Source organism: Pantherophis guttatus, chromosome 8 (assembly GCF_059756535.1).
Source record: "Pantherophis guttatus breed Tessera chromosome 8, ASM5975653v1, whole genome shotgun sequence".
NCBI classification, from domain to species: domain Eukaryota; kingdom Metazoa; phylum Chordata; class Lepidosauria; order Squamata; family Colubridae; genus Pantherophis; species Pantherophis guttatus.
Genome location: NC_142070.1, coordinates 60,550,597 through 60,838,954, shown reverse-complemented (window position 1 = coordinate 60,838,954; position 288,358 = coordinate 60,550,597). Strand labels below are relative to the sequence as shown.

The 288,358-nt window shown below is 42.3% G+C and overlaps 1 protein-coding gene, 1 long non-coding RNA gene and 2 pseudogenes across 5 annotated transcripts; 2 read left to right on the top strand and 2 right to left on the bottom strand.

Moving 5' to 3' along the window:
- The first annotated feature begins 4,029 nt into the window (after nt 1-4,029).
- LOC148112674 (uncharacterized) lies at nt 4,030-6,574 on the top strand (annotated as a pseudogene).
- An 89,203-nt stretch (nt 6,575-95,777) lies between these two features.
- Nucleotides 95,778-287,702, bottom strand: LOC132711541 (uncharacterized). 4 transcript variants are annotated; one of them, XM_087875271.1, is made up of 6 exons: nt 287,565-287,702; nt 279,218-279,277; nt 264,306-264,629; nt 263,274-263,339; nt 163,057-163,254; nt 95,778-97,859 (listed from the first exon to the last, which is right to left on the bottom strand). In XM_087875271.1, the coding sequence occupies exons 3-6, from the start codon at nt 264,318-264,320 to the stop codon at nt 97,836-97,838; spliced, it is 303 nt and encodes a 100-aa protein (XP_087731397.1). In that variant the 5' UTR covers nt 264,321-264,629; nt 279,218-279,277; nt 287,565-287,702; the 3' UTR covers nt 95,778-97,835. The 4 variants fall into 4 exon arrangements, 1 of the variants encoding a protein (XP_087731397.1); XR_015729246.1 differs by lacking the exons at nt 95,778-97,859; nt 163,057-163,254 and adding an exon at nt 252,144-256,051; XR_015729245.1 differs by lacking the exons at nt 95,778-97,859; nt 263,274-263,339; nt 264,306-264,629; nt 279,218-279,277; nt 287,565-287,702 and adding exons at nt 98,416-98,839; nt 183,425-183,533.
- LOC148112673 (uncharacterized) lies at nt 136,757-148,803 on the bottom strand (annotated as a pseudogene).
- Nucleotides 167,523-213,792, top strand: LOC117674733 (uncharacterized). Its single transcript, XR_004593968.3, has 3 exons — nt 167,523-182,368; nt 190,605-190,704; nt 209,578-213,792. It is a non-coding gene; the product is annotated as an uncharacterized LOC117674733 (long non-coding RNA).
- Nucleotides 287,703-288,358: the final 656 nt, after the last annotated feature.

Below are 288,358 nucleotides of genomic sequence, written 5' to 3'. Positions count from 1 at the left end.
TTGCTATTAAAAGTATTTTCCTGTTGTTATCTATTATTGCCACCATTAAAATTCTTCCCTCATCATCTGTATGGATTTTCTCTGCTGGTATTGTATTTCTAATGTATAAAACAATTTCTCTTTTCTTACATTGCGGCAATGAAGTAAATAATTTCCCTAATTTTGGCTGTACCAACAATTGTTCATGTTGTTTTTTAATATGCACTTCTTGTAAACAAATTATATCCAATTTTAATTTCTCTAATTTGTGAAATACCTTTCTTCTTTTGATAGCTAAATTAAGTCCATTTATGTTCATTGTAATCAATTTTTTCTCTTCCATATTCATATTTTATATGAAGGATTTATTGCTCTAGTAGATCTCAGTTCACGTTGTTCTTTATATTCTACGATGCCCCCTACTGCGCCTTCTTCCTTTTCAACCATTGCTAAGCATTCCTCTTGAAGTTCGATCAGTGTATGGAAGGGAAGGGGAATTAGGAAAGAGAAGGAGAGGAAGAAGGAAGAAAGTAGGAGGAGATATAGGAAGGAAGAGAAGGGGAGCAGAAGAAGAAAGGTTGTGGCAAAATAAAGAAGGGTAAAAGAGCAGCCCCAAACAAGTAAAAAAGTTAAAAGATAAGATGAATAAAAAATGGTGGATAAATGACTGTACATGTAAATATGTTTATGAGAAATAAAAACTTTTTTGAAAAAAAAAACAAATAGAACATAATAAGAATCAAACAAACTCTAAAAGAAATAACCCTGTGTATGAAGCTTTAGAGGAAAACCCATGGAAACGTGTCACTCAAAAAAGAAAACAGCAATCAAGAACAATGCCCCTGCTGTCTAGTCCAGCCCCTTTGGAGCTGAGCAATCAATTTCACAGCCTCCCTCTGGAAGAAAGCATCGGGCACCTAGAAAACAGGCATCATCAAGTGCTCCTATGAAAGGAAGAAAAGTAGCTCAGAATTCCCTAGGGAAAAAAGGTGAGAATCAATGACAGACAGATGATTCAGTTCTCAGGGGAACAGAGCCAGCCATCTGTAGACTGGACATTCAAATGTAGAGGGGTATGTTGCTCCCTGGAGCAAAAAATGAAGATGTGACTGAGAACATTATTAAAATAACCAATACCACAGATTACTACTGCTTTCTTTGCTTTCATGAAGGGATGAACGACACAACAATAAACCTGAAAGCAATATTGAGAAATTATGGTTAGCTAGGCAAGGAAGTTAAGGAGTTAGGAGTACAAGTGATGTTTTCATCTGTACTTCCAATGAAAGGTCAACACCCAATGAGGGGACAAAGAATATTAGAAATGAAACACTGGATTAATAATTAATGCCACCAAGAGAACTTCAGATTCCTAGACCATGGTGTGCATTACCTACATGAAGGACTTCTGGCAAGGGAGGGGCAGCACCTCACAAGAACGTAAAGAATGTACTCAGAAAACAACCGGCTCAGCTTATCAACTTAAAATTGAGTGGGGGTGACCAACCCTTATGATCTTTAGGACCTAATCCCAACAAACCCCAAGGCAACCAATCAAACAGTGAGGTAGGGAGTGATGGGAATAAAGAAAAACTCAAATATAAAGTAGGAGATATAAGAAGCATACCTGAGGTCAGCCATAAAAGACACAAATGTTCAAAGTTTGCAGAACAAACAAGGCAAATTTAAGTATAACACACACACACACACACACACAAAACTAGATAACCAATCACATATGGAGGAAGACAGTAAAGAGAAAAAAGAAATTAAAAAACATAATGAAGTAGAGAGTGATGGAAAGGATGGAAATTTCAGTTACAAAGTAGGAGATATAAAAAAGATATCCAAGATCCATAAAGGGCTAAAATGCCTATACACTAATGCTTCGTTAGGGAACAAAGAGGGTGAATGTAAGGATCGCCTCTCCTTCTAACTTAAGAAAGTGAGAACTCTTGAAATGTAGTTGTTCAAAAGGATTTCTTTTATTAAGCAGAAGTGACAGCCATCTAGTTAAAGCAAGATCTGAATACCGTTAGGCAAGGCAGTAGGATTAAAGTGGTAGAGACCTCTCCCTTTAAGTCAGAATGCAGATTTTAGCCAATACACAAGTGTGAAGATGTTTTCTTTACTAGTTCTCTGAGAATCCAAACAAACATGCATTCCCACCATTATCCTTTAAAGTGAAACAACCCACATGGCTATCATGAAAATTCCTGCAGGTAAAGGGGATCTCAGAGCTCTTTGGCGGCAGGATATAGGTTGTAAAATATCTGTTGACACAGGCAATGCTAGTGAATCGAATCCAAGTGTCCCCCCTCCTCCAATTGAATGGCAGTATCACTTTTAGGGATCTGACAGTGAACTTGAAGTATTAGTATATGAAGACAGATATAGTTGCCATTACTGAAATTTGGTGGGATGAAACTCACGACTGGAAAGTACTGATGGAAGGACACAAGCTATTCAAAGGAAATAGGGCTAACAAAAGAGGAGGTGAAGTTGCATTATATATAAAAGATCACTACATCTGAACAGAAATATACAAAACCAAGGATGAAAACCTCCTAGAATCCATATAGATCAATATAAAAGGGGGGGAAATGAAATTGCTATAGGCATATACTTCAGTCTACAGACTACCCAACCAAGCAGAAGAAATAGATGAACTCCTTGCAAATCAATTAACAAATGTATGTAGGGAAACATTCTTCAGTAGTAATGGGAGACTTTAACTACCCCTGATTTCAACTGGGAGACAAACTGTCAGACTTTGTTGCAGCAATCAAATCCAGAAAGCACACACAGATAACTGATTCAGCAGGATTCATTAACTTCTCTTTATATATAATAGAACACATGAAAATAAATATACAATACCAATGGCCAGAGGAGAGAACAGTTTCAGTTTCAATTCAGCAGACTAGTTTCAGTTTCCTTTTGCACAGACTCAGAGCTGCAGAGTTAAGCCACACCCAAACTCCAAACTGTTTCAACTCCCACTGGCTGATCTTATTACTAAGCCCTATTCATTGGCTGACCCAGGTGCTATGCCTATTCATTGGCTGACCTTGTTACCATGTCTCTGTCAGCTTTGGAAGCCATATTAGGCCGGAAGCTCCAATGCTGCCACCTTCTCATGTGTGGGAAAGTAGGAGGGGGGATTAAGGAGAGGGGTTGTTAGTAGACATAATAGCATTCTTCCTGTCGGTCAAGGTCAGGGTGATCCAGCATCTGGAGAAGGAGTGGTCAGGGGGCTGGATCGAGATGGAATGGATGTTGATTGGAGCATGTGCCGACTGGGGGGAAAGGGGGATGGTTTTGGGAGCTTTGACTAACTGAAGGAAAACCCGGGCTTTTCCGATTCGGGTTTTCCCAGTTTGCCTATTCTAGTAAAGAGAATTTTGGAAACTGTTTGCTCCTGCAAACATTTGGGGTTTTTCTGGAATGCTGATATTAACCCGAATCTCCTTTAAAACCTAACAGCACCCCTTAAGGGGGCTATTGGGGGTGCTGAGCCCCAGCATCTACCTAAACCCCAGGTGGTGCGAAGACTCAGTGAAGATGGAGGAGAAAGGAGAAATTGGAGAGGGGCCCGCCGGGAGGGGGGTGGATGCTCAAGGAATTGTTGACCCCTTGCTTTCTCCTTCTGAAGAAATGGGGTGAACCATGGAGGCTGCAGAGGAAACCCTTTGGCTGGGGGCTTGGCCCAAGATGTCAGATTCCTGGAAAAGTTGCCAGTCCGACCCAGCTCCAGGAGGGGAAATTAAGTCGCCCCGTGAGCCAGACTGGAGTATGGGGACTGCTGTGGGATCCGGAGACTCCCAGGACTGGGACTGGCTGCACCCAATGCAAAGCCAGTCCTTAACTGGGCTCCCTGAGTGTTTTGAGCGGATGGAAGTGGGAAGTTATGCACCCTCTTCCCAACCCCTTGAGGTGAGATGGAGGCTAGCGCAACCTACATTCACCTTCCCTGATCTGGGACATAGATTAGTAGGGTGCAGACCCCCCCTTACCCGGCCAGGGGCAAAATGAGAGGATTAGTGCAGCATGACCATCCTGCAGCAGTGGGGCACCAGGTGCAGCCGGCATACGGAATGCAAAACCCCCTGTTTGGGGTGCCTCACCAGCCTGCCTTTGTGCTACCTCCTGCTGAGAATATACCACCAGGATGGAGGTTTTATCCCAGCCAGTGATGGGTCCAGTGCCAGTGGTATCCTGTGCCATCTGTTCCAAGCTTCCAGGGATCCCCATGGCCCTCCTATGGCTCAATGATCCTGGCACCACAGGGGGGACTAATCCAGTAGCCAGCTGGAATGCCCCCCCTCCATCCAGCCCAGCAAGCCACTCAACAGCCGGGCCCCCTCCCCTAGCAGCCGACGACATTGCCCCCCCTCTCTCCAGCCCAGCAAGTCCCTCAGCAGCTGGATGGAATGCAGCAACCAGGAGTAGCCCTGCAACAAGTTCTATGCCAGCCAGCCGTGGCTGGAGCCCCTCCACCTGTGAGGCCAATGCCACCCTGCTTCAGAGCAACCTTTGATGGGACGCCGGCCAAACTAGCTTATTTCCTTAGCAGGTCTGGGCTCACGTAGATCAGTACGGGGACCAATATGGATCAGAACGGGACTTGGTGTCAGCAATCTCAGATGGGATGAATGAGGGAGAGGCTTCTGAATGGATAGCCCAGCTGCACAATGAGGGCGCTGCAGAACTGAATGATGCTGATGGGTTCATTACACTACTCCATTCCCGATTTGAGAACCCAGACCGTATAAATGAAAGCGAAGCCACGCTAAAGGTCATGAAGCAAGGTAATCGACCTATAAAAGACTTTGTATGGGACTTTAGACAAGTTGCAGGGAATCTAGGGCATTGGCCTGACCGCATACTCCTACCCTACTTTAAAGAAGCTATTGAGCCAGAAGTCAGAAAAGCCTGTGGGATCCGGGGGTGCCTGAGTGTCTCCAAGACTGGTATACCATGTCCATAGCTCTAGACAGAGAAGTCCACCCCCACAGGAAAACCCCAGCACAGCAGCTGCCTCGGAGAGCGTTATATAGAAGGCCCATTTCAAAGGCTACAAATGTCGCCCCCCCCAACCTGGGGGGGGATTAAGTGCTATTGGTGTGGACAAACAGGACATCGAGCTTCTGAGTGCCTGGCCCCTGCCCCAATTCCACAACAACGTCCTGCCACAGCTGCACGAGGTAGGAGGGCTCCAAGGAAAACCCCAGACACCAGCCGATTTGCCAGACAAGCCGTGGAAATTCCCCACCCCACTGAAGAAATCGAGGACCCTCAGGCTAAAGAAACCCCTCCCGGCATGGCTAGGGGAGATGAAGACCCGATGGTGAGTGCACCCATCCCCCCTTCTCAATTAAAGTAAAACTAGTGCTGCCAGAGACATGGAAACAAGCAGAACTACCAGCAATAATAGATACCGGCTGCACCAGATGTCTAATTGGCCTTAAAGTTGTAGAACAATTGGGAATCAGGACAACACCCTTAAAGCACCCAATTAAATTTCACCAGGTGGATGGAACGTTAATTGGGGGGGGTCCCTGCCACACATATTACTGAACTGATTAAATTAGAGATGGGGAAACATCATGAACTTATACGATTTATAGTAACCCCAAAAATGTCAGAATCTATCATACTCGGCCTGGCTTGGCTGGACAAATGGGCCCCCACCATCAAATGGGAAGATGGATACTGGAAAATCAGGATAGGGGTTGGCTCATTACCCCCTGCCCCTCCCCCCAAAGAGCAACCTACCCATAACAGCCAGCGGCCAGAAGCAACAGCGGTTTGTTCAGATGGGCCTTGAGGCGAACACCAGATTCCTAAGGTGTATGCAGACTTAGCCAAAGCTTTCAGTGAGGAAGAATGTAACCTCCTCCCCCCTCATCGGCCCATGCCATCAAATTACAACCCGAAGCCAAATTGCCAAAACCCAGAATGTACTCCATGACTCCTGCTGAAATGACTGAGTTGAGGAAGTACATTGACCATAACCTAGCCAGAGGGTTCATCGAGCCTGCGAAATCCAGGATGGCCGCCCCAATACTGGTTAAAGAAAAAAAAAAGGTGGTACATTGAGATTGTCCATTGATTTTAGAGGTGTGACCGGCATTTGCATACAAAATACCTACTCCTCCCACTGATGAAGGACTTGCTGAACCACCTATCAAAAAGTAAGATTTTCACCAAGCTAGATCTAAGAGAAGCCTACTACCAAGTTCGCATAAAGGAGGGAGACGAATGGAAGACTGCTTTTAACTGCCCCCTGGGCAGCTTCCAATTCTGGGTCATGCCTTTTGGACTCCAAGGGGCCCCCACAATCTTCATACAACTGATCAACAAATTTTTGCATGAGCACCTATATCAGGGGGTTCTTGTTTATCTTGATGACATTCTTATATTCAGCAAAAGTATGGAAGAACATGTTAAATTGGTCAGACAAGTGCTGAAAAAGCTCCTAGCGGCCAAACTTTATGCAAAGTTGTCCAAATGTGAGTTCCATAAGGAGTCCTTGGACTACCTGGGATACAGGGGATCGAGTCAGGGGATTGAAATAGACCAGGGAAGGTGAAGGCAGTGCTGGACTGGCAGCCCCCATGCACCCATAAGCAACTCCAGAGCTTCTTGGGATTTGCAAACTTCTAGAGACAATTCATCCCTTCCTTCACTGAGGTCGCACTCCCTTTGACAGAATTGCTAAAACCCGGCCCGTCTCCCACCAAGCCAAAACCTAGCCAACCCTTAGCTTGGACAATGGACTGCCAAAAATCCTTTGAATGGTTGAAACGCCTATTTGCAGTGGAGCCAATTCTACAGCATCCTGACCCAAATAAGCCCTTCATGGTTCAGGCGGATGCAAATAATGTAGCAGTGGCTGCTGTTCTACTGCAAAGGGATGCCCAGAATAATCTAATGCCGTGTGCTTACGTATCGAGAAAGTTAACGGACTCTGAGCGCAGATGGGCAGTATGGGAAAAAGAGGCTTTTGTGGTGCAATGGGTTCTCCTATCCTGGAGACACTTCCTAGAGGGGGTTAATGAGCCTTTTGAGGTATGGACTGACCACAAGAATCTCGAGGTGCTGAAGACCCTGAAGAAACTTTTTCCCAAGCAGGTTCATTGGGCTCAATATTTCAAACGCTTTAACTTTAACCTGAAATACATCCCGGGGGGTAAAAACCTTTTAGCTGACACTCTCTCCCATAAGCCCCAGTTTGACAGCCGGCGGGAAGAGATAGTTCATGCCATGATCTTGGAGACTCAGCCAGCCGCCCAAGCCCGACCAGAGTGCAAACGCACCAGGGTTCCAACCTATCCAAAGACAAGTTGACAGCAGAGGTAAAAGCGGCACCCTCGACTGATTCCTGGTTCAAGGAAAACCAGGTGGACCTAACCCTAAGAGACGGGTTGGCATGGAAGGGGAGTAAACTTTACATGCCCCGCAGCCTGCGGCTCCTGGTGCTAAAGAGGAGTCATGATTCTCAACTAGGGGGCCACTTTGGATTTTTAAAAACCCTCCATTTGACTAGGAGACAATTCTGGTGGCCAAGGATGAAAGCTGATGTGGAAGACTATGTTAGGAGCTGCTCCACCTGCTCCACCATGAAATCTAGACCAGGGAAGCCCCCTGGACTTCTCCAGGCTGTGGCCAAACCCACCAAGCCCTGGGAGGAGATTGTGATGGACTTCATAATTGAGCTCCCTGACAGTGGGGGTAACAGGGTTATTTGGACTATCATTGATTTATTCTCCAAGCAAGCACACTTCACTGCCTACAATGGACTACCCTCGGCCAAGAAGCTGGCAAAGCTGTTTGTGAAACACATCTACAGGCTACATGGAGTCCCGAGGAGAATAATATCAGACTGTGGGGTCCAGTTTACTGCTAAGTTCTGGAGAGAGTTTCTACAATCCATTGGGTCATCCCAGGGGCTTAGCTCAGCTTTTCACCCATCGACTAACGGATCGGCTGAAAAATTAAACTCAATGGTGGAGCAATACATTAGGTGTTATGTAAATTATCAAGAGGAAAACTGGGCGGACTTATTACCGTTCGCAGAAGTGGCTTATAATAATGCAGTACACAGCAGTACTGGGTTGACTTCTTTTCAGATAACTATGGGCATGGATTTTGTGCTGATGCCTGAGTTGCCTAGAGAGCTGCCCACTTCTATGTCTCTAATGGAATGGATGACCTCATTGAAAAAGGGTTGGGAGAATACTGAGAAACATTTAGCAGAGTCAGTGGAAGGATATAAGGCGCAGGCCGACAAACGCCAGTCCCTCCAACCAACTTTCCGAATAGGCGATAAAGTGTATTTGTCAACCAAGTACCTAAGATTGAGGTTATCCAGCAAGAAGTTTGGACCCAAATTCATAGGTCCCTTCCCTATAGTGAAAGTTATTAATCCAGTGACTGTCCAACTTAGACTCCCTCACATATTAGGGAAAGTACACCCTGTTTTCCACAGTAGCTTATTGAGACTGGCCAGAGAATCTAACCTAAGACCCTTGCCAGCTGCTCCACCCTCTCCTTTGGTAGTGCGAGGGGAAACTCATTATGAGGTGAAGAAGATCCTGGATTCTAAACTCTCCAGGGGTCACTTACAATATTTGGTACATTGGAAAGGTTATCCTTTGGCTGAAGCTACTTGGGTGAAGAGTTGGGATGTAAATGCTGATGCTCTAATGAAACAATTTCATGACAAATTTCCTGAGAAACCAAAAGGTCGCCCTGGGGCGGGGGAGAGGTTAAGGGGTCTGGTGCACGGTGTTAATCCTTTATTTTGTGTTTTCTCTGCTTTATTTTTCAGAGGTGGGTTTTTTTGCAGGGGGGGATGCCTGTCAGCTTTGGAAGCCATATTAGGCCAGAAGCTCCAATGCTGCCACCTTCTCATGTGTGGGAAAGTAGGAGGGGGGATTAAGGAGAGGGGTTGTTAGTAGACTTAATAGCATTCTTCCTATCGGTCAAGGTCAGGGCGATCCAGCATCTGGAGAAGGAGTGGTCAGGGGGCTGGATCGAGATGGAATGGACATTGATTGGAGAATTTGACCAACTGGAGGGAGAAGGGGATGGTTTTGGGAGCTTTGACTTACTGAAGGAAAACCTGGGCTTTTCAGATTCGGGTTTTCCCAGATGTGCCAGTTTGCCTATTCTAGTAAAGAGAATTTTGGAAAATGTTTGCTTCCGCATCTTTACTTGGAGTTGGGGTTTTTCTGGAACGCTGACAGTCTCAGCCAGTCATGAATATACTGACACTCCTCCCTTCATGACTGGAATAGACATAAATCCAATTAACTTAATATTCTTCCCATGGTGCACTCCACCCAATGGTTTGGTTATTATATCTGCCAAATTGTCCTCTGAAGAACAGTGAAACAAGCTGATTAATTTGCATTTTATGGCTTCACTGATATTACAATATTTAATGTCCACATGCTTGCTTCTGTTCTTTACTCTGTCACCTGTTGCCAATTTAATGCAGACAACATTATTTTATACACCGTTACAGCTTCATTTACCTTTACATTTAAATCCCATAACAGCTGTACATACCAAGTTACCTCTGAAAAAGTTCAGATAAAGCAATAAATTCTGCCTCCGCAGTTGAAATGGCAGCAGTTGTTTGCTTCCTGGACTTTCGAACCCCCTCCAAACAATACAACAATGTCAGAATTCAACTTTCTGGTTTTTACATCATTGGCATAATCACTATCAACATAGCATTTCAATTTTAATTCTTCAGAGACCTGTATTTGAAGACCCAAATTCACAGTTCCCTTCAAATATCTGAGAATCCTTTTTACACCCATCCAATGCAATTGCGTTGGTGCAGCAGTAAAATGACTCAAAATGTTTTCTGCACAAGCTATGTCTGGTCTGGACCACTGTGACAGATATAACAGGCTCCCTATTGCTGACTGATCACAGGCTTCACTTTTGTCCTCATCCAAACTGTTATGAAAATCTGTACTCATAGGTGTTGGAGCAGTATTACAATCTTTCATGTTATATCTCTCCAACAGCTGTTCAATTTTTCTTCTTTGACTGAGAACATTGTTAGGATATGGTGTAAGCCTAACATGTTGTCCAGGCAATATATGGACAATATATGTGTTCTTTGACTTTAACATGAATATGTATTATATGATTTAACAAACATAACCACTTTTCTCAGTATGGGAGAAATTTGGGAATTTGGGAGAGCCTGAGTGATCGTGTGTAAGGCATCCTGATCCAGAAAGAGATGCAACTGGCAGATCAGGCGAACCTGATAAAAAGCCCCCCTGGCCACAGCCATCATATGCTCTTCTAAAGACAGCCGTGCATCCAGGAGGATGCCCAAGTTGCAAGCCCTGTCTGTGGGGGCCAACCATTCACCCCCAATAGTCAGCGATGGCGCCAACTGACTATATCGGGTCAGTCCTTTGCAAACAGTCCTTCTTTAAATGTGTCTTTTCACCACAGATGAAGCATTGCCTCTGTTGCTGGGCTGTAATCTGGTCTCTTATGCTGCTACATTTCTCTTTGCAGACATCTTTTCTATTGCTCTGCTCCTTGGGCCCCCACCTCAGGAATTTCTCCTCGTGGCTTCTTCTAAAATGGTGCTTGTTCTCCTCAGCAATCAAACAAGCCTTTAAGGCCTCCAAACACAACTTCTGCTTTGGTTTGCATTCAAATACTGCAGAAACAGTGTCCAACATTTTATCAAGACTGTTTAACACCAACAGCACTTTTTGAGATTCAGGAAACTTCATTCCTCGCTGTTCTAACTCAACAAATAAAGTTTGCATTTGTACCAAATGCTGCTCCACACATTCTCAATGTGTATCAATGATACACAGGCTTTGTATCATTGTTTTCATAATTGCACAATATTGCATGCTGACACATTCACATGCACACTTATTAACTTGAGCGAAACCTCCTTTGCAGTCTTTAAATCAGCTACATTGATAAATTGTTCATCTTCTAAACTCAAGATGATGTAGGACATTGCTTTATCATGCTGCCTCTGCTCTGCAGCTGCTAATGGTCCCTGGGGTGGATTAACAACAATATCCCAGAGCTCCTTAGCCTTCAGGAAATACTCCATCTTTGCAGCCCAAATTATATAATTCTTCTGTCCCAAACGAGGCAGAGAGCTCTCCTTAACTTCAACAGCCATCCTGCAATCTTTCTCTGCCTGATTCCTCTTTTAACACAGGCAATCTCTCAGCTTAATTGCAGTTCAGTCTTTTTGTGTGCTCTGGGCCCATAACCTGTCAGAGTTTGTTGCAGAAATCAAATCCAGAAAGCACACACAGGTAACTGATTCAGCAGGATTCATTAACTTCTCTTTATATATAATAGAACACATGAAAATAAATATACAATGCCAATGGCCAGAGGAGAGAACAGTTTCAATTTCAATTCAGCAGACTAGTTTCCATTTCCTTTTGTACAGACTCAGAGCTGCAGAGTTAAGCCATGCCCAAATTCCAAACTGTTTCAGCTAAATCCTAAAGAGGAAGACAACTCAAGAAACATGGGAATCACTGAAAAATATGATCATAAAAGCCCAGTCCAACACAATACCATTAAAAAGAAAAAGAAAAAAAGAAATCCAATAAGAAACCAGCATAGTTGCACAAAGATCTCTCTGATAGATAGAAGACAAAAAGGATGTACAAAAATGGAAAGTGGGGCACACAACTAAGACAGAATACCAACAAATAGTTTGAATTTGCAAAGATGAAGTCAGAAAAGCTAAAGCTCAAAATAAGGTACAACTTGCAACAAATGTCAAAAAATAATAAAAGTTTCTTTCATCATGTAAAATCCAAGAAAAAAGTCAAGGAAACAATTGACTCACTAATGAAAGAAGATGGCAAGGAAGTAACAGGTAGTAGAGAGAAAGTAGAGCTGCTTAATTCATTATTTGCATCTGTCTTCACACAAAAGAATAATACAGCCCAAAATATCAAAATATACCCATAAAAGAGAGACTAGGAATACAGATTAAAATAAGCAAGAAAATGGTAAGAGAACACCTGTCCACTCTAGATCAGTTCAAATCACATGGACCTGATGGATTACATCCCAGAGTTCTGAAGGAGCTAACAGATGTGATCTTGAAACCATTGAACCATATCTTTCATAGATTGTGGAGTACTAAGGAACTATCAGAGGACTGGAAAAAAGCTCATGTGGTTCCCAACTTCAAAATTGGGGGGGGGGGAGGAATCAGATCCTGGAAACTACTGACCAATCAGTCTGACACCAATACCTGGGAAGATCTTGGAAAAGATAATCAAACAACAGATCTCATGAGTCTCCGGAGAAGGGCAGCATATAAATCAAATTTTAAAAAAAGTATTAGTACTGCTTTATAAAGTCTTAGTAAGACCACATTTGGAATATTGCATCCAGTTTTGGTCACAATGTTATAAAAAAGATGTTGAGATTCTGAAAAGAGTGCAGAAAAGAGCATCAAAGATGATTAAAAGGCTGAAGGCTAAGACATATGAAGAGCAATTGCAGGAATTGTGTATATCTAATCTAGTGAAAAGAAGAACTAGGAGAGATATGATAGCAGTATTCCAATATTTGAGGGGCTTCCACAAAGAAGAAGGGGTCAACCAATTTTCTGAGGTATCAAAATGCAAGACAAGAAACAATGGATGGAAACTTATGAAGGAGAGATCCAACCTAGAATTGAGGAGAAATTTTCTAACAGTGAGCAAATTAGCCAGAAGTTGTGGGTGTTTCATCACTGGAGTCTTTTAAGAAGAGATTGGACAGGCACTTGGCTGGAAAGACCCACTTGACTCAGTGGGTTTCCTGCTTGAGCAGAGGGTTGGACTAGAAGACCTCCAAGGTTCTTTCCAATTGTGTTATTCTGTTAATTCTAAAACACTGGAGTCTTATAGTATAATTGCTATAATTGCTAGTATTATTCCAAGAAGCTAAAAGTATTGGTAGTTACACCTGGAAACTCAGATTAATTCACTTCAAGCAATTTTAGGAAGGGTTCAGCCCATCCATTGTTAAAGTTGCCAGGTAAGTGGTTGTTAAAGAGTTTCATCCCAGATAGTCTTCATTCATTTGTTTTTACTTTGAGTTAACAGTTTTGTCCAAATGATACATAGGCAAAGATATCTTGTTAATTTTATATAGAACATTTTGGCATATTTTGTTGCTAAAAATAATTAATCCACTCTGCCTCTTTCCTTAGAGTTATACTAGCATACCTCAGGTGATCATTACTCTTTGAGCTGTGGTCCATATGGAGACAAGATCCTTTTCCTTATGAGGCTTCTGCTAAATATCTCCTGGATTTTTCTGTTCCAGTTTTAAACAATTATTTTAAAAATACTATTGTAAATAACAGTTTTATTTATATTTATAATTTACTCAAGCTTGGAATCTGCATCATTCACAAGCAACTCTAAGCAGAGGTATACACCTTGTCCAAGAAGGCTTATAACAATGCAGTAGTTATGTTATTCCACAGTAGAAGGATTCAACTGAAGAGGCCCATTTTCTTTTTCTTTTCTTTTTTATAAAAAGTTTTTTTTTAATTTTTTTACACATACACACACACACACAAACATACAACGTATTTTTGCTGAACAGAGTATTTGGCCAGTTAACAATTTAAACAGTTTTTAATCCTTTCAACTAAAATTACAATTTCTATACCTCCTTTTTGCCATAGTATTTATTTTCATCTATTTTTACCAATATTACCCTTCATTTTCATCTCTAATTTTGACCAAATTCCATTTTTCCCTTCTATTCTATATTAAACCCCTTCTCATTGTTTTTATATCCATCATCAGAGTAATTAGTTTTGTTAATTAAATTACAATTGTTCAATTCTTATAGGAATAGTGAACCCATTTATTTTATAACATACATTTCCTTAAATAATACAGTCCAACATTTTAATATAAATCAATTAATTATGTAAATATCTAATTTATGAAATACTATTCTTCTTTTACTGGCCGAGTTGAGTCCATTTACATTTATTGAAATTCCTTGAAATTTGTCTCAGAACTGTCACTTCTTTCTCTTTGTATTTCAAAGCCTTGTCATGAACAGCCTGAAGGATTTGTGCCTTGACTGATTTCTTAGTAAATCTTATGTGTTCTTCTCTTGGAAGCTTATTATGCATCACATATCCAGTATAAACTCGATAAATTTCATCAATTCCTTCCATCATCTTCTCTTTAGTTACTTCTAAAGCCTCATCTAGAATTGTATTCATGATCTCGGCTAGATCCTCCTCTTTTTCTTCTTTGACATTTTAGAAATTTAAGAAAAATTCTGCTTTATCCATTTCCCATCCAATTAAGCCGGATGTTCCTTGTTCTACCTCTCCCAATCTATTCTCAATTTCCTTCATTTTTTCTTCTTTTTAGCCTTCTTTTTCCTCCAGTTTAACCAATCTCTCTTCATATTTTGTCATTGTTAGTTGTATGTTGACCACCTTTTTGTCTGTTTGCAATAATTGCTGTTCCATCCTTTTTTGTTGCTGCTCCATCCTTTTTTGTTGCTGTTTCATTCTTTGAAGTGTTTGTAAGATCGTTTGTGTCACTGATTCTTTATCTTTCTCGTGTTGTAACATTGTCTGGATGGAACGTTGGCCTCCAGATGGTGATGAGGATGGTGTAGTTGCTGCAGCTCCCACCGTCACTACTTTTTTACTCATTTTGTTCAATAGTTAGCCAAGTTCACTTCAAGCAATCCAACTGAACAATAGAAAGGGAGGGGAAGGAGGAAAATGTAGAAAAAAGGGGAAGGGGAAAAATAAAAGAAGAAGAAAAAAGAAAAAGCAATACTTCCTCAAATTCTTTAGGTTTTTCTGAAACCCTAATCCAAAGGGAGAAAACACACACACACACACACACACAAAAAAAAATAGGAAAAGACAAAAATTTAAAATCCTCTTCCAAGTGAAAGGCCAATATTAAAATTTAAAAATATCAATAAATCTTCAGGCTCTTGGGTGCCTTAATCCAATATGAATAGATGGGAGTCCAGACTCCAAAATGAAAAAAGGAAGAAAAAACAACAGGAATGAGGAGATTGAAAAAAGATAAAAAGGAAAAAGAGCAAAGAAGAAATTTAATAGTCCTTCAAATCCTTTTATATCCAGAGAGCCTACAGGGAATGATTTTTCATTTTGCCTCTTTCCAAGCCACACATCTCACTGGGAGTAAGATAGCTAAGTCAGAGAGAAAGAGAGAAAAAAATCAAAGCCTTCTAGTGTGTTCCCAGGCTTTGTCAATTTAACTAAAGAGCACCTGTGTAAACAATATTCAGTAGCTCTTCAATCTCTGTTTTGGCTACAATGTTTCTTTTCTTCTGCTACTTAAATAAACATAGAAACAAGGTTTCTCTTCCAGTGGGTGGCAGCACTGTACTCTCCCCAGCTCTCCTATTCTTTTAAGGGGGGAAAAAAAGGGAAAGGAAAAACTTTCTTTTAAATAATCAACAAAAAAAAAACCCCCACAGTTCAGATGTTCCAACTCAGCAATCCAAACAATCTAATATCAGCAAGTTTCAAAATTTCAAAAATGTCCCAATACTATTTTTCCTACTTTCAGTCCAGTCCAGTAATCCAAAAAAGAAGTAGATCAATTAAGCAATTTTAAGTCTTTTAAAATGTATATTGGGTAAAATAAAATTTAAAAAATTTAAATTTGATATAATTTGCTTACAGGAAGTGCATATTAAAAACAACATGAACAACTATTGATTCAACCAAAACTTGGAAAAACTTTTTTATCATTGTCACAAAGTAAAAAAAGAGGAGTTGCTTTGTATATTAGAAACGTATTAACAGCAGAGCAGAAATATGCCGATCCAGAAGGTAGAATTTTGATGGTTGAAATAATTGATAACAATACAAAATTACTTTTAGTAGCAATTTATGCTCCTAACAATAATCAAAGTGACTTTGGGTTGGGTTTGGCTTCCATCGCTGTCAGATGGTCCCTTGGGACCGCCAGCCCTGTCGCCCGTAAAGAGCCGCCTTCACAGCTGAAAGGCGGCTCGAAAAACTCCATTTCCATAAGGAAATGTGAGAATAGAGCAGGCGAGGGCAGGTAGAGCCCTCTGTGAAGTCCCCAGAGTTTTTGTTTTACTCCTGGGGACAAAGCAGGATGAGGCTCCCTATTTTCTTCGCCGCTGCTCCGGGCTTCGGGAGAACTCTGCTTTTTGCAGAGCCAGGCGACGAGACCAAGCCTTTCAATGAAAATCAACAGATTGTTTAATTAAAGAGGATGAGATCTGGACTTGGGACCCTAAATCGCAAGTATTTTTAATGATTTATAAGCGATCTTAAAAGTGAAGGAAAAAAAAAAGTTTAAAATGGCGACTGCTGAGGCTTGAGAAGAAGAAAGCCGAAAGCGAAAGTCCTTCCGTCTGAATAGTTTAACAAGCTACAAAGTAGCAGAATAAACAGCGCTGGCTAGAATTGAGAAGAAAAATTTCTATTTTATGTTTCTTTCTTCTTGGAGATTTGATACTGACTTTGTTTGGAGAGAAGTCTTCTTTCTTTAAAAAGAGTTTGTTTGTGTGGCAGGATGGCATCAAAATTAACAAAGCCAGACAAACAAGCAGCAGGGAGGGGGGGTTCCCCCATTTACAAACTAAGTGAACAAGTTTCGAACTTGCAGATTCAGAAGAATGGCTTTAACCTAAAAGAATTTGTTCTGGAGGAGATGGCAAGACATGACGAGATTGTGAACCAGAATCTTGAAAAATTTAGGCAGGAAATTAAAGAATTGATACAACTAAAGTATGATAATTTGCAACGAAAGATTGTAACAGTGACTAATGCTTTTTCAGAAATAGTTATAAAGATGGATAAAAATATCAAGTTATTAGAGTCTAAAATGGAGGAAGTTGATAATAAGATTTATAATTTGGATAATAAAATACAAAGAATTGAAAATGATTCGATAAATATTCAAGATAATAGCTCAGAAGTAAAGTCTAAAAAGGAAGCTGATCACGAGACTTACAATGCAGAAAATATAAAACAAGGGATTGAAAAAGAAGTTACAATGATGCAATACAGGCTCACGGAATTTGCAGTTAGAATGAGAGGGTTACAGGAAAATAATAGAGATGATTTAAGAAAAATATCTGCTGAAGTTCTAGCTGGGATTTTAAAGGTTCATCCTGAGGAGGTATCTTGTAAGATTGACAAGGCCTATAGAGTAAATTCTTGGATTGCAAAGCAAAGGCAATTGCCTAGAGATGTGGTGATTTATTTTACAGATAAAGGAATAAGAAATGATATTGTGCAAAAATCCTTTAATTCTACTCTACAACTGAATGGAAGAAAGATCTGGATATATAAAGAGTTGCCGCCTAAGATGTTAAAAGACAGAAAGAAATTTGGATTTTTGGTGACTGAGCTAAAGAAACAAAACATCTCATTCAGGTGGGATGCTCCAGTTGGTATAATATTGAGATATCAAGGAGAAAGATATCAACTAAATACTGTTGAAAAAGCAGAAGAATTTTACTATAAGATTCTCAAAATGGGTTCAACATCTCCATGTATAATACATGAGTGGAATAAAGAAAAGCAAAATCAACAAGAGATAGAAACTCAGGATAAGCAGATGGAGGTGGAAGTAATGGAAAAACAACAAGTTACAGAGGTCTTTGTAGATGAGCCGCTTCTGGATTCTCCTTCAGAGGTCTCAGCTGGACTATTTATAAATTCAAGAGAGGCGGCTTTGGATTCTAATGTGATGACTTATCAAGTTACAGACCAGCATGGAAATCAATCAGTTGATCTACAACTCATAGAAAAGAAACCAGAATGGAGATTTAAGCCACAAAAGCAAAACCAACAAGATCAAGTTATAGATCAGCATAGAAACCAAACAGTTGATATACAATTTATAGAAAGGAAACCAGGATGGAGATCTAACCCACAAAAAGTCAAGAAAAGAAGAAGCAGGTCCTACAAAAATAAAAACTTTTAGACTAAACAACAGTGTAATGCCAGTTATCTAAGAGATGATTGAATACATGAAAATATAGCTGAGGCAAAGTATTGGTTTATATTATCTTGAGGAGAGTGACAGACCTCTGCAGTGCTGTACTTTTGGGATGTGAAAATGGCCTTAAACTGAATGGATTGGAACTATCTATTTTGGATTCTTTGATAAATGTATTACGTTTATGCTGAGATACAAGGCAAGAGAGTTATGGGATTGGGGCACGCAGAAGATCTGGTTGTTACCCTATTACGGTGGTTGGAATTAATAATTTAGATGAAAGACATTACAATAGACACTATATGGAATACAAATATAAAGTCACTCGGGTGGTTTTTTTTATATATGAAGACATCTACTATTGATGGGGGCAGATGGTAATTGAAGATACCGAACATACTGTTGGAATTAGGATGTGATGTTACCCTAACATGGGTGATGGAGTTAACAATCCAGCTGAAAGACATTACAGAAGATATCATATGGATTACAAGCTTAAAGTCATTTGAGGATTTTATTTATATAAGGGAATACTTCTTAGTGGTGTGGGCAGAAGAATAAAGATATTAAAAATTATTATGTATGGTAGTCCTGTAGGAAAGTGGGTGGAGACAGATTAGCTTATTGATTGTTTAGTTTAAGAAAAGGGATATTATGTTTAGATATGAATACATGTAAAAGATTTGAGTTAAGTATGGGGGTGGAGGAAATGGGCAGACTATGAGTTGAATAAATGTCAAATTAGGATTTATTATATAGTTTTATAGTTGAAGGTTGTTTTGAAATGTTATACTAATATATATAAAAGATTTGAATTAAGAGATATATGTATGGGGGAGGAGGAAAAGGGTAGATTATGAGTAGAAATTGCTAAATTGGGGGATATAATAATATTATTATGCTAAATTAGGAGTTATTATATAATGTTACAGTTGAATGTTATTTTGAAATGTATAGTATAAGGGGGATATAATAATATTATTAGAAAGAAAGGGTCAGCGTATGGGGCGTGGAGCAAAGGGATGGTAAAGTATTATATAATCTGTTATGAATTTGGGTTTTATTTTGTAGAAGCCACAGGGGGAGGGGAGGGGGGGTTAGGGAGGAGGGGGGAAAGGGGGAAAAATTTGTATTTGAAAAACTTTTTCAATAAAATAATCAAAGTGACTTTTATAGAAAATTACATAATAATTACATAATAAGATAATTATGGCGGACCATAATTTCCTGTTGTTTTCCACCCTTTTTCTCTCTTTTTTATCTTTTCACTGTAAATCCCAGTGTAATCATTTAAGTTCTTTATATTCTTTCTGTTCCACCCTTCTTTCCTTATTTGTCTCTTTCTATCCTCTCTATTTTTTTCATTGTTAATCCCAATGTAATCTCTAAAAACCTCCTTTTTATTATTACTATCCACATCTTCAATTACTTTTTCATATTTAATCACATTGTCCTTATCTTCTTTATTTTCAGCCTCTGTGTCTTGCTCTTTGGTCTTTGTTTCCTTGTCAGCTTGCGTAAGCTCTATCTCAATTTTTATGTCCTCAGACTTTAATTCCCCATGCAGCATTGTAGTTATTTCTCTTATTTCCATTTTCCATGACAAGTACATCTATTTGATCATTTCTCTAATTTCCTGTGCCATTTTATTCTTTTTGAGTTAGTGTTATTCCAATTTTAAAAGTTCAATTGTATTCCTTTTTTTCCCCCAAAGTCAAGTCACTTGCAGACAAAGGAATCCTCCCCAAAAGTTCTCACGGCTGTTATCTATAAAGTTCACAATTTTCCAAAACATAGACCAAGTTACAATGTTCCTTTTTGCTCCTGAAGGTGTCTCTCTGCAATCCACGATTTCCAGTTATCTAACAAGTATCCATTTTGTTTCAATCTACATTAACAATCTTAACTAGGTTCTCTTTTTCTTTTTAGCTTTAAAAATACCAAATCAGTTTTATAGTCCAGTCCGAATTTAAACAGCTCTTTTCACTTCTTTTTTCTTTTTTCCTTTTTTTAAAAAAAAATTGATTTATATGCCGCCCTTCTCTGGAGACTCAGGGCGGCTTACAATGCGTTAAGCAATAGCCTTCATTCTTTTGTATATTTATACAAAGTCATCTTATTGCCCCCACAACTGGGTCCTCAATTTACCTACCTTAGAAAGGATGGAAGGCTGAGTCAACCTTGAGCCTTGGCGAGATTCGAACCTGCAGTAATTGCAGGCAGCTGTTCTTAATAACAGGGTGCTTTAGACCACTGTACTACCAAGGCTCTTTTGTTTAACAGCACTTCTATTACAGGGCTTATTGTCCATTCTCTTTTGTTTTTCTTAAAATTTGCGAAAGAGAGTGCGGGGGGGGGGAAAGGATCTATTTATTTATTTCCGATCCTTTAATCAATCTTGGGGTAATTTCTCTCATTTTAAAAATTTTCCAAATTATTTTCTAAATAGTTTTGTTCAAAAGTCAATTTTCTATTTGGGTTTTTGTCCCTTTAAAATTACGCTTCAACATCCTCTTTTCTTCGCCCTATGCTCATTAGCTGCCCTTTTTTTGCTAGGAGTCTTCAGATTTAAAGATTTTTTTCTTATTATTGTTTCACCTGTGAGTTGTCTGTCACTCACCTGGCTTCAAAAAACTCCATTGCATTAACCCTCCTGCTCAATGCTTAGTCCAGTTGCCCCAGCTTCGTGACAACTGCAATGGCTGCTGCCCCCACCCCCCCGCCTCTGACCTTCGAGGAACTTGCCTGTTCCTCTTGGTCTCCTGAGGTGCCTCTCCTTCATCCCTGTCCCTACAGGATGGTTCCTGTCCGAAGACCCCTTGGCAACAGTTCGTCAGTCCGGGTTTTTGCGGGGCTCATCAGAGCCCGCTAATTCCCCGACTGTCTCACCACAACGCTTCCGGTCGAATCAAAGAGGCCCATTTTCAAGGTCCATGATAGTAGCACTTTGTGGTGTCTCAGTGGATAGGCAAATACACTTGGTAACAGGCAGGCCTGAACAGGCAGGTTCCTAAGCTATATAAGGTGGTATGATCACCTTTTATCTACACTTGAAAGCCCATGACAACTCTTGAAATACTAGGGTTGAAATACTGGGGTTTTTGCATTACTCTATGAGTAATGCAAAAAATATCCATAATTATTTAGTGGCTGTTTTCTGCTTCAGGCAAAGCTTCTGGGTGTACCAAAAGCAGCCCTCTCTGTTCAAAATCAATCTGCTGATTGTGATGCTTGTTTTATTTTTTTAGAATGAAGTTTGCTTGCTTCTAAGCATAGAGAATCTTTAGTAGATTATACCAAATGATCGCTGTATTTTGAGCAGGGTTTTTCAAACTTAACAGGTTTTAGATATGTGAATCTCAACTCCCAGAATTCAGCTACTAGAATGCTGAGAAATGCTGGCTGGGGAATTCTGGGAGTTAAAATCCACTCTTCTTAAAGTTGCCAAGTTTGAAAAACAGTAGCAGTTAGTAGGGGAAAGTAATAATACTCTGCTCAAAGTAGGCAATCTTGTAACCCCAAATAATGATCAACAGCTTCCATCACTGATTTTTGGCACCAAATCAACCTCTTTCCTCCTCCCTCCCTTCTAAAGATTAAGTACGGTTTTAATGTTGTTTCTGTCAGAGTTGCTTGCAAAAATCAAATCCAGAAGCACACACAGATAAACTGATTCAGCAGGATGCATTAACTTCTTTATATACAAGAATATATATACAATACCAACAGCAGAGAACAGTTTCATTTCAGTTCAGATCAGATCAGCAGACAAGTTCAGACACACTGGTTTAGTTTTGTTTCTCTGCACAGACTCAGATGCTGCAGACTAAAACACGCCCTGGCTCCAGTCTGTCTTAGATCCCAATTGGCTGACTTAATTGCTATGCTTATTCATTGGCTGACCTTGTTACCGTGTCTTCCCAGTCATAAATATTTTGACAGTTTCTAGGAGGATCTTTTCCAAGTAAATATTTGCTAAGCTCCATATGTCTCCAATAAAGACAGCCAGGAATAGAAATTGGGGAAAGAATTGTGGTCTGCCCAGGTATTAGTTTCAATTTCTATTTCTGCAATGTCTTTCCTTGTTTCTGGGTCTATCTACACCATGTCTATCCTAGACCACGAATTTTGGGGATTGGAGAAGAAAGTATATTGCTTTTTGGGGGGATTAATTTCTCTCCATGTATCTTTTAAGTTAAATTCCTGGGCCAATTCAAAGAATGTAGTTGGTAATATTTTCCTTTCATGGTTTTTCTTTTTTCCAGTTTTATAATCTTTTTTGGGGTCTACCACTGTGTTAAAGTCACCTAATATGCACAGATTATCCACCTCTAATTCTATTAATTGTTTATGTAATTTACTATAATATTCTCTCTGATGTGTGTTAGGTGCATAAATAACTATAATTAATATTCTTTTTTGTTTTATTGAAACTTCAATCATTAGTATCCTTCCCTCATTATCTGCATAAATTTCTTTTGGGTTTAATCTTTCCTTTATATAAACTGCTATCCCTCTTTTCTTAGATTCTGCCAATGCTACAAATAATTTTCCTAATTTGGAAGCTTCCAAAAAGCCACTTTTTCCTTTTGGGATATGCACTTCTTGTAAGCATACTATTTCCATATTCGATTTTTGAAGTTTAGTAATTATTTGTCTTCATTTTATTGGTGCATTCAATCCATTTATGTTAATTGATATTAAATTTACCTCCTCCTCCATTAAATTACTTATTTGTCCATCTTGTTTCCTTTCTTTGTTTTACTTCCCTTTGCTATCTTGTTCTTACCCCTTCTCTGTCCTGGTTTTTCATATCTAACCACTCTCTTGATTCTTGGGCTGGTTCGTTTTCTTCTATCTGTTGTTCTTCTTGACTTAAAAGGTCCTTAAAAGGACCGTGGGGTTGTGTGTGAAGCCAGGAGATCCTCGCGGATGTCTGGCTACCAGTCCATCTGTTACTCAATTAGCACCACCCAGGAGGCACGTGTGGCTTAAGGATTGCCACGGACATGAGTAACTTTGCCTCCCTACCCATTCATGGCTACATTCCTGATCTCTTAAGATGCCAATTAAAGACTTCCGGTTGGCTCTGCGAGCTTTGCTGACGCTCCTCTGTGGGCGCCTGATCCCCGGCACCGTAAAAGCCCCAGAACAGCCAAAAAACAGCTGTCTGGGGCTTGGAAACCCTCTCCCCGGGCAAAAGGGGGAGAGAAGAGCTGACAGGCGGAGGTAGAGCCCCCCAAACATCCTAGGAGAAATCTTGGGGCGCGAAGGGTGAGAGCTCCCTAGAAGCCTGTCAATCTGCTCCGGACCTGGGACGACTCCATTATTTAGCGGAGCTAGAAGCCGTGACCATTTCTGCTGAAAACAAGTGAGGGATTTTTAACATCTTCAACTGCTGCAGGCAGAACAAGCCAGGAGAAGTCAGACTGCAAGTATTCACCCTTAACTCCAATGTTTATAGCCTCCTTCGGAAGTAACAAATTAGCAATTTGAAACAAGATGGCGATTGTGGTTTGAAAGGGTGTGGAAAGTGAAAGTTATAAGAAGGTTTCGTTTCGCTGGTAGCCTCTTGCCTAGAAAGAACTTTTGTGTTGAGAGAAGGAGGATTTTAAACGTTAATTTAAGATTGGGAAAATCCTTTGATTTTGAGGAACTTTTCTTTTTGGCTTCTGATTAAAATACAACGATCAATTTAAACTGAAAATGGACTCAAAATCTGTAAAGACCATTCCTATTAAAGGAACTGGGAGCGCTGGAAGCTCCCCAACTCATACTCCTAGATTGCAAGCCTCTGCCCCTCCAACAGACCCACAGACTTTAATGTTTGAGATGATACAAGAAGCCCTACAAGCTATACAAAATAAAATTGCTACTGTGATTAATGAAAAAATTAATGAAACTAATAAAAAAATACAGGCTGTTTCAGAGGAGATTTTAACTCAGAATCGGCAAATTAGAGAAGACATATTATTGGCATTTAAATGTTTGGCAGGTGATATTGAATTGGTGGATGATAAAGTTGAAGAAATTAAGCAAACTACGGAAATTTTGGATAATAAATTGGGAGAGACTCACAGCAGACTTGAAAGGGCTGAAGTTGATGTAACGATGTTACAATATTGAGATATGGAATTTGCTTTAAGATTCAGAGGGGTGAAGGAGAATAGACAAGATAATTTGAAAGAAATGATGTCAGAGGCATTGGCACAGTTGCTGGGGGAGACAAAAACTGAGCTGGGTTGGCAGATTGACAAGGCATATCGTGTCAACTCTTGGGTGGCCAGACAGAAACACTTACCAAGAGACATTGTAATATATTTTACTACAAAGAGATTACGTAATGAAATTTTACAGGCTACTTTTAAAAACAAGCTTCAGGTTGAAGGCCAGGAGGTGATGACAATGAAAGAAATTGTTGTGGCCCCGCCCTCTGAGCCTGTCCCATCGGAGGAAGAAAGCTCCGAGCATGAGGAAGAGGAGTCAGCCAGGCTTCCCTCTCCAGGCCCCTCCCCTCTGGCATTGTCTCAGGTGCCGGCCGAGGGAGAGGAGATTAGCAGGGAGACAGGTGGCTCGGATCAGAGTGACGAAGAAACATCATTCCTGGATGCACGCCTCCGAAGGCGTGATAAATGATTGCAGCAGCTTAGGAGGCGTGCTAGGGGTTAGAACTGAGTCACTGGACCACACCCCAGAGACTATATAATAGAGGGTAGTGGTCAGTGATCCTTGTGACGAACAAAATTAACCTTGGATAGTCACTAAAGCCTCGTTCGGAACTGCGGAGAGAAATAATTATTGTTGTTGGACATTTGGAAGCTGAGTATTTTATCTGTCTGTTTTTCTGTGAAAATAAAGGCACTTGGCAGACGGTGTGTCTATCGCTGCCAAGTCGGAGATAAAGAAACTGGGTGCGTTCCAAAGTGTTTCCTTAACCCTCGGCTGGCTGTGTTTGTGTGTGTGTGTGGACGGGGACAGATCATCTTGTTCGTCACCACATACTCCATCGTTAACCCACGATGGACCAACAGCTGCAGCAGCAGATACAGCAGATGCTGGAAGCCAATCAGCTTCTGCAACAGCAAGTAGCACAGCTAACTGCCCAACTTGCTTTGGGAAATGCTCCTGCAGCTCCACCTCCTCCCCCTCCCCGTCCAAGATGCCCAGTGAACGTGCCAGATAGGTTTTCTGGGCAGCAGGAGATGTTCCCGGCCTTCTTGGGACAATGCCAACTGTTCATGGCGATGAGGCCGGAGGATTTTCCGGATGACCGGGCTTGGGTGGCATTTGTTATCAGCTCCCTCTCTGGCACTGCCGCCCGATGGGCCACGCCCCTGTTGTTGCAAGATAGCCCCTTGCTCCTGGACTTTCAGGGCTTTTTACAACACCTGCGCACCATGTTTGAGGACCTCCTCCGGGTGCAGACGGCAGCGAGGCGCATCAAGGACCTCCGCCAAGGCAAGCGCCCCCTGCAGGACTATATTGCAGAATTCCAACTGCTAGGCCAGGATTTGGCTTGGAACGAGGTGGCGCTGATGGACGCCTTCCAGGACGGCCTTTCCGACGAGATGCAGGACAAGCTGGTTCATGTGGAGGCGCCACCGACCCTCAACGCGCTGGTGACCCAATGCCTGCGCATCGATGCCCGCCTGCAATGGCGACGGCCCCGTCGGGCTCTTCCGGAACCACCGACAGCGTCGGCACCCCCGCATTTCGCACCGCCAGCGCTCCGGACCACACAGCGTTTTGTGGCGACGGCTGAGGAGCCCATGGAGCTCGGAGCAGCCAGACCTCAACTGACGGCCCAGGAGCGGATGCGGAAACGTCAAGGGGGGTTGTGCCTCTATTGCGGCGAGGCAGGACATTTTGCCGCCTTGTGTCCCCGAAAGCGGAGTGGACCGCTCAAGCCTGTTCCGGAGTCTCGGCGTGACCAGCCGGGAAACGGGCCAGGCCTGGCCTAGGGGAAACTCTGGGTCAGGCACGTGACCATGCCCCGCCGGAGTCGGCGGCTGTGGACTGTGAGCCCCCTCGGCACCTGATTTTGAACACCCGGGTGTTGTTGGCTAACCGGTCAGAGGGGCTCCAGGCGCACGCGCTGGTGGACTCGGGGGCCACCACGAACTTTATGGACCAGGCCTTTGTGGCCCATTACAAAGTCCCCTTGGTTCCAGTGGACCCTCCATTGAGGGTCGAGACTATCGATGGGCAGGAACTCGTGGCGGGGCCCATCAAATTCACTACCCAGCCCTTGCGCCTCGCCATTGGGAACCAAGAGGAGGCAATCCAGTTTTACATAACGGCGGATCTGCACTTTCCCTTGGTCCTGGGGATGGCCTGGCTTCGGGCGCACGACCCTCAGGTGGCCTGGTTGAAAAACGCCATCTTGTTCCCGAGCCTGGAGTGTGTCAACCACCTTCGCCACACCTGTGCCGGCCAGGACGTCTCTGCCCCGAACGTCTCCTTGCCTCCAGAGCTGACGCCCTTCGCAGATGTGTTCAGCGAGAAGGAGGCGGACCGCTTGCCCCCGCACCGACCCTACGACTGCGCGGTGGACCTGATGCCCAACGCGCCCCTGCCCTCGGGACGCCTGTACTCCATGTCAGAGCCTGAGCTGGCCGCCTTACAGGACTTTTTGGAAAAGAACCTGGCCCGTGGGTTCAACTGGCCTTCGACCTCCCCGCTCTCGGCCCCGGTCCTCTTCATTAAAAAGAAGACGGGGGACTTGCGCCTGTGTTGCGACTACCGGCGCTTGAATGCCATCACAGTGCGAAATCGCTATCCCCTGCCGCTGATCCTGGAGCTGATGGAGAGGTTGCGGGAGGCCTCGATCTTCACTAAGCTCGATCTCCGAGGGGCCTACAACCTGGTGCGTGTGTGAGAGGGGGACGAGTGGAAGATGGCGTTCGGCACTCGGTACGGACACTTCGAGTATACCGTCATGCCGTTTGGATTGACCAACGCCCCTGCGGTCTTCCAGCACTTGATGAATGACATGTTCCGGGACATGCTGGATCGGTTCGTGGTGATCTACTTGGATGACATTTTGATCTATTCCCGGACCCCGGAAAGTCACCTCCAGCATGTCCGTCAGGTCCTGCAGCGCCTGCGGGAGCACCAGCTCTATGCGAAGTTGGAGAAATGCTACTTCTTCCAGACTTCCATAGAGTTCCTCGGGCACATCATCACCCCCGAGGGCATTGCAATGGACCCGCGCAAGGTGGAGGCCTTGCGCAGTTGGGAACCCCCGCATTGGGTGAAGGACGTCCAGCGTCTGTTGGGATTCACCAACTACTATCGGACCTTCATCCCGGGCTTCGCCACCCTGACCTTGCCATTGACCCAGCTCCTTCGGAAGAAGGTCCCGTTCCAGTGGGGGCCCCCACAGCAGCAGGCCTTCGAGGTCTTCAAGCAGGCCTTCCGAGCGCAACTACACCATCTGGGAAAAGGAGTTGCTGGCAATCAAGGCCGCGTTCGAGGCTTGGCGATATCTCCTCGAGGGGGCCCGACACCAGGTGGAGGTGCGGACGGACATTCAGAACCTGGAGCACCTCACCACGGCCAGGAAGTTGAACCAGCGGCAGATCCGGTGGTCGTTGTTTTTCGCCCGGTTCAACTTCCACGTCACATACATTCCGAGCAACCTCAACCAGAGGGCGGACGCGCTATCCCGTAAGCCGGAATACTTTTGCCCCAAGGACTCCCTTCCCCCCGGACGGTGCTGCCAGCGGACTCCTTGGCCGCGGTCCAGGAACCGGTGGACCTGCGGGCTCAGGTGCTGGAAGCGCAGTGACGGGACGACTGGTCGCAGCAGCGGAGAGCGGACGTCGGCCCCCTGTCCCCATGGACCGTGGAGGAGGGCTTGCTCAGGCACCGGGGTCGGCTGTACGTGCCCACGAGTCCGCTCCGAGCCCTCGTCATGAACCAGTGCCATGACAACCCCGCGGCGGGGCACTTCGGCTTCTTTAAGACTTTGAACTTGGTGACACGGACTTTTTGGTGGCCTCGGGTACGGCATGACGTGCACGCCTACGTGACGTCCTATGTGACGTGCCGACAGGCCAAAGCCGCATCCGGCCCCCTCCTGGACTCCTCCAGCCGCCGCCGACACCGGAGAGACTGTGGGGAGCCATCTCCATGGACTTCCTGACAGACCTGCCCCTGTCCGCTACGTACACGACCATCCTCGTGGTGGTGGATGCGCTCACGAAGATGGCACATTTCATCCCGTGCCGCGGCCTGCTCTCGGCCCGCACCACGGCTCGCCTGTTCCTGCAACATATCTTCCGCCTCCACGGCCTGCCGGACCGGGTGGTTTTGGACCGCAGGGCCCAGTTCACGGCCCGCTTCTGGAAAAGCCTGATGGCCACGCTGGAGGTGCAGGTATGCCTGTCGTCGTCGCACCATCCGGAGACTGACGAGGGCACGGAGAAGGTCATCGGCATACTGGAGCAGTACCTCCGCTGTTTTGTCAACCAGCAGCAGGACAACTGGGCCGAGTACCTTCCCCTGGCGGAGTTCGCTTTTAATAACTCCCAACACACTTCCACCCAGATGACCCCGTTCCATGCCAACATCGGATACCATCCACGGCTTTTCCCGTTGACTATCATGGACTCCCCTGTTCCCGAGACCCGGGACTTCCTCTCGGAGCTGCAGGCGGTGCAGCAACTGGTGCAGCGGCAGCTGATCCGGGCGAAAGAGGATTATAAACGGTTCGCCGATCGCGCCCGCTGGGCGACGCCACCGCTGGAAGTAGGAGATCGGGTGTGGTTGTCCACGAAACACCTCCCCACGGACCGGCCGGTGAGGAAACTGGCCCACCGCTTTATCGGTCCCTTCCCTATCGAGGCGGTCATCAATCCGGTGGCCTACCGGTTGACTCTACCCTGTTCCATGCGGCTCCACCCTGTTTTTCATCGGTCCCTCCTGGTCCCTGAGGCCCCCGCAAGCCATCTCCGCCGCCCACCAACGCCTGTTCCCCCAGGCACAGCCGACGAGGACGACGCCTCGACGTACGAGGTGGACAATATCCGGGACTCCCGTTGGCTGAAGGGCACTTCCAATACCTCATCGCCTGGAAGGGGTACGGGCCCGAGGATTTCACCTGGGTGGACGCATCTGCCGTTCAGGCCCCTGACCTGGTGCGGGCTTTCCACGAACAGTTCCCGTCCCAACCCCATCCCGACCGTCAGACCCGGGGGAAGGGCCCTGCGGTGGGGGATAGTGTTGTGGCCCCGCCCTCTGAGCCTGTCCCATCGGAGGAAGAAAGCTCCGAGCATGAGGAAGAGGAGTCAGCCAGGCCTCCCTCTCCAGGCCCCTCCCCTCTGGCATTGTCTCAGGTGCCGGCCGAGGGAGAGGAGATTAGCAGGGAGACAGGTGGCTCGGATCAGAGTGATGAAGAAACATCATTCCTGGATGCACGCCTCCGAAGGCGTGATAAACGATTGCAGCAGCTTAGAAGGCGTGCTAGGGATTAGAACTGAGTCACTGGACCACACCCCAGAGACTATATAATAGAGGGTAGTTGTCAGTGATCCTTGTGACGAACAAAACTAACCTTGGATAGTCACTAAAGCCTCGTTCGGAACTGCGGAGAGAAATAATTATTGTTGTCGGACATTTGGAAGCTGAGTATTTTATCTGTCTGTTTTTCTGTGAAAATAAAGGCACTTGGCAGACGGTGTGTCTATCGCTGCCAAGTCGGAGATAAAGAAACTGGGTGCGTTCCAAAGTGTTTCCTTAACCCTCGGCTGGCTGTGTTTGTGTGTGTGTGTGGATGGGGACAGATCAGAAATCCCCCCCAAGATGTTGAGAGCTAGAAGAGAGTATGCTTTTCTGGTGGATGAGTTGAAAAAATGCCAATTACAGTACAGATGGGAGGTGCCAGCCGGTCTAGTGGTGACGTATTCTGGAGAGAGCTATCGGCTTAATACAATATGGAAAGCAAGAGATTTTTACATCAATGTATTAAAGGCTGGGACATCCAAATCACCAGAAGGAAAAAGAAAGAAGGAAGTAATGGAAGGAGAGAGAGAAGAACTACTGACAGTAGTTCAGGGGGGAGCTTTGACTGGTCAAGAAGAACCGCTACAAATTCAGATGGCTGTTCAAGATGTGGATTTAATTGATATATTTGAAGAACCAAAGGATCAAAGACAGACCAGAGCAGCAACAGCTAAGCGCAAGGAAGAATTAAGACAGCAGCAGCAGCAACAACAACAACAACTTCAGATGGCAACTCAAGAAATTACCAAAACAGAAGCTGTGGGAGGAGCAAGACCTAAAGGTCAAATGAGGCAAGATCATCAGAAATTGCTCCAGACGCTTCAGAGGCCCAGAGATGGGAACTAGATTTTTGACTTGGAATGTCAATGGTTTGAATTCTCCACAGAAGAGAAGGAAAATATTTCACTATCTTAAACAATTTAAAAACGAAGTAATTTGTTTACAAGAGACTCATATTAGGATACAAGATCAAAAATATTTGACAAATGCAAGATTAGGCACACATTATGTAGCAGCAGCATCAGAGAAGAAAAATGGTATAGTTATATATCTGAAAAGAGACTTAATTGCAAAATTAGTTGAAGCGGATGATCAAGGAAGATTTTTAGCGATTGAACTTTTAATAAAAGGAGAAAAAACACTTGTAATTGGAGTATATGCCCCGAACCAACAACAAGAAAAATTTTATAACTTACTACATTCAAAGTTGACACAATGGGGATATAAGACTTGTATCCTATTGGGGGATTGGAATGGTGTTTTGGATGTAAAAAAAGACAAGAAGGGACCTAAACGAAATGTTTTGACAAGAGCAAAATTGCCCAAACTGTTTTGGGAGATGATGGATGACTGGGAGCTGAGGGATATTTGGCATGAAAGAAACCCAGAAGAAAAAGACTTTACTTTTTTCTCAGATAGACATCAATCTTTTTCAAGGATTGATTTTATATTAATTACTAATGATCTTTTATCTAGGGTGAAGAACACGAAGATTTGTTCAAGAATATCGACAGACCATAGTCCAGTCTGGCTGGAATTGGAGTATGGAAAAGGGCCTAGGAGGTCCTGGAGGTTAAATGATAATTTGTTTAGATATGAAGAAAATGTAAAAGAATGTAAAAAATTTATGAAAGAATTTTTTGCTATGAATATGCAAAAGGGTACATCTATGGAAATGGTATGGGATGCAAGTAAAGCGTATACGCGAGGAATTTTGATATATTTGAATAATAAATATAGAAAGAAACAGGGGAAAAAAAGAAAAGAATTAGAAGATGAGATTAGTAAACAGGAACGGGCTTTAATAGCCAATCCAACAGACAAGAAAATTAAAGAGGCAATCAATTTATTGAAAGGTCAGTTTAATATGTTAATAGCAGATCAAGTGGCAACCAATTTACAATACGCAAAACATAATACTTTTTGTAACGCTAATAAACCAGGCAGGTGGTTGGCATATTTGTTAAGGAAAAAGCAGAAAGTAAGGACAATAGAGAAAATAAAATACAAGGGAAAGGAGGTTTATGAGCAAGAATTGATTAAAAAATCTTTTTTAGAGTTTTACTCAAGGCTGTATACTGGTGATAAAATTCAAGATACAGATATAGATAGATATCTGCAGAAAGAGAATATTTATATAACTTCAAAAGAGCAGAGGGATAGTTTAAATCAATTGATAACTTCTGAGGAAATTTTGTTTGCAATTAAGCAGTTGAAAACAGGCAAAGCTCCTGGAACGGATGGCTTGACAGCTATTTATTATAAAAGTTTACAGGAGGAAATGGTGGAACCATTGAAGGAATTATTCAATAATATACAACAGGGAGGAGAGGTACCTCCAACTTGGAAGACAGCATTTATTTCGTTGATCCCAAAAGATGGGCAAGACTATACAGATCCTAAAAACTATAGGCCGATTTCACTTTTAAATACAGACTATAAGATTTTTGCTAAAATTTTAGCAAATAGATTAATGACAGTTATGCAGCAAATGATTCATCATGATCAAACTGGTTTTATAAATGGTAGACAAATGAAAAGTAATGTAAGGCAAATTGTTAATTTATTAGATATTTGGGAAGGAACAACCAGGTCCCCGCAGTGCTAGTATTTTTGGATGCCGAAAAAGCCTTTGATAGATTGAATTGGCAATTTTTATTAAAATTAATAGAAAGGATGCAATTTGGAGAACATTTTATACAATCTATTAAGGCAATATATCAAAAATAAACAGCACAAATAATAATCAATGGTGGTTTAACAGATAATTTCAATATAGAAAAAGGAACAAGGCAAGGCTGTCCCTTGTCTCCGTTATTGTTTATTTTGACACTGGAAATTTTACTAAATAAAATACATGGGACGGATATAATAAAGGGAATTAGAATTAGACAGCATGAGTATAAGCTACGAGCATTTGCGGATGACCTGGTGGTTACCTTAGCCCAACCGGTACAATCGATTACAGCCTTGATGGATATAATTTGCTCATATGGACAAGTATCTGGTTTTAAAATAAATACAACTAAAACAAAGATAATAGCTAAAAATATGGTCAGAAGCCAGAAAGAAGAGATAGAAAGGTTAACAGGATTTGAAATAGTTAAGAAAGTTAAATATTTAGGGGTTTATATTATGACTGCAAATATGAAATTATATCAACATAATTATGAACCGTTATGACAAAAAATACAGAAAGAGATGGAAAATTGGAAGAAATTGCAACTGTCTTTGCTGGGTAGGATAGCCGCTGTAAAAATGAATATCTTACCAAGATTTTTATTTCTTTTTCAAATGATACCTATACTTAAAAAAGATGAAAATTTGAAGGAATGGCAGAAGGGCATAAACAAGTTTGTGTGGGCAGGGAAGAAACCACGAGTTAATCAAAAGATAATGCAAGACACCCGAGAAAGAGGTGGTCTTAAAATGCCCAATTTAAGACTGTATTATGAAGCCGCTGCCCTCTCAGCAATTACAGATTGGATAAATTTAACGGAGGAAAAGATATTGAATATTGAAGGATATGGTCTGGTCTACGGCTGGCATGCTTATCTATTGTATGATAAGAAAGTAGATAAGATTTTTAGAAGTCATATATTAAGAAATGCTCTATTGCGTGTCTGGAAAAAGTATAAATATAAACTAAAGGATAAGTTACCAATATGGACAGTACCCAGACACGCGATAGAGAATATAAATTTGGAGCAAAAGCAAGATAAGTTTACATATAAGGAACTCCTTTATAAGGAAGGAGTTAGATTACAATTAAAATCTATGGAGCAATTAAGAGAAGAAGGGATTATTAAGACTTGGTTTCAGTATGGTCAGCTGCAGGCCAGATGGAGAGAGGATCAAAAAACTGGTATTTTGCAGCAAGATGAGAATTTGATAAAGCAAATAAGAGATAAAGGTCAAATGCATATTAAAAGGTTGTATAATGTATTAGTGGAAATAGATTTGGAAACAGAGCTAGTCAAGGATTGTATGATAAAATGGGCACAAAATATAGGTGAACCAATAATGATGGATACATGGGAAAAGATATGGGTTAGAAATGTAAGATTCACACAAGCTCAAAATCTAAGAGAGAACTTTTATAAAATGTTTTATAGATGGCATTTAGACCCAAAAAAACTAACCTGTGTGTACCCAAATTTGCAACCTAAGTGTTGGCGATGTGAGTGTGAAGATGCTACATATTTTCATATATGGTGGACATGTAAAAAAATTAAGGCTTTTTGGATAAAAATATGGTAGATTATTCAAAATATTTTAAGGAAAAAAATTAAATTTACACCACAGTTTTTTTTGTTGGGAATAGTCACAGATTGTACTGTAATAGAGACTAAGTTGGTTTTGAATTTAATAACAGCTGCCAGGTTACTGGTGGCACAGTACTGGAAGAAGGAAGATCCACCTACCATTGAGGAATGGATATTAAAAGTTGTGCATCTGGCTGAGATGGCAAAAATTTCATCATATCTTAAAGATCATTCAAATGAGAGATACATATCAGAATGGAGAAGATGGATTGACTATATGCAAAAAAAGTATCCGAACAAGAAGATTCATATAGCTTATGAATGAAATATTTTTAAGTAGTTTATGTTTATAGTTCTTGAGTTATAAGGAGTTAAAGATTTAGGGAGAATATGAATGCAATAATTTGTGAGCATATTTTAGCTTTATGTTTGTGAATGCTATACCCTGTGCCTGTTCTGGGAAGTCTAGGGAGAGGGGTGGGGGGGAAGGGGGAGGGGGAAAGGGTGGGTGGGGAGAAAATGTTTGTATTTCTTATAAAACTTTTTAATAAAAAAAAAGTTCAAGGACTGGTCAAAAGTGCGAGGACTGGTCAAAAATAACTTTTTCAGCCCTCTGAGTAGTCGATATGCACATAGGGACTACCCAGAGGCCTGAAAAAAGTGATTTCTGACAGGTCCTCGCACTTTTGACCGGTCATCATTTATGCCCATTGCAGCATTCTTACCATATTTTTTGGAATATAAGACGCACCTTTTTACCCCCCAAAAGGGGGTGAAAATTTAGGTGCGTCTTATACACCGAATGTAGCCCTGCCCACCCACTGGCCCCCACCCTTGCAGCAGTTACCTCCTTGCAAGCAAACAGCAAGAAAAAAACAGCTCCTTTCAGCTTCAGCATAGACTAATTAGCACAAGTTGATTAGATCGGCCTCCCGACTCTCAGCTGATTTGCTCTCAGCTGTTTTGCGCATGGCTTTGCTGCTTGCTGCAAAGAGCTAAATTGCTGGAGCAGATTTTTTTTCCCTTGTGCTAATCAAGCTACCCTGAAAACAAAACTGAAAGTAAAGCAGGCTGTTTGCTTTTTGCTGCAGCGAGGCAAAATTAGGCAGAGACTGGTCATGTGACTGGGTAGGCGTAGCTATGTGCATAGGGACATTTCTTTTTCTTCTCTTTCCTCAGCAAAAAAGGTAGGTACAAACAATGGGAAATTTAGGGCAAAAGAGGAGAGTTCAAGATTTTAAATACAAAAGAAAAAAAGGAGAACGAAAAAGGCAAAAATAAAAATGGGAAGGGAGAAAAAGAAAAAGAAATGAAAGAGAAACATGTTATACATATTTAGAATTGAAATATGAATAGTAGTAAGAAATAAATGGGAAATCTTGATTGTAAAAATGAAATGAATAAAAATTGGAATATTTGTCTTTGTATTTTTGAAATCTAGACAATGATAAGTTTTTTTTTTTTTTTTTTTAGAAATATGAATAAGTATAAACTGTAACAATTGAAATACCTTTAATGGTATATGGTGGTGAAAGTAAAAAGGATTAAATTGTAGCTTGGATAACATCTAGAACATTTTTAAATTTAATTAGGGAAATTGTAATGATTGAAATATTTTTAATTATATATTGTGATGAAAGTAGAAATGATTAAGTTGTGATTTGGAGGATTATATGGGCAAAACTATGTGGGTTATTGGGAGAGTTTAAGATGTGAAAATAAGTAACATAAGAGGGGAAATTATTTGGTTTATTATTACTGGTAAATATAATTAATTGATTTGTAAGAAATTGGATTGCATGGAAATAATTGGAATATTCATGTTCATATAGATTAATATACAAAAAATATAGTTATATAACTATTTGATTTATATTAAAATGTTCAATTTGTATTAAACAATTGTAATATTACATAATTAACCAATGTGAGGAAGGATATAAAAATAGAAGACAATGGGAAGGGGTATAATATAGAATAGAAGGGAAAAATTGAATTTGATTAAGATTAGAAATGAGGATGAAGGATAATATTGGTTTTTTAAAAAAATAGATGAGGAATAAATATGGCAAAAAGGAAATATAGAAATTGTAAATTTAATTGAAATGACTAAACACTGTTTAAATTTGTGAACCAGCCAAATACTCTGTTCAAGGAAAATACATTGTATGTTTGTATGTGTGTTTGTCTAAAAAATTAAAAAAAACTTTAAAAAAAAACTCAAAAAAGGTAGGTGCGCCTTATACTTTGAAAAATACAGTAATTAAATTAATTAAATAAAAATGACCTGCTGGAGCAGTCGGAGGCAGTCTGAGGCAGCCGTTTGGGCCGTCTGCAGGGCAAGGTGATACAACCGGACAGGGGTGAAATCTAAATTTTTTTGCTACCGGTTCTGTGGGCATGGCTTAATTAGTGGGTGGGGCTTGGTGGTAAGGTGATGGTGGGCATGGCCAAGTCAATGTCACTTCTTTGCCCTTTTTTAACCTACAAAACACAACACAACACAACTGGCTCACCCACAATGTAAAAGCAGCTGTGCTAGACTCAAAATGGCCCCGCAACAAGCAAGAACCTCACACAGCCACAAAAAGCCCAAAAAAACACACACACAACACAACACAACACAACTGGCTCAACCACAATGTAAAAGCAGCTGTGCTAGACCCTCTGTAAGGATCGCCTCTCCTTCCAACTTAAGAAAGTACGAACTCTTGAAACGTAGTTGTTCAAAAGGATTCTTTTATTAAGCAGAAGTGAAAGCCCTCCAGCTAAAGCACAATCTGAATACCTTTAGGCAAAGCAGTAGGATTAAAGTGGTAGAGACCCCTCCCTTTAAGTCAGAATGCAGATTTTAGCCAATACAGAAGTGTGAAGATGTTTTATTTACTATTTCCTTTGAGAACCCGAACAAACATGCATTCCCACCACTACCCTTTAAAGTGAGACAATCCACATGGCTATCATATAAATTCCTGCAGGTAAAGGAAATCTCAGGCTTCCTTGGCGCCAGGATATAGGTTGTAAAATATCTGATGACACAGGCCATGCTAGTAAATCGAATCCAAATCCCCCCTTCCTCCACTTGAATGGCAGTATCACTTTTAGGGATCTGACTCCCAAAATGGCCCCTGCAACAAGCAGGAACCTCACACAGCCACAAAAAGCCCAAAAAACCTACTTTCACACTTTACACACACAAAATTCCACATACAGCTTTGTGAGATTTTGTGTGTTTGTGTAGTTAGAGTGAAACACTACAGAAACACACTAAATCTCAGAAAGCTGCACAAATATTATTTTATTTTTATTTATTTTTATTTTTATATAAAAGCAGCTAAATTTAAAACTTCCTAAACTTTAAATGGCTAGGTCTAAAAAAAGAACAACTAAAAAAAACCCCAATTAACTATTTTTTTTAAAGCTCCCAAAGGGGAAAAAAACTTAGCCAATATAACTTAGCCAACCTTGGCAACTTAGCCAACCTCGGCAACTTTAAGACTTGTGGACTTCAACTCCCAGAATTCCTCAGCCAGCTTTGCTGGGAGTTGAAGTCCACAAGTCTAGGCAGGAAGGCAGGCAGGCAGAAAGAGTTGCTCACCGATGAGCTTGATTGCAGGCAGGGAGATTCAGTTGCTTGCTGATGTATGGATTGCAATCGTCATGAGATCAGCAGCTAAGGTAAGCAAGCTGGAGGCTGGGAGAGGGGGGGGAGAAAAAAAGAAACTTTTTTTCTTTTACATGGCTCTGGCGATCCAAGCTGAGTTGCCTGATTAACAGGCAACTCAGCTGGGATCGTCAGAGCTTGGCTGGTCAGAGCCATTTAAAAGGAAAAAAAAGGCTCTGATGATCACGGGCTCAGCTGGGCATGGGGCCGGGGGCAGGGATTTTTGCTACCGTTTCTCCAAACTGCCTGCCACCATCACTACCTACTCACCCGAGCCAGTCCGAACCGGGAGCATTTCACCCCTGCAACTGGAGTAGGTAGGCTGCTGCTGCCCAGGTGGGAGGCGGGCGCAGGCCTACAGGGCTGACTGCAGGGTGAAGCAATCGGATGGGGTAGGTCAGGGGTCTGCAACTTTAAACACTCAACCTTAAGCCCATGTAAACACTTCAACACAACCTTAAACCTGGGTGGGCATTGCCAACTCCATATCACTTACTCCCACCCAGGTTTTGTGGCTCCCAGTATTTTCTTTTAAACAGGTATCTCTGTGTGTCTCTTTCATCTCTTTCATCTCTTTCTTTCTCCCCTTCATCTCTCTTTCTCTCCATCTCTTTCTCCCTCCCCCTTTCTCTCCTTCATCTCTCTTTCTCTCCATCTCTCTTTCTTCCCCCTTTCTCTCCTTCATCTCTCTTTCTCTCCATCTCCCCCCTTTCTCTCTTTGTTAAATGCAGGAAATCAGCATTACCTTTTAAGGAATAAAACAGAGACAATGAACAAGCCGCCCTGTTTAGGGTGACCCGCTCCCTCCTCCATCTGGAAGTGCGGGATGACCCCTTGCAGAGCCGAGCTGAGGACTTTGTGCAGTATCTGTATGACAAAATCACTCAGATTCGGGAAGGGCTGGCCTCTGACTGGGTATGTCCGGACGGGATGACTGAGGCAGGTCTTGAGAGTGTTATCTGGGGGGAGTTCGATCCTGTGGCTCCCGAGGACATGGACAGGGTCCTGGGACGGTTGAACGCAACCACATGTTTATTGGACCCGTGCCCCTCCTGGTTGGTACTGGCTTCCCGGGAGGTGACACGAGGCTGGCTCCAGAAGATTGTTAATGCTTCTTTGAGTGAGGGGGTCCTGCCGGCCGCTTTGAAAGAAGCGGTTGTGAGGCCCCTCCTCAAGAAGCCCTCTCTGGATCCGGCTGTTTTGGCTAACTATCGTCCAGTCTCCAACCTTCGCTTTGTTGCGAAGGTTGTTGAGAGTGTGGTGGCGCAACAGCTTCCCCGGTACCTGGATGAAGCTGTCTATCTAGACCCGTTCCAGTCCGGCTTCCGGCCTGGGCACAGCACGGAAACGGCATTGGTCGCATTGGTGGATGATCTCTGGAGGGCTCGGGATAGGGGTTGCTCCTCTATCCTGGTCCTGTTAGACCTCTGAGCGGCTTTTGATACCATCGACCATGGTATCATGTTGCACTGGTTGGCGGGGTTGGGGGTGGGGGGCACCGTTCTGCGGTGGTTCTCCTCCTACCTCTCTGACCGGTCGCAATCTGTGTTGACAGGGGGGCAGCGGTCGACCCCGAGGCACCTTGCTTGTGGGGTGCCACAAGGGTCAGTCCTCTCACCCCTTCTGTTCAATATTTATGTAAAGCCGCTGGGTGAGATCATCCGTGGCTTCGGGGTGGAGTTCCATCAGTACGCTGATGACACCCAGCTGTACATCTCCACCCCAGGCCACCCCAACGATGCCCTTGAAGTGATGTCCCAGTGCCTGGAGGCCGTGCGGGCCTGGATGGGGAGAAACAGGCTCCGACTCAACCCCTCCAAGACTGAGTGGCTGTGGCTTCCGGCGTCCCGATATAGCTAGCTGACGCCATCGCTGGCTATTGGGGGCGAATCACTCGCCCCCACGGAGAGGGCTCGTAACTTGGGCGTCCTCCTGGATGCACGGCTGTCGTTAGAAGATCATTTGATGGCCGTGGCCAGGGGAGCTTTTTATCAGGTCCGCCTGATACACCAGTTACGCCCCTTTCTAGATCGGGACTCCCTACACACAGTCACTCAGGCACTCGTCACTTCCCGCCTGGACTACTGCAACACTCTCTACATGGGGCTCCCCCTGGGGTGCACCCGGAGGCTCCAGCTGGTCCAGAACGCAGCCGCGCGGGGGATTATGGGGGTGACGAGGCGCTCCCATGTAACACCTCTCCTGCGCGAGCTGCACTGGCTTCCGGTGGTCTTCTGGGTGCACTTCAAGGTGTTGGTGACCACCTTTAAAGCGCTCCATGGCTTAGGGCCGGGGTACTTACGAGACCACCTTCTGCCACCAATAGCCTCCCACCGGCCAGTATGCTCGCACAGAGTGGGCCTCCTCAGGGTGCCGTCCGCCAGACAATGTCGGCTGACGACTCCCAGGGGGAGAGCCTTCTCTGTGGCGGCGCCCACCCTCTGGAACAACCTCCCCCAGAGATATGTACAATAACAGACCTCTGGATTTTTCGTCGGGCCCTGAAAACCCATTTATTTCAACTAGCAGGGCTGGCTTGAGTTAATTTTAAATTGATTTTAAATTGGGTTATTTTAATTTACGGCCAATAATATTTAATTATTTTAAATTGCTTTTAAATTTTGTATGTATTGTTTTTTACTCTGGCTGTTCACCGCCCTGAGTCCTATTCTGGAGAAGGGCGGTATAGAAATTTAAATAATAAATAAATAAATAATAAATAAGCCAAAAACAGTTTATTACAAACTTTTGCAAAAGGGTTCCTTCCTGGAGGAGAGAGAACAATTCAGTGCTGTGCGTACATGGTTTAAATACAGTTTTCAGGATACAGAAGTCCAATACAACAGGATACAAACGGTTCCCCAGAGCATTAGTTTCAGGTCTTATATAACATATTTGGCACATGTTCCGCCCTGGAAATTCCCATTATTCCCGTTAGAAATACCCTACAAAAATACCCTTATACTTGGTATCGTTATTTGTGGACTTCCCCTTCTGGAATGGGCAGACCCCAAACAGGCCCATTTTGGAATTTTACCAGAACATCCATTTCCTCAAAAATATGCATCATATATCCTGCAAAACAAGCATCACAGAAGCAAAACAGTTCCTCTTCTCATGTTCTTATTGCTCAGTTATATAATCAGGTTATACAAGGTAAAATAAGGTACTTAAAATGGCGTAGCTTAGGATATACTCTTTACAGGAATAATCCTTATTTCTCTCAATCCTTCATCTCTCTTTCTCTCCATCTCTCTTTCTCCCCCTTTCTCTCCTTCATCTCTCTTTCTCTCCATCTCTCTTTCTCCCCCCTTTCTCCCCTTCATCTCTTTCTCTCCATCTCTCTTTCTTCCCCCCTTTCTCTCCTTCATCTCTCTTTCTCTCCATCTCTCTTTCTCCCCCCTTTCTCTCCTTCATGGCAGTGACACTGCCCGAGCTACTCGACGTCATTGCCGGGGTGGCGGTTGATACCCCCAGACTTATTGTCATGGGGGATTTCAACCTTCCATCCGCGGGTGAGGCATTAGAGGTGGCTCGGGAGTTCATGGCTTCCATGACGGCCATGGACCTGACCCAGTTAGTTCAAGGCCCCACTCACATAGGGGGACACACTCTGGACTTGATTTTTGTCTCTAGTCAGTGGTTGAATGATCTTGGTAGAGGGGACCTAGATATCAAACCCTTGTCATGGACAGATCATTCGCTCCTCCACTTAGACTTTCCTACTGCCTTCCCCCACTGCAGGGAGATGGAACCGACCAGATGGTTCCGTCGCAGGCGCCTGATGGACCCCGAAAGGTTTCTGACGGAACTTGGGCCGTTTCCTGAGACTCTAACACATGACTCGACTAAAGAGCTGGTGGCCGCCTGGGAAAGGGCGGCCGCTGGAGCTTTGGACCGTGTCGTGCCTTTGCGGCCTCTGACCCAATGCCGATCTCAATTGGCTCCTTGGTTCTCTGAGGAGCTGAGAGAGATGAAGCGCCAGAAAAGATGCCTAGAGAGCATTTGGAGGACTAGTCAATCCGATTCCGACCGGACACAGGTGAGGTCTTATATCAAGACCTACCTAGTGGCGATAAAAGCGGCAAAATCTAACCATTTTTCCACTCTTATCGCATCTGCAGAGAACCGCCCAGCCGCCCTGTTTAGGATGACCCACTCCCTTCTTTGGGGGGGGGAGTGCGGGAAGATCCCTTGCAGGGTCGTGCTGAGGATTTTGTGCAATTCCTGCACGATAAAGTCGCTCGGATTCAGGAAGGCTTGGACTCCAATTGAATGAGTCCACGGGAGGAGACGAGGGCAGGTCTTGAGAATGTTATCTGGGAGGAGTTTGATCCTGTGACTCCCGAGGATGTGGACAGGGTTCTGGGTAAGATTAGTGCCGCCACGTGTTTATTGGACCCGTGTCCCTCCTGGTTGGTACTGGCCTCCTGGGAGGTTACACGAGGCTGGCTCCAGGGAATTATAAGTGCTTCTCTGAGTGAGGGTGCCTTTCCTGCCGCCTTGAAAGAGGCGGTAGTGAGGCCCCTCCTCAAGAAGCCTTGCCTGGACCCGGCTGAATTAGCCAACTATCGTCCAGTCTCCAACCTTCGTTTTGTGGCGAAGGTTGTTGAGAGTGTGGTGGCATGACAACTTCCCCGGCACCTGGATGAAGCTATCTATCTAGACCCATACCAGTCGGGCTTCAGGCAGGGGTACAGCACAGAAACGGCATTGGTCGCGTTAGTGGATGATCTCTGGAGGGCTCGGGACAGGGGTTGCTCCTCTGTCCTAGTCCTATTAGATCTCTCAGCGGCTTTTGATACCATCGACCATGGTATCATGCTGCAGTGGTTGAGGGGGTTAGGAATAGGGGGCACTGTTCTGCAGTGGTTCTCCTCCTTCCTCTCCGACCGCTCGCAGTTTGTGTTGGCAGGGGGACAGAGGTCGACCTCGAGGCATCTCTCATGGGGAGTGCTGCAAGGGTTGGTCCTCTCACCCCTCCTGTTCAACATTTATGTGAAGCCGCTGGGCGAGATCATCTGTGGTTTTGGGGTGAAGTGTTATCTGTACACTGATGATACTCAGCTGTACATCTCCACCCCAGACCACCCCAACGATGCCCTTGATGTGATGTCTTTTCTGCCTGGAGGCCGTGCGGGTCTGGATGGGGAGGAACAGGCTCAGACTCAACCCCTCCAAGACCGAGTGGCTGTGGCTTCCGGCGCCCCGATATAGTCAGCAGGTGCCATCGCTGACTATTGGGGGTGAATCTTTGCCCCCCACAGAGAGGGCTCGCAATCTGGGTGTCCTTCTGGATGCACGGCTGTCTTTAGAACAGCATATGACGGCCGTGGCCAGGGGGGCCTTTTATCAGGTTCGTCTGATTCGCCAGTTGCAGCCCTTTCTGGACCGGGACGCCCTGCGCACGGTCACTCATGCCCTTGTTACCTCCCAGTTGGACTATTGTAATGCTCTCTACATGGGGCTCCCCTTGAAGAGCACTCGGAGGCTCCAGCTACTCCAGAATGCGCCCGCGCGGGTGGTTATGGGCGCAACTTGTTATGCCCACATGACGCCCCTCCTGCGTGAGCTGCACAGGCTCCCAGTGGTCTTCCGGGTGCGATTCAAGGTGTTGGTTACCACCTTTAAAGCGCTCCATGGCATAGGACCCGGGTACCTTCGAGACCGTCTTCTGCCACCAATAGCCTCCCACCGGCCAGTCCGCTCCCACAGAGAGGGTCTCCTCAGGGTGCCATCGGCCAAATTATGTCAGCTGGCGACACCCAGGGGGAGGGCCCACGTAAGATCTCCGACCTCCGGGTGTTTCGCTGTGCACTGAAGACGCTGTTGTTCCGCCAGGCCGGGCTATCAACATAATAATTTCAAATTGGGGTATTTTAAATTTCTGGGGTTTTAAATTGAGCCAAATCTATTTAATCATTTTAAATTTTTTAATCGTTGTTTTGTCTTGTGTTTTTAAGTAGGCTGTAAACTGCCCTGAGTCCTTCGGGAGAAGGGAGGTATAGAAATAAAATTATTATTATTATTATTATTATTATTATTATTATTATTATTATTATTATTATTATTATTATTATTCTCTCTTTCTCTCCATCTCTCTTTCTCCCCCCTTTCTCTCCTTCATCTCTCTTTCTCTCCATCTCTCTTTCTCCCCCCCCTTCTCTCCTTCATCTCTCTTTCTCTCCATCTCTTTCTCCTCTCCTGTTCGGGCGGCGGCGGCAGTGCACTTACCGCACCATTGGGTCGTCCCTTGGCTTGGAGGCGGCACCTTAAGCCGGTGCCCCACTGTACATGTGCCCACCCGGCTGCGCCTGCAACCGGCTCTGGTTGCTCTTACTGAGCTTTGCAATGGGGCAGACGGCGCCCCTCCTCCTCCTGGAGCCCATTACGATGCAGAGCTTTAGCTACAGCCTGGGCAGCCAGTGTTCTAGGGTGGAGAAAAGTTGTGCATCTCCCCCAGCGACTGGATGGGGTAGGGTAGGCTGACACCGCATGGGTGGGAGGCAGGGCGGGGCAAGGGGTGGGTAAGCCAGCAATTTAACAAATGGTTCGGTGTGCTGCGAGCCCAATAAATTACAAAAAAACACCAAACTGTTTGTTAAATTGCTGGCTTGCCTGCCCCTTGCCCTGCCCCTGCCCACCACTATTTATTGGCAATAAATAGTGGTGCAGAGGGGTGGGGGAAGGGACAGGGCGACCCAGCAATTTAACAAACAGTTCGGCCGAAGCGCCTAGAACTGGCAGAATCCCACCACTGCCCTATGGCCACATCGCTGCTGCCAGCTTGGATCATGGAGATTTCTTCGGGTTCGGGGTGCTTCAGAACCGGTTCCTTTACAAATAGCCTTTTCAGAGTTTCAAATGCCTGTTGGCATTCCATTGTCCATTGGAGCAGTTGGCTTGGCTGGGGTTTAGCCCTGGTTTTTCCTGTTTTCAGCAGCTCTTTGATTGGCAAGGCTATTTTCGCAAAGGATGGGATGAATTGCCTTAGAAGTTACTGAACCGCAAAAAGCTTAGTAGTTGTTTACAGGTTCAAGAGGCTTCCCATTCTAAAATGGCTTTCACCTTCCCTGGATCCATGTCCATACCTTTGCTCAATACATGACAGCCCAGGTAGTCCAGGTCTAATGGAATTCACATTTGAACAGTTTAGCATATAGGTTCACTTCCAGAAGCTTCTTAAGGACTTGGTGAACTTGCTTGACGTGCTCCTCCATCATCTTGGTGAAAATGTGAATGTCCAGGTAAACTAGGACCCACTTATACAAGTGCTCATGCAGCACCTCATTGATTAGCTGCATGAACACCTCCAGGGCCCCCTGTAGTCCAAAAAGCATTACTTTGAACTGGAAGCTTCCCAGAGGGCAATTAAACACCATCTTCCATTTGCCTCCCTCCCTGATTCTGATGTGATAATACGCTTCTCTCAAATCTAATTTGGTAAATATCTTTTCCTTGACTAGGTGGGCCAACATGTCCTTCATAAGGAGTGGGTACATATTCTCCATACACACTCCATTGATCCACTAAAGTCTATGCATAATCTCATTGTCTCATTGTTCTTTTTCTTGAACAGGACCAGGGCCGCTACTCAGGATTTAGCTGGTTGGATGAAGCCCCTGGCTAGGTTCTTTTCAATGTACTCCCTCAGCTCCTTCATCTCCTTGGGGGTCATGGAATACATCTTGGGCTTGGGTAGTTTTGCCCCTAAAAGGATCTCAATCACACAGTCCGTCAGCCTGTGAGGGGGTAGCATGTCACACTCCTCCTCCCCGAACACCTCCACCAGGTCCTGGTATTCTCTGGGGATGGTCTAGATCCCCAGTAGCTGATCTGACCCATTCCTTAAGTGTTCTGGGCCCTTGACTCCCATCCTTTACAGAGGTGCTTGCCTGACTCTGTCGTGTGGGGGAGGGAAGGCCCCAACCTCAATTTCCTGTTTCTGTCTTCCCACCATATTGTCGGGCCACACTTGTCCAATCAGGCTAGTCCCAGGATCACAGCTTCTGTCATCTTTGGGACAATCACCAACTGGATCATCTCCCAGTGCTGACCCATCTCCAGCCTCATAGGTTCAGTCAAATGGTTAACGGGGGCCCCTCCTATTAGTGAGCCATAGACTTGTTCAAACCTCATGGCCCTGGATAGCCTCCTCATCCAGATTCCCAGCCTCAGCACTGTGGATAGGCTTATTAAGCATTGGGTGCAACCTGAGTCTATTAGGGCCTCAAACTCCCCTTGTGCTCCCGATTTGGGTGTGATGATTCTCACAGGGATCGTGAGACCATTGGGTCTCTTTCTCCCTCACCCTTGCTGTCATATGAGGTGGGAGACTGGTCTCCTTTAGCCAGAGTTTTCTCCCCCTTGGTGGGGAAGAGAGGACTTTGACGGCCTAGTGTCCTAAGCTGGACTGCTCTGGTGGCTTCCATAATGATTTTTTTCAGCTTTTGCGGGTGCCATCAGCTCCGCTTTTGATTTGGGCACAGCCACTAAGCATTTGGCTGCTCTGTGCTCCAGTTGACCTCATTGGAAGCACTGAATGGGGGCTCGAGTTGATCTTGCAGGAGCACTGGTGAGCATGTTCAAGCCTTTTTTCAAGGCCCTCTTTGAAGTGATAGATGAGCATCCATTCTGGCTAGTTCTTCAGCTCAGGAGCGTCCTCATCACGTAGGGTAGCCACCCATTCTGCTGCCTATCCATTGAGCTTGTTATTGTGCTCACCATCGATTTCTGGGTCAGGTAGGCCAAACAGTAATGATCTAGGTCAGGGGTCAGTGGCCTGTAGCTCTGGAGCTGCATGTGGCTCTTTCACCCCTCTGCTGTGGCTCTCTGTCACTCAAAATATGTGTCACAACCACCAATGTGCGACACCCCCTGGCATGTGATTTATTGAACTTTTCAACCCCTGGTAGACCAACCATGGATAAATCCAAGAAAAGAAAAGTTTTAGAAGAAAACAGAACATTTAATTCAACTACATATGCTAGTTTTGTGGCCACTCAAGAAATAGTCAGGGTTTTGTGGCTTCCGGTGTTTTCTGTGGGAAACAGGTCCAAATGGCTCTTTGAATGTTTAAGGTTGCAGACCCCTGATCTAGGTGAGTCAGGTCATTGTCAAGGAAGATTGTCTGGCAGTCAGGGTTCTTCCTCGAAAGTGAGCGGAACCCTGACTCTCCCCTCCATGCAGTAGGGTGGTAGTGGCCAATATCCCTGGTGCCACCCAGGCCTCTGGGGAAGGAAAGGAGCCTGATACCACCCGAGGTGGTGGGGGAGGGGCTGCGGTGACTGATGGGCTGGGCTGACCATTCCTGATGGCTGCTGGGACCCCTGGCCAGAGTTGGGATTCACCTTTGTCATTGCTGCTGGTGAGGATCAGGGGCTTTTCCTCGGGCTTGTCCCTGCCACTGTGGGTCCCTGCTGTGCTGGAGCAGTTTGCTTCTGGCTCCCCCGTTTCCCATCAGTCAGAACTTCAGGCTGGCATGGTGGAATCTGACAGGAGGACTCCTGTCCCAGAAGTGGCTGGGTGGCTTGGTGGATCACTTCCTCCATTACTTCCATTACTTCCAGCTGGTACAGAGATTACATACCCTGAATGCTCATGGAGTTGAACCACTCTCTCAGCTGCTCTACCTGACCACTTCAAAGCACGATCAAATATTTCCACTCCCTTGTCTCATCCCAGTCTACCACTCTCCTTTCACTCCATTGCAAAGGCTGGGCCACCATGTACATGGGTGCCACCATGGGGAGCTCAACTTGCACTGCTCTGGGGCCCTCCTCCACCAGAATTCATTTGTGAGGAAGGGGCTTCCCCTGATTGCCCCTTCCTCCTGCATCTCTGTCAGGCTTTCCTGGCTGCACTTTTGGCTCTTCAATCACCAGTGGGGTAGCCTCGCTTGCTTGGGTTCCTGCTGGCATCATCACTGGCTCCTCCACTGGCTTACCAATGGCCTCTTTCCCCTTCTTCTCATCCATCTCTTCCTGAGGATTTTCCTTCCCCCTGAATTGATTGGGGTGGAGGGCTGGGGCTCATGAGTCCTGGAGGTTTGACAAGTTTTAGGAGGTTTAGTTTAATGTCATGGTTCTGAGTAATGCTCCCAACCAATTCAAGACTCTGAGACCTTGGCTTCCTCAAAAATCCAGTTTATTGGGTACATCATATTGGCACGGTCAGCGGTGAAACCAATACTGAATAATTCCCACGTTTTTGGTATAATTAAAGAATAGATACTGTCCACCCCCTTGTGTCACAGGTCACGTTAGCCATCCAAGCAGGTGAGGAACTTCTCAGCACTCCCTCCTGCCATTACTAGGGCACATTGATCTGGCCTTGATTCTCAGGAGCTTTATCGTTGTTATGTCTGGCCAATTGGAGAAAGACATTCTACATTCCATAAGTCCCTCTCACCCCCATAAGTATGGCAACTAAGAAACGAAGCAAGAAAAATATGGCTTCAAGTAGAGCCATTTCTGGAGTTGACACTAACATTTTTTCCTGACAAATTAAAAAAAATCAGGTTGCAAATCTGTTTCACAGTTAAATGAAGTATTTCCTTGACAGAAAGTAGTGGTAACATAATAATCCAGGCTCTTTTGCCAGTTTACACCTGTTGGCTTGAGTTTGTTGATTAAGACAGTGATGGGATGCCAGTAATTCTTGTGGTGACATTCTCAGTATTATCTTGTGATAATATTCCCATCTATTATGTGATATCATCATAACAGAGCCAGGCTGGTGCAGTGGTTAAGGCATCAGGGTAGAAACTGGGAGAATGTTGTGAATTCTACTCCCATTTTAGGCAAGAATCCAGCAGTGTGAGTTTGGGCTAATCATTCCCTGTCAGCCCTGGGAAGGAGGCAATGCAAACTATGTCTGAAAGACCTTGGCAATTGAATGGACTAGTCCAGGCTGTTACCAAGAGTAAAAAACAAAACAAAACAATGGACACACAGTGACAAGAGTAGGGCTGTTGCTGCCTCTTGTAATTTTGAGCTGATCAAGGGAGTTGATTTTTAAGGATTTCTCGTCCAGAGTTTTGCATCATCTGTGGATAGAACCCTGTATCTCTGAGTTTTTCCTTTCCACGGTTTTCCAATTCTGTATATTTTAACAGACAAAACATCTCTCTTTTCCTACATATATTGTTTCAGTTTACCACTGCTACAAAACAAACAATGCATTTCCAACATAACAGTAATTACCCACAATGCAAAACCAATAAAATACAGTTCATTAACTGATTGCTGTCCAAAACTGATGAATGTGTATGGATTAGAAATATCTGTTTCCAGCTTTAATTATAGGATGTGCTTCAAAGTTCTGGAAATTATTGAGCCATGTGTGCCATTAAACTGTCAGAAATAACATTAATGCAGTAGCAGTTACTTACTGTTACATAGAATATTAGCTGGTTTGATGGGCATAATATGAGATGTGTGTGTTTATGTGTGCATAATTGAATAAGGGTAGGAGAATATTAAAAAGTGAAAAGATATTAAAATTTTGGTTATTACTCCCTCTAGTGACAATCTCATTGAAGGATATTTTTGAATTTCAGTTGTGTTAACAATTTTGAGTATTAACTGTAGGTTAAACAGATACATTCCAGAGATCTTGATTCAATAGAAAATATTTACATATATGCAAAAATGGATTTAGAGAGAATCAGTGTCCTCAATTTCTATTTGCCCTTGCATATGGCTGAAATAAGGAGAAAGGAAAAGTTCACTGGGAATTATGATACACACTGTGAACATATAAGGCAGCTAATTATCTTCAGTATGTAAATGAAGACTCAATCATCCAGGCCAAAACTAACTAAAATGGTTAAATCATGGCAATGTGATTGAAGTTTATTAAAACTGAGACATTTCGTTATTCATCCAAGTAACTTCTTCAATCAAAATGAAATTTTTGAGTAGGCAGAATCAAGAGTCATTGAAATGTACTAATTCTTGCCATACCGACTTCAGGGATTTCTTCAGTGGTGCGATTCAAATAATCAATCAATCTTTATTTATTGATTAGCCCTTGGGACATATGAAAGTGCAGCGCTCCAGAAACAATTATTACAAAAGTTTGGTAGAAACAATTTAAAATGAAATTGAAATTGGAGTAAAACACGATTTAAAATGAAATTAGAGTAAAATACGATCTAGAATGAACTCAGAATAGAATACAATAATTTGAGATACAAATTAAATATGATTAAAATTATATTACGATGTCACCCCTGCATCTACCCAATCAGTCTTAAAACTACTATTAGAATTACATTATTAAATCAAGTGATCTTTCCTGCAATCTACCACATTCTGCTGCACCAACTTTGTCCTTTTTTCCATCAATTTTACAGCAAATTTGGCAATCAATTTCACCAGCTGCAAGTTAGAACCTAACAAACAATGTTGCAAGAAGCGCTCTTTAGACTTAGGGGTACTGGCGTAAAAGATCCTGCCCAGCTGATATTCCCTCAAATCTGAGTACAGGGGGCAGTCAAAAATTACATGGGACATTGTTTTAACTTCCCCCTTCCCACAGGGGGAACAGACTCTTTCACTTACAGGGATACCCTTATACCTAACCCAAAGCATGTTTGTTTGAAGTTAGTCTAATCTCAATTTGGTAAAATATCTCCTTATGACGAGAAACAAAGGCACAGTTAAATATTTTTCTATTTTAAAAATTCGTTTATTGGCCGATAACCGAGGCAAACTTTTACTGCTGTCACCTGTGCAATATCTGATTGTGCACTTATGTCCTTAAATCTCTGTCCAATCCAATTTCGGATCTGCCTATGATTGTACTGCTGCCAATTTAAAGGAATACCAGAGCTAGATACCTGCTTCAGAACTCTTGATAACCAATTATTTTTATTACTTGAGATAATCTGATCCATTAGCGCTAGCTTTGGTAACCTCCCTTCCTCCATCTCGATTATTCTTAACCAATAATAAACGGTCTTCAGCATTGCCCTAGTGCCAATCACATGAACTCCCCTTTCTACCCTTACTACACAAGCTGGGGTTCCTGGGGACACTGCCAAAATTCTCCTCAAGAACTTATTTTAAGGAGTTTCCAGCCCAGGCAACTTAACCGACCCCCATATTTCTGCCCCATAGGTAAGTACTGGTTCAATTTTTGCCTGAAAGACCTTTAGCACTGGGGTTAATGAAGATGGAGTTTTCTCTAAAATAAGTTTGTTTAGTTGGGCCATCTGAGCCAAGGCCTTCCGAGCTCCGGCTTTTACCTGCTTATTCCATTTACCATTTGCTTGAAATACTAGCCCTAAATAGGTAAATGACTGAACTTGTTCTATTCTTCTACCATTTAAAACCCATCTCCTCATCTTTTGTTGCCTGCTAAATATCATTACCTTTGATTTCTCTACGTTAATTGTCAAGCGATTTTTTTATACTATATGCTGCCAACCTCCCGAGTGACCTTCATAGCCCCACCTGTGAGGCCGACAACAAAATTATATCATCAGCGTATAACAAGCAATTTACCTGTCTTGTTCCTATACTAGGCCCATGGAGTGATATGTCTTCCAAACATTTTGGAAGGTCATTTAAATATAAATTGAAAAGTGTTGGGGCTAAGATGCAACCTTGTCTAATGCCCTTCGTTATTGGGATTGCATTTGTTACCGATCCTGTCCTGTTCACGCCAACTCTTTCCTGGGTTTCCATGCATAACAATCTAATTAGATATAACAATTTCTTTTCTTTCCCATGGCCTCTAATTTATCCCATAAAATTTGTCTATCAGTTGAGTCGAAGGCTGCCTTCAGGTCTATAAATGTCACATACAGTGTTTTTTTCCAAAACTTAAACCTTGTTATTAGATGGTCCAACACAAAACAATTATCCATAGTAGATCTTCCTCTCCTGAAGCCTGTCTGTTCTTCAGCTAAAATGTTATTTCTCATTATCCAATCTTCTAATTTATGAAGCAAATACTTAGCATAAATTTTTGCTGATATATCAATTAGACTAATTAAACAGAAATTATCTGGATTATCTCTAGAGCCTTTTTTATATAATGGAATAATTATTGATGAATTATTGGGCTGATTAAATATCTCCTGAGTGATTTCCTAAGCTGTTTTTTCCTTTCCTTGCAGTCATTATCAAACCACGTTGAGTAATTAGAATCAAACTGGCCCATTGGCTTGGTAGTCATGAAAAAATGCTTCAACTTGTGGCATATTTCCGCAAAATATACTATAAGCTCTTGTTCACCCGTACTATTTGAACATATATGCGCTAAGGCTTCCATACATGGTGAATTCATAAATTCTATCACTGCTTTACTATCAACCCTCTTCCATGTTAGTCTTCTCTCATGAGCTATTTCTAAGTTGAAGCCGATTTGTTGAATTGTTTGATTCCTTTTCCTTAAATCGGAAGGGATTGCCAGGAACGTCTCAATCGGAAGATGATCACTTTCTGGCCTTGGTAACGTCAAGACTGACATTGCCCCTGATACTAAGCTGTGAGAAACACAAAAGTAATCAATAGAGCTACATGCCTTAGGGCCAAAAAAAGTTATGGGGTACTTTTTAGCTTCCGAGTACTGGCCTACAATTTGGAGGTTACAGTTGTATACCATTGTTAGAAATTCCCCCACATCTTTATTCTTTTTCCTATCTTGGGAGTCCCATGATTGTTGGTTATGTAAATATCCATCTGGAATTGTACCATTTTCAATAAAAGGCTCCAATGAGGGACCCACATGAGCGTTAAAATCCCTTGCCAAAATTAAAGGTGTTTTTATAAATTTTTTACGTATATCTAATATTTTTACCTCTAATGCCTCCCACAAATCGCCCATTGCTGGATTAACATAGACATTTACAAATACCATTGATTTCCCTTCATATGCCAAATGGATTGCTTGAAGAAAATAAAGGGCCAAGGTCCGAGCATATCTCATTTCCCTTCCATCCTAATTCAGCTTTTACCAAGATGCACAACCCTCCTGAGGCTCTTCCCTTTATGGCTACCCTCTTTGCTGGCAGCTGCCAAATATTAAACCCGGGGAGCTCAATGGGGGCCTCATCACTGCTAACCCAAGTCTCCTGTAAGGCAATTACTTGGTACCTGTTTAAAAATTTAATGCAGTTGTCTGTGCACCAGCTTCCTCTCCATCCTGCCATATTCCAAGAGAGGAAGTATATTCTTGAAGAAAATGATTGCTCGCTATTTCCTAGTCAGGCTTCTTGAATAATCTCCCTCACCGGTCCTCCCTCACTTACACTCACACACCCATTTAATCACCTGAGTTCCCTACAAGTCTGTTTAAGCATCATTACTCTGCCTGTTGCTTTCGGGCTTGCAGATCCATAGGCTCTATTAATCTCTGCCTCCACGGTAAATGGTTTTACATGAGGTACCGTGCTTATGTCATTTCTTGGAATCATCTTTGCCGCTAAGGGGGACTGGGGGATTCCTTTCTGGGTGCCTTCCATCTCTGATGTTCATCCCACAGCACTTTGTACTCTTAGGTCTGCTGTCTCTGGCACTTTGTGCTGTATAGATGTGGGCGTCAGGCTTCCTGTGCTTATAAACTGCTGACTCTCCAGAACTGCATCATGCCTTGATGGAGGTAGAACAATCGACACCAAAGGAGCAGCAGAGGAAATGGTCTGCTTCAGCAGCCTCCTCGTCTGCTGCTCAGTTAGTGAAAGTGAGGAAAAAGTTTCCAAGCAGGAAGAATCGAATGTCTCATCTTGCATTAAGCCAATTGAAGGGAGTTTCACATTAGCTGGATCCAAAACCTTAACTGACATTTCCTCTGTAATGCTAAATCTCTTCTCCGTTTCAGTTAACTTGCTTTCCTCATTTAGTTCACTTTCCCAGTCAGCCATTGCATGCACTGTAACGCTGATCTCTGGATCAGCGGGCTGACTTTGTCACTAGAAAAAACTCAGGTTGGTAAAATTTGATAAAAAGCCAAGAATCCTCTCATTTGCATGAGCAGGCTAGGAAAGAGCTGTTGTTTGAACTTAAAAAGAATTCTGGAATAATTATCACATTGTGGAAGATATTCATATGCTGCCAAATCTATTGCCCCCTCTCGCTCCGAGTAAGCTGTGACAACGAGGTCAATATCTGTCTTTTTGAAGTCCATCTACCCGCATTTATCTCAGAATTATATATGTTCAATACAATCTGCTCCTTCAGCAATCACCTGTTCCCCCCCCCTCCTGTGCCATGGGATTTCAGGACCAACCAACTCACCATCTTTTTTTTTCCACGATTACAGTCAATATGCTGTCTGCTTACTCCTTCCTTCAGTTGCACCATTGATGGTATCTGGCCAGGTCGTTCTGTCTGGCAACCAGTTGAAATTACCTGCGGCTTTTCCATCTGTACTGCAGCAATAAAATTGATCACAGAGTCCAACTTTAAATGCACCTTTGCAAACTGGTCAAAAATGGCCAGAACTGTCTGAGAAGTGAGCAAACTGTGCCGGCTGATAAAATCCTTTATACTATCACTTAGCTGGTTTTCAAGCCCTAAAGCTAATTCACTGTGGTTGTAAAACTCTGACTCTAGGCCCTTATCCCGGCATGGAGCTGGCTCACTTAAAGTTGCTGAGTCATTTGTCATCCAATTACACGGGGGGTTAGCGAGCCTCTTGACTGGCTTCTTAACTGGTTCTCTTTGGCCTCTGCCTGCAGATCCCTTTCCAGGGAAGAATCCCCAAACAATGCCAATGCCTCACAGCTATCTGGCAGGGGAAGGGGGGAGGATGCACGCTTTACTATTGATGGTATAGGTTGACAAAATCCGTCAATTTTCTGTTGTTTTTGTGGATTGGTTCCACCTTCCTTACTATTTGGTGAGCACTGGGCCATCTTTCTTTTCTTCCCCTTGGGAGAGGCCATCTACTCTCTCTCCAGGATCAAAGTTGGGAGTCCCTTTGACGGTATCTTCAGTCTTCGCAGTGGTACCTTTATGCGTACTACTCGAGCATGTAAGCATGGAGTGCTGTGTGTGTGGCTTGGTCTTCTAGTCAAACAAATTTTGCTCTCAACAGCCAACTTCCCTCATTCTTGTATACAATATCCATGCAGCAGAAGCCAGAACCAGAACTCAGTATCCAGAAGCACAGAATCACAGAATCTTGGTTTTCACTCTTTGATGCACTAATACGAAGATAGCAAGGATTAATGCATTAAAATGGGATTAAAGCAGCCATGAGCTCTGCCTTGTATTGTCTCAAACAGATGAAAAGATCCAATTCAAATAATTTAACAACTGGTTCTCTGCCTAATGACTGGCTGGGTAGGCGTGGCTGGGTGGGCATATGACTGGCTGGGCATGGCCAACTCAACATCACTCAGGTCGAGGGGCACCTCTCCTCACCCTTCCCCTCCCAGCCACTCCTCACCTCTCCCGACTTCTTCTTGCAGGGTGGCTCACCTGGCCTTTGAAATAAGCACAACAGGCATTTCGCCACCATTTGGGTCATTCCCTCTCGGCCTTAATTAGGGCTGAGGATGGCAAGAGTTGTGACTGGACTCCTGGCAGCAACACCCCCTCTGCTCAGATGAAAGGAGCCTGGGCATCTTCCTCCTTGCTTCCACTGGCAGCCTCTCGTAAGAGAAAGAACAGGGCCAAAGCCTAGAAAACCTAGGAGGCACTTTGCTACCTGCACATGAAAAGCACTCCAAGCAGCTGCTTTCTTCATTTAAATTTGGAGGCACCCAGGTGTTCTGCCCCATCTACAGGCCACAAAGAACGCAGCACATACAAAGTCCGTACAAACCTTAGTTTACCAATTAAGGACTACTAATGAGCTTTCTTAGTAGTTGTTCGAACACAAGTGCAGTTTAATCAGTCTTTTCTGAACAACGGCTGTTAATTTAATTTCATTAACAGCCGACAAGAATCCAAAGAATAATAACTCAATTCTGCAGCGCAATATTTCAGATAACTGTAATCTTACTCTGGTTAGCAGAATGCCCAGAAGCAATTTGCAGGAAAACTGACAAGAGATAAACAAGAGCCGAATCAAACGTTTCTGGAATCAAGACGCGAAGGAATATGAATGAAGTTGTTTCCTGCAAATTGCATCAGTCATTGTCCTTCCTTAAATAGGCTATGGGAGTGGCCAATTAGCCCCAAGCCTTACTCTCAAGGAGACCTCCTCCTGAGGAGCCACGCCTGCCTTTTAACAGCTCTGTGCGCTCATGCATCAAGAAGAGGCTCCTCCTCATCTTCCTTTTCACTTATGGGAATTTCTGGAGGTACTGAAGATCCTGGCTGAATCCCCACCTCTGGCACCACATCTTCTCCAGCCTCCTCATTGTTTGACTCGAGCGCCAGCTGCACAGGCTGCTGGTGCAGCACCACACCAGCCTCCTCACTGTTGGAATTAGCTACTAACTGCACAGGCTGCTGACGGGCCACAACACAGCGTGACAGTAACCCCGGAAGTCCCAAGGCAATACCTTTAATATTATTAAATCACAAATCAGCCTATCCCAGGTCCTTGGGAACAGCTCGATAAGTGGCCAAGCATAAGAAATATTTCAGGAAAGTGGGCAGTTGAGAAATGTGAAAAATAAATAAAAATGAGCAATGCAATCTAAATATCTCATCAACTGTGTGGCGAACTACCATGTTTTCCCAAAAATATGTCCTATTCAAAAAGTAAGACCTAGCCCATTTTTGGGGGGTGGTGGGAGTAATATATGCCCTACCGCAAAAATAAACCCTAGTGAAGGGGTTGGGTGTGGTCAGTACAGGAGGCAGCTCTTCCCTTCCCCGGCCATCTCATGGCTGCTCGGCCCCTTAACCGTGGACCGCAGATCATCTGATCTAGGGAGGTCTGGGAGTTCTGTCTCTCCAGGTGCCTGGAGATATTTCCAGTGCACTCTTGCTAGCCCCAGCCCTGCCCACAGCACCAGGCAACCTTACAGTGAGGGCCCCTCTGTTCCACAGGTCACCTTGTGGCTATGTAGCAGGCGGCGACCACATTTTGAAAGAGTTTCCTCTGTGCCATTTCTCTTCTCTGCTCCACCTTCCTGCCTGCCCACCACACCTTGGCCTGCTGGGCACCATCCGCCCCAAACCAAGTACCAGAGAATCCCTGCCTCTGGCACCAAATCTTCTCCAGCCTCCTCATTGTCTGACTCGGATGCCAGCTGCACAGGCTGCTGGTGAATCACCACACTAGCCTCTTTGCTGTCAGAATCAGCTACCAGCTGCACAGGCTGCTGGCAGGCCACAACACCGGGTGAGGGCAGCCCATCACATCCAGGCCTGGCTGCATCCTCTGAGCGTCAATCACAGCCCCGGCCGCCACCACCTCATAAGCCAGCCAGCCTAGCCCAAGCCCACTGGGTGCTCTTGGCCAGTCTCTCACATGAAGGGATGACTGCCTCCAGTCCTTCTGCCATCTTCCACTGCTTTCTGCATTTAACTTTGGAGCCACTTGGGCAAAGGCAGCCTGCTGCATCCAGGCCTGGCTGAATCCCCTGAGCAAAGACCCCAGCCCCAGCCACTGCCTCTGCCACCTTGCAAGACAGACAGCCTAGCCCAAGCCTGCTGGATGCTTCTGGCTAGTCTCCCGGGGACCACGCATGAAGGGACGATCAGCCCCAGCCCCGTGTTGCTCAGAGAGGCTGGCGGGTTAGGGTGTTTCCATATTTGTGGAAAATGGTATCTGTTCACAAATTTTCCCCTTTGCTTTCACGAAGTGGGAAATGGAGGGGAAGGAACATTGTTAGCTTCCTGCTAAATTTTTTCTTGTATCCCCCTGAGGAGAGTTTGGAACTGTGTGCTTATATTAGTCTTTTATTTCTTTGTCGATAAATAAAATTTAACAACTGTGTGCTTGGTTTCCCATCAACTTGTCTTTCTCAAAATTGGCTTTTAAATTCTAATTCTTCTTGGTGAAAGTATTCTGGTTTTCTCACCACTTTCCCTCTTTAGTCAGACCTCAAAGGCATCTCCATCAGTAAAAGCTGTAATACTACAACATTGGTCCACACTTTACTCAGTAGTACATGGAAGTTGTGTGCACATGTAAAACAGTAACTGTAAAAGTAATCTGAGGAGTAAAACAGAATACTGTACTGAAGAAAAATAACACCAAAATTGGACATAGATGTTGCAGTGATGTGATAAAATGTTTTTGAGTGGTCTGCAAAATAACTGTAACAAATACTATGTGTTAAAAATTCAGAAATTGAAAAGTTATACAAGTTGGTTCTTCCAAATTGGCTAGTAAATTAATACAAAATTCTGGGAATGAATGCTCTGATATGTAAATATTTATCTACAATAAGAATCCACTGTAATGGAGTTAACCTCCCTGATATCATTCAAAAGTAGGTTGGTTTACTTACCTACTGAATTAGATCTGAGATATTACTTCAGGCATCTGAAATGGCAAATAGTAAAGAGTCTCATCTTGTGGACGAGAAAGACTAGAAGAATATTTTGTCAGAATTCAAGGATCTTGCCCAATAATTACTCAGTCTTTTATGATGATAATAATATTCATAATAATAATATTCATTTATTATATATTTATTATATATCTGATCTCTTGCAGGAGATGCTGAGGAAGAACGAAGAATCAGGGAGGGTTCGATATATATATACAAAGGAGGAGTGGTCAGAGGTAAGTAGGAGTGGTTTGGGGGATGATGTAGACAGAATGGGAGTTAACCATGAGTATGTACAGGGACATATATATATTAGGCATTTACATATGTAACAAAAACCCCTCTAAATGCCTAAGATAATTGTATGTTAAGCTTAGACCTTAAGTATAAATGCTGTTTGTTAGGTAAGGGTTTCGTAAGTATGTCTGCTATTTGTTCATTTGTTTCGCAATGTATGGTCTTTAGAAATCCAATATTAGACAACTGCCTTACATGCTTGTACTTAATATCGATGTGTCTGGATCTTTGATCCACTGCATCTGATTTGGAGATTTCTATGGCAGCTTTGTTATCTTCACAAATGATGATGGGGTAATTGGGTTCATTCCATATGGTGGTTAATAAATTGTCAAACCATATGAGATTATTTGCTGCCTTTGATAAACATACAAATTCAGCTTCAGTAGTAGATGTTGCAACTAGATTTTGTTTTCCGGTGTACCAGTGGATGGGACATCCATTGAGAAAGAGAATATAACCTGAAGTGCTTTTTCTAGTCTTTACATCTCCTGCCCAATCAGCATCAGCATAACAGGAGAGTGTGGGTATTGGTGTGTTATCTGGTTCTAATCTCAGAGATGCACCTGAACTATGTTTCAAGTATTTAATGATTTTTTTAACAGCTTCCCAATGATAAATAGTGGGTTTGTTTACATATCTAGATAGTAAATTGACAGGTAATGCTATGTCAGGTCTGGTCCAATTGGCTATATACAGTAAAGACCCTATTGTTGATCTATATAATTTGTTGTTAGTGAAAGGTTCGTCTTCATTATGCATATTTTTTACAAAATCAGGTTGCATAGGAGTCTCGCAGCACTTAGCTTCACTCAGGTTACATTTTTTGACTAACTCTAATATTTTTTCTTCTTGGCATAGTTGAAATCCCTTTTGCATCTGTGTGATGTGAACCCCCAAGTATTTGTTTATTTTTCCTAGAGATTTTAGAGAGAAATGTTTGTTTAATTCTTGAGCGAAGATCTCACATTTTTGTTTCTGATTTCCTATATATAAAATATCATCTACATAGATAAGAACATATTCTATAGAGTCCTTGTTTTTCCTATAAAAGAAACACATATCTGCAGGAGTGGGGGAGAATCCTATTGATTTTAGTATGGTGGATAAACAATCGTACCATTGTTTTCCAGACTGTTTCAGTCCGTATAGACTCTTATTCAATAGCCATGTGTTACCTTCAACTGGGTGTATTCCAGGTGGAGCTTTGACATATATCTTCTTGTCTAATTTGGCGTGCAGATAAGCAGTTTGAACGTCGAATTGATAGACATCTAATTTCAAAATTGAGGCAATTACTAATGCACATTTTACGCTTTCTATCCTTACTGTAGGAGAATAGGTTTCCGTATAATCTTCAGGATATTTTTGGGCAAACCCTTGGGCCACTAATCTAGCTTTATAGATGGTTTCGTTGTTATCTAGGGTTTTTATTTTATATATCCATTTTGTTCCTATTGGAGATTTATCATTAGGTACTTCTGAAGGGGTGTATACGTCTAGTTCCTTTAAGCTATTTAGTTCTTTTTTCATAGCTATTTCCCATTTATTTCTCTCCTCATGAGGTAACTTTGTTATCTCTTCATATGAAGTGGGGGTATATTCTTCAGTAGGTAGTGACATGACAAAATCACTATATTTACTGGTTTTTTTGTTTCTATTCTCTCTGATGGGTTTGTTTTCTGGGGTGGTAGACTCATGTAAGTATCTTGCCTCTTTGTCAGAGAGAGTGTCTAATTTCAATAATGGATGATTTTCTTTCCATCCCTTAATGTCAATCTCTTTATGTTTGGGTTTGATTATTGGTTGTATGTTGTGATCCACACTATCTGAATCTAGTTGATTATTTGAGTCATGGGTTGTATGAGTTATTTCGTTTAGGTGAATCTTAGACCAATTAGTGTGTTCATGGAATGTGGCTGATCTGGAAATTATGAAGTTGTTTTGATTGTCAATAAATCTATACCCTTTGGTCCCAGATTTGTACCCCATAAATCTGAGTCTTTTAGATACTTTGTCCCCTTTTCTTCTAATTTGTTTGGGAATGAGGACATCAGCTGTGACTCCGAAAACATGTAAGTGAGATATATTGGGTTTTCTTTTATACATCAACTCGTAAGGAGTTGAATTTATTGTGCTGGACCATAACCTGTTGATTGTATAATTAGAATATAGGAGGGCCTTTGACCAGAATGCTTTTCCTAGTCCAGCATCTTCTAGTATGCACCTCATCATTACCTGTAGCGTCCCATTTTTTCTTTCTATAATACCATTCTGGAAAGCTGAAAATGGACAAGATGTGTAGTGAAGTATTCCCTGTTCCCTAAGCCATTTAGAAAAATCCTTGGACAGAAATTCTGACCCTCTATCGGTCATAATCTGTTTTATTTTTGTATTATGTTGAACTTCAACCCATTTGTAGAATTCTTTGAATTTGTGAAAGACTTCACTCTTGTGTTTAATTGTGTATACAAATCCATAGCGACTGTAATCATCGACTATGGTTAGAAAAAATCTTTTTTTGTACTTTATGGAAGGTTTGAATGGCCCCACTAGGTCCATATGGATCAATTGGAAGACGGAATCAGTGGTACGTACTGATTTTTTAGGTCTGGGCTTTGTTTTTAGTTTGGCGGATTTACAAATTGAACACTCAAGATAATTGTCCCATTTTTTTAATTTTAAACCATCAGTATATTCCTTCATTTTTTGAACTGTGGGGAAACTTATATGACCTAATTTTCTGTGCAGGAGATGTGCACAATCATCATGCAACAGTTTTCCTATTGAGGGCTTATCTCCTTGAGTCACTGATTGGCTACCCTTATTTGCATTATCATTAGTTGTTTGTTTAGATACTGTGAGTGTATTGGTATGTTGTTGATTGGTGTCTGTAGTGTTGAGATATGGTAAACCATCAATAATAATGGTCTTTCCTATACGCATTCCGTTTTTGTTCATGTAGGTTTGGCCTGCTTTAATTTCAATTTCTATATCTAAATCTTGGCTGAGTCGTATGGCAGCCAGTATATTGTATGGGATGTCAGGTGTGACCAGGACCCCCTCTATTTTGCCAATTTCTGCTAAGATTATATCTCCTTTTCCAATTACCTTGACATTAGTTTGATTGGCTACCTTGACTGTGGAATTTTCATTGATGAATGAAGATAATAGACTAGCATCATATGTGGTGTGATTGGTTGCACCCGAATCGATTAACCAGAGGTTTTCCCTTTTGATGTATTTACTATTGTATCCCTGTTTTGTGAGCCCGTACAATGATCCTGAGTATCTCTCTCTGGAGCTTTCTCTATGTTCTTTTCTACTATTGGGGTTTGGAGAGTCTCTACGTCTAAATCTGCGTTCTGGAGAATGTTTGTATCTATGTTCTGTTTTGTCTCTATGATAATTATGATCTTTACTTCGGGTAGCTTTAAGGCAGTCTCTTCTATAGTGACTCCTAGATCCACATAAGTAACATTCAGAGTGATAACTGTATCTGTCTGTAGTGATTGGTTTTCTATCTGTTTTGTACTCTCTACGAGACATATTTCGATCCTTTCTTAAGTTATCTTCAGCAATCAGTTTGCTAGATAGGTTTTCTACTGATAAGTATTCTATGTTAAGACTATCTAATTGACATATGAAATTGTCCCAGCTTTGATCTAAAGAGTTAATGATTATACTTTTCATGCTTTCATCTGTTATGTTCTCACCTCTTTGGATTAGATCTGCCCTAGTGGCGTTAAGTGCAAGCAAGTGTTCACTCATAGACATACCTATTTTCAGTTTTGCGGAATAAAATTCTCTGGAAATTCTGGTAGTTGTTGCCCTACTTCTGCTGTAAAACAAATTAAATAATTTTTGTATCATTTCAGTTACAGTTAGGTGGTCACTCAGACTGGGTAAATACAAGGGGATATGCTAGCAATTAATAAATAGAAAGCTCTGTGAGGTAAACAGTCTAACTCAAAAGACCAGGGTTTTTTGGGTGGATTGTTGATTAGAAATAAAATGTTTTCTTTTAAAAAAAATAATTTGCAATTGTTGGTTCCACTCTAATAAATTGGTTCCATCAATTTTAAGTTTGGGAAAGTCAATAGGTTCGAGGGCTCGGGACAGGGGATGCTCCTCTGTCCTGGTCCTGTTAGACCTCTCAGCGGCTTTTGATACCATCAACCATGGTATCATGCTGCACCGGTTGGAAGAGTTAGGGGTGGGAGGCACTGTACTACGGTGGTTCTCCTCCTTTCTCTCCGGCCGGTTGCAGTCTGTGTTGGCAGGGGGGCAGAGGTCGACCCCGAGGCCCCTCATATGTGGGGTGCCACAAGGGTTGGTCCTCTCACCCCTTTTGTTCAACATTTATGTAAAGCCGCTGGGCGAGATCATCCGTGGTTTCGGGGTGAAGTACCACCAGTACGCTGATGACACCCAGCTGTACATCTCCACCCCGGATCACCCCAACGATGCTCTTGAAGTGATGTCTCGGTGTCTGGAGGCTGTGCGGATCTGGATGGGGAGGAACAGGCTCAGGCTCAACCCATCCAAGACCGAGTGGCTGTGGTTTCTGACGTCCCAATATAGTCAGTTGATGCCATCGATGACTATTGGGGGCGAATCGCTGGCCCCCACGGAGAGGGCTCGCAACTTTGGCGTCCTCCTGGACTCACGGCTGTCTTTAGAAGAGCACTTGATGGCCGTGACTGGGAGGATCTTTCATCAGGTTCGCCTGATTCGCCAGTTGCGTCCCTTCCTGGATCGGGACTCCCTACACACAGTCACTCATGCCCTCATCACCTCCCGCCCGGACTATTATAACGCTCTCTACATGGGGCTCCCCTTGAGGAGCACCCGGAGGCTCCAACTGGCTCAGAGTGCGGCCGCGCAGGTAGTTATGGGAGCAACATGGCGCTCCCGTGTGACACCTCTCCTGCACGAGCTGCACTGGCTCCCGGTGGTCTTCCGGGTGCGCTTCAAGGTTTTGGTTACCACCTTTAGAGCGCTCCATGGCTTAGGACCTGGTTTCTTACGGGACCGCCTACTACCACAAACAGCCTCCCACCGGCCAGTACGCTCTCATAGAGAGGGACTCCTCCGGGTGCCGTCAGCCAAACAATGTCGACTGGTGGCCCCTAGGGGGAGGACCTTCTCTGTGGGGGCACCTACTATCTGGAACAAGCTCCCCCCGGAGATACGGAGGATCCCGGATCTGCACACTTTCCGCCGTGCTTTGAAGACATTCCTATTCCAGCAGGCCGGCCTGGCCTAATTTTCTCCCCTTCTTTTAAATTTTTAAATTGAAATTTTAATTCGTTTTAAATTATTGGGAGTTTTAAATTGTCTCGGGCAAAAATTATTTAATTGGGTTTTAATCATGTTTTAACTTTTGTATTTATGTGTTTTATTTTGTGCCTGTTTTGAGTCCTTCGGGAGTAGGGCGGTATACAAATTTAATAAAATGAAAAATGAAAAAAAAAAAAGGTAAAGTTCCTGTTATAAGGTGTATTACTTACAGGCAGGCGCTGTCCATGGTTTACAATGTGAGGAAACTCACAATATGGTATTGGAATACAGTTAGGCAGTCTGTAGTGACTTGCTTCTATGTCTCTCTCTTGCTTCATAGGTGGTTGATTCTGTGCATGCTCACCTCTCATTTGCGCTGTGTAGTCGTCGGGGAAGGACCTCTCTGCTGGAGCTCTTGTTCATAGGCCCCATTCACTTGGGTAGATGGTCGGTTCTGGTCCGGAAGCCTCTGGGAGATCGAAAGGGTCTCGAATCATCGTGTGGTCTTCCAGGATGCCTCTTCGGATCGTCGTTTGGTGTTGAAGACCTGCAGCGAAGCGCCGGACATCAGGGAAGCTTGGTGTGGTTGCTGTTTGCCATTCGTGTGTGTCCCAGGGTTGTAGCGTTGGCATGAGGGTATTGATATGGTCGTGGTAGTTTCTTGGACAGGCTTCGTTAGAGTCCATTTCGGTGTGGTAACCTTTTGTTGCATTTTTAGAAACGTTTGGGCTTTTATTTGGGAACTTTATATTTTTACCGAAGGCAGCTGTTAAAATTTGCATGGCCTTCTCTATTTCTTCTCTGCTGGATAGTTTTTCAGGAGGATTGTAGTTTCCTTCTTCATTTTTATCGTCACTGTCTGATAGGTTTTCTAGTGAGTAGACCCTCGTTCCCGCCTTAGTATTTGAATCGGGAGACCCGCTCCGTGATTGGTTGGCCATTTTAGTTAATATTTCTGGGCAAGATGGCCGCCGCGAAAAAGGCGCGAAAGTTGTTTCTGCCTGTTTGGTGGGTGTTAAGCAAATGGAGGATTCTCTTACCGGATCGAGGTCTTCATGTTCTGTTTCGGGGTCAGGCTTGTTGTTCTTAGTCGCTGCTCCACAGTCTTTTATTAGATCTTGGAGTTTCACGATTAAGTCTTCTTCGCCTGGTGTGTTGTTGATCATTTTTAGCAGGTTTCTTTTAAGATTGCCTTCCTTGCTTGGCGAGATTTCGACGAGGGTTTCTTTTTCATCTCCTTTCGTTGAAGTTTCCTTTGAGGCGTTGATCTCTGGTGAAAGTTGGGCTGCCATCTTTTGGGTACAAGCCCGAGTATTGGTTCTTTTTCTTTTGGATTTTTGAATTTCATTGTTTTCAGACATATCTGGATTTAGTTGGGCTGCCAACCATCCTCTGCTACCATATTTGTCAGAATTCAAGGATCTTGCCCAATAATTACTGAGAGTCTTTTATGATGATAATAATATTCATTTATTATATATCTGATCTCTTGCAGGAGATGCTGAGGAAGAATGAAGAATCAGGGAGGGTTCCATATATATATACAAAGGAGGAGTGGTCAGAGGTAAGTAGGAGTGGTTTTGGGGATGATGTAGACAGAATGGGAGTTAACCATGAGTATATACAGAGACATATATATATATTAGGCATTTACATATGTTACATATTTGAACTCTTTTCACTTTTGTTGGTGTGATTTTCTACAAGGTCAGCTAGATAATGAGGCTCAGGATCAGATCATATCATATCAGTGTCAACTTTAAAATTGTGGACTTCAACTTCCAGAAATCCCCAGCCATCCCTGGAAATTGATGTTCACACATATTAAAAATGTGTGGGAAAAAAACTTTAAAAAGGTTTGAAAACACTAGTTTAGAGCATTCTCCTCAGATGAAACCTATTTTGATGTACTTTTTAAAATCTGACAATAATTGTACACTCCAATATCATAATAAATCACATGTCCACTGAGGAGGTAGACTAGCAATGGGCCCAGCCTCATAGCAGCCACCACCGCCGATGAGGGGCTGGGCCTTGGACGGGAGCTTTTTGATATTCTGATGAGGGTTGCGAAGATGGCCACTCCCAAGGGGAAGAAAAGAAAGACGGCCCAGTGCTTACCAAATAGTAAGGAAGGTGGAACCAATCCACAAAAACAACAGAAAATTGACGGATTTTGTCAACCTGTACCATCAATAGTAAGGCATGCATCCTCCCTCCTTCCCCTGCCGGATAGCTGTGAGGCATTGGCATTGTTTGGGGATTCTTCCCTGGAAAGGGATCTGCAGGCAGAGGCCAAAGAAAGCCAGTTAAGAAGCCAGTCAAGAGGCTCGCTAACCCCCCCACCCCCCGTGTAATTGGATGACAAATGACTCAGCAACTTTAAGTGAGCCAGCTCCATGCCGGCTCGAGTCGGAGTTTTACAACCACAGTGAATTAGCTTTAGGGCTTGAAAACCAGCTAAGTGATAGTATAAAGGATTTTATCAGCCGGCACAGTTTGCTCACTTCTCAGACAGTTCTGGCCATTTTTGACCAGTTTGCAAAGGTGCATTTAAAGTTGGACTCTGTGATCAATTTTATTGCTGCAGTACAGATGGAAAAGCCGCAGGTAATTTCAACTGGTTGCCAGACAGAACGACCTGGCCAGATACCATCAATGGTGCAACCAAGGGAAGGAGTAAGCAGACAGCATATTGACTGTAATCGTAATCATGGGGAAAAAAAGATGGTGAGCTGGTTGGTTCTGAAATCCAGCGGCACAGGAGTGGGGGTGGTGGAAACAGGTGATTGTTGAAGGAGCAGATTGTATTGAACATATATAATTCTGAGATAAATGCGGGTAGATGGACTTCAAAAAGATGGATAATGACCTCTTTGTCACAGCTTACTCGGAATGAGAGGGGGCAATAGATTTGGCAGCATATGAATATCTTCCACAACGTGATAATTATTCCAGAATTCTTTTTAAGTTCAAACAACAGCTCTTTCCTATCCTGCTCATGCAAATGAGAGGATTCTTGGCTTTTTATCAAATTTTACCAACCCGGGTTTTTTCTAGTGGCGAAGTCAGCCCACTGATCTGGAAAGCCCCCAGGAAGAGCGTTGCAGTGCATGGGATGGCTGACTGGGAAAGTGAACTAGGAGCCTTGATAGTACAGTGGACAATATGAGGGAGGGGGAATCAGCAGACTGGATTGCCCAACTCCACGATGAAGGAGCACCTGAGTTAGAAGATGCAGATGACTTCATGCAGTCACTAAGAGCCCAGTTTGAGGACACAGCCAACCGAGAGGAAGCTGAAGTGGAAATCAAGGGATTAAAGCAACGCGGCCGGGTCCTCAAGGAGTTTGTGTGGGAGTTTAGAAGAGTAGCCAGCAAACTACAGGACTAGCCTGAATGACTCTTCATCCACTACTTCAAAGAGGCTCTGGATCAGGATCTTAGGGAATCATGCACCCAGACAAAGGGTACCCCTTTTCTACAGGTACTCCCCTGTAGACTATAATGCTTATAATGCTTATAAGCGTTATGTGCTTAGTGCTCAAAGCATTGTTAGAGATGCACACTCCCATTTCACTGTCTGTTTCTATTGCGCCTCTCTGGGAGGAGGTTTCAAAGTATTTCTAGCAGGACTACCAGATTCTGTGACAGCTTTGTTCCCTTTCCATCCGTCTGGTAAACTCACAAGATTAGTTTCTCTTGCCATGTACATATATACATCCAAACTAGACTGTGTTGTTTCTGTGTGTCATATAATATATGTGGGTATATGCATATTTTTTTATTTGTTTAACTTGTCATGTTTATGTAGTGTATATTAGATGTGGAAACCCTTTGAGAACTGTATGCAATGAAATTTCATTTTAATGTATGCTGATTATACATTCAAAGTGACAATAAAGTTATTCTAAGTCTCAAGGGGAATTGGCAATCCAAGGGAATCACAGTAGCTTGCATGTGAAACTTATACAGTTTGACATCCCTGTTCTAAGCTTATATGCTTTGCTTGTAAGAAAGTTAAATATTTGTAACTGTATGTAGAAAGGGGAGTTTGAGAAAGGAATGCCATGTTTTAGTAGTCTAGATAGAATGATGAGAAGAAGCAGGATAAAAGGCTTATACTGCTGTCCCCAAATTCAGGTCTTAGCCTGGTGCCAAAGCTGATGAAGACTACCAGACATGAAAGGCAGGATTTATTTCCTTTTATTGAACTACTTCAGCAAAAATTTTCAAGGCAGGATAAAGAAACATTGTCTAATAGGCTTTTTGAAAGTCATCTAAAGGGTCCTCTATTAGCTCCATGTAAGTCTTAACTAATAACACTGTAAGGATCACCTCTCCTTCCAACTTAAGAAAGTATGAACTCTTGAAATGTGATTGTTCAAAAGGATTCTTTTATTAAGCAGAAGTGACAGCCATCCAGCTAAAGCACAATCTGAATGCCTTTTGGCAAAGCAGTAGGATTAAAGTGGTAGAGACCCCTCCCTTTAAGTCAGAATGCAGATTTTAGCCAATACACAAGTGTGAAGATGTTTCCTTTACTATTTCCTTTGAGAACCCGAACAAACATGCATTCCCACCACTACCCTTTAAAGTGAGACAACCCACATGGCTATCATATAAATTCCTGCAGGTAAAGGGAATCTCAGGCCTCCTTGACGCCAGGATATAGGTTGTAAAATATCTGATGACACAGGCCATGCTAGTAAATCGATTCCAAGTCTCCCCCTTCCTCCACTTGAATGGCAGTATCACTTTTAGGGATCTGACATGCTACCCTCCTTAGAAAACAAAAGGGTCCACCTGTAAAAAAAAAACAAATATACACAAGATTTCATGATAGTAGATCAACAAGGTTTGTTAGGGTATTGGGAGTGAAATGGTCTCAGTAAGATTGGAGCCCTAACATGGTGTTTAGCGACCCATTCATTGTGTGCTGATGGTAAATGTTTCCAAGCAACTAAGTATTGGACTTTCCCTCTGTGGATCCTAGAGTCAAGGATTTCCTTGATTTCAAAGTGTTCTTCACCTTCAATCATGATGGGGACAGGTGGTGTAGATGCAGGTGGTCTGAGGGATGAGATTATTTCTCGTTTGAATAAACTAATATGGAATACTGGGTGGACTTGCCTGAGTGTCTTTGGAAGAGTAGTTCAACTGCTACTGGATTGATAATTCTAGTGATGGGGAAAGTTCCAATGAACTTTGGCCCTAGTTTTTTCGATGGTTGTAATGATTTCAGGAATTTTGTAGATAAGTATACTCTGTCTCCAACATGAAAAGGTTTGGGTTCCATCCTTTTCTTGTCAGCTTGAATCTTAAAAGCTTCTCTAGCTTCCTGTAAGGCTAATCTAACCACTGGCCACGTGTTTTGCAAATTATCCATCCACTCCTTAAGTGAGGGGATGGTGGGTTCTTCCGTGGGTAGTTCAGGCATGGGATAAAATCCTGGCCTGTCGCTATCCTAAAAGAGGTAAAACCAGTGCTTGAATGTACAGCATTATTAAACGCAACTTCAGCAAAAGGCAAAAGTTTGGTCCAGTTATCCTGTTGAAAATTAATGAAACATTTTAAATATTGTTCTAGCACCGAGTTCAAAATTTCAGAATTACCATTAGTACAAGGATGAAAGGATGTGCTTAACCCCGGGCCAGTACCAAGTAAGCCCAAAAACGCCCTCCAAAAGTTGGAGGTGAATTGAGCCCCTCTGTCGGAGATGATCCTTTGTGGAGCCCCATGAAGTCGATAAATGTGTATTAGGAATAATTTGGCTAAACTTTTAGCAGTTGGGATCTTTTGGCAGGGTATAAAATGTGCCTGTTTTGAAAATAGGTCTGTCACAACCCAAATAACTGTATTTCCCTCACTGTTTGGCAATTCCACGATGAAATCCATAGCGATCTCTCTCCAAGGCACTGAAGGTTCAGCTACCTTCTGCAATAGACCTGGGGATTTCCCCTGATGTCTTTTTGCTGCTGCACAAATGGGGCAGCTAGCTACATAGCTTTCTATGTCCTTTTTTAGTGATGGCCACCAAAATTGTCTTTTAATCAGGTGTAAAGTTTTCACAAACCCAAAATGTCCAGCTAATTTGGAGTCGTGGCACCTTACCATTAAGCATAATCTTTGGCTGGCAGGAACATACAACTTCCCCCCCACCCAAGCCAAGTCTTCTTTCATCAGACAGCTAGATTTGTTGTTCAAAAACCATTCATCAGTGGCCAATGCTTGTTAAAAATTTTGGGTGGTGTCATTGCTCGTCAATGTCTCTTTTATTGCCTGGGATCTGGTGACTACTTTAGCAGCTAGTTGATTGTTTTGTACTATGGGTTTGATTACATCTGACTTTGCACTATGGTATTGCGGTTTTCTGGATAGCGCATCTGCCAGAAAGTTTCCCCCCCCCCCCGGGAGATATTTTAGAGTAAAATCAAACCGTTTAAAGTACTGAGCCCATCGTACTTGTTTTGGGGAGAGTTTCCTTGGGGTCTTTAGGGCTTCTAGATTTTTATGATCAGTCCAGACTTCAAAAGGAGTCTCTTTTTTTTATTATTTATATGCCGCCCTTCTCCGGAGACTCAGGGCGGCTTACAATGCGCTAAGCAATAGCCATCATTCTTTTGTATATTTATACAAAGTCAGCTTATTGCCCCCACAACTGAGTCCTCAATTTACCTACCTTAGAAAGGATGGAAGGCTGAGTCAACCTTGAGCCTGGCGAGATTCAAACCTGCAGTAATTGCAGGCAGCTGGTCTTAATAACAGGGTGCTTTAAACCACTGTACTACCAAGGCTCTTTTACTACCTTACTACCTTACTACCTTCTAGGAAGTGCCTCCAGATTAACAATGCCCAACGAATTGCATAAGCCTCTTTCTCCCAAATGACCCACCTTTGCTCAGTCTCATTCAACTTTTTGGATGTGTAAGTGCAAAGTAGTAGTTGGTCTTGCTCATTCTTCTGAAGCAGGACCGCTCCTATTGCCACATTGCTGGCATCTGCTTGTATGACAAATGGTTTCTCCATGTCTGGGTGTTTTACAATTGGTTCTGCCGAGAACAGCCATTTAAGTTTTTCAAATGCCGCCTGGCATTCCATAGTCCAGTTCAGTGGCTGCTTTGGTTTAGGATTGTCCTCCCCCTTTGTTTTTAAAAGCTTGGTGACGGGGAGGGCAATCTGAGCGAAAGCAGGGATAATCTGGTGGTAAAAGTTGGCAAACCCCAGGAAGCTCTGTAACTGTTTATGTGTGTGTGGAGGGTCCCAATCAAGTACAGCTTGCACTTTTAGAGAATCCATCTCAACTCCCTGGTGTGAAATGCAGTATCCCAAATAGTCAATCTTCTCCTGGTGGAATTCACATTTGGAAAGTTTGGCGTAAAGTTTGGCAGAGCGGAGTTTGTTTAAAACTGCCCTGACTAGTTTTACATGTTCTGCTTTGGTCTCGGTATCGATTAAAATGTCGTCCAAGCAGACCAGGACCCCCTTATATAAATGCTGATGCAGCACTTCATTTATTAACTGCATAAATACTGCAGGAGCTCCTTGCAACCCAAAGGGGAGCACCTTGAATTGGTAGCAGCCGAGGGAGGTGTTAAATGCCGTTTTCCACTCATCCCCTTCCTTAATTCTGACACAGTGGTAAGCCTCCCTTAAGTCCAGCTTTGAAAATTTTTTCCCTTTAGCGAGGTGTGCTAGCATATCTTTCATAAGGGGGAGAGGATACATGTTCTCCACACTGATACTATTGAGGTTTCTAAAATCAACACAGAGACATTTTGAGCCATCTTTTTTCTCTCTAAAGAGTACTGGAGCTGCAATTTTTGGTCGGGCTGGCTCGATGAAACCCCTTGCTAGGTTTTTCTCAATAAATGTCCTCAGCTCTTCCAACTCCCTCGATGACATGCTATACATCTTGGGTTTAGGGAGTTTCACGCCGGGTAAGATTTCTATTGCACAGTCAGTGGTGCAGGGGGGAGGGAGCTCATCTGAGGCTTTTTGGCTAAAAACCTCAGCTAAATCCTTGTATTCTATGGGTATGCCCTCAGTTGGTGTGGCGTGATCAGGCATGGCTGTTTCTCAATTCTCTGACCCCTCAGTTCCTTTATGTGGATACTCAGCAAAAGTCACATTCATCTGAAATTTTATGATGCCTTGTTTCCAATTGATTTTTGGGTTCCATTTTTTCAGCCATGCAAGGCCCAGAGCCAACGGCCATTCCATGCCAGGTGCCACTATAAATGTAAGCCTCTCCTCGTGGCTTCCGATGCCTATATGTAGAGGCTCAGTAGCAAAAGAAGCTGGCTCCCCTCCTGCTATTGACCTATCTAGTTGGCAGAAAGCAATAGGGTTTTTCTGCTTTCTTACATTAATCCCTAGCTTCCCTACTAGGATTGGGCTGATCAAACAATGGGTGCACCCTGAATCCACTAGAGTGGAGATTCTTACCTCCCTCTCCTGGTTTGAGATAAATAGTCTTAAGGGGAGGGTAAGCGGTTTAATTGGTTTGCTTACCAGTGGTTCATCATCTGGATCGCTTCCAAATGAGTGTGATTCCTCCTGTTCAGATACCAGGGTTTCCTCCCCAAAGGGGGGAGGGGATGGAATCTCTGTGGTCTGCCTGCTCCTCAGGGCAGTCTCCTTCCCACGCCAACCCGGTTTTGCCGGGTTCTCCCCCGGTGGGTGGTTCTGGCCGGGTGTTTGCAAACGACACTCTGCAGCTCGGTGCCCCTCTTTTCCACACTTGAAACAGGCTGAAGATCTTGGGGAGAATGTGGTTCGTGTTTTGATGGGCTCTTGCTTCCATTGGGGGAAGGATTTCTTCCATGCTTGCCCCACTCGATACTGGTTTCTGGCCATATCGATCTCAGCTTCTTCGGCGGTGACATACCATTCATATAGGTCATTCGGTGCCCCTCGGACCACGCAGGCATTGTATAGATCATCACTCAGCCCGTCCTTGAAACAGCTCACCAAAATATCTTCCAGCCAGTACACACAACACGCGAGGTCCCGGAATTCTTCAGTATACTCTACTACTGGCCGTTGCCCCTGCTTCACCACCTTAATGTGGTCACGTGCTTTGTGGTCTGCCAGTGGGTCCTCGAACCGACGTCACAGGGCCCTCATGAAACAGTCAAAATTCTGCAGTTCTGGTGCATTGCCGTTATGTAGGGTCACCATCCATCTGGCTGCTGCACCCTCTAAGGCTAGGGTCACAACTCACACTCGGGATCCTTGGGTTTGGAAATCACGCCCATACTCTTGCATGTAGGTTAGCACATGTGCCACAAAGAATCCTAATTGTTGCGGATTCCCATCAAACTTCACTCCAAGGAGGGGAGTTTCTCTTTCCAGTTGTGGGACCTGGGACTGATTCGGAATGGGTGCCAGTGTGCGTGCTGCCTGGGGGGGAGGGTTTGCTGGGTCTTCTCCCACTGCTGCTGTGCTCTCTGCTCGATAGGCAGGCTCCTTAGCGGGGGTGCCTCCTGTGGCATCCTCCGCAATGGCTGCCCCTTCCGCGCCCTTTGGTTGTTGTCCTGGCTCCCTTCGGATGTTGAGATTTTCCAAAGTTTCCATTACCAATTGGATTATATGCCTCTTCAGATAGTCCTCTCTCAGTGGTGCTTTGGTCAGTCCCCCTTGGTCAGCAAGGGCTTCTAGTTACAGTTACCACCCTGGTTTTCGGTTGCCACGGTTGAAGGTGACTCCCCTGGTTCTCTCATCCCAGCTATCTTTCTTCCCGATGCCAATTGACCAGCGGGGCTTTTCAGGATTCTCCAGGGTTACCTCATCCTCTCTGATGGGGTGCACGAAACAGGCATTCAACTGGGTGGCAGTTGCTGTCTCTCCCCAGCAATCGGTTTCTCCCAGTTCTCTGCTTCGTTCAGACATGGTTTGCAAGGTCCCCTCAGTAGAGCGAAGATTGCTTCTCTGGATTGACCGTTTTGCAGATTGTGCTTTCTGTAAGGATCGCCTCTCCTTCCAACTTAAGAAAGTACGAACTCTTGAAACGTGGTTGTTCAAAAGGATTCTTTTATTAAGCAGAAGTGACTCCATCCAGCTAAAGCACAATCTGAATGCCCTTAGGCAAAGCAGTAGGATTAAAGTGGTAGAGACCCCTCCCTTTAAGTCAGAATGCAGATTTTAGCCAATACACAAGTGTGAAGATGTTTCCTTTACTATTTCCTTTGAGAACCTGAACAAACATGCATTCCCACCACTACCCTTTAAAGTGAGACAACCCACATGGCTATCATATAAATTCCTGCAGGTAAAGGGAATCTCAGGCCTCCTTGGTGCCAGGATATAGGTTGTAAAATATCTGATGACACTGTTCTGTCCCCAATCCCACGCACACACACCAACAGACGTTCAGGAGTTAAAGACCAAACCAGCCAACAAAATCCTTTTCCTTATGATAACGGAACTTGGCAACAACCTAGTGGCTGCCTGCCAAGAATTTATTATTTACAAAGAGGAGAGATAACTTCTCCCCACTTCTGATACATCAATCCCATCTTAAAGCAAATGTCCGGCAATGCAGAATGGCGTGGAAGCTTTCAGCTTTGTTCGTCACAAGGTTTGACTGGCACCACGCTCCCTTTTATATCCTGTGGGGTGTGGTCCAGTGACTCAGCCTAATCTCGGGCACGCCCTTTCTTCTGTTGCGCGCGCTTATCTCTGCGACACTGGCGTGGGTCCAGCCAAGACTCATTACCTTCATCACTGTCCATCTGTGGCTGCGTGGACATGCTTGGCCCTAGCCCTATCTCTTGCCCTTCGGCGGACACCGAAGGCATTGCCAGAGGGGAGGGTCCTGGAAAGGGAGGCCTTGCCAACTCTTCCCCTTCACTCTCAGAGTCCTCTCCTGACGATGACACAGGCTCTGGTAATGGAGCCACAACAGACACAGGCCATGCTAGTAAATCGAATCCAAGTCTCCCCCTTCCTCCACTTGAATGGCAGTATCACTTTTAGGGATCTGACAAACACTTCAAAAGTTATCTAACAAGTATTCTATTGCCTCTACTTCAACCCTCTACATGGGGCTCCCCTTGAGGAGCACCCGGAGGCTCCAACTGGCGCAGAGTGTGGACATGGTGCTCCCATGTAACACCTCTCCTGCGCGAGCTGCACTGGCTCCCGGTGGTCTTCCGGGTGCGCTTCAAGGTTTTGGTTACCACCTTTAGAGCGCTCCATGGCTTAGGACCTGGTTACCTACGGGACCACCTACTACCACCAATAGCCTCCCACCGGCCAGTACGCTCTCATAGAGAGGGACTCCTCCGGGTGCCGTCAGCCAAACAATGTCGACTGGCGGCCCCTAGGGGGAGAGCCTTCTCTGTAGAGGCACCTACTGTCTGGAATGAGCTGCCCCCGGAGATACAGAGGATCCCAGATCTGCGCACCTTCCGCCGCACTGTGAAGACCTTTTTATTCCACCAGATGGACTTGGCCTAATCTTTTCCCTCTTTTTAATATGTAAATTTTAATCTGTTTTTAAATTATTGGGGTGTTTTAATTTGTCTGGGCCAAAATGATTTAATTCGTTTTTATCTGGTTTTTTAAATTTTTTGTATCTATGTATTTTATTGTTTGGCTGTTCACCGCCCTGAGTCCTTCGGGAGTAGGGCAGTATACAAATCAAATAAACTAAACTAAACTAAACTAAACCCTATTCCTAAAAGTTAACTAATATCAGCCTAGAACAGAGTTCCCCAATCTTTCCGGGTTGATAGCCTAGAGCACGGGGAGGGGGAAAAGAAGGGATGATTTTGTGGGAGGGGCAAGTGCATGTGTGTGTGCGTGCACGAGTGCCTGTGATGTTTGTGGTGTCGCTTGATCACATGAGTGGAGCTGTAAGCACCCACGATGTGAGTGGGGCCATGAGTTTTTTTTTTTTCTTTAAACAATCCTGGGACAGCTACCTTGGGTAAAAATGACCATGTCATACAGGAATTCAATATAATGCAAACACAAGCAATAGAAAATAATCCAAAGATTCCATGGATAAAAATCCTAAAGGGGAAAACAACTCAAGAAGCATGGGAAACTCTGAAAATGCTATCATAACAGCTAAGTCCAGCACAATACCACTGAAAAAGAGCCTTGGTGGTGCAGCGGACTAAGTGCTGTTATGTAGCACTTAGCTGCCAGCTGCCTGCAATTAGTGCGAGTTCAGATCTCACCAGGCTCAAGGTTGACTCAGCCTTCCATCCTTCCAAGGTAGGTAAATTGAGGACCCGGATTGTGGGGGCAATAAACTGACTTTGTAGAAACACCGCTTTGGGGAGCCAAAAGCCCTAATAAGCAGGTATATACAAAAGAATGTAGGCTATTGCTATAAATGCATTGTAAGCTGCCCTGAGTCTTTGGAGGAGGGTGGCATATAAATTGAACTAATAAATAATAAATAATAAAATAAATAAATAAAAGAAAACAAGAAATTCAAGAAGAAACCAGTATAGTTGCACAAAGATCTCTCTGACAGATTGAAAGACAAAAAGGACAAGTACAAAAAATGGAAAGAGGAACACATAACTAAGGCTAGCCAGATAGCCAGAACATGCAAAGATGAATTTCTGTATGACGTGGTCATTTTTACCCAAGGTTCCAGCAACTTCTACTCCCTCTATCACTTATTCTCTGTAAGCAAGAATTAGGTCCAGTATAGCTTTACTTGTAGTTCCCTCCTCTTCCTTTTGGATGACAAAGTTGTCAGCTAGGTTGGTTAAGAATCTTTTTGATCTCCCAGTCGCTGCAGAGTTTGTCTCCCAGTTGATAACTGGATAGTTAAAGACTCCCATTACTACTATGGTATGCTTCCTACATACATTTGTTAACTGGCTGGCAAAGAATTCATCTATTTTCTCTGATTGGCTGGGTGGCCTGTAATATACACCTATGACAATGTCACCTTTTTTCCCTTTTATGTTGACCCATATACATTCTGGAGGGTTTTTATCTTTGATCATGTGCATTTCTGTAGATACGTAGTGATCTCTTACATATAGTGTAACTCCACCTCCTCTTTTTGTTGATCTGTTTCTTCTGAACAATTTTATTGTTATCATATGATAATGCTTCTATTAACATGTTTGAAAATATTAAACAGTTAGAAAACACTAATTAAGTTTTATAAGTTTAATTATAACTAATTAAGGCTAGTGTTAACATTTTTAGCTCTTAATCTAGCTAATCATAATCTCTTATCCAAAACTCTGCAAATAAGCAGAGTGTGTTATTGAAATCCCAAAGGCTTTTCATCTCCCCCTTTCTCCCCGCTCCTTTGCCCAGGAAGAAATAAGATATTTAATAATAAGTTAATAAGAAATTATGTTGAATGTACCTTCCTAAATCAGTATGCCCTCCAGATTCCTTGACCAAATCTTAGCTTTTACCAGTTAAAATATGGATTATGTTGAGGCTGGGTAAATAAAAGCTTTTTATTTTTGGGTTGAAGGCCAAAAATATTCCTGAAAAAATCAGAGTAATATAGAATAAATAGAATAGAGTGGATTTAGACTCATCTGCTCCACTCAAGGGGGATCTATGTTTCAGATGGAGCTAATACCCCTCCAACAGGGGTGAAATGCTCCCGGTTTGGACCGGATCACCCAACCCGGTAGCGATGGAGGTGGGTGGTTCGGAGAACCGGTAGCAAAAATCCTGGGCCTCCCCATGCCCAGCTGAGCAGCGCAATCATCAGAGGCTTTTTTTCTTTTAAATGGCTCTGACGATCCAAGCTCTGACGATCCAAGCTCTGACGATCCCAACTGAGTTGCCTGATCGTCAGAGGGTTTTTTAAAAACCCTCTGCCGATCAGGCAACTCAGCTGGGATCATCAGAGCCTTTTGAAAGCACTTTTTTACAACCTCTTTGCCGAAGGTTGTAAAAGTTTTAAAAGTTAAAAAAAAAAATTGGCCACATCCACCCAGTCACATTATCCCCCCGCACACCAAGCCACACCCACAGAACTGATAGTAACAAATTTTAGATTTCACCACTGCCCTCCAAGTAAATGTTTCTACCAGTATGATGTCATAGGAGGCTGGCCAGTCTTCATTGTTACAAGGCTAAAGCCAAGCAGAATTTATAAGCCTCTCAAATTAGAATCCACAGACCCTTTTAGAGTAATGAATATATCCTTATGCAATGAAACAGGGAGGATAGATCTTTTTATATAAAATAAAAAATAAAAAGGAAGATTGCATATTAAAATGAAAAAGTACTAATCTTACCCATAGTTGATTGGTTTCTATAAATATTTTATTGCTTTTGCTTCTTACAGCTTTGTTTGGTTTAAAACACTTGTGAGGTTTCTATCATTCAAATTCTGCTAATCTTTTCTATTTCACTGGTTAAAGCATTTGGCCAAATAAGTATAATAAATTAAATAAAAACATGAAAATATATGTGTAAAAAAGGATGCTGATTAAAACACAATTTGGAAAGCTTTCCTTTGTATGCCATTATTGTAATCTTTAAATACAAAATAAAAAGAAAGATAAGAATTTGAAAAATATAAACTCAATAGATTAAATGAGGATATGGAGCAGGAAAAATAATGTGGAAAAGTTTGATTTGAAGGACGAAAACATACTGTAAATAAAATTTGTTTTTATTTGCTCATTTAAGGTCTCTTTTCCTTATTTTAAGTATTATATTGGAATTTTCAAAGGGAATATTAGTGACTACAGAAATATGCAGAAAAAAAGATTACCACAGATGCTGGGATAGAATCTTGCAAATAATTCATCATACTATTGTGTAAGAAAGTTAGCACTCACCCATCTCATAGAACAGTGGTTCTCAACCTTCCTAATGCCACGACCCTTTAATACAGTTCCTCATGTTGTGGTGACCCCCAACCAGGGGTGGGTTCTAAATTTTTTTACTACCGGTTCTGTGGGCGTGGCTTATTTTGTGGGCATGGCTTGGAGGTCATGTGACTGGGTGGGCATGGCTAGATGGTCATGTGACCGGGTGGCCATGGCTATGTGTATAGGGACTACTCAGAGGGCTGAAAAAAGTCATTTCTGACAGGTCCTCGCACTTTTGACTGGTCCTCACACTTATGACCATCCTCACATTTATACTCGTGCAGCATTCTTAACAACCATGTCACTCATTTCACAACTGCTTCTTTTCACCATGGTGATAAGATAGGGCAAAAACATAAAATGTGAGGACAGTTGTAAGTTCGAGGACTGGTCAAAAGTGCGAGGACCAGTCAAAAATAACTTTTTCAGCCCTCTGAGTAGTCCATGTGCACAAAAGGACTACCCAGAGGGCTGAAAAAAGTGATTTCTGACAGGTCCTCGCACTTTTGACCGGTCTTCGCACTTATGACTGGTCATCATTTATGCCCATTGTAGCATTCTTAACAACCGTGTCACTCATTTCACAACCGCTTCTCTTCACCATGGTGACAAGATAGGGCAAAAACATAAAATGTGAGGACAGTTGTAAGTTCGAGGACTGGTCAAAAGTGCGAGGACCAGTCAGAAATGACTTTTTCAGCCCTCTGAGTAGTCCATATGCATAAAAGGATACAGCAATAGAGAGGGATGAAGGAAGGGAAGGGAAATTAGAGTAGGAGGGGGGGCAAGAGAGGGCTTTGGCGACCCCTGTGAAATGGCCGTTCAACCCCCAAAGGGGTTGCGACCCCCAGGTTGAGAACCGCTGTCATAGAAGAATGAAATATTCTAGGAAATATTAAAAAGGCAAAATATTATATTTTCCTGGATGAGAAAAGAAGAAACATGTTTTTAAAGACAAAGCAGCTCCCTGCAGCTCCCTGCCCCCCACTTCAACTCCAAGTGATGGGATTAAGACCTTCACCCTCAAGACATGATAGGATTAGCTTCATTACCTCATCTCCCAGCAAGATTCAATCAAGCCTGGGACTCAAGACAACTTACAAAGTTACCCCTGCATGGCTCCATGGGAGTCTGGCAACCAATCAGAATACATTTCTTTCACAGGAACAGGAAGCAAGTTCAAAGCCCAAGAGAGGGTATAAATATATACTGTATATATCTCTCTCCCTCCCTCCCCCCTCTCTTTCTCCCTCCCTCCCTCCCTCCCTCCCCCCCTCTCTCTCCCTCCCCCCTCTCTCTCCCTCCCATGTGCTTGATTGCACAGGACCTCAAACCATGCGGTCCTGTCCACCATGAAACCATCCTTCCAAATAGCTTTCATGTTTCCAGTGTCTTTCTCCCCACTTGGAACTGAACTCAGATGGATATTTCTTCCAACAATGGAGAAGAGTCTTTTAGCCTTGACAATGCTGAGTTGGTATTTTATTTATATTTTTTTATTAATATAAATAGAAAGAGCAACATGTTCAAATCTATATAAACAGTTTGTTGTCTGGTTACAATTCTTTTGAGTAATGTTCATCATAGTAATAATAATAGTATTGTCTAATAGTAATCTCATAATGACAGTGCTTTTTTCTCATAATATTAATACATATTTATTGCTAATACTAATCAAAATTAATAAGTTACAGTGATCAACCCTAATAATAAAATTAATCTTTCTCTTGTAATTTTAGAAGTTCTAACTCCTGTTTCTCTCATTTAATCATCAATAAAACAGATCCCATACCTCAAAATATTCAGTGTCTACCTTTTCTTTAATTTCAAATGTTAGTCTATTCATTTCTGCACATTCTAAAATTTTTGTTAGGGGGGGAGGGGTGGTTAGAGATATGCTTAAACCCCCCCCCATATTATTCTCTTTTCAGGACATGAATCTTTTCTGAGGGGGGGGGCAGCCTGTCAGACCTGGAAGCCATCTCTCTACCTTTGTGCCTTCAGGCTTCAGGCCTGCCACAAGTCCTACCATGGGAAGTTGGGAGGGAGGATAGTATAGAGTGAAGAAGACATGTAGTCAGAACAAAATTCTTTATAGAAAGTCAATGCCAAGGTGCCCTGCAGCTGTGCTGAGAAGAATGGGAAGATATCTTCTGTTCCGGATTGCACATAATTGGATGTGTAGTGGACATGTGGGTGAGGGGCAAGGTCTTGAACTTTCTTTTGGGTGTGGAAAACCTGGAAGCTCTCAGATTCAGGTTTTCCCAGATGTGCCAATATGACATCTCTAATAAAAGTTAGCTTTGAGGAATTTCAAGGCTTGGAGTTTGATTTTGTTGGGGGTGTTACTTGGAACCCTGACATTAACCCGAATTCCCTTTCAACCTAAAGCAGCTCCCCTGAATTTTGGGGTGCTGTCCGGGGTCCTGAGTCCCAAGCATCGACCCGATACTGGGCAGCGTGAAGACTCAAAGAAGATGGAGGAAAAAAAGAAGTCCACGGAGGAAGCAGCGGGCACAGGCTCAGGAAGTACTCCTTAGATCCTCTACTCTCCTTCCCCAGATATGGAGAAAGCCATGAAGGCTGTGGAACTGAATGCCAACTGGGCGCCCAACGCAAGGATCTGATGCCAGAGCAGACATCGCAGCCAGACCTGGCCCGGCAGGATGAAGCTGTGGGAATTACCCCGATTTAAGGATTGCTGTGGGAACCATGACTGGGTGCAGGACAAGTCTCAACACTCAGCTGGGAAGTGCCATGGCAGCCACGCTGCCGGAGCTCTGAGGAATGGGGATTCCCACCACCGTTGCACAGCCAGTTGCTAGCCGGTCTCCCAGAGCAATTGAGCCAACTCAACATGAGCAGGATGACCCAGCCTTTCAGCACCGGCCAGCTTAGGTAGACATTGGCGCAGCCAACTTTCACCTTTCCAAGCCAGGGAGTTGCAGCACAATGGACTGGAGCATCAGCCTCTTTCCACTCGGTCCCAAGTGGCTCAACTCCCAACCCATCCTGGCTGTGGATTCCCTCCACCCCAGGGCACAAGCAACCCAGAAACCAGGCCTATTCAGCCAAGCCAGCCATGGAGTGCAGGTCCCGCTGCAGGGGTTCTGGAGTCTACCTGCCCTGCAACAACAACCCGGGCTTGGGTTGCCACTAGCAAGCCAAATCCCTCCCGGGTGGGCTTTCTACCCAAGGCAAGGATGGGTGCAATGCCAATGGACACCGGCCCTGATCCAGTTGCTGATGCAGTTCCAACAGCAAGCTGTCCAACCACAGCTGCTCCTGCAACCCCAAGTCGTGATCCCTCAACAGGTGCCAGTGGTTCCACAGCAAGCTCTGGTCCAGCAGCAAGCGCCTGGCCAACTGCCAATGCAAGCCCAGCTGCCAGTTCCACCAGCCACTCCTCCCCCACGATTTCAGGTGACTTTCAATGGGACCCCTGAGAAGTTGGCATACTTCCTTAACCATGTCTGAGCCCACATCGACCAATATGGAAATCAATGCCCATCTGATCAAGAATTGATCTCCACCATCTGGCATGAACAAAGGAGAGGCAGTGGAATGGATAGCTGAGCTTCACAACGAGGAGGCTCCTGAGTTAGAAAATGCTAATGAGCTCATCCAATTGATGCGGGTCAGATTCAACAATGTCGCCCAGCAAATAGAAGCTGAGACCCAAATTAAAACACTGAAGCAGGCTGGAAAACCTGCAAAAGAATTGGTATGGGAGTTCTGAAGACTGGCTGGAAAACTGTGAGACTGGTCAGAGCACCTGATGACACACACCTTCAAAGATGCCCTGGACCCAGATGCAGACCCAAGCCTGCAGCATAAGGAGGATACCAAACTGGATACAGTCGTGGTACAACACTGCCATCATTCTGGACCTTTCACCCTCACAGGAAACCAACAATGGACAAACCAACCAGGAGACCCTTAGGGCGCTGAGCACAGGCAAAAAAACCTGAAGAGCCTCCTTCCACCCCATCCAGGACTATCAAATGCTACTGGTGTGGTCAGCAAGGGCACCAGGCTTCAGAATGTCTGGCTCCGGCCCCCATCCCCAAGACCAGGTCGCCTGCTCAAGCTGGGGCAAAGAGAGCTCTGTGAAAGCCACCTGACAAGGGATGGAGCATCAAACAAGCAGCAGAAACCCCACTCCTGCCCATCAAAGCAGAGGGGATGCTGGCCAGCGGATCTCCCCCAATCTCCCCAGGAGAGAGCAGTGGCGACAACGACCTGATGGTAAGTGGAGCCATCTGTCCCTTTGCCCTCAAAATTACATTAGCAGTCCCAGAGACAAGGGTCCAGGGGGAAGTAGAGGCTGTCATAGACACTGGTTGCCTGCGATGCCAGATCAGCCTCCCCATAGTTGAGCAGTTGGGCATATGCACTCTGTCAGGTTTCGGTGCTATCTTAAATGAGTTTCATTTTCAAGCGCAATCTCTCTAATGAAACATTTTTATTTAAGAACATAAAAAGCCGACAATCCTGATTTCATTTTTGCAGCCAAACTGGCCCCTCCTTCCAACCCCCTCCTCTTCCGCTCTCCAACCCCAATGTCCCATTGGCCATCATGCAAATCCATCTCTACCTCCCGGCACGTTCTTTTCACAGGAATGTAGCCCCCACCCTCGTCTCCCAGGAAACACTATCTGTACATACAAAACTAGGTAAAAGTTCATCTTGTTATGTCAGCGCTGGAAGAGAGCCTAATTTGGAACGCTGACATCCGGCCCCTCTCCCTTCACTTCTGCGACATCACCTATCCCATAGGGAAAACACAACAAGATTAGTCTCATCAGCCCCTCCCTGGCTGTGAACCCCCCTCCCGGCTTTCCCGGGTGGTCTTCATGGAATTTTGCTATAAGGCGATCAGCTTGGATGTTTGCGCTCTTCACCCAGGAAGCCTCTGACAATGGGTAACCCTTCCATTTAATTAAGTACTGGAGGCGCCCCCTGTGCCATCTTGAATCAAGAATCCGCTGCACCTCGTAGTGCGTTTGGCCCCCAACAACCAGGGGCCCAGGGGGTTCACGTGGAGTTGGCCTTAAAGTAGACCCCACTACAGGTTTTAGAAGGCTACTGTGAAAAACGGGGTGAATTTTCCCCAAAAGCCGTGGCAACTGCAATTGCACTGTAACGGGGTTGATTATTTTTATTATAGGAAATGGTCCTATAAATTTTGGGCCCAATTTCCTGCTCGGGAGGAAGTCTCAAGTACTTGGTGGAGAGGTAAACTTTCTCTCCCAGCTGAAATGGTCTTTGGGGAGTTCGGTGCTTGTCTGCTTGGTCCTTATAAGATTGAGCCGCCTTTGCCAGCGCCCTCTTAACATTTTCCCAAGTTTGTCTCAACATTGCCATCCAGTCGGTCAAACTGACTGAGGAAGGGGGCTCCCTCGGGTATTCTGGCATGGGAACAAAATCCATGCCACTCACTATTTTGAACGGGGTTAGCCCCGTGCTGCTGTGGACAGCATTATTATATGCAACCTTCGCAAAAGATAGGAGGTCTGCCCAATTGGACTGCTGGTAGTCGACGTAGCATCTTAAATACTGTTCTATCATAGCGTTGAGTCTTTCTGCCCCCCCATTGGTGCTCGGGTGAAATGCTGAGCTGAGCCCTTGGGATGAACCTATGGATCGTAGAAACTCCCTCCAGAACTTTGCTGTGAACTGGACCCCTCTGTCGGAAATGATTCTCCTGGGGACTCCATGTAGGCGGTAAATGTGTTTCAGGAACAGTTTGGATAACTGACGGGCTGAAGGCAGTCCACTACAAGGTATGAAGTGTGCCTGTTTGGAGAATAAGTCTATTACAGTCCAGATCACTGTATTTCCACTGCTCCTTGGTAGGTCTACTATAAAGCCCATTGCAATCTCCTCCCATGGTCTTGTTGGCTCAGCTACTGGTTGCAACAATCCAGGCGGGCACCCTGGCCTTGTCTTCATCGTGGCACAAATGGTGCAGCTTTTTACATAACTGTCTACGTCCTTTCTCATGTGTGGCCACCAGAACTGCCTTCGTACTAGGTGCAGAGTCTTTAGGAACCCGAAGTGTCCTGCTGGTTTAACTTCGTGGCTCCTCTTGAGAATCAGGATGCGTAAACTCTGTGGGACATAGAGTTTTGTCCCCCTCCATGCTAGTTCATCTCTTTTTGTCAAGAGATGTTGATTGTCCCGATACCAGGGGTCGGTCAGCGTTTCATTTTTTAATTTTGCAGTTAAGTCACTTGCAAGTTGGCCTTGCTGGTCACGTCGTTGCCATCTGGTGATCACTTGGGCCACAGCTTGGGTGGAGGGGATGATGGCATTCACTACCTGCTCCCGCTCACTGTTGTATTGGGGCATCCGGGAGAGGGCATCAGCCAGGAAATTTCTCCCTCCTGGGATGTGCTTAAGCTCGAAATTGAAACGATTGAAGTATTGTGCCCACCGCACTTGCCTGGGCGACAGTTTTCGTGGGGTTTTTAGAGCCTCTAGGTTTTTATGATCAGTCCAGACTTCAAATGGTTTCTGGCCTCCCTCTAGAAGGTGCCGCCAGGTCAACAAGGCCCACCTTACTGCAAACGCTTCCTTCTCCCACGCCGCCCATCGCCTCTCCGTATCGGTGAGTTTGCGGGAGGTGTAGGCGCAGGGTTGTAGATCACCTTGGTTGTTCTTTTGGAGTAACACGGCTCCTACTGCCACATCACTTGCGTCTGCTTGGATGACAAAAGGCTGTTCCGGATCCGGGTGTTTTAAGACAGGTTCTTTCGCGAACAGTCCTTTTAGCATCTCAAATGCCTGTTGGCAGGTCAGGTCCCACTGTAGGGGTTGTCCCGGGTGAGGTTTCATCGCTGGGCTTCCTGTCTTTAGGAGGTCCGTCAAAGGTTTGGCAATCTTCGCGAACGAGGGGATGAATTGTCTGTAGAAATTCGCAAAGCCTAGAAAACTTTGCAGTTGTCTGCGGGTGCGAGGGGGCTGCCATTGTAGAACTGATTGGACCTTGGCTGGGTCCATCTCTATCCCCTCATTTGATACTCGGTAGCCCAGGTAGTCTAGCCATGATTGGTGGAAATCGCATTTTGGCAGTTTGACATATAGGTTTGCCCGTAGCAGTTTTTTCAGTACTTGGCGGACAAGGGGTATGTGTTCGTCTATGGTCTCCGTGTAGATAAGAATATCATCCAGGTAGACGAGGACCCCTTTGTAAAGGTGTTCATGTAAGACTTCGTTTATTAACTGCATGAATACTGCCGGGGCTCCTTGCAATCCAAAAGGCATTACTTTAAACTGGAAACTACCCAGGGGGCAGTTGAATGCTGTTTTCCATTCATCTCCTGCCTTTATGCGTACTCGGTAATAAGCTTCTCGAAGGTCTAGTTTGGTGAAAACCTTCCCTTTAGCTAGGTGGGCTAACATGTCTTTCATGAGGGGGAGGGGGTACAAGTTGTGTACGCAAACAGCGTTGATACTTCGAAAGTCGACTACCAGTCTCATGGAGCCGTCCTTTTTCTCTTTAAACATGACTGGCGCCGCTACCCTTGGTTTCACTGGCTCAATAAATCCCCTTTGTAAGTTTTTGTCTATGTAGTCCCGCATTTCCTGCATTTCTCGGGGCGTCATGGCATACATTTTAGGTTTGGGTAGTTTCGCTCCTGGGATAATCTCGATGGCACAATCGGTCTTGCGGTGGGGGGGCAGAATGTCACACTCGGCCTCGCTGAATACCCCCGCAAGGTCTTGGTACTCCCTTGGGATCTGGTTTGCTTTACAAGCGGTGGTGGGTGCGGCTGCCAATTGCTTTGCTGCACCTTCTGGGAGGGACCCTTGTGTTGGTGGTGTTTTCTTCTGTAGTGGAGGGCTGCTTTGGGGTTTCAGCGTGGGAGGGAATTCTTCTGGTCGGGGCGGCAGGGGTTGGGGCCCCTTTGCTATTCTCAGCCTGCGGGTTCCCTCTTGCCACCAAATGATTGGGCCCCATTTGTCGAGCCATGAGAGTCCCAATATGACTGGTTCTGTCATCTTGGGGGCTATTATGAAGCGGATCGTCTCCCAGTGATCTGCGAGTTCTAGTCTCACGGGTTCAGTCAAGTGTGTGGCGTACGTTCCTCCCACTAGGGACCCATCAACTTGCTCGAAGCGAATTGGTTGTTTGAGCTGTTTAGCTCGGATTCCCAATTTTAGAACTGTGGGTAGGTTGATTAGGCACCGTGTGCTACCCGAGTCTATTAGGGCTTGGAAAGTCTCTTGGGCCCCTGTTTTGGGGGCTGTTAGGCGTATGGGGAAAAGAAAAGGATGGACGGGTCCACTCACCATCGGGTCATCCTCGCCTTCGTCTTCCGTGTCATAGGGTTCGGGGGACTGATCTCCCTCCACTGGGATTCCTCTGGTTTCGGTCAGATGAGCGAAAAACTCAGGGATTTGGGGAGCTTCCCACGGTACGTGGGTGACGCGCTTGGGCCCTCGTTCCGGTCGTGCTTTGGGCGGTGGAGCTGGTCCCGGTCTAGGCGTTCCACATCTTGCTGCTATGTGGCCGCTTCCCCCACATCTGTAGCATTTCAGTGGGCTCCGTGGGGCAGTTGGTCTGTAGGAGGGCTGTGATGTTGGTCTGTAGGAGGGGTTTCTCGTCTGTTGAGTGGCCCCTGGTCTGGTCGGCCTCTCTCCTTTTCCTCTGGTGGTTTTGACGTGTCACTCGCCCGCAGCCCTCTGTCGACTTTTATCGCTACCCGGAACCATTCAGCGAGTCGGTTTGGGATGTCACGATAGGCAGTCACTTGGGAAATTCTTTTATCTAGGCTTGTTCTAAAAAAATACACCAGCAATCGCTCTGGTAGGGGAGGCAGTGTCCCAATGACTCTCCTGAATTCACGGATATGCTCTCTGATAGGCTTCCCCCTCTGCATTAGGTTTCTGAGCTCGTCTTCCACATAGGGGTCCTCCTCCTCCTCCTCATAATGGGCTCTCAATAGTTGCAAGAACCCATCCGCATTTTGTAGCTGGGGGGCCCTGTATTTGTAGAGTGATGCTGACCACCTCTTTGCTTCTCCCTCCAGCCCTTCCGAGATAGCATTCACTAGGGCTCTGGGGAAAGGGTAGAGGTGTCCGAACCGCTCTATGTATATCTCAGCTGAATCGAGGAATTGGGCGAGGTTGTCTGGGTCACCATCGAACTTCCCTCTGAACTGGGGTGGTTCCTCCCTCTCTGCCCTCTCCTCTCTGTGCTGAGCTCTGGAGGGCCAGCCTTGGTGTTGGTAGTCCTCTGCCTCGTCTCTCATCCTGGGGTGGGGAGGTGCTACCTTGTCTGGGCTTCGCTGCCATTCCCATCCCCAGCTCGCCCTTCCCAATTCACTTAGGGGTTTTTCTTTATCTTTTACCTTTGTATTTTCCAAGTTGGCTGGAATCACGACCGCTTCTGCTCCTCCCGTTTCTTGAAGCAGGCTTTCCTCCGAGAGCTTGGCTTCAGCCATAGTCCGTCCGACCAGATGTCTGGGAGGGAACGGGATGATTTAAACTCAGCCAGCCTGGATTTGGAGGAGAGTTTGGCTGTCTGTCAGGTTTCGGTGCTATCTTAAATGAGTTTCATTTTCAAGCGCAATCTCTCTAATGAAACATTTTTATTTAAGAACATAAAAAGCCGACAATCCTGATTTCATTTTTGCAGCCAAACTGGCCCCTCCTTCCAACCCCCTCCTCTTCCGCTCTCCAACCCCAATGTCCCATTGGCCATCATGCAAATCCATCTCTACCTCCTGGCACGTTCTTTTCACAGGAATGTAGCCCCCACCCTCGTCTCCCAGGAAACACTATCTGTACATACAAAACTAGGTAAAAGTTCATCTTGTTATGTCAGCGCTGGAAGAGAGCCTAATTTGGAACGCTGACACACTAGACCCCTGCTACATCCCATCAGCTTTGAGCAAGTCAATATCCGCCTCTAACTGGCGGGGCTCCAGCCACCTTGGACACTGAGCTTGTCAGGTTAGAGATGGGGCAGCATCGGGAACTCCTTCAGTTCGTGGTCACCCCGAAGATGACAGATTCATTCATATTGGGACTCTCCTGGCTTGATAAGTGGGGTCCCACAATCTCCTGGGATGGCAGCCATAGGAAGCTAGTCATTGGGATTGGACCATTGCCACCGGTGAGGCAGGACCATCCCCCAGAAATCATCACCCCAAAGGAGACGACCATGCCGGAACCCGCAATCCTGGCCTGGAACGCCCTACCTGGCAGCCAACAAGTGCCCAAGGAGTATCGAGACTTGTGGGGGGGGGTTAGTGAAGAGGACTGCAATTTCCTCCCCCCTCATCATTCAACCGACTGTGCAATAGAGTTTGTGCCAGAGGCTAAATTACCCAAGCCAAAAATGTACTCTATGACTCCACAAGAAATGGAGGAATTGAGGAAGTACATAGAGTGAGGCTCCATCCAGCCCGCGAAGTCCAAAGTGGCAGCCCCAGTGCTCTTTAAAAAGAAAAAAGATGGGGGGGAGGCTCTGTGTTGACTTTCATGAAAGCAATGCTGTGTGTGTGGAAAACACCTACCGCCTCCCCCTCATGAAAGACATGCTCAACCACTTGTCAAATGGCAAGGTGTTTACCAAGCTGGACTTAATGGAAGCCTATTACCACATAAGAATCATGGAGGGGGATGAGTGGAAAACTGTGTTCAACTGCCCGCTTGGCAGTTTCCAATTTAAAGTGATGCCATTCGGACTGCAAGGAGTCCCTGCAGTGTTCATCCAATTCATTAATGAAGTACTACATGAGCTATAAGGGGGTCCGCATTTACTTAGATGACATTCTCATATTTAGTGAAGCTCTTGAGGAGCACGGAAAACTCATCCGGCAAGTGCTGAAAAAACTCCTTGCCACCAAACTTTACACGAAGCTGTCAAAGTGCAAGTTCCACAAAACCTCCCTAGACTATTTGGGCAAATTTTCAGAGGAAGCATAGAGATGGATCCAGGGAAAGTGAAAGCAGTTCTGGATTGGCAACCCCTACGAACCTGCAGGCAACTCCAGAGCTTCCTGGGATTAGCTAACTTCTATAGGCAATTCATCCCAGCTTTCACAGAGGTGGCTCTACCCCTAACTGAACTTTTAAAAATGGGACCCCCACTAATGAAGCAAAAACTGACCCAACCAATTGCATGGACGATGGATTGCCAAAAAGCCTTTGAGAACCTAAAAAGATTGTTTGCCCAAGAGCTGATCCTACAGCACCCAGATCCAGAGCAGCAATTCATTATACAAGCTGACGCTAGTGATCTGACAGTGGCTGCCATGCTCCTACAAAGGAACACCAAAGGGCAATTATTGCCCAGTGCCTACGTGTCCAAAAAGCTCAATGACACAGAGAGATGATGGGCCATCTGGGAAAAAGAGGCTTATGCAGTTCAAAGGGCTTTACTCTCTTGGAGACATTTCCTAGAAGGGAGTAAGGTGTCTTTCAAGATCTGGACTGATCACAAAAACCTCAAGGCCCTAAAGACCCCCAGGAAACCATCTCCCAAACAGGTTCATTGGGCTCAATATTTCAGACACTTCAAATTTGAACTGAAATACATACCAGCAGGGAAGAACCTATTAGCTGATGCCCTATCGAGAAAGCCTCAATTTGACAGCCATCAAGAGGAAGTGGTCCATGCCATCATTCCCCCCCCCTCACAAGCAGCCGCCCAAGTCACCACAAGAAGTCAAGACACATGACCACCTGACCCAAAACAGGATAGATTGATGGCTAAATTGAAAGTGGTGCTACCCTCAGACCCTTGGCTCACCGACAATAAAGACGTCCTGACCATGAGGGATGGGTTAGCATGGAAAGGATCCAAATTGTATGTCCCAGCAAGCCTACAACTCGAAGTACTTCAGTGCAGCCATGATTCCAAGCTACCCAGCCACTTTCGATTCCTGAAAACCCCACACCTCACTAGGAGACAATTCTGGTGGCCAAAAATGAAAGCAGAGGTGGAAGACTGTGTCAGGAGCTGTGCCACATGTGCAATGATGAAACTGAGACCTGGAAAACTTCTTCAACAAGTGGCAACCCCTAGCAGACCCTGGGAAGAAATTGCAATGGACTTTATAGTCGAGTGTCCAGAAAGTGGGGGGGAACACAGTAATTTGGACTATTATTGATCTGTTTTCAAAGCAAGACCATTTCATTGCTTGTTCCACATTACCATCTGCTAAGAAACTCACAAAACTGTTCATCAAACACATCTACCACCTGCATGGAGCACCCCACCGTATCATCTCGGACCGAGGAGTCCAGTTCACAGCAAACTTCTGGAGAGAGTACTTGAGGCCCATCGGGTCCACACAAGGACTTAGCTCAGCTTTCCATCTGAGTATGAATGGAGTGGTGGAATGTACGAACACCATGGTGGAACAATACATAAGATGTTATGTGGATTACCAACAAGAGAACTGGGTAGATCTATTACTGTTTGCAGAAGTGGCTTACAGCAATGCGGTGCACAGTAGCACTGGACTGACTCCTTTCCAGGTCACAGGTGGCATGGAGTTTGTCCCCATGCTAAGCTACCCAGAGAGCCCCCCTCATTCATGTTTTTAACAGAATGGATGGATTCATTAAAGAAGAGGTGGGAAAATACTAGAAGGCACTGTGAGAAGCAGCAGAGGAATATAAAAAGCAAGCAGACAAGCACCATTCACTCCAACCCCCCTTCCGGATGGGAGATAAAGTTTTCTTATCCAGCAAATACATACAGTTAAGGCTGCCTAGGAAGAAGTTAGGACTAAAGTTCCTAGGTCCATTCCCTATAGTGAAAATAGTCAACCCTGTGACAGTTCAATTAAACCTCCCTCGCATGCTAGGGAAAATGCACCCTGTATTTCTTTATCAGTTATGATAAAGATCAGTTATGTTCCTTTATCAGTTGGGTCCAACATAAGATCTCAAACCCAACCACCACTTCCTCCTATAGTAATACAAGGAGAGACCCATTATGAAGTCAAGAAAATATTAGACTCTAGACTATATAGGGGTCAATTACAATATTTAGTACACTGGGAAGGGTACTCTATGTCTGAAGCTACCTGGGTCAAAAGTTGGAATGTGAAAGCAGATAGACTAATCAAACAATAAACACCCAGACAAGTCAAAGGGTCCCCCGGGGGGGGAGACGTGGTTAGAGATATGCTTAACCCCCCCCCCCAATATTATTCTCTTTTCAGGACATGAATCTTTTCTGAGGGGGTGGCAGCCTATCAGACCTGGAAGCCATCTTTCTACCTTTGTGCCTTCAGGCTTCAGGCCTGCCACAAGTCCTACCATGGGAAGTTGGGACAGTATAGAGTGAAGAAGACATGTATTCAAAACAAAATTCTTTATAGAAAGTCAAGGCCAAGGTGCCCTGCAGCTGTGCTGAGAAGAATGGGAAGATATCTTCTGTTCCGGACTGTACATAATTGGATGTGTGGTGGACATGTGGGTGAAGGGCAAGGTCTTGAACTTTCTTTTGGGTGTGAAAAACTTGGAAGCTCTCAGATTCAGGTTTTCCCAGATGTGCCAATATGACATCTCTAATGAAAGTTAGCTTTGAGGAATTTCAAGGCTTGGAGTTTGATTTTGTTGGGAGTGTTACTTGGAACCCTGACAGTGCAAACACAATTCTGGCCACTGTTAACACTTGTATTATTAAATATGCATTTCTTTTACTGTATTTGTTTGGTATGATGTCCAATAGAAATATTTTTGGTTTTAAACCTTTATGTTCTTTTATCATTGTTTCTCTCTGCTCCTTTGTTCTTACTCCTTCTCATTCTGACATCTCTTTTGTTCAACTTCACTTCCTTCTTGTTGCTTAGTCGTAGCTTCATCTGTCATTAATTCCTCTTGTCTTCTATTTTCTACTTCTGCACTTTTTGTTTGTTGCTCCTGTGGCTTAAAGTGATAGTCGTAGAATTCATATGCACTATCTAGAGCAGGTATCCTCAAACCATGGCCCACAGGACGAATACAGCCCACTGACGCAATCTATCTAGCCCAGGCACAATGGTGATTAAGCTCCGCCCCCCACCTCGCCCTTTCCAGCCATCGCCCTTATCTTCAGTCACCCCAACAAATGTTTCCAGTGTGCGTTCCTCTGTTCCAAAGTAGGATTGAGTGGGTGGAAGGGCCATGGGGAAGGGTAGGAGGGAAGGAAAAGCCCAGCTGGCTTTCCTTTGGTGTGGATCAGGGGGAATGCCACCTCCATGCCTGCCTGCTGCTCTCACAGCACCTTGCACAGCACAGCCAACCTGCAAACTGACAGAGGTTCAGAATTCATGTCAGCAAGTTTTCAACAATGGTTGGGACAGTTAGGAATAAAACACAGATGTACAAATCTATACACAGCAGCTGAGAATGGTGTAATTGAGAGGTGGAATGGTGTCTTACAAACAATGAAGGACTCACTGCTGGAGGATTCTGGTCTGAGCAGGTCATATTGGGGTTAAGCCATATTGACTGCTAATTATTTAATCAATAGGTTGTGGAGTTCCTCAATTAATGATACTCCATGTACAGTGTTATATGGGAGAAAGACATCTCTGGCACATTTAAGGGTTTTTGGAAGCAATGCATGGGTGTATATTCCAAAAGCAACCAGGAGAAAAGGTCAACCAAAGGCTAGAAAGCTCAGGTTTACAGGCTATGAGCCTGGCTCAAAGAGCTATCATTTTAGTGATGGGAGCAAAAGAATAGTCATTTCCAGGTCTGCTAGCTTTGCAGAGCAAAATTGGAACAGAATTGATGCAAATTTTTGGAATGATCCACTTAGTGACAGTGACTTACTGTCTAATGTGTGGTATGAGCCAAGAAACTATCAGGAAGTATTGGCACAAGTGGTGAGTTGCTACCGGTTCACCCCGGATCAGGCAAACCAGTAGTGGTGGTGGCAGGAGGCTCTGCCCACCCACCTGGATTCTTCTGCGCATGCAAGCAGCGCATGCGCACGCACAAGCGAACCGATAGCGACAGGTTTTGAAACCCGCCCCTGATTGGCACTACCCAAAATTGTGTTAGCAGTGGCACATGGCCATAAAATTTGGCATTTTGATATAACCACAGCATTCCTCAATGCAGAAGAAGGAAGAAATTTACATGGTTCAAGCACCAGGGTATGAAAGCAAAAGTCTAACACTATATATAAATTGAACAAGGCCATTTATGGCCATTTACGGGCTGAAGCAGTCAGCCAGGAATTGGAATATCTGTTTAGATATGGCATTGAAGGGTCTTGGGTTCAAGAGTTGCAAGGCTGATGGTTGCATATATACTGGAAAGTTAAAAGGTAGAGTGCACCATGAGAAGAAGATTAAGTTATTCAGTTTTATGTCTATTTTAGTCATGAAGGGAGGAGTGTCAATGTGTGAGAGTTCGTGAATTGGAATAGACATGGTAACAAGTCAGCCAATGGGGACTGTTTGGTGACCCAGATGGCTCGGAGCTTGGGCGTGGCTTAGGTTCACTGAATTGTATATATATGAGTGCTTCTGTGATTCTATAGCTTCTGTGATTATTGATTCTGTACTTCTGGATTCTGAGTTCTGGTTCTGGCTTCTGCTGTATGGTATTGTATATAAAGAAGTTTCTTATATAAATGAATCCTGCTGAATTGTTTACTTGTGTGCTGGTTGGATTGCTCCAAACTCTAATAAACTCTTATGCAATGAAGGCATGGATGGATGGCAGCAAAGTGAAAGAAAGTATGGAAAAACTAGATAAGATAAAGAAAATGAAATCAAATTAATCTCCTATTTTAGGCAAAGCTTCTGTATTTGAAGAAATATAGTTTCATCATCATAAATGAATTATTTTAAAATATTATTTAGTTTGAATGTATTAAACATAATTCTTCCTTTAATATGTGTTTTAGATAGGATTCTTATGAAAAAAAATTAAATGTTATTCTCGAGGAAAGTACATGTTTTAAAAAATTCTAATGTTCTCTGTTGCTATGGCAATGCGTAGTGAAGTGTTTTTTTTATTAGAATACATAATATTGAAACCTTTCTCTTAAACTGCAGAGTTAATGAGCTGCCAGTCCATATATTTCATGGGACAAAAATAATCTGCCACAAAAGACAGCACCAATAGGATGGATGAAAATGGAATAAACACAGCTTTGCTCAGATGTGTGAGTCATATTAAGGAAGATCTTATGTAGAAATGAGCAGTGAAACAATGCCTCCAACAAGCCTCCAACCCTGCAAAAAATGCATGCATTAGATGTTGATTTTCTGTATACTTTGGAAAATAATCCTACAATATTTGAAAGCTTACATGCATGAGATCTATATCCATTGGCTTCCCTTTTTAGATACTCATAGCAAATGCATGAAGATACAGTTATTTCTATAGATGATAGCTTGTTTTACAGTTCAGTTGAAAAATGTGAGCTATATCAAGTACTGTTTGATAAGACAGCTCCAGGTGATGTACTTCCTGCAGGCAGTAGAATACTTCCAAGACTAATGGGATGAAGAAACTAGGATATTTCACCCTTTGGCTGTATTGCTTTGAAGACAAAGGAAGGGCAAATAAATGTGTGTGTGTGCTGCTTAGCAGTCTGATAAAATATATAGTCATAGCGATGGTTTTTTTTCAGTAGGTTGCAGGACCAAGATGAACTTGTCTAGCTTTGGTATTCTAGAGGAGTGCAGAGATGGCCTTGAAGTAAATATTTACTAGCCTTAGGTAAATATCAGCTTAGTTCTGAAAGGAGGACAGAGTGAGGAAGAAACTCAAGGTTACCCCACCTTGATTGTCTTGAGTATAAGAAGCAGAGCGACAGTATCTCTCACCAGATTTTCAAGTTTCTGTTATTGTACACCACAACAGTAGAGATGTAGTAGTCCTTATAGCACATGGTGTCTGCTGTTGTAACTAAGCAGAATTGGAATCGGAATTGATCAGCAGTTGTATTAGAAGCTCCAGAGAATACTGGAACTATTGGCTAGGCAAAAATTGAAAAATATTTTGGAAGAAGTCAGTGATCAATCACTACAGTGGAGCTGCCCAGAAAATAATCTGGATATATCCATTAAGTCATTAGGAACTAAACATGCCCTTGAATTAGGCTTTGCTGTATATTATAGGTATGAGAGAACTGATACTACATCCCAACCCCAACCCCAAACCTTGAAGGGGATCATGTTCAAGTCAGATGCCATTGTGGCCTTCATTCCCTTGTTAATGGTGGACAATATGAGAACAATGTCAAAAAATGCAGGAAAGAATTCTATTGGCATTGTGGTAAATGTGCCTAAATTTTATAAAAAGAAAAGAAAGAACTTGATTGTACAGCCCCTTGCATTTCCATTTCCTAAGAGGAAATAATGAAAACATGCTAACATTATGTCACTATTTTGCTTTCATGAGTTTGGTTGACTAGTGAGCAGAACATAGAAATATTTCCCCCAACATTTAATAATTTAGGATCACAAGATAAAGAGTAATTTTAGATACCAAAGTAAACAGATAGATCTTAGCTGTGAAAAGATATGCAGTCCAGAAATACCTTGCATTATTTATTTTGGCTTACAATTTTTCTGTTGGGATCAGAGACCAATTAAACTCTGTTCATGCAGTTAATTTTAAAGTGTTTCAGTTTCTCAAAAAAATAAATAAATCTGAAATGTTTCCATGGAGATCAGCAATAGATAGTCAAATGACGAACTTCTTGCCTGTACATTTGCTTTGGTGTCTATGGTTTCCAGATTTGTAAAATATAAAAGGTCAATACAGGTTCAAAGGGGAACAGAAGTAGCCTTCTGTTCCATCAACAAGGAAACTCAGTAACTTCTTGTAAATAGTGTGATTATACTGTTCAACTTCATGTTTTTGTAACCCACTCCAGCAGGGATAACAAATCTGTTCAGCAGGCATATTATCTTTGTATCAATGATGGATACAATGTTTTGAGTGGGCAAAATGCTGCACAATCATCTTAGCCATTTGTTGAATTGTGTAATTAGTGTTATCTTAGCTTTAGTTTAGTTTAGTCATTAGTTTTAATGATGGACTATCCAAAACAAAGCAGGACAAATGACCTGGACTACTCAAGAAGTCAAACTGAATGACACACAGGACAGCTGTCAAAAATAGCAATTTATGTCACATACTCTCCATAACATATATTAATTCTTACCCAATGTGCTATTCTTATGTTTTTCCATGTCTAGGTCAAACTATATTTTCAGGTGTCACATAGAAAAGATACCACACTATAATTTCAAGAAATAGAGATTTGAACAAGGTAGTCTGTTATCTGCGACTGTCCCCAAATACTGATGCTTAAGCTATGGATCTTCAAGGCCAGAGGTAGTTGATCTCAGGCAGATTGATTCAATCTGATTTATTATCCTCAATCTGTTCAGACTGAACAATGTTGATGCAAAAAGTACATGAGATCAAAATTAGGTCATATGATGTCAAGAGAAGTCAAGATAAGCTTGTTGTTCTTATTTAGTCTTAGAAAGATGCTTAGCAATCAGGATCAGGGAGATTCACCAGACTGTTCAGCTGAGCCATAAAATAAACCATTCTGAGCAGATGAGCATTGATAATGCCTTGGCTCCATATCTTCTGAAAGCTGATTCTAATTCCTAAAGAATCTGTGGTTTCTCATGGTTTCTTCCCACTTGTGACTGATTCATAAGGAAAAGCTTTTGAAAGTGATCTTTAAAGACTGTAGAAACAAGTGGAATAAAAATTGATCTTGTGGGAGGCAACATGAGACATAAATCCATCATGACATAAAATATTTGAGCATTATTGCTCAATATTTGATAATTCTATTTTTTTAATTCAGCCCATCCAAAGCAATTGAATTACATTAGTTTTATTAAAGAAATGTATTAGATCTAAATTTCATCAAATATCAATTGCTGTACATATGAGAGTTAGAGAATGCTTTTAAAAATATTTTACCTTGTGTCATTATTAACTCTTCTGTTCTGCTCAGATAGCATATTTAATAAAAGATCCTATGACAATAGACATTTTATTGACAGAGGTTTTTCCTAGGTCAAAGTAGCCTTGCATAGAAGGGTGACACCTATGGGAAAGAATAATGTTACATTCTTCATGTACTGTATATGTTCTTCTCTTCATAGAGACACCTAATGAGTAATATGAGTGGGTCACTTTCTGCTGGAAATATGTGGATTAGCAGGGATACTTTAAGAAGAGGAGGAGAAGACACAATTGCCATTCTGCATTAAGTTGCATTGGTTTCCTTCAGAGTATAATGTGTAGTCAGTGGCATTCTTAAAAAGGTCTTAAGTAAAAATGTGCACCTCAAAAAAAAAAACTTATGTAAAATATAGGCATTTTATGTCAAGTGCAAATACCTCTCCCTTTTTATAATTATCACATGATGCCTTAAAAAGGAACTGCAACAGAAGCTCTTAAAACAGGCGTTTGAATTCTGCATCTGATTTCCAAGTCTCTTTCTTTAATGCTTGGCATTCATTTTGTGTCTAAAACTGAAAGCCTTTAACACTGCTGTTTTCATTGTATGTTCTTTCTTCTAAGAAATGGATCAGCCACATAAAAAGAGAATTATTATTCACTATTCAAAGGTCTGTGCACTTTTCTGAAAAGAAGAAAAAAAGAGCATAGTAAGACAAGGTGTCCGGCTGCCCGCCCCATCGCTTCTGCTGAAGCCTGACACAACCTGGAGAGGGAGTGGGTATTGGGGGAGATGTATAAGAGGGCCTGTTGTAAAAGGAGGAAGCAGAGGTGTGAGCCAATTTCATCCAGCCACTTCAAGGACTTTGGAGCACACAGGACCTCGGAATGGAATGTTAACTGCTTCTCAAAGTGTCTGTTCTTAAAACATCCAGCTACCATACTATTGGACACTGGTGTACTGGTCAAAAGGGGGATACTTAAAGGTTTTTGGAATAATGTAGTATTTTTTGCAGGTTTTCTTCATAACCTTGCTTTTCAATGGTGGGATTCAAATTTTTTTACTACCGGTTCTGTGGGCGTAGCTTAGTGGGTGTGGCATGACTTGGTGGGCATGGCTTGGTGGGTGTGGCAGGGGAAGGATACTGTAAAATCTCCATTCCCACCCCACTCCAGGGAAAGGATACTGTAAAGATCACCTCTCCTTCCAACTTAAGAAAGTACAAACTCTTGAAACGTGGTTGTTCAAAAGTTTTCTTTTATTAAGCAGAAGTGAAAGCCATCCAGCTAAAGCAAGATCTGAATACTCTTAGGCAAGGCAGTAGGATTAAAATGGTAGAGACCCCTCCCTTTAAGTCAGAATGCAGATTTTAGCCAATACACAAGTGTGAAGATTTTACTTTACTATTTCCTCTGAGAACCCGAACAAACATGCATTCCCACCATTATACTTTAAAGTGAGAAAACCACATGGCTATCATAAAAATTCCTGCAGGTAAAGGAGATCTCAGGGCTCTTTGGCGCCAGGATATAGGTTGTAAAGTATCTGTTGACACAGGCAATGCTAGGAAATCGAATCCAAGTGTCCCCCCTCCTCCGATTGAATGGCAGTATCACCTTTAGGGATCTGACATGCTACCCTCCTTAGAAAGCGAAAGGGTCCACCTGAAAAAAAAATATACACAAGATTTCATGATAGTATATTAACAAAGTTTGTTAGGGTATTGGGAGTGAAATTTCCTCAGTAAGATCGAAGCCCTAACATGGTGTTTAGCGACCCATTTATTGTGTGCTGATGGTAAATGTTTCCAAGCAACTAAGTATTGGATTTTCCCTCTGTGGATCCTAGAGTCAAGGATTTCCTTGATTTCAAAGTGTTGTTCACCTTCAATCATGATGGGCACCGGTGGTGTAGATGCAGGTGGTCTGAGGGATGAGATTACTTTTCGCTTGAGTAAACTAATGTGAAATACTGGGTGGATTTGCCTGAGTGTCTTTGGAAGGAGTAGTTCAACTGCTACTGGATTGATGACCCTAGTGATAGGGAAAGGTCCAATGAAATTTGGCCCTAGTTTCTTTGATGGTTGTAATGATTTCAGGAATTTTGTAGATAAGTATACTCTGTCTCCAATATGAAAAGATTTGGGTTCCATCCTTTTCTTGTCAGCTTGAATTTTAAAAGCTTCTCTAGCTTCCTTTTAAGCTAGTCTAACCACTGGCCACATGTTTTGCAAATTATCCATCCACTCCTTAAGTGAGGGGATGGTGGGTTCTTCTGTGGATAGTTCAGGAATGGGGCTGAAATCCTGGCCTGTCGCTACTCTGAATTGAAACCCTCTGTCAGAGATGATTCTTTATGGAGCACCATGAAGTTGATAAATGTGTATTAGGAATAATTTGGCTAAACTTTTAGCAGTTGGGATCTTTTGGCAGGGTATAAAATGTGCCTATTTTGAAAACAGGTCGTTCACGACCCAAATAACAATATTTCCCTCACTGTTTGGCAATTTCACAATGTAATCCATAGCGATCTCTCTCCAAGGCGCTGAAGGTTCAGCTACCTTCTGCAATAGACCTGGGGATTTCCCCTGATGTCTTTTTGCTGCTGCACAAATGGGGCAGCTAGCTACATAGCTTTCTATGTCCTTTTTCAGCGATGGCCACCAAAATTGTCTTTTAATCAGGTGTAAAGTTTTCACAAACCCAAAATGTCCAGCTAATTTGGAGTCGTGGCACCTTACCATTAAGCATAGTCTTTGGCTGGCAGGAACATATAACTCCCCCCCCCCAAGCCAAGTCTTCTTTCATCAGACAGCTGGATTTGTTGTTCAAAAACCATTCATCAGTGGCCAATGCTTGTTGAAAATTTTGGGTGGTGTCATTGCCCATCAATGTCTCTTGTATTGCCTGGGATCTGGTGACTACTTTAGCAGCTAGTTGATTGTTTTGTACTATGGGTTTGATTACGTCTGGCTTTGCATTATTGTATTGCGGTTTTCTGGATAGCGCATCCGCCAGAAAGTTTCCCCCCCCCGGGAAATATTTTAAGAGTAAAATCAAACCTTTTAAAGTACTGAGCCCATCGTACTTGTTTTGGGGAGAGTTTCCTTGGGGTCTTTAGGGCTTCTAGATTTTTATGATTTTCAAAAGGAGTCTTACTACCTTCTAGGAAGTGCCTCCAGGTTAACAATGCCCAACGAACTGCATAAGCCTCTTTCTCCCAAATGGCCCACCTTTGCTCAGTCTCATTCAACTTTTTGGATGTGTAAGCGCAGGGTTGTAGTTGGTCTTGCTCATTCTTCTGAAGCAGGACCGCTCCTATTGCCACATCGCTGGCATCTGCTTGTATGACAAATGGTTTCTCTGTGTCTGGGTGTTTTAGAATTGGTTCTGCCGAGAACAGCCGTTTAAGTTTTTCAAATGCCGCCTGACATTCCATTGTCCAGTTCAATGGCTGCTTCGGTTTAGGATTGTCCTCCCCCTTCGTTTTTAAGAGCTTGGTGATGGGGAGGGCAATCTGAGCGAAAGCAGGGATAAACTGGCGGTAGAAGTTGGCAAAACCCAGGAAGCTCTGTAACTGTTTATGTGTGTGTGGAGGGTTCCAATCAAGTACAGCCTGTACTTTTAGAGGATCCATCTCAACCCCCTGGTGTGAAATGCGGTACCCCAAATAGTCAATCTTCTCCTGGTGAAATTCACATTTGGAAAGTTTGGCGTAAAGTTTGGCAGAGCGGAGTTTGTTTAAAACTGCCCTGACTAGTTTTACATGTTCTGCTTTGGTCTCGGTATAGATTAAAATGTTGTCCAAGTAGACCAGGACCCCCTTATATAAATGCTGATGCAGCACTTCATTTATTAACTGCATAAACACTGCAGGAGCTCCTTGCAACCCAAAGGGGAGCACCTTGAATTGGTAGCAGCCGAGGGAGGTGTTAAATGCCATTTTCCACTCATCCCCTTCCTTAATTCTGACACAATAGTAAGCCTCCCTTAAGTCCAGCTGTGAAAAATTCTTCCCTTTAGCGAGGTGTGCTAGCATATCTTTCATAAGGGGGAGAGGATACATGTTCTCCACACTGATACTATTGAGGTTTCTAAAATCAACACACAGACATTTTGAGCCATCTTTTTTCTCTCTGGAGCTGCAATTTTTGGTCGGGCTGGCTCGATGAAACCCCTTGCTAGGTTTTTCTCAATAAATGTCCTCAGCTCTTCCAACTCCCTCGGTGACATGCTATACATCTTGGGTTTAGGGAGTTTCATGCTGGGTAAGATTTCTATTGCACAGTCAGTGGCACGGGGGGGGGGAGCTCATTTGAGGCTTTTTCGCTAAAAACCTTAGCTAAATCCTTGTATTCTATGGGTATGCCCTCAGTTGGTATGGCGTGACCCAGCATGGCTGTTTCTCAATTCTCTGCCCCCTCAGTTCCTTTGGGTTCTCAGCAAAAGTCAAATTCCTCTGGAATTTTATGATACCTTGTTTCCAATCGATTTTTGGGTTCCATTTTTTCAGCCATGCAAGGCCCAGAACTAACGGCCATTCCATGCCAGGTGCCACTATAAATGTAAGCCTTTCCTCGTGGCTTCCGATGCCTATATGTAGAGGCTGGGTGGTGTTGTGGCTCCGTTATCTGAGCCTGTGTCATCGGCAGGAGAGGACTCCGAGAGTGAAGGAGAGGAGTTGGCAAGGCCTCCCTCTCCAGGACCCTCCTCTCTCGCAATGCCTTCGGTGTCCGCCGAAGGGCAAGAGATAGGGCCGGGGCCAAGTACGTCCATGCAGCCACAGATGGACAGTGATGAGGGTAATGAGTCCTGGCTGGATCCATGCAGCGTCGCAGAGATAAGCGCGCGTAACAGAAGAAAAGGTGTGCCCGAGATTAGGCTGAGTCACTGGACCGCACCCCACAGGATATAAAAGGGAGCATGGTGGCCAGTCAAACCTTGCGACGAACAAAGCTGAAAGCTTCCACGCCATTCTGCATTGCTGGACTTTTGGCTATAGACTTTGCTGGATTATCTCTGGACTTGATTGACTCCGTAATTATTGAGCTGTTTCTTTTGATGTATCAGAAGTGGGGAGAAGTTATTTCTCCTCTTTGTAAATAATAAACTCTTGGCAGGCAGCCACTAGGTTGTTGCCAAGTTCCGTTATCATAAGGAAAAGGATTTTGCCGGCTGGTTTGGTTTTTAACTCTTGAACGTCTGTTGGTGTGTGTGCGTGTGGTTGGGGACAGAACAGGTGGCTAAAGAAGCTGGCTCCCCTCCTGATATTGGCCCATCTAGTTGGCAGAAAGCAATGGGGGTTTTCAGCTTTCTTACGTTAATCCCTAACTTCCCTACTAAGGTTGGGCTGATCAAACAATGGGTGCACCCGGAATCCAGTAGGGTGGAGATACTTATCTCCCTGTCCTGGTTTGGGATAAATAGTCTTAAGGGGAGGGTAAGCGGTTTAATTGGTTTGCTTACCAGTGGTTCATCATCTGGATCGCTTCCGAATGAGTATGATTCCTCCTGTTCAGATGTCAGGGTTTCCTCCCCAAAGAGGGGAGGGGATGGAACTTCTGTGGTTTGCCTGCTCCTTAGAGCAGTCCCCTTCCCACGCTGAACCAGTTTTTCAGGGCCCTCCTCCGGGGGGTGGTTCCAGGCGGGTGTTTGCGAACGACACTCTGCAGCTCGGTGCCCCTCTTTTCCACACTTGAAACAGGCTGAAGATCTCGGAGAGAATGCAGTTTGTAGTTTGGGGGGCCCTTGCTTCCATTGGGGGGGGGATTTCTTCCATGCTCGCCCCGCTCGATACTGGTTTCTGGCCATATCGATCTCAGCTTCTTCGGCGGTGACATACCATTCATGTAGGTGATTTGGTGCACCTCGGGCCATGCAGGCATTGTATAGATCATCACTCAGTCTGTCCTTGAAACAGCTCACCAAAATATCTTCCGTCCAGTACACACGACACGCGAGGTCCCGGAATTCTTCAGTATACTCTGCTACTGGCCGTCGCCCCTGCTTCACCACCTTAATGCAATCATGTGCTTTGCGATTTGCCAGTGGGTCCTCGAACCGATGTTGCAGGGCCATCATGAAGCGGTCGAAATCCCGCAGTTCTGGTGTGTTGGCGTTATGTAGGGTCCCCATCCATCTGGCTGTGACACCCTCTAGGGCTAGGGTCACAACTCGCACTCGGGATCCTTGGGTTTGGAAATCACGCCCATACTCTTGCATGTAGATTAGCACATGTGCCACAAAGAATCCTAATTGTTGCAGATTCCCATCAAACTTCACCCCAAGGGGGGGGGAGTTTCTCTTTCCAGTTGCGGGACCCAGTGCTGATTGGGAATGGGTGCCGGTGTGCATGCTGCCTGGGGGGGAGGGTTTGCTGGGTCTTCTCCCACTGTTGCTGTGCCATCTGCTCAATAGGCAGGCTCCAGAAGCAGGGTGCCTCCCGTGGCATCTTCCGTGATGGCTGCCCTTTCTGTGCCCTTTGGTTGTTGTCCTGGCTCCCTTCGGATGTTGAGATTTTCCAAAGTTTCCATCACCAATTGGGTTATTTATTTATTTATTTATTTACTTATTTATCATATTTATATGCCGCCCTTGTCCCGTAGGACTCGGGGCAGCTCACAAGATAAAACAACATGACAATAAAATGATATTAAAATAATCCAATTTAAAATCCCCAAGCAATTAAAACTCCCGGCAGATCAGGGAATTTGCTGAAAAAGCCATGTCTTCTGGTCGCTGCGGAAAGTGCGGAGGTCGTGGGCCATCCAGAGCCCAGTGGGTAACTCATTCCAGAGGGTCGGTGCGACCACTGAGAATGCCTTCATCCTGGGCGCCACCAGCCAACATTGTCTGGTTGACGGCACCCGGAGGAGGGCAATCCTATGTGAGTGCACTGGGCAGTGGGAGGCCGGTAGGAGGTGGTCCTGCAAGTACCCTGGGGCCATACCATGAAGGACTTTATAGGTAAGCACCAGCACCTTGAAGCGGATCCGAAGGACAACCGGCAACCAGTGCAGCTCGCGCAGGAGTGGTGTTACACGGGAGTAACGGGAAGCTCCTGTAACAACCCATGCAGCCACATTCTGGACCAGCTGGAGCCTCCAGGTGCACCCCAAGGGCAGCCCTATGTAGAGGGCATTGCAGTAATCCAACCGAGAGATAATGAGAGCATGAGTGACTGTACGGAGGGCATCCCTGTCTAGGAAAGGGCGCAACTGGTGCACCAGGTGAACCTGTGCAAAGGTCCCCCTTGTCACGGCCATCAGATGGTACACCAAGGACAGCCGTGAGTCAAGGAGGACACCAAGATTGCGAACCCTTTCAGAGGGAGTAAGTAACTCCCCTCCCATCCGAAGTGATGGGGACATTAGATCATTAGAAACCAGCATCCACCGCCACTCAGTCTTGGAGGGGTTGAATCTGAGCCTGTTCCTACCCATCCAGACCCGCACCGCCTCCAGGCACTTAGACATCACGGAAAGGGCATCCCTGGGTTGGTCCGGGGTGGAGATGTAAAGTTGGGTATCATCAGCATACTGATGATACCTCACCCCGAAACTGTGAATAATCTCACCCAGTGGTTTCATGTAGATATTAAAGAGCAGGGGGAGAGAACCAACCCCTGCGGCACCCCACAAGTGAGGGGCCTCTGACCCCCCACCCAAACAAACTGTGTACAGCCCGAGAGGTAGGAGGAGAACCACTGTAGAACAGTGCCTCCCACCCCCAACCCCCAGAGTCGTCACAGTAGGATACCATGGTCGATGGTATCGAAGGCCGCTGAGAGGTCAAGTAGCACCAGGATGGAGAAATAACCTCCATCCCGGGCCCACCAGAGATCATTCACCAGGGCAACCAATGCCGTTTCCGTGCTATGTCCGCACCTGAAACACGATTGGTATGGGTCTAGATAATCCGTTTCCTCCAGGAATTGTGGAAGTTGGTGTGCCACCACAGACTCAACAACCTTTGCCATAAAGCGAAGGTTGGAGACGGGATGAAATTTGTTCAAGGAGACCGGATCCAGGGCAGGCTTCTTGAGAAGGGGGCAAACCACCACCTCCTTAAGTATGGCGGGGAAGACCTCATCGCTTAATGAAGCATTGACGATCGCCTGGATCCAGTCTCCAGTCACCTCTCTGATTGCCGCAACAATCCAGGAGGGACAAGGGTCCAACAAACAAGTGGAGGCCCCCAATCTACCCACAATCCTGTCCATTTCTATAGGAACAGGGTCAAAGTCAACCCAGATGTTAGCTTCAAGACTAGCTCCCACCTCCTCGTCGGATCCTGCCCAGTCAGAGTCTAAACCCGTCCGAATCTGAGTGATTTTGTCTTGCAGAAATTGAGTAAAATCTTCAGCACTGCCTTGCAAGAGGTCCTCCCTCGCTCCCTGATGGAGAAGAGAGCGGGTCACACGGAACAAGGCTGCTGGGCAATTTTCTGCAGACGCAATGAGAGCAGCAAAATAGTTACGTTTTGCCGCTTCCATCGCCACAAGGTAAGACCTTATATGGGTTCTTAACTGTGTTCGATCAGATTCGGAACGGGAAGCTCTCCAAAGGCCCTCTAGGCATCTCTTCCAAAGCGTCATCTCCCTAAGCTCCACAGAAAACCATGGAGCTACCCGCGATCCCTATTGGAGGAGAGGCCGCAAAGGGGCGATTCGATCCAGTGCCCCGGTGGCAGCCCATTCCCAGGCCTCCACCAGGGCCTCTGCCGAATCGTGGGATAGGTCAGTGGGAAATGTCCCAAGCTTCATCAGGAACCTATCAGGGTCCATCAGGCACCTGGGGCGGAACCAATGAATCAGTTTCGCCTCCCAGCAGTGGGGGTTGGCGGGTGGAAAGTCTAGTTTAAGGAGGGAATGGTCAGTCCATGACAGGGGTTGAACAGAAAGTTCACCCCTACCCCGAGTATTTATCCACTGCCCAGAGATAAAAATCAGGTCGAGTGTGTGTCCACCACTGTGAGTTGGGCCCTGTACAACTTGAGTCAGGTCAATGGCCATCATGGAGGCCATGAACTGCCGGACCAACTCAGATGTCTCGCCGGCTGACGGGAGATTAAAATCTCCCACAACCATCAGGTTGGGGAGCTCAACGTCAGTTCAGCTAAGACTTCAAGCAGTGCGGGCAGGACTGAAGACATGCAGCTGGGAGACAGGTATGTAATCAACAGAGCTGACTGTACTCCAGGGTTCCATTTCAACAGAAGTGATTAACACCCGCCTATCTGAGGGACAGTGACCTCCCTTGGCTTAAGACCTGCCCTAATAACAACCACCACCCCACAACCCCTCCCAAGAAGTCGTGGCTGCTGTAGTACACGGAAACCCAGAGGATGTAAATCAGAGAGAAGGACCCCTCCCTCCAGACCCAACCAGGTCTCCGTGATACAAGCCAGGTCCACACACCCCTCGTCAATCAAGTCACTCATGAGGGGAGCCTTATTAACAACGGATCTGGCATTAACATACACCAGTCGGAGTCCTGGGTGCCCCACTCCTGACCCCCCAGGGACACAGGTAGAGCTGAGAGGGCCGGGGCGCTGAACCGGCTGCAAGCAGTGGGGATGCGCCCTCTGATGTCCTTATGCCCTCTGCTTCTTCCACTACCTTTTCTCCCTACCACCACGGTGATAAAATGACGCTTGCCCCACCGTACCCTGTCCGGTCCCCCTGCTCCGCCCCCCCACCGTCCGACAGGTTGACTCGCTGATCTGTAAGGACCTCCCAGGTCCCGTCCTCTCAAAACAACCCCCCCTTGTACCCCTTAAATTTTAGTTAAAAACTTCCCCAAAAAAACCCTCAGCCTCCTCTTCGCAGCATGCCAACTCTCGGGGCTCCAAAACCCGTCATCAAGGTAGGCCCTCGATAGTATGGAGGGCCAGACCTGCAAGAGGGGAGAGTCTCGCAAAGCAAGGAGTTCGGCCGCCGAGTACATCTAAAAGCTAGAAGATGAAAGGTGATATCTCGCCAGGGTTCAGCAACGATGGTCTAAAGGGCCTGGGACAGACAGCAAATCCCGGTGCAGGAAACTGGACTCCACTGTCCTCTCACAACAGTGGGAGGAGTCTCATGCCATCTCGACACAATCAGAGGGTAAATATCCAAAAACCACCCTCTCGTGGTGGCTGGCCCAGATGGAAATGGCCGTGGAAAATTGATGGTCTGTCACCTCCAATGGTGAGACGGCAGTAAAAAACCAGCTCCCTCAGTACCCACATCATGACTGCCCACTCTCCATATGGCCAAGAGGTTCAGCTGGAATATAGAGCTGGTCCATAGAGTCAGAATAACAGTAGTCCCAGAGGAGGGAAGATGAATACAAAAAGGGAGATATCTTACAGCAGAATAAACACTCTGGAGGCAAATGATCATGATGAGACCTGAGCCAGGCCAAAAAGGGGGGGGTAGGGGGGAGAGGCAGCCCGAGGCAACCAGATGACCATTCCACAGCCGTCCTCCAGCCTCCCCAACCACCCCCAGATCTTCCAACAGTCACGTCATTCATGCCTCCAGCCTCCAGATCTCAGCGGAGGCCTCCAGGTCTCTCTGCAGTGGCTGGTCCATCAGAAGTGGGCCAGACACCCTGCAGGGCCCAGGCAGTCCCAGATGATAAGCCATCTGAATAAGCCATCTGAATATCCCCCTCTGCCATCGCTGGTAGCTGCTAGTTGCCTCCAGTTGCTGCCGTCATCACCCTGTCATCCAGCGGCCGCCATTGCAACCGCAGCCACCGCCATTGCCACCACTGCCAGAGCTCCCAACGCACCCTAGAGCCTCCAGAAGCCTCCAGAAGCCCCCAGAGGTATCCGGGTCCGAAGGGGGATTGCTGCGCCGCAGCCCCTGCCACCGCCGCTCCGACCGCCGCCACCTCAGGTGCTGAAAAGACTGCCGCAAGCCAGGGCGCAAGCCAGGCTGCTACCATCATCCTCCCGCGGCATCTACGAACACCGACTCCTTCCTAGCCAGGGTGTTCCGGAGGGCAATAAAGCCCTCAACAAACTCAGAAGGAACTCTCTTAGCCGGGCCGGGGGCCAAAGATGACCAATTTGGCCCCAAGAGACCCCAAAAGGCCGACAAGTCACCCTATCAACGGTTGCGACTCAGGCGAGTGCCGCCATCTTAGAAAGTACGAACTCTTGAAATGTGGTTGTTCAAAAGGATTCTATTAAGCAGAAATGAAAGCCATCCAGCTAAAGCAAGATCTGAATACCCTTAGGCAAGGCAGTAGGATTAAAGTGGTAGAGACCTCTCCCTTTAAGTCAGAATGTAGATTTTAGCCAATACATGTTGTTTCGATGAAGAAAGACGCATAGGCAGGAAGATGGTTCATGGGAAGGCCCCTCGGTTGGGAAGGCACCTTGTTGAAGGCACCCTGACCCCATCCAAAAGGCTCCCTTTTATTGTCATTTTACAACTACCACGGCAAAACATTAATCAATGTTTACTTGTACTGATTGGCTAAAGAAGGCTCGTGAATTCCATGTGGACCCCTCGTGTTTCCCTCATGTTCTTCCTGTGACAAACAATGTCTACGTGCCGGGTCCCCATGCCTTGCATATTTGACATCCTGTCTTTACATTCCTGATGAGATTAGGACCTTGTGCTGACGTTGTTTACTCAGCGTGGTTTGCCAACCACTGAGATAACACCATCCCCACAATACACAAGTGTGAAGATGTTTTCTTTACTACTTCCTCTGAGAACCCGAACAAACATGCATTCCCACCATTATACTTTAAAGTGAGACAACCCACATGGTTATCGTAAAAATTCCTGCAGATAAAGGAGATTTCAGGGCTCTTTGGCGCCAGGATATAGGTTGTAACAGGCAATGCCCCCCCCATGCCCAGCTGAGCTGCGCAATCATCAGAGGCTTTTTTTAAAATTATTTTTAAAAGCATTTTTTCTACAACCTCTTTGGCCGAAAAAATGCTTTTAAAAGTAAAAAAAAAAGGCTCTGATGATCGCGTGGCTCAGCTGGGATTGTCAGAGGCTTTTAAAAGCATTTTTTTATTGCAAAAGTTTTACAATTACATTTTCACCCCTTTTTTCACCCCCCTCCCCAAACTTCCCATCCTCCCTAACCCTCCCTAACCCTCCCCCCCCAGACTTCCCTATTATGTACTCATAACTAATGACACTGATATATAAGCTTGAACCCATCCCTCCCCCTGTATAATTTTTCCTCTTTGTCTCTTTACATTAAAATATTTCTAATACATTATTTTCAAATAAAAGCTATTTGATACTTTCTAGTTTGGTATTTGTTCTGAACATATTCTATCCACCTTTTCCATTCCCATTCATAAGTCTCTTGTGAACAGTCTTTTAAATATGCTGAAATCTTCGCCATCTCTGCAAAACTAGCCATCTTCAAAGTCCATTCCTCGATAGTGGGCAAAGCTTCATTCTTCCAGTATTTACCTATCAACAATCTTGCTGCTGTTATCATATACAATATCAGTTTTGTTTCACCCCGTGTAAAACCCTTAACTATACCCAATAAAAACAACTGTGGAGAAAATTGAATTTTTTTCCTCAAAACATTCTGCATGACCCACCAAATTTTTATCCAAAAAGCCTTAACTTTCCTGCAGGTCCACCAAACATGATAATACGTAGCATCTAAACATTCACATCTCCAACATTTTGGCTGAACATTAGGGTACATACATGACAACTTTTTAGGATCTAAATGCCATCTATAAAACATTTTATAAAAATTTTCTCTCAGGTTTTGCGACTGTGTAAATTTAACATTCTGAACCCAATTTTTTTCCCAAGTTTCCAGCATCACTGGTTCTTCAAAATTTTGAGCCCACTTAATCATACAATCTTTAACTAGTTCGGTTTCTGAATCCCTTTCTAACAAAACATTATAAAGCCTTTTAATATGCATTGGACCTTTCTCTTTTATGTGTCTAACCAATTCTTCCTCATGCAACATAATACCAGTTTTTTGGTCCTCTTTCCATCTTAGTTGTAGTTGATTATATTGTAACCAAGTTAAATTAAACCCTTCATCCAACAGTGTCTGTAATGTCTTCAGCTGCCATCTGCCCGCATCTGTGAAAAGAACCTCTTTATATAAAACCCCCCCGAGTGACATTATATTTGTATTCCACAAAGTATGACCAAGATCCAGCCATAGCGGTATTTTGTAATCCCATTTGAGTCGGTGCTTCTTCCAAACTCTCATCAAAGAGTCTCTAAGTATATGACTTTTAAATACTTTATCTACTTTATCGTCGTAAAATAAATAAGCATGCCATCCAAATTCAAGATCAAAACTTTCTGCATTCAATATTCCAGTCTTTTTACTTCCAAACCAATCACTTGTTAAAGTTAAAGCTGCTGCATCATAATATAACTGTAGGTTTGGGAGTTTAAGGCCTCCTCTTTCTGGAACATCTTGCATAATTTTCAATTTCACTCTCGGCTTCTTCTCGTTCCAGACAAACTTATTCACACCAGACTGCCAAACTTTCAGTTGTTTATCACTTTTAAGCACCGGAATCATTTGAAACAAAAACAGAAATCTTGGCAAAATGTTCATCTTAACTGCTGCTATTCTTCCAAGTAAAGACAGTTGCAGCTTTTTCCAAGTCTCCATGTCTTTCTGAACCTCTCGCCACAACACCTCATAATTATTTTGAAACAATTTCATGTTTGATTCTGCAACCTGAACTCCAAGATATTTTACCTTAGGTACAATTTCAAAACCTGCCCTCCTTTCAAGCTCATGTTTACGATCTTGTGTCATATTTTTAACTATCATTTTAGTCTTTTTTGAATTCAGTCTAAAACCTGAAACTCTACCATAGTCTTGTATAATGTCCTTCATCAGGATTGTTGATTCCATTGGTTGTGATAGGGTAACAACCAGATCATCTGCAAATGCCTTTATTCTATAATCCTCTTGCCTTATCATTATGCCTTTCAAAATTTTAGAGTCCCGTATTGTATTTAGCAAGACTTCCAATGTTAAAATAAATAAAAGTGGGGACAACGGACATCCCTGTCTTGTTCCTTTTTCAATTTTAAACTCTGTCGTCAGACTTCCATTAATAATAATCTGTGCCTTTTGCTCTTGATAAATTGCTGAAATCGCCTGTATAAATTGGTCCCCAAAGTCCATCTTTTTTAAAGTCTTTAGTAGAAAATTCCAATCCACTCTATCAAAGGCCTTCTCTGCATCCAAAAAAACCAGCACTGCAGGAATCTGTTTATTCTTATCAAGATATTCCAATAAATCTATTACTTGCCTTACATTGTCCTTCATATATCTGCCCTCAATAAATCCCGCTTGATCCTCATGAATCACCTTTTGGATTACTGGCATCAACCTGTTGGCTAATACTTTCGCATAGATTTTATAGTCTGTATTCAAAAGAGATATTGGTCTATAATTCTCTGGTTTTTTAGGACCAACTTGTTCTTTTGGTATCAAAGATATATAAGCAGTTGTCCATGATGGGGGTATTTTACCCCCTTGTTGAATATTGCAAAATAAATCTCTAAGATGTCCCACCATTTCAGCTTGTAAAGTTTTGTAATACACTGCGGTCAAACCATCCGTACCAGGAGCTTTAGCTGTTTTTAACTGTTTAATTGCTGCTATTATCTCCTCCTCTGTTATAGGGTAATTCATTTTTTTCTTTTGTTGATCAGTAATTTTTGTAACTCTCTTATCATTTAAATATTTTTCTATAAGTCCATTCTGCACCTCCTCTTTGGCATATAGTTTGGTATAATAGTCCACAAAAGCTTCTTTAATTAATTTTTGTTGAAAAATTTCTTTCCCTCCAATATCAATACTATCAATAGTCCGTATACTTTGTTTTTTCCTCAATATGTAAGCCAACCATCTGCCCGGTTTGTTAGCGTTGCAAAATGTATTATGCTTCGCATATTGTAAGTTTGTTGCAACTTGTTCCGCCATAAGCATTTGAAATTGGTCTTTCAAAAGTTTTATAGCACTTCGTATTCTTTCATCTGTTGGGTTTTTAATAAGTAACTGTTCTTTATTCTTTATTTCCGTTTCCAATTCCAATCTTTTCTTTTGTCGGAACAGTCTATGTTTAGAGTTCATGTAGATAAGTACCCCTCTCATATAAGCTTTACTTGCGTCCCAAACAATTTCAATTGGGGTACCTTTATTCAAATTTGTTTCAAAAAATTCTTTCAAATGCTTTTTAAGTTCTATTGTATTTTTTTCATATCTAAACAAGTTCTCATTTAATCTCCAAGAACGTCTCTCAACCTTATCCATCTCAATTTCTATCCATACAGGGCTATGGTCAGTCAAAGTTCTTGGAAAAATCTTTGTTCTTTTTGTCTTAACAAGTAGATCATTTGACAACAGGATAAAATCAATCCTAGAAAAGGATCTATGTCTATCAGAAAAGAAAGTGTAATCCAATTCTTTTGGGTTATGTATTCTCCAAACATCTTTTAGTTCCATATCTTCTTTCATATCAAAAAAAGTCTGTGGTAGTCTAATTCTAGACTTTGCCAAACTCTTTTTATCTAGTTTAGAATCAATTACTCCGTTCCAGTCTCCCATAATTAAAATAGATCTATAGTCCCATTGCAATATTTTAGTATGTAACATCTTATAAAAATAGTCCTGTTGTTGATTGGGAGCATAAATTCCAATCAAAAGAATTTGGCCATTTGCTGTAAACAATTCAATTGCTACAAACCTACCATCTTGATCTGCTTCTATAACTTTAGCTGTTAACTTTTTATTTACATAAATAACCACACCATTCTTTTTCTGCGAAGTTGAAGATATAAAATGTGCTCCTAGTTTTGAGTTTATCAAATATTTTTGATCTTGAGTTGTAATATGCGTTTCTTGTAAACAAAAAAAGCATTTTTTAAACAACCTTTTCTACAACCTACAAAGAGGTTGTAGAAAAAAAGTTTTTAAAAGGAAAAAAAGCCTCTGACGATCAGGCAATTCAGCTGGGATCATCAGAGGCTTTTATAAGAAGAAAAAGCCTCTGCCGATCAGGCAACTCAGCTGGGATCATCAGAGGCTTTTAAAAGCATTTTTTTACAACCTCTTCAACCGAAGAGGTTGTAGAAAAAATGGTTTTAAAAGTAAAAAAAGTTGCCTAAATGGCAGAGGCTTTTTTTTTCTTTTAAAAGCGTCTGATGATCCCAGCTGAGTTGTCTGATCATCAGAGGCTTTTTTTCTTTTAAAAACGTTTTTTCTACAACCTCTTCGGCCGAAGAGTTGTAGAAAAATGCTTTTAAAAGCCTCTGATAATCCAAGCTGAGCCACACGATCATCAGAGGCTTTTTTTTTACTTTTAAAAGCATTTTTTCGGCTGAAGAACTTGTAGAAAAAATGCTTTTAAAAGTAAAAAAAAAGCCTCTGATGATTGCGCGGCTCAGCTAGGCATGGGGGGGGGGTAGGGATTTTTGCTACTGATTCTCCAAACCACCCGCTGCCATCGCTACCAGATCGAGCGATCCGAACCGAACCTGGCTGAATCTCTCTTTAATGATCTTCCAAATATTCATTTTTTTTAAAAAAAAAAGTTTTTTATTTTTATTTCTTATACACATATTGTAAATGTACAATATGTGTATAAGATATTGTACTCTTATCCATTCTCTTATCCATAATTGATCATATATATATATATATATACATACTTTTTCTAACGAAAGCATAAAAATAAGACATTTCAATCACATTTGGGGTTGTTCTTCTACCCTCTCTTTTCCCTCTTTTCACAACAAACCTTCTTCTCCTTCTTCTTTCTTTCCACTCCCTCCCTCCTCTCCTCTTCTACTTTCTTCCTTCTCCTCTCCTCTCCTCCCCTATTTCCCCTTCCTCTCCCCCACTCCTCCCCTCTTTTCCCCCTTTCTCACCTTCTCTCCTGCTCTTATACCCTATCCTTTCTTCCTCTCCTTCCTCTTTCTTCCATTCCTCTCTCTCCCTTTCCTCCTCTCTCCTTTCTATCTCCTTTGTTGTGCAATATTTCCCTTATTTGGTATCCGAGCAACTCCAATTTTCTAATAATATATACTTTATTTTCAATTTCTTTCCCATTTTACCCAATCTATCATTTCATAATTGTACATTTATATTTATAATCTTCTTTCTTTTCCCCCCTCCATCCCCTTTTCCATTTACTCTGGTATCATCTGAGTTTCTATTTCTTTTTTGTCTTATCTCTCATTTAACTTTCTATTATCTATATCATTTATCTATCAACTTTTATTCATATTTCTTTTCTATCCATACATAGAATCTTTCCCATCTCTTGAAATACACCGATTCCTCTTTATCTTTTATTCTTAGCATTAATTTGTTCATTTCCGCACAGTCTAAAATCTTTTTTATTACTTCACCTTCTGATGGGATTTTCTCTGTCTACCAATTTTGTGCAAATACAATTCTTACTGCTGTTATTATGTGTATAATTAAATACACTTCTTCTTTGCTATATCTTTCTGGCAAAATATCCAATAAAAAAATCTCTGGTTTTAATTCTATAGGTTTATGTAACATTTCCTCTAACCATGTCTGTATTCTAGACCAATAGTTTTTTGCTTCCGTACATGACCACCACATATGATAATATGATCCAGGCAAATGCAAACATTTCCAGCATTTAGTTGATTTATCTTTAAACATTTTTGCTAGTCTTTCCAGTGGCATATGCCATATATAAAACATTTTATATAAATTTTCTTTATATACAGTTGCCATAGTCAATTTATACTTTCTTTCCCATAGTGGTTGCCATTTCTCTAATTCTATTGCATAACCAAAGTTTTTCACCCATGTTATCATTGTCTCTTTTACTTCTTCATCTTCTAATGTAATCTGCAGTAGATAATTATACAACCTTTTAATCATTTTTTCATCCTTTGCAGTCATTATCTGATCCAACTCTGATTCCCCCAAATTAAAACCATATTGTTTCAAATCTTGATTGTATCTGCACTCGTGTATACCAATCAATCTCAATCCCTTGTTTTTCTAAATCTTGTTTCTCTTTTAGTTCTCCCTTCTCTGTTAAAATGTCCTTATATGTAATAATATTGTCCATGTTTATCATATTTGGATGTGTCAAAGCTTCTCTTGTTGAAAGCCACATTGGTATTTCCATATGTTTCTCTTTCACTGTCTCCCATACTGTTAGCAAACTGTTTCTTACACAGTGTCTCTGGAAGTATCCATGTGTCCTATTTTTCCCGTACCATAAGAAAGCATGCCAACCTAGTTGTAAATCATGTCCTTCCAAAGTCAATAGTCTTGTATTTCTCAGTAGAATCCATTTTTTAACCCAAGTTAACATCGCCGCTTGGTGATAAAGTTCCCAATTTGGTAGACCAACACCTCCTCTAGTCCTAGCGTCTTGAAGCAGTTTAATCTTAATTCTTGCTTTCTTTCCTTGCCATATATATTTCCACATCATTTTATTCAAACTTTCAAAATATTTTTTCTCCACCTTTATTGGAATTGTTTGGAAAAAGAACAAAATTCTTGGTAGTACATTCATTTTGATTAGCACTATTCTTCCCATTAACAATAGTTGTAGATTTTTTGACTTCCAGTCGGCACCGCAGGCTCTGTGGATGGTCTTTTAAGACCGTCAGCCCTGCGTCTTCGTAAAAGCCACTTTGACAGCGCAAACCGGCTGTCTGGTGGCTGAAAAACTCTCCTTTGGGAAAAGAAGGAGAGGAGAGCCGGTGGACGAGAGTAGAGCTCCTTGAAAGCCCTCTGGAACATTTCCAGAGGCTTGGAGGGTGAGAGCTCCCCAGCCAGCCCGCCAAGAAGCTCCGAAGCCAGGACGACTCTGCGAAAGCAGAGTGAGAAGCCGTGATCCGATCCTGCTCTCAAAAGTGAGTTTGACTGATTACAAGCGCAGGCAGAGCGGAAACAGGAGAACAAGCTTTAAAAGTACAGAGCTTAACTCCGGAGTTACTTTGTTTCAAGTTGAATCTCATTGAGCTGGAGGCTGAAGATGGCGTCTTTGTTATGGTTTTGAAAGTGAAAGCCAGAAACGAAAGTGCTTGAGAACTTTGCGCTGGGAGAGTGGATTAGCTGCTTATTAACTGCTGGGAAGTGAGAGCTTGTGGAGAAAAAAAAAACTGTCCTGCCTGATAAATTGGAGACTATAAATTACAAACATTTTAAAGTTGTTTGAAAGACTTTGTGGCTTTCAAAGATCTCCTTAAAAGAGGGGGGGGAATGGCTTATAGACAAGTGAAACCAGGAGTTGTTAAAGGAGGGGGAGGTTCTCCAGTTGTGTCAGTGGTGACACAGAAAGCACAACTTCCGGCTGATCCACAGACTCAGACTCAGAGTCAGGAGGCTGCATTTAATGATTTTAAAGAATTTATGAAAGAAGCCATGAATAATCAAGCAACATCAATGAGAGAAGCTATGAATAATCAAGCAATAGCAATGAAAGAAGCTATGAATAATCAAGCCACAGCAATGAATAATCTAACACTACTTGTGGAAGGGAAATTAAAGAAAGTTGAGGAGGATATCAGTTCAATCAAGGAGGTGGTTGCAGAAAAACACGATGAAATAAGAGATGATATTGTTTATGCTGTATCAGGATTGTCAAACCTTGTTATCCAGCTTGATGGGAAAGTTGAAGAAATTAATGAAGCCAATTTAAATTTGGAAAGCAAAATGGGTGATGTCATGACCAGAACAGAGAAAGTGGATGATGAATTGGTAATGTTACAATACAGATCCATGGAGTTTGCTTTGAGATTGAGAGGCCTGAAAGAAAATAGCAAAGAAAACTTAAAAGATATTTGTGCTGATGCTATGGCAGAGATAATTAAAGAAAGACCAGAAGATGTGGCAATCCAAATTGATAAAATTTACAGGGTTAATTCCTGGTTGGCAAAACAAAGACAGCTGCCAAGAGATGTGGTGGTCTATTTCACAACTAGGAGGATCAGAAATGATATTTTACAAGCTTCTTACAAGAATAAAGTTCAGGTGGCTGGGCAAGAGGTGGTGGTTTTGAAAGAGATTCCTCCAAAGATGTTGAGAAGTAGAAAAGACTTTGGCTTCCTGGTAAATGAGCTGAGAAATCAACAAGTGGCATACAGTTGACTGAAGTTAAAGATCAACGTATAACTAGAGCTCAATCCAAGCTACTTAAACAGAAGCAACAACAACAACAGGAAAGACAAGACAAGAAGGCAGTTAAGAGCACTGCACAAGAGATTGGCGCTATGGGAGGAGCGAGATCGAAGCTCGCGGATGAACTTCAAGCATATTGCTCCGCGCTCCAGAAAGAGGCTAATGACCTTTAAGTGTTTATCTTGGAATGTCAATGGGTTGAATTCAGCACAGAAAAGGAAAAAATTATTTACATATTTGAAACAATTTAATAATGATATAATATGTTTACAAGAAACGCATATTACAACTCAAGATCAAAAATATTTGATAAACTCAAAACTAGGAGCACATTATATATCTTCAACTTCGCAGAAAAAGAATGGTGTGGTTATTTATGTAAATAAAAAATTAACAGCAAAAGTTATAGAAGTAGATCAAGATGGTAGATTTGTAGCAATTGAATTGTTTACAGCAAATGGTCAAATTCTTTTGATTGGAATTTATGCTCCCAACCAACAACAGGATTATTTTTACAAGATGTTACATACTAAAATATTGCAATGGGACTACAGATCTATTTTAATTATGGGAGATTGGAATGGAGTAATTGATTCTAAATTAGATAAAAAGAGCTTGGCAAAGTCTAGAATTAGATTACCACAGACCTTTTTTGATATGAAAGAAGATATGGAACTAAAAGATGTTTGGAGAATACATAACCCAAATGAATTGGATTACACTTTTTTTTCTGATAGACATAGATCTTTTTCTAGGATTGATTTTATCTTGTTGTCAAATGATCTACTTGTTAAGACAAAAAGAATAAAGATTTTTCCAAGAATTTTGACTGATCATAGTCCTGTATGGATAGAAATCGAGATGGATAAGGTTGAGAGACGTTCTTGGAGATTAAATGAGAACCTGTTTAGATATGAAAAAAATATAATAGAACTTAAAAAGCATTTGAAAGAATTTTTTGAAATAAATTTGAATAAAGGTACCCCAGTTGAAATTGTTTGGGATGCAAGTAAAGCTTATATGAGAGGGGTACTTATCTACATGAATTCTAAACATAGACTGTTCCGACAAAAGAAAAGATCTGAGTTGGAAACGGAAATAAAGAATAAAGAACAGTTACTTATTAAAAACCCAACAGATGAAAGAATACGAAGTGCTATAAAACTTTTGAAAGACCAATTCCAAATGCTTATGGCGGAACAAGTTGCAACAAGTTTACAATACGCGAAGCATAATACATTTTGCAATGCTAATAAACCGGGCAGATGGTTGGCTTACACATTGAGGAAAAAACAAAGTATACGGACTATTGATAGTATTGATATTGGAGGGAAAGAAATCTTTCAACAAAAACTAATTAAAGAAGCTTTTGTGGATTATTATACTAAACTATATGCCAAAGATGAGGTGCAGAATGGACTTATAGAAAAATATTTAAAGGATAAGAGAGTTACAAAAATTACTGATCAACAAAAGGAAAGAATGAATTATCCTATAACAGAGGAGGAGATAACAGCAGCAATTAAACAGCTAAAAACAGCCAAAGCTCCTGGCACGGATGGTTTGACTGCAGTGTATTATAAAACTTTACAAGCTGAAATGGTGGGACAACTTAGAGATTTATTTTGCAATATTCAACAAGGGGGTAAAATACCCCCATCCTGGACAACTGCTTATATATCTTTGATACCAAAAGAACAAGTTGGTCCTAAAAAACCAGAGAACTACAGACCAATATCTCTTTTGAACACAGACTATAAAATTTACGCGAAGGTATTAGCCAACAGGTTGATGCCAGTAATCCAAAAGGTGATTCATGAGGACCAAGCGGGATTTATTGAGGGTAGATACATGAAGGACAATGTAAGGCAAGTAATAGACTTATTGGAATATCTTGATAAGAATAAACAGATTTCTGCAGTGCTGGTCTTTTTGGATGCGGAGAAGGCCTTTGATAGAGTGGATTGGAATTTTCTACTAAAGACTTTAAAAAAGATGGGCTTTGGGGACCAGTTTACACAGGCAATTTCGGCAATTTATCAAGAGCAAAAAGCACAGATTATTATTAATGGAAGTTTGACGACAGAGTTTAAAATTGAAAAAGGAACAAGACAGGGATGTCCGTTGTCCCCACTTTTATTTATTTTAACATTGGAAGTCTTGCTAAATACAATACGGGACTCAAAAATTTTGAAAGGCATAATGATAAGGCAAGAGGATTATAGAATAAAGGCATTTGCAGATGATCTGGTGGTTACCCTATCACAACCAATGGAATCAATAATCTTGATGAACGACATTATACAAGACTATGGTAGAGTTTCAGGTTTCAGAGTGAACTCAAAAAAGACTAAAATGATAGTCAAAAATATGACACAAGATCGTAAACATGAGTTTGAAAGGAGGGCAGGTTTTGAAATTGTACCTAAGGTAAAATATCTTGGAGTTCAGGTTGCAGAATCAAACATGAAATTGTTTCAAAATAACTATGAGGTGTTGTGGCGAGAGGTTCAGAAAGACATGGGGACTTGGAAAAAGCTGCAACTGTCTTTACTTGGAAGAATAGCAGCAGTTAAGATGAACATTTTGCCAAGATTTCTGTTTTTGTTTCAAATGATTCCGGTGCTTAAAAGTGATAAACAACTGAAAGTTTGGCAAACTGGACTTAATAAGTTTGTCTGGAACGAGAAAAAGCCGAGAGTGAAATTGAAAATTATGCAAGATGTTCCAGAAAGAGGAGGCCTTAAACTTCCAAACCTACAGTTATACTATGATGCAGCAGCTTTAACTTTAACAAGTGATTGGTTTGGAAGTAAAAAGGCTGGAATATTGAATGCAGAAAGTTTTGATCTTGAATTTGGATGGCATGCTTACCTATTTTATGATGACAAAGTTGATAAAGTATTTAAAAGTCATATACTTAGAGACTCTTTGATGAGAGTTTGGAAGAAGCACCGACTCAAATGGGATTATAAAATACCGCTATGGCTGGATCTTGGTCATACCTTGTGGAATACAAATATAATGTCACTCGGGGGGTTTTTATACAAAGAGGTTCTTTTTACAGATGCGGGCAGATGGCAGTTGAAGACATTGCAGACACTGTTGGACGAAGGGATTAATTTAACCTGGTTACAATATAATCAATTACAATTGAGATGGAAAGAGGACCAAAAAACTGGTATTATGTTGCATGAGGAAGAATTGGTTAGACATATAAGAGAGAAAGGTCCAATGCATATTAAAAGGCTTTACAATGTTTTGCTAGAAAGGGATTCAGAAACGGAATTAGTTAAAGATTGTATGATTAAGTGGGCACAAAATTTTGAAGAACCAGTGATGTTGGAAACATGGGAAAAAATTTGGGTTCAGAATGTTAAATTTACACAGTCGCAGAATTTGAGGGAAAATTTTTATAAAATGTTTTATAGATGGCATCTAGATCCTAAAAAGTTGTCATGTATGTACCCTAATGTTCAGCCAAAATGTTGGAGATGTGAATGTTTGGATGCTACGTATTATCATGTTTGGTGGACCTGTAGGAAAGTTAAGGCTTTTTGGATAAAAATATGGTGGGTCATGCAGAATGTTTTGAAGAAAAAAATTCAATTTTCTCCACAATTGTTTTTATTGGGCATAGTTAAGGGTTTTACACGGGATGAAACAAAATTAATATTGTATATGATAACAGCAGCAAGATTGTTGATAGGTAAATATTGGAAGAATGAAGCTTTGCCTACTATCGAGGAATGGACTTCGAAGATGGCTAGTTTTGCAGAGATGGCGAAGATTTCAGCATATTTAAAAGATTGTTCACAAGAGACTTATGAATGGGAATGGAAAAGGTGGATAGAATATGTTCAGAACAAATACCAAATTAGAAAGTATCAAATAGCTTTTATTTGAAAACAATGTATTAGAAATATTTTAATATAAAGAGACAAAGAGGGAAAATTATGTAGGGGGAGGGATGGGTTCAGGTATATATATCAGTGTTATTAGTTATGAGTACATAATAGGGAAGTCTGGGGGGGGGAGGGTTAGGGAGGGTTAGGGAGGACGGGAAGTTTGGGGAGGGAGGTGGGGGGGTGAAAAAAAGGGGTGAAAATGTAATTGTAAAACTTTTGCAATAAAAAAAAAAAAACAAGTGGCATACAGATGGGACGTTCCAATTGGTCTAATAGTGACTTATAATGGAGAAAGATACTGGTTAAACCCAGTCTGGAAGGCAAAAGATTTCTATGTAAATGTTTTAAAGGCTGGATAACCACCCTCACCGGGGGGGGGGGGGAGAGGAAGAAAACGGAGATGTTACAACAAGAAAAAGATGGAAAACAGATACAAACCTATGCTGAAGTTGCAGCTGGAGGAATTATTATGGGAGAAGATTTGGATCTTGGGGGCTTACCCCCAACTTTGGAACCACCTAAGAAGGGAGAGCCGAAAGTACAATGACTGACCCGATCAACGTATAAACTTAAAGAACAACAATCAAAAAGGCAACAATCTCAAGATTTATCTCAAGAAGTTCAAAAAACAGAAGCAGTGGGGGGGGGCTAGGCCAAAGAGTAAGGTGGAGGAGGAGCTTCAGCTGATGCTCACAAGGCTTCGAAAGGCTAAAGATGGCAACTAAATTCCTATCTTGGAATGTTAATGGCCTAAATTCACCACAAAAAAGAAAGTATTTCACTACTTGAAACAATTTAACAATGACATTATTTGCTTGCAAGAAACACATATCAGATTATCAGATCAAAAATATTTGATAAATTCAAGATTAGGTACACATTTTGTGGCATCAGCGCCAGAGAAGAAAAATGGATTAGTCATATATGTAAGGAAAGGACTATCAGCTAATTTAATTGAGGCAGATGATCAAGGAAGATATATTGCAATTGAATTATTAACACAGACTGGAAAAATGCTTTTTATGTAATATATGCTCCTAATCAGCAACAAGACAAGTTTTATAAATTTTTACATACTAAAATAATACAATGGGACTATAAATCTTTTATTTTAATGGGTGATTGGAATGGAGTAATAGACACACAGAAAGATAAAAAAAGCTTATCAAAGATCTCAACACGTGCAAAACTACCTAAATCTTTTTTTGACATGATGGAAGATATAGAACTGAGAGATATTTGGAGAGAACGTAACGTGGAGGAAAAAGATTTTACTTTTTTTTCTGATAGACATCAATCCTTCTCCAGGATTGATTTTATACTAACCACAAATGATTTTATTTCCAGGGTGAAGAAGATGAAGATATGTCCAAGAACTTTAACTGATCATAGTCCGGTTTGGGTGGAATTCGAACAGGAGAGGGGAGAAAGGAGGTCTTGGAGGTTAAATGAAAACTTATTTAGATATGAAGAAAATGTGAAAGAGCTTAAAAAACAAATGAAAGAATTCTTTGTTATTAATATGAATAAGGGTACTCCTATGGAAATGGTCTGGGATGCTAGTAAGGCTTATATGAGGGTTATGTTAATACATATGAACAATAAATATAGACTAAAACAACAAAAGAAGCGTAAAGAGATAGAGGAAGAAATAAAAAAAAACAATTACTTATATCTAATCCAGGAGATAAGAAAGTAAAAGAAACAATAAATGTACTACGAGGGCAATTTAATATGTTAATGGCTGATCAGGTGGCAACTAGCTTACAATATGCTAAACATAATACATTTTGTAATGCCAATAAACCAGGTAGGTGGTTGGCCTACATGTTGAGGAAAAAATAGAAATCACGAGTCATTAGTAAGATAGAATATAGAGGTAAGGAAGTTTATCAACAGAATATGATTAAAAAGGCTTTTTTGGAATTTTATACAAAGTTATATGCTAGTGACTCAATACAAGGTATAGATATAGATAGATATTTAAAGGAAGGGAATATTTCGGAATTAACGTTGGAACAGAGGGAAGGATTGAATCAACCAATAACTTCTGAGGAAATCATTGCGGCAATTAAGCAGTTAAAAACAGGGAAAGCTCCAGGAACAGATGGATTAACAGCTGCTTATTATAAGAATTTACAGCTTGAAATGGTAGAATCGCTTAGAGCTCTATTTTGTAAAATTCAATTAGGGGGAGGAGTTCCACCCTCTTGGAGAACAGCTTTTGTTTCATTGATTCCGAAGGAAGATCAAAACTGTATAAAACCTGAAAATTTTAGGCCAATATCACTTTTGAATACTGATTATAAAATTTTTGCTAAGATACTAGCGAATAGATTAATGCCAGTTATGCAACAAGCAATTCATAATGACCAATCAGGTTTTATAAAAGGGAGGCAGATGAAATATAATGTTAGACAAATTATTAATTTATTGGAATATTTGGAAAAAAATAACCAGGTCCCTGCAGCGTTCATATTTTTGGATGCAGAGAAAGCATTTGATCAACTGAATTGGCAATTTTTGTTTAAGATAATAGAAAAAATGCACTTTGGGGAGTATTTTATACATTCAATTAGAGCAATATATCAGGAACAAACAGCACAAATAATAGTTAATGGAGGCCTAACAGAAGCCTTTAAAATTGAGAAAGGTACAAGGCAGGGTTGTCCCTTGTCGCCATTGTTGTTTATTCTAACTTTAGAAGTTTTGTTGAATAAGTTACGGGACTCTGATAAAATAAAAGGAATTGTAATTAGACAGCAGGATTATAGATTAAGAGCGTTTGCAGATGACTTTATCTCAACCTATAGAGGCGGCTCCCTATATGCTGGACATAATAGCTCAATATGGTAAAGTACCTGGATTTAAAATAAATCTACATAAGACAATGATGATAACTAAAAATATGTCCATAACTCAAAGAGAAGATTTACGGAGATTAACGGGGTTTGAAATAGTTAACAAAGTTAAGTATCTAGGAGTATATATTGCAGCCTCAAACACGAAATTGTTTAAAAATAATTATGAAGCTCTTTGGCAAAAAGTACAGAAAGAAATGGAAAATTGGAAAAAGTTACAACTATCATTACTGGGAAAGATAGCAGCAATAAAAATGAACGTACTACCTAAGTTTTTATTTTTGTTTCAAATGATACCAGTGCTTAAGAAAGATGGAAATTTGATGGAATGGCAGAAAGGGGTTAATACTTTCATCTGGGGTGGGAAGAAACCAAGAGTGAAACTGAAAATTATACAGGATATAGGGTCATATACTTAGAAATGCGTTGTTGAGGGTTTGGAAAAAGTACCAATATAAGTTAAATTATAAGATACCCATATGGGCAAATCCCAGACATGCAATAGAAAATATAAGTATAGAGCAAAAAACAGAGGTTATTACTTATAAGAGCTTCTTCTTTTGGAAAGGGGTAAATTGCAACTGAAATCTTTAGATGAATTAAAAGAAGAAGGGATAATTTATACTTGGTTTCAGTATGGTCAGCTTCAAGCTAGATGGAGGGAAGATAAAAAAATTGGTGTTATGCAAAATGAGGAAAATTTGGCGAAACAGATTAGAGATCAAAGTCAGATGCATATTAAAAGGTTGTATAATGCATTATTGGAAATAGATTCAGAAACGGAATTGGTTAAGGATTGTATGATAAAATGGGCACAAAACTTTCAGGAACCAGTGATGATGGAAACGTGGGGAAAGATTTGGGTCAGAAATGTTAAATTTACGCAAGCACAAAATTTGAGAGAGAACTTTTATAAAATATTTTATAGATGGCACTTAGATCCTAAAAAATTATCATGTATGTACTCTAATTTGCAAGCTAAATGTTGGAGATGTGAATGTAATGATGCAACCTATTATCATATATGGTGGACCTGTAAGAAAATCAAGGCATTTTGGATAAAAATTTGGTGGGTGATGCAGAATATCCTGAAAAGAAGACTGAAATTTACTCCTCAATTGTTCCTATTGGGTATAACTATGGACTGTACAGTATCAGAGACTAAATTGATTTTGAATCTAATATCAGCAGCTAGGCTGTTGGTAGCTCAATATTGGAAGAAGGACTCTTTGCCTACTATTGAAGAGTGGATACTGAAAGTAACGAACCTAGCAGAAATGGCGAAAATCTCAGCGTACTTGAAGAACTATACGCAAGAAAGATATGTATCGGAATGGAGAAGATTGATTGACTATATTCAAAATAAGTATCAGACAAGAAAATATCAAATAGCTTATGAATGAACGTTAAGTATTGGAAGTATTTTGTTATCTATAGTGGAGTTAAGGTTTCAGGGGGGAGTTAGTAGTCTAAGGATAAGTAGGTTAATCTAGTTTATGATTGTTAAATGAAACACCTTGTATTTTGCTCTGGGAAATCTGGGGGGGAGGGTGGGATGAGGGGAGGGAAAGGGTGGGGAGAATATGGGGGGGAAGAAAATTTTTGTTTTTTGTAAAACTTTTCAATAAAAAAAAAAATAGTTGTAGATTTTTCCATTTTTCCAGATCTATTTCAGTTTGATTTCTCAGTTTATAGTAATTATCTTCCTTCACTGTGATACATCTTGACGTTAACACTTAATGCCCAAGTGTTTCACTTTCTTCACTATTTAAATATCTAATTTATCTGTTAATTGCTTTTTTTGTTTTTCTCTCATATTTTTAACTATAATTTTTGTTTTATCTTTATTTATTTTCAATCCAGCTACTTCTCCATACTCCTCTATTTGCTTCATTAGCTTTGGGCCTGTTTCTATTGGTTCCTCCATAATAAATACTAAATCATCCGCAAATGCTTGTAGCTTGTATTCTTCTTTTTTAATTTTCATTCCTTTTATTTCTTTATCTTGCCTTATTTTTCTGTTTAAAATTTCTAGCGTCAAGATAAATAACAATGGAGATTACAGACATCCTTGTCTAGCTCCTTTTCTGATATCTACTTTCTCTGTCATTTCACCATTTATTATTATCTTTACCGATTGGTCTTTATATATAGTCTTAACCATATTAATAAATCTATCACCAAAGTCCATCTTTTGTAACTGTATAGTCATAAATTGCCAATTCACATTGTCAAATGCTTTCTGCGCATCTAAAAATAACAATGCCATTTGTTTCTCTGAATGTACCTCATAATATTCCAATGTATCCAATATAATTCGTATATCGTCTCTAATTTGCCTTTTAGGTAAAAAAAACATTTTGGTCTGAATGTATGAGTTCATTTAGTAACCTTTTCAATCTTTCTCCCATAATTGATGCAAATATTTTGTAATCTGCATTTAATTGTGAAATTGGTCTATAATTCTTTATTTGTTGTAGATCTTTTTTTTCTTTTGGTATAAGAGTTATATATGCCTCCATCCATCAGTTTGGCATCTTTGCTTCTATTAATAAATCATTAAATACTTGTAACATTGTATCACTTAGTACATTTGCAATTTTTTATATAATTCTGCCGGTAGTCCATCTGGTCCTGAGGTTTTTCTGTTCTTCTGCCTTTTAATTCCCTCTACCAATTCCATCATTAATATTCTTTCTTCTAGTGCTTTTTAAAAATTTTCTGGTATTTTGGGAATCATTGCTTTTTCCAAATATTGTTCTATTTTCTTTTCAGATATCTGTTCTTGTTGATATAATTTCTTATAATATTCCTCAATTATTTTTTTCTTTTCCTCATTTTGATGACATATCTTCCCATCTTGATCTAGTAATTGAGTTATCAGTTTCCTTTCTTTTTCCTTTTTCCTTTTATATGCCAGCCATCTTCCTGGCTTATTTGTATTTTCAAAAAAAAATTGCCTTGTTGATTTTATTTTCCTTGCCAAGTCTTCATTCTCAATTAAGTTCAGTTTATGTTTTTCTAAGTCCATTAGATTTAAATTTTTTTATCTTGTGGGTTTTTTGCAATTCTTTCTCTAATTTCTTATACTCCTCTTCCAATTTCTTTTGAGTTTGTCTATTCTGTTTATTTTTTCCCCTGTATAAGTCATTATCAAGCCCCTTGTATATGCTTTACTAGTATCCAATATGTTTTGTAATGATGTATCTTCTTTTCTGCTTTCTTTAAAGAAAAAAGTCAATTCTTTTTCCATATATTGTATAAAGTCTTTCTCATTTAATAAGCTTTGATTTAATGTCCATCTCATTCTTTTTCTTTGTCCTTTCCATATCATCATTATTGGATTGTGATCTGCCCATATACTTGCTTCCATATCAATCTTGTCTATCTTGGATATTAAATCTGTGGACATCCACATCATATCTATTCTTGACTATGACATATGTCTATTTGAATAAAATGTGTACTGCTTTTCCTTTAGGTTTCTTTTTCTTCAAGCATCTTACAGACTTAGTTCATCTACTATTGTATAAAATGCTTTCGAAAGTGTCTTCCTTGGTTTTTTATTCACTTTTGTAGATTTATTGTCAACTTGCAAAGCTTTCAAGTTGCCATGAGCAGGAGGGAGGGAGAACTGAAGTGAATTCCATACATTTTTTCTGACCGCAATCAGAAGGAGGGTGTTAGGTTTCACAGCCAGCCAAAGTGGTTAATTGGAGAATGTGATTTATGACATGGCCAGAGAGGAGGGGAGAGACATAGGGGAACGTAAATCTACGTGGGATCAGTCCTAACTGCATCCGAGTATTGCTGGAATGTTGCTCCTAATAAATGGCTATATTTCCTTTGAAGTTTGAATCATGGCTCATGAATTAATTAGGACATCTTTCGGAAACTTGACATTTATACTCTAACTCATTATCAACAATTGCATTAAAGTCTCTTATTATACAGATATTCTCATATTCATATTCTAGTATTTTCCTGTGTAATTTCACATAAAATTCTTCTTGATTTTCATTTGGAGAGTATATACCCACAAGTAATATTTTTTTGTAGTTCATTACAATTTCTACCATTAATACTCTTCCTTCCTCATCCTCAAATATTTGTTTGGATTGGATTGTCTGTTTAATGTAAAATACTACTCCTCTTTTGCTTTGAGAAGCCACTGTTGTGTACAATGTCCCCAATTTTATTCGCTCCAAAAGCTTTTTATGTTGCTTTCTAATATGTACTTCTTATAAACATATGATTTCTAATTTTAACTTCTCTAATTTGTTGAATATTTTTCTTCTTTTTATTGCAGAATTTAGCCTATTTATATTCAAAGATATTATTTTAATTTCTTCTTCCATTTATTATTTATTTACTTGTTTTGTCGATCTAGTCGTTCTTATCTCCCTTTGTTCTTTAACTTCTTTCACTCCTTCTCTTAATGCTCTCTCATCTTGTTCTCTTGTTGTCTCTCTTGGTTGTTCTTTCTTCTCCTCCTGTTGTCCATCCCCTTTTTCATCTCTCAATCTTTCTTCCTCTTGAACATCTATGTGTTGTTTATAAAATAACTCTGCTTTCTCTATTGAATCTAATCTGTATTTTTGTTCTTGTCAGTTCACCAATGATTCCTTCTGGAATCAACCATCTAAAATTTATTCCTCTCTTCATCAAACATATTGTGAGAAATTGATATTCTTTTCTCAGGTCTCTCACTCTTCTTGGAATTTGTTTCAGTGCCACTACTTCTCTCCCTTTATGCTTTATCATCGCATTTCTCATCATTTGCAATATGAGATAATATGCAATATTTCTGCAATTTTCTCTGCTAAATTTTCTTCCTTTTCTTCTTCAATATTTTGGAATCTTAAATAATAATCAGCTTTATCCATTTCCAGGGTTATAATTGTTTTTTCCTGATTTTTATCAGTAATTGTAAATCTATAGTCCATCTCAGTTGTGAAATCTAAAATTTGTTACTACCGGTTCTGTGGGCGTGGCTTGGTGGTGGGGTAATGTGACTGGGTAGGCATGGCCAATTTTTTTTTAACTTTTAAAACCATTTTTTCTACAACCTCTTTGGCAAAGAGGTTGTAAAAAAATGCTTTCAAAAGGCTCTGATGATCCCAGCTGAGTTGCCTGATCAGCAGAGGCTTTTTTTCTTTTAAATGCCTCTTCTGATCAGGCAACTCAGCTTGGATCATCAGAGGCTTTTAAAAGAAAAAAAGCCTCTGCCGATCAGGCAACTCAGCTGGGATCGTCAGAGGCATTTAAAAGAAAAAAAGCCTCTGCCGATCAGGCAACTCAGCTGGGATCATCAGAGGCTTTTTAAAAAACTTTTAAAAGCATTTTTTCAGCCAAAGAGGTTGTAGAAAAAATGCTTTTAAAAGTAAAAAAAAAAAGCCTCTGATGATTGTGCGGCTCAGCTGGATATGGTGGGGGAGGGATTTTTGCTACCAGTTCTCCAAACCACCCACCTCCATCGCTGCTGGATCGGGCGATCCGGTCTGAACAGGGAGCATTTCACCCCAGGTCCATCTCTTCAACTTTTTTCTCCATTGCTTCTGCTTTTCCTTCCATTTGCTGCAATCGTTGTTCATTTTTCCCTATCATCTCTTTAACTTCTTTCAATTCTCCTTCCATTTTTTTCCATGTTTCCTTCCATTTTTTCCATCAATTACTTCTTGTCCTGTCCTCAGGTGCTTTGGAATATTAGGTTGACCCCCTCTTCTGTGTGACAGCATCTCAAGTACTGGAAAACAGCTATCATGTCACGCTAATTCGTCTCATTGATAGGCTAGACATATCTAGTTTCCTTAACCATTCAATTCAATTTTCAATTCAGAATAGAGCTGGAAGGTACCTTGGAGGTCTTCTAGTCCAACCATATACCATTTCAGACAAGTGGCTTCCCAGTCTCTTCTTAAAAATCTTCAGTGATAGCGCGCTCACAATTTCTGAAGGCAAGCTGTTTCACTGGTTAAATGTTGTCACTGTTAGGGAGATCTCCTTAATTCCAGATTGCTTCTCTCCTTATTTAACTTCCATCCATTGTTTCTTGTCCCACCCTCTGGTGGTTTGGAAAATAAGTTGACCCTCCTCTTCTTCATCATATAATTTAACCTCCAGACCCCAATCTTTCTAGAATCTCAGATCTTTCTTTTATCATGGTGACCAAAGTTAGATACAATATTCAAGTGTGGTCTTACCAATGCAGCATAAAGTGGTACTATAACATCACATGTTCTTGATACTATCTCTCTCTTGATGCAGCCTAAGACTGCACTGGCTCTTTTGGCAGCTGCAGCACACTGTTGGCTCATACTTAAGTGATGATTCACTAGGACACCTAGATCCCTCTCACAGTCACTATTATTTTTTTTAATTAAATTTTATTTCTTTAAAAAAGTACAAACAGAAGATTTATCGACAAACAGATCACTGTGAGAACATTACACAATACATAACATTCAATCTAAATAAACAAATAAAAAATAAAAGTCTAATCTAGCATTGTCCTCTTTTTATTCTATTATCTAACCAAACATACCATAGGTCCCAGCATTGGAAATATACAGTCTTTTTTTTTATTGAAAAGTTTTAAAATGTTTTACAAACAAATTCCCCACCCCCTTCCCCCACTCCTTCCCCTTCCCTCCCCCCCCTGGACTTCCCAGAGCAAAATACAGGGTATTGCATTTAACAAACATAATCTAACATAAACAAACTAACTATAAACTCTTAACTTCCCCTTACTCTTTAACTCTCCCATAGGTACTAAAATGTCAAAGTAAAAAGAAAAATCATCTAAACATTTCATTCATAAGCTATTTGCAACTTTTTAGTCCCATATTTGTTTTGTATATAGTCAATCCATCTTCTCCATTCCAGTACATATCTTTCATTTGAACGGTCCTTCAAATATGCAGAGATTTTAGCCATCTCCGCCAAATTAGCTACTTTTAATGTCCATTCTTCAATAGTAGGTGTTTCTTCCTTCTTCCAATACTGCGCCACCAAAAGTCTGGCTGCAGTTATTAAATTCAAAAACAGTTTAGTCTCTATAACTGTACATCCTTCAATTATACCCAATAAAAACAACTGTGGAGTAAATTTTATCTTCCTTTTAAGAATATTTTGTATAATCCACCATATCTTAATCCAAAATGCCTTAATTTTCTTACATGTCCACCATACATGAAAATATGTTGCATCATCACATTTACATCTCCAACATGTAGGTTGTAAACTCGGGTACATACAGGCTAACTTTTGGGGATCTAAATGCCATCTATAAAACATTTTGTGAAAATTTTCTCTTAGATTTTGAGCTTGAGTAAACTTCACATTTCTAACCCATATTTTCTCCCATACATCCATAGATATTCATTCCCCAAAGTTTTGTGCCCATTTTATCATACAATCCTTCACTAGCTCAGTTTCTGAGTCTATTTCTATCAATGCATTATATACCCTTTTAATATGCATTGGACTTTGATCCCTGATTTGTTTTATTAAGTTTTCTTCATTTTGCAAAATACCAATTTTCTGATCTTCTTTCCAACTGCCCATACTGAAACCAGGTTTGAATTTTCCTTTCTTCCTTTAATACCTCTAAAGACTTTAATTGCAATATACCTCTTTCCAAAATAAGAAGCTCTTTATAAGTAATCACATCTTGCTTCTGCTCCACATTTATATTCTCTATCATATGTCTAAGTATTGTCCAAACAGGTAATTTATTATTTAATTTATATTGATACTTTTTCCATACATGTAATAATGCATTTCTTAATATGACTTTTAAAATTCTTGTCCACCTTTTTATCATATAGTAAATATGCATGCCATCCATATAACAGATCATACCCTTCAATATTCAATATTCTCTCTTCTGTTAAATTAATCCAATCACTAATTGCTGAGAGCACAGCTGCCTCGTAGTACAATCTTAAATTAGGCATTTTGAGACCTCCTCTTTCACGTATATCTTGCATTATTTTTCGTTTTATTCTTGGTCTCTTTCCTGCCCACACAAAATTAGTAATACCCTTCTGCCATTCGTTCAAATTTCCATCTTTTTTCAGTATTGGTATCATTTGGAAAAGAAATAAGAACTTTGGCAAAATATTCATCTTCACTGCAGCTATCCTTCCCAGCAATGATAATTGCAATTTTTACCAACTTTCCATCTCTTTCTGGATTTTTTGCCACAACACTTCATAATTACACTTATATAGTTTCGCATTTGATGTTGTAATATAAACCCCTAAATACTTAACCTTCTTAACTGATTCAAATCCTGTTATTCTTTCAATTTCTTCTTTTTGACTTGTAACCATATTTTTAATTATTATCTTCGTTTTCCCTGCATTAATTTTAAGTCCAGAGACTTGTCCATATTGATTAATTATATCCATTAAACCTATAACCGAATTTATTGGTTGGGTCAAAGTCACAACCAGGTCATCTGCGAATGCTCGTACCCTGTAATCCTCATTCCTAATTTTAATTCCCCTTATTTTATCTGAACCACGTATTTTATTCAACAAAAATTCCAGAGTCAAAATAAACAATAATGGAGATAAAGGACATCCCTGTCTTGTTCCCTTTTCTATATTAAAAGTTTCCGTTAAACTACCATTAATTATTACTTGTGCCATTTGTTGCTGATATATTGCCTTAATAGATTGTATAAAATACTTTCCAAATTGCATCTTTTCAATTATTTTCAATAAAAAATTCCAATTCAGTCGATCAAATGCTTTTTCCACATCTAAAAATATAAGCACCACACGGACCTGGTTGTTTTTTCCCAAATACTCCAATATATTTGTCTTACATCACTCTTCATATATCACCTATTAATGAAACCAGTTTGGTCATTGTGAATCATTTGTTGCATAACTGGCATCAACCTATTTGCCAATGTTTTAGTAAAGATCTTGTAATCTGTATTTAACAATGATATAGGCCTACAGTTTTTTGGCTGAGTATGATATTGGTCTTCCTTTGGGATCAGGGAAATAAATGCTGTTCTCCAAAAAGGAGGCATTTGTCCTCCAGTTTGTATTTTATTAAATAGTTCTTTAAGTGGTTCCACCATTTCTGCCTGTAAATTTTTATAATAAACCACTGTCAACCCTTCTGTCCCGGGGGCTTTTCCCACCTTCAAGTGTTTAATTGCTAAAGTGATTTCCTCAACAGTTATCAATTGATTCAAACCTTTCCTTTGTTCTTCTGAAATTATAGAGATATTCTCCCTCTGTAAATATTTATCTATATCTGTACCTTGAATCTTATCACTAGTATACAACTTCGTATAGAATTCTGAAAATGCTTTTTAATCATATTTTGCTGATACACCTCTTTACCCTTATATTCTATTTTCTCTATAGTACGTAGCTTTTGTTTTTTCCTAAGCAAATATGCCAACCATCTGCCTGGTTTATTCACATTACAAAAAGAATTATGTTTGGCATATTGCAAATTAGTTGCTACCTGGTCTGCCATCAACATATTAAATTGTCGGATCAGTTTGTGCAGGCGGTTTCAGCAATTTATCAAGAGCAAACAGCACAAATTATCATTAATGGAAGTTTAACTACAAACTTCAGTATAGAAAAAGGCACAAGATAAGGTTGTCCGTTATCCCCGTTGTTGTTTATTCTAACGCTAGAAGTCTTGTTGAACACAATATGGGACTCGAGCACTTTGAATGGAATAGTGATAAGGCAAGAGGATTACAGAACAAGGGCACTTGCAGATGATCTGGTTGTTACCCTAACATGGCCGATGTAATCAATAATTCAGATGAAAGACATTATAGAAGAATATGGTATGGTATCAGGATTTAGACTGAATCAGAAAAAAACCAAGATGATAGTTAAAAATATGACAGTTGATCAAAAGAAGGAACTTGAAAGGAAGGCAGGCTTTGAAATAGTACCGAAGGTGAGATATCTAGGAGTTCAAGTTGCAGATTCAAATATAAAACTGTTTCAAAATAACTATGAGGTGTTGTGGCGAAAGGTACAAAAGGATATGGAAACCTGGAAAAAACTGCAGCTGTCCTTACTTGGAAGAATAGCAGCAGTTAAAATGAATGTTCTACCTAGATTTTTATTTTTGTTTCAAATGATTCCGGTGCTTAAAAGTGATAAACAGCTGATGAAATGGCAAAAAGGAGTGAATAAGTTTGTTTGGAATGAGAAAAAGCCAAGAGTTAAATTGAAAATTATGCAAGATGTTTGTGAAAGGGGTGGTCTTAAACTTCCAAACCTACGATTGTATTATGAAGCAGCAGCGTTGACACAAGCAAGTGATTGGTTTGGAAGGACAAAGACTGGAATATTGAATATAGAGAGTTATGATCTTGAATTTGGTTGGCATGCATATTTATTCTATGAAAATAAAGTGGATAAAGTATTCAACAGTCATATGCTTAGAAACTCCTTGATGAGAGTATGGAAGAAGCACCGGTTCAAATGGGATTACAAAATACCGTTGTGGTTGGATCTTGGTCATATCATACGGAATATAAATATAAAGTCACTCGGGGGGGGTTATACAAAGAAGTACTTTTTAATGATAGGGACAGATGGCAATTAAAGACATTAAACACACTGTTGGAAGAAGGGATTAATTTAACTTGGTTACAATATAACCAACTTCAACTAAGATGGAGAGAAGATCAAAAAACTGGTTTAATGTTGCATGAAGAAGAATTGGTTAGACAGATAAAAGAGAGAGGCCCAATGCATATCAAGAGACTCAGAAAACGAATTGGTTAAAGATTGTATGATAAAATGGGCACAAAATTTTGCAGAACCAGTTATGATAGAAATGCGGGAAAAATATGGGTTCAGAATGTTAAATTTACGCAGTCACAGAATTTGAGGGAAAATTTTTATAAAATGTTTTATAGGTGGCATTTAGATCCTAAGAAATTGTCATGTATGTATCCTAATGTTCAACCAAAATGTTGGAGATGTGATTGTTTGGATGCTACATATTATCATATATGGTAGACTTGCAAGAAAGTGAAGGCTTTCTGGATAAAAATTTGGTGGGTTATGCAAAATGTTCTGAAGAAAAAACTCCAATTTTCTCCTCAATTGTTTTTATTGGGCATAGTTAAGGGTTTTTCAATGGGTGAAACAAAATTGATATTGTATATGGTGACAGCAGCTAGGTTACTGATTGGTCAATATTGGAAAAGGGATGTTTTGCCTACTATTGAAGAATGGACTTTGAAGGTGGCCAGTTTTGCAGAAATGGCGAAGATATCAGCATACTTAAAAGACCGGACTCAAGAGACTTTTGTATGGGAGTGGAAGAAATGGATAGATTATGTGCAGAATAAATATCAAACTAGGAAGTACCAGATAGCTTTTAGTTGAATGTTGTGTAGAAATGTATAGTATATAGGGGATAGAATAGTTTAATGTCATGTAGAAATGTATAGTACACAGGGGTGGGGGGAATAGAAGGGCGGTAAACTATGATATAATATGATTTGGATTTGGATTTCACCTTGGGGAAGTCATGGGAGGAGGGGAGGGCTAGGGAGGGTTAGGGAGGGAAAGAGGGGGGGAATGGGAAAATTTGTATTTGTAAAACTTTTTCAATAAAACATATTAAATTGTCCTCGCAATAGATTAATTGCTTCTTTTATTTTCTTGTCAGCTGGGTTTAAAATTAATACTTGCTCTTTATTTTTTATTTCTTCTTCTAACTCCTTCTGTTTCCTTTCCTGTTTATGTCTATATTTATTATTCAAATAAATTAAAATACCTCTCATATATGCTTTACTTGCATCCCAAACCGTCTCCATAGGTGTACCTTTATGCAAATTCATAACAAAAAATTCTTTCATAAATAGTTTACATTCTTTCACATTTTCCTCATATCTAAACAAATTTTCATTCAGCCTCCAGGACTTCCTGGGTGCCTTTTCATATTCTAATTCCATCCAAACCGGACTATGATCTGTTAATGTTCTTGGACATATTTTCGCTTTCTTCACCCTGGAAAGAAATTCATTAGAAATTAATATAAAATCAATCCTGGAAAATGACTGATGTCTATCAGAAAAAAAGGTAAAATCTTTCTCTTCTCCGTTCCTCTCACGCCAAATATCTCTCAGCTCCATATCCTCCATCATATCAAAAAAAGATTTAGGTAATCTAGCACGTGTTTGAATATTTTGAATAGAGTTTGAATAGAGATCCTTTTTTGTCCTTTTTAATATCCAAAACTCCATTCCAATCTCCCATCATTATATGTGTTTTATAATTCCATTGTATTAATTTAGCATGTAAAGTCTTATAAAAACTTTCTTGTTGCTGATTTGGTACATATATTCCAATCAATGTTTTTTTCCCTTCTATTAAGATTTCAATTGCAATATATCTTCCTTGTAAATCTGCTTCAATTAATTTAGCTATTAAACCTTTTTTTAGGTATATGACTATACCATTTTTCTTTTCCGGTGCAGATGCTATAAAATGTGTCCCGAATCTTGCATTTATTAAATATTTTTGATCTTGCATTCTAATATGTGTCTCTTGTAGACATATAATGTCATTTTTATACTGCTTCAAATAATGAAATATTTTCCTCCTCTTTTGTGGTGAATTTAATCCATTGACATTCCAAGTTAGAAATTTACATGCCATTTTTGGCAATTTGAAGCTTTTCAAGCATTAGCTGAAGGTCATCTTTCACTTTGATCTTCGGCCTTGCCCCTCCCACTGCTTCTGATTTTGTAGTTTCTTGTGCTTTCATCTGGGCTTGCTGCACCTTTAATTCCTCTTGGCATTTCTTTGCTGCTCGAGTCTGTCTTTGGTCCCTCGGTTCCTCTATTTTGCCAAATAATTCCATATCTTGGGCAGAGCTCGTAAGTTGTAATAAATCTTCTTCAACAATTGAAGCCCCTCCTTGAGCCTCTGCCTGAGCCTGGGTAATTTCTTTCGTTCCCATTCTTGCTTCCTCTTGCTTTCCTTTCTTCTTCTAATTTCTGGAGAAGAAGAACCTCCAGCCTTTAATACATTAAAATAAAAATCCCTTGCCTTCCATAATGTATTAAAACGGAATCTCTGTCCTGAATAATCCACCACCAATCCAGTTAGAATCTCTCATCTGTACTGTATCTGACGTTTTCTAAATTCATCCACCACAAAAGCATAGTCCTTCCTTGCTCTCAACATTTTGGGAGGAATTTCTTTTAATGTTAAAACCTCCTGCCCTGCCACTTGAAGTTTATTTTTGTAGGAAGCCTGTAATATCATATTTCTTAGCCTCCTTGTTGTAAAATAAATTACAATGTCTCTTGGTAAATTTCTCTGCCTGGCCACCCATGAATTAACATGATAAATTTTATCCATTTGCCAATCCAGATCCTCCTTTCTTTCTTGAGTTATCTGTACAAAAGCTTCTGCAAAAATCTCTCTCAAATTCTCTTGGGTATTTTCTTTCAGGCCTCTTACTCTTATGGCAAATTCCATCGATTTATATTGTATCATCATCACCTCTGAGTCTGCTTTTTCTGTCTGAACCTCTCCAATTTTATTCTCCAAATTCACGTTTGATTGATTAACTTCTTCTAGTCTTTCATCTAACCCTTCAATGTGGCTTGCCAAACCTTTAAATGCAAAAATAATGTCTTCTCTAATTTCCTTATTTCGAGCTTGAATTTCATCCTTGATTTCTGTCACCTCTCCAGTTACTTCATCCATTTTATCAGTCACCACTTTCATTTTTTCATCAAGAACAGAAGTAATTTTTTCTTCTAAAGAGAAGGCTTGCAGCTTTAAGGCTTGCTGCAAGGCTTCCAGGGTTAAAACTTGTGGTTCTACTGGAGCTGTCAAAGATTGTGGTTTGGGTGGTGGAATAGGGGAACTCACAGTAATTTTAGCCCCAGCAGTTTTTATTTGCTTAAAAGCCATTTTCCAATTTTCAGTTCCAGATTAAAACGTTTACAACAGCCAATCCCAGAAATTAACTCAATTTCCAATTAGTTTCAGTCCTCAGTAAATTTAAATTTGTCTACAGTCCTTTAATTCTTCTTTCTTTTGAGACAAGTTCTGTTTATTAGCAGCAGAGACTGTCAGCACAGATGAGTACTTTGAAGTTAGCTTTCGTTACCACACCCAATTAAGATTCGGCACCATTTCCTTTCACTTTCTTCCCACAGCAATCAAGAAGGAAGTATTCAATACACAGGAGTTAAAGTTTAATACTTGCAATTGGAGTTCCTCCTGACTTTGCTCTGCCTGCTTTTGTATCCAAAATACTGTTAAAATGTTGCAGGGATGGTCGTGGCATCTTGTTCTGCTAAATGCAGAAGCGTCCCGGGTCCGGAGCTTGTATCAGGCTTCTAGGGTGCTCTCACCCTTCGCGCCCCAAGAATTATTCCTGGGACTCTTGGGGAGCTCTACCCAAGCCTGGCTGCTCTCTTTCCCCTCTTTTCCCGAGGGGAAAATTTTCAAGCCGCTAAACAGCTGTTTTTCGCTGTTCTAGTGGCTTGGACAAGATCGCGGGGCTAGCGCTCCGAAAGGAGCTGCCATCGATGACGCGTTGCCACCGGAAGTCCCGGAAATATACAGTCTTTTTGATCTCTTAAAATTTTAGTTAGCCTATCGGCTTCTGCACATTCCATGATTTTCCCTATAATCATATCTTCAGATGGTAGATCTTTACCCTTCCAGTTTTGGGTGAGACATATTTTAGCCGCAGTTGTGATATAAACAATCAGATACCATTTGCTAGTGCCTATTTTATTTGGCCTGATGTTTAATAAGTAAAATTCAGGTTTCAGTTGTAGTTTGTAACCAGTAATTTCTAACAACCACCTCTGAATGAGTTTCCAAAATTCAGTTACTCTGGGGCAAGTCCACCATACATGGAAATAGGTACCTAGCTCCCCACACTTCCAACAATTTGGGGAGAGTCCAGGAAACATTTTGGATAGTCAGGCGGGAGGAAGGTGCCACCTGTATACCATCTTGTACAAGTTATCCTTATAAATAGTTGCCATCAAAATTTTCAATTGTCTAGACCAAATTTCTTCCCATTTCGCCAAATCGATTGAGTGGCCAATATTCCTCCCCCAGGCAATCATTGAGTCTTTGACGATCTCGTCACCTATCCAATGGATTATTAAAAAATTGTAAATTTTAGCTAACATTTTTTCCTCCTTCCCTAATATAATCTTATCTAACTCCTGCAGGGTCCTATCAATACCTCCTTGTTCCTTATATTTTTTTATATTTGGAGTTAATTTGAGCATAAGCCCACCAATCCACTTCCGTTCCCTGCAGAGCTAGTTTGGTTCTTGTTTTTAAACAGCCTTGACTATCAAGCAGCTCACAATAAGGTAGATGTTTTTCTTTATCAGATAGCGGGGTATATGTCATGGCTTCCAGCAGGACCAGCCAGGAGGGGGTCAAAGAATAAAATTTGTCTTTAATTTTCCTCCATGTTACGATTAAAGTATTCCTCAAATAATGCCCTGCAAAGCACGTGTGGTGTTTTTTTGCCCTCTCTTGCCAAAGGAAATAATGCCAACCCTGTTGCAGCCCCGAACCTTCCAGAACCAATAGCCATCTCCTTCTCAACAAGATCCAGTCCCTTACCCAAACTAAATTTGTGGCCTGGTAATAATACTCCCATTTAGGCAAACCGAATCCCCCTCTACCCTTCACCTCTTGGAGCATTTTAAGTTTAATTCTAGGTTTTTTATTCTGCCAAATATATTTGAGAACACATTGGTTTAATTGTTTAAAAAAATTATTGTCCAATCTGGCTGGGGCTGTGTAAAATAAGTAAATCCATTTTGGGAGAATATAAGATTTTATGACAGCAATCCTACCTAACAGAGAGACCTGCAACTTCTTCCACTTCTCTAAGTCTTGTTCCCTTTGTTGGAGAAGTTTCAAATAATTATCCTCCTTAATTGTCGAACACTTAGCAGATAGTAGAATGCCTAAATACGTATTTTTTTAATCATTTGGAATCCCAAGTTCAATTCTATTTCCTTCCTCTGATTTATTGTCAAATTTTTAATCAAGACCTTTTTTCCTTATTTACTTTTAGGCCCACCACAGCTCCATATCTTTCTAATTCGTAAGTTAACTTCAGGCCCAATATAAAAGGGTCTTCCAGTACAAACACAAGGTCATCAGCGTACGCTTGTAGCTTATACTGCTGGTTCTTGATATGTAGTCCTTTTATTCCTGAATTTCGTCTAATTTCTCTCAGTAATGGTTCCAATGTTAATATAAATAGAAGCGGAGAGAGTGGGCATCCCTGTCTAGTACCTTTCTCAATACAAATTTTCTCAGATGCATCCCCATTAATCAGAGTTTTGGCTGACTGTTTCGAGTAAATTGCACGGATTGCCCGAGTAAAATTCTCCCCAAATTGCATATGATGTAACAAACCTAGTAAAAACCGCCAGCTCACCCGATCAAAAGCCTTTTACGCGTCCACGAAGACCAAAGCCAGCTGCTTATCAAAGTTAGCTTCATAATATTCTAGAATATTCATGATTATTCTCATATTGTCTCTAATTTGCCTACGAGGTAGAAAACTGTTTTGGTCTTCGTGGATAAATTGGCTCAAAAATCCTCTTAATCTGTTTGCCAATACTGCCGCAAATAGCTTATAGTCTGCATTGAGGAGTGAGATCGGTCTGTAGTTCTGGATCAGGGATAAATCATTACCTTCCTTCGGCAGGAGAGTTATTAGTGCTTCTGTCCAGGAATCCAGAATCAATCCCTCCCGAATTACCCCATTAAATAATTCTACCATATGAGGACCTAGAACTTCCCATAGTACCTTATAACATTCCATCGGAAGGCCGTCCGTACTGGGGGTCTTCCCTGTTTTTTGTTTCCCTAAGACCCTTTCAATTTCCCCTTCCGTAATTTCTCTATCCAATATTTCCCTGGACATATTCGGGATTTTTGGTAAATCGGACTCTTCTAAATATTTCTTTATTTCATCCTCGGGTTTGTCTTCATCTCTATATAGATTGGTGAAAAATTCCTGCACTACTCTTTTCTTTCCTCTTCTTCTACAATCCAATCACCATTATCGTCTTTCAAATTATGAATTCTATTTCTTTCCTTCTCTTTTTCTCTCACAGTCACTATTATTGAGCCACATACCACCTATTCTGTATCTGTGCATTTAGTTTTTCTTCCCAAGGATAAGACCTTACTTTTTTCACCACTGAAATTGCATTTTGTGTCTGTCAAGTTCCTTCTACATCTTGAGTCTATCTTCTAAAGTGTTGGCTAGTCTCCCCAATTTAATATCATCCACAAACTTGAGGAGTTCCCCTTCTATCCCCTCATCTATATCATTTTTAAAGATGTTGAAGAACACTGATCCTAAGACAGAACCTTAAAGTACCCTACTGCATGCTTCTCTCCATGTAGATGTAGTTACATTGAGAACTACATGTTGATTGCAGTTGATCAGTCAGTTGTGAATCCATCTGGTGGTGATGATGTCTATCCCATATTATTTTAGCTTATCAAGAAGTAGGCTGTAGTCTACTTGTCAAATGCCTTATGGAAGTCTAAATAAACTATGTCCATAGTATCTCCCTGATCCAACAATTTAGTCACTTTGTCACAGAAGGCAACAAAGTTTGTCTGACATGATCTGTTTTTAACAATCCCATGTTGACTTCTAGTAAACACCTTGCTTTTTTCAAGGTGCTCATAAATACACTGAATGATTATCTTTTCCAGGATTTTCCCAGGTATTGATGATTGGTCTGTAGTTCTCTATATCCATTCCCCCATCCCATCCCTTTTGAAGCTTGAAACTACATCTACTTTTTTCCAGTCCTCCAGTAGTTCCCCAGTGCTCCAGGAGCTTTGAAAGATTTGGTTCAGTGGTTCTGAGATCAAGTATACCAGCTATTTCAGAACCCTGGGATTTAATACATCTGCTCCTGGTGATTTGAACTCATCTAAATTGAATAGGTATTTGCTTACCATTTTCTTGCCTATTCTAACTTGGAATGGGACAACTCACCATGGCCAACTTGCCATGGCCATTTCCATTGACAAAAGTGGAAATAATGTGGAAGAAACGATGGCAGCTAACATTTATCATGTTGAATTATCTTGCATGGATTATCCCACAGCAAGTTGTTCCACAGCAAGTTGGCCACAAGATGCCTGCAGTGAGGTGGCTGTGATGAGATGGCCACAACAAGTTGGCTATGGAGAGATGACCACAGCAAGTTGGCTCCATCAAGAGGGCCATAGTGAGGTGGCTATGGTGAGTTGGCTGTGGCGAGTTGTCCTAGACCCATTTTTAACTTGCATTTCTGTTTTGTTTTCTATAGTACTGCTTTTAATAGGTTGGATTATTTTTTCCTTTTGCATAAAGATAGATACAAAGAATGGATTAAGTTATTCTGTTTTTCCCTTGCTATCCATCACCTCCTTGCCATTTTCTCCCATTAGTGGACCAATAATTTCCTTGACTTTTTTCTTTTTTTTTTTTCTTACATGTTGAAAAAAACTTTTTAAAATTATTTTTGGCATTTGTTGCAGGTCTTAGTTTATTATGAGCCTTTGCTTTCCTGACTTTATATTTGCAGATTTCTACTATTTGCTGGTATTCTGTTTCAGTTATCTCTCTCTCTTTTTATTTTTATTATATTAGTAAATCCAGGAAATCCTGTGCCTACATCTCTGAAAAACTAACTGACACAGAATGGAGGTGGGCGGTATGGGAGAAGGAAGCTTATGCAGTTTGATGGGCATTGCTAACCTGACAACATTTCCTAGAAGGGTCTAAACACCCATTTGAGATGTGGACTGATCACAAGAACTTGGAGCACGGGTGAACCAGTTTGGACCAGCTCGCCCGATCTGGTTGCAATGGCAGCAGGTTCGGAGAACCAGTAGCAAAAATCTCTGCCCCCCCGCCCCATGCCCAGCTGAGCCATACAATCATCAGAGGCTTTTTTTTAAATTTTAAAAAGCATTTTTTCTACAACTCTTCAGCCGAAAAAAATGCTTTTAAAAGTAAAAAAAAGCCTCTGATGATCGTGCGACTCAGCTGGAATCGTCAGAGGCTTTTAAAAGCATTTTTTACAACTTCTTCAGCCGAAGAGGTTGTAGAAAAAATGATTTTAAAACTAAAAAAAAAAAAGTTGGCTATGCCCACCCAGTCACATTAGCTCCCCACCAAACCATGCCCACAGAACCGGTAGTAACAAATTTTACATTTCACCACTGACTTGGAGGCTTAAAAAACCCCACAGAAGTTATGTCCTAAGCAAGCCCACTGTACTCAATATTTCAATATAATAATATATAATAATTTTACCCTGTGCTACATCATGTGGGGGGGGACTTTCTAGTGGATGCCCTATCCAGGTTGCCACAATACAATAGTGCCAGACCTGAAATCATCTGACCAATCATCCCTTTAAACCAATTGGCAGCAGCAGTAATCATCAAGGGCCAGGGGAAAGCTGAACTGGACATTCTCTGTGAGCTGCTAGACAAACTGAAAATTGCCCTAAAACATGATGAATGGCTGATAGCCCACAAAGGCCAATGTATCCTCAGGGACAGACTGACATGGGTAGGGGTAAAATTATATCTGCCTGCCTGCCTGCAGGCTATGGGTTTATAGACTTGCCATGATTCAAAAGCAGTGGGGCATTTTGGCTTTGTAAAAACTCTACATTTAATCAAACAGCAATTTTGGTGGCCATCCCTCAAAAAAGATATTGAGAGCTATGTGGTCAGCTGCCCAGTGTGAGCCTCCACAAAAAGATGCCCAGGAAAACCTATGGAACTATTGCAACTGGTGGTGAATCCATATGCACCTTAGAAAGAAATCTCCATGGACTTTATAGTAGAACTACCTGAGAGTGCAGGGAACACTGTGATCTGGTTGGTTATGGACTTACTCTCAAAACAAGTCCATTTCATTCCATACTCAAAAATCCCACAAACCCCCAGCCTGACCAAACTGTTTGTGCAACATGTGTATAGGCTTCATGGCATCCCTGATCACATCATCTCAGACAGGGGGGATACAATTCACTTCATGGTTTTGGCACAAATTTTTGAAACTGATGGGAACCACCCAGGGCTTAAGCTCCTCCCACCCACCCCCAAACAAATGGAGGGTGCAAGAGAGCCAATTCAGTAATGGAACAATACTTTAGATACTATATTAATTATCAACAAGACAATTGGACTGATCTCTTACCATTTGCAGAAGTAGCATTTAATAATTCAGTGCACTGGGTTTATTCCCTTTAAGTTGGCCTCAGGTCAGGACTTTGTAGTAATCCCCAAACTACCCCTGGAGAAAGCCCCAAACCCCTCATTACTAGAGTGGATGCAACAATTGCAAAATACAATGGCCAATAGCCTGCAAGATGTTAGGAGAAGCATGGGAAGCCTACAAGTGGCAGGCTGAAAAAAACCATGCCAAACCAAAGAAGTTTAAAGTAAATGACAGTGTATACCTTTCCACAAAATACATAGTCTACCCAACAATCCAAAAAGTTGGGCCCTAAATACATAGGTCCCTTCCCTGTTAAGAAAATTATCAACTCTGTCACAGTGCAACTAAAATTATCAACGAACCTGAAAAGAATCCACCATGTATTTCACTGTAGTCTACTGAAACCAGAAGTCATCTCCCCCATTTCAGCCACCTCCTCCCACACCACCCCTTCCTATTTTCATAGAAGGGGAACAACATTTTAAGGTGAAAGTGGTTTTGGACTCTCAAAAACACAAAGGCAAGGTGCAGTATTTAATTGGGTGGAAACATTTCCCTGCCTTGCTATCCAATTGGGTGGATGGACGCCACATTCAAACTGACAGACTTCTCTGTGTTTTCCACAAAAAATATCCCAACAAACCCAGAATACCTGACCTTGTTTGAGTACTTAAATTTTCCTTTCTTTTCCAAGGCTGAAAAGGAGGGGGGCCTGAATGTCAGCTGGCCATCTTCGCTTCTTTGAAGCTCGCTAGCAACTGCCATAGCCAGGGGGAGAGAGCATTTGGGAGTTTAAGAGTTTATTGGATTTCTATACTGCCCTTCTCCCAGGGGACTCAGGGCGGTGTACAGCCACATTAAAACACATGAATTTATAAAATTTAAAACCAATTAAAACAAATGTATACAATTTGGCCCTCAATTAAAACACACATACACCCACTTAAAATTCATATTAGGCCAGTCTGGCTTGCTGAAACAGGAAGGGCTTTAGGGCACGGCGAAAAGTACGCAGGTCGGGGCTAAGACGAAGCTCTAGGGGCAGCTCATTCCAAAGGGCTGGTACCCTCACAGAGAAGGCTCTCCCCCTGGGTGTCGCCAGTCGGCATTGTTTGGCCGACGGCACCCTGAGGAGCCCCTCTCTATGGGAGCGTATTGGCCGGTGGGAGGTTGTTGATGGCAGAAGGCGGTCTCGTATGTATCCCGGTCCTAAGCCATGGAGCGCTTTAAAGGTGGTGACCAACACCTTGAATCGCACTCGGAAGACCAACGGGAGCCAGTGCAGCTCACGCAGGAGGGGTGTTACATGGGCGCACCGAGTCACACCCATAACCACCCGTGCGATCGCATTCTGGACCAGCTGGAGCCTCTGAGTGCTCTTCAAGGGGAGCCCCATGTAGAGAGCGTTGCAGTAGTCCAGACAGGATGTGATGAGGGCATGAGTGACTGTGCACAGGGCATCCCAGTCCAGAAAGGGACGCAACTGGTGCATCAGGCGAACCCGATAGAAAGCTCCCCTGGCCACAGCTGTCATGTGCTCTTCCAAAGACAGCCATGCATCCAGGAGAACACCCAAGTTGCGAGCCCTCTCTGTGGGGGCCAAGATCTCACCCCCAATAGTCAGCGATGGCGCCAACTGACTATACCGGGACGCTGGAAGCCACAGCCACTCAGTCTTGGAGGGGTTGAGTTTGAGCCTGTTTCTCCCCATCCAGATCTGCATGGCCTCCAGGCACCGGGACATCATGTCAAGGGCATCATTGGGGTGGTTCGGAGTGGAGATGTACAGCTGAGTGTTGTCAGCGTACTGATGGAATCTCACTCTGAAACCACGGATGATCTTGCCCAGCAGCTTCACATAAATGTTGAACAGAAGAGGCGAGAGGACAGACCCTTGCAGCACCCCACACACAAGGAGCCTTGAGGTCGATCTCTGCCCCCCCAACACAAACTGCATGCGGTCGGAGAGGAAGGAGGAGAACCACCGCAACACAGTGCCCCCCACTCCTAACCCCTCCAATCGTCACAGCATGATACCATGGTTGATGGTATCAAAAGCCGCTGAGAGATCTAATAGGACCAGGACAGAGGAGCAACCCCTGTCCCGAGCCCTCCAGAGATCATCAACCAATGCGACCAATGCCATTTCCGTGCTGTGCCCTGGCCTGAAGCCCGACTGGAACGGGTCTAGATAATCGGCTTCATCCAGGTACCAGGGCAGTTGTCGCGCTACCACACTCTCAACAACCTTCGCCACGAAGCGAAGGTTGGAGACTGGGTGATAATTCGCTAATGTAGCCGGGTTCAGGGAAGGCTTCTTGAGGAGAGGCCTCACCACCGCCTCTTTCAAAGAGGGGGGGAAGTAACCCTCACTCAAAGAAGCGTTAATAATCCACTGGAGCCAGCCTCGTGTAACCTCCCGGGAGGCCAGCACCAACCAGGAGGGACACGGATCCAACAAACATGTGGCAGCACTAAGCCTCCCCAGAATCCTGTCCACGTTCTCGGGAGTCACAGGGTCAAACCCCTCCCAAATAACATTCTCAAGATTCCCCTACATCACTCCATCCGGATCTACCCAATCAGAGTCTAGACCTTCCCGAATCTGAGTGACTTTGTCATGCAGGAATTGCACAAAATCCTCAGTGCCGTCCTGCAAGGGGTCTTCCCTCACTCCCAGGTGAAGGAGGGAGCGGGTCACCCTAAACAGGGCTGCTGGGAGGTTCTCTGCAGATCCGATGAGAGCAGAAAAATAGTTAAATTTTGCCCCTTTTATCGCCACTAGGTAGATCTTAATATGAGACCTCACCAGTGTTCGGTCAGATTCAGAGCGACTGGTCCTCCAATCACTCTCCAGGCATCTTTTCCGGTGCTTCATCTCTCTCAGCTACTCGGAGAACCAGGGAGCCAACTAAGATCGGCACCGGGTCAGAGGCTGCAAAGGCACGACACGATCCAAAGCTCCGGTGGCCGCCCTATCCCAGGCGGCCACCAGTTCTTCAGTCGTGCCGTGAGCCAGAGTCTCAGGGAATGGCTCAAGCTCCGTCAGGAACCTATCCGGGTCCATCAGGCACCTGGGATGGAACCACCTGGTCGGTTCCATCTCCCTGCGGCGAGGTGTAGCAGTTCGAAAGTCCATGCGAAGGAGGGAGTGATCAGACCATGACAAGGGTTCGATGACTAAATCCCCTCTTTCCAGATCACTCTGCCACTGACCAGAGACAAAAATCAAGTCCAGAGTGTGTCCCCCCATGTGAGTAGGGCCTTGAACTACTTGGGTCAGGTCCAAGGCCATCATGGAAGCCAAGAACTCCCGAGCTGCCATAGACGCTTCACCGACAGATGGCAGGTTGAAATCCCCCATAACCATAAGCCTGGGGGTATCAACCACCACCCCGGCTATCACGTCAAGCAGCTCGGACAGGGCCGCTGCCATGCAGCAGAGAGCCAAGTACGTAATCAGCAGGCCCATCTGCACCCCACGACCCCACTTCACAAGGAGGGACTCACATCCATCTATCTGAGGTACAGTGGTCTTCTTTGGACATAGACTTTCTTTAATAATAACCGCCACCCCCACTGCCCCTACCCTGGACCCTCGGCTGATGAAACGGCCGGAAATCAGGTGGGCACATTTCAGTCAGGGGCACCCCCTCTTCTGGGCCCAACCAGGTCTCCGTAATACCCGCCAGATCCACTCCCCCCTCCTGAATAAGATCGTAGATGAGGGGGGCCTTATTTACCACAGATCTGGCATTGCACAACATCAGCCGAAGGCCCAGGCCCTGAGAGTCTGTGCTACCTGGGGAACGAGTAAAGCCTTGGGGACCTGAGTGCACAATTGCACGAAGATAGCAAGAGCGCACTCCCATAACATGATATGGCCCCCTGCTTCCACCATATCTGCCCCTCCCACCCACAGTACAGATCATACGGCCCTCATAAGGTTGAGCTCTAGCCCCCTCCCTGGTGTCCAAACCTGCATCCCTAATGCCACCGCCCTCTGCCGGACCCAGCCGTGACCCTTGTGGGTTCTCCCCCACTCCCACTCTGGTCATCCCTGAACCCCTTAAAATTTTAGTTAACAATGCATTTAAAAAACCCCTTAATCCCCTCTTTGACGCATGCCATCTCTTGGGGTTCCAAAACACATCATCAAGATAGGCCCTCGATAATGTGGAGAGCCAAACCTGCAAGAGGGGGGAATCTCGCAGCGCAAGAAGCTTGGACCTTGGGTACATCCAAAACTCTGGGATGATGGTACAAATAAGGCCGAGGAGTCCACAATGATAGTCCCAAAAATGTCCAGGAAACAAGGCCAGATTAAACATGACCAGAAGAATCACCACTACCCTCTCACGGTAGTGGGCAAGAGTCCTCGCGTTCCGCCCAACTGGGGCAATCATCCAAACCACCCTCTCACGGTGGTTGGCCATGCTGGTCGTGGAAAAGTCAGAATGTCAAAAACCACCCTCTCATAGTGGTTTAGCCACACTGGCCCTGTAAAAGGTGGAACATCCCACCAGTGGTGTAAACGCAGTATAGAACCGGCTCTGTCAGTCCTCCCGTAAACTGCTTTTTTTCCATATAGCCAGAAAGCAGGATGAAAAACAAAGCCAGGTCCCAAAACTCCAGAATAAGAAGGTCCATGTTGTTCTCAGGGTGAAAAGTACTAGAAAGGGACAGATGAAAACGGATGGGGTGGCACCTCCATCGAGGAACCAATAGGGCAGGGCAAGGTGGCCATCCTCATGCCTATAAATCAGCTAAAAGTGGAGGGGGGTTGTCCAAGGCGACAGGGAAACCACCACTCTGTCCACCTTTCGACCCTCCTCCTCCACCTCAGATCTTCCACAGCCACTCCATGCTCAGTCTGCTCAGGGAGGGGAAGAGTGCTGGATGTGTCAAAGAATGCTGTGGGAAATTAGATAGTATGGACACTAACATGAACCAGAGGTGCCAAACTGAGCCATCTTCTTCCCTTCAAAGATGCCAAAGCTGGGGAAAGAGTTTACAACAGCACCTGAGGCACTGGATTCCCAAAATATTGGAACAGAGCCTGATTGGACTATTCTCACAGGGGGGAGGATTTTGGATTTTTCTTTAGAACTTGCCTCACTGTGCTGTACTCAGCATCTCTAGGAAAAGTACCTTTTCTCTAACACCTATGGAGTTAAGGATCATTCTTTCCTAGGGAGTAAGCTGGGGCCAGTCTGGCAGTTCATATTTCATACCATCTGAATCAATTATGTGACAAACACAGATTCATGCACACACATACACACGTATCTGTAACAACAGGACAGTATCAATCTGCTTAATCTGTATGTGTTTGTGTGTGAATCAAATCAGCTAAATAAAATTGGAAAGCTCTTCCTAAATATTAAATTTGCAGCAGAACCAGAAAGAAAAGAAATTGTAAGGATATTGCTCTGTACTTGGCAGTCTTTCCATACTAACCCAATTTAAGCAGTTGATAATTTAAATATAAACTCCAGTTCTGATTTCTTTTTCTTAGAAAAAATAGTTTTTGTTCTTTAACCAAGGCACTATAATTAAATGCATCACTTAGCTCTCCCTATTTTGTTCTTTTTTTTATTATTATTATTATTATTTTTCTTTTTTATTTTCCCCCCCTCCCCCTCTCTAACCCCCCCTCACCCCCCCTCACCCCCTGTGACTTCTTCATAACAAAAAACCAAATTCATAACAGATTACTTACTCCCTCCTCTAAATACTGGCCTTTACTTACTAGAAATATTATTAATATTATAACATCCCCTTTTAACCATACATTTCAAAAAAAGAGAAAAAAGAAAGAAAAAAGAAAAAAGAGAAAGAGAAAGAGAAAAGATTCTACTATGGCATTATATGATGACTTCTAATTTAACATATTTTTATAACCCCCAATTTAACAATAATCTGCCCTTTTTCTCCTCTTTCAGACTTTTATCTATATATTATTTTACAACATTTCAAAACCACCTTCCGCTTTAAAAATATATAGTAAATCCTGCTTTAACATTTAATCTTTTGTGTATATTAATATAACATTTTAAAGCGGCCTGCCCCATAAATCCTAATTTAACATTTATTCAACTCTGTCCATTTCCTCCACTCTCTATTTTGTTCTTGATGCCACTGATGAGCCTTCAGAAATGTATCTAATTAATTTCATGTAGCTTTTAGATTGCTCAAATTAAATTGATATGACTAACTAGATTAAAAGTGCAGTCAAAACATGAGAAATAAAGGATGTTCCAAAATATATCAAAATTGTTCTTCAAGTCAGCTTGCTGGAAATACTCTCTAATCTGGTAAACGGCTTTCAAACATCCAAAAATTGTTACCAAAGGTTAATGAAATGATACTATCCATTTTATTAGATACAGTATATCTGAATATTAACCTTTTAGTGATTCAGAAAACATGCTTTCCATGATATTGATGCAGTGGAGAAACCTTTCTTGAAAACACAACTCTGATGAAATTGAATGTTTGGAGGTTGCTATTCTCTGTGATTAACACTTAAGGTACACTAATCAGATTTCATCTCCAGCCAGAAAGCTCATGGAATTACTGTACTCCTTTCAATTTCTAGATCTTTGAAACAATCAGGATGAAGCCAATGCCAAGGGCTGCCCTACAAACATTTGCCATAGACTTACTGGTGAAGTTTGTGCAAAATGTATTGGGAACTGCAAAACAATGCTGTTGTTGACAAGGCACAGACAGAAGAGCTGATCTGGTTGGAATGGAGCATTGGCACTGCCTGTTTACCTTCTTTCTTCTCCTGAAGCTAACTCTGAGGCCTCATAATGAACAGTCCATTTAAAATATTGAGTTATTTCTCCTAATCCGCCATGGAGATGGCCATCCTGGTTGACTATGTGAAAAGTTGTACTTCAATCCCTGGACAACAAATGGAAAAATCTGCCACAAATAGCAACCCTAACCCTAACCCAATATTAATATTAAATCTTAAGCTTCAGATTCCATGACTTTATGATGTTCTTTTCTTTATTAAAACATACCTTAAATTTCATTCTAGGCTAAGGACATTGACATTCAGGCTTATGTATGCAACCCACAAAATTAGAATATTTTCAAATATTTGCCTCGAAAGCTATTCCTCTTGTACCTGGAAATGGAGAATTTTTCCTTTTCCCCCTGTTCTGTAAACATTCAGTCACATTTATCAAGACCTTTATTGCATAGTGGAGATGAGTGTGGGATGATAAGGAGTGTACGTCACCAGAGTGACAGAGATTTAATTAAATATGTGACAAGTTTACAAGCTGTAAAGATAATTAAACACATCTAACAGATGTGCATAATTTGGCAGTTTTGAATAAAGGTTCTGACCTCTTAGCCTTAAACATAGCGAGTAATTGCTAAAGCATCCCTTTTCTGTTCTTCTTGGGGAAAGAACTCATTTTCAACTCCGATTTTCAAAATAGTAGAGAAATAATTATGTCAGAAAGGAATGTCTGAATAATAGTGGTATAAATGTTGTAGGTAATGTATGGTAATTACGCAGACAGACTTCTGTGTTAAAGTGCAATCCATCAGTTCTCCAGCCAACAGAAAACTATGCTGGCGTAAATTAGACTAACCAAATGGCCAATCCCTCTTCTGCCTCAGTAATGAAGCTAGTTAGTGGAGTTGTTCTTATTGTTTTAATGGGGAACAAATAAAGGAAAGCTGTCTGTGAATTCCCTGGCTTCATTTTCCTCCCACTGCACTTAACTTGCCAATAAGAAAAATGACCAATCTCACTGGTTGTCAGCCTCAGCTTTGCCTGCTTCAGCTGCCATAAGAAACGGGGGGGGGAGGAACTAGTTAAGGGGGTGAAGGGGGGGAAGATTGCAGGAGGTATTTTTCCATTGTAGGAGGTGTCTTCCCAAGAAACGAAAGTGAATCTCCAAAGGGGCCGGCCCTACATTCCTGATGAATGACGTTGCCAGATGTGATGCCACCTGACCTTTGGGAGACCTTTGGATTGGATGATGATCAATGGACACGGGGGGGGGGAGGAGAAGCTTACTAGATGCTATTTCGCGCGTTTTGCTCACTTCCAACTTTACCTGGGTTGCGATCATTTCATATTCAGTAAAAGTACTAATCTCTTTTAAAATATTGAGTTTGGGTTTTCTTTCCTGGATATTGAAGGAAGCATACCTGACATTAAGCTGGAAGTCACATCCAGTCATCCCGGACAAAAACCGTGGGGACTGTAAATCCAAATTATGTCAGATCGAGAGAGTGATGGAGAGCAATTGGGGGCAGCGAGTTCAACTGCAGCCACCCTCCAAGCGGAGAAAGAGAATGCGGAATGGTTGGAAAAACTCCGATTAGAGCCGGATGAAGCCAGATGGTCAAAAGGAGTGGGGAGGCTACCGGACTGGGGGGAGAAACCCCAGGGAGTGACGACTTCCAGACCCCGTAAAAAAGAGGCAGTGGGGATGCAAGAGCAAAAGGAACGTCTCATGATGGAACAAGCCTTGCAGCTTATCCGTGATGTGGAAGAAAGCAGAAAAAACCGTGAGTCTTTTGGAATCCCTGTGGAGAAGGGGGGAGAAGGCCCCAGGGGGGAGCCAGAAGAGACAGCCTGTGGGGGAGAGGAAGATTTTGAGGAAGCAACATCCCAGGCTTTGGCAGCTCAAGGGAGAGATGCAGCTGGCCAGAGAACTCTAGCCTTGCAGGCCCCCCCTCGCAGACGTAAAAAGCCCAAAATCCCCCCTCCTTCCTGGGAAGTATGATGGAAATCCGAAAACCTTGGGATTTTTCCTGACCCAAGTGTGGAACCACATGCAGGATTGGGGGGAGGACTACGTATCAGATGCTGCCAGAGTGAGAAGTGTCACGAATGCCTTAGAGGGAGTAGCCGCTGAGTGGATGGTGGTTCTCCACAATAACAACTCCCTCTTACTGAGAAATTACAACCAGTTCATGGGGGCCCTAAGAAGGCATTTTGAAGACCATTCAGCTGAACGAAAGGCGAGACTCGGGATGAAGAGCATCCAGCAGGGCCGGAGACCGGTGGCAGAGTATATCCAAGAGTTTCGTGAACTGGCACCCTATATGACAGGCTGGTCAGAAATGGCTCTTTTGGAGAGTTTCAAAGATGGGTTGAATGAAGAGATATATCGAGACTGTAGAAGCATGGGGGTCCCCAAAGATTTGCAGAGATGGTACATAGTAGCTGAGGATGTGGAGATTGAACTGAGACGGAGCGAACTCCGAGGAGGGCGTATGGGGGACCAGTCATCTTCTTTCCACCGTAAGGGGGCACCAAAGATGGCTGGGGGGAAGGCCGAATTCAAACCCAAATCAAAGCCTTTCACCTGTTTCAAATGTGGGAAAGAAGGACACCGGGCTGCCGAATGCTTCTCCAAGCCACTGCCAAAAGCTGCCGGGGCCGGGCCGAAGAAAGGCGACAAAATACCTGCCAAAACCCGCAGCACCGCCCTGAAAGGAGAAGTCATTGAGTTCACTCCCCGAAACCAGGGTGAGTTGGGAACTCTGACCAATGATGATGACAGCGAGACGGACTCCGACTCTGACACTGACGATCGGGTGAGTCACACGGAAGAACCCTTGCTCATCCCCGTAGAAGTAAGGGTGCCATCCACAGGGGCCCATGCGCAAATGTTAGCCCTATTGGACTCGGGGTGCACTAGGTGCATAATTAGCCCCAAGGTGGTGGAGGAAATGGGACTGAGACTAAAAACTTTAAAAAGACCCATTGCATTCTGTCAATTAGACGGGTCGATTGCAGGAGGGGGCCCAGCTAGTTTTATGACCGAACCCCTTGAACTGCAGTTGGGGAATCATGTAGAGAATCTCAGATTTATTGTATGGTATGGAGAGACCCCTCATTCTAGGACTGCCCTGGCTTCGAAAATGGAACCCACGGGTAAATTGGAAGACGGGGGTCCTGCGCATCCGCACGGCAGAACCGACTCCGGGGAAGGAAGACCCCCCCCGAGGGACAACATAAAACCAGAAAGGGCGGCAGTAGCCATTGACTATATTGAGGGAGAAGAGAAGATTCCAAAAGAATATTGGGATCTCAAGGAAGTCTTTAGCGAAAAGGCATCGGATGCTCTGCCTCCCCACAGGGCTACCGACTGCACCATTGAAATACTCCCTGGGGTGAAGCTTCCCAAACCAAAAATTTACCCCATGACACCTCGAGAATTGGGGGAATTGCAAAATTTTATTGACAAGAACCTAGAACGGGGATTCATTGAACGAGCCAAACCCAAGGTGGCGGCGCCAGTAATGTTCCGCAAAAAGAAAGATGGATCCTTTCGTCTCGTGGTCGATTATAGAAATATCAACATGATTTGCGTAGAAAATGTCTACCCCCTCCCACTCATGAAGGACATGTTAGCCCATTTAGGGAAGGGGAAAATTTTCACCAAACTCGATTTAAGAGAGGCATACTACCGAGTAAGAATAAAAGAGGGGGATGAATGGAAAACAGCATTTAATTGCCCACTGGGATGCTTCCAGTTCAGAGTGCTCCCTTTTGGACTACAGGGAGCCCCTGCTGTATTCATGCAGTTGATCAACGAAGTTTTGCATGAGCACCTGTATAAGGGGGTGTTGGTCTATTTGGATGACATTCTGATCTATTCTGACAACATGGCCGACCATGTAAAGTTGGTGCGGACAGTCTTGAAGAAACTCAGAGCAGCTGAACTCTATGCCAAACTCTCTAAATGTGAATTCCACCAAGACAAAATCGACTATCTTGGATATCGTATATCGCATGAGGGAATAGAAATGGACCCTGAAAAGGTCCGGGCAGTGTTGGAATGGGCCGCACCACGCACCCGTAAACAGTTACAGAGCTTCTTGGGGTTTGCTAACTTTTATAGACAATTTATCCCCTCTTTCGCGAAAATCGCACTACCAATTACAGACTTGCTAAAAATGAAAGGGGAAGTAAAGCCCAAACCCTCGAAACCACTAGAATGGAGTATGGACTGTCAAGCCGCTTTCGAAAAATTGAAACGGCTGTTTGCGGCTGAACCAGTGCTCAAACACCCAAACATGGAACAACCTTTTGTAGTACAAGCTGACGCCAGTGATGTAGCTGTAGGAGCAATACTCTTGCAAAAGAATGAAAACGGGGTATTACAACCCTGTGCCTATACGTCCCGAAAACTATCAGAAACGGAAAGGAGAAACGGCCATATGGGAGAAGGAGGCTTTTGCAGTTAGATGGGCGCTATTAACATGGAGACAATTTTTAGAAGGAGCGAAGCACCCTTTCGAAGTTTGGACTGATCACAAGAATTTAGAGGCATTAAAAACACCACGCAAACTGTCACCAAAACAGGCTTGTTGGGCGCAACATTTCAATCGTTTCAATTTCACCCTACGTTACCTTCCTGGTGGAAAGAACTTCATGGCGGACGCACTTTCCAGATTGCCTCAGTACAACAGCATCAAGAAGGAGGTGGTTCAACCTATGATCCCCTCCACACAATTGGCAACTACCAGAGCGCAGGCAAAAACCGAACCAGAACTCTCGGGGGATTTACTCGGAAAATTGCGAAAAGCACTAGAAACTGACGAGTGGTTTAAGAACCACTCGAATGAATGCACACTTCATGATGGACTAGCTTGGGTTGGATCGAAATTGTATGTTCCGACCACATTAAGAACAACCGTATTGAAATATGCCCATGATGCCAAGGCCGCAGGACACTTTGCATTTGTCAAGACTCTACATCTTGTTAAGAGGCAATTTTGGTGGCCTGCACTCAAAAAGGACATAGAGGCATATGTGGCTAGCTGTCCAGTATGTGCCTCGGCTAAAAGACCTCCAGGAAAACCCCCTGGATTACTGCAAGGTGTGGCCAGACTGAATGCCCCATGGAAGGAAATATCTATGGATTTTATTGTGGACTTATCAGAGAGTGAAGGCTGCACTGTCATTTGGGTAGTAACTGATTTGTTTTCCAAACAAGTACATTTCATCCCTTGCTCAAAGATCCCTTCAGCAAAAACCCTTGCAAAACTATTTATTCGGCAGATTTACCGACTACATGTATCTCCAAAAAGAATAGTTTCTGACAGGGGTGTGCAATTTACTTCCAGTTTCTGGAAAGAGTTTTTGAAGTTGATAGGCTCCGCCCAGGGGCTGACTTCCAGTCACCACCCTCAGACAAATGGGGCATGTGAAAGAACCAATGGGGATCTAGAACAATACCTAAGGTGTTACGTAAATTACCAGCAAGACAATTGGGTAGACTTGTTGCCATTTGCAGAAGTGGCATATAATAATTCCGTACACAGTAGCACCGGTTTCACTTCTTTTAAGGTCGCATCGGGCCAGGATTTCGTACCCATTCCCGAGCTACCACAAGATGATCCCCAGAATCCCTCTTTGATGGATTGGATTGAACAATTAAAGAGCACATGGGCAGTAACTCGGAAGGCATTAGATGAGGCACACCGGGCCCATAAGGCGCAGGCCGATAAGAAAAGGTCCCCAGCCCACATTTATAAAGTGGGTGATAAAGTCTATTTGTCTACTAAATACTTACAGACTACCCAGAAGTCAAAAAAGCTGGGCCCTAAGTATGTGGCACCATTTCGTGTGATTAGACTGATTAATCCAGTAACAGTTGAATAGGAATTGCCAAAAACGTTGAGACATATACATCCTGTATTTCATGTCTCCCCTAAGGGCTGACCAAAGCACCCCTCCAGTTCCCATTCTCATAGAGGGGGAGCAACATTTTGAAGTTAAGGAAATCTTGGACTCCAGGAAACACCATGGTAAAGTCCAATATCTAATAGCCTGGAAACATTTCTCTTTGTCTCAGGCTGAATGGGTGAATAAATGAGATGTCCGAGCTCCCACTGCCAAACAGTGCAGGCTGGTGACCCCCAGGGGGAGGGCCTTCTCTGTGGGGGCTCCCACCCTCTGGAATCAGTTGCCCCCTGAGATAAGGAGAATCCATGACCTCAGTGCCTTCCGCCGTGCCCTTAAAACCTTCCTTTTCCAACAAGCCGGGCTGGCCTAATTCTTTTTAAGTGTTTTTAATTGTTTGGTTTATTGTTTTAATTAATGGGGCCAAATTTATATACATTTTTTTTAACTGTATTTTAATATTTGTATTTGATGTTTTTATTTGGCTGTTCACCGCCCTGAGTCCTCAGGGAGAAGGGCGGTATACAAATTCAAATAAAAAAAATTAAAAAAATACAGCAATTCTATACCAAATACCCAGATAAACCATAATTATTGTATATATTCTGGTTCTCTCTCTTTTCCTTTCTCTTATCTAGGAATAACATCTCTTCTGCAAGAGGGGCCGAATGTCAGCCTCAGCTTTGCCTGCTTCAGCTGCCATAAGAAATGGGGGGGGGAGGGACTAGTTAAGGAGGTGAATGGGGGGAAGATTGCAGGAGGTATTTTTCCATTGTAGGAGGTGTCTTCCCAAGAAACGAAAGTGAATCTCCAAAGGGGCCGGCTGACCAACTGCCCTACATTCCTGATGAATGACGTTGCCAGACGTGATGCCACCTGACCTTTGGGAGACCTTTGGATTGGATGATGATCAATGGACACGGGGGGGGGAGAAGCTTACTAGATGCTATTTCGCGCATTTTGCTCACTTCCAGCTTTACCTGGGTTGCGATCATTTCATATTCAGTAAAAGTACTAATCTCTTTTAAAATATTGAGTTTGGGTTTTCTTTGTAAAAAATGCTACTGGTTTGGGTGAACCATTATTTCCAACAATCAGCTGGGCAACGATCAGCTGTGACACATGATTTATATTAGCTAGAATTGTCAGATTTCCTGCTTTCTAGTTAATCTAAATCGTGTGGCACAGTGGATTCCCCCCCCCTCGCTGTTTTACTTACCTTTGCAGACTCAGAAGGCTTCAAAATGTTCCTTTTTTAGTGCTGCGCAGGCACACGCTCAGTAGCAGACTTCAGAGGATTACCATGCTCGGTAGCAGACTCACAGAACCAGTAGCAGACTTCAGAGGATTTCACTGCTGGTCAGGACTATTTTTATTTTATTTTAAGCAGTTGTATTAACATGCAGGCAGCCCAAGTTCGAATCCAAGTAAGGGTATGGCTAGCTGATGAGAGCTAAATAGCTTGAAATAGATCTATACTGGTCTCCCTTTATTTCTTTATCAGCGAAATATAAATTTGGTATAAAATGGTTTGTCATTAATGCGACTACTTGAGGGCTCCTGGATTGGAGCTGAAAGGCAAAGGGATGCAGTATGCTCCCTCCCACATGTTGGGGTAGATGAGGTGCCTCGATAGAAAAACACTTTATATAGTGTGTGTGTGTGTGTGTGTGTGTGCATATCTATTGATTAATATCTATTAGTTAAAATATTATGACATAAGGAGAATACATTTATATTACAGTTATAATATATTATATAAAGTATACTAATAGTAGTATTGTATAGCACTGGTATAAGATAAGAAATAATTTTATAATACACAGTCTATATAATTGCATATTGTTAAGACTAATTAACTGTATATTTGTAAAGTGTATCCATAAAGTAAGTTAGGAATGTTGGAACTGATAACTAACCTAAATCCTGAAAGTAACTTGTTCCTAACCAAAATTGTATGTTATTGTGGAGAAATATTTGCCAAGTGATAAAAATGACAACTACCATAACTAAAATAGGGGAAAAAAACAGTGCCAAACCCGACATCTGCAACATCATCACCCTCGAACCAAAGATCAATAGAGTGTATGCTGGGAAAGGAGAAGTCAGGTTCGGCATTGAGTATTCAGAATATGCAGGCTACTGTCATATGCTGCTCACCAAGCTGGCTTGAACTGCTGAAAACACGACTCGCAGGCAAAGCATGAGGTTGTAAGCAGGGTTAATTCTCATTTCTCGGTGCAGTCACACACGAATGTTAAAGAAAACAGAAAGTCGGCGTTGGGGTTGGGCTCCTCCCCGTGCCCCTTTATCCCTGTTTCAATTAGCCTGGGAGTGGCCATAGCCAATTGGCGTTACTTCCTGGTTCAGCCCTTCTTTTGCAGTGGCTGGGAACGCCCCCTTCTCCAGTCGTCTTACCCTATCCTGGCCGCAGAGTGACCGACCGCCTCTGATTCCAGACCTAACCCCTCCCCATCACCAATGTGCAAAGCTGCGGATAGCGTAGACACCCCCTCACCACCATGGTACAGTCATCATGAACGTTGTTGTCTGGTAGGATCCCGTCCTTCATTGTAGGATCTGCGAAGACTCTCCCTCCCCATTTTATGTCAAGTTGACTTGACACACGACAGGTGGCCCCCTCTACCAGGAGTCCACCTGCAAAATATGAAAGAGAGAGGGTTAGGTTATAGGACCGGGTTTTGTTGAGTGGGTTTTATGATATTTTTTTTAAAGTTTTGTGGCATTTACATCTGCCGCCCCCACCCAGGATGCATCTGCTAAGGGATACCCCTTCCATTTGACCAGGTATTGTAGCCCGCCATGACAGACCCGGGAATCGAGAATCCCGTCTACCTCATAATGATTGTCCCTTACAGGGCTGGGAGGTGGGACATTTATTGGTTTGTCCATCGGTTTTAAAAAACTACAATGGAAGACGGGGTGGACCTTTCCCAGATATGGTGGCAATTGCAGGACCACTGTTAACAGGGTTGACTTACCTTACGAACCTGGAATAGACCTAGGTACTGAGGACTTAGTTTCCTGCCTGGGGTTTTTAACCGTATATATTTGGTCGAGAGGTACACCTGATCCCCTACTTGAAATGGTTTATGGGTAGCCCGCCTCTTATCGGCATAGGCTTTATATTCGTCCATCGCTTTGGTTAGTGCGGCTTTTACTTGTGGCCACACTTTACTGATACGACTACTCCATTCATCAGGGGACACTTGTTCTTTGTTCTGATCATCTAACTCGGGAATGGCCCTAAATTCTTTGCCGGAGATGACTTTGAAAGGTGTGGTACCTATATTACGGTGGACAGTATTATTATAGGCTATTTCCGCAAACGGCAGAAGGTCTGCCCAGTCGTTTTGCTGATACAACACGTAGCAACGTAAATAGCATTCCACCATGGCGTTAGCCCGTTCTGCGGCCCCATTAGTACTTGGATGATAGGTGGTACTTAGTCCTTGAGAGGAGCCGATGGTTGTTAGAAACTTGTGCCAAAAGCGGGCGGTGAACTGAACGCCCCTATCCGAGATGATTCGCCATGGGACACCATGGAGACAGTAGCCGTGTTGGATGAACATCCTTGACAGCTTCCTAGCCGATGGCAAACCGTTACATGGAACGAAATGGGCCTGCTTAGAAAAGAGGTCGATTATGGTCCAGATGACAGTATTTCCATTACTATTAGGAAGGTCTACCATAAAGTCCATAGCAATCTCCTCCCAAGGTTCCCTAGGGTTAGCTACTGATTGCAAGAGTCCCAAGGGCTGTCCAGACCGGGGTTTCGTCGTTGCGCACATTGAACATTCTTTTACGTATTGTTTGACATCTTTCCGTAGTTGTGGCCACCAGAATTGACGTCTGGTTAAATGTAATGTCTTGAGGAGACCAAAATGACCGGCCAGTTTTGAGTCATAACACTGCTCATCGTAAAGCCACAGGTACATAGATGCGAGATCCCATCCATGTGATCCCATCCCGGTGTGTTAATATTGATTTATGGGTATGAACCCAAGGGTCTTTGCCTGTCTTGCGACATAGGTCCGTTTGCCACAAGTGTTCTCTAGTATTTAAGCAGTCTTTGCTCTAGTATTTAAGCAGGCCTTTTGGTATCATCGCTTGGACAACCTCCTCTCTTTTGCTTTGAAACTGAGGCATTTGTGACAAAGCATCTGCCAGAAAGTTCTTCCCCCCCGGTACATACTTCAGGTCAAATTTGAAGCATTGGAAATATTGAGCCCAGCGTACCTGTTTTGGGGTCAACCTTTTTGGCGTTTGGAGGGCTTGTAAGTTCTTATGATCAGTCCACACCTCAAATTTGGTACCAATCCCCTCCAAGAGGTGTCACCATGTAAGTATGGCCCACCGGACTGTGAAGGCCTCTTTTTCCCAGATCGCCCAGCCTCTCTCGGCTGGGGTTAGCTTCCGGGAAGTATAAGCACAAGGGTGCAATGTTCCATTTTCCGCCTTTTGTAGCAACACAGCACCCACAGCTACGTCGCTGGCATCTGCTTGAATGATGAACAAGAGGTTTGGGTCAGGGTGTTTCAAAATAGGGCTCCAAGAGAACAGCACCTTTAGTTGTTCAAATGCTCGCTGACACTCAATTGTCCACTGCAACTTCTGGCCGGGTCTCGCCTTTCCATCAGTATGCTTGGTGCACAAGAGGTCTGTCAAAGGTAAGGCCACCTGTGCAAACTCTGGAATAAACTGTCTATAAAAGTTGGCAAAGGCAAGGAAGCTCTGTAGTTGTTTCCTTGTCGCAGGCGCTTGCCATTCTAAGACTGTTTTCACCTTACCTGGGTCCATTTCCACCCTGGCTTCCGAAATACGGTACCCTAAATAATACAACTGTGTACGATGAAACTCACATTTCGATAATTTAACGAAGAGGTGTGGTGTTAACAATTTGCTCAGTACCTGTTGGACCAACTGGACGTGCTCTTCCATCGTTTTTGTGTATATTAAGATGTCATCAAGATACACTAGCACACCTCTATAAAGATGCTCATGCAACACCTTATTGATGACCTGCATGAAGACGGCAGGAGCGCCCTGTAGGCCAAATGGCATTACTTTGAATTTATAACTGCCTAATGGAAAATTAAAGATGGTTTTCCATTCATCACCATGTTTGATGCGCACACGGTAGTAGGCCTCACACAGGTCGAGTTTTGTAAAAATCCGTCCGGTGGACAATACGGCCAGGAGGTCTTTAATTAGGGGGAGAGGGTATAGATACTCAACGCACACCGCATTCAATTCTCAAAAGTCTACGCAAAGATGTAACCCCCCCCATCCTTCTTCCTAAACAGCACAGGTGCCGCCACCCGCGACCTGCTGGGCTCAATGAATCCTCTTGCGAGATTTTTGTCGATATACCGGCGCAACTCCTCCATTTCGGGTTGGGTCATAGCGTACATGCAGGATTTCGGTAGTTTAGCCCCTGGGACCAGCTCGATTGCGCAATCTGTTGTTCGATGGGGTGAGAGAACCTCACTCTCCTTCTTGTCAAAAACCTGCCTTAAATCACTATACATGCTTGGGAATCCGCAAGGTTCCTCCCCCTGTCCCCCAGCTCGCTCCATCTGTTCTTTGGGTTCTGGCTCTGGGCCTATTATAAGCCGTAGCTTTCGATACCCCCCTTCCCACCATATGTGGGGCTTCCATTTGTCCAGCCACGCCAGTCCCAGAATGAGGGGCTCAATCATACGTTCTATTACAACGAAGTGTAAGGTCTCTTTATGCTCCCCTATTTGCAATTCCACTAATTCGGTGATGAATTTAGACGCCCCCCCCCCAAGACAGAGCCATCCATTTGTTCGAACTTTATCAGAGTCCTTAAATTCACCGTGCGTAATCCCAGGTCATCAACAATCGCTCTGCTCATTAAGCACCTGGTGCAGCCAGAGTCTATTAACGCTCCCCGATGACTCGCTTGAGAGGTACATGGATTCTGTACAACTACTGATATAACAAAGGGATGAATTGGTGCACTTACCATGGGGTCATTCGGGTCGCTTTCCTCATCATCATTCACGGTGACGGAGCCTCCTTCCGACACACTCAGACCAGCGGCCTCCTTCGGAGGCGAACGTGGGCTGCTGCGTGGAGTTTGGGCAGCCAAACGGGATTGGTCCACTCCTGGTCGAGCCTGGCCCCTGGGTGTGCGACCCATTCCTGGTGTCTGTGCCTTGGCCTGAACAGGAGGTAAAGGACAATCAAGAGCCGGATGGCCTGGTTGGTCACATCGAAAGCAGCAGAACACGCCTCTGGCCGCTGACTGTGGAGCGAAGAGCTGGGCCACCCTGAACCCCTGACGGGGTTCGATCTCTCTACCTGTCGTCGAGGTTGTGTAACATCCACCCCCCGAGGCCAGAACTCCTGCAAACCCACATCGAGGTCTACTGCAGCTCTAAACCATTCAGTTAGCTGGGGCGGTAGACCCCTATAGACACAAGCTTGTCTAATGTCCTTATCCAATCGCAACTGGAAATGGTGCACCAACAGCCGCTCTGGCCAGGTTCGTAGCCATCCAGGAAGAACCTGAAACTCCTTAATATAGTCTTTAACAGGCCGGCCTTTTTGCTTTAACGAGACCAACTCCCCCTCCACCACTTGGGTGTGAGTGTCATCTTCAAACCGGCTTCTTAAGGCTTCCAGAAATAACCCTACATCAACCAGCTCCCATGCATGGTTGCTATGGAGGTCAGCGACCCAGTTAGCAGCCTCCCCCATTAGTACATTAGTTATAGCTACCACCATGGACCACTGGGAGGGATACAGGTGTCCGTAAAGATCGAGATAACTGAGCACCTGGCTCAAAAAAATAGAAACTCGATCTGCACTGCCATCAAAAGTGGTCTGAATGGGAGGGGGCCCCCACACCTGCCATTGTGGCCAATTCCCTGGTACCCATAGGGGAACAGCTCCAGGCGGTGGCCAGGGTTCCTGCGTATCCCTCCCATTCCCTCTCCGTGAAGCCTCTTGTCGCCTGGCAGCATCATAACCGGTAGCAACCAGCCCTTGCCGCGTGGGGCCATCTTGCTCCACCCCTCTGAGGGCGTCCCCCCGATGGGGTTGTGGGTGTTGTTGCCAGTGGCTCCCACGGCCATGGTCGACTTCTCGCTAGTCGCAATTTCGGGCTGGCTAATTGGAAGCGTGTGTCTGTGCTCCTGGACAGTCCTCCTCCCTGCCAGGATGCTGGAGCCTCCAATCCGGTCGCCCAGGGTTGCCAGGAAGGGGCGTCCTGGAAACTTGCTTCTCCAAACCTCTCCCGCAGAATGTCCAGAGTGGTGGACCCCAGTCCCGTGGAGTAATTCCACTCCCCGTCATCCTCTTGCCGACTTTCTGTCGTATGTTGTTCACCAAGCTGGCTTGAACTGCTGAAAACATGACTCGCAGGCAAAGCATGAGGTTGTAAGCAGGGTTAATTCTCATTTCTCGGTGCAGTCACACACGAACGTTAAAGAAAACAGAAAGTTGGCGTTGGGGTTGGGCTCCTCCCCATGCCCCTTTATCCCTGTTTCAATTAGCCCAGGAGTGGCCATAGCCAATTGGCGTTACTTCCTGGTTCAGCTCTTCTTTTGCAGCAGCTGAGAACACCCCCCTCTCCAGTCGTCTTGCCCTATCCCGGTTGCGGGGTGACCGACCGCCTCTGATTCCGGACCTAACCCCTCCCCATCACTAATGTGCAAAGCTGCAGACAGCGTAGACACCCCCACCACCACCATGGTACAGTCATTGTGAATGTTGTTGTCTGGTAGGATCCCGTCCTTCATTGTAGGATCTGCGAAGACTCCCCCTCCCCATTTTATGTCGAGTTGACTTGACACTCGACAGCTATACTGCAAATGATTTAGGAAACAATGACCAAAACACAAGAGGCGATAGCACATAATCATGAAGAAACGAAAACATATCATAAAGAAATTAAAACTGAAATTGGAGAAATGAAAGGAGACATTAAAAACATGAATGATAAAATAGGGAATATCCAACAAGCTATCATAGAAAACGAGCAGAGGATAAAAACAGTGGAAACAAAAATGGATCAAGTAGATCGTAAAATGGAGACAGTGGAGCAGAAGTGTATGCTAGTGAACAGAGAATTAGCAGAAAATCAATCGCCTTCCTCGAGATGGAAAAGGCGTCTTATTATTTAAGATTTCAAAATATCACGGAAGAAAAGGAGGAAGACTTGGGAGAGAAAATGGCAGAGATTCTTGCAGACACGGTACAGAAGGACAAACAAGAAGTAAGAAGAGATATAGACGAAGTATATAGAGTGCATACCAATTATGCACAAAGGCACAGATTAGCTAAAGAAGTACACATAAGGTTCACTAAAAGAGCGATAAGGGATGAAATATATAAAAAAAAACCTAGGGAATAACCGATAACACACATGGGGAAATAAATAATAACATTGAAATAAATACCATGAAAGATAAGAAACCAGAGAAGACAGTACCAGTTCCTAATAACTCAACTAGTAAGATATAAGGTCATGTTTAGGTGATTGGTGCCGGAAGGCATAGTGATAACATGGCAAGAAATTTTAAAAAAATAGATACACTGGAAAAAGCGCAGGAATTTTATGAACATCATTTCACACAGGAAGAGGAACAAGAAAATAGAGAAGAGCTGGAGAGTAGAAGCCAGAAAGAAAATCAAACAGAGGAAAAAGAGAGGGAGAGAGAAGGAAAAAGGACACAGGAAAGAGAATGAGCAGAAAGAGAAGGCGCAAGAGGGAGAGTACAAAGGGAGACAAGAAACACAAGAAAACAGATTAAGTAAAAAAAATGGAAGAGGAAATCAAATTGCTTTCTATAAACATAAATGGATTAAATGCACCAAGAAAAAAAAATGCAATCCTTTGCTAAATTACGGAAATTAGATGTACATGTGATATGCTTACAAGAAGTGCATATTAAGAAAGAACATAGTAAATTACTGGAAAATACAAAAATAGGGAAACTTTATACAACCTTAGCACAAAAAAAGAAAAGAGGAATTGCAACATATGTTAAAGAAAGAATAAAATCAAAATTAATAAACTCAGATGAAGAGGGTAGAATTTTAAGAAGTTAGAAGTGAAGCAAAAACAAATATTACTCATGGCAATACATGCACCAAACAAAAACCAGCATGAATTCTTAAAAAAAATACACAATAAAAAATGGAAATGGAATATGAAAATTTATGCATAATTGGGGATTTTAATGCAATAGTGGATGTTAAAAAAGACTATAAAAGCAATAAGAAAAATAAGAAGAAAAACGTATTACCAAAATCATTTTTTGAAATGATATCAGAACTTAATCTGCAGAAAGAGGCACAAGACAAGGCTGTCCACTATCACCACTATCATTAGAAATTTTGACCAGAATAATTCGAGAAGACAAACAAAGGGTTAGAAATTAAGAAAGAAAATTTTAAAGTACAGGCTTTTGCAGACGACCGTGTCCAATGGTGGGATTCAATTTTTTAACAACTGGTTCGGTGGGCATGACTTAGTTGGGGGGGTGGCTTGGTGGTCATGTGACTGGGTGGGTGTGGCTAGCTGGTCATGTGACTGGGTGGGTGCGGCTAGCTGGTCACGTGACCGGGTGGGCGTGGCTATGTACATAGGGACTACTCAGAGGGCTGAAAAAAGTCATTTCTGACTGATCCTTGCACTTTTGACCAGTCATCGCACTTATGACCATCCTCACATTTATGCCCGTTGCGGCATTCTTAACAACTGTGTCAGTCATTTCACCACTACTTCTCTTCACCACGGTGACAAGATAGGGCGCAAAACGTAAAATGTGAGGACAGTCGTAAGTTCAAGGACTGTTCAAAAGTGCGAGGACTGGTCAAAAATAACTTTTTCAGTCCTCTGAATAGTCCATATGCACATAGGAACTATCCAGAGGGCTGAAAAAAAGTGATTTCTGACAGGTCCTCGCACTTTTGACCGGTCATCATTTATGCCATCATTTATCTTCTAGTCCAGAGATCTCCAACTTTGGCAACTTTAAGCCTGGCAGACTTCAACCACCCAGAATTCCCCAACCAGCTATGCTGGCTAGAGAATTCTGGGAGTTGAAGTCCACAAGTCTTAAAGCTGCCAAGTTTGAAGACCTCTTAGCTAGGGCTTTGGGCCAGCCTTTTGGGGAGGGGGTCCCATTCGGAGAGACCCCCTGCCTCTCAGGAAGCATCAGGCCCAGGCAGAGAAAGTTGCCAAGGTTGGAGATCTCTGGACTAGAAGACCTCCAAAGGTCCCTTCCAACTCTGTAATTCTGGTATTGGCAAGCAAGCACAGTTAAGCTACTTAAATCCTCCAGAGCCTTAGAAGATGGTAAAGCAAAGCCCCCCCCCCCAGCTTTCCACCCAGAGCCTTTTCCTCTCTTCCTAAGGCTGAATCTCCCCTAGTTTTGGAGGAACTTCAGTTGCAACACTACAGCGTGATCTAGATTGGGATATACATTGATGTAGTGCAACTTCAGGATTGCCCCCTCTTTCTGCGCTGAGGCAGCAGCACACAATTGGGGGGACTGAGCCAGCCTAACTTGGCTCAAATCAGCAGCCCAAGCACGAGTTCTGGCTTCTCGCAGATTGGTGGGCCTGGCTCTCTCCGCAGATTTGCTGCCTCGCTTCAATCAATCAATCCAGCCCTACTTTCTCCCTGCCTCCACGGTGGAGCCAACTCCGACATCGCTTCGGCATCCCTCAGCGTTGCCCCTTACCAGGCAAGGGAATGCCATCGCACCCTGAGAGAGCTGCAGCGAAACCCAAGGACTGCCCCGATTGTTGCCACCAGAGGGATTCAGTTTGCCCGCTCCTCCGACCGCCTTAGTAACAGCATTCCTGCCTTAAAGGGGAAGATGGTGTGGAAATGGAAAAAAACAACAATTCTCCGCCGACACAAAAGGGGCCAACTCGGAAGCAGCCACTTTAAATTGGTCAGAGCCAGCGGGAAATTAATTCCCTCTAGGTTTCTGGAATAGGAAGGAAGGAAGGAAAGGGAGACATTCTCGGGAAATAGCTGGTGGAAGTTCTTGGACTTAAGTTGAAATGTTTGAGAATATCGGCTAAAAGCCTGATTGCTGAAATGAGTTTATGATAGAGCTGTGCCCGTAAGAGAGTAAATCAGAAGAGGGGCTGCTTATTATATATAAAATAGAGGTCTTCAAACTTGGCAGCTTTAAGACTTGTGGACTTCAACTCCCAGAATTCTTCAGAATTCCCCAGAATGGAAAAATGAAATTTGGGTGGCATGCTATTCTCTGGGAAGAGAAATACAAAGTTCACAAGTACTTCCAGAAGCACTTCATCAGATGGACTCTCTTGGAAGTTTGGATCAAGATTAAGCAATGTACTTATATGGAAGTTCCGAATTGGATATCAACTCTGGAGATGTTTACACACCCAAATTTCATTAAGGCAGGAAGAGTTATTAAATATAAAGATTTGTTAAATGAGAGGGGAGAGTTGAAACCTAGGAAAAATTTAAAAGAGGAAGGAATTGAACTTGAATGGGGGGCATATCTCCAAGTAAAATCAAAATATATGAAGGATAAAAAAGATTGGGACATAAAAACAGAGTTAACAGAATTTGACAAAATTTTAATAAGAACAGAGGAGAAGGCAATAAGGAAAATATATCATTATCTATTGGAACAAGATATGTTAGAAGAACAGGTAAAAGAAACAACGTTAATTTGGAGCAAATATTTCAGCTATAGTATTGATCTAGATAAGTGGCAGGATCTTTGGGAGAGAAACATCAAAATTACCTTCGCTACTACATACAAAGAAAATTTACACAAGATGTTTTATAGGTGGCATCTCCCATCCACAAGATTAGCAAAAATAAGCAAAAAACATTCATCAACGTGTTGGAAGTGTGAGGTAGTGCCAGGGACCTTTTATCACATGTGATGGGAATGCCCAAAAGCTGAAAAATTCTGGCACCAGATAAGACAATGGATAGAGGAGATACTAATGCAAAATATAGAAGCAAAACCAGAATTCTTTTTTCTGGGTATTATTGAGGGTAAATACAATAAGAACACAATTTACCTAATGTTACACATTCTAACAGCAGCAAGATTAGCTTTTGCACAAAAATGGAAAAATAAAGAGACTCCCACAGAAGAAGTATTAACTAAAATATTATTTTGTTCGGAAATGGACAGTCTGACCTCAGAATTTAAAGATAAGGATGAATCAGAGTATTATGAAATCTGGAATAAATTTTATTATTGGCTGGAAAGGAGGAGAAATGCTGGGATATAGGACCATTGACGAGTAAAATGTTTGGAAGTTTTTATGCTAATTTGTTATGATAGATACGACTGAATTAGATATTGAAATAATCTATATGGATGAAAGAATATACATATTTGAAATGTGATATTAAATATGGACTATAAAATATTTGGAACGATAATATCAGAAAGAATTAAAAGAATCTTGAATGAACGCATCCACACAAACCAAAATGGCTTTTTACCAGGACAACAGATAAAAAATAATATGAGGATTATAATGAATACACTAGAATATTGTGAAGCACACCCTGATAAACAGGCTGCACTGATTTTCCTAGATACCCAAAAAGCATTTGACAATTTAAATTGGAATTTCTTTTTTTCAAAAACAAGTTTTATTGGTCCCCCCCACACACACACACATTTACCCACATCTTTTTTGAACAGAGCATTGGCCATATCTTATCTTATACAATCAATCAAATTCAAATACATTTTACTCAATTACAGTTTTTGCCAAAATCTCCCCCTCCTTTTTTTTATGATGTCTCAATATTTCCATGCTTTTCTACATAAACAACATCTTCATTTGCCCTTAAATTCTAATTACTGCTATTTATTCATATTTGTTCTCTTTTATTCTTTAAACAATTCATTCTTTATCTTAGTATCTTTATATTTGTTCAGGATTGCCTTTCTTCCATTTCATCATTTTTATTGTACAGCAATAAAACCTATCACCTCTCTCTTTTCTTTCCTTCTTACTTTCTCTTCCCCTCTTCTTCTCCTCCCTACTTCCCCTTCCTTTCTCCTTCTCCTCCTCTCTTCCTACCCCTCTTACCCTCACTCCTACTCTAACTTCCCTTCCCTTCCTTCCTCCCTTCTCTTTCTTCCCTCTCTCTCCTTCCTTCTCTTTTCCATCTCTCTTCTCCTTCCTTCATCCCTCTCTGTTGCTGTATTCATTTTCAATTTTATATTTTCCACTATGGAGTCCAGGCAAACCCGATCTTTCTTTCATTTATCAAAGTATATTTCTCGAAATTTCCCCTCATCTTTTTAATTATCAGCAGTATATTTCATCTTATTCCATTTTTTTCTTTTAAATCTTTACTCAAACAATCTTCCAACCCTTAGACTTTTGACTTTTAACAATATATTTTTTCTACTTTACTTCTTACAAGTATATTATTTAAATCATTTTTTGCATTTCAATTTCATTCAATTTTCATTTAATTTCCATTTTCCATCTTAATTTCAATTAATTCATATATTATAATTTATTCTCTCCTTTTAGTGCTTCTTCCAATATCATTCTTTCTTTCACATTACATTGTTCTATTTTTCATTTAACAGCATTTCCACATACAATTTCTACAACTAGCATCCTTCTCTTTATTGACAAATTAACATTTCCACTAACTCTTAACCATTTTTTCTTGGTCTCTCCACAGTTCTCTTTCTTGATGTTTCCCTCTCTTTCTCCCATTTCTTTACCTTCTTCTTTTTCCTTATCTTATCTCTCCCCTTCAGCCTTTTTCTTTAAATTTTAACTCTATTGCTTTTTATTCTCAATCTTTCCCCATTTATTTCTCTTCTCTTCATATTTGAGATGTATTTTCCCTTATCCATTTTTATTCTATCACTGTTGACCCCAGTGTAATCATCTTTATCTTTTTTCAATTATTTCCTTTTCAATATTATCTCCTTGTTTCTCTTGCTTCTCATTCATCTTTTCTCTTTCTTTTTTTTTTTTGCCATCTAACCAATCCTCTGCTTCTTTATTTCCCTTAAATGCTTCCCTTATTTTTTGAAACATCTCTCTTAATGTCTCATATTCATCCTCCAAATTCCCCATATTTTCAATTTTAAAAGGCTAGGATTTTTAAGCTCCTTCTTATACTTCAGGTTTCAAAGTCCATATAATGTATCTTTTTTAAAAAATGTCCATTTCAAATATTTACTTGAGCCACCACAGTTTAGTCTTTGTCTAAGCTTTGCTTCAGCTGCACAAATATGCACTCCCACGCCTCTCTCTCACATTCTTTCCACCAACAAATGTCCTTCTCCAATTCACTAGTCTTCTGGCAACAAAATCTCCATTTTATAATCCACAAGAACAAACACTCCAAATTAAATCCTTTATTGTTTAAAAAAAATATTTTTCTGTCTCTTTTTTCCTTGTCTTATCCTTATTTTTTTCAAATCCAATTATAAATTCAGGTGGAAGATTCCTTTTAGAGCTTTAGGTTTGATTTTAAAGTTCCTTTTTTCTCTCTCTTTGCTTAAATTCCCCCTCCAGCAGCTGTATTCACAATTTCCATAAAAAGCAGAAGAATTTAATTTAAAGAGTGAATGCTTTTGTGTATTGCAAGATGGCTATTTTGTTATGGAAATTGTAAATTGGAAATTTTTGTTACGCAACTAAAAGATATGAAATTTGGGGGGAAATTTGAAAAGATGGTAGAAAAAATTTATACTAACCAAACAACTAAAGTTGAATGATGACATTACAGAAAAACTTGACATAACAAAAGGTGTAAGACAAGGATTCAAGGTGTTGGTGACCACCTTTAGATGCTCCATGGCTTAGGGCCTGGATATTTATGAGACTGCCTTCTGCCACCGAGAGCCTCCCACCGGCCAGTACGCTCCCACAGAGAGGGGCTCCTCCGGGTGCTGTTGGCCAAATAATGTCAACTGGCGGCCCCCAGTGGGAGAGCTTTCTCTGTGGGAGCACCTGCCCTCTGGAACGAGCTCCCCCCGGAGATACGGACGATTCCGGACTTACGTACTTTCCACCGGGCCCTCAAAACTTTTTTATTTCATCAAGCCGGGCTGGCCTAATCCCTCCAATTGTGTAATTTTAATTTGAATTTTAAATGGGGGATTTTAACTGTCGGGCCAAATTGTTTAATATATTTTTAAATTGTTTTTAAATTTTGTATTTGATGTTTTTTACTTCTGGCTGTTCACCGCCCTGAGTCCTTCGGGAGAAGGGCAGTATATGAATTTAAATATTAAATTAAATTAAATTAAATTAAGGATGCCCACTTTCTCCTCTTTTATTTATCCTAACCTTAGAGACACTTCTGATAAAAATTAGAGAGGATCAATATCTAAAAGGTTTAAAAATTAAAAAAGAAGAGTACAAAGTCCAAGCATTACAAAGAGTACAAAGTATTCATATTAGAAAAGCCATTCGAATCTGGACCTAAATTAATTCAAAAAGTAAAAGAATTTGGTAAGGCAGCAGGGCTTAAAATTAACAAAAAAACCCACAAAAATAATAACAAAAAATCTCACCAAAAAAACAAGAGAGCGAATTGGAAGAAAAAACAAATATGCAAGTAACTAAGAAAATAAAATATCTAGGAATTTGGCTAATGGCCAAATGTTCTTCAATTAAGGAAGATAATTATGACAAAATATTACAACAAATAAAAGATTTAGAAAGTTGGAAAAATTTACAATTGTCACTCACAGGGAGGATTGCAACTATCAAAATGAATATATTACCGAGAGTATTATTCTTATTCCAAGTTATACCAATAAAACCAGGGAAAATGTTTTTTGGAGACTTAAATAAATTAACCACAAAATATATTTGGCAAGGAGAAAAACCTAGGATTAAACTAAAACTACTGCAGGAGACCAAAGACAAAGGAGGCTTCGCATTACCAGAGTGGGAAATATATTATCAGGCAGCAGCTTTAATTTGGATTAAAGATTGGATTGAACTAAAAAATAAGAGGGTCTTGGCAGTAGAAGGGCGTGATCTACAATTGAGATATCATGCATTCTTATGGGATAAAAAACATAAATCACAAAGTTATTTCCAAAGACATCTAATTAGGAATGCCTTATTACAGACCTGGCCAAAAAAAAAAAAATCACTATACAAAAATTCCAAATTGGTTGTCCATAATGGAAGCGTTGAAATATCCAAATTTAACAGACATAAACAAAGTAATAAGGTATAAGGATATGATAAAGGCAGTGGTGAAATGTAAAATTTGTTACTATCGATTCTGTGGGCGTGGCTTGGTGGTGGTGGTGGTAATGTGACTGGGTGGGCGTGGCCAACTTTTTTTTTTTTTACTTTTAAAAGCATTTTTTTTACATCTTCGGCCGAAGAGGTTGTAAAAAAATGCTTTTAAAAGCCTCTGATAATCAGGCAATTCAACGGATCGTCAGAGGTTTTTAAAAGCATTTTTAGAATTTTGTAGAAAAAGTGTAGAAAAAATCCCAGCTGAGCCGCGCAATCATCAGAGGCTTTTTTTAAACTTTTAAAAGCATTTTTTTGGTCGAAGAGGTTGTAGAAAAAATGCTTTTAAAAGTTAAAAAAAGCGCCTCTGATTATTGCGCGGCTCAGCTGGCAATGGGGGGGGGCGCAGGGATCTTTGCTACTGGTTCTCCAAACCACCAACCGCCATCGCTACCAGATCAGGCAATCCAGTCCAAACTGGGAGCATTTCACCCCTGGATAAAGGTAAGGGAAATTTGAAAACCAAACAAGAATTAGAAGACCAGGGTATATATATAGACTGGTGGACATACTGTTGTGATCCGCCAGCAGCCTGCGGAGCTGGCAGCGGAGTCAGACAGCAATGAAGCTGAGAAAGAATATGGGCCAGTCCTGGAGGCTGGGGAAGGCCCAGATGAGGGCTCTGAGTCGGAGGCAGAGATGAGGCCAGGGCCATCGGGGAGTGATGTGCGGACTCCAGAACTTCCAGAGGCTGACAGTAGAGAGGCAGAGGAACAGGAGGAGCCTGTTCCTAGAGCACATATGAGAAGAGCTGACAGAAGGCAGGAGCAGATAAAGCAGAGGATGACTTGGGAGTAGGGCCAAGAGATGATTGGCCCCTCCCATAAGGCTTAAAAGACCAGCAACAGCTCTTGGCCTCTTTGCCGGAAAACAACATTGAGAGAATTGGTTCTTGTTTCACTGTATTCATTTCTTGTCAGCGTCTTCTGCTTCTGAACTTTTGCCAAGAAAAGCCTTTGGCAGTTTGCCTAATTATCCCAAGGTCAGGTGATAAACTGTGGAATGGTGTTTTGAAGAATCTGCTTTAATTTAGTTTGGACTATGCTGAGAATGAGTTAATTCTCAGCTGTTCTAATAAAGTCTGTTTGTTTTTGAACTGTTTGTATTTAATACTAACTACTTGGGCCTGGGTCATACCAATTTGTTTTCCGGCCCAATGAGGATAATTATTAACAAACCTCTATTATAATGGAGCAGCTCCATGCCAAGAACGCACAGCTTCAGCAGCAAGTAGCTTTGTTAGCTGCACAGATGGCTCAGCTCCCCATCCCCATAGAAGATGCCATGTTGCCATGCCAGATAAGTTTGACGGCACTCAAGCCATGTTTCCTGCTTTTATGGGAAAATGCCAGCTTTTTAGCAGCCTGAGAACGGAGGACATCCCCACTGACCGGGATAAAGTGGGGTTTGGACTCAGCCTGCTCTCCGGCTCTGCAGCTCGCTGGGCCACGCCCCTGCTGGTCCAGGCTAGTCCTCTGTTGGACGATTTCAGGGGGGTTTGTGAGCATCTCAGACTTATGTACGAGGACCCCATCAAAATGCACACTACCACCAGATGACTGAAGACCCTGAAGCAGGACCGGAAACCACTGCAGGAATATATCAGTGAGTTTCAGGTGCTTAGCCAGGATTTGGCCTGGAATGAGGCGGCCCTCATGGACATGTTCCAGGATGGCTTATTGGAGGAGTTGCAGGATGAGCTGGTCTGGGTTGATATCCCTCCGACCCTCAACGCGCTGGTACATCTGTGCCTTATGATCGACACCCAGTTGCAGATACAGACCAGTCGCCATGCCTGTCAGGAGACCCGTGTGGTTCCGGTCCGGCGTGAGACCCTGGCTTCATGGGAGGAGCCCATGGAAATAGGCACAGCCAGACCCCATCTGTCGGTGGCTGAGAAAAATAGGATGACTATCAGGGGGGTTGTGTTTGTATTGTGGGGAACCCAGGCACATGGCTGCCTCTTGCCCAAAGAAGCAATGAGGGGAGTCGGCTCCTGGGCCTGCCCCAAAGCCACAGAAAACCCTGTCGGGAAACGCCCTGAGCCCGATCTAGGGGAGACCCTGGTTGGCCGCACACCAATACCAAGGCTCGCCCAGCGGATGTGGAGCCCAGACCCCACCCCCCCGACATTTGATTTTGGCGGCAAAAGTCTTCCTGTCCAATAGTCCGCAGGGGATTCCGGCTCACGCTTTGGTGGACTCTGGAGCTACAACTAATTTTATGGACGCAGCGTTTGTAGCCAAATATGAATCCCTCAGTATCCATTGGACCCTCCCATGCTTGTGGAAACCATTGATGGTTGGGTGTTTCTGTCTGGGCCTATTACGGCCATCACACAACCCTTGCGCCTGACCATCGGGTCTCATGAGGAGGCCATTCAGTTTTATATTACCTCCGGCCTGCATTTTCCTGTGGTCTTGGGATTGGCTTGGCTCTGGACACACGATCCGCAGATCTATTGTTCCCAGAAATTCAGCTGTTTTCCAAGCCTGCAATGTGTGGACCACACCTGCCAAATCTGCGCAGACCAGCTGCTGGGTCCAATCGGGGTGTCCTTGCCTTCCGACCTCAAGGATTTTGCGGATGTTTTCAGCGAGCAGGAGGCAGACCAATTGCCCCCGCCCTGGCCATACGACTGCCCCATTGATTTGATTCTGGACACGCCACTCCCAGTGGGCATTTGTATTTGATGTTGGACCCTGAGTTGGCTGCGTTACGGGTCTTTGTGGACAAAAATCTGGCTCAGGGTTTTATCCGGTCCTCGTTGTCGCCATTGTCCGCCCCGGTCCTGTTCATGAAAAAGAAGACCACAGACTTGCGGCTTTGTTGCAACTACCCCGAGTAAAACACTATCATGGTGTACAACCGGTATCCTCTGCCCCTTATTCCCAAACTTTTGGAACAGCTTCAGGAGACTACCGTGTTCACTAAATTGGACTTGTGGGGGGCTTATAATCTTGTTCGGAACCGTCCCGGGGATTAATGGAAGATGGCGTTCGGCACCCATTACGGACATTTTGAGTATACAGTCATGCCGTTTGGGCTGATCAATGCTCCTGCCGTCTTCCAACATTTCATGAATGACATTTTTAGCGACATTCTTGGACAGGTTTGTCGTCATTTACTTGGACATTATGATCTACTCTCCTTCCCAGGAGAGCCACCAACAGCACCTCCACATGATCCTGCAACGTCTTTGGGAGCATCATCTGTATGCTAAACTGGAGAAATGCCAGTTTTTCCAGTCCACCATCGAGTTCCTGGGACATCGCATCTCTTCCGAGGGCATTGCCATGGAGCCGAGCAAAATGGAGTCTTTGCATAGTTGGCAACCTCCTCGATGAGTGAAGGATGTCCAGCGCTTCCTCGGGTTCACCAACTACTATCAGACTTTTATCCCCGGCTTTGCTGCCTTGACCGCACTCCTCATTTGGTTTCTGCAGAAAAAATCCCATTCTGGTGGGGTACCCCCGAGCAGCAGGCATTCCAGGCCTTGAAACAGGCCTTCATGAAGGAGCCTATCTTGAAGCATCCTGACCCCCACCATCCATTTGTGGTGAAAGCAGATGCATCGGATGTTGTTGGTGGTGCTGTGTTGCTCTAGGCTTGCACGTCCGGCGGTACCCTCTTCCCTTGCACATATTATTCGCGGAAGCTCAACCCTTCTGAGCGCAATTACACCATCTGGGAGAAGGAGTTACTGGCCATTAAGATGGCATTTGAGGCCTGGAGACATCTTCTGGAGGGGACCTGGCATCAAATTGAAGTCTGGCCAGACCATAAAAACCTGGAGTTCCTACAGACTGCCCAGAAACTGAACCAATGGCAGATTCGGTGGTCCCTCTTCTTTGCCCGGTTCAATTTCCACATGACGTATATTCCCAGTGCTCACAACCAAAGGGCGGATGTGCTCTCCTAGAAACCAGAGTATTCCCACATCAAAGACCTGCTTCCACTCCAGACAGTGTTGCCTGTAGAGTCTTTCTCTGCAGTTCAGGAACCAGTGGATTTATGGGCTCAGATACGGGAAGCGCAGCGGCATAATGCTTATGTGGACCAATGGAAGGAAGAGGAGGGCCCTGCCTCTCCATGGACGTTTCATGAGGAACTCTTGTGGTACCGAGACAGGCTCTACGTGCTGGTGGGGCCACTCCGGGGACTTATCTTGTCGCAGTGCCATGATAATCCTGCGGTGGGGCATTTTGGCCTCTTTAAGACATTACATCTAGTTTCCCGCACTTTTTGGTAGCCCTGATTGCGACACAATGTCCAGGCTTATGTCATGTCTTATGTTCACTGCCGTCAGGCCAAGTCGGCAACGGGAGCCCCTCCAGGGCTGCTTCAGCAATTGCCGACACCAGAAAGATCCTGGGGTGCCATTTCCATGGACTTCTTGACGGATTTGCCTCCGTCTTCTGGATTCACGACCATGTTCGTGGTGGTGGACATGCTGACGAAGATGGTGCATTTCATCCCATTTTGGGGGTTACTGATGCTCGCGCCACTGCCCACATATTTATCCAACACATTTTCCAGCTGCACTGCCTACCTGATAAGGTTGTTTCGGACAGAGGGACTCAATTTACAGCCCAGTTTTGGAAAGGGCTGATGACGGCTTTGGACATGAAAATCTGCCTGTCATCAGCACATCATCTGGAAACTGACAATGGGACTGAAAAAGCTATCAGCATTCTGGAACAATACCTGCACTGCTTCATGAACCAGCAACAAGATAATTGGTTGGACTATTTGGCAGTAGCAGAGTTTGCGTTCAACAACTCGCAGCACACCTCTACACAAACGACCCCTTTCCTGGCTAATATGGGATACCATCCTCGGTTCTTTCCTCTCACACAACTCGACTCCCCGGTACCGGCAGCTAATGATTATCTGTCCGAGTTGCAGGCCGTCCATCAGTTGATGTGATGGTATCTAGAGAAAGCAGAGAGGACAACTCAGAAGTAGGGCCAAGAGATGATTGGCCCCTCCCATAAGGCTTAAAAGACCAGCAATGGCTCTTGGCCTCTTTGCCGGAAAACAACATTGAGAGAATTGGTTCTTGTTTCACTGTATTCATTTCTTGTCAGTGTCTTCTGCTTCTGAACTTTTGCCAAGAAAAGCCTTTGGCAGTTTGCCTAATTATCCCAAGGTCAGGAGATAAAACTGTGGAATGGTGTTTTGAAGAATCTGCTTTAATTTAGTTTGGACTATGCTGAGAATGAGTTAATTCTCAGCTGTTCTAATAAAGTCTGTTTTTGAACTGTTTGTATTTAATACTAACTACTTGGGCCTGGGTCACAACATATACACCCAAATTCAGTCCAGATATTTTGTTGTTATTACTTGCGAAGTTGTGTCCAACCCATTGCGACCCCATGGACAATGTTCCCCCAGGCCTTCCTGTCCCCTACCATCCTCTGGAGTCCATTTAAAATCACCCCTACTGCTACAGTGACTCCATCCAGCCATCTCATTCTCTGTCGTCCCATTCTTCTTTTGCCCTCTTTCCCAGCATTAGGCTCTTCTCCAGTGAGTCCTTCATTCTCATTAGATGACCAAAGTATTTAAGTTTCATCTTCAGGGCCTGGCCTTCTAAAGAGCAGTCAGGGTTGATCTCCTCTAAGAATGACCGGTTTGATCGCCTTGCAAGTCCAAGGGACTTGCAGGAGTCTTCTCCAGCACCATAGTTCAAAGGCCTCAATTCTTTGGTGCTCAATCTTTCTTATGGCCCAACAGCCATACATTGCAACTGGGAAAACCATAGCCTTGACAATACACACTTTTGTTGGCAGAATGATGACTCTGCTTTTTAGTATGCTGTCTAGATTTGCCATAGCTTTCCTCCCCAGGAGCAAGCATCTTTTAATTTCTTGGCTGCAGTCCCTATCTGCGGTGATCTTGGAGGCCAGGAAAATAAAATCTGTCACTACTTCCATTTCTTCCCCATCTATTTGCCAGGAATTGAGAGGGCCAGATGCCATGATCTTAGTTTTCTTAATGTTGAGTTTCAAGCCAACTTTTGCACTCCTTCTTCACCTGCATCAAGAGGCTCTTTAGTTCCTCTTCACTTTCTGCCACTAGAGTGGTATCATCTGCATATCTGAGTTTGTTGATATTTCTCCTGGCAATCTTAATTCCAACTTTTGATTCATCTAGCCCCACCTTTCTCATGATGTGCTCTGCATATAAGTTAAATAAGCAGGGTGACAGTATACAGCCTTGCTGGATTCCTTTCCCAAATCTGAGCCACAGTCAGCTCCTGGTCTTGTTTTTACTGATTGTATAGAGCTTCTCCATCTTTGGCTGCAGAGTCAATCTGATTCCTGTGTTGACCGCCTGGTGATGTCCATGTGTAGAGTCGTCTCTTGGGTTGTTGGAACAGAGTGTTTGTTATGACCATTGTATTCTCTTGACTGTTGGAACCTAGGCCCAAGTAGGCCCATGTGCTTCCTCAGCCTCATCGCTGTCTGACTCCGCTGACAGCTTCGCAGGCTGCGGGCGGACCACAACACTGACAGAATTCTATCAGCCTGTGCCCTGCTTTTGTACTCCAAGGCCAAACTTGCCTGTTATTCCCATTATCTTTTGGCTTCCTACTTTAGCATTCCAATCCCCCATGATGATAAGGACATCATTTTTTGGTGTTAATTCTATAAGGTGGTATAGGGCTTCATAGAACCAGTCAATTTCATCCTCTTCAGCATCAGTGGTTGGGGTTCCATAGACTTGGATTACTGTGATATTGAATGGTTTGCCTTGGATTCAAACTGAGATCATTCTGTCATTTTGGAGATTGTATCCCAGTATTGCTTTTCCTACTCTTATATTGATTATGAAGGCTACTCCATTTCTTCTGAGAAATTCTTGCCCACAGTAGTATACCTGATGGTCATCTGAATTAAATTCATCCATTCCTGTCCATTTTAGTTCGCTGATTCCTAAGATGTCGATGTTCACTCTTGTCATCTCGTTTGACAATGTCCAGCTTTCCTTGATTCATGGATCTTACATTCCCGGTTCCTATGGAGAAAAAATCTTTATAGCATCAGACTTTCCTTTCACCACCAGATGCATCCACAGCTGAGCGTCCTTTCGGCTTTGGCCCAGTCACTTCACTCTTTCTGGCAATACTTGTACTAGCCCTCTGCTCTTCCCCAGTAGGGGAATTGGACACCTTCCAACCTGAGGGGCTCATCTTCCAGCATCATATCTTTTTTCCTTTTGGTACTGTCCCTGGGGTTTTCATGGCAAAGATACTGGAGTGGGTTGCCATTTCCTTTTCCAGTGGATCACGTTTTGTCAGAACCCTCTGCTATGACCTGTCGGTCTTGGGTGTCCCTGCACAGCATAGCTCATAGCTTCATTGAGCTATGTAAGCCCCTTCACCACAACAAGGCAGTAATCCATGGAGTCCAGATATAGAAAGGATATAAAATTATATGAATTTCAAAACGAGCAGCAGGAATTAGACAGAATTTAACAAGGCATGGAAGAAAAGCTAATTAGTAAAATATACAAATATTTATTGAGATACAAGATGGAAGATGAGGTGGTCAAAGAGACAATGATAAGATGGACAAAAATTTTGGGATACAATATAGAACTGGAGAAATGGAAAAATTGTGGGAAATAAATGTGAAATTGACCATGGCAATGACATACAAGGAAAACCAGTACAAGATGTTTTATAGATGGCACCTCCCGCTGGCAAGACTCACTAAGATGTTTCCAAATACGTCACCGATTTGTTGGAAATGTAAGAAATCTCATGGAACATATTATCACTTATGGTGGACATGAGCATCTGCAAAACTATATTGGACTAAAATTAAAAAGTGGCTTGAAGAGATAACTGAACCCCATATAGACTGGAAAGCGAAACTATTTTTATTGGGAATACACTCCAGAAACTATAGCAAAGAAATACAATATCTAATTTTACATATTATAACAGCAGCCAGGATAACATATGCACAGAATTGGACTAGCAACACTATACCAAAAGAGGAGGAGGTGGTAAAGAAAATTTTGGATTCTGCGAAGATGGACAAATTGACAAAAGAGATAAAAGAAAAAGTTGAAATGGAATATTATTTAAAATGGAATAAATGGTATATATATTTATACATAAATAAGTAAGGAACAAGGGAACCACAAATATAAATATATGTAAAGACGGGGAGGGGGAAAAACGTGAATTGTAGAGGAATACCAATATGAAACTGTTGTAAAATGGAATTTTATCTTTTGTGTTTGTTTCCGTTTTTTTTTTTTAAAGAAAGCATCCCCTAATCCCTCCCCCTAAAGACCCAGGGTAAATGTCCAATCCCCATCCCAATTGGTGTCATCTGGGCAGCACCTTCAGGTGTTTTTGTCCATCTGGTATTCTCAGACAGTTGATCTTGACTGGGCATAAACAGGTCCATACAGCTGCGCAGTAGAATAGAGGAGCAATTCTCCCTACTTGTTCACACAGGGCAATCTCTCTCCAGCTCACACACACACCCAAATGCCAACCTCCCACCCCTTACTATGGCAGCCGATAGCAAGCAAGCATCATAGAGGCTGACACATCCATCCAACTATATCTCATTCACTTTCTACTCCCTCCCTCTCCCCCCTCTCTCTTTCTCTTCCATACCTCCTCTTTCTTTGTCTATCCCTTTTCTTGCTTTCTCTTTCTCTCTCCCTTTTTCTTGCTTTCCCTTTTCTTGCTTTTCTTTCTTGCTTTTCCCCTTCCCTTCCTCCTTCCCTCTCTCCTTCTAAAGCTACTGAAACAAAAACTGCTTTGGATGAAACCGGCCATTACACACACTTACACACACACTCACTTCCAACCAGCTCTAGTGCCTCGCCTCGCCATTTGCTTTTAGAGGCGGGCCGGTCGCCTAAGTAGTTTCCACGGGCCCGGCAGCGTTGCTTGCCTCCCAGGAAACCCCAACTGATTGACTGACTGGGGCGCACGCACCATGCTGGCGGCGCACTTGGATCGGTGCCTCTTCCACGTAAGCAAGCCTCTCTCTGGAGCAGCCGTGGGGAGGAGGTGGACTTGCAGGGAGTTGGAAGGGATGGAGGGTGAGCAGCTTGTTTACACTGTATGTTGGAACTCCCCGCGGTGAAGAGTAAGATGACAAGAGTTCTTCCCGGTGGCCGCGGCTGGTGCATTGGCCAAGACACGGAGGTCGCACTCGCTTGCTCGCCCCCCGATTGTCCTCGAGCGAGACGCCTGGGTTCCCACCCTGCAGGGAAAAAGGAAATGCCTCTTCCAGGGCTGCTCTGTTCCCCACCCCACCCACCCCCGCTATCAAAGTGGATCCCCCTGGGTGCTGCGCTCAATAGGGGAATGGGAAAGGCAGCTGCTGGCATGGGGGGAAAACGAGGAGCAGGGGAAAAGGAAAAATAAAGTCGTCTTCCCTTCCACTGGCTACTCCATTGCCCGTTTCGCCATTGCAGCCCCGCGCCACGGAGCTTCCCCCACCCACCACTGCTTTTTCAACCCACCACCACCACCCAGATGCCCTCACTTCTCCCAAGCATTTCTTTGCCTACCTTATTTCCAGCTCCATCACGTTTCTCACCATCGTGTGCAGGGAAAGAAAAGTTTGTGTGGAGCTAAAAAAAATTCACTCAATTAATTCAAACTTCGCAAGATCTTGAGAAGTTGGAATTGATTGATTGAACCTTTTTTTTTTTAGCCCCGCACAAATTTTCGTTTCCCTGCACACGATGGCGAGAAGGAAAAACGCGATGGAGTTGGAAATCAGGTAGGCAAAGAAATGCTTGGGGAATTTGCGGAAAGCGAGGGCGGCGATGGGTGGTGAAAACTCTTCTGTCCACAAAGAGAACAAGAAAAGGGGGGAAAGAAGAGACAGGAGGAGGAGCTCCGTCTTCCTCCACGCGCCCCAATGAAAGGCAACGGCAGCCCAGCCGCTTCTCTTCCCCGCAAAGAAGGCAGGCAAGCATGGCTGGGCTGTGGGCTGCATAGAAGGAAGCAGGGAAGGCAAGCAAGCATGGTGGGGCCCTGGGGGACGTAGCTGGGTGAGAAGCGAAGGAAGACTCACCAGGCAGAGATCAGCTGGAACGCGTGGTCGAGGCAAGCGAGGGAGGGAACCAGGGAGCAGGTCTATGCCTCAGACATGACTCTAGGCATCGCCCAAGGCAGGCGAGGCTCGAAAAGGAGTGAGTGGGAGGGGCGGGGAGGGGCCAGTCAGAATTTTTACTACCAGTTCGCGCGAATTGGGCATAACTGGCTGAATCCCACCAGTGCCTCTGCGCTCTATAGCAGGTGGCTTCTTTGAATAGTGAATTTAACCACTGTCAAACTGGCTGACTAACAGGTCACTAGTGGTTACTTTCCTATTATGTGTTCCTCCCGCTTCATGCTACGCTGTTCCATTGTGCGTGTAACCTATCTGTTATGATATTTTGGGCATGGGTTTAATACTTTTTGAAAAGATTGCTAGACCTGTGTTTAAAAATAACCTAACTGATAAGTTATGGGCATGGAGAATGGGTTAGAAGAGGTGTTTCTTTCTCTATAGCATATGCCTTTCTTCTGGTTGGGAACCCATCTTTTGGGCTAATGGGCAGGGTGAAGCATGAAGGTATGGTTGTTAATTAGATACCTTCATTTGCAATTAAAATTGCAAGGAAATGGTGGTGCAATAGCAAATGACCATTACTAGCAGCTTCCAGAAATAGCCCATGAAATAGATTAACACTGTATGGCTCCTTCTCCAAAGTAATAAAAACTATTTTAAAAGTGCAGCAGCATAATACACATTGCTAGAAGAAGCAACAAAAATTATAATACTTACATTGTGACAGAGACAGCAGAACCTGGTTCTCAATTTTCTCTAATTTCAAGAGAGTGCTAGTTCCATTTTTAAGCATAGGTCTAGCATTCTTTCAAATAGGGTCTGCGAAGAGCCCTTAAAAGAATTTAAGGGTTGTTCAGGTGTTATGTGGGTAGATGCAGTGATGGGATTCAGCCAGTTCGCACCACTTCAGGAGAACCAGTTGTTAACTTTCTGAGCAGTTTGACAAACTGGTTGTTGGAAGAAATAATTAGGGCAGAGAACTGGTTGTTAAATTACTTGAATCCCACCACTGGGTAGATGTCTCTGCAGATATATTGGTTGGTGAAAATAAACTTGAGAGACAGGAGGAAGAGCTGCTGCCTAGAGAAAGATAAGAGACATCTGAGTTTCAAAGAGGCAAGGGGGTATAGAAAGCACCTCAGAGTCAACTCTCCCTAGTTTTCTGGAATGTAAAAGTGGGGAAAGGCGAAATGCTTTCAGACTTACAAGACTCTGTTACTATAACCTTACAATACAGGCAGTATTAATATTCATGGGTTTGGTTACCTAATTTGGAATATCTCAAAGGGCTGAAAATGAACCAGAAGTCCAAAGCCATAAGACTATAATGCCTAGTGATCAAAGGCAAGAGAACAAACTCACAGTAGCTTCAAGTATTGTAGTTAATAGAAACTGGAGAGATCCCAGCTTCTATTTCATTAACCACATTCTTGATTCAGTATGCTTCATTGTATCCATTCAAAATCTATTTATTTTGAAATAATAACAGCTAAAGACAATTTTAAACTGCTTCAAATGTGGGCTGGAGTCAACAGAAAAGCTATGGCATGAGGTCTGTGGCATAGAAAAATGGTTACTGTGACATCATTGTACTATTTATGAGGATGTGAGGAAAATTCCATAGAACCTGGGGCATATTTGAATATATATATAGTAACTTTAATTCAAATTATTCCATTTTGAAGGTTTGTTGGTGTCATTACTGACATAAAAAAAAAGACAAATTATATTGCATATACCATTTCAAATATGTATAGTCTTAAATATGTCTTAAAACATCCAGTGATGGAGTGTCCTTGATTTCTGGAGGCAAACTGTTCCACTGATTAATTGTCTTCACTGTTAGGAAGTTTCTCCTTAATTCCAGGTTGCTTCTCTCTTTGATTAGTTTTCAAATATTGTTTCTTGTCCTGCCCTCTAGTGCTTTGGACAATAATTTGACTCCCTCTTCTTTGTGGCAACCCCTCAGGTACTGGAATACTGCTATAATGTCACCTCTCGTCCTTCTTTTCTTTAGACTAGCCAAACCCAAATCCTGCAGTGGTTCTGTTAGGGTGTGTGTAAAAAGTATTTGTTGCTTGTGCAACGAGCAGAGCAGAAACACACAGGGAAGGAGATAAACGTACAGCTCGTGTGAGAAAAATACTTTATATACAAGATAAGAAGCAGTCTCGGTGTAGGTAAAACAGTCCAAGGTCATAAACAGTAATATCAGTCCAGTAAGTATCTTCCCTTACCAAAGCAAACAGACTTTAGTAACTCTTGGTATACAGTACCATATAACAATCAGCAGAAAGACGCAGGAAGCAACAGGATCATTCAGGAAGAAGGAACGCTTCTCTGCGCTGCTTATTTATGCACTGTAGCCTAATTACAGGGTTCAGCAAACCCTGATTACGTGGCTCAGTTGTTTCTTAAAGAAACAGATATATTGCCTGACCAACAAGTTAGGAGTAAGCTACAAGCTGAACCTAACATTCTCCCCATTGGGCAGGACAATATACACAATAGATACAGAAACAAAACTACACATCCAAATCATACATTGTACAGTGGTATCAGTTACATTTCAGATTCTTAACCCAAATCTTTCACAACAATTGGTGTGTTTAATGGCACCTTGCGCTTTGGTAAAATTGTCGGCAATATTGTCCTCTGATGCGCAATATTCCAATGTAATCATGTTATCCTTAACACATTGCCGAACATTCAGATAACGTATATCAGTGTATTTAGTCCTTGTCCTTACAGCAAGATTCGTTGCCATTGTAATGGCTGCCTGGTTATCTTCATAAACCGTAATAGGATAGTCCATTTTGAATCCAATATCTTCCATCAACTGTTTATAATAAATCAGTTCAGTACATGTAAGTGATAGACAAGAAAACTCCGCTTCCATGGTAGACAAACTGATGTGTTTCTGGCGAATTGATCTCCATCCAATCAGACAGTTATCCAACATGATTGCTATTCCAGACGTAGATTTTCTGGCAAAACTGGCATCAGCATATGCCTTTAACACCATATTGGCATTTGGTTCTAAATACATAGCAAAATGTAACGTTCTTTTAAGATATCTAAGAATACGTTTTGCAGCTTGCCAATGCCTATCAGTAGGCTCCGAACTATATTGTGCTAGTTGATTAACACTAAAAGCTATATCAGGCCGTGTCCAGTTGCTCAAATACGACAAACTGCCTATTAATGATTGATACAGTTCTTTACTGAACTGTGGACTCTGCAAACTATCCTGTTGGAATTCTTGTGTCATAGAGTCTTGGCAGGTTTACATAATTCCATCCCATATTTTGTCAACAATTTGCAGATTTTATTAGATTGTGAAATTTTAAATCCTCTAGATGTTTTCAGGATATCCAGCCCTAGATAATGCCGTATATGTCCTAGATTTCTAAGTTTAAATTTTGTTTGCAACTGACCGATAATCTCTCTGGCCTCAGCGTCAGTTCTGGTAATTATGGCAATGTCGTCTGTAAAGAGTAACAAGAATGAAACACATCCATCCTGTTCTTTTTTAAACAGACATTTATCTGCTACGCCCTGATAGAACCCAATGTTATGTAATTCCTGCACTATACATTGGTTCCACTCGTAACCTGATTGCCTTAAACCGTATAGGCTTTTTTGTAGCCTCCAACACTCAGTTCTATCCTGTGTATCATAACCAGGAGGTTTCTTCATATATATTGTATGCCTCAATGGAGCATTCAAGTAAGCTGTCTCGACATCTATATGAGTAATAGAGCATTTATTTCTAGCTGCCCAAACCAGCATCGTTCTCAAAGTGCTCGCTCGTAAACTTGGAGCAAAAACCTCATCATAGTCTCTATCTGTCTGTGAGAACCCTTGTGCAACAAGCCGAGCTTTATGGGTTACTACCCCATCTACACTTTTCTTTACCTTGTAGACCCATCTACAGCCTATAAGTTTCTCATTTGGTGGTATTCTTACAACTTCATAGACACCAAGCCTCTTCAATGAATCAATTTCTCTATCCATTGCCTCTTGCCAGGCTTTTTGCTCCTTTTCTGGATATAATTTTATATCATGATAACTGGATGGTTCGATATCTACTTGGCAAACCACTGTGGCTTTATAGCGATCTGGTGGATGCCGGTCCCTGGAAGATCGTCTAGGCATAACAGGACTAACATCAGGTATATTGGGTTCATCCTCCCCTAACCCTGATTCCTGTTCCTGTTCTTCAACCTTAATAGATGGTTTATCATCCATCTCAGATGAACTATCATCAGGAATATGGTCTATCTTAACATCAACATCTGTAAAACCATAGTCTGCTTTTTCTAACCTGTCCCAGCCTTCATGTTCTAGGAATTTAGCACTAGCGCTACACAAAACTTTTGTTGTTCCTATTTCCCAGAACCTATAGGACCTATGGTTAGCCTCATAGCCAACAAAAATCATTTTCTTTGCTCTCTGTTGGTCCTTCCTTCTCTGACTAACCGGTATATGCACCCAGGCTGGTTCACCAAAAGTATGTATATAACTTAAATCAGGCTTCCTCCCGTGCCATAAAGTAAAAGGTATTTTTCCTGTAGAGGAGTGCACCACATTATTTAAAATATGATTGGCACATAGTATTGCTTCTCCCCACAATTTATCAGGTAAACAAGCATCAGCCAGCATAGTCCTAGTCATAGCTTGTAGGGTCTGGCCTCTTCGTTCTCTATATGCATTATGTTCCGGCCGAAAAGGGGCAGAACGTTTATGCTGTATCCCAGCATCCTTCAAAAACTTAGCCAACTGATGGTTAGTAAACTCAGTTCCATTGTCAGTAACAATGCATTTCACCTTAAACCTCTGCTTCCGTTCTACAAAACGAAGCCAGTTTGTGATACATTGGAACGTATCACTTTTGGACTTCATAAGGTAGCAAAAACCATATCTGGTAAAGTGATCAACTATACTTAAAATATAGCATGCTCCCCCTAAACTGGGTTTCTTTGGCCCTATTAAGTCTAAAAAGACTACCTCCAAAGGTTTAGTTGTTTTAAACCCATTGCAGCGGTTTGCAGGTGTAACTTTACTTTTATGCTGGTTACAAGTATTACAGTTCAGGTATTTGCTGCAAGCCCTTAACTTAATGCCTTTAGACTGCTTAACAGTCGAATGCAACAACCTGAAATTCAGATGACCAAGCCTTCTATGTAGTAAATGTACGCATTCATCATGCGGCCTTACATTTCCAAATTTAGCTTTTGACTGAACTAACAGTAATGACTTATCCCTAATGACAAATAAGTCGTTTTCCAATTCTGCAGTAACTACAGTGCCTTCACATTCAAGCAAACATTTGTTGTTTTTAAAAGTTACTGTAAACCCAGAATGTAGTAATGACTTTACAGATAAAAGGTTATATTTCAAACTAGGGATATAAAGCATGGGTAAAGGGTGCTTACTAATAGAACATTGAACAAGTCCCTCCCCAGCCACAGTCACATTCCAGCCATTAGCTAATTTGACCTTTTTAGTACTTTTCTTCATGTTTAGAAACAGTTTTCTGTTTTTTGTTATTGATTGAGAGGCACCACTATCAATCACCCACCAATCATCTCTTATATTAATAGATGAACTGGTTGCTAAATTACACCCTTTCCTGGGTTTAGCAGAGTTTCTAGCAGACACTTTCTTATTATTACAATATTTTGCAATGTGCCCCTTAGCCCCACATGCATAACAGCGTTTAACAATATTGACATTCTCATATACAGCTTCCACTTTTGGTTGCTGTTGCATCCTTAACTGGTCTCGTTCTTGCCTACGTTTGGCCTCATCCAGTAACCTACCAGTTATACTGGCCAATGTTAATTCATCTCTAGACAATACTTCTAATGATGAAACAAAAGAGTCATAACTGTCATCCAACGATGAAAGAATAATATAAACTTGCTGCAGTTCAGTAAACACAAGGTCTTTCTCATGTAGCTCCTGGAAAAGCCCTGTCATGGAGTCCAGGTGAGCCATCATGTCTCCTCCTTTCTGAAGATGTAAGCGAAATAATTTCCGTGTCAGGTAGATATGGACACCCACAGAGTCATGAACGTAGAGCTTCTTTAGCTTTGTCCAGCACCTCGCAGCAGACTCTTTGCCCCGGAAATGGACAAGTTGCTGGTCTCCCAGTGTCAGGCCAATGATGCATAAAGCACGCTCGTTGTCCCTGTGAAACTTCGCTATCTTTTTGGCATCTTCTTTGTCAGCAGCATTCAATGCAGTTATGTCCAGTGGATTATTAATCATGTCCCACAGTCCTTCTTTTCGCAAAAGTAGACAGCATTTTGTGGACCAGGTAACATAGTTTGTACCATCCAACCGGGTTATGGTAGAATAACTTGTACCTTGCTCAAAAGCCATCATCTTGACTACTACACCCACTGCCTGCACTTCTCACTTCCGCAAAAACAAATTAAAGAGCCCTGGAATGTTCTGGGCCCATAACCAATGTTAGGGTGTGTGTAAAAAGTATTTGTTGCTTGTGCAACGAGCAGAGCAGAAACACACAGGGAAGGAGATAAACGTACAGCTCGTGTGAGAAAAATACTTTATATACAAGATAAGAAGCAGTCTCGGTGTAGGTAAAACAGTCCAAGGTCATAAACAGTAATATCAGTCCAGTAAGTATCTTCCCTTACCGAAGCAAACAGACTTTAGTAACTCTTGGTATACAGTACCATATAACAATCAGCAGAAAGACGCAGGAAGCAACAGGATCATTCAGGAAGAAGGAACGCTTCTCTGCGCTGCTTATTTATGCACTGTAGCCTAATTACAGGGTTCAGCAAACCCTGATTACGTGGCTCAGTTGTTTCTTAAAGAAACAGATATATTGCCTGACCAACAAGTTAGGAGTAAGCTACAAGCTGAACCTAACAGGTTCTTCATATGTTTTAGTCTGCAGGCTTTTGATCATCTTAGTTGCTCTTGATTCTATGCCTCTGTTTATACAACCCAGGATTGTACTAGCTTTTTTGGCTGCTGTTTAGATTCTGTTTCCATCTACTCTTTATTAGCTATTAAGTGTGCCTATTGAGCTATTGTTATTTGCAACAAAGAATTGATTTTAAAACTGGAGGACCATCCTTTTTAGAATTTTATTTTATTTCAGATTAAAGAGAATTCTATGCATTACAACAATTCAAAGAAAACAGAAACATGTGTCCCAAACTATCCTGTGGGATAATACATAATTCATGTGAATGATAGAGGTGAGTAGTAATTATTTTTTTTCTGATGTGAGACAAATGACATGTACATACCCTGTTATAAAACAAAAACTCATTTGTCCTTTTGTTGTACCATCCAATTATTAGATTCAAATCAGCTGCCCCCTTGCAGGCACGTTTGATTGGTTTATTTAATATCATAAAAGTTGATGCTTCTGAAATCAATCAGATGGTATGCAACATAATACATAATTTAGTTTCTTCTACAAATACATGATAAGCTAAAAGGAGTTTGAGATCTGGACATTACTCATATCTTTCAAAGGCTAACAATGATCTCTGTATAAAAGAAGAACCCAGAAATCTTTAACACCCCTTTTCTCCATCCAGTAAATAACATTATGTGGAGAAAGACTACTTTCTTCTATGAACTCTGCAATCAGTGCAAGTCTTGGCAACCTTTGGCAACTTTAAGATTTTCCAGAATTCCCCAGCCAGCATGTTCACACAGCTTAAAGTTGCCAAGTTTGAGAAACATTGAGCTAAACCCTTCAAGCAAGAATCATTAACCTATTAAAAACCCCTAATGCACAAGAATCATCAATCAGTGGATGGAATGGAATGGATGGGTGTAAAACTTTATCAGAAAAGAATCAAATGCAGATGTTGCTCTTGTTCTTTCTCTGTTAACTACATGGGGGTTTTTTGCCTCACCCTCTCTTGCATGTTCATACAGAAAACAGGAAAAAAGGGGGGAGGGATCAAATCTCAAAAGAGTGCACTACACAGATGCTAAAGAGTAAATTGAAAAAAATAGAAGATAAAATAGCATATTGGAAAGGGCATAGGAAGTGTTAACTCCAGCAAAACCTTGGCTTGTCTAAGAGCTATGATATTCCATGCAACTGATAACAATTTAAGGTGGCAAGTTGCTTTAAGCAGTAGCATCTGAACTAGCAAAGTACCCAGAAAACAGGATGGTGATGATGATGATGATACAGTAACTGGTATTGTATCACCCATTTCCTTTATTTTATATTTCTATTTTTCTGGATGAAGCAGCTATTATGGCTACAATTCTTGTTCTGTATGTTCCTCATTTTCTATGCTCTAAATCAGAGTTTTTCTTCTATCCTCATTTTATTATAAACCCCAAGACAACTAATCAAACAAAGAGATAGAGATTGATGGGAAGGAAGAAAAACTCAGATGCACACAAGGAGATGTAAGAAGCATATCCATGCTCATAAGCCATAAAGGACTAAATGCCTATCTATACACCAACATTCAAAGTTTGGGGACAAAGAGGGTGAACTTGAACTACTAATACATGAGGGCAGGTAAGATATGTTGCCATTACCAAAACTTAGTGGGATGAAACTCATGACTGGAATGTACTGATAGAAGATATAAACTGTTAAAAGAAACAGGCCTAACAAAAGAGGAGGTGGAGCTGCATTATATGTAAGAGAACACTACATCTCTACAGAAATGCCTAAAACCAAGGAGAAAGGCTTCCTAAAATGCATAGGAAAAAAAGAATGACATTGCCATAGGTGTATACTACCAGTCCCTGATACCAACTGGAAGAAAAACTCTGCATCAAGGTCAGGTTCCTGACCAAGCTAGCTGACAATTTTGTCATACAAGAGGTAGAGGGAACTAGAGGGACAACTATACTGGACCTAATTTTTATTAACAGAGAGTGACCATGTCATATTAGAATTCAATATAATGCGGGCACAAGCAACATAACATAATCAAACCAGTATCTTAGACTTTAAAAGAGCTGATTTCAACAAACATAGAGACAGCTTGAGAAGGATTCCATGGATGAAAATTTTAAAGAGGAAAGCAACTCAAGAAGCTTGGGAAATTCTGAAAAATATGAACATAAAAGCCCAGTCCAGTACAATACCACGGGGGAAAAAAAATAAAAAATCCAAGAAGAAACCAACACAAAGAACTCTATCATAAACTGAAAGACAAAAAGGATAAGTATAACAAATAGAAAGAGGGATACATCACTAAGGCAGAACACTAGCATATAGCCTGAATCTGCAAAGATGAAGTTAGGAAAGCTAAGGCTCAGAATGAAGTAAGACTTGCAACAAATGTCAAAAACAATAAAAACAAGGTTCTTTCAACATGTAAAAGACAAGAAACAAGTCAAGGAAACAATTGGTCCACTAATGGAAGAAGATGCCAAGGAAGTAGATGAGCAGCAGAGAGAAAGCAAAGCTGCTTAATTCATTCTTTCCATCTTTGTTCATGCAAAAGGAAAAAATAGCCCTACCTATCAAAAAGAGAACCATACAAATTAAATACAAATTATAAATACAAAGAAATACAAATTAAAATAGGCAAGAAAATGGTAAATGAAAACTTGTCCATCCTAGATGAGTTCAAATCATCAAGACTTGATGGATTATATCCCAGAGTTCTGAAGGAGCTGACAGACATGATCTCAGAACCATTGAACCATATCTTTCAAAGCTCCAAGAGCAGTGGGAAACTACTAGAGGACTGGAAAAGAGCTGATGTGGCACCCATCTTCAAAAAAAGGGGGAAAATAGAACCCGGGAACATCAGACAATCAGTCTGATATCAATACCTGGGAAGATCCTGGAAATTATGCTTCCTTGAGAGAGGGTACCTTCCCCGCCACCTTGAAAGAGGCGGTGGTGAAGCCTCTCCTCAAGAAGCCTTCCCTGGACCCAGCAGTGTTGGCTAATTACCGTCCAGTCTCCAACCTTCGCTTCGTTGCAAAGGTTGTTGAGAGTGTGGTAGCGCGACAGCTTCCTCAGTACTTGGATGAATCGGCTTATCTAGATCCGTTCCAGTCGGGCTTCAGGCCTGGATACAGCACAGAAACGGCATTGGTCGCATTGGTAGATGATCTCTGGAGGGCCCGGGACAGGGGTTGCTCCTCTGTCCTGGTCCTATTAGACCTCTCAGCAGCTTTTGATACCATCAACCATGGTATCATGCTGCACCGGTTGGAACAGTTAGGGGTGGGGGGCACCGTGTTGCGGTGGTTCTCCTCCTTTCTCTCTGATCGGTCGCAGTCTGTGTTGACAGGGGGGCAGAGGTCGACCCTGAGGCCCCTTGTATGTGGGGTGCCACAGGGGTCGGTTCTCTCACCCCTTCTGTTCAACATTTATGTGAAGCCGCTGGGTGAGATCATCTGTGGTTTTGGGGTGAAGTATCATCAGTATGCTGATGATACTCAGCTATACATCTCCACCCCGGACCACCCCAATGATGCCCTTAAAGTGATGTCCCGGTGCCTGGAGGCTGTACGGATCTGGATGGGGAGGAACAGACTCAGGCTCAACCCATCCAAGACCGAGTGGCTGTGGTTTCCGATGTCCCGATATAGTCAGTTGGTGCCATCACTGACTATTGGGGATGAGTCATTGCCCCCCACGGAGAGGGTTCGCAACTTAGGCGTCCTCTTGGACTCACGGCTGTCTTTAGAAGAACACTTGACAGCTGTGGCCGGGAGGTCTTTTTATCAGGTTCGCCTGATTCGCCAGTTGCGTCCCTTTCTGGATCGGGACTCGTTAAATACGGTCACTCATGCCCTCGTCACTTCACGCCTGGACTACTGTAATGCTCTCTACATGGGGCTCCCCTTGAGGAGCACCCGGAGGCTCCAGCTGGTCCAGAATGCGGCCGCACGGGTAGTTATGGGAGCAGCATGGCGCTCCCATGTGGCTCCCCTCCTGCGCGAGCTGCACTGGCTCCCTGTGGTCTTCCGGGTGCACTTCAAGGTCTTAGTTACCACCTTTAGAGCGCTCCATGGCTTAGGACCGGGGTACTTACGAGACCGCCTTCTGCCACCAATAGCCTCTCACTGCCCAGTACGCTCCCATAGAGAGGGGCTTCTCAGGGTGCTGTCAGCCAAACAGTGTCAACTGGCGGCCCCCAGGGGGAGAGCCTTTTTTGTGAGGGCACCCACCATCTGGAACGAGCTCCCCCCAGAGATACAGAGGATTCCGGATTTGCGCACTTTCCGCCGTGCCCTCAAAACATTCCTGTTTCAGCAGGCCGGCCTGGCCTAACTTTCCCTTTATATTGCTTTTGATTTGATTTTAAACTGGGATGTCTTGAATTATCTAGGACCAGAGTGTTTAGAATATTTTAATTGGTTTTTTTAACGTTTGTATTACATGTATTTTTATCGTTCGCTGTTCACCGCCCTGAGTCCCTCAGGAATAGGGCGGTATATAAATTTAATAAATAAATAAATAAAAGATAATCAAAGAACAGATCTTCAAACTCCTAGAAGCAAGCAAAGTTATAAACAGAAGCCAATAAGGTTTCTCAAAAATAGATCATGCCAAAGAAATTCTTTGACAAAGTGACTAAATTAGTGGACCTGAAAAATGCTGTGGACATAGTATACTTGGATTTCAGTAAGGCATTTGACAAAGTAGACCACAACCTACTTTTTGTTAAGCTTGAAAAATGTGGGATAGCATCACCACCAGATGGTTTTGTAACTGGCTAACAAACTATACTCAAATCTAGTGCTTAATGGAACTACATCTACATGAAGGAAATGAAACAGTGGAGGCCCAGCACTCTTCAATATCTTTATAAAAGATTTATATGAGGGAATAGAAGGGAAAATTGCAAATGAGACCAAGCTATCAGGAATAGCCAACATCTCAAAAGATAGGCTCAAGACACAGATGGATCTAGACAGACTTGAACATCGGGCCCTATGTAACAAAATGAAATTCAGTGTAGAGAAAAATAAGGTTTAACACTTAGGCAAGAAAAACCAAATGTACAGATTATGTGAAAGCTGGCTCAGTAACAGTAACTGTGAGAGGTATCTTGGAGTGCTACTGGACTTAAATACGAGCCAGCAGTGTGCAGCAACTGTCAAAAAATGCAATCCTAGGTTGCATTAATAGAGGGATAGATTCAAGTTCACATGAAGTATTAGTACCACTTTATAAAGCCTTAGTAAGAGCACACACAGAATACTGAATCCAGTTTTGGTCATCACAATATAAAAAAGATGTGAAAACTCTAGAAAAAGTGCAAAAAAGAGCAACAAAGATAATTAGGGGGCTCGAGGCTAAAACATGAAGAATGGTTTCAGGAATTGCATATGTCTAGTTTAATACAAAGAAGGAGTAGGAACAACATGATAGCAGTGTTCCAATATTTGAGGAGTGGCCACAAAAAGTTACAGATCACCCATGAAAATACATATATACCTACATACACACACACAAACACGTGCACTGTGTAACTCTTGAATGAATTGAATGATATGATAATATACCCCTTTTTAATAGAAAACGTTAATGACTCTAATATTATTTTAAAAAACCCAAATTATACAAAATATGAACCTGATGATTCTTGATGAATGTATCTTTTCTTTTATGTACTCTGAGAGCATATGCACCAAGACAAATTCCTTGTGTGTCCAATCACACTTGGCCAATAAAGAATTAATTCAAAATATTCTACACTTCTGACTTAAAAGCACCCCCGGATCTGTATCAAACTGTATCAAAAAATCTGTATCAAATAAAGACATAATGTTATGTTTAGAATACAAGTTGCCATTTGGGTTGTCATGGCAACTTATAAGGTATATAATTTTTCTTTCTGCATTACTGGGAGAGAATAAAGAAATAAATTGTCATTCAAAATGACCCAGGTTCAGCATACCAAGACTCACATAATTCAGAGAAGCTGAATTATGCATAAACCCATCACTGCTGATTGATCCAAAATCCATTATACATCTCCATTGGTTTAAATGGTTTTTTGAAAACCACAGCGTACAGAGTGAAACTTCCCTATGCTTTTCAGAAATATGCCTCCCTACATGATCAAAGTGCATTTACTAGCATAGTCAATAAAATAAAGAGTATCTAAAATGTATATGCTGCATAATATTCTTTCCTGTTTCCTATATTATTCAAAGTGCCTCCCAAAATTTCTTTTTCATGGATAATTGCCCAAAGTCACCTTGGATAGCAAGATGGGTGGCATATAAATTTAATTAATAAATAATAAATAGTCAATGAAATGTCTACAGTTGCCTTGGATTACAAATTTAACAGTCTTTTTTCTGATCTGTTCTAGCTGGGTGATTTGACATCCAAAACATCTGAAGGACATTATAATCCCACCCCTGATCTTTAAGATACAGTACCTCATGTCCATCAAATCTGTCCTCGGTTGTACTACAGTATTAGAAAATGTTAGAAAACTGCTGTTTTATTGTCTTTAGTTAATATTAGCTCTGTGAACTTTTAAGGCAAAATGGAAAAATTAATGTTCTAGATAAAAAATAAAACAATATGCATATTTAATTATAAAAATATCAGAAGTATGATCTTTTATTAAATCTTAATAAACTCAGATTTAATAATAAACCCCTAACCCAGATTTATTTCTTTCCTATTCAATTGTTCTTAATTTTTTCATTCAAGTCAAATTTAGAGGCACCTGTGCTAAGTTTTAAGAACATGTTTTCAGGGGCAAGTTCTCAGCAGACCCAACCCAACAGCCCAGTCTGGCAGCCCAGCCCAGGAATCCAGAGATTGAGGCAACTGAGTGGAGGCAAGAGTCCAGCAGAGCAGCGGAGGTGAGAGCCCAGCAGAGTGACAGCACTAAGTGGAGGTGAACCATCAACCCAGACCCAACAGACCAGGAGACCAGCTGAATGATGGCACTGAGCAGAAGTGAACCATTGACCCAGTCCAGCAGCCCAGGAACCCACCAAGGAGCCCAGTTGGCCCAGGAGCCCAGCCCTGCTCTGCAGCCAGACCCCAGCCCAGCCCAGGACCCCAGCCCCACAACCCAGGAGCCACCCAGCAATCACAAGTTCAGCTGAATAGCATATCTATTAGATTATTGGCATCTTTTGTTAGAAAGAAAGCAGCTCTTCCCTTTGTTCACAGCAACTTCCTTTGTCTTATATCAAATGTACTCTTTTCAATATAAACTTTTCAATATAAACAGCACAGGTTTTTCCTTCTTTTTGTTTTTCTATTAACATCAATGAATATTTACATTTTTAGAAGATTTTTCAGAAATTTGATTTTTTTAGAAAAACATCCTTTTTAATTTCAAGTAAACTACCATATTTTTCGGATATGGTAAGGAGTCTCCAAAAACACTCTCCCAAACAAGTCCAGTGGGCGCAATATTTCAACAGCTTTGAGTTTGATCTGAAGTACATCCCAGGGGGGAAAAACTTCTTAGCCAACACCTTGTCCCAATTGCCACAATACAAAAGCAATCAAGAGAAGTAGTCAACACCATCTTCCCCACAAAACAACGAGCTGCACAGGCAACCACCAGACAGCAGGCGAGGAAGGAGCAACTGAGCCTGGATGACACATTGATGCAACAGGTGAAGAGGGCGCTGTTGATGGATGCTTGGTTTGGGGTCCACCAAAGGGAGTTGACCTCGAGAAGGATTGGCATGGAAGGGAGACAAACTATACGTCCCGAGCAGCATGTGAGTGCAAGTCTTGCAGTGGAGCCACGATACAAAGTAGGCTGGCCATTTCAGAGTCCTAACAACTCTTCACCTGGCCAAATGACAATTCTGATGGCCATGGATGAAACAGGACATAGAGATCTATGTAAAGAGCTGTACAATGTGTGCAGCTATGAAAAAGAGACCAGGAAAGAGACCAGGGTTGTTGCAACAAGTGGCAGAGCCAACCCAGCCCTGGGAAGAGATTGTGATAGACTTTATTATGGAACTTCCAGAGATTGGGGGGAATATTGTAATTTGGACAGTAATCAATTTGTTTTCAAAATGAGCTCACTTCATAGCCTGCTTGATTCTACTTTCTGCCCAGAAGCTGGGCAAGCTTTTCCTGCAGCACATCTATTGCCTGCATGGGGTGCCAAAAAGAATCATCTCGGACCGGGGGGTGCAATTCATGGGGAGGTTTTGGAGGGAGTTTATAATGTTTTTTTTTTATTACAGAAGTTTTACAATTACATTTTCACCCCATTTTCCCCCCCAACCCACCCCAAACACCCCAACCTAACCCTCCCAACCCCCCCTAACCCTCCCCCCTGACTTCCACAGAATATAATCCCATCAAAATCCCCTTTTTATAAAACCTGAACCCCTCAAACCCCCATATAATTTTTCATCTTAACAAAATTCAAATATTTCTATTTTTATATAATACTTTCAATGAAAAGCTATTTGATACTTCCTGGTTTGATATTTGTTCTGCACATAATCTATCCATTTTTTCCATTCTCATTCATAAGTCTCTTGTGAGCGATCTTTTAGATATGCTGAAATCTTCACCATCTCTGCAAAGCTGGCCATCTTCAAAATCCATTCTTCAATAGTGGGCAAAACTTCATTTTTCCAGTATTTACCTATCAATAATCTCGCTGCTGTTATCATATACAATATCAACTTAATTTCATCCAATGTAAAACCCTTTACTATACCCAGTAAAAACAATTGTGGAGAAAATTGAATTTTTTTCTTCAAAACATTCTGCATAACCCACCATATTTTTATCCAAAAAGCCTTAACTTTCTTACAGGTCCACCAAACATGATAATATGTGGCATCTAAACAATCACATCTCCAACATTTTGGCTGAACATTAGGGTACATACACGACAATTTCTTGGGATCTAAATGCCGTCTATAAAACATTTTATAAAAATTTTCCCTCAGATTCTGCGATTGTGTAAATTTAACATTCTGAACCCATATTTTTTCCCATGTTTCCAACATCACTGGTTCTGCAAAATTTTGTGCCCACTTAATCATACAGTCTTTAACCAATTCAGTTTCTGAATCCCTTTCTAACAAAACATTGTATAACCTTTTAATATGCATTGGAGCTTTCTCTTTTATATGTCTAACCAATTCTTCCTCATGCAGCATAATACCAGTTTTTTGGTCCTCTTTCCATCTCGGTTGAAGTTGATTATACTGTAACCAAGTTAGATTAATCCCTTCGTCCAACAGTGTCTCTAATGTCTTCAGTTGCCATCTGCCCGCATCTATAAAAAGAACTTCTTTATATAAAAACCCCCCGAGTGACATTATATTTGTATTCCACATAATATGACCAAGATCCAGCCATAACGGTATTTTATAATCCCATTTGAATCGGTGCTTCTTCCAAACTCTCATCAAGGAATCTCTAAGTATATGGCTTTTAAATACTTTATCCACTTTATCTTCATAAAATAAGTAAGCATGCCACCCAAATTCAAGGTTAAAACTTTCTATATTCAATATTCCAGTCTTTTTCCTTCCAAACCAATCGCTTGCTTGAGTCAAAGCTGCTGCTTCATAATATAACTGTAGGTTTGGAAGTTTAAGACCTCCCCTTTCTGGAACATCTTGATTTTCAGTTTCACTCTTGGTTTTTTCTCGTTCCAGACAAACTTATTCAATCCTCTTTGCCATTCTTTCAATTGTTTATCACTTTTAAGCACCAGAATCATTTGAAACAAAAAAAGAAATCTTGGCAAAATGTTCATCTTAACTGCTGCTATTCTTCCAAGTAAAGACAGCTGCAGTTTTTTCCAAGTCTCCATATCTTTCTGAACATCTCGCCACAACACCTCATAATTATTTTGAAACAATTTCATATTCGATTCTGCAACCTGAACTCCTAGATATTTAACCTTTGGTACAATCTCAAAACCTGCCCTCCTTTCAAGTTCGTGTTTTCGATCTTGTGTCATATTTTTAACTATCATCTTAGTTTTTTTCTGATTCAATCTAAATCCTGATACTGTACCATAGTCTTTTATAATGTCTTTCATCTGGATTATTGATTCCATCGGCTGTGTTAGGGTAACAACCAGATCATCTGCAAATGCCCTTATTCTGTAGTCCTCTTGCCTTATCACTATTCCTTTCAAGGTACTCGAATCCCGTATTGCATTCAACAAGACTTCTAGTGTTAAAATAAATAACAATGGGGATAACGGACAACCTTGTCTTGTTCCTTTCTCAATATTAAAATCTGTTGTCAAACTTCCATTAACAATAATCTGTGCCTTTTGTTCTTGATAAATTGCTGAAACCGCCTGTATAAATTGATCCCCAAAGTCCATCTTTTTAAAAGTCTTTAATAGAAAATTCCAGTCCACTCTATCAAAGGCCTTCTCCGCATCCAGGAAAACCAGCACTGCAGGGATCTGTTTATACTTCTCAAGATATTCCAATAAATCTATAACTTGCCTTACATTGTCCTTCATATATCTGCCTTCTATAAATCCTGCTTGATTATCATGAATCACCTCTTGAATTACTGGCATCAACCTGTTGGCTAATACTTTTGCATAAATTTTATAGTCATTATTCAGAAGAGATATTGGTCTATAGTTCTCAGGTTTTTTAGGACCTACTTGCTCTTTTGGTATCAAAGAAATATAAGCTGTTTTCCATGATGGGGGTATTTTACCCCCTTGTTGTATATTACAAAACAAGTCTCTGAGTTGTTCCATCATTTCTGCTTGCAAAGTTTTATAATACACTGCAGTCAAGCCATCAGTTCCAGGAGCTTTAGCTGTTTTCAATTGTTTAATTGTTACAATTATCTCCTCAACTGTTATAGGGTGATTCATTCTTTCCTTTTGTTGTTTGGTAATTTTTGTAACTCTTTTATTTTCTAAATATTTTTCTATAAGTCCATTCTGTATGTCATCTTTAGCATATAATTTGGTGTAATAATCTACAAAAGCTTCTTTAATTAATTTTTGTTGGAAAATTTCTTTCCCTCCAATATCAATACTATCAATAGTCCGCATATTCTGCTTCTTCCTTAATGTATAGGCCAACCATCTGCCCGGTTTATTGGCATTGCAAAATGTATTATGCTTCGCATATTGTAAATTTGTTGTAGCTTGTTCCGCCATAAACATTTGGAATTGATCTTTCAAAAGTTTTATAGCACCACTTATTCTTTCGTCTGTTGGATTTTTAATAAGTAACTGTTCTTTATTCTTTATTTCTACTTCCAATTCAAATCTTTTCTTTTGTCGATTCAGTTTATGTTTGGAGTTCATATGAATGAGTACCCCTCTCATGTACGCTTTACTTGCATCCCACACAATTTCCATTGGGGTACCCTTGTTCAAATTTATTTCAAAAAATTATTTAATCTGTTTTTTAAGTTCTGTTATGTTTTTTTCGTATCTGAACCAATTTTCATTTAATCTCCATGATCTTCTCTCAGTCTTTCCAGTCTCAATTTCTATCCATACTGGACTATGATCGGATAGAGTTCTTGGAAAAATCTTAGTTCTTTTTGTTTTAACAAGTAAGTCATTTGATAATAAAATAAAATCAATCCTAGAAAAAGATCTATGTCTATCAGAGAAAAAAGTATAGTCCAAATCTTTTAAGTTATGTATTCTCCATACATCTTTTAATTCCAAATCTTCTTTCATATCAAAAAAGGTTTGTGGTAGTCTGATCCTTGACTTCACCAGACTCTTTTTATCTAATTTGGAATCAATTACTCCATTCCAATCTCCCATAATCAAAATAGATCTGTAATCCCATTGCAATATTTTGGTATGCAAAGTTTTGTAAAAATGATCCTGTTGTTGATTAGGAGCATAAATTCCAGTCACAAGAATTTGGCCATATACAGTCTGCAGTTCAATTGCTATAAACCTACCACCTTCATCTGCTTCTATAATTTTAACTGATAGTCTTTTATTTATATAACCACACCATTCTTTTTTTCCAAATTTGAAGCTATAAAATGTGTTCCTAATTTTGAATTTATCAAATATTTTTGATCTTGTGTTCTGACATGAGTTTCTTGTAAGCAAATTATATCATTATTAAATTGTCTCAAATATGTAAATATCTTCTTCCTTTTCTGTGGTGAGTTCAATCCATTCACATTCCAAGATAAAAACTTAACCGTCATGTATACCTTTTTGAAGCGACGAGCAGAATTGCCAAATATCTTCCGAGACCTTCGGCTTTGCTCCCCCCATGGCTTCACTTTCTTGTATAGTACTTTTGACTCCTTTTTTGTATTGTTGTGCCTTAGCTCTTTCCTGTAATTGTTTTTCTTTGAGTTGTTTAGAAACTGCTCGAGTTATGCGCTGATCTTTGGCTTCAGCCATGCGAGCTAGGTCCAAGGCCACATCTCTTGTAGTCAAAATTGGAGAAGATTCTAACAGGGGCTCCTCCAGAAAACCTCCTGTAGCACCCTGCACTTCCACTAACTCAGATTCAACCTGCTTAGGCTGCTCTTCCAGCTCTTGCTGAGGTTGCTTCTCCTTATCACTCTCCTTTATCTCCAACACAGTAGATGTACGTGGGGATGGTGATCTCTCTTTAAAAACAGTATAATAAAAATGTTCCGCCTTTTCAACAGTATTCAATCGACATCTTTCTCCATTGTACTTCAAAATTATACCAGTTGGAGCATCCCACCGAAATGGAATCTGTAATTTTTTTAATTCATTTACTAAAAAACCAAAATCTTTTCTATCTTTCAACATCTTTGGCGGTAGTTCTTTATAAATTCCAATTTGAGTTCCCTCCACTTGCACAGAAGAAAGAAAAGATTTTTGCAAAATATCATTTCTCATTCTTCTATCTGTAAAATATATCACCACATCTCTAGGCAGTTGTCTTTGTCTGGCCACCCACGAGTTCACTCTGTAAATTTTGTCTATTTTGTAAAAAATCTCTTCAGGATTAATTTTTAACAACACAGCCAAAGCATCAGCACAAACCTGTCTCAGGTCTTGTCGGTCATTCTCCTTAATACCTCTAATTCTTATAGCGAATTCCATAGACCGGAATTGCATCATCGTAATTTCGTTTTCAACTCTCTGCATTTTATTATCCACATCAGAAATTTTGAAATCAGTATCCTTTATTTTAACATTCACTTCTGATTTAAATTCTTCCAATTTAGAGTCCACTTTAATAATAATTTCTGACAAGCCAGACACCACATTTGATAATTTATCAGTCACCTTGCCATAATTCTCTTTCACCAACTTTTTCATTTCAATAATTTCCTACTTGATTTCTGTTGAGATTTTTGGAATTTATCATCCATTTCCTGTTGAGATTTTTGAAAATTATCATCCAGAGCCTGAGTAATAAATTCTTTTAAACTTTCAAAATCAAAATCTTTTTTCTGACACTGCTGAGCTGAAGGAAACTGCTGTTCAGACTTGTGTGTGGGGGATCACCCCCTGCTGCCTTGCCTTCCTGTTTTTTAGAAGCCATTCTGCCACGTAGATTAGATTTTCTGAAAAAGGAGATCCTTTTTCCTTTTCCAGCACCACAAAGTCCTCTAAAAAAGTCCCCCAGGTTTAGTCAAGTTGGAAATAGAATTAAACAGAAGCGAGCTCAGACTTATTTTAAAAAGGATTTTTTCTCCCTCTTCTCCTGTTTGCTTGTTACAAGCAGCGCAACTTTGTAACTTGTTAGAATAGCTTTACAAGACCACTCTCACTCTCAGCTTGTTAACGCTGGAGCCAGGCGCCATTTTCAAGCCGCTTTCACTCGCTCTGATTTTTGCTTAAATCGGAAAGTCACAGAAAAAAATAATACTTGCAGTTTCTTGGTTTAAAGGTTCAGGTTATTTTTTCCGCTGGTTAGTGAGGTTAATTGTAATCAATTTGGATGTTTGCTGCAGCCGGCTTGCTCTGCAGGAAGCAGAGTCGTCCCACGCCGTCCGGAGTCTCAGCAAGTTGAAAGGGAGCCGTGCCTGTTTCCTCCCCAGTAGCAAACTTCTGGGGGCTCACAGGGGCTCGACCTGCGCCTTGCTTACTCTTCTCCTTCAAATCCTTCAGATTCTGGAGTTTTCAAGCCACTTCTCAAAGTCGAAGTGGCTCTACAGACGGCGGGGCTGGTGGTCCTTAGAGAGGGACCGTCTTTCACCGGAGGCAAGCAAACCGGAAGTCCCCGAGTTTATAATGTTGATAGAGTCATCTCAAGGGCTTAGCTCAACTTTTCATCTGAGTACTAACAGGGCTGCAGAACATGCAAATTCGTTGGCTGCTGTCGGCTGGTGAGACATCTGAGTTGGTGTGGGAGTTCATGACCTCCATGATGGCCATGGACCTAACTCAGATTTTACAGGGCCCAACTCATATTGGAAGACACACACTCGACCTGATTTTTCTCTCTGGACAGTGGATAAATGATCGTGGGGAGGGGACTTTATCTATCAACCCTCTGTCATGAACTGATCATTCCCTCCTTAGGCTTGACTTTCCCACTGCCATCCCCCATCGCAGGGGTGCAGAACTGGTAAGATGGTTCCGCCCCAGGTGCCTGATGGAACCCGAAAGGTTCCTGATGGAGCTTGGGTCATTTCCCGCCTCCTTAGCCCACGATTCATCCAAGGCCCTTGTTGCGGCCTGGGAACAGGATGCGGTGGGGGCCCTGGATCGAATCGCGCCTTTGCGGCCTCTGATCCGACGCAGACCACGGGCAGCTCCTTGGTTCACCGCGGAGCTCAGGGAAATGAAGCATCAGAAAAGACGCCTGGAGGGTGGTTGGAGATCCTCCCAATCCGAGTCCGACCGAACACAACTAGGAACCCATATTAGGTCTTATCTTGTAGCGATGGAAGTGGCGAAATGTAACTATTTTGCCACTCTCATTGCATCTGCAGAAAACCGCCCAGCCGCCTTGTTTAGAGTGACCTGCTCCCTCCTTAATCAGGGAGTGAGGGAGGACCCCTTGCAGGGCCGTGCTGAGGATTTTGCACAGTTTCTGCAAGATAAAATCACTCAGATTCGGACCGGGTTGGACTCCAACTGGACAGAGTCCGTTGAGGTGATGGGGGCTAGTCTTGGTGGAGACATCTGGGTTGAGTTTGAGCCTGTTTCGCTGGATGACATGGACAGGATTATGGGTAGGCTGGGGTCCTCCATGTGTTTACTGGACCCTTGTCCCTCCTGGCTAGTTTCAGCAGCCAGAGAGGTGACTGGAGACTGGATCCAGGTTGTTGTCAATGCTTCGTTAATGGAAGGGGTCTTCCCTGCTGCACTCAAAGAGGCGGTGGTTCGACCCCTCCTTAAGAAGCCTAACCTGAACCCTGACGTTCTTACAACTACCGTCCAGTCTCCAACCTTCGCTTTTTAGCAAAGGTTGTTGAGTCCGTGGTGGCGCAGCAATTCCCTCAATTCCTGGAGGAAACAGACTACCTCGATCCTTACCAATCTGGTTTCAGGTGTGGCCACAGCACGGAAACGGCATTGGTCGCCCTAGTAAATGATCTCTGGTGGGCCAGGGATGGGGGTTGTTCCTCCATCCTGGTCCTTCTTGACCTCTCAGTGGCTTTCAATACCATCGACCATGGTATCCTGCTGCAGCGGCTCAGGGGGATAGGGTTAGGAGGCACTGTTTTACAGTAGTTCTCCTCCTATCTCTCTGGTCGCTTGCAGTCTGTTTGGGCGGGGGGTCAGGGATCCTCCCAGAGGCCTCTCACTTGTGGGGTGCCTCAGGGATCGGTTCTCTCCCCTCTGCTCTTTAACATCTACATGAAACCATTGGGTGAGATCATTCATGGTTTTGGGGTGAGGTATCATCAATATGCTGATGATACCCAGCTTTACATCTCCACCCCTGACCACCCTAGGGATGCCCTTTCCGTGATGTCCCACTGCCTGGAAGCGGTGCGGATTTGGATGGGGAGGAACAGACTTAGACTCAACCCTTCCAAGACTGAGTGGCTGTGGATGCTGGCATCCCGGGATCTGGAGGTTCCATTTTTAATGATCGGGGGAGAAACTCTTGCTCCCTCCGATAGGGTCCGCAACTTGGGTGTTCTCCTGGATTCTCGGCTGTCCTTAGAGGACCATCTGACAGCTGTAACCAGGGGGCCTTCGCACAGGTGCGTTTTGTGCACCAGTTGCACCCTTTTCTAGACCGGGATGCCCTCGCCACGGTCACTCATGCCCTCGTTACCTCTAGGTTGGACTATTGTAACACCCTCTACATGGGGCTGCCCTTGGGATGTGTTCAGAGGCTCCAGCTAGTCCAGAACGCAGCTGCACAGGTAGTTACGGGGGCGTCTAGATACCCTTCCAAGGCTCTAAGTTAAGGCAAGTCAAAGAGGAGCCTCTACTTCCCATTGTAGTGGGGGGTGAGAAACACTATAGGATCAAGAAGATACTGGATTCAAGGTATTTTAAGGGGCGATTACAATACCTAGTGCAGTGGAAAGGATATCCCTCAGCTGACACTGAGTGGGTAGGGGCCCACAATATTAGTGCAGACAAATTAGTAAGAAGGTTCCATGCAAAATACTCTCAAAGGCCAGGGAAATTGTTGAAAGCTAAGACTACCTAGATCGGGTAGTCAACCTTTTTATACCTACCGCCCACTTTTGTATCTCTGTTAGTAGTAAAATTTTCTAACCGCCCACTGGTTCCACAGTAATGGTGATTTATAAAGTAGGGAAGTAAGTTTACTTTCTAAAATTTATAAAGCAGAGTTACAGCAAGTTAAAGCATATAATAATAATTACTTACCAAATACTTTATGTCGGACTTTCGCTAAGTTTGGCAGAATAAATCTTTATAAAACAATTTACTGTAGTTAAATCTATCTTTTTATTTATACTTTGCATACATAGAAGCATGAAGTCTGATGAAATTACATTTAATTAATTAAATTATTAATGAGATCCCTGAGGCTGATGCTGCAAAACTAAATACTGGATATCTGGCTCAATTTTTTTAAGGAACAAACGAAGGTCTCCTCTTTTGGAAATATTCAGGCGGTTTCTTTCTTTGGCCATAATATGATTAACAGCACTAAAGCCTGATTCCACAAGATATGAGGTAGGGAAAGGTATCAATAAACTGAATATCATTTCCCACATATTTGGATATAAGACAGGCATTTTTTTATTTTGCCATAGGTTTTCATATCCACCACTATCAAATTTATGTTTACTTTCTTCATCATATCTAATTTCTAACAGTTCTTCTTGGCAAGTTGTATCAGCCTCTTCAATATTTGCGGTAAAGGGATTTTTCATCCAGTCATACACCTTCAATTTCAAAATATCTTCAAATCGTTTTTCCATGTCCAATTTAAGCTCATTGAGGTGGCTACTGAATCTGTCAATATCCTCTGGAGTTACATCATCTTTTATAGATGATAATTCAGGAAATTGATGAAATTCTCTCTTCAATAGATTATAACGAACCAGTTCAAGTTTGTCAATAAATAATGACACAATACTTTGGCAACCTATAAGAGTTTTATTATTTCCTTGAAGCTGCAAATTGACATCATTAAATCTCTTGAAAATATCTGCCAAATAAAAGGCATCATTCTTTACCGTTTTTAACTATTGACACAGATTGGTCTCATTATTACTTTCAAAAAATTGTATGACACTATCATATAATGCTACAAAACAAGCCAAAGATGTACCCTTTGACAGCCACCGAACTTCTGTGTGCAAAAGTAACATAATAAAATCTTCATTATTGTCCTGGCAAAGCTGTCAAAACATTCTATCATTTTTTGCATTGGATTTGATCTTGTTTATGGCTCAAATTATTACAGTTAATGATGAATGGAGACTTGTACTTAGATGTTTTCCTACAAGATGTCTGTGCATCACACAATGAATACATAAAACATTTGGCACTTCTTCCTTCAAATAAGCAACAAATCCACGATAGCGACCTATCATTGATGGGTGCTCCATCAGTAGCGCATGCAACAATATTATTCAAAGGAATATTATTTTTTGTAAAGTATGATTTCACAGTATTAAATATAGATAATCCTCTTGTATCTGCAATGAGATTTATTGCAAATAGCATTTCTTCTCGTAATGTATTGTTTTCACCAAAATAACATACATATGCCATCAATAAAGCATTATTATCTGCAATGGTAGACTCGTCCAATTGCATGGAAAATGAAGTTTTGGAGAGTACTTATAAGTTTTTTTTCAACATTAATTGCCATTTCTTCAATTTACTGTGCTATCGCTTAGGGGCAACATTTTTAAAATTTCAGGTATATCCTGATGCATTACTGTTGAGATAAATTCTTTTATAGAGGGTATTTTTACAGTTTCTCCAATATTATAGCTTTTACCACTTTTTGCAATTAATTGTGAAATGCGATAAGTGGCAATTAATCCATCTTCGTTCACAGCATGTTGTTTCTTAAATGATGCAACAATTGTTGAACGATTTTGAAATTTTTTATATATTTCCTGAAAATATTCAATCGGCTTGTCCTTATCATTTGGATGCTTTGTAGAAAGATGTTCTCGCAATCAACTTGGCTGCATTGCCTCATTGGATAATGTTTTATGACACAATGAACACATTGGATGTTGTTTATTTACAACAGATTCTATGAAACTCATCTTCAGATACTCTGGCAAATAGTCACGAGCTTATTTCTTTTTTTGAGACATGGGCTCACAATATTTCACAATATTTTGTTTGAAGCTATAGGTACGTGCTCACTCTCACAAATCTAACTGCGTACTGACCAGTGCGACCACAAACAAAAGAGCCTGTGCTGTGTATCATCGTCTGCGCATGTCTCTCGCGCATCGTGGATTGGGTTTGGGGGGGGGAGCGCCGGCTATATAGCGCCATTTAGTTTCACTTACGTAACGTGAACTAAACTTATGCATGGGCGATACAAATAGTATATTTTCAGAAATTTAAATTGTCACAGGGAATTTTATGAAAACCTAATGAAAATGTTTTTAAATAATGCTATGAAAATTTTTTAAAAAGTGAATTAAATTTAAAAAAAGGAAAGTGCTTCAGTAAAACCCCTACCGCCCACCATGAAAGCTGGAACACCCACTAGTGGGCAGTAGGGACCAGGTTGTCTACCACTGACCTAGGTAATGGTGTTAATCTATGTTTTATATTTTCTAGGTTTCCCTTTCCTTCAAGAGGTCGGCATATCAAGATTAAACCACTTTGCTTCTTTCAAACCCTTGCTTATAAACTGGAGTGGAGGGAAGGTTGGAATGGAATGCTGAGAAGTTATGCACAGATTTTGAGAATCTGGAAACCATCAAGGTCACCACTGCAAGTGCTTAAGAAGGAGGTGGACTGGGGGCGTGGCTAGAGTCACAGCGAGATGACATGTCTCTTGGAAGCTCCAAGGGGCAGCGTTGAATCCACATTGTCAGAACGATCCACTGAGGGGTGATTGAGAAAGAGAGCACACTCTGGAGGTCATGGGCAGTCTGCAAACTCCCTATTTGAAAGCTCTCAAAGCCAACGGAGTGGAAGAGACAGCCATCATGGGCGGGACAGAAGCTGGGGCAGCCACAGGAAGAAAGCTTTGAAGAGAGAGACTGGATGAGAGTTTTCCAATTTCGTTTTTTCTTTGCTAGAAGTGGGATGAAAGTTCCCTGGAAAAACAGCTGGTGTAAAGAGGGCTCTAAAAGGAGGTGGATTTGGTTTTCTCCCCCACCTCCCCTGAAAAGCGGCAAGGAGAGCTTTTGCCATTTTGGAACAGGAAGTTAAAACTTTTAGAAAAAGAGTGAAAATATTCTGGACTTAAAAGCTGGACTAGGAGCCTCAAATATATTATTGGACTGTAGAGAACTTTGGACCAAAACAATATTTGGATAAATAGAGCTGCCCTTTTTGTATTTTTGTATTATATTATTATTTTCTTTTTCTTTCTTTTTTTTCTTTCTTCCCTTTAAAGTCCAAACTGGAAAGAGAGAAAAGATAGGAGAAAGAGAGAGAGAAGCAGAAGTTGGAAGTGGAAGCTGGGAATAGCAGATTTAGCCTTGAGAATTCTGTAAACAAGATATGAATGGACTGCTAGAATATCTTTGTTGACTTAAGTTAGTTAGATTGAAAACTGAAAATTGAGGTGGAGAGCATAAGACTGAGACTTTTTAAAGTCTTATTTTTAAATAGCTCAGCTCTTGAAACTCAAATATAAGAAAGGCTTCTATGTGGCTTTCCCCCCCAATTCCTATTCTTTTTTTTCTGGCTCTGTGAACTTTGTGAACTCTCCCTTGAAGATTATAAAACAACTGGGATTGGTGGGCCTATGTGGATTACAATTTATTGATATATCACCCCTTTTTTGGTGGAATATTAAAGGATTAAGGTCAGAAGAACCTGAAGAAAATAATAATAACAAGAAGATAGAGGGTAAAAGATTGAAAACTTTCGGGGGTTTCACCTCCTCTTTTTTGGATTTTTAGATTAAAACTTATTTTTGATCTCTTTTCTGGTTTTTTGGCTTTTTTTCATTGCTGCTTCTATTTTTTTTTTCCTTTTTCATCCTTGGATTAAAGTTGATTATTACTTTTTCCTTTTCTTGTGGATTACAAATATTAAAAAGATTTAAGATGAGGAAATATCAGCACCAACGTCAGCGTCTTCTTCAGCTGCTTCGAGTCCCTCTAGGCAGAGGACATTAGATGCTTTAGTACAACCAGAAAAAATGACCGCCATGCAGGCTATGCATGCAGATCTGAAAGCAATGATGCAAGCATTGCATGAGGAATTTAAAGTGGTAAAAGAGAAAATAGGGAAAGTAGAGGATAAATTAGAAGACAAACTGTATGGGACACAGCCAAAGCAGCCAAGGCTTATATTAGAGGTTTAGCTATAACGTACAGTGCAAAAACTAAACAGAAAGAAGAAACAAAACCAGAGGACATTAGAAGAATAATATAAGAGATTAGAGATAGAACTACAAAAAGATCCACAAAAAAAGGATATAAAGAATCAAATGGACTTAACGAAACATAAACTGAGCTTGATAGATAAAGAAGATTTAGCAAGGAAAATTAAAAGTGTTAAAGAAAACTTTTTTGAAAATGCGAATAAACCAGGAAGATGGCTGGCATATAAACTGAAAAAAGAGAAAGAAAAGAAATTGATAGATAAGTTAATGGACAATGATGGGAAAATTTACTACCAAAATGAGGATAAGAAGAAAGCAATCCAAAGTTACTATAAGAATTTATACGATTAGGAATCAATATCACAAGAGAAAATAAAACAATATTTAGAAAAAGCAGAGCTAGCTAAAATACCTGAATCAGTCAAAGCAATGTTAGATGTACGTATATCAATGATGGAGTTAACAGAAGCAATTAAGAGACAAAAGTATGGAACACCAGGACCAGATGGTCTACCAGCAAAATTGTATAAAGAGCTGCAAGAAACTTTGGGTAATCCAATGTTGGAAGTATTTAATGAACTTTTGCTAGAGGCAAATGTACTGAATTCATGGATGGAAGCATATATTACCCTTATACTGAAAGTAGATGCAGATCTACAACAAATAAAAAATTACAGACCAATATCCCTGTTGAATACAGATTATAAAATATTTGCTTCAATAATGGCAGAAAGACTAAAACAATTTTTAAACCAATTTGTACATCCAGATCAAAATGTTTTTTTTTACCTAAGAGACAATTTTTTTTACCTAAGAGACCTAAGAGACAAATTAAAGATAACATGAGAATAATCTTGAATACTTGAGTATTATGAAGCACATCCAGAGAAACAAATGGTGCTGATTTTTTAGATGCACAGAAAGCATTTGACAATGTGAACTGGCAATTTATGTTAATTCAGTTTTAAAAGATGCACTTTGGGGAGGGATTTGTCAATATGATCAAGGCAATATACCGGGCCTGGTGGCTCAGCAGACTGATAGCATTGTGATTAACACCAGCTGTCTGCAATTAAAGTAAGTTCGAATCTCGCCAGGCTCAAGGTTGACTCAGCCTTCCATCCTTTCTAAGGTAGGTAAATTGAGGACCCAGTTTGTGGGGGCAATAAGCTGACTTTGTATAAATATATAAAAGTATAAAGGCTATTGCTTAACGCATTGTAAGCCACCCTGAGTCTCTGGAGAAGGGCGGCATATAAATCAAATTAAAAATAAAAATAAGCAAACAGCAAAAATAATGGTAAATGAAGACATGACTGAGAAAGTTAGCATTAAGAAAGGTACAAGACAAGAATGTCCCCTGTCCCCATTATTGTTTATACTGACACTGGAAGTACTAAACAGGAACATTAGACAAGATACAGAGATAAAAGGTATGGAGATTAAAAGGGAACAGTACAAGTTACAGGCGTTTGCAGATGACCTAGCTTTTATTGTGGAAGATCCACTAGTAATAGGGCCTAAATCAATTAAAAAAAATAGAAGAATATGGAGAAGTGGCAGTTCTGAAAATAAATAAAGAGAAAACTAAGATTTTAGTTAAAAACATTGCAGACAAGCAAAAAATAGAGTTAACAAAGAGAATAGATATTCAGATTGGAAAGAAAGTTAAGTACCTAGGGATTCAGTTGACAGCAAGATGTGTAACAATTAAAGAAGATAATTATTATAAGTGGCTGAAACAAATTCAAATAGACCTGGAAAAGTGGAAGAATCTAAAATTGTCATTGGTAGGGAGAATAGCAACAATTAAAATGAACATACTACCAAGTACTTATTTCAAACAATTCCAATAAAACTGGGGAAAAAATATTTGAGGAACTTAATAAAATAATACACAAATATATTTGGCAAGGGAAAAAAGCAAGAATTGACCTGAAAATGATGCAAGATATAAGAAGAAGAGGTGGTTTTGGACTACCAAACTGGGAGCTATATTACCAGACTGTGGTATTAACATGGATGAAAGAGTGGATTGTATTGAGAAACACAAGATTATTGACTCTGGAAGGACATGATTTACAACTGGGGTGGCATGCTTTTCTGTGGTATGGGAAAAATAAGATACCTGGATATTTTCAGAGACATTCTATAAGAATTGCATTAATGATAGTATGGGAGAAAACTAAAGAACAACATTATTTGAGGATACCATTCTGGCTTTCAACAATGAAAGCATTCATCCACCCAAATGTTATTAATATGGGAAATATTGTTAGGTACAAAGACATTTTGAATGAAAAGGGGGAATTGAAAATGAAAGAGGAAATGAGTGAGCAAGGAATCAATTTATCATAGTATGCACAAGTGCAGATACATTCTCGATATGAGAAAGATGTAAAATCACAGGATTTTTATGAAGAATCAACAGAATTAAATAAAATTTTAACAGGAACAGATGAAAGATTAATAAAGAAACTGTATAATTATTTTTTTTATTGCAAAAGTTTTACTAAAAATTACATTTTCACCCCTTTTCCCCCACCACCACCCACCCCAAACTTCCCAACCTCCCTAACCCTCCCTAACCCTCCCCTCCCCCCAGACTTCCACACAATATACACATATCCGATACAAAACCCCCCTTAGTATAAAACTTGTATAAAACTTGAACCCCTCCCTCCCCCTTATAATTTCTCTTTTTATCTTCATTACATTAAAATATTTCTAATACATTATTTTCAAATAAAAGCTATTTGATACTTCCTAGTTTGATATTTGTTCTGAACATATTCTATCCACTTTTTCCATTCCCATTCATAAGTTGCTTGTGAACAATCTTTTAAGTATGCTGAAATCTTCGCCATCTCTGCAAAACTGGCCATCTTCAAAGTCCATTCCTCAATAGTGGGCAAAGCTTCGTTCTTCCAGTATTTACCTATCAACAATCTTGCTGCTGTTATCATATACAATATCAATTTTGTTTCACCCAATGTAAAACCCTTAACTATACCCAATAAAAACAATTGTGGAGAGAATTGAATTTTTTTCTTCAAAACATTCTGCATAACCCACCAAATTTTTATCCAAAAAGCCTTAACTTTCCTACAGGTCCACCAAACATGATAATATGTAGCATCCAAGCATTCACATCTCCAACATTTTGGCTGAACATTAGGGTACATACATGATAACTTTTTGGGGTCTAAGTGCCATCTATAAAACATTTTATAGAAATTTTCCCTCAAATTCTGCGACTGTGTAAATTTAACGTTCTGAACCCAAATTTTTACCATGTTTCCAACATCACTGGTTCTTCAAAATTTTGAGCCCACTTAATCATACAATCTTTAACTAGTTCGGTTTCTGAATCCCTTTCTAACAAAACATTATAAAGCCTTTTAATATGCATTGGACCTTTCTCTTTTATGTGTCTAACCAATTCTTCCTCATGCAACATAATACCAGTTTTTTGGTCCTCTTTCCATCTCAATTGCAATTGATTATATTGTAGCCAGGTTATATTAATCCCTTCAGCCAACAGTGTCTGTAGTGTCTGTAGTAAAAAGAACCTCTTTATATAAAACCCCCCCGAGTGACATTATATTTGTATTCCACAAAGTATGACCAAGATCCAGCCATAGCGGTATTTTATAATCCCATTTGAATCGGTGCTTCTTCCAAACTCTCATCAAAGAATCTCTAAGTATATGGCTTTTAAATACTTTGTCGACTTTGTTATCATAAAATAAGTAGGCATGCCATCCAAATTCAAGATCAAAACTTTCTACATTCAATATTCCAGTCTTTTTCCTTCCAAACCAATCACTTGTTAGAGTCAAAGCTGCTGCATCATAATATAGCTGTAGGTTTGGTAGTTTAAGACCTCCCCTTTCTGGAACATCTTGTATAATTTTCAATTTCACTCTTGGCTTTTTCTCGTTCCAGACAAACTTATTCACTCCAGCTTGCCACACTTTCAATTGTTTATCACTTTTAAGCACCGGAATCATTTGAAACAAAAAAAAGGAATCTTGGCAAAATGTTCATCTTAACTGCTGCTATTCTTCCAAGTAGAGACAGTTGCAGTTTTTTCCAAGTCTCCATATCTTTCTGCACCTCTCGCCACAACACCTCATAATTATTTTGAAACAATTTCATATTTGATTCTGCAACCTGGACTCCTAGATATTTTACCCTTGGTACAACCTCAAAACCTGCCCTCCTTTCAAGCTCGTGTTTACGATCTTGTGTCATATTTTTAACTATCATCTTAGTCTTTTTGTGATTCAGTCTGAAACCTGAAACTTTACCATAGTCTTGTATAATGTCCTTCATCAGGATTATTGATTCCATTGGCTGTGTTAGGGTAACAACTAGATCGTCTGCAAATGCCTTTATTCTGTAATCCTCTTGCCTTATCGTTATACCTTTCAAGATATTAGAGTCCCGTATTGTATTTAACAAGATTTCTAGTGTTAAAATAAATAAAAGTGGGGACAGCGGACATCCCTGTCTTGTTCCTTTTTCAATTTTAAACTCTGTTGTCAAGCTTCCGTTAATAATAATCTGTGCCTTTTGCTCTTGATAAATTGCTGAAATCGCCTGTACAAATTGATCCCCAAAGTTCATCTTTTTAAAAGTCTTTAGTAGAAAATTCCAATCCACTCTATCAAAGGCCTTCTCTGCATCCAAGAAAACCAGCACTGCAGGGATCTGTTTATTCTTCTCAAGATATTCCAATAGATCTATTACTTGCCTTACATTGTCCTTCATGTATCTACCCTCGATAAATCCCGCTTGATCATCATGAATCACCTTTTGAATTACTGGCATCAATCTGTTGGCTAATACTTTCGCATAAATTTTATAATCAGAATTCAGAAGAGATATTGGTCTATAATTCTCTGGTTTTTTAGGACCGGCTTGCTCTTTTGGTATCAAAGATATGTAAGCTGTTTTCCATGATGGGGGTATTTTACCCCCTTGTTGAATATTGCAAAATAGATCTCTAAGTTGTTCCACCATTTCGACTTGCAAAGTTTTATAATAGACTGCAGTCAAGCCATCCGTACCAGGAGCTTTAGCTGTTTTTAATTGTTTAATTGCTACTATTATCTCCTCCTCTGTTATAGGATAATTCATTCTTTCCTTTTGTTGGTCAGTAATTTTTATAACTCTTTTATCATCTAGATATTTTTCTATAAGTCCATTCTGCACATCCTCTTTAGCATATAATTTAGTATAATAATCCACAAAAGCTTCTTTAATTAATTTTTGTTGAAAAATTTCTTTCCCTCCAATATCAATACTATCAATAGTCCGTATACTCTGTTTTTTCCTCAATGTATAGGCCAACCATCTGCCCGGTTTATTAGCGTTACAAAATGTATTATGCTTCGCATATTGTAAGTTTGTTGCAACTTGTTCCGCCATAAGCATTTGAAATTGGTCTTTCAGAAGTTTTATAGCACCACATATTCTTTCATCTGTTGGATTTTTAATAAGTAACTGTTCTTTATTCTTTATTTCTGCTTCCAATTCAGATCTTTTCTTTTGTCGAATCAGTCTATGTTTAGAGTTCATATAGATAAGCACCCCTCTCATATAAGCTTTGCTTGCATCCCACACAATTTCTATTGGGGTGCCTTTATTCAAATTTATTTCAAAAAATTCTTTCAAGTGCTTTTTAAGTTCTATTATATTTTTTTCATATCTGAACAAGTTCTCATTTAATCTCCAAGAGCGTCTCTCAGTCTTGCCTATCTCAATTTCTATCCATACTGGGCTATGGTCAGTCAAAGTTCTTGGAAAAATCTTTGTTCTTTTTGTCTTAACAAGTAAATCATCTGACAACAAAATGAAATCGATCCTAGAGAAGGATCTATGTCTATCTGAAAAAAAAGTATAGTCCAATTCTTTTGGATTGTGTATTCTCCAAATATCTTTTAATTCCAAATCTTCTTTCATATCAAAAAAGGTCTGTGGTAGCCTAATCCTAGACTTCACCAAACTCTTTTTATCTAATTTGGAGTCAATTACTCCATTCCAGTCTCCCATGATTAAAATAGATCTATAATCCCATTGCAGTATTTTAGTATGTAACATTTTGTAGAAATGATCCTGTTGTTGATTGGGAGCATAAATTCCAATCAGAAGAATTTGGCCGTTTGTTGTAAATAATTCAATTGCTACAAACCTACCATCTTCATCTGCTTCTATAACTTTAGCCGAGAATTTTTTATTTACATAAATAACCACACCATTCTTTTTTTGCAAAGTTGAAGATATAAAATGCGTTCCTAATTTGGAGTTTATCAAATATTTTTGATCTTGAACTGTAATATGCGTTTCTTGTAGACAAATTATATCATTATTAAATTGTTTCAAATATGCAAATAATTTCTTCCTTTTCTGTGCTGAATTCAACCCATTCACATTCCAAGATAAACACTTAATCGTCATCTTTATCTTTCTGGAGCAAAGAGCAGAATAACCGAATGTCTTCCAGAATCTTCGGTCTTGCTCCCCCCATGGCTCTAGTCTCTTGTGTAGTACTCTTAGCTCCCTTTTTATCTTGTCTTTCCTGTTGTTGCTTTTCTTTGAGTTGCTTAGACTTAGCTCGAGTTATACGCTGATCCTTAAATTCAGCCATCTGAACCGGGTCCAAAATTGGAGAAGATTCCAGCAAAGGCTCATCCAGAAAACCTCCTTCAGTGCCCTGCGTTTCCTCTGGTTCCTGCTTAGACTGTTCTTGAAGTTCTTGTTGAAGTTGCTTCTTATCACTCTCCTTGATCTCCAGAACTGTGGATGTACGCGGACATGGTGTTCTTTCTTTAAAAATAGTAGTGTAAAAATGCTCCGCCTTCTCCACAGTGTTCAAGCGATGTCTTTCTCCCTTGTATCTCAAAATTATACCAGTTGGGGCATCCCATCGAAATGGTATCTGTTGGTTTTGCAATTCTTTAACAAGAAAGCCAAAGTCCTTTCTGGTTTTCAACATTTTAGGTGGTAACTCTTTAAAGACTCCAATTTGTGAGCCCCCCACTTGTACAGAAGTATGAAAGGATTTTTGCAGGATGTCATTCCTTATTGCTCTATCTGTAAAATATATGACCACATCTCTAGGCAGTTGTCTTTGTCTGGCCACCCAAGAATTCACTCTGTAAATTTTATCTATTTTGTAAAAAACCACATCAGGATTAATTTTTAAAATCACAGCCAAGGCCTCAGAGCAGATCTGTCTCAAATCCTGTCTGTCATCTTCTCGGATTCCTCGAAGCCATATAGCGAATTCCATTGCCCTGAATTGCATCATAACAATTTCGTTCTCGACTTTCTGCATTTTATCATCCACATCAGAAATCTTATAGTCATTATCTTTCATCTTGACATTAACTTCTGATTTAAATTCTTCCACTTTAGAATCAACTTTGATAATAAATTCTGCCAGGCCAGACGCAACTTCTGATATTTTTTTGGTCACCTTATTTTGATTCTGTTTCACCATATCTTTAACTTCATTAATTTCCTGCATAATTTCCTGATGAGAATTTTGAATTTTGTCATCTATTTCCTGTTGGGATTTTTGAAATTTATCATCCAAAATTTTAGAAATAAATTCTTTTAAATCTCCCACATCAAACTCTTTTTTCTGAGTCTGTAGCTGTTGAGCAGGGGGAAGCTGCGTTGCATGTTTATGTGTGGGGGATTCCCCCCCTGTTGCCTTCCCTTCCTGCTTCTTTGAAGCCATCCTGCCACGTAGGCTAGTTTTTCTGAAGAGGGAAATTCCTTTTCCTTTCCCTCCTCCACAGAGACTTCTAAAAAGGTCCCCCAGATTTAGTCAAATGGAAACTGAAGTAAAGCAAAGTCAAATTTTAAAAAAAGGAATTTTTTCTTTAAATAGAGCAACTTTGTAGCAGCTTTGTAACTTTGTAGCAAAGCAGGATGACTTCACAAATCCACTTTCACTAGCTCGTTAACTCAAATGCTGGGCGCCATATTTTTTCAAATCACTTTCACTCACTCGCTTTCTCTCTTGAATTAAAAAGTCAACAAAGCACTAATACTTGCAATTTTCAAGTTTCTGGATTCAAGTTAGTATTTCCGCTGCTTGTTAAGGTTGGTTCCTTTCACTTTAAAAGTTTGCTGCTGCCGGCTTGTTCTGCTGAAGGCAGAATCGTCCCACGCCGCCCGGAGTCTCCGCAGGTTGGGAGGGAGCCGCGCCTGTTTTCTCCCCAGAAACAATTCCCTGGGGGGTTACAGGGGCTCAACCTGTGCCCTGCTGTCTCTTCTCCTACAGTCCTCAAGATTTCGGAGTTTTCGAGCCGCTCCTCGTTCGTGGGGCGGCTCTACAGGCGGCAGGGCTGGCGGTCTTTAAAAAAACACCGCCGTCGCCGAAGCTTGCAAACCGGAAGTCCGAAACTGTATAATTATTTACTGGGCAAAAAGCTAGCAGAGGAACAAGTAAAGGAGACAATGATAGCAAGGGCGAAAAATTTTGGTTACATGATAGAACTAGATAAATGGCAGAAACTGTGGGACAGGAATTATAAATTAACAATGTCAACTGCATATAAAGAGAATTTATATAAGACGTTTTATAGATGGCATCTTCCACTAGCGAGGTTGGCAAAGATGTTTAACGACGAATCAGCTAAACGTTGGAAGTGCCCCCAGATACTTGGATCTTATTATCATATGTGGTAGACATGGAGAAGCAAAGAAGTATTGGACAAAAATAAATATAGGGTTGGAAAAGATGATAAAACAACATATTGAGTTCAAACCAGAAATATTTTTGTTGGGGATCTTGCCTGAAACTTATAACAAAGAAAATATATATTTAATTATTCATATATTAACAGCAGCTAGAATTGTATTTGCACAATATTGGAAAAGTGAAGAGATTCCTACTGAAGAGAAGGTGATTAGGAAAATATTAGAATGTGCAGAAATGAATAGACTAACACTAGCAATTAAAGAGAAAGAACAAACTGATTATTATATGATATGGGAAATATTTTACCAATGGTTAGAGGGGGGAAAAGGAAATTGGAAATATAGGAAGAAGACAATAAGAATAGAAAATATTTATTTTATTTTTATTTTATTTTATTTTGAATTTGTATACCGCCCTTCTCCCTGAGGACTCAGGGCGGTGAACAGCCAAGTAAAAACATTCAATACAAATATTAAAATACAGTTAAAATATACATATATAAATTTGGCCCCATTAATTAAAAACAATAAACAAAACACTTAAAAACACTTAAAAAAATTAGGCCAGCCCGGCTTGCTGGAAAAGGAAGGTTTTAAGGGCACGGCGGAAGGCACCGAGGTCTTGGATTCTCCTTATCTCTGGAGGCAATTGATTCCAGAGGGTAGGTGCCCCCACAGAGAAGGCCCTCCCCCTGGGGGTCACCAGCCTGCACTGTTTGGCTGATGGCACCCCGAGGAGGCCCTCTCTGTGGGAGCGCACGGGTCGATGGGAGATCGTCGGTGGCAGCAAGCGGTCTCGAAGATAGCTAGGCCCTATGCCATGGAGCGCTTTAAAGGTGATAACCAACACCTTGAAGCGCACCCGGAAGACCACTGGGAGCCAGTGCAGCTCGCGCAGGAGCGGTGTTACATGGGAGCGCCAGGCTGCTCCCGTCACTACCCGCGCTGCTGCATTCTGGACCAGTTGGAGCCTCCGGGTGCTCCTCAAGGGGAGCCCCATATAGAGAGCGTTGCAGTAGTCAAGGCGAGAGGTGACGAGGGCATGAGTGACTGTGCACAGGGAATCCCGATCAAGAAAGGGCCGCAACTGGCGGATCAGGCGAACCTGACAAAAGGTCCCCCTGGTTACAGCCGTCAGATGTTCCTCTAAGGACAGCTGCCTATCCAGGAGGACTCCCAGATTGCGAGCCCTCTCTGTGGGGGCCAACGACTCGCCCCCAATAGTCAGTGATGGAGTCAACTGACTATATCGGGATGCCGGGAGCCACAGCCACTCAGTCTTGGAAGGGTTGAGCCTGAGCCTGTTCCTCCCCATCCAGATCCGCACAGCCTCCAGGCACCGGGACATCACTTCAAGGGCATCGTTGGGGTGGCCTGGGGTGGAGATGTACAGCTGGGTGTCATCAGCGTACTGGTGGTATCTCACCCCAAAGCCACGGATGATCTCGCCCAGCGGCTTCACATAAATGTTGAACAGGAGGGGCGAGAGGACCGACCCCTGAGGCACTCCACATATAAGAGGCCTTGAGGTCGACCTCTGCCCCCCTGCCAACATGAACTGTGACCGGTCGGAGAGAAAGGAGGAGAACCACCGTAATACGGTGCCCCCCATCCCCAACTCTTCCAACCGGTGCAGCATGATACCATGGTCGATGGTTTCAAAAGCCGCTGAGAGGTCTAACAGGACCAGAACAGAGGAACAACCCCTGTCCCGAGCCCTCCAGAGATCATCAACCAACGCGACCAATGCCGTTTCCGTGCTGTGTCCAGGCCTGAAACCCGACTGGAATGGATCTAGATAGGATGTTTCCTCCAAGAATTGTGGAAACTGTCGCGCGACCACACTCTCAACAACCTTCGCCAGGAAGCGAAGGTTGGAGACAGGACGATAGTTGGCCAATATTGCCGGATCCAGGGACGGCTTCTTGAGGAGAGGCCTCACCACCGCTTCTTTCAAGGCGGCGGGGAAGTGACCCTCACTCAACAAAGCGTTGATAACACCCTGGAGCTAGCCTCGTGTAACCTCCCGGGAGGCCAGTACCAACCAGGAGGGACACGGGTCCAGTAAACATGTGGCTGCACTAAGTCTCCCCAAAATCCTGTCCACATCATCCGGAGTCACAGCATCAAACTCCTCCCAGGTAACATTCTCAAGACTATTCCTCGTCACCCTGCCCTGATCTACCCAGTCAGAGTCCAAATCCCCCCGGATCTGAGCGATTTTGTCATACAGGTATTGTCCGAAATCCTCCGCCGTGCCTTCCAAGGGATCCTCCCGCGCTCCCGGATGGAGCAGGGAGCGGGTTACCCTGAACAGGGCGGCCGGACGATTCCCTGATGATGCAATAGAGGCGGAAAAGTAGTTAAACTTTGCCGTCTTTATCGCCACTAGGTAGGTCTTAATATGCGACCTTACCAGTGTTCGGTCAGATTCAGCGAGACTGGCCCTCCAACCGCTCTCTAGGCGTCTTTTCCGGCGTTTCATCTCCCTCAGCTCCTCGGTGAACCAAGGAGCCGCGAGGGATCGACACCGGGTCAGAGGCCGCAAAGGCACGACTCGATCCAAGGCCCCACCAGCCGCCCGATCCCAGGCAGCTACCAGGTCCTCGGCCGAGTCGTGTGCCAGATCTTCAGGAATTGGCCCAAGCTCCGTCTGGAACCTATCAGGATCCATCAGGTGCCTGGGGCGGATCCATCTAATTGGGTCCGCCTCCCTGCGGCGGGGTGTAGCGGTTCAAAGGTCCAGACGAAGGAGTGAGTGATCTGACCATGACAAGGGTTTCATGTCTATATCCCCTATAATAAGACCACTCAACCACTGGCCAGAGACAAAAATCAGGTCCAGCGTGTGTCCCCCCCTGTGAGTGGGGCCATGAACTAACTGGGTCAGGTCCATGGCCGTCATGGAAGCCATGAACTCCCGAGCCATCTCTGACGTTTCACCAACGGACGGCAGATTGAAATCACCCATGACCATAAGCCTGGGTGTATCAACTGCCACCGTGGCTATCACGTCGAGTAGCTCGGGCAGGGCCGTTGCCACGCGGCAGGGAGCCAGGTACGTAAGCAGCAAGCCCATCTGAACCCCATGACCCCATCTCACAAAGAGGGACTCACATCCGGCAATCTGTGGCACAGTGGTCTCCCTCGGACGCAGACCTTCGTTAATAATAACCGCCACCCCCCCTCCCCTCCCCTGGGCCCTCGGCTGATGGAATGCTCTGAAGCCTGCTGGACACATCTCAACCAGAGGGACCCCTCCCTCCGGGCCCAACCAGGTCTCCGTAATACCCGCCAGGTCCGCTCCCCCCTCTTGAATAAGATCGTAAATGAGGGGGGCCTTATTTACCACGGACCTGGCGTTGCACAGCATCAGCCGGAGGCCCAGGTCCTGAGTATCTGAGCCACCTAGTATCCGAGGGGAGCCTTGAGGACCGGGGCGTGCAATCGCTCTCAAGTAGCGAGTGCGCACCCCTGGCACAAGATAAGGTCCTCTGCTCCCGCCATATCTGCCCCTCCCATCCACCGTGCTGATGACATCCCCAATCCCTCGTCCTGCGCCCTCCAGACCATTACCCTGTGCCAGGCTGGGCCCTGACCTAGGTGGATTACCCCCCCCCCCCCATTCCCTTTGGTCACCCTCCCAGTTCCCCTTAAAAGATTATTAAAAACCCTAATTAAAAAACCCCTCAATCCCCGCTTTAAAACATGCCACCTCTCGGGGCTCCAAAGCCCGTCCTTAAGGTAGGCCTTCGATAGAGTGGAAGGCCATCGCCGCGAGAGGGGGGCATCTCGCAGCGCAAGCAAATCTGCCGAGGTATAAGCCATACAAGTATGATGAGATGGAAAAGGGGAACCTTGGATGTCAGCGAAATTTAAAGATAGTCATTGAGGTGAGAGATGGCAAAAGAGGCTGGCCAGGATGAAGCTGGGGCCCCTTCACTCTCTCACAGTGATGGGGCGACCAGATCAGATGGTTGCAGTGCAGGCGGATGGCCACAGCCGTTCTCTCACCGCGGCTGGATGTAAAAGGCCAACAATAGTCACTCTCTCCCTGCAGATGGAGCAGCAGTCCTTGACCTAGACTCTCAGCTTCTCCCTCCAGCCTGCAATCTCTCCTCCCCCGAGCCAAGGCCTAAAGGTGGAAATCGGGCGGCAGGAATAAACTAGCCAGCAGCAGAAGGAGATAGAGAACAAACATAAAAATCCAGGAGGGTGATAATAAAGTCCCAGAGTCAGTAGTGATGGAAAAATGGGCCGACCTAATAGAGAGTCCAGGTAGCAATGGGGGGGGGAGGCCATTTTCATAGCGGGGGGGGTGAATCCAAGGGGGAAACCAGATGGTAATTGGAAATCCCCCTCTATCACTCCCCAACTCCCTTCGATGTTCCGGGCCAAATCACCCCCAATAGTCCTGCCCGTTTTCTCCGAGCAAATTCTGCCACGATCTTCCGAGGTCTCGGTCCATGTAGGGGGTTTTCAGGCGCAGCTGACCGCTGGGCCATACACCCTGAGCCTCAAATCTGGGCTAAATAACTGTTTGAAGCGGCCAACAGGCCTCTGAGCCTCCGGGTGCTGGGTCCATTGCCTTCCCGCACCCCCCCTCCCCCGGCAGCCCAGCTTTTTTTTCCGGCCACCGTCAAATCGAAGGGAGGCTTGGGTCGCTATAGATGATTCCCTCGGCTCCCTCAGTTCTCCATCCGGCTCAGTTAGACTCCCCAGACCACCTTAACTCCTTCACCTCCTACAGTCAGTGCGTAGGATGAAATGCCCGATCTCCGGGGCTCCGCAGCTGTGGAGTCATCGTGGAGGCCGCCATCGCCGCCGCCGCCCTCCTTACAGCGCTCCGATTAGGTCTCCTCGCTGTAGCTCTGCCATCCCAGGGCCAATCCCGATAAGGGATGGCACATCCAAACTGTCAGACCATCGGCATGCTGAACGTGGGGCTCAAGATCACTAAAACAGCCTCCGACGTTTCCAAAGTTCTCCTTTTCCCCATCAACCTCAACAGTGAGCCCCTCGGAGGTCCGCCATCTTACGCATGCGCAGGGATTCAATATATTAAAATAGAGTTAAGAATAAAATGGCAATTGATAATATGAGTATGATGAGAATAACTATGCTTAATGTTATTATTATTATTTTTTGAAAATGTTTTTTTAATTATTTTTTTTAAAACATAAACATAAAATACATCTTTTAAGAACAAAGTCTTGATCCGGTCATAAATAGTACAATCGCTTACACTTCTTTGACAGGCTCTATCCCAAATTTCCTCCATTACATCTTTTAAGATAAAAATCAAAAACACAAATTTTAACAAAAATTCTAATATTTATATCTAGGTATTTACCATTCTATTGTATTGCCATAAATCTTAATTTCCAAATAAACACATCATTTTTAATTCCAGTTATTAATCAAAATTCTATCTAGCTCTTCCCCAAATTTCCTCTAGTATACCTTTTAACATATAAATCAAAACACCAATTTTTAACAAATATTCTAACCTCTTAATCTAGACACTTACCTTACTATTATCTCACCACAAATCTTAATTTCCAAATAGAACAACTCTATTTTTATTTCAATTTATAAATCAAATTTCTATCTATATTCTTTAGTCCTTGGACCCATTTCATCAAATCCTTAAATCTTAAACTCTATTAATTTACGCCTTTTTTTTTCTTTTAAACTTATCATTTAACACTTTTCATTTTATACAGAATCATTTCATACTCATTTCGCTTCATTTCAATTATTTTTCCAACATATTCTTTTTTCACCCCCTATCTATTATTTTATCTAATTTCCAACCATTTTATATTTTAGCTGATTCACAGCATATTTTCCTCCACACCTACATATGTTGTTTAGCTGGTTCGCAGCATATTTTGTTTTGGCTGATTTCCAGCATATTCTCCTCCACATCTCCAACTATTATTTGGCTTATTCCCAGCATATTTTATTTTGGCTGTTTCCAGCATATTCTCCTCCTCTCCTTCAAGTATTGTTTAGCTGATTTCCAGCATATTTTGTTTTGGCTGATTTCCAGCATAATCTCCACATCTCCAACTATTATTTGGCTGATTCCCAGCATATTTTATTTTGGCTATACTTCTCTTCTGGGTGATTCCCAGTGTGATTCAGAATATTGACCTTTTACAACATACATTAAGCTCAATCTTAGTTTGTTAATTAAATCTGTATATCTTATTTCATCATCCATCAATACATTAAACATTCATATTTAATCATATTTACCATTCTCAGTTTTGTTAACAATTTAATAAGCTATTATTAAATAGCTTATTTATTCGGTTTGGCAGACAGATCTCACCAGATAAAGGAACTACAGGAGGCAAAGACCCTTTAAGGAATTTATCTTAGTATAGACTAATTAGTAACAATTGACTATTGAAACATGCTAGAAAAATTAGAGGATTTTTTTTTAAACTGGAACTAATTTGATCTTTGGAGAAAGAAAAAAGAAAAAATGATAAACAGGGGTTTAACACCTTTAAATTTAGAAGATGAAAGACAAAGGGATGGTTACATAATTACAACAAAATGGAGATTGCCATGACTAAGTGAAAGTGTGGACTGCAGAGACTTCCATTTGAAAAAGAAACAATGTGATTTGTCATTTATTTTGGATTACTTTGAAAACAACCAAGGGCTTTTGAATTTTGGAGATTCCTGTTCTGTCTATGGGTGGTTTTATTGGTGGAAAGAAAGAAGAAATATAACAGAACTATTAAAAAAGTGAAACTGGGTATAGCTAAGGGTTTCACATTGTGTGAAATGAAGTTGATATTGTATATGATAACAGCAGCGAGATTACTGATAGGTCAATATTAGAAAAATGAAGCTATGCCTACTATTGAAGAATGGACTTTGAAGATGGCCAGTTTTGCAGAGATGGCGAAGATTTCAGCATATTTAAAAGATCGTTCACAAGAGACTTATGTATGGGAGTGGAAAAAGTGGATAGATTATATGCAGAATAAATATCAAACTAGGAAATATCAGATAGCTTTTAATTGAAAGTACTATATAGGGATAGAATAATAGAATTTTGTGAAGATGTGAAAAATATACAGGGGGTGGATGGGTTCAAGTTTTATAAAAAGAGGGTTTTGATTTTGATTATGTTTTGAGGAAGTCTGGGGGGGAGGGGAGGGTTAGGGAGGGTTAGGGAGGTTAGGGAGGGTTGGGGGGGAAATTGGGGAGAAAATGTAATTGTAAAACTTTTTCAATAAAAAAAAGTGAAACTAACTGGCATAGGAACAAAAGAAGTTAAATGGCGCAGGAACAAAAGAAGGGAAGCTGGCGGACTTTGCATGGAATAGTTATAACAAGAGAATTAAAAAGACCTATAGAGTTTCAAATTTGGCAACACTGAATTAAATGGAATACTTATGGACAGATAAGGAAATGCTATAAAATAAAATATATTTGGTTGTGAAATAAGAATATAAAACAGTTTGTTTAAAAATGAAAATGTAATGCTTAAATATTTAAATGAATTTTGAACATATACAGGAGGTGTTTATAGAGTAATAAAGATGGAAAATAAAACAATGTAATTAAAATAGAAACTTCTTAACAGCACAATTAACCAATGGAACAACTTGCCTACAGATGTTGTCAATGCCTCATCACTGGAGGTTTTTAAGAAAAGATTGGACAGCCACCTGTCTGAAATGATATACTGTAGGGTCAACTGCTTGAGCAGGGGGTTAGACTAGAAGACCTCCAAGGTCTATTCTTTCCAGCTCTATTCTGATTGATTGATAACTTTTTGATAATTGATAATTCTGTATTGTATATTTATGAAAGCTGAGATATTATACCTGTCAGGCCTGAAGCCATCTTTTGCATTGGGCTTTCAGGCCTGCCACATTTACTACTGTGGGAAACTGGGAGGGGGGATTATATGGAGCATTGGTGATATATAGTCATAATAACATTATTTTCTCAGAGAGTCAAGGACATCTTGCCCTGCACCTGGAAGGCTAGAACTGGGAGGCATCTCCACTTGGGATGGTGCTTTGATTCGGCCATGTGATGGACTTGTGGGTGCTGGGCAGGGACTTGGACTTGGACTTTTCTTTGGATGGGGAAAATCTGGAAGCTTTCAGATTTGGTTTTTCCCAGATGTGCCAATATGACATATAAAATGGAACTTTGAGGAACATCAAGCCTCGGAGTCTTCTTTCATTGGGGGTGTTACTTGGAACCCTGACATTAACCTGAATCTCCTTTAAAATTTAGCTAGCTCCCCAGACTCTGGGATGCTGTCTGGGATCCTGAGCCCCAAATATCGACCCGAAACCGGGTAGCGTGAAGACTCAGGGAAGATGGAGGAAGACAAAGTGACCATGGAGGGAACCACGGGCTAGTTCGGTGAGCTATGCTGAGGCCATCTTCTCCCCTTCCCAAGCCATGGTGGAAGTGGAGGAGGCCACAGAAGGGGAACGCCAGCTGGGTGCCTGGCCCAAAGTGCTGGTGCCTGAGCAAGCCACGCAACCAGATCTAACCCTGTTGGGCGAAGCTGCGGGAGCCGTGCCATTCCAGGAGATGATAACTGGAGTCAAGCTGTTGGAATCGCAGATGGGCGGAAGCAGAGAGGAACAGATCCCAACCCTTGAGTGGAGAGTACCAGGACAAGCGTGCCACAAGCACTCCTGAGAATCGTGATTCCTGCCGCTGTCACGCAGCCAGTCACTAGCTGGCCTCCCAGAGCAGTTCAGTCAACCCAGCATGGGCAGTGCTGCTCAACCCCTTGGGGCCGAACAGGCAAGATGAGCCATGGCTCAGCTTACGTTCACCTTCCCAAGCCAGGAAGCTGCAGCACCACTGAGCGGTTCATTCCATAACCTCATGCATCAGGCCCAGTCTACTGGGGTTACAGCCACCACAGGAATGTGAATGGAGCAGCAACAAGGCTTACTGAGTCAGCCTGTCCCAGTCCTACAGGGGCCACAACTGGGGCTATTGTGACCAAGTACTCCACCCCAGCAACTGGTCTTCAGGCTGCCTCCAGCCAACCAGATCCTTCCCGGATGGGCATTCTACCCCAGCCAGTGGTGGGTGCAATACCAGTGGACACCTGCCCCTATCTTGCAGCCCATGCCCATTCAACAACCAGTGCACTTTTAGCCACCGGTCATGGCCCTGCAGCTGGTACTGGCACAGCCACAGCTGCAGCTCCAGCCACCAATCATGGCCCCACAGCAGATTCTTACCCAGCAGCCTGCACCTGCCCAGCAGCCTGTGCCAGCTCAGTAACCCGCCCTGCCAGCCACTCCCCCTCCCTGGTTTAGAGCAACATTTGACATGACCCCAGGAAAACTAGCCTACTTCCTCAATCGAGTCTGGGCTAAAGACGAAGTAATTAAACAAATATTAGATTGTGCAGAAATGAATAGACTGACTTTGATAATTAAAGAAAGAGAGGATTCGGAATATTATAAGGTATGGAGACAATTTTACAATTTGTTAGAGAAGAGATATAGATAAAGGTATTAATAGTAAATAAGAAAATGTTATAATAAATGAAGTATGGGGAGAATGTCATAATAAATGAGAAAAATCAAGAAATGATGAAGATAAGACACAAAAGAAACACCTATATGATACACTGAATGATTGATTATGTATTGTATGTATGTTTGTTTGTTTATAAAATAAAATAAAAATTATTTTAAAAAAATGAGTCTAGGCTTACATCAACCATTATGGGAATCAATACTCATCTGATCAGGAATTGATTTCAGCTATCGCTGATGGCATGAACGAGAGAGAAGCAGCGGAGTGGATAGCAGAACTACATGATGAGGAAGCCCCTGAATTGGAAGATGCTGACAAATTCATCCAATTGCTCTGAGGCTGGTTTAAGGACATGGCCCACAGAGTAGAAGCTGAGGCCCAGATTAAGGAGATGAAACAAGCAGGCAGACCTCCCAAGGAACTAATTTGGGAGTTTTGAAGACTGGCCAGGAAACTAAGGGACTGGCCGGAGTGCCTCCTCATTCACCACTTCAAGAAGGCCCTCAACCCAGAGTCCACACTGTCCGGGACTATCAAATGTTACTGGTGTGGTGAGCACAGGCACCAGGCTTCTGAATGCTTGGCTCCAGCCCTGGTCCCCCAAGCCCAGACTCCAGCCACACCCTGGGCAAGGAGGACCCTATGGAAACTGCCCGATAAAGGGAGAAACACCAATCAGGCTGTGGAGGTTCCACTCCGTCCCAACGAAGTCAAGGGAACTCCAGCCAGGGAAGCCCCTCCAAGCTCCACTGAAGGGAGCAGCAGCAATGATGACCTGATGGAAAGTGAAGCCATCCACCCCTTTACTATCAAAACCAGGATAGTAGTGCCAGAAACGGGGGCCCAAGGGGAAGTGGAAGCCATCATAGACACTGGCTGCACCAGATGCCTAATCAGCCTCCCCATAGTCAGACAGCTAGGCATATGCACGAGACCCCTAGCACACCCCATCCACTTTGAACAGGTGGATGGGACACTAATCGATGGGGCCCCAGCCACACTAGTCATGAAACTTGTCAGACTAGAAATGGGCCATCAGTCATCCGATTCGTCATAGCTCCAAAAATGACTGAATGAATCATATTAAGGCTCATGTGGCTAGACAAATGGAGACTGACCATCACATGGAAGGATGGCTATAGAAAGCTAAACATAGGCATCGGACCACTACCACCCATAAAACCAGACTGGTGTCAAAATGCCACAAATCCCAATGACACCAGCGAACCCGAAGCTGCAGCCCCCTCCACAGATGGACTGCCTGCAGCCCACAGGTACCAAGAGAGTACTGAGACCTATCGGGAGTCTTTAGCAAGGAAGATTGCAACTTCCTCCCTTCTCACTGTGCAACAGATTGCATGATCGAATTCATGCCAGGAGCCAAGCTTCCCAAGCCAAAGATGTGTTCCATGACTCCCAAAGAAATGGAAGAGCTGAGAAAATACATTGATGCCAACCTAGCGTGGGCTTTATCCAACCTGCAAAATCCAGAGTGGTGGCCCCAGTACTAATTAAAGAGAAAAAAGATGGGGGATGAGGCTTTGTGTTAATTTTCATGGATTTAATGTCAGCTGCATGGAGAACACCTCCCCCTCCCCCTTATGAAGGACATGCTAAGCCACTTAGCCAAGGGCAAGGTGTTCATCAAACTGGACTTGAGAGTAGCCTACTACCACATAAGAATCAGAGAAGGAGATGAGTGGAAGACAGCCTTTAACTGCCTGCTTGGCAGCTTCCAATTCAAAGTCATGCCGTTTGGTCTGCAGGGAGCCCCAGCAGTCTTCATGCAATTAATTAATGAAGTGCTGCATGAGCACTTATACAAAGGGGTCCTAGTTTACCTGAATGACATTCTCATATTCATCGAAACTCTCGAGGAGCATGTAATGCTAGTGTGGCAAGTGCTGAAAAAACTCCTTGTTGCAAAACTCTATGTGAAGCTGTCAAAATGTGAATCCCATTAAACCTCCCTAGATTATCTAGGCTACCAAATATCCAGTGGAGGGGTGGAAATGGACCCAGGAAAAGTGAAAGTGGTGCTAGACTGGCAGCCCCCATGCACCCTCAAACAGCTTCAAAGCTTCCTGGGGTTTGCAAACTTTTAGAGACAATTTATCTCAGCCTTCACAGAAGTCACCCTGCCCCTAACAGAACTGTTAAAAATAGGGCCTCCTCCCATGGCATCATGGCTGAATGAAACACTCACCTGGTCAATGGACTGTCAAAGAGCCTTTGAAAAATTAAAATGGCTCTTTGCCGAGGAGCTGATCCTCCAACACCCGGACCCAGAATGACAGTTCATCATCTAAGTAGATGCCAGCAATGTAGCAATGGCAGCCATACTCCTACAGAAGGACCCACAAGGACAGCTCCTATCCCATGCCTACATGTTCAAGAAGCTCACTGAGACCGAAAGGAGGTGGGCCATTTGGGAGAAAGAAGCCTACACAGTCCTCTGGGCTCTCCTCTCTTGCAGGCATTTTCTAGAAGGGGGTAAAGTGCCCTTTGAGGTCTGGATTGATGATAAAAACCTCAAAGCTAAAAAAAAAAAAAACCCAGAAAACTATCTCCCAAACAAATCCGCTGAGCACAGTACTTCAGACAGTTTAAATTCGAGCTGATGTACATCCCATAGAGAAAAAATCTACTAGCTGATCCCCTGTCAAGAAAACCTCAATTTGATAGCCGCAGAAAAGAAGTCATCAATGCCATCATTCCCCCCTCCCCTGTAATCAGCCACACAAATCACCACGAGGGGTCAAACCAGACAACAACCCGATCCCAGCCGGGACAAGCTGACAGCGACACTGAAAGCAGCACTTCCAACCGATCCATGGCTCATAGATAATAGGGATATCTTGACCATGAGAGATGGACTGGCTTGGAAGGGTTCAAAACTATATGTCCCTGCCAGCTTATGTCCTCGGCAGCTGGTACTCAAGTCAGACAATGAGGAGGCTGGAGAAGATGTGATGCCAGAGGCAGGGATTCAGCCAGGGCTTTCAGAACCTCCAGAAGCTCCTTTAAGTGAAGAGGACGAAGAGGACGAGCCTCTTCTCAATGCACGGGTGCACAGAGCTGCCAAAAGGCAGGAGTGACTCCTCAGGAGGAGGTCTCGAGAGTAAGGCTTGAGGCTAATTGGCCACTCCCTAAGCCTATTTAAGGAGGAACGCCGACTGAAGCAATTTGTAGGGAACAACTTTAGTTCACTCTCCTTCACGTCTAGATTCTCTGCAAATTGCTTCTGGGCTTTCTGCCAACCTTAGTAAGATTGTGATTACTTTATCTTTGGTTTCTTGTAGGCTGTTAAGAAAGTTTATTAACAGCCTTTGTTTTGAAAAAGACTGAGTTATTTTAGTAAATTAAGTTTTGTACAAACTTTGTGTGTGGTGTGTTCTTTGGGGTCCATAGCTGGGGCAGAACACAAAACAAGCCTACTTCACAGCCTGTTCTGGATTGTCATCAGTGAAAAAACTGGTGAAGATGTTCATCAAACAGATTTACTGGCTGCACAGAATACCCACTGGGTCATCCCAGACAGAGGGGTCCAATTTACAGCTAAGTTTTGGAGAGAGTTCCTGAGATCGGTTGGATCCTAACAAGGACTTAGCTCGGTTTTCCATCTGAGTATGAACAGAGCTGTGGAAAGTGCGAAAACAATGGTGAAACAATATTTAAGATGCTATATAGATTACCAACAAGAAAACTGGGCAGACCTGCTGCCATTTGCAGAAGAGACTTATAAGAACACCGTGCACAGCAGCACCGGATTAACCCTCTTCCAGGTCACCAGTGGCATGGATTTTGTACCCCTGCCCAAACTGCCCAGAGAACTCCCCTCCTCCATGACACTGACTGACTGGATGAGGTCCCTGAGGAAGGCCTGGGAAACACTAAAAAAGTGCTTGCGGAGGCCACTGAGGCATATAAAAAGCAAGCAGACAAACATCAATCTCTTCAACCTCCCTTCTGTATGGGAGATCAGGTTTATCTATCAACCAAATACATAAGACTAAAGCTGCCTATTAAGAAGCTAAGACCTAGGTTTTTAAGTCTGTTCCCAATATTGAAAATAATTAACCCAGTGACAGTTCAACTTAACCCCCACTGCATTCTAGGGAAAGTGCATCCTGTTTTTCACTGCAGTCTGCTGAAGCCAGCCATAGGGTCCAGATTAAGACCGCAGGCTCAACCATCCCCCAAGGCTTTTTTACAAAGTAAAAAATATTTTAGACTATAGAGGTTGATTGCAATATCTAGTACATTGGAAGGGGTACCTTTAAAAGCTAGGATGTGAAAACAGACAGGCTAATAAAACAATTCCATGATAAATACCCTGATAAACCAAAGGGTCCCCTGGGGGTGGGGGGGTGAGGAGAGGTGGTTAGTCTTTTGAATTAACCCCCTGTGTTATTCTCATTGTAGGACACAATCTTCTGATGAGTAGGGGGCCTGTCAGGCCTGGAAGCCATCTTTTGCATTGGGCCTTCAGGCCTGCCACATTTACTACTGTGGGAAACTGGGAGGGGGGATTGTATGGAGCATGGGTGATATATAGTCATAATAACATTCTTTTCTCAGAGAGTCAAGGACATCTTGCTCTGCACCTGGAGGGCTGGAACCAGTAGTGGGATTCAATTTTTTAAACAACTGGTTCTGTGGGCATGGCTTATTTGGGGGCGTGGCTTGGTGGTCATGTGACAGGGTGGATGTGGCTAGCTGGTCATGCCCTATATGTGCATAGGGACTACTCAGAGGGCTGAAAAAAGTCATGTCTGACCGGTCCTCGCACTTTTGACCAGTCCTCACACTTATGACCATCCTCACATTTATGCCTATTGCAGCATTCTTAACAACCGTGTCACTCATTTCACAACTGCTTCTCTTCACCATAGTGACAAGATAGGGCGCAAAATGTAAAATGTGAGGACATTCGTAAATGTGAGGACCAGTCAAAAGTGTGAAGACCAGGCAAAAATAACTTTTTCAGCCCTCTGAGTAGTCCCTATGCACATAGGGACTACCCAGAGGGCTGAAAAATGTGATTTCATTTATGCCCTTTGTAAATGAAAAAAAGTGATTTTTTTTTTAATAAGTTTTATTGGGTTTTTTTCTTTTCTCCTCTTCCACCTTCACCCACATCTTTTTTTTTTTTTTTGAACAGAGTGTTGGTCGTTTCTTATCTTATACTATTAGTCAAATTCAAATACATTTTACTCAATTACAATTTTTGTCAATATCATCTTCCCCCCTTTCCTTTTTTTGAATATACCTCAGTATTTCTATACTTGCATACATAAAACACCTTCTTCATTTATCCCTAAATTCTAACTTTACTATTTGTACATATTTATCCTCTTTTATTCTTAAACAATTCATTCTTTTCCTTAATATATTTATATTTGTTTGTTCAGAGCTGCCTTTCTTCAACTTCATCTTTTTTTTATTGTACAGCAATCTTTCTCCTCAAACCTAGCCTCTCCCGCTTCTCCTTCCAACTTTCTTTTGCCACCTTCTTCTTCTCTTCTCTACTTCCCCTTCCCTTCTCCTTCTCCTCCTCTCTTCCCACCTGTCTTACCTTCTCTCCTACTCTACTTTCCCTTCCCTTCCTTCCTCCCTACTCTTCCGTCCCTTTCTCTCCTTCCTCCTCCCTTCCAATTCCTTCATCTCTCTCTATTCATTTTCAATTTAATGTTTTCCATTGTGGAGTTCAGGCAACCCCGATCTCTTATCTTTTTAATTATTAATGATATATTTCATCTTCTTCTCTTTTTTGATTCAAATCTTTACTCAAAAAAATTTCTAATCTCTTATCTTTTTTACTTTTACCAATATATTTTTTCTGCTTTACTTCTTGCAAGTATAGCATTTAAATTATTTTTATCATTTCAATTTCATTCAGTTTTACATTCAATTTAAATCATTAAATATATTTCTCAAAACATCTTAACAATAAATTTCCACTTATTCAAATATATATTTATAAAGCGCATCTTTTTTTAAAAAATAATCTTTATTTACATTTTCCATTAAAAAGAGAAAACAACACATCATATAAATAACACACAAAACACAAGCAATATAACACAAAAAAAAAAAAGAAAACAAGCATACGTCTATGTAGTACCTTAATAACCTAATATTCGGTACTATTTTTCCATATTATATTCCGGAGAAGACAGAACAACTTATATACCTTTATACGTCGATTAGGTCTATCCGACCTCACTTTACTTGTACAATATAAGTTTCTCAATGGATACAATTCCTCATCTAGTGTGGGTTATAATTTCCTCTTCTCTAACCACTTATAAAATTTTTCCCAGGATAAACATGTTTGTGTTTGGTCTCTGTCTTTTAATTTTTTGGTCAATTTATCTGTTTCCGCACATTCTAAGATCTTCTTTATAATTGTCTCCTCTGTTGGGATATTTTGATTTTTCCAAAATTGAGCATACGCCAATCTCGCTGCTGTAATAATATGTACAGCCAGATACCATGAGTCTCTTCTGATATTTTCCGGCTTGGAGCCGAGCAGGCATGCCTCTGGTCGCCATTCAATCTTTTGCATCAGAATCTCATTAAGCCATTTTTTAATTTTCCCCCAAAATTTTTCTGCTTTTGGGCACGTCCACCACTGATGGTAATAGGTGCCATGCTCCCACCCACATTTCCAACATTCAGGAGACTGTCCCTTAAACATTTTAGCTAGTCTATCGGGGAAGATGCCACTTCTATATCATCTTGTAAATATTTTCTTTATAAGCCGTAGATACTACTAATTTCATATTCCCCCACCAAATCTCTTGCCATTTTTCTAAATGTATTGGATACCCAAAAATTTTCCCCCAGGCAATCATTGTATCCTTAACTACTTCCTCACCTATCTCTATTCTCATGAGCAGTTTATAAGTTTTTGAAATCATGCCTTTTTCTTGACCCATCAGGATTTTATCTAATTCTTGTAACTCACCATTAATATTTTTCCCATCTCTATCTTTTTTATATTTAGATTGAATCTGTAGGTAAGTCCACCAGTCCACTTGCAACCCTTGTGAGTTTAATTCCTGCTTAGATTTTAATTTCCCTTGTGTGTTCAGCAAATCCTTATATATTAATTTTTTCGCAGGGTTATAGAGTTTGGGGTAAGTCACTGCTTCTAAAGGTGCTATCCAGCATGGTGTTTTAGTATAGTATTTTTTACTAACTTTTTCCCAGTTTCGAATTAAGATATTTCTTATATAATGTCGGGTGAACCATTTGCTTTGTGGGGTGTCTTGTGTCCTTACCAATAAGAAATTCTTCTGTCAAGTCCCCATTTATCAATAGTCTGGCCGTTTGTTTAGAATAAATAGCTTTGTTTGCATTTATAAACCTCTGTCCAAAGCCCATGTGTTCTAGCTGTAGTAATATAAACTCCCAATTGACTCTGTCAAATGCCTTCTGGGCATCTATAAAAACTAGTGCAACCTGTTTGCCTGGGTATTCTTCATAATATTCCAATATGTTTAACATGACTCTCATATTATCTTGTAATTGTTGTGATGGTAAAAATCCATTTTGGTTGATATGTATAAATTCATTCAGAAATCCTTTTAATCTGTTTGCTAAAATTGTGGTAAAAATTAGACACAGGAACTAGTCAGATTTCCAAAGCTGCTTCTTTTCAGAAACAGAGATTAACATTTTTCCTTCCAAACAAAGCTGAATAGGGAAAATTATCTCATCACTAAACACAGGATTAAACATCACCAAGCAGAGAATTAAACTTCACCAAAAACCAGTTTTAGACCAAAAGTCAGAAAGGGTATGTAAACTCACGTTTGAATGTCAATCTTTCTAGCTAGCCAATAAGCCTTGCTGAATGTCACTCATCTTGACATTCAATACAATAAAGGAACCTTTATTATTTCTCCAAAGTGCTGATCATTGCACCCTGGCTGGAAGAACTCCAACAGGGGAGTATTTCTTCCCAACAGCAGTGTAAAAAGCTTAAAACAACCCTTCCCCTTTAAGAAAGTCAAGCCAAGTCAAGCAAAAAAAAAAAACTTCCGAGAAGCTCCGGAACCAGAAGCGACAGTAAATCTAGGTGTACTCCCAAGAATGTAATAAGGGTTAATGGAGAGGCAGTTTCTGTAAGCAGGGCAATAAAGATTAGGCTAGGAAACAACAATTCCTTACAGGATTAACCATGTAAAGTGGAAAAAAACAAAAGATTTCTTCTAACAACCGGTTCTCTGAACTGCTTAACTACTTAACAACCGGTTCTACTGAACTGATGCGAACTGGTAGAATCCCACCACTGGCTGGAACTGGGAGGCATCTCCAGTTGGGACAGTACTTTGATTGGATCATGTGATGGACTTGTGGGTGCTGGGCAGGGACTTGGACTTTCCTATGGGTGGGGAAAACCTGGAAGCTTTCAGATTCAGGTTTTCCCAGATGTGCCAATATGACATCTCTAATAAAATGGAACTTTGAGGAACTTTAAGCCTCAGAGTCTTCTTTTGTTGGGGGTGTTACTTGGAACCCTGACACCTATGTTGTGGAAATCTGGGCTGCATAAATATAAAAAAATATATGAAATGATTTCAGACATTTAATTTTTCTGCGTAATTATTTTCTGTTCACTGCAATTGCCATTTGGCTGGAATGTTTTAAATGTGTGTAATAACATGCATGTATAACTATCTTGTAAGGAACAATGCACACACATACCAACACACTCTGATACATACATACCAAAACACATCAACACAGACATCAACACACACCTCACCCTTATAGGTGCTCTCTGTCTTCCTCAATCTTATTTCCTTTTTACAACAGTTTCAAATTAGTGTCTTCTATCATTTATATTTTCCCCTAACCCTTCTTTACATATATTTGTCTTTATTCCTTATTCATATATGCAATCCTTCACAAATAATATTGTAACTATATATTATTTTACTAATGTCATCCGCTTTATGTCACTTTCCCAATCGTTCTTATTTGCTGTTTCTACTCCCCAATTGTACCATTTGTTCCATACTAAATAATATTCTGTTTCCTCCTTTTCTTTTATCTCTTTCGTTAATTTGTCCATCTCCACACATTCCAAGATTTTTCTTATCAATTCTTCCTCTTTTAATATATTGTTGTTTTTCCAATTCTCTGTGTATGCTATCCTTGCTGCCGTTATTATGTGTAGAATTAAGTATTGTATTTCTTTAGTGTATTTTGTGGTAAAAATTCCCAGTAAGAATAACTCCAGTTTCCAGTCTATGGGTTACTCAATTATCTCTTCCAACCATTTTCTAATCTTTTATTCAATATTTTTTTGCGGATGTGCACATCCAGCATAAATGATAATATGTTCCATACAACTTTTTGCATTTCCAGCAGGTTGGTGAGGTATTTGGAAACATCTTGGCAAGCCTTGCCGGTGGGAGATGCCATCTATAAAACATTTTATACTGGTTTTCCTTGTATGCCGCAGCCATAGTCAATTTTAAATTTATTTCCCACATTTTTTCCCATTTCTCCAGTTCTATATTGTATCCAAAAATTTTTGCCCATTTTATCATTGTCTTCTTGACAACCTCATCCTCCATCTTATATCTCAATAGGTATTTATATATTTTACTGATTAATTTTTCCTCCGGTCCTTGTATCATACTATCTAATTCTTGCTGTTCATTTTGGAATTCATGTAGTTTTATATCCTCTTTGTATTTAGACTGAATTTGTGTGTATGTCCACCAATCTGTCTCCCTACCCTGGTCTTGTTCTAGTTCTTCTTTGGTTTTCAAATTTCCCTGCTCATTCAACAAATCCTTATATCTAATTATTTTATCTATATCTATTAAATTTGGATGTTTCAATGCTTCCATTGTGGATAGCCACTTTGGAATTTTTATATAATGCTTTTTAAAAAATTTTTGCCAGGTCTGTAAAAGTGTATTTCTTAGTACAGTATATGCCTTTGAAAATATCTATGTATTTTAAATTTTTTGTCCCATAGGAATGCATAGCATCCTGCTTGCAAGTCATGTCCTTCTACAGCTAAAACCCTTTTATTTCTTAATTCCATCCAATCTTTTAGCCAAATTAGAGTAGATGCCTGATAGTATATTTCCCACTCTGGTAGCACGAAACCACCTTTGTCTTTGGTATTCTGTAAGAGTTTTAATTTGATCCTAGATTTTTTCCCCTGACATATAAATTTTGTAGTTAATTTGTTTAGGTCATCAAAGAATGTTTTCCCTGGTTTTATTGGTATAACTTGAAATAAAAATAATACTTTCGGCAGTATATTCATTTTGATAGTTGTGATCCTCCCAATAAATGACAGTTGTAAATTTCTCCAATTCTCCAGATCTTTTTTTATTTGTTGTATTATTCTATCATAGTTGTCCTCCTTAATTGAGGAACACTTAGCTGTTAACCAAATCCCTAGGTATTTTATTTTCTTAGTTACTTGCATTTTTGTGTTTTCTTCCAATTCACTTTCTTGTCTTTTTGTAAGATTTTTAGTTATTAATTTGGATTTATTTTTATTAATCTTAAACCCTGCTGCCTCACCAAATTCTTCTACTTTTTGAATCAATTTAGGGCGAGATTCCAAAAGGTCTTCCAATATAAATACCAAATCATCAGTGTATGCTTGGACTTTGTATTCTTCTTTTTTAATTTTTAAACCCTTTATTTCTTGGTCTTCCCTAATTTTTATCAGGAGTGTTTCTAAAGTTAAAATGAATAGAAGAGGAGAGAATGGGCATCCTTGTCTTACTCCTTTAGTTATGTCAAATTTTCCTGTGATATCATCATTCATTATTATTTTGGCTATTTGCTTAATATAAATTTTTTCTACCATCCTTTTGAATTTTGTCCCAAATTTCATAATTTTTAATTGCATTATAATAAATTTCCAATTTAAATTGTTGAATACTTTTTGGGCATCAAGGAAAACCAGTGCAACTTACTTTTCGGGATGTGCTTCGTAGAATTCTAAAGTATTCATTGTAATCCTCATGTTGTTTTTTATCTGTCATCCTGTCAAAAATCCATTTTGGTCTGAGTGTATGTAATTGTTCAAGATTCTTTTAATTCTCTCTGCTATTATCAATGCAAATATTTTGTAGTCCGTATTTAAAAGTGAAATTGGTCTATAGTTTTGAATTTGTTGGTGATCTGTCTCCTCCTTAGGGATAAGGGTAATAAATGCTTCTGTCCACGTTACAGGTAACTTAGCCTCCTCAAGGACCTCATTAAATGTTTTCAGTATTATTCATTCTAATGTCTCTTGTACATTTTTATATAACTCAACAGGGATTCCAACTGGGCCTGGTGATTTTTTGTTTGTTTGTTTGTTTGTTTTTTTGTTTTTTCAGTGCAACCCCTAATTCTGTTGTAGTTATTGGTCCATTTAGCATCTCCCTTTGCTCTTCAGTAATTTTACTCATATTTACTGTCTATGTATTGTTTAATTTTATCTTCGGCTATATCCTCTTGTGAGTATAGGTTTGGGGGAAAAAAATGTATTATTTTCTTTTTTTTTTCTTCCCTTCTGTATTGTACAGTCCCACTTTCATCTTGTAGTTGGTGTATTATTCTTTTCCCTCTTTCCTTTTTTAGTTTAAATGCTAACCAACAACCAGTTTTATTCACATGTTCAAAATCTTTTTTTTCCCATCTTAATTTTCTGTGCTATTTTTTTCTTGTGTTGTCATATTAATTTTATGTTTTGTGGTATCTTTTTTTCTTTTATTTTACTATTCTGGGGCTTTTTCTGTAATTCATATTCTGCTGTTTTGAGGTCTTCTTGTAATCTTTCATGCTCAAATTTTTTTTTCTTATTTTTTCTAGCCATGTACGCTATTGTTAATCTCCGTATATAAGCTTTGGTAGTATCCCATACGTTTTGTAATGATGTATCTTCCTTTTTATTTACCATGAAAAATAATGTCAATTCCTTTTCTAACATCTGTCTATATTCTTTATTTTTACACAAACCTTGGTTCATTGTCCATCTCTTTTTCTGTTTCTGGCCCTTCCATTTTATTTTTATTGGATTTCTGCCCAATTGTTAACTCCTATTTCTACTTCATCTATCCCATTTTGTAATTCTGATGTCATCCAAGCCATGTCAATCCTGGACCAAGATTGATGTGGGTGTGAGTAATATGTATATTGGTTATTTGTCCTGTGTGTTAACCTTCATACATCCTGAAGATTAAATTCTGATGCCATGTCAAAAAATGATTTTGGTAGTATATTTTTCTTCTTTTTCTTCTTCTTATTATTCTTATAATCTTTTTTGGCATCAGCTATCACGTTAAAATCCCTGATTATGCAAATATTTTCATATTCCAATTCTGTTATTTTGTTATGTATCTTTATAAAGAATTCATATTGATTTTTATTTGGTGCGTATATTGCCATAAATAAAATTTGTTTTTGCTTGACTTCTAATTCTAACATTGAAATTCTGCCCTCTTCATCTGAATATATTAATTTTGATTTTATTCTTTCTTTAACTTATGTTGCAATTCCTCTTCTTTTTTTTTGCATGAGGGTTGTATAGAGAGTCCCTATTTTTGCATTTTCCAACGATTTACTATCTTCTTTTTTAATATGGACTTCCTGTAGGCATATCACATCTGCTTCTAACTTCCTTAATTTGGCGAATGTTTGTGTTCTTTTTCTTGGTATGTTTAATCCATCTATATTTACTGAAAGCAGTTTAAATTCCACTCCCATTTCTTACTTGGGTTGTTTTCTTGTATTTCTTGTCTCTCTTAATATCCTTCCTCTTGCGCCGTCTCTTTCTGCTCGTTCTCTTTCTTGTATCCTTTTTATTTCTCTTTCTCTCTTTTTCCCCTATTTGATCTTCTTCCTGACTTTTACTCTCCCACTCTTCTTGGCTTTCTTGGTCTTCTTCTTGTGCAAAATAATGTTTGTAGAATTCCTGCACTTTTTCCGGTGTGTCTACTTTAAAAAAAAATTCTTGCCATGTTATTAGTATGCCTTCCGGTATCAAGCATCTGAACATGACCTTATATCTTACTAATTGGGTTGTTAAAAAATTGTACTGTCTTCTCTATCCATCATGGTATTTGTTTCGTATCCATCGTGGTATTTGTTTCAATATTATGACTTCTTTGCCCTTGTATATTATCAGTTCTTCTCTTGATTTTTTTGTATATTTTGTCCCTTATCACTCTTTTAGTAAACCTTACGTGAATTTCTTTCGCCAATCTATGCCTTCATGCATAATTCGTATGCACTCAATAAATTTCATCTATATCTCTTCTTATTTCTTGTTTATGTTTTTGCAATGCCTCTGCAAGTAACTCCGCCATTTTCTCACCCAAATCCTCTTCTTTTTCTTCTAATTCTAATATTTTGAAATCATAAATAATAAGAGGCTTTTTCCATCTCCAGAAAAGTGATTGATTCGGCCAACTCTCTGTTCACTTGGATAGACTTCTGTTCCATCATCTCCATTTTACAGTCAACTTGATCCATTTTTGTTTCCACTGTTTTTATCCTCTGTTCATTTTCTATCATTGCTTGTTGAATAGTCCCTATTTTGTCATTCATGTTTTTAATTTCTCCTTTCATTTCTCCAATTTCATTCTTAATTTCTTTATGGTGTGTTTTCGTTTCTTCATGATTATCTGCTATTGCCTCTTGGGTTTTCATCATTGTATCTTGAATCATTTGCAATGTGGCCTGCATACTCTGAAGGCTCAATACCGAATCAGATTTTTCTTTTCCCAGGAAAGGAAAAATCTTCTCTATTGTTCTTTGACTCAAAGGCGATGCTGTTGTAGGTGTGGGATTTATAGCTGGTTTTTTTTTCCTATTTTAGTTATAGTCGTTGTACTCATCATTTTTATCACTTGGCTAATATTTTCCCACAGTAGCATATAAAGGTTAGTAACAAATTATTTTTATAGCATACCTTGATTTTCAATTAATACACTTTACACTTATTTTATAAATATACTATATATCTGATTATTTGACAGTATCCTAGTATTATATAGAATACTATAACTCTAACAATGATATGTATAAATAAATTCTTTTTGAATCTCAATATTTTATCGCAAGTCTTGATATGAATAAATAGCAGTCATATATATGTTTATGAGTAAACTTAAATAGTCAGCTATATCTATAGTTCTCTGATATATTACAATTACAGTCTCAATTCAATCACTTATTATTATTATTCAATTATCTCAATTCATTGACTTAACATTCTATCATTTCTGTACTTATAAAGCCTCTTGTTTTATTCTCACTCTGCTTCTTCTTATCACTCAGTCTCTGCTTATGTCCATGTATTGCACTACTGCATCAGTCTTACTTCCTGTTTTTACACACAATCCGTTGATCAAATCCATGAGCTGGCACCTCCTCTTTCTTTCTTAGCCTCTATATATCCAATGTTCTCAGTTATAATCATCCACAGTTATACAGCGATAATAGTTATAATAATATCCACTCTCCCAAGGCAGATTTCGATATAAGATGTTAACTTTCTTCTTTTTTCTAAAGTCTGTTTTTAATCCTTATAGTCAATTTTTCAAAGTCTCTTAATCACCACTTATCACCTCCAATTGTCTATCTTTGTAATCTCCAATCTCCACTTATTATAGTCCTATCACAATTAGCTTTCTTCCTTCACGCTGTGTGCAGTCTACTGTTTGTGCTCTTCACTTCTTTGCACTATCCTCATTCCACCCTGTCACTCCGCCGCTATTTTCCGGGCAGACTCTGCCCTTTTCCTTAGAGCCTAATACTTTCCGCACCTCCAATCCACAAAGCAGTTCTCACCTTCTTTCTGGGGTTTTTCCTCTTCCACCAAACGTAACTGTCACTTTGCACTTTTTGCTTCCTCCTCATGCAGCTGTCATCGCTCCAGATTGGCCTTAATGGCTGATTTCTTCTCTGCCAGTTTAAGACGGTTTCTCCTATCCACTCGGGTAATTGCTTTTCCTCCCAGCATCTTCAGAGTTTCCTCCTTAATTTACCAATCTTTCCAGGATCAGTATTGCCCTTAATGGGCCCCTGGCAAAGAAATTTTGAGTTTCGGTTCCCTCGCCCCAGGGGTGAAATGTAAAATTTGTTACTACCAGTTCTGTGGGCATGGCTTGGGGGGGTAATGTGACTGGGTGGGCATGGCCAACTTTTTTTTTTAACTTTTCAAAGCATTTTTTCTAATGCTTTGAAAAGCCTCTGCTGATCAGGAAATTCAGCTGGGACCATCAGAGAGGCATTTAAAAAAATACAGTATCTCTCTGCCAATCAGGAAACTCAGCTGGGATCGTCAGAGAGGCTTTTTAAAAAATACCTCTCTGCCGATCAGGAAACTCAGCTGGGATCATCAGAGAGGCTTTTTTAAAAATACCTCTCTGCCGATCAGGAAACTCAACTGGAATCCTCAGAGGCTTTTCAAAGCATTTTTTTTACCACCTCTTTGGCCAAGAGGTTGCAGAAAAAAATGCTTTGAAAAGCCTCTGACTATCCCAGCTGAGCCACGCGATCATCAGAGGCTTTTTTTTTTTACTTTTAAAAGCATTTTTTCATCAGAAGAGGTTGTAGAAAAAATGCTTTTAAAAGTAAAAAAAAAAAGCCTCTGATGATCCTGCGGCTCAGCTGGGCATGGGGGGAGGGGCAGGGATTTTTGCTACCAGTTCTCTGAACCACCCACCGCCATCGCTACCGGATCGGGCGATTTGGTCTGAACCGGGAGCATTTCACCCCTGCCTTGCCCGCTCCATGAAGACATCACCACCAGAAGTCCGCTCAGTGCCTGTTCTTGTGCTATTCTGATCAATGCCTGAGTGATGTCTTTTAGTGCAGCCCTAGTGGTGCAATGGTTAGAATGCAGTATTCTCCCACTGGGATGCGGAGTGGGTCAGAAGTGGGATGATCCAGCTTGTCTGGCCAATCACTGAGTCGGATAAACTTGGCCACGCCTACTCAGGCCTCCCTTCCTTCCAGTTTATTCAACTCAGTGGTTCTGACCAGTCGCTTCGCTGAGTCTCTCACTTCTGACAGAATTGGAGATCGTTTGTTGCTGGGGGGCTTTTCAGCCTGAACACTGTCTGATCGACAGGGCTGCTTCCGTTGTCTCTTGAGCTTCAAGGGAACGTGAGTTTTAAAAGATATTTCAGCCCCCATTCTCTTCTAGCGCTGTGCGTGCGGGCCATTTCAGTCTTCCTAGGCTGGAAACGCCGCCGCCGCGCTCCCCTGACAGCCGCCGCCCCAGCGCTCATCAGCTGGGGGGCGTGAAGATCGTAACGCTTCGGGGACCGGCGCTTTGCTTCTCACCGCTCGCCACCCCGTTCCGCTGTCAATCTCCCCTCAGCGCTGATCAGCTGGAGGTCGGAGAAGCCGCGGAAGCCGGAAAATCCTCTGCCGTGCTGCGAGGGTTATTTTCGGCTCTATTTGCTGTCGCTGCTCCTCCCAGCTACCGGGAAAGACGGCGCTTGCTTTTTCGCTGCTGTTGCCTTGGCGTGGGTGGTGTCTGACGCTTCCCCGCCAATTTCTGTGCCGCCATCTTTTTTTGCAGCCGTTATTTGCTGCCATTTCTGCGCGCCCCTTTTCATCGGCTGCTGAGACCTGTCTAAGTGCTTAGCTTGGTAAACTTTGCACTTGCATCAGTAAAAAAAAAAAAAAAAAAAAAAAAAGACATCCTGGGGAGGAGAGTCAATGGAAGCAGGTCTGTGTTTTGTGGCTTTGGGATATTTGGAATTTAATCCCAACTCTTGGCGGCCATTTTGTCTGGCCCTGGATACTGGTTCCTGGGCAGCCATTTTATATCCAAACAGGGGAAAGAAAATTTCTTCTTTTGGTGATTTGATTGTGGCAGCGGCTTCCCTATTATTTGCTGGATTTTTATAAAGTGGGAAATTAATTTGCATACGCTGTCTCCCTGCAAAATAATAATAATAATGATGATAATAATAATAATAATAATAATAATAATAATAATGATGATGATGATGATGATGATTGATATCTTACTGATGTCTTACCATTGTTCATTTGTGTACAGATTTCCTGCTGTAGCACAGCCCATCCATCGTAATGGCAGACCAGTCATCTCCCAAGACTGATTCTGGCCGTAAGGCCTCTTCAAAATCAAAACATACAAAAACGTCTCATCATCATACTTCTGATCTGGCTACGCATACTCATACAGATAAGCCAAACCCGGAAGTCGGTCTCGATTCAGGGGTTGCAGAGGAGGTTGACTTGACCAAAGCCTTCTCCTCAGAACGACAGGACAGCCTTCATGGCTCTCCAATTAGACAAGAGGGGGACCCCTTTGATTGTTCTATTTCTGTTCAGGATCCTCCACCAAGCTATCAACCTAGGTCTGATCTGGAAAATCTTCCTCAATCAGTGCAGATGTTAATTGCCAGGGCCATTTCTCATGGAATTCAAGCAGGCATCAGGGAGCATCGCTCTGCCTCTATTGTCTCTGAGAGTCTTCATTCCAGAAGATCAAGGGTTTCTCCTGATGCCAGCCTCACAGGGTCCCCTGATCACTCCCCGGTTAGATCCAGGGGCAGTGCTGATATAGAATTGGAGGATGAACCTCAAAGAGAGGTGGATTTGTCGGATGACGAATCCACTGCTCCAGACGTACCAGCCTTTACGGGGCTGTTTCCCCAGGGACTTTTTAAATCACTGCTTCACAAGGCCAAGGTCACCTCGGGCCTAGTTGACACTGATTTTGTCCCTTCAACTTCTGCTGCCTCCACCAGTCAGGGCATTTTTTCTGAACCAGTAGCTGAGCAGCTATTTGTCCCGGCACCAAAACTTTTCGCTGATGTGGTTCGTAAACAATGGACTAATCCAACTTCTCTCCCTACTCCTAGTGGCTACGATCGTAGAAATTACAACATGGATCCTGTCCTGACTAGTCTCTTGCAGGTTCCCGAGGTCGATGGCCCTGTGGCAGCGCTTTCCTCGTCGTCTCCTTTCATCTCGGGGGATACTTCTGAAGGACTTAAGCCAGAAGACCGTAAGTTTGACTCATCTTTCAAGAAAGCCCACCAGGCTTCGGCTTGGGCAATTCAGGCTGCTACTGCGGCCTCATTCTTTTCACGGTCATCACTCCTGTGGCTCCAACAACTACAGTCCCGATTACCAGCTCAGGATGCCAGAGTCCATCAAGACTTAAATAAGATAATAGCTGCCACACAATTCACCTCGGATGCCACGCTAAATGCGGCCAAATTTGCCTCGCGGGCTATGGCTTCTTCAGTCACTTCCCGTCGCCTTTTGTGGCTTAAACCTTGGCACGCTGACCTCAAGGCCAAATGGCGTCTAGCTTCTACACCATACTCTGGGCCTAAATTATTTGGGACTTCCCTTGAACCATTATTAGTGGAGGACAGGGATAAAAGGAAGGTCCTACCTTCCATTACTAGACGAGCTGATCGCAGGGCTACCCCCTACTATCGCAGGCAACCGGCCCGTAATTTCTTCCAGGAGGGCCCCAGTCAGAGACCTTACTCACAGGCTTCCTTTCGTCCCCAAGATAGAGGTTCCTACAGGGATAAATCCAAACCCTTCGCCCCTCAGAAATGGCCCTTTCGTGGAACTGGCGGACGTCAGTGTCGCCGCCAAAAGTGACTCCCGCTTGATAGCTCCCATTGGGGGGAGGTTGAGCCTGTTTCTCCCCGAATGGGCTCACAGTACGACAGACCAATGGGTTCTTCATATCATCGAATTCGGCCTCCCATTGGAGTTCCTCTCCCGCCCTCCGAGCCGCTTCGTACCTTGCCCTGTCTCCAGCTCCCTCAGCAAGCGAAAATTGATGGAGCTCGCCATTCAGCATCTTCTGGAGATCAATGCTGTGGAAGACGTCCCTCGGGAGCAATGGAGACAGGGGTTTTACTCGATTCTTTTCGTGGTTCCGAAGCGCTCGGGGGGATGGAGAGTGATCCTAAATTTAAAATCCCTGAACACTCATTTAGTGTACCGCAAGTTCAGGATGAGTACGCTCAAATCTCTCCTGGAGGGAATAAGACCCGGAGACTTTCTAGCCTCAATCGATCTCTCCGAGGCGTACCTTCATATACCCATAGAGCCAGCTCACCGGCGGTACCTCAGGTTCAGTTACGCGGGGCGTCACCTACAATACCGGGCCCTTCCATTTGGCCTGGCATTGGCCCCGCGCAGTTTCACCAAGATTCTGGCAGCCTTGATAGCTCACCTGCGGTCCATACCAATTCGAATTCAAGCTTATCTGGACGATATTTTAATACAAGCCTCGTCCTTCGACAGAGCCAAAACCAATGTATTTCTCACATTGCAAATACTACAGAATCATGGGTTTCTAGTCAACAAGCCCAAGAGTCAGTTGGTCCCTCAACAGCGCATAAATCATCTAGGCGCAGTCATAGACACGCAGGTGGGACAGGTGTTCCTTTCCCAGGAGAGGAAAGACAGCCTCAGATCTCTGATTCGGCATCTGTTACAAGATCCGACAGCTCCCAAGCTAGAATTGTCCCGTCTCCTGGGGAAACTAGCTTCGTGCACAGACATAGTTCCCTGGGCTTGGCTTCATGCCCGCAGCCTTCAATGGCTGCTACTCCCCTTTCAGCGAGCAAGGACAGCGGCCTCCAAATCCAAGATCAGGGTCCCCCTGTCAGTACGCCGATCTTTGCACTGGTGGCTATCCCCGGCTCTGGACAACGGATGCGTCTTCTTGGACATACATCCACTGATTATGACTACAGACGCCAGCCTGACGGGCTGGGGCGCGCACCTGGGTTCCCAGGTCGCTCAGGGGCGATAGTCCCCGACAGAGGCAAGGTCAAGTATCAATCTTCTGGAACTCAGGGCCATTTGCCTAGCTCTTCTGGCCTTTCATCAAACTGTGCAGAGACAACACTTACTAGTGCTTACAGACAATGTGTCGGCGAAGGCACATGTCAATCGCCAAGGGGGAACGAGGTCCAGGACCTTGATGCAGGAGGCTCTTCTTCTCGGGAGGTGGGCGGAATCTCATCTTCAGTCCCTCAAGGCGGATCACATTGCGGGGAAGGACAACCTTCAGGCAGACTATCTCAGCCGCACCACGATAGACGCCTCAGAATGGCGCCTCAGCCCCGCCCTGTTTCAGGACATCTGTCTCCAGTTCGGCCAGCCACAGGTAGACCTCCTTGCATCCCCAGAGAACGCACAGCTACGCCGATTCTTCACACGCTACCCATCACGGGGGGCGGAGGACACAAATGCTCTCCGTTGCCCCTGGCCTCGGGAGCTACTCTATGCGTTCCCGCCGATTCCATTGATCCCGCGGGTCCTTCGCCGAGAGAGCAGACGTGGTCTTCATCGCTCCTTATTGGCCAAGAAGACCATGGTTCTCCGACCTAGTAGCCCTCTCAACGATGGATCCTTGGCGGCTACCTCCAGAGAAGGTGTCCCTCAGTCAGGGAGCAATCCTACACCCAGAGCCCCAGTGGCTCAACCTAACCGCTTGGCGCTTGAAGGGCTGCTCTTGAGGGAAGCGAGGTACTCAGAAGACGTCATCCGGGTGATACAGGCTGACAAAAAGGAGTCTACCATCAGACTCTACAACATCACGTGGAAGGTATTTATTTCGTGGTGCTCTGCGCGCGGAATTAACCCGTTGTCAGCTTCTGTTCCGCAGGTGTTGGAGTTCCTCCATGATGGCTACAGCAAGGGTCTGGCGCATAATACCCTGAAGCGGCATGTTGCAGCTCTCGCCACGGTGTTGTCTCCCAGGGACGGCGTGCCTCTGTCTCATCACCTTTCCATCCGGAGGTTCCTACGTGGAGTACGAAATCTGCGTCCGCCCGTGGTACACCGATATCCCACATGGGACTTGCCGCATGTATTGTCAGCTTTGACAGGTCCACCCTTCGAACCTCTCCGAACTGTCTCTCTTAGATTTCTAACCATGAAAGTGGCCTTCCTGGTGGCCGTGACTTCGGCTCACCGCATTTCTGAACTGGCAGCTCTTTCTGTCAGACAAGATTTATGTGTGATACACCCAGATAGGGTTATTCTTAGACTGGACCCGGCATTCGTGCCAAAGATTAATTCACGGTTCCATCGTGAGCAGGAAGTCATTCTGCCTAACTTTTGTCCAAATCCATCTCACCCACTAGAACGCAAATGGCGAACCCTTGATGTTCGCAGGGCTTTAAAAATATATATATCTCGGACCGCATCCTCAAGACGCTCCAAAGCCCTATTTATTTCCTTTCAACCCTCATCTTTGGGATCTAAGGTTTCTTCAGTCACCATAGGGCGTTGGATCCGAGCTTGCATCTCCAAAGCTTATGACTCACGATCTCTTCCCATTCCACGTCATATTACAGCTCACTCCACACGGAGTGCAGCTACTACCGCTGCTTGGGCCACGCAGGCCTCCCTCGAGGAAATTTGCCGGGCAGCTACCTGGGCCTCTCCTGTTCCATTCATCAAGCATTACCGTTTAGACACCTTTGCCTCCGCTGAGGCAGCTTTCGGAAGGAGAGTCCTCCAACAGGTTCACCTGGCACCTCGACCTCGACCTTCGCAGACCTCCCGCCCGACGAGTTAACAAGCTTGGGTATGTCCCACTTCTGACCCACTCCGCATCCCAGTGGGAGAAGAGGCATTGGACTTACCGTGAACGCTCTTTCTCCAGGGGATGCGGAGTGGGTCAGCCCCTCCCGTCTGCGATTTCTCTTGTTTTCTAGGTCTGAGACTGTTTTGCAGATCTGCCTTCATCGAACAAACTGGAAGGAAGGGAGGCCTGAGTAGGCGTGGCCAAGTTTATCCGACTCAGTGATTGGCCAGACAAGCTGGATCATCCCACTTCTGACCCACTCTGCATCCCCTGGAGAAAGAGCGTTCACGGTAAGTCCAACGCCTCTTTCAGGCTAACTATGCTCATAGCCTGGACTCAGCCTTTCATTCTTCCAAGTTTGGAAAAATAAGGAACCAGATTGCTGGGGAAAATATACTGACATTGTACCCAGGGACTACTGTAAAGCACTATGGAGCAATATATAAGCCTAGGTGCTTTTTTTTTAATAGTCTTTATTCAACCTTTTTTTATTTTAAAAGCACATTTCCATTTTTACAGCTTTCAAGTATTGGTAACACTTCAAGTTTCATAATTCCAATTTATGGCCTATTATTTTATACATTATGTACACCTTTAAATATATAATATCCTTTACTATAATCTATTTTTGTTCTTCATTAACATCGATTTAATATATTCTTCACGTGTGTGTGTGTGTGTGTGTGTGTGTGTGTGTGTGTGTGTGTGTATCAGTGGTGAAATCTAAAATTTGATACTACCAGTTCTGTAGGTGTGGCTTGATGGTGGGGGTAATGTGACTGGGTGGGTGTGGCCAATTTTTTTTTACTTTTAAAACCATTTTTTCTACAACCTCTTTGACGAAGAGGTTGTAAAAAAAATGCTTTCAAAAGGCTCTGATGATCCCAGCTGAGTTGCCTGATTGGCAGAGGCTTTTTTAAAAAGCCTCTGCCGATCAGGCAATTCAGCTTGGGTCGTCAGAGGCATTTAAAAGAAAAAAAGGGTTTTTTTCTTTTAAAAGTCTTTGATGATCCCAGCTGAGCCGCACATTCATCAGAGGCTTTTTTTTTTACTTTTAAAAGCATCTTTTGGCCGAAGAGGTTGTAGAAAAAATGCTTTTAAAATTTTTAAAAAAGCCTCTGATGATTGTGCAGATCAGCTGGGCATGTGGGGGGGGGGGTGCAGGGATTTTTGCTACTGGTTCTCCGAAACATTGAGCTTGGGCTTGGGCTGGCTGGTTGGAGCAGTGCTTCAGCTGAGACCCCCGTGCCAACATTCACTGGCAAGCATAACTTTAGTCAGGCCATTCAAGCCACCACTACAGGTCCAGCCACATGGCTCAAAACCTCACGGTTTTTCTCCTCCTCAGCTGAGAAGATCGCCGCTTGCAAGCAGACAAGCAGAGGTAGCAAGCGTATGCCATGCCTGGGAAAAACGAGAGGCCTTGTTGTCCCGCAGAGCCTGCTGCTGCTTGAGTGGGGGGAGTGAGGAGAACAACAAGACTCAGGGAGTAGGTGGAGCTGGCTGACTCAGGGCTGCTCAGAAGCCACCCCGCCACTGCCAGAAGTTTGGGTGCCTTGGCTTCAGATCACTCCCTCCCTCGTTCCCTCCCTCTCTCACACACACAAAAAAACAGAAGTTGGAGAGCTCTCTTATTTTCTCTCTCTCTCCAGGTGCCCCATGCACAGCCCATTTGAGGAAAGGACATGCATGGCTGGGTGCATTTGGCTACATGAGGAGCCATGGGTGGAAGGCAGCCTTTTCTGTAGGATCCCACTCTCCTCTTTCAATCACCCTGCGGGGGGGGGGGGCTCTGCATTTGCAGAAACGGGGTGGACGGTTTGTATGGAGGATTGGCAGAGGGGATGTGCAGCCCTTCGGGATGGAGAGCAGGCCAAGAGAAGGCTCCAAGGTTCGCTTGGGCAGTCAAGCCAGATGGTGGAGGGAAACTCAAAGTGTTGGGGGCTTCAGAAGGGCAGAATGTGCTTCAGAATGTGCAGCTCCTGGCTCTAACAGTGAGTGATGTGAGTGACGTGAAGTTGGTGATGCCCACCGGTCACATGACCACCAAGCCACACCCAGTAAACCACACCCACAGAACTGGTAGTGAAAGTTTTTAGATTTCACCACTGGGATGTCTCCTTCTACCTCTCCCATTTTACTCTTTATTTCTTCGTGGTTTCTTGTGATTGTTTCCTGCGTCTTCATCATTGTTTCTTGAATCATCATCAAAGTTGATTGCACACTTTGTAGATTCAGTGAAGAGCCTGATTTCTCACTGCCTAGCATACTTTCCACTGAGTGTTGTCCTGATGGAGAGGCTATCGTTGAAGTTGTTCTTTTTCCTATTTTCATGACTGTTGTTGTCATACTTGTCATTTTTAATGTTTTTTAAAAATGTTTCCACAATACCATATAGTATGGTTCCACTCCTTTTATTTCTGTCACTCATCTAATTTTTTGTTCTTAATCTATTTGTTCTAATTTATTCTAGCGAGATAAATAAAACTAATATAAACATAGAGATATTCTACAAACATAAAGATAATTCCTTTAAATATTATAAATTATAGGGTTTTTAATGGTCTAGAGGATCCAAACTTAAATATAGCCAGAAGATATCTATAATTCTCTGATTGGGTTATTAGTCTCTAAATGTAGTAGTAAATGGCTAAGTTCATCTATTTCTACATAGTATATTATGAATGTCAAATATTTTTAAAATTTCCTTAATCTAATTTTTTACATTGCATATATCAAACTATAAATATATTAAGTTCTTCTTTCAATCCTATATGTACTATTAAATATATAAAAATATAACAATACAATGAAGTAAAAATAGATCCAATAATATAGAGATTGTATCAATTAATATATGGATGAATATAAATGTAAAAATAAATAACAAGTATATATAGTCACTATTCACATCATCATTTCTAGATTTACTGAAAATAAATATAGTCGGTTGTCAGTTTATGTCTTATTTATTAAAAAGTCTCTTCTAAAATTTCTGGTATGCACCGTCTCCACAGAAAAAGTCCATCTCTATTAGTGTCCAATTCGGTGAGTGTCTCTTTAAATCCAAGATGTCTTCCTTCTATTTAGCTCAGTCACTTTATTTCTCCAACCGGCTTTCCTTCCAAACCTCGTATTTTATCCCAATCTTAGTCCAAATTTGTCATTTATCATTAAACTCTTCACAGGGTGCCCTGTCAGAACTCTCCTTCCCACCTTCCACTCAGTCTTTTTCTTTATCGTCTGTCGCCTTGTCTCCGCTCCCACCGCTAAATCACCACTTTTCTACCTTCTCAGAGACTCACTCAGCAGCTATTTACATTTATTCAAAATCACTGAGAGTCTCTCCTGTTTCAGTCTCTTTCTCGTCCCTCCTCACCAATGTTTCAGGCTGCTTTACCTCTTTTTTCTTCCTACTCAAACAGTAAGGTCGTCACACCTCTGGATCTGCCATTAAGGCCGATTTCTTTCGTGTCTGATCTGAGGGCTTCCTCTTGTTATTTCGGGAAATTGCACCTCTCACCACCAACTCTGAGGAGTCCCCTCTATACCGTTGCTCCCTCTGAGAATCAACTTCGCCCTAGGGGCCTCAAAATCACAAAAATTTGGGCAAGCTAAACAGAGTCCCGTTTGCTTGCTCCACGCTGGCGTGACGTCACCACCTGAAAACCTAGGTGCTATTTCTATTGCTATTGCTATGTACTCATGAATTCATGGGTATCATTTCTGACAGTGGCTTTGACACTCACTAGACCATGATTGCCCTCTTTCAATCTCATGTACAGTGTCAGATCTGCCCCAATCTGATCCCTTAGGAAAGAAAAGCCTTCAACTCCATTTGGTTAAAGCAAAGGGTTATTTTACTAAGAGCGTTGGTTGGAGTAAATTCAAGCCAGCTCAGAAATCACTGCACTTGCTGGATGCAAAATAAGGTGTAGACATCCCATAAATCCCAGTACTCCTTGGGGATTTGAGGGTCACCCTGGGGCCGATCTTTGGTGGCTACTCCCATTTATACAAATATTTTTAGGGTTTTGTTCTTTTAACAAATCTCTAGGAATAGATTTTTTTTATGATGGAAAGCCACATTTTTAAAACATCATTTGAGGGTCACAGAAAAGCAACTTTGACAGCTGGGACATGCAGTGTGGGTGGCACAATATTTTTTGACACAGTACTTCTGTCTTTTTTTATTTTGTTTGATTAGCAGCCTTCAGCTTTGTATTTTGAGGAAAAAAGAATGAGGAACAAGTATTTATGATGAAGATGAGAACCTAACTTTCAATAAAGTCATTATATTAGCTACAGTAAGTGTAATCTTCTTGTGCCATATCCGTCATCAGACATTGGTGATCATGTTGGCAATCCTATTTTTGTCAACAACCGCATGAAAAATTGCTGCTGAGTTTTGTCCAAACCAGTCCCTTAAGTTTTGAAGCCATGATGTTCTTCTGCCTGGATCTTGTTTGCCTTCAATCTTCCCCTGGAGGATTAAGTGAAGGATGCTGTATTTTTCTGGGTGTTGCATCACATGTCCAAAATATTCTAACTTTCGCTTTTTAATGGCTTTGATGATTTCCCTTTGCTTTCCCAGGCGGCTTATCACCTCCTCATTTGAGATTTTGTTAACCCAGCTTATACGTAACAGCCATCTGTAAATCCACATTTCAAATGCTTCTAGTTTCTTCAAGCGGTTTTCTGTCAGAGACCAACTCTTTACTCCGTAGAGCAGGATAGAAAAGATGTAATATCTGACAAGCCTGATTTTCAGTCTTAGGTTTAAGTCGTGACTGCAGAAGACCTTTTTCATTTTGAAGAATGCTCTTCAAGCTTTCTCTATCCTTGTCTTTACTTCACTGATCATGTCCCAGCTTTCATGTAAATTAAAACAAAGTAAGTGTAATACAAAGAAAGAATTTTATGTAATATAACAAAGGATTGGATCCAAGGAGATTATAAAGTGCATTCCAGTCTGCATTAGCATCTAATACAGTGGTTCTCAACCTTCCTAATGCCGCGACCCTTTAATACAGTTCCTCATGTTGTGGTGACCCCCAACCAGGGGTGGGTTCTAAAATTTTTTACTACCAGTTCTGTGGGCGTGGCTTATTTTGTGGGTGTGGCTTGGAGGTCATGTGACTGGGTGGGCGTGGCTAGCTGGTCATGTGACCGGGTGGCCATGGCTATGTGTATAGGGACTACTCAGAGGGCTGAAAAAAGTCATTTCTGAAAGGTCCTCGCACTTTTGACTGGTCCTCACACTTATGACCATCCTCACATTTATGCCCGTGCAGCATTCTTAACAACCATGTCACTCATTTCACAACTGCTTCTTTTCACCATGGTGATAACATAGGGCAAAAAACGTAAAATGTGAGAATAGTCGTAAATTCGAGATCTGGTTAAAAGTGCCAGGACCAGTCAAAAATAACTTTTTCAGCCCTCTGAGTAGTCCATGTGCACAAAAGGACTACGCAGAGGGCTGAAAAAAGTGATTTCTGACAGGTCCTCGCACTTTTGACCGGTCTTCGCACTTATGACTGGTCATCATTTATGCCCATTGTAGCATTCTTAACAACCGTGTCACTCATTTCACAACTGCTTCTCTTCACCATGGTGACAAGATAGGGCAAAAACGTAAAATGTGAGGACAGTCATAAGTTCGAGGACTGGTCAAAAGTGCGAGGACCAGTCAGAAATAACTTTTTCAGCCCTCTGAGTAGTCCATATGCATAAAAGGATACAGCAATAGAGAGGGATGAAGGAAGGGAAGGGAAATTAGAGTAGGAGTGAGGCTAAGAGAGGGAGGAAGAGAGGAGGAGAAGGAGAAAGGAAGAGGAAGCAGGGAGGAGAAGAAGAGGGTGAGGAAGAGAAAGTAAGAAGAAAAGAAAAGAGAGAGATGGTAGGTTTGAGGAGAAAGATTGCTGTACAATAAAAAAGATGAAAGGGAAGAAAACCAACCCCAAACAAATATAAAGATATTAAGATAAAGAATGAATTGTTAAACTTTAAAGAATAAAAGAGAACAAATATGAATAAATAACAATAATTAGAAACACACATACAAACATACAATGCATTTTCTTTGAACAGAGTATTTGGCTGGTTCACAAATTTAAACAGTGTTTAGTCATTTCAATTAAATTTACAATTTCTATATTTCCTTTTTGCCATATTTATTCCTCATCTATTTTTGTAAAAAACCAATATTACCCTTCATCCTCATCTCTAATCTTAATCAAATTCAATTTTTCCCTTCTTATTCTATATTATACCCCTTCCCATTGTCATCTATTTTTATATCCATCCTCACATTGGTTAATTATGTAATATTAGTTGTTTAATATAAATTCAACATTTTAATATAAATCAATTAGTTATATAACTATCTTTTTTGTATATTAATCAATATGAACATGAATATTCCAATTATTTCCATGCAATCCAATTTCTTACAAATCAATTAATTATATTTACCAATAATAATAAACCAAATTATTTTCCCCATATATTCCTCCAAACCACAACTTAACCATTTCTGCTTTCAACACAATATACAATTAATAGTATCTCAATTATTACAATTCCCTAGTTAAATAGAGCTTTTTTTCTTTTGTGTTTTAAAATCTTGAACTCTCCTCTTTTGCCCTAAATTTCCCATTGTTTGCACCTACCTTTTTTGGTGAGGAAAAAGAAAAGAAATCTGCCTGCCTAATTTTCCAACGTTGCAGCAACAGCAAAGCCAACAGCCTGCTTTACTTTCACTTTCAGTTTCATTTTTCAGCATAGCTAGGGGAAAAAAAATCTGCTCCAGCAAGCAGCAGAGCCCTGAGCAAAACAGCTGAGAGCAAATCAGCTGAGAGTCAGGAGCCGATCTAATCAAGGGCTAATTAGCCTATGCTGAAGCTCCGCGGGCCAATAAAATTACAAAAAAACACCGAACCATTTGTTAAATTGCTGGCTCACCCGCCCCTCCCCCATCACTATTTATTGGCAATAAATAGTGGTGCGGAGGGGCGGGGCAAGCCAGCAATTTAACAAACGGTTCGGCTGAACCCCGTAAAACTGGCAGAATCTCACCACTGGCTATAGAGTGGCCCTTTGAAGTCCCGCGGCAAGAATTTAAAGTTTTTTTTTTTCCTCTAGCCATCAGCTGGGACTCAGGAGGCAGCAATAGATTGGGAGTGGGCGGGGTAAGTGAACGGCTGGTGATCCAACAGAGCAGAGAGTGAGGGTGAGTGAAGGCATGGGGGGGCGAGAAAGGGCTTTGGCGACCCCTGTGAAATGGCCATTCGACCCCCAAATGGGTCACGACCCCCAGGTTGAGAACCACTGATCTAATAGATCCATGATCCAATTATTGTTCCTTGTGGCAGCATAGAGAATCAAGTGGCTCAGTGCTGAGACTACTTAATTGTGACCTAAATGTGTGCCCCCACTCATTCATGTCCTAGTGGATGAGATGATCATAGCTAGGAATTATGGCAGTTCTTCACAAAGCTGAAAAGCTAATGTTCTCTCAAAACAAAAAAGTAAAATGATCCCCCTCTGACTCATAAGAGTTGAATAGTTTAAAATGATTGTTTATCAATTCATAATTAATATTCAGCATCTGGATTTGTTTTACGTTGTTTTTCCAGATGTTCTCATCATTGACTTTGCAGTTGAGATAACTGTGGTGAATAATCTCTGATTATAAAGAGATATGCATTATAGTGGTAATCATTTTCAAGACATTCCTTATAATCCATCTGTAGAGGTGGATTGTATTAAATGGAAGAGTTCTAGTATTATAATCTTCTATAAAGGGATTATTAGTCTCTTTGCTTACATTACAGAAAAAAAGCAATGTATTGAGATTAGAATAACTGCTATTTTTTATAAACTCTAATTTAAGACAGTTGCATTTTTGTACATCTTAAATGATATTCACTGACACATAAGGTAATTATAGCAAGTAGATTTGTGCAACCAGCAGTTTATTCTCCATGAAATATGTTGGCAGACAAATGGGTTGCATTAATCTAAAATAGGAAATGCTATTAACAACAAATCCATAAATGAAAAAGAGAAGAAATTTTAAATAAACAGCCAAGGAAGGGGATCATTCCTTCATGGGATACACAAAAATGTATTTTGAGTACTTGCCAGAATTTGAGACAACGTGTATACCCAAGTGTGCTTATAAATCCTTCAGCTGCATTTTTTTTTGTTTTAACCCTGTTTCCAAACAGATTCTAAATTGATTTAAGAAAAAAATCCAATATGCAAACAGTTAAAATAATTGCTTCTATTCTTTAGCTTTGTTACAATATGTTGGATATATATTCAGAGAAATCCTTAATATTCTTTAAGTGACATCCAGGGCCGGATTTTCCTATAGGCTAACTAGGCTTCAGCCTAGGGCCTCAAGATCAAAAGAGGGGCCTACACAGTGGTGGGATTCTGGGGGTTCTAGGGGGTTCAGCCGAACCCTTTGTTCAATTGCTGGCTCGCCCACCCCTTGCCTCCCACCCGCGCGGCGCCAGCCTACCGTAGCCAGGGGTAGGCAATTGTGGCTCTTTTACAACCTGTGGACTTCAACTTCCAGAATTCCTGAGACAGCTTGGCTGTCTCAGGAATTCTGGGAGTTGAAGGCCACAGGTTGTAAAAGAGCCACAATTGCCCACCCCTTCCCTAGCCTGAGTTCCGCTGCCTGGGATCCACGTGGGCTGCCGGACGCAAGAGAGCAGGATGGAGAAAGCAGCTTCCACGCCTTCACTCACCCTCACTCTCTGCTCTGTTGGATCGCCGGCCGTTCGCTTACCCCACCCACTCCCAATCTATTGCTGCCTCCGATGGCTGGAGGAAAAAAAACCTTCAAATTCTTGCCGCGGGGCTTCAAAGGGCCGCCCTATAGCCAGTGGTGCAGCCGAACCCTTTGTTAAATTGCTGGCTTGCCCCGCCCCTCCACACCATTATTTATTGCCAATAAATAGGGCGAGGGGCGAGGGGCGGGGGAGCCAGCAATTTAACAAAGGGTTCCGTGGTTTTTTTGTAATTTTATTGGCCCACGGAGCTTCAGCAGAGGCTAATTGGCCTCCCGGCTCTCAGCTGATTTGTCTCAGCTGTTTTGCTCAGGGCTCTTCTGCTTCCTTGCAAAGAGTGTTGATTTTTTTTCCCCTCACTATGCTGAGAAACGAAAGTGAAACTGCTTTGCTGTTGCTGCAAGGTTGGAAAATTACGCAGGCAGAATTCTTTTCTTTTTCCTCACCAAAAAAGGTAGGTGCAAACAATGAAAAATTTAGGGAAAAAGAGGAGAGTTCAGGATTTTAAAACACAAAAGAAAAAAAAGCTCTATTTAACTAGGGAATTGTAATAATTGAGATACTATTAATTGTATATTGTGTTGAAAGCAGAAATGGTTAAGTTGTGGTTTGGAGGAATATATGGGGGAAATTATTTGGTTTATTATTATTGGTAAATATAATTAATGGATTTGTAAGAAATTGGATTGCATGGAAATAATTGGAATATTCATGTTCATATTGATTAATATACAAAAAAGGTAGTTATATAACTAATCGATTTATATTAAAATGTTGAATTTATATTAAACAACTAATATTACATAATTAACCAATGTGAGGATGGATATAAAAATAGATGACAATGGGAAGGGGTATAATATAGAATAAGAAGGGAAAAATTGAATTTGATTAAGATTAGAGATGAGGATGAAGGGTAATATTGTTTTTTTACAAAAATAGATGAGGAATAAATATGGCAAAAAGGAAATATAGAAATTGTAAATTTAATTGAAATGACTAAACACTGTTTAAATTTGTGAACCGGCCAAATACTCTGTTCAAAGAAAATACATTGTATGTTTGTATGTGTGTTTCTAATTATTGTTATTTATTCATATTTGTTCTCTTTTATTCTTTAAAGTTTAACAATTCATTCTTTATCTTAATATCTTTATATTTGTTTGGGGTTGGCTTTCTTCCCTTTCATCTTTTTTATTGTACAGCAATCTTTCTCCTCAAACCTATCACCTCTCTCTTTTCTTTCCTTCTTACTTTCTCTTCCTCCCCCTCTTCTTCTCCTCCCTGCTTCCTTTTCCTTTCTCCTTCTCCTCTTCTCTTCCTCCCTCTCTTACCCTCCCCTCCTACTCTAATTTCCCTTCCCTTCCTTCATCCCTCTCTATTGCTGTATCCTTTTATGCATATGGACTACTCAGAGGGCTGAAAAAGTTATTTTTGACTGGTCCTCGCACTTTTGACCAGTCCTCTAATTTATGACTGTCCTCACATTTTACGTTTTTGCCCTATCTTGTCACCATGGTGAAGAGAAGCAGTTGTGAAATGAGTGACATGGTTGTTAAGAAAGCTGCACGGGCATAAATGTGAGGATGGTCATAAGTGTGAGGACCGGTCAAAAGTGCGAGGCCCAGTCAGAAATGACTTTTTTCAGCCCTTTGAATAGTCCCTATGCACATAGCCACACCCACCTGGTCACATGACGAGCTAGCCACGCCCACCCAGTCACATGATTGCCAAGCCACACCCCCAACTAAGCCACGCCCACAGAATCTGTTGTTAAAAAAATTGAATCCCACCACTGGTGAAAGGGCCTCATAAGTGGAATAACCTAGGGCCTCTTTTCATCTAAATCCGGCCCTGGTGACATCTATTCTCCCTTGCTAACTTTAGATTTACACAGGTATCCATATTTCCATCTACAAAGGGGCAAATCTGAAAGAGGTTCATAAAGATTTTTTAAAAAGTGGTTGATGTTTATTTATTTATTTATTTATTTTATTAGATTTTTATACTGCCCTTCTCCCACTGGACTCAGGGCGGTGAACATTTTTATAGTTTTGCAGTACAAAGGAAAATTCAAGAGCAAAACCAAGAGAAACTTTACAAAAATCTATATTCTAATAAAAATGTTTAAAATCAAACTATATAGTTTCTGTATATGTATACACACATACACACGTACATTTCAATTTCCTGATTTTTTACACAAATGTTAAAGATTGTATTAAATGGTGCCGTTGTATGGTAAACTTTAAATCATCCAAATAAAGGACAAAAGTGAATTTCTAGAAAATAAATCTAAAGACAGCTTTCTGAAATAAAGAACTATCCTTTACAATAAAGATATATGGCTACTGTATCAATATCTACATTCACATCTATGCCAAAACCCATAGCTAATTGATCTGTCCCAGAGTATTCTTTAAAAAAAAAAAAAAAAAACTTCTGTAATTATGATATTTTACTTTGGCCGTGATTCAGTTATCTTTGTGTTTCAAGAAGGCATTGCCAAACGAAACCGCCAAAAGCAATGTTTACAAATGCTTGATCTTATAGTTTGGAGACTGACAGCACTGGATGTGGAGGATGGATTTTTTTTCTTTGTTATTGAGAAAACAAAATAAGGAAAATCTAAAAACAAAAATCCAAAAAAGGAGAAACTGAGTTTAAACATTCTTGTTCAACATTTTTAATCAGTGTAGGAACTCCCCCCTCCCCATGTTACAGATTAACAGAGTTGAAGGGCCCTTGTAGGTCATCTAGTCCAACCCCCCACCCCACCCAAGCAGGAGACCCTACACCATTCCTGACAGATGACAGAGACAGTCCAGTCTCTTCTTGAAAGTTTCCAGGGATGAAGCTTCCACAACTTCTGAAGGCAAACTGTTCCATTGGTTGATTGCTCTTATTGTCAGAAAATTTCTCCTTATTTCCAGGTTGAATCTCTCCTTGTTCAGTTTCCATCCATTATTCCTTGTCTGGCCTTCAGGTGCTTTGGAAAATAGGTTGACCCCCTCCTCTCTGTGACAACCCCTCAAACATTGGAACACTGCTATCATGGCTCCCCTGGTCCCTCTCTTCACTAGTTCCTTCAACTGCTCATCTTATGTTTTAGCCCCCAGTCCCTTAATCATCTTGGTTGCTCTTCTCTACACTCTTTCTAGAGTCTCAACATTTTTTTATAGTGTGGTGCCCAAAACTGTTGGATATAAATGTCTAATATGCTTTGACCATGGCATGGCAAGGGTTAACATCTACCCACCAGACCCTTCCCCTAATCCCTCCTTACCTTAGACCCGCCTCCCAGGTATAAAAGGTGTTGTCCAGGGATCCCAGATTCATTCCAGACGATTACCTGTAATAGTAAACATGATATAAATAAAGGTACTTTGAATCAAGCTTACCTCGTGTTGGAATCATTGGGTTAGATCCTTGGAAACCTGTAACAGAATGGTAGCAGAGGATGGTTTATAACCCAATCGAAACAAGGTATGCAAGGAATCTCCAAACTGACTGAGAAGGAGAGGAGACCGAACACCTGAGCATACCTGAAGGGCATGGCAGCACAAGCATCCACTGCAGAGGCCTTGCAAAAGGAGATGGTAGATGAGAACGAGCAGAGCTCCATCCCCAGCACCCCAGCAAGACACAAGGAAGACGACGACAACGCAATCAACGAAAAAGAGGAAAGCGATTTAAAATCCAAGTTGCTAGACCTCATCAAGGCAGCACCGAACAACCCAAAACTCATTGCGAAACTCTGAGCCCTGATCGAGGACTGTGGAGCAGTGACGAGGGAGGAAGAAACCGAACCCGACCACAGAGAAGAGGACACGGTAGGCAAAACACCCCCAGAACATTTTCCCGCCGAAGAAACGGGGGCCAAAAAGGCATTTTCCCCATGGTGGCCATCTTGAAAAATGATGTCACCCAAGATGGCCAACCAACAGCCAATGGAGGCTCGAAATTTGAATTTTCTGGCGGGAATCGAGGCCTACCCTCAAGCCACCGAAGAGAACCCCACAAACAGCCAAGACGGGTGGGGAGAGGAACCGGCTAGCTCGCCTACCGAGCTAGAGATAGACAAGGCCATGCGGGTACTAACCGTGGCCTTCGGCGACAAAATCAAGTTACCGGGCCCGCACCAAAGGACACCCGTGTCCAGAAAGAGCAACCAGCAACCTAAGGGCCCCAGAGGAGACCTACCCGGACCACGCTGCCTTCGCAAACTGGGCACAACGTCCGCTGCCACCCACCGGGGACCCCTACTCGCTACGCCCGGGACACCCCTCCAAACCCAGGGGAATCGCCCAGCACCTACCGATCCGGCGGCCATCTCCGAGCCACCTGGGACCACCAGCTGGCGAGAGCTTCAATCCAGACCCGATCCACACCTTCAGTGCCGAGCCGAGCCATCCGGACATCCGACTGAGCTTCGCGAGGCCGACGACCACCCCGAGGCATCCGATGGACCATGCAGCGACTCAACAGACCTTCCGGCAGGACTACAACCGGCCAAGGCCACCCAGGGCCGAGCCATGGAGCCATCCTGCAGTTTGGGGCCTTCTACCAGGAGCCGCGAACCCGAGCACCTTCTACAACGACTGCCGGACGAGAATGATCCCCGAGCATGTGCAGGAGCCGCCTACAATAAGAGAAGAGAGGAACATAGATACAAGTCTGTACAGAGCTATACCAAATGTCCCTGTGCCATATTGTGAGTTCCCTCACATAAATAACCAGGGACAGCGACAGAATGTGAGTAACTCCACACATAGTGCTGTGACATTGCCTGCTGATTTCCAGAAACTTAAACCAGATGGGACAAACCTTTTTGATTGGAATCAGCAACTCCAAATTAATTTCTTGAGGGAGGATATGTTGTTTTTAATCAGTGACCCACCTAGAAAACCCTGGACCTTTGAGATAGACTGCCTACATCATAGGGCTTTCTATATACTTATTGCAAGTATTTCCCCTAGCATCTACCCTAGCCTTAGCCACCACCTAACAGTACCAGAAATATTACAAAAAATATACAACCTATTTTATAGCAAGAGTGTAGTCACAACCACCAAGATCTCTAGGGAATTTTACTCTGCTAGACACAAGGCTGGCACATCAATGGGGGAACACATCCTGAACCTAAACGCTACTAGATTAGAGTTAATACAGAGAGGGGAGGCAATATCAGAGGAGAGCATGAAAAATATTATAATTAACTCACTTGACTCTAGTTGGGATGGGTTCATAACACAACTGGATAGCCTCAGTCTAGAGCACCTCACACCAGAGACACTCACAAATAAATTGATAGCGGAGGACAGCCTAAGGAGGGATCATTACGCAAGTCGCAGGGAAGGCAGGACAACCAAAAGGGTCGATTTTCAGGTCAGGGAACACAACACTCCAGAGTGCTACAGTTGTGGTTCCAGGAACCACTATAAAAGAGACTGCCCCAGAAACACCAAGGATAGGGAAAGGCAAGGCCGGAGGTCAGGCTTCCCTGACAGACACCCATCAGACAACAGGTATAGACGTAGAGACTCTCCCAACCCAAGGGACAGGAGAGGGAGGAGAGATAGCTCCAGGGAAAGCCAGACAGGCTCTATGTATGGACTCAGAGATCAGGAAACCACACACACCCAAATGAAAGATGCATGGCTCATAGACTCAGGAGCTACCAATCACACGACTAACAATAGGGAAATACTTACAGCATTCACAAAGGAGAATTACTACGTAAAGGTAGCAAAGGTTCCTAGTAACGGGCAGGGGAAACACATACATAAACGGAATAGGGAAACTAGAGGGGGTATTACTCGTACCCGGAATACCACGCAACATACTAGCGACCCTCAGACTGAGCAAGGACACAGGCATCAAGACCACTTTTGAAGGGGGGAGAGCCTACATGACTAGGGACAATAAGAACATAGGTAAGATAATTATCGAGGGAGGGCTAACATACCTCCAACCCAAAAGGGGCCACCAGTCATGCCAAAACATACACACAGATGGCATCGAAGATGAAGTAGATGACAACGAGGAAATAGAGGGGGATAAGGCAGAGGACAATACAGAGAGCAAACAAACACATGAGGTAACACACAAAGGGAAACTATGCATTGGCAAGCCCATGCATGATGATTGTGCCCACTTATTACACCGGAAGCTGGGTCACGCCAGTTTTCCAGTTATCCAAAAAATGCTTGAGTGTTCAAACGGTTTAAAAATAAAGTGCTGTAAAAACTATCTAAAGTGCTCTGTATGTAAATGTTCAAAGATCAAGACTGAAATGTAGTGGGTTCCAATGAACCCACTCCCCTCTAAGTGCGAATTGCCCCGCAGACATAGTCTTTGAGGTGTATGGGCAACCGCCATTCTCGGCACGACCTGCATGGCAAGATCTTTTCTGGGGAGGCCCCCCCCCGGTGGTAGCTGGAATTTTGGCCACTAGGGGTTCCACAATCACATCCGTCGGGCCCATCTCCGGCTGAAAATGACTAGCCTCCAAATCAGCGGGGATCTCCAACCTTGCTGGTTCTTGCTCCAGCCCTTCCAGGCTGGGTGGGGCAAGTTCCCGTTGTGGCTCTGGGAGGTACGGGTACTCCAACACTTCCGTCTCCTCCTCTGGAAGGATTTCCCTCTGCCTCAACTGATCAATATGACGTCCCCAGATGGCCCCCCGCTCTGTGGAGACCTCATATGAGGTGGGCCCCTTAACCCATACCACGTGGCCAGGCATCCAAACTGGGCCGATGCCATGGTTCTGAACATATACTGGGTCCCCGGGGAAGAACCCCCTAGGTGCTCCTCTTTCCTCCGTGTTGGGCCTTAGAAGGGGTGCCCTATCAGGATGGAGCCTATCTAATAAGGTGGTAAGCCTACGCCCCATAAGCAGCTCGGCAGGACTATAACCCGTCGCTGTGCAGGGGGTGGTATGCTGTGCGATTAAAAATTGGGCTAAACGATATTGTAAATCCCCATCCCCCAATCGCTTAAGCCCCTCCTTGGCTGTACACACCATACGTTCGGTCTGGCCATTCGTGGCCGGATGGAATGGCGCCGATCGTATGTGTTGGATGCCGTACTTCCGAGTAAACTCTAAGAACTCCCTTGACGTGAAAGCTGTACCATTGTCTGACACAAGCATATCAGGCAGCCCAAAAGTGGCAAACAGCTTTCTCAAAGCTCTAACCGTAATGGCCATGGACGTGGTGGAAACGGGGACAACTTCTAACTATTTCGAGTGGGAATCCACCACTATGAGGAACGTTTGTCCCCGTACTGGCCCAGCAAAATCTACATGGAGACGGGACCATGGTTTCCGGGTGTCCTCCCATGTCTGCCCTGGGGCCCAGGGAGGGGCTGGATGTGACTCCTGGCAGGGCCCACAACCCCGAACCCACGTCTCAATTTCTTTATCTATCTTAGGCCACCACACATAACTTCGGGCAAGGGCCTTCATTCGCACCACCCTGGGATGTGCTTCATGCAGTGCATTGCGTAGTGGGGGTGGAACCACCACCCTGCATCCCCACAACAAACACCCCTTGTGCACTGATAGCTCCCCCTGCTTCTCAACATATGCCGTAAACTCTGGGCCCTGCTTGGCCTCCGGCCACCCCCTCCCCACCCAGTCCAGGACCCGGGAGATGACTCGGTCCCTAGATGAGTATTTTGCAATGTCCTTGGCGTGGAGGGGCATGTCTGGGAGGTCCTCCAGGAGCATTATGGCATGAGCCGGGGCGGGGTCAGGACCACTCTCTGGTAATGGAAGGCGACTCAGCCATCAGTATGCCCCATGGCTTTGCCCTTCCAATATACCAGAGAGTACTGATAACCAGCCAGAAATATGGACCACCTAAGAACCCGGGGTGAGAGTACCTGTGGCGTCTGGCGATCGGGTGCGAAAAGTCCCAACAATGGCTTATGATCAGTTAAGATGGTGAAGGGCCTGCCGTAAAGGAAATCATGGAACTTTTTTACCCCCTTTACTATCACTAGGCCCTCCTTATCTATTTGGGCATAGTTCCGTTCAGCTGCCGAGAGGGTCTGTGAAAAATAAGCTACTGGAACCTCCTTCCCATTCGGCAACACATGGTCCAAAACAGCCCCTACCCCATAAGGAGATGCATCACACGCTAAAACCACCGGGAGCGACTCATCAAAATGGGCCAACACATTGTTAGAAATCAATAAGTTCTTGGCTGCCCGGAACGCTGCTTCCTGCCACGGGCCCCAAGTCCACTTGGCCTGCTTGTCCAGGAGTCTATGAAGGGGTTCCGCAACCGCCGCCTTGTGAGGTAGAAAAGCATGATAAAAGTTTAAAAGGCTGAGGAATGCTTGCAATTCTGCCTTACTCGTGGGGGCAGGTGCATCACAGATTGCCCGTACCTTCTCCGGTGCTGGGTGGATACCACTGGCGTCAACCGTAAACCCCAGAAAATCCACTCGCTCTACCCCCAAAAGGCATTTTTCCCGTTTAACTTTCAGCCCTGCTGCCTGAAACCTTTGCAACCCAGCTCGTAGTTGGACGACGAATTCTGACAACGTCGGGACGGAGATTAGCATGTCGTCAAAAAAGGGCGTTACTCCTGGCAACCCTTTCAAAAGTGAGTCCATTAAGTTCTGAAAGATCCCGGGTGCGACACTAACCCCGAATTATAGTCTTTTCACCCTAAAAGCACCTCTGTGTGTAACGATCATCTGTGCATCGGCCGTCGCCTCGTCGACCTGCAGCTGTTGATATGCCTGGGCCAAGTCCAGCTTGCCAAAGACTTTAGCCCCCACTAACGTGGCCAGGACGTGTTGTACGACCGGAACTGGATAGGCGTGATCGGGCAATGTCTTGTTGAGGGTGCATTTATAATCCCTACAGAGGTGGACTGCCCCATACAGCCTCACTGGGGTCACAATTGGGGTATCCCAAGACCCGTGAGGAACCGCTTCCAAGACCCCTTGGGCGACTAACCGATCCAACTCAGCATCGATCTTAGGCTTCAAAGCAAGGGGGACCCGGCATGCCTTAAGTTTGATGGGCCTAACGGCCGGGTCCAACTGAAGGGAGATTGGAGGGCCATTATATAACCCCAACAAGCCATCAAATACGGTTGAAAACTCCGCGCAGACCTTTACCAAGTCCGGGTCTGCGGTTCTAATCATGTTCACCCCGGTCACCTCAGTGCCTAGAGGGCCCATCCAATTCCTGCCTAATAAGCTTGTATACGGCCCTTCAGTTATAAACAATTCGAGGTTCTGTCAGACCCCCTTGAATCCAACCTCGAATGTTCCAACCCCCTTCAATGCTATGGGATTTTTCTCGAAGTCTCTTAACTTGAATGTGGGGGGGGCTTCAAGTGAGGACAAATTTCCAGGGCAGATACTCTGGAGTGTTTTAGCTGAAATAATGGACACGGGGGATCCCGTGTCCAAGAACATGGGACACGCTGTGCCCTCAATGTTAACTACTACCCTGATGGAACTCGGGGCTTCTGAGCTAAGGCTGTATACTTGCAAGAGATCATACTGAGGCTGGGCCGCGTCTACTTTGACGTTCGCCGTCTGTCTCCGTCGCGGGCTCCAGCTCTCCTCTCGATCCCACTTCCGTCGCCAGTGAAATGTAGCAGGTTTCAATGAGCCAGGCAACTCCAAGTGACTTCAACTCTCTTTATTCCATGTTAAAAGCAAGTAGAAAAAGGCTAGAACAAGTTTACTTAACCAGGAACAGACCAAGAATATATATTGTTAAGGCTGCTGCTATAGGCTGGCCACTGGGTGAAGTAATTGACCAACATAGCTGATTGGACCTAAAATCCCGGCCACTACTGGTAGAATCAAAGAACCACCAGCTGGGGCCACTGCAACCCGGAAGCACAGCCAGGCCGATCCCAAGACACAACAAAGACCAAGCCCAAACCCAAGAGAGCCACACGTACCACGAAATCCACCTTCCATTTGGTACACATGGACCTAGTGGGCCCCATGAAATCATCTATAAAGTACAAGAAGAGATATTTCCTAACCATAGTGGATGACTTCAGTAGGTATGGATTCGTGTACACACTCAGCCATAAGAATGAAGCATTCCAGAAATTTAGGGAGTTTTACAAAAGGGTGGAAACACAACATAACACAAAAATAAAACAGATAATGACAGACAGAGGGTCCGAATTCCTATCCAGAGAATTCTCAAATTGGCTGAAGGAGCGCAGGATACTGCACTTTAAATCATCGCCGTTTTCTGCATTCCAGAACGGGGTGGTAGAATGAAAAAACGGCATATTGCAGACCATGACCAGGTGCGTGCTAGAAGACGCAGGACTAGGACAATCCTTCTGGGCTGAGGCACTCACATACTCCAACTATACCTTAAACAGGCTTTGGTCCAGTGTAGTAGACAAGACCCCATATGAAATAATGTACAGCAGAAAGCCCCAAATAGGACATTTACACATTTTTGGGGTCACTGCAGATGTACACATCCTGAAACAACTTAGGCGCAAGGGAGATAAGGTCTCGAGAAGATTAAGGTTCATGGGTTATGAAACCAGAACTAAGGGGTATAGGTTTATTGATAAAGACAACAGGTTCATTATATCCAGGACAGCGGTATTTCATGAAAATATGAACTGGTCCAAAATACACCTCAATGAAATACTACACAGGCAGGAAGATACAGACAGGGCGAGAGATGAGGACAGTCAGGACAAAACAGACACACATAAACACGAAAGGCACAAACCTAGGCACCATGAAATAACTACCAAGGAATGGAAGGAAGGCCACCCTACAATAAAAATAGACACTCTCACTAAGAAAGAAGCCAGGTACATGCATGACACGGAGACACCACCCAACAGGCCCATCAGATCTAACAGAAACAAGACCCCAAAAAGAGTCGAAGATTATGTCCTATCCATACATACTAGCAGAATAACACCCAACTCATATGAAGAGGTGCTCAGGCTGCCACCGGAGGAAAGGGATAGGTGGGAGCGAGCAATGGACAAAGAGATGGCCAACCTGAAGGAATTAAACATATATACCCCTTCTAAGGCACCTACTGACAAAACACCCATCGGAACAAAGTGGGTTTTCAAGATCAAAGAGCTCGAGAACAACCAGGTGTTATACAAAGCTAGACTGGTAGCACAAGGGTTCACCCAGAAATACCCCGAGGACTATACAGACATGTACTCACCCACAGTCAGGTCTGAAAGTGTTAAGAGTGCTTTGGTAGTAGGGTCCCTCCTAGGACTCGAAGTGTATCAATTCAACGTGCAAACCGCTTACCTCCATGCGGAACTAGACAAAAAAATCTTTGTCAAAGCACCCCCTGGGTGCTTTGATAATACAAGGGGACAAAAGCTTGTACAGTTTGAAACAGTCCGGAAAAAGGTGGTATGACTGCTTGGCAGCGATCCTCAAGGACATGGGCTTCACACCCACCTCTGCTGATCTTTGCTTCTTCCTCAAGAAAGAGGGCACATTAATAGAGTACGTATTGGTTTACGTGGACAATATTTTATATTTTGGCCCTCACAAACAGAAATGCGATACATTTGCAGAAAGGCTAGGCAGGCATTTCACACTCAAGACATTAGGAAAAGTAAATAAGTACCTAGGGGTACAGATAACCAAAACACAGAACGGGTTCAGGCTCTCTCAGAGAGAAAAGATACTGGAACTCTTACATAAATTAAGGTGACCAGATTTTAACATTGGTAAAGAGGGACACCATTGTGGGCGTGGCTTATTTTATGGGCGTGGCTTGGAGGTCATGTGACTGGGTGGGCGTGGCTAGCTGGTCATGTGACCGGGTGGCCATGGCTATGTGTATAGGGACTACTCAGAGGGCTGAAAAAAGTCATTTCTGACAGGTCCTCGCACTTTTAACTGGTCCTCACACTTATGACCATCCTCACATTTATGCCCGTGCAGCATTCTTAACAACCATGTCACTCATTTCACAACTGCTTCTCTTCACCTTGGTGATAAGATAGGGCAAAAAATGTAAAATGTGAGGACAGTCGTAAGTTCGAGGACTGGTCAAAAGTGCGAGGACCAGTCAAAAATAACTTTTTCAGCCCTCTGAGTAATCCGTATGCATAAAAGGATACAGCAATAGAGAGGGATGAAGGAAGGGAAGGGAAATTAGAGTAGGAGTGAGGGTAAGAGAGGGAGGAAGAGAGGAGAAGGAGAAAGGAAAAGGAAGCAGGGAGGAGAAGAAGAGGGTGGGGGAAAGAGAAAGTAAGAAGAAAAGAAAAGAGAGAGGTGGTAGGTTTGAGGAGAAAGATTGCTGTACAATAAAAAAGATGAAAGGGAAGAAAGCCAACCCCAAACAAATATAAAGATATTAAGATAAAGAATGAATTGTTAAACTTTAAAGAATAAAAGAGAACAAATATGAATAAATAGCAATAATTAGAAACACACATACAAACATACAATATTCTTTGAACAGAATATTTGGCCGGTTCACAAATTTAAACAGTGTTTAGTCATTTCAATTAAATTTACAATTTCTATATTTCCTTTTTGCCATATTTATTCCTCATCTATTTTTTTAAAAAAAACAATATTAGCCTTCATCCTCATCTCTAATCTTAATCAAATTCAATTTTTCCCTTCTATTCTATATTATACCCCTTCCCATTGTCATCTATTTTTATATCCATCCTCACATTGGTTAATTATGTAATTATGTAATACAGTTGTTTAATACAAATTCAACATTTTAATATAAATCAATTAGTTATATAATTATCTTTTTTGTATATTAATCAATATGAACATGAATATTCCAATTATTTCCATGCAATCCAATTTCTTACAAATCAATTAATTATATTTACCAATAATAATAAACCAAATAATTTCCCCCATATATTCCTCCAAACCACAACTTAACCATTTCTGCTTTCAACACAATATACAATTAATAGTATCTCAATTATTACAATTCCCTAGTTAAATAGAGCTTTTTTTCTTTTGTGTTTTAAAATCTTGAACTCTCCTCTTTTGCCCTAAATTTCCCATTGTTTGCACCTACCTTTTTTGGTGAGGAAAAAGAAGAGAAATCTGCTGCCTAATTTTCCAACGTTGCAGCAAACAAGCCAACAGCCTGTTTCACTTTCAGTTTCGTTTTGAGCTTGGTTTGCACAAGGAGAAAAAAAAATCTGCTCGAGCAATTTAGCAAGCAGCAAGAGCCCTGCGCAAAACAGCTGAGAGCTGTTTATAACAATTATTGAAGAAGGAAAAGGAAAAGGAAAAAAGAATCTTTAAAAAGGGCGATTGCCGAGGCTTGAGAAGGGGCTGAAAGGGAGAGTCCTTCCGTTTCCTATTGAGATACAAAGTAGCTGAATAAATATTTTTGGCTACACTTGAAAATAAAGCTCTACTTTTGTGTTTTTTCTCTTCCTGGAGATTTGATATTGATCTTGGTTGGAAAGAAGTTTTTTTTTCTCTGCTGCCTCTCTTTTCTTTTTTTTAAAAAAAATAGTTTGTCTGTGTTGAAATATGGCATTAAAGCCGGACAAACAAGCAATGGGGGGGGATTCCCCCATTAACAAATTACGTGACCAAGTTTTAAAGCTCCAGTCTCAGAAAACTGATTTTAATATAATTGAATTTCTTTTGGAGGAGATTGTAAGAAGGGATGAGATTGTGAATCAGAACTTTGAAAAATTTAAGCAGGAAATTAAAGAATTAGTGCAATTAAAGTTTGATATTCTGGATCGAAAGATTATAAAAATGGCTAATGGCTTTGCAGAATTTATGATTAAGTTGGATGAAAATACTAACTTATTAGAGTCTAAAGTGGAAGAAATTGAGGACAATTTGGATAATAAAATACAAAAAATTGAAAATGATTTGACAAACATTCAAGACAATAGCTCAGAAGAAAAACCTAAAATGGAGGTTGAACAAAAGTCTTGTAATGCAGAAAATTTACAACAACGGATTGAAAGAGAGGTCCTAATGGTGCATTACAATTTTACAGAATATGCGATCAGACTCAGAGGTTTGCAGGAAAATAACAGAGATGATTTAAGGAAAATATCTTCTGAAATTCTGGCTGGGATTTTAAAGGTTCAACCTGAGGAAGTGTTTTGTAGGATTGATAGAGTGTTCAGAATAAACTCCTGGATTGCAAAGCAAAGGCAATTGCCTAGAGATGTGGTGATTTATTTTACAGATAAAGAAATTAGGAATAATGTTGTGCAAAATTCCTTCAATTCTACTTTGCAATTGTATGGAAGAAAGATATGGATCTACAAAGAGCTCCCCCCCAAGATGTTAACGGAAAGGAAGAAATTTGGTTTTCTGGTGACTGAGTTAAAATACAGAAATATTCCATTTAGGTGGGATGCCCCAGTTGGCATAATATTGAGATATCAAGGAGAAAGATACCAATTAGATACTGTTGAAAAAGCGGAAGAATTTTATCAAAAAAATTTGAAAATGAACTTAACATCTATAGGCACAATACAGGATAAGCAGAAGGAGTTGGAAATAAAGGGAAAACATCGAATTACAGAGGTTGCGGTAGACAAATTGCCTTTGGATTCTCTCGATACCCCAGCTGGATTATCTACAAATATGAGAGAAGCGGCATCTGATTTCAACGTGATGATTCACCAAGTTAAAGACAAGTATGGAAATCAATTAGCTGATATACAATTGGCAAAAAAGAAATATGAGATACAAAAACAAAACCAACAAGATCAACTTATAAAGCAGAATGAAAACCAATCAGTTGATATACAACTTGTAGAAAGGAAAACAGGATGGAAATTAAACCCACAAAAAGAAAAGAAAAAAAGAAATAGGTCTCATAAAAACAGAAATTTCTAAATTAAGCAACGGTGAAGCCAGTGATTTTTAAAAAATGAATGAATATGTGAAAAGATAGTGGAGGCGAAGTATTGGTTAATATCATCCTGAGGACAGTGACAGACCTCTGCAATGCCGTAATTTTGGGATGTGAAAAGAGCCTTAAACTGTTGGATTTGAATTATCTATTTTGGATTTCTTTCTTGTATTGATAAATATATTATAACTATTCTGAGCTACAAGGCAAGAGAGCTACGTTGGGGCATGCAGAAGATCTGGTTGTTACCCATTAGGATGATGGGAATTAATAATCCTGATGAAAGCCACAATTACAACTATATGGAATATAATCATAATGTCACTCGGGTGGTTGTTTTTACTTTTATATATATATGAGGATATTCATTACTGATGGGGGCAGATGATGACTGAAGACTTTGAACAAACTGTTGCACCAGGATGCTACGTTACCCAATTATGGATGAGGGACTCAACAATCCAGTGGAAAGACATCAAAGAAGATATTATATATATATATATATATATATATATATTTTAGCAGAGTGGGCAGTGGATTAAAGATATTAAGAATTGTTGTGCATGGTAATTTTGTAGGAAAGTGGGTGGAAATATGTTAGTCTACTGATGGATTAGCTTAAGAAAAGGGATGTTTAAGTGATATATTTAGGGCAGTGGAGGAAATGGATAGAGTTGAATAAATGTTAAATTAGGATTTATGGGGAAGGCTGCTTTGAAATGTTATATTAATATACACAAAGAATAAATGTTAAAGTAGGATCTATTATACAGTCTTAAAGTGGAAGGTTGCTTTGAAATGTTGTAATAATATATAGATATAAGTTTTGGGGAGGACAAAAAGGGCAGATTATTGCTAAATTGGGAGTTATAATAATATTATGCTAAACTAGAAGTTATCATACAATGTTATAGCAGACTGCTTTTTTTTTTAAATGTATGGTAAAAGGGGAAAGTAACAATATTAATAATATTTTTAGTAAGTAAGGGTCAGTATATAGAGGAGGGAGTAAGGCGATGTTAAAATATTATGTAATCTGTTATGAATTAGGTTTTTGGTGTGAAGAAGTCACGGGGGGATGGGTGGCGAGGGGGGGTTAGGGAGGAGGGGGGAAGGAAAAAAGGGGAAAAAATTTGTATTTGAAAACTTTTTCAATAAAAAAAAAAACAGCTGAGAGCAAATCAGCTGAGAGTGGGGAAGCCGAGCTAATCAACTTGTGCTAATTAACCTATGCTGAAGCTTTAAGGGGCTGTTTTTTCTATTTTTGCAGGCATTGGTCTACTCATTTGTTTTCTTTTAACACAGAACACCTTTGAAGCCCTGCGGCAAGAGTTTAAACAGTTTTTTTTCCTCTAGCCATCAGCTGGGACTCAGGAGGCAACCGGGACTCAGGAGGCAGAATGAAAAATCGGGACTTTTTTAAAACGCCGCGGGACAAATTGCTAAAAATCGGGACTGTCCCGCCAAAAGCGGGATGTCTGGTCACCTTAACATAAATGCAATATGGAGGAAGCCAAACCCTGCGAGACACCCATGCAGGCCGACTTCCTAAAACACATGTATGAACAAAGCGAACCCTTCAAAGACAACACGCTGTATAGGTCTGTCATCGGATCCCTGCTATACATAGCCAACTGGACCAGACCAGACATCATCCTGGCAGTCAACCTCCTGTCTAGGCACATCAGTGAACCAACAACATACCACTGGGAAGGAGCAAAGAGAATTCTCAGGTACCTGAAATATAGCGTAGATGCCTGCCTACACTTAGAACCATCTAACTCCAAAGAACCCATCTTGACCTGCTATGCGGATGCCGACTGGGCCGGGGACACAAAGAGCAGAAAAAGCACATCCAGTTCTTCATCAACGACTGCCCAAATAAATTTTAATTTATTTTAAATTCTGTCTGTCTTTGTGCTTTTAATCAGGCCGTACACCGCCCTGAGTCCTCCGGGAGAAGGGCGGTATAGAAATAAAATTAATAATAATAAATAAAATAGTGGAGGCTTGCAGAGCCAGTTTTCCCAATGAGACAAATTGCCCCAAGACCGGGATTCCAAAACAAATAGACGAAGAGAGGAGCAATACCCAGAAGTGAGGGGAATCCACCAAACAACTATGGGGCATTCCAATGCATGTGATGCAGACAAATTCCATATCACCGTCCACATTGAGAGATCTCCTTGCATCATGGAGCTGGACATGGGATCATTCTTCACCATCATGTCCTGGCGAACCATAAAGGGACTCATCCCAACAATAGAAAAAAAGAAGAAAAAAAAAACAACTGCAACCCCAGAGAATCACATTGAATGACTTCCAAGGGAAACTTATGCCAGTGTTGGGGAGAGCAACAATGCAAATAAAATTTAAAGATTTTTGTGGACAATTGCAGCTGACCATTGTAGATAGCAACAGATCCAGCCTGTTGGGCATCGAATGGTTCAAACCCCTGGGTTTAGGAGTAACCGGCATCCATGCCATCCAAGGAGACAAGTTTGAGAGACTGCTAACTGAGTTTGGAGATGTGTTTGACTGAAACCTAGGCAAGTATAAAGGAAAACCCATATCCTTTAATCTAGACCCCAATATTACACCTATCAGACTTAAGCCCCGAAGGGTTCCTTTTGCTCTCTGGCCCAAAATAGAAGGGGTATTGGAACTGGTTGACCTCGCTAAGTGGGAGACCCCAATAGTCACCCCCATTAAATTGGACAGGTCAATCCACATCTGCGTGGACTACATATGTACCCTGAATAAAGCTTTGCAGCAGAGTGCCTACCCGGTACCAGTCGCACAACATCTACTGCATTCATTAGGGAACGGCAAAACATTTGCTAAACTAGCTCTAGCACAAGCCTACCAGCAACCATCAGTAGATGAAGCCACCACAGAGGCCCAAACCATTGTAACATACAGCGGGCATTTAAATGCCGCTGCCTACAATTTGGAGTGAGTGTGGTACCTGGGCTATTCCAGAGTATGATGGAGCGCCTCCTACAGAACATTCCAGGAGTAGTACCATATTTTGATGATGTTCTCGTGTCCAGGGAAAACAAAGAGCAGTTAATCAACCAGCTAAAAGAAGTCTTGGGGCGTTTCCAAAAAAGGAGACTCAAAGTTAAAAAAGAAAAATGCAAAATACGCGTGCCACAAGTTGAATTTCTGGGTTTTTTAATTGATGGTTCAGGGATACACCCAAAGTGTATCCCTGAACCATCAAAAAGTAAAAGTCAAAGTCAAAGCAATTAAGGAAGCCCCCACACCCAAGAATCAAACAGAGCTCCAGGCATTCCTTGTACTATTAAACTTTTATAGCATTTTTAAAAAACAGAAGGTGACTGTTGCTGAACCTTTACACATACTGCTAGGAAAAAAGGCCATTTGGACCTCGGGATGCAAGGAAGCCAATGCCTTTGCTGCTGTTAAGAACTTGTTGTCATCAGAGAGCGTCCTCATACAATATAATGAGACTTTCCCCCTTTTATTAATCTGGGCTGCAACACTCTGTATGCCACTACATGGCAGCAACAAGTGTAAGTTTTCCAGACTTTTTCAGCTGTCATCTTGTGGTTATTCAAAATGTTGAGGGCCTATACAAACAATAGTTCAGCTAATGATCTGTCGGTCTCAACCAGACAGCCTAGGGGGCCATAGTAACAATTCATGGGGCCACAGTAACAATCGAATCCAAGTCATGCTATTGTTGTAGGCAATTTTACTTTCAGAATATCATGCAAACATATATCACAGCAAAAAGCCAAGGGTGTGATCAATTCCTTTCCACACAACACACAACACAACACACTTTTGCTGGGCAATACTTTGTTCCTTTGCAATGTAGGAGGGGAACACCACCAAGACAGTGCCAGGACCAGTAGGACATAATCAACTCAGAAAGGCAAAGGCCACAGGCATAGGAAAATGACCTTCCCAAAATAGAACACATGAACATCAGGGCCATTTAGGAACAAAAGAGGACCCAGGGAAATGGCACACACAAAAGACTCAGGACATGCCAGGAAAGGAACTATCAAGACAGCAGAAACTAGGAGAGCAAAACAAAAGGGATGGCAGAGGATTAGCAAAAGGAAAAGATTTAATCAATAGCCCCAGCAATCTGATAAGAGCCAAGCTGGGAGTAAGGGCTTAATTGATAACAACATGATCAGCTTAAGGCAAAAGGAAACAAAAGGACGTGAAATCAAATAACTAAGACACCACCCAGTCTCAAGTAGAATAAGAAAGCACAGGGTGATCCATGAACTCACACACAAAAGACAGACACACAAAAGTAACAAAAGAAACAAAGAATTTCCTTTGTACAGAAAAGTATAAAAATGTATGCTTACCTTGTAACGATGTCAGCTCACCCAGGAACGCTGGTTCGTGTGCTTGGCGAATCCGTCTTCCTGAAAAAGAATAAAGGAATCCTGTTTTCACACAGCTTGCTTCACTCATCAATCAACTCGTCGTGCCTGGGACGCCCGCCCAGCCGGGAGATTCGAATCCTTAGGGAGGGGAAACCTTTCCTCCCTTTTAACAATTGGCGACAATCACGAAGGGACTCCCAGCCAACCTAGCCAACCGGACGGGGCCTGGAGATTGAACCCAGCTGGCACAGACCATTTTGTCCAGGGAGAAATCCACAGACCCTGCCCAGGAGGAAGAAGGTAGCAAAAGGAGATTTTTGAGCTTTGCCCTCAACGAGCTGCTGGAAAACAGGTGAGTACCGCTCTAAATTTTAATATCCCTTAAATTGAAAGGGGAATGAAAGTGCGTGAGTGTGTGTGTGAATGTGGGATTTTCACCTGGATAACAGTCTGATTCCACCTCTTTGAGCAACCTCTAGCCGCACCTCTACCTACTGCTAGCTCCACCGAGCCGTGACCGGTAGGATAGAGAAAGCAAGGGGGGGAAGCCAAACATGGAACTTTGTGTTTGAAGGGAGTGAAAGCCGAGCGAACGTAAGGAGAAAGTGAAAAAGGGGGGTAAAAGAAGAAAGTAAAGGGAGTCCCCGGTGTTCCAAGGAAAGCAGCCCAGTGTATATGTGAGTATTGAGTATTGAAGTGAGGGAGGTGCTAGTACTAACTGTAGGGGCAGTGAGGTCCTCCCGGATCCCTTTTTGATCCGAAAACCTAGATGAATTCCCTAAAGGAAGGGGCCCGTACTTCATCAGGGAATCGAAGTCCTTCCCAGAACTTTTTTTCTGAAAACCGTGGGAGTGGTACCCGGCTACAGCCAAAGTGAACCTTACATTCCAAGGAACATGGGAAGCAGTAACTCGAGGGTAGAGGAAAATCCCCTGAGAGAATTGATTGTGGCCTGGGATGCAAGGCAGACACCAGTGTTACCTGGCATGAGTAAAAAGAAAGCCAGGAAATTGTGCAGCAAATGGGCAATGCTTAGAGATAACACCAGGAGACAAATTTGGCCAGACAACGGTACTTTTGATATAAACAGCCTAAAAGCGCTTAGACCCCGATTGAAGCCCAGCCACATACCATACTGGTATTGCTGGGCCGAGCTAGCTAGGAATAAGGAATCCTTAATAGAAAACAACACCCCCGATAGAAACAGGCAGAGAGGCAAAGATAATGGCCCCCTTAATAAGCAGACCCATATCAGGGAGACAGAGGGGCCAACCTGACTACGTTTTAACACACACACCCTTTTCGGCCTCAGATTTAGTAATCTGGAAGAAAGATGCCCCAACCTTCAGAGCAGACCCCCAAACAGTGATCAGGACCCTAAAAGCCATTATAGATAGCCACAACCCATCATGGGGGGACATGAACCAACTACTGCATGTTTTCTTGACAAAAGATGAGTTGTTAAAACTTTTTGAAAAAATGGACCAGATTGCTAAACAACCAATCATAAGGGTCCCGGGTCAGGCTGCCCGCCGCAGGGTCGCCTGGCCCCTTGAGAATCCAGACTGGGACTATAACGATGACACCCACTGGACCACTTATACCAGGGCAAAACAAAACCTAATGAAAGCCTTGGAAGAGATTGGGAAAAAACCCCTAAATTGGTTAGAATTCTAGCGAGTTACCCAGAGAGACCAGGAGAATCCTGATGCCTTTTGGGTTCGACTTTCAGAGGCAGCCACAATTTATGCCCACCTGGATGTGAACTGCCAGAAGGACCAAAGAATTCTAGCTTCGGCTTTTGTCGACCAATCCGCCCGAGATATTAAGGAGCATTTTCATAAGATAGTTTCCAACTGGTAATTGTTAGACATATCGGAGTTGCGCTGCATCGCCAACTTCATTTATGACCAAAGGGAGAAACTGAGGGAGGAAGAGAAGGAGAGGAAAGAAATAGAGAGAGAGAGAGAGAGAGAGAGGGATAGGAGAAGGAAGTTAGAGAGACACGAAGGGCTACAGATATTTGCAGCCATGCACCATGACACGAGACCCCTGCAGAGACGATTTAATTATGGCAGGCGCCAATGCTGGTAATGTGAAAGGACTAGGAGCCCCCACATATGTCGACACTGTTTTAAATGTGGAGAAATAGGGCATTCAAGTTGGGACTGTTTTAAAACTTCCACACGTCCCCGATATTAGGAACCGCCCAGAAACTTTAGGCAGAGGAACGAGGCTTTCAACACCAATGAGTGGAGGGGTAGCTATCACACAGAACCACCGACAGCCCCATTCCCAGACAGTAACCTGCCTCGCCGCGCCCAGCAGGACGGACCAGTTAACCCCAACTGGGAACCAGAAAGAGACCCGCGTGGTCTATGACTAGGGAAAGAGGACCATGAATTTACGGCTACCCTTCAAGGGCTTGCAATTCCCTTAAGGAATGGCCCGGAGGGAGAGCCCATGATTTCTCTGTTCATAGGGGGGAAAGAATATGACTGTTTGGTGGACACTGGGGCTACCGCCTCTTTAATTGTCCATCCACCACATAGAGACTCAATAAAACCTGGAGCTCACGATAATATAATGGGAGTAGGAGGGAAGGTTATTCCTGTACAATTCACAAATGATGTAACTGTGGAAGTGGGTCCCTTCTCACTGAAACACTCTTTCATCATATGCCCTCAATCTCCAGTCTCTCTCCTCGGAAGAGACCTCCTCTGTAAATTAGGAGCAACCATCAGGTGTGGAAAAGAGGGTCTAGCCCTAGACATCCCAAGCAGGAAAACTTTTCTACTGGCCACTCAATACACAACATTACACGCAGATCTGGCCACCTTACCTTCCTCTTTATGGGGATGGGACACAACAGAGGTAGGACTCCTTAAAGGAGCCACACCTGTCACAATTAGGGTAAAAGAAGGGCCACCCCCCTGCATACCACAGTATAAAATCCCAATGGAAGCCATTCAGCCCATATGCAAACTGATTAAAGCCTATCTGGAACAGGGAGTTCTGCGTAAGTGCACCTCCACATGTAATACCCCGATATTCCCGGTAAAGAAATCCAAGGTAGACAAAGACAGCAACCCAGTTTACTGTTTTGTTCATGACCTTTGCCTCATCAACCGTCACGTGATACCCCGAGCGCCAATAGTGCCCAATCCGGCCACGATAATTACGGAGGTGCCAGCTTCAGCTACCCATTTCACTGTTATAGACTTGTGCTCCGCTTTTCTCAGTATCCCCATGGATCATGCTTCCCAATACCTTTTTGCTTTTACCTGGGAAGATGAGCAGTATACCTGGACCCCCCTGCCACAGGGCTACACAGAATCCCCTACTCTATTTTCCCAGACTCTAAAGGCAGACTTATCCTCCATTAATTTGCCAAGGGGCTCCACCTTAATCCAATATGTGGATGATCTCTTGCTGACCTCAAAGGATGAACAAGCATGCAAAATAGATACCTTTTACCTATTAAAATCCTTAGCAGAGAGGGGACATAAAGCCTCCCCCTCAAAACTGCAATACCTGAAACAAGAAGTGACATACTTAGGATACATCATTGGTCCCGGGATAAGGAAATTGGCTCCAAGCCGGGTGGAAACCATATTGTCAATGAAAAATCCTTGCACTAAAAGGCAAGTCAGAGCGCTTTTGGGAGTCCTGGGATTTTGCCGCCCCTGGATTCCATCTTTTGGGGAACTGGCAAAACCCTTAACACAGTTAACAAAACAGGACATGCCAGATCCCATAACATGGACTAAGTCCCTGGAACAAACCTTCTTAACAATTAAAAAGACTCTAGCATCAGCTCCCATGTTAGGTCTCCCTGACTACAATAAGCCTTTCACTTTATTCATCCACAAAAAATTAGGCATTCCGTCTGGAGTCCTGACCCAGCGCTTCAGTCCAGGACATAGACCAGTGGCGTACTATTCTGTTAGACTAGATCCAGTAGCCCAAGGGACACTCCCATGCTTAAGAGCAGTAGTGGCAACCGTTGAAATAGTAAAGAGAACCAAGGATCTCATTCTAGGGCAACCTCTGACATTAAAAGTGCCTCATGAGGTTTTTGCCATCCTTCTAAAATCACAGACCCAAGCCTTTACTCAACAACACTTAGCACAATATGAGGCTGAATTGTTCACCTCAGACCACATAATGTTTGAGAGATGCAACACATTAAATCCAGCCACTGTCAGGTTTCGGTGTTATCTTAAATAAACTTCATTCTCAAACGCAAAGTCTCTGATGAATCTTTTCTTTATTTAAGAATAAAAACGTCATTCCTGAACTCTAAATGCAGCCAAGACTGGCATCTCCTTCCAAACCCCTCCCTTTCCGTTCTTCATCCCCAATGTCTCATTGGCCATTGTGCAGATCCATCTCTCCATCCCAAGCACTTTCTATTCACAGGAATTCCCCCCTCCCTCTATCTCCTAAGTAACGTTATCTGCCAAGGAGCAGGAAACTAAGTGAAAGTTCATCTCAGCATTAAAGCAAGGCTTCTCCCTCTCTCATTCATGTCAGCGCTGGAGAAGATCATAAATTGGAACACTGACAGCCACTTTGCTACCCACAGATCAGACAGATGAACCCCTTCATGACTGCCTTCACCTAATACAGGATGCAGAATTGCCTTGCCCAGATTTAACTGACACCCCCTTGCAAAACCCGGATTTAGAAGTTTTTACGGATGGCTCTTCTTTTATTCATGAGGGAAACAGGGTTGCTGGAGCTGCGGTAGTATCTCTTTACGAGATCATTTGGGCAGAACCACTTTCCCCCTCTTTTAGCACCCAGGCTGCTGAACTCATCGCTCTAACAAAAGCCTGCGAAGCAGCTAGGGATCTATCTGCTAACATCTATACAGACTCCAAATATGCATTTGGGGTCTGCCATGCCACTGGAGCCTTGTGGAAACAAAGAGGATTTCTCACATCAGCAGGAAAGCAAATTGCACATGCCACCCAAGTCTCCCAACTATTACAAGCTATCCAGCTACCAAAAGCCATTGCAGTCATCCATTGTAGAGCCCATCAAACAGATGACTCCATGGTCACTAAAGGAAATCACTACGCTGATACAACAGCCAAGTGGGTAGCTACAGAACCCCTTTCCTATAATGTCACTGCCCCAACAATAAGAGTTGATCCTGAAACTCAGTACAGGGACTTCCTAGAGCAGGGAGAAGCACAGATGTGGGAGGATAAATTAGGGGCAACATTTTCAGATGGGTTTTGGAGAGTCCCAGATGGCAGACCCATCGCTCCACGCCGCCTCATATGCTTAATTTGTCAGAGACTACATGCTAAGGGTCACTGTGGGACCCAGGCTATAGTCGATGCGGCTAGGAGGGTATGGCATGCGCCAGGTATATGCACAGAAGCAACCAGAGTGACCAGTACCTGCAAGACATGCCAAGCCAATAATAGCACATCCAGAAAAGCCATCTATGAGGGAGGGAGGCCATGGGCACAAAGGCCATTTGAGGCAATACAAATGGACTATATCCAGTTGCCCAAGGCCAATGGATACCAGTATGCCCTCGTATGTAGAGATCAGCTGACACACTGGGTGGAGGCTTTTCCATGCCGCCATGCCATGGCCCTGGAGATTGCCAGACATCTCATTAAAAATTTAGTGCCAAGATTTGGTGTGCCACGAATCTTAGATACGGACAGAGGAAAACACTTCATAGCACAGGTTCTCACATACATATACCAAGCCCTGGGTATAACTCAGAACCTCCACTGTCCCTACTCTCCGCGTTCCTGTGCAGGGACAGAACGCGCGAACCGTGAGGTGAAAACATTATTGGGCAAGCTCTGCCAGGAGAGACACCTCTCCTGGCCACAAGTCTTGCCCATTGCCTTATTATATATAAGGACAAGACCAAGAAGGGATATGGGAATCTCCCCTTTCGAGATTCTGTTTGGCCGCCCACCTGACACACTACAAGGCCTTGACCCACAGTCTCTCAGCCTAGACAGGGGAATATGGTCCTTTCTTCATACCTTTCAGCCTTGCATAGGAGACTACAGGAGCTGTGGATGCAGAGTGCCCTAACACAGACGCTGCCCCTGGAGGAAAACCTACACCCGTTCGAGCCAGGTGATAGCGTGTGGATACAATCCTTCACAAGGACCTCACCACTGCAACACAAGTGGACAGGACCCTACCAAGTTCTACTAACAACCCAGACAGCTATCCGAGTAGCAGAAAGGGACATCTGGATACACTGGACACACGCCAAACTTGCAGTGGTGGACAACAGCCCAGAAATCCCTCCAATCAAACTGAAGAAAAACCCAGACACAGAAGAATGGACCTTGCAAGCATTTTTTGAACACAACAAACTTGACCAGTAATAACTCTTTATTGACACCATTTGGATTACCTGGATATACATACTTACCTTTTTTTCCCTCTTTTTTTTAGTATTTGTTTAGGGGGGGGTTAGATTGTACAATGAGAGACAAAAAATCTATTGTAAGCATGCTATGTAACCTTTATTGTATATTGTTAATTGTGACTCAAGTAACCGCATTCCTAGAACCAAACCTCATCCCAGAGAAAGGGAACATCTAGGAATACCTAGCAAAAGAGATACTGAACACCACAGAATTTTGTCTAGCTGGGGGGAGGTCAGTGAAAGACATTTTAAAAACATGTTTAATGGGGGTAGCAATAGGGCCACAGGCTATACTCAACCACACATGGCTTAGACATTTCCCTATCACACAACCATACTCAACCATTTATGAGTGGGGAAATATCTCCATAACAAAAGATCTAGACATGTACACCCTCCATGTAGCTGCTGTCTCAGCCTCCTCCTCGTGTTTTGAAATCTATGGGTGCAATTGAGAAATGGAAATTGCACCAATTTAAACAATACTGAATTGAGATGCAATAATACGGAGCAGATCCCCTTTTCTTATAGCTACTTGAGGCTGCCTCATGGCTGGTTCATACTGTATGGACTACAAGCCTATTCATATCTGCCAGCCAACTCAACAGGAGGGCCATGTACCCTAGGGAAACTGACCATGCTAATGCCATCCCTACAGAGATGACACAGGAGGGCTTTTCATTCCCTAGAGGCAGACTGTGACTCTCAAGTGAGTTTATTCACTAAAGGAGAATATGTTTCATTGGCTGTTTTGCTAGCGGGAGTGCCAAGACTAGCAGTCCGGAATTTCAGGAACTTAAATAGCTTGGCATGTACCCTAGCAAAAAGTTTAAATTCGACTTCCCACGCATTGGATGCCCTAAACAGAGAATTGAGACAAGTCAGGGAGGCCACCCTTGAGAATTGGGCAGCAATTGATTATTTACTACTAAAACACCATCATGGCTGCGAAGAATTTAAAGGATTGTGCTGTTTTGACTTGGAACAAAATTCAAAAATTGTAGACACAGAAGTCAAACACCTAGAGGAACTGGCACAAAACATTGGCCATAGCCAGTCATTGCTAGACTTTTCTTGGCTCTTTTCTTGGTTACCAGACTTCTCTTGGCTCAAAATCGCCCTAACAGGTGTTGTCACTATCTGTGCACTGGGAGGCCTTTTGTGTTGTCTCTGTCATTGCATCCCTCCCTGCCTTAGCTGCATAAGGGCATGTAAGCCGAATCTTCCCCAGAGAAAGGCAGGACATAATCAAGCAGCCCTCATGATGGTCCAGATTGACCATGAGTATCAAATTTACGCAGACCTAGATCCAGCCAAAGAAAAGGAAGATAAAAAAACACCTATTTAGCACAGGCACGCACACACACACACACACACACACAAATGGGGGATAGTAGGAGGGGAACACTACCAAGACAATGCCAGGACCAGTAGGACATAATCAACTCAGAAAGGCAAAGGCCACAGGCATAGGAAAATGACCTTCCCAAAATAGAACACATGAACATCAGGGCCATTTAGGAACAAAAGAGGACCCAGGGAAATGGCACACACAAAAGACTCAGGACATGCCAGGAAAGGAACTATCAAGACAGCAGAAACTAGGAGAGCAAAACAAAAGGGATGGCAGAGGATTAGCAAAAGGAAAAGATTTAATTAATAGCCCCAGCAATCTGATAAGAGCCAAGCTGGGAGTAAGGGCTTAATTGATAACAACATGATCAGCTTAAGGCAAAAGGAAACAAAAGGACGTGAAATCAAATAACTAAGACACCACCCAGTCTCAAGTAGAATAAGAAAGCACAGGGTGATCCACGAACTCACACACAAAAGACAGACACACAAAAGTAACAAAAGAAACAAAGAATTTCCTTTGTACAGAAAAGTATAAAAATGTATGCTTACCTTGTAACGATGTCAGCTCACCCAGGAACGCTGGTTCATGTGCTTGGCGAATCCGTCTTCCTGAAAAAGAATAAAGGAATTCTGTTTTCACGCAGCTCGCTTCACTCATCAATCAACTCGGCGTGCCTGGGACGCCCGCCCAGCCGGGAGATTCGAATCCTTAGGGAGGGGAAACCTTTCCTCCCTTTTAACAGCAACACAACACACTTTTGCTGGGCAATACTGTGAAAGTGGACTGTGAAAGGGGACTGAGGGGCACAAGACATGGATTTTGTAACTTGTTGATTAACATAGATACTTTGTATTTTAATTTGACTTATTTTCTCTTTTAAAATGATGTTCAGGATGGAAAGTAAGAATTTATTTTATCCTATCACTATACATTCTGTAGGAAGTTAGGAATGTAATATTTTAGGAAATATTTGTGATGGGATTAAGATCCTCAGGACATGATAGGATTAGCCCTCTACCCATCTAGCAACAGAACTCACCACATGGCACCTGGGGAGATTGCATCACTCAGCAGATTCAACCAAGCATGTGAGTCTGACCACCAGAGTGCATTTCTTGCACAGGAGCAGGAGGCTCTGGGGTGGGGCCCAGAGAGGACATAAAACCAAGGCAGTCTCAGCATGGCCCTTTTCTGCTCAGGAACTCAAGAGCTCAGGAAGCCATATGATCCTGTTCATCAATAAACCTTCTTTCCAAGCAACTTCCATGAATCCAGTGTCTTTTCCCCCACTTGGCACTGAACCCAGAAGGATATTTCTTCCAACAATTCCTAAACTGAAAAG

Bases quoted from the DNA above. Each gene is read 5' to 3' on its own strand.
- LOC132711541 (XM_087875271.1), bottom strand. The intron at 163,255-263,273 runs GTAAGGAGGGAT...CCTCCTGTTCAG, and splicing joins ACCTGGGAGGCGGGTCTAAG to GCCAAGGCACAGACACCAGG. The intron at 97,860-163,056 runs GTAAGTGCACCA...TCTTCTTTTCAG, and splicing joins GCGACCCGAATGACCCCATG to AAAAGTGCACAGACCTTTGA.